A 288,358-nucleotide genomic window follows, 5' to 3' on the forward strand; every position below is an offset into this window, starting at 1 on the left:
CTTAGTTGATATTTATAGGACATTCCTTTTGAACACAGCAAAATACACTTTATTTTCAAGTGTACACAGAACACTCTCCAGGATAGATCACATCTTGGATCACAAATGAAGCCTCGGTAAATTTTAAAAAATTGAAATCATATCAAGCATCTTTTCTGACCACAATGATATGAGATTAGAAATCAATTACAGAGGAAAAAAAACGTATAAACACAAATGCATGGAAGCTAAACAATATGTTATTAAATAATCAATGGGTCAATGAAGAAATCAAATAGGAACTCGATAAAATACCTAGAAACAAATGACAATGAAAACACGTCGATCCAAAACCCATGGGACACAGCAAAAGCAGTACTAAGAGGGAAGTTTAGAGCAATACAATCTTACCTCAGGAAACAAGAAAAATCTCAAATAAACAACCTATTCTTACACCTAAAGAAAGAAGAACAAAGCCTAAAATTATTAGAAGGAAAGAAATCATAAAGATCAGAGTAGAAATAAATGAAACAGAGATTAAGAAAACAATAGGAAAAATCAATGACACAAAAAGCTCGTGCTTTGACAACATAAAACTGATAAATCTTTAGCCAGACTCCTCAAGAAAAAAAGGGAGAGAGCTCAAATCAATAAAATTAGAAAGGAAAAAGAAGTTACAACTGACACCGGAGAAATACAAAGGATTATAAGACACTGCTACAAGCAAATATATGCCAATAAAATGGACAATCTAGAAGAAATTGACAAATTCCTAGAAAGGTACAACCTTCCAGAATGAACCAGGAAGAAATAGAAAATATGAACAGACCACCCTCAAGTACAGAAATTGAAAGTGTGACTAAAATACTCCCAATAAGCAAAAGTCTAAGACCAGATGGCTTCACAGGCAAACTCTGTCAAACATTTAGAGAAGAGTTAACACCTACCCTTCTGAAACTCTTCCAAAAAACTGCAGAGGGAGGAACACTCCCAAATTCATTCTACGAGGCCACCATCACCCTGATACCAAAACCAGACAAAGATATCACAAAAAAAGAAAATTATAGGCCAATATTACTAATGAACATAGATGCAAAAATCCTCAATGAAATACTGGTAAACCAAATCCAACAACATATTAAAAGGATAATGCACCATGATCAAATGGGATTTATCCCATAGATGCAAGTATTCTTTAATATATGCAAATAAATCAATGTGATACACCACATTAACAAATTGATGAATAAAAGCCATATGAACCAACACTCCTTTAAGTGTTAGTATCTTCCAGGTCCTGCTTTTAAGTTTTACATATATTAATTTACTTAACCTTCACAACTTAATGAGGTAGGTACTATTATTACTTTCATTTTATAGATGAGAAAAATGAGGTATAAGTAGTACACCCAAGGTTATAAATGGAAAAGCTGTGATTCAAATTGAGACAGTTTAGATAAAAAATAAATTTATGCTCTTCTTCCTTTGGTTGTGCTTCTCTTAGCATTCTGGCTCTGGTACCTTATCATAACAGGATCTTTTGCTGAGCCTCCTCAAACTTGAGCATTTGGCAATGTCAACATAGGTTTGGTAGTAACTCTATCACCTCCACTTTAAAATCATTTTTTGAACTTTTCAATGAAGTAGCTTTTTATATTCACACACACACACACACGTTTGTCAACAGACATGTACTTACATATAGCTGAAAAGAAAATAACATTCTGTAGCAGCTAGTTTAGGAATGTTCAACAAATATACATTCAGGTTATAATGACATCTGAACTTCCTTAATTCTTTAGTTACATTGCCTGGGCAAAGGTATGGGCAGTTACCCCAAAGTGTTATTTGCTTAGTCATAGAAAAGATTGTTTCACTGCAAAAGCATCAGAATGTATAATATCTGGAAGAGACCATGGAAGCTAGTGTGTCAAAATTCCTTTCTTTTTTCTTTTTAACATCTCTATTGGAGTATAATTGCTTTACAAATGTTGTGTTTGTTTCTGCTGTATAACAAAGTGAATCAGCTGTATGTATACATATATCCCCATACCCCCTCCCTCTTGCATCTCTCTCCCACCATCCCTATCCCACCCCTCTAGGTGGTCACAAAGCACCAAGCTGATCTATCTGTGCTATGCAGCTTCTTCCCACTAGCTATCTATTTTACATTTGGCAGTGTATATATGTCAATGCTACTCTCTCACTTCATCCCAGCTTACAAGTTATTTTGCAGTTATGGTGATACTAAGAGATGGTATGGACTCCTTGAATGCCAGTTTCCTTATTTTTCTTCCCAGCAGAATAATTTGTCTTCTATTTCTAATCATGTGATGTTTTACTTACACTTATATAAAATATTTATCAAGCTTAGTCAAAATTATTTTTGCTTTCCCTGACTACATTTTGGATTTTTTGAGGTATTTATGTTTTATTTTAAAATACCTTTTAACTCCAATGATCTCTAAGTATCTGGCTGATAATATGCACTAACTTAGATTCAGTCATTTATTTGTTGAAGTGTAATATATTTTTCTCCACACTTTCCTCTGAGAAAATTATAACATCAGCTGCCAAGGATTTATTATAATAGCACCTCATATTTATATAGCAGAATATGTATGGTACTGTTTGTTCACCTATGTTTTCACTTGGTTCTTCCAATATCTCTAATAATTAATAAAATAAAAACATACAATCCCACAATTTATTGTGGAATTTGGAAGGCCACCTTGGAAGATAAAAATCTAAATTCAGTATTTTTTAGTACAATTACAGGCCTAGACCATGTCCAGTGACAAATCTGCTGGCCAGTGCAAGACACGTATAGTAATATGAATCAAGACAATGAATATCTTAAGTGCATTAAACATTGGAATATATTTCAAAAGATCTATGAATATTTTCAAAATTTGTTTTGGCATAAGGGATATAATTGTTAGAGTTCCAATTAATATCCATGTTTTATGTCACTTGATATACTTTTATTAATTCAACAAGAATAACCATACAAGTGCATGATGATGAATATATGTATATGTTCAGGTAATGGGAAACAGTTTGATGTGACTGAAGTCCTAATTACTGTTTGTGGCAATGATGGGCTGTGAAGAGTCAGGAAATGAGGCTGAAAAAGAATTCTAAAGACTTGTTTAATATTCTTTATAATATACTAAGTAATTTAGATTTGATTCTATAAGCAAGAAGACCAATTAAAGTTTTCAAGTAAGGGAGTCATATCTTTCAGATTCTAGAAATCTAAATCTGATAGGATTGCACAATAAAAAAATGAAAGTTGTAGTAAAGAGTTAAACATTGATTTGAGGGCTACTTTCGAAGGAGAATTGTTGGAACTTGTTGAATAACGTAGAGATGAGAAGAGAGAGAGGATTTGAGGATGAATAAAGCTCATAGCTTGGACCACTAGAAGAAAAAAATAACATTAGTAGATATATAGAAAGAGGATTAGAAACATCATGTAAGGCTGCAATAAATTTCCATAAAATTCAGATAGAAGGCTACTCATGTTAGTACTGACCTAACATCACCATTTTTGTTATATGGTGGAAGGAGTAATTAGGTGCCATTATCATAGCCAATTAAGGATAGTTGAATAACCAAGTCACATTTCTAATTAATTTTACTATTTGAAATAAGGCACAAGTTTGTACAATAGAAAAAACTGAAAATGCAAAACTCAAACATTGGGATTATCATTCCTCTAACTCATTAAATTCTTGCAATTAATATTAAGTCTGCTTCCTCACTTCTCCACATATTGAAAAGTCTATGATAAGAAAACCTTAATTAGTGGAACAAATTACCTTTACTTGGTTAATCATGCATTGCTTATCAACCCAGTGCACTAGTTGATAAAACAAGAGAGATTTACTCTTGCTTCAAAACAAAAAGTTTTGACAGCAATTCAAGTATAATTAATGAATTATTATACTCGTTTGAACCATATGAATCCGTCAATTTTTGACTGCTTTTGACCTACAAAAATAGTGTTTATATAATTCAATCTAATTGTTATCAGTGACCTACTTAACTTCCTGCTGTGGTAGATGTAATATGTACTTGGATTTCTAGTGATACTATGTATCTTTAAAAATAGGTCGTCTTGATTAATCAACTGACAGACATTTGTTTTACTGCTGATCAGAATGCAAGTTCTGATATTTATCAGACTTTTACAATGGCCTACTTCATTTTCGTTTTGAAAATATTATGCAAACCATCAGCAATCATTCAAAATGTACAGAACTAAAATGACTAAACAGCTAGCAAAACCACCAATTTCAGTAGTATATTGTTATGTAGCACTTCTAGAGGATTTGTCAGTATAAAAATTCAAAAGGGCCATGGTTTCTACTTTTACTAAGTGTTCACTGATATTTGGTTCTTAACAAAGATGAGAAGGTAACACAGATTTTTCAATATTTTTGGACTCAATTTTATGCTTCACTTGTGTTTTATGTTTGTTTTACCAAAACATAAAGTTTATTCTGATGTTATAGAAAAATGCATTAAAACTTTTATTTTTATACTAGAAAGTAAATGTTAGAAAATAGATTCTCAAAGAAAAAAGGCATTCACAGAAGCAATTTGGGTCAGAAGAGTAGCAATAGTATTTAAGAAAAGCAGAGAATGCTTTCTTAATGATGGCTATGTTTGCTTTACTTTAAGAAACTTAAGACAATTACCATATGATATTGCTTATTTCTGGAATCTAAAAGAATGGTACAAATGAACTCATTTGCAGAACAGAAATGGAGCCACAGATGTGGAGAACAAACTTGTGGTTACCAAGGGAGAAGGAGGGGGAGGGATTGACATATACACACTACTATATATAAAATAGATAACTAATAAGAACCTACTGTACGGCACAGGGAACTCTACTCAATACTCTGTAATGACCTATATGGGAAAATAATCTAAAAAAGAATGGATGTCTGTATATGTATAGCTGGTTCACTTTGTTGTACAGTAGAAACTGACACAACATTGTAAATCAATGATTACTCCAATAAAAGTTAATTTAAAAAAGAAACTTTTAGTTTTAAAGTTTATTGTTGCTTAATAACAGCATTAATGGAAGAAAAAACACCATATTAAATGCATCCATATATGCATGTATTCTTATTCCATAAACATTGATATGTGAAAAAGCATGGATCTTAGAATCAAAGAAACATGATGTTCTTTATGGCCCAGTTAGGAATTTTCCCAGAAGTTCACAGGAATGAGAAACACTGATGTACAACAAGCAACCAGTAGGAGAAGACAAAATGGAGAAGTTATAATGAAAAAGATAGGATATCCTTTATTTGCTATAATTTAGAACACTGGCATTGGAGAAGTGCAAAACAGTTTTCTTTTTTTTTTTTGCTAGTTATTTTCACTCCACCCACATACACATCTTTTCATATGTGATATTGCTATGCTTCACATGCACCTCGAGAAAAAGAAGTTTAGCTTATCATGATGTGTATAGGATAGGGAATAATTTCAAAGAGTTATTTTATATGTATGAAGAAATAATTCTATTTTCTAGCTCCCATAAGGATAAAGGCTGTTTATATATGCAATATATGCTTATATATGCAATACCTCACAGGGCTTGAGTCTATGGATTTAGATTTATGATATAAAGGGTCCAAGTGGATGGTTAATTTCCTATCACAGCATAATGCTTATATATATTCTCACACACACATATGCATTTAATAGACTTTATTTTATATAGCAGTTTTAGATTTACAGAAGTTTTGAGCAGAAAGTACAGAGTTCCCATATCTCTTGCCCACTGCACAGAATTTTCCCTATTATTAATGTATTGCATTAATGTGGTACATTTGTTAAAATGGTTGAAACAATGTTTTTAACAGACTTTACTTTTTACAGGAGTTTTAGGTTCATGGCAAAATTGAGCATAAAGAGCCTTCCCCTATAGCCCCTAACCCCACACATAAACAGTTTTTCTCACTATCAACATCTCATTCCAGAGTAGTATACAGTTAATACTTTGAACAGTGTGGGGCTTAGGGACATCAACACCCTGCACAGTCAAAAATCTGAGTATAGCTTTAGACTCCTCTAAAACTTAACTACTAGTAGGCTACTGTTGGCCAGAAACATTACTAATAACATAAACAGCCAATTAACATATATTTTGTATGTTTATGTGCATTATATACAGTATTCTTACAATAAAGTAAGCTAGAGAAAAGAAAAGGGTATTAAGAAAATCATAAGGAAGAGAAAATATATTTATAGTGCTGTATTGTATTTATTGATACCAAAGTTTACATCATCTGTATACACGATGAATTGTCTGTCTTGTCAGTACCCACATCAATATTGTCTCGTATGATACAAAACTCTTTAATGTGATATGTATTATTAACACTATATATCAAAATGAAAAGATAATGTGAAAAGTAAATTCATATTTATTTACAGATATAATGATTTATGCATTGATAACAAAGAAGCAGCAATATGATTGCTCCACAGTAGCCTAGTGTAATAGATATGATTGCTTCACAATAGCCTAGCCTGTACACTAATGATGAATAATTATAAAATTTTTATGGCATACAGTATTATACTCATATTCATAATATAATGGAAATATGATTATATATTTTTAAAACACAACTTACCTGGGATGATAGGTTGATATGTAGTTACTCCAATTATATAGGAGTACAGTTGCTTTACAACGTTGTGTTCGTTTCTTGCTGTACAACAAAGTGAATCAGTCATATGTGTGTGTGTATATATATATATATATATATATATATATATATATATATATATATTCACTCTTTTTTATATTTCCTTCCGATTTAGGTCACCACAGAGCATTGAGTAGAGTTCCCTGTGCTATACAGTAGTTTCGAAAGCCGTGTTGTAAAACAGTAAGAAAGCTAACATGGTGTTAATTTTACATTAAACAGAACTCACCTTACGCCTATGTAAGGATAGACTATCCACTTCAATACAAGTCTTCTACATGATGTTCCACACTATGAATACTTAGGCCATGATGATGATGATGATGAAACAAAAATGTCTCATCCACTTCTTGTCGTACAATTATTAGATTTTCACTTGAAGACTCACACATACACAACAGATAAGTTATTAACAGTACAGCACAATGATTAGTTACTATTCATTAGGTGGGTACAGATCATCATAAAGGTCTTTATCCTCTTCATTTCCACATTGAGTAGGCTAAGGAGGAGGTAGAGGAGGGATTTGTCTTGCTATCTCAGAGGTGGCAAAGGTGGAAGACTTGGAGGAGAAGGAAGGGAGGCAGAAGAGACAGGCATACTTGGTGAAACTTTACAGAAATACATTGTAATTTCTGTCTGACTGTTTTGCTTTTTTACTTCTCTATAACTGTTTCTATATGGTACTGATCCTTCTTCCACCATTTGCTGGTAAAGCAGGTTCAGTGACCATATCATAGAAGGATCCATATCCTAAAAGAAGTTAAAAGCAGTCTTGAATATTTGGAACCCTTCTGCCAGATTGTCTACATCAGTTTTTTTATTTTTTCTGGCACTACTTTTTCCAAGACTTCTTCCTCATTGTCTGGCACTGGTTCAGAAGCACTCATCCTAATTAACTCGTCTTCTTTTAATTCCTCTTGTGTGCTGTCAACTGGTTCTTTTTAAATTAATTTTTATTGAAGTATAGTTGACTTACAATGTTTTGTTTGTTTCTGCTGTACAGCAAAGTGAATCAGTTTTGTGTATATATATATATCCACTCATTTTTTAGATTATTTTCCCATATAGGTCACTACAGAGTATTGAGTAGAGTTCCCTGTGCTGTACAGTAGGTCCTTATTAGTTATCTATTTTATATACAGTAGTGTGTACATGTCAATACCAATCTCCCAATTTATCCCTCCCCCCCTTTCCACCTTGGTAAATATACATTTATTTTCTACATCTGTGACTATATTACTGTTTTGTAAGTAAGTTCATTTGTACCATTTTTTTGATTCCACATATAAGCAATATCATATGATATTTGTCTTTCTCTGTCTGACTTACTTCACTCAGTATGACAAACTCCAGCAATTCAAGTTTTTCCTTGTAACATTATGACTGTTCTGTTGTTCTTAGGGGCAATTCCAGCATCATTAGTGGCACTTCATATGGCTTCCACCATGTTATTCAAGGCTTACAGTACTGCACAAAACACAATGAGTATTGCAATAAACACAATGAAAAATACAGGAGAACCATAAGAGATCACTTTTTACTGTAAATCACAATTTACTGGAGAGTTGAACTACTCATGTGAGATGATTAACATCACATGATTTAAACAGATATTTGAAACACTAGAGCCACTGCAATGGCAACAGAAGGTGACTACAAAGTTATTACAGTAGTACAGTATATACTACAGTTAATCTTATGCAATTATAGTTTAGCACTACATATTTACATTTGTTTACATTTCTCTCCACTGGGAATGGTGACATGTACAATCTGCATTTACATGCCTAAGTTTTTTTTAACATCTTTATTGGAGAATAATTGCTTTACAATGGTGTATTAGTTTCTGCTTTATAACAAAGTGAATCAGTTATACATATATATATGTTCCCATATCACTTCCCTCTTGCAACTCCCTCCCTCGAACCCTCCCTATGCCACCCCTCTAGGTGGTCACAAAGCACAGAGCCGATCTCCCTGTGCTATGCAGCTGCTTCCCAGTAGCTATTTTACGTTTGGTAGTGTATATATGTCCATGCCACTCTCTCACTTTGTCAGAGCTTACCTTTCCCCCTCCCCATATCCTCAAGTCCATTCTCTAGTAAGTCTGTGTCTTTATTCCTGACTAACTCCCAGGCACTTCATGACCCGTTTTTTCCCTTAGATTCCATATATATATATATATATATATATATATATATATATATATATGTTAGCATACGGTATTCATTTTTCTCTTTCTGACTTACTTCACTCTGTATGACAGACTCTAGGTCCATCCAACTCATTACAAATAACTCAGTTTCGTTTCTTTTTATGGCTGAGTAATATTCCATTGTATATATGTGCCACATCTTCTTTATCAATTAGTCTGTTGATGGACACTTAGGTTGCTTCCACGTCCTGGCTATTGTAAATAGAGCTGCAATGAACATTTTGGTACATGACTCTTTTGGAATTATGGTTCCCTCAGGGTATATGCCAAGTAGTGGGATTGCTGGGTCATATGGTAGTTATATTTTTAGTTTTTAAAGGAACCTCCATACTGTTCTCCATAGTGGCTGTATCAATTTATATTCCCACAAACAGTGCAAGAGTGTTCCCTTTTCTCCACACCCTCTCCAGCATTTATTGTTTGTAGATATTTTGACGATGGCCATTCTGACAAGTGTGAGAAGATATCTCATTGTACTTTTGATTTGCATTTCTCTAATGATTAATGATGAACATTCTTTCATGTGTTTGTTGGCAATCTGTATATCTTCTTTGGATAAATGTCTATTTAGCTCTTCTGCCCATTTATAGACTGGGTTGTATGTTTTTTTGGTATTGAGCTGCATGACCTGCTTCTAAATTTTGGAGATTAATCCTTTCTCAGTTGCTTCATACACAAACATTTACTCCCATTATGAGGGTTGGCTGTTGGTCTTGTTTATGGTTTCCTTTTTGGTGCAAAAGATTTTAAGTTTCATTAGGTACCATTTGTTTATTTTTGTTTTTATTTCCATTTCTCTAGGAGGTGAGTCAAAGAGGATCTTGCTGTGATTTATGTCATAGATGGTTCTGCCTATGTTTTCCTCTAAGAGTTTGATAGTCTGTCCTTACGTTTAGGTCTTTAATCCATTTTGAGATTATTTTTGTTTATGATATTAGGGAGTGTTCTAATTTCATATTTTATATGTTTTTGACCAGTTTTCCAAGCACCATTTATTGAAGAGTCTGTCTTTTCTCCACTGTATATTCTTGCCTCCTTTATCAAAGATAAAGTGATCATATGTTTGTGGGTTTATCTCTGGGCTTTCAAACCTGTTCCATTGATCTATATTTCCATTTCTGTGCCACTACCATACCGTCTTGATCACTGTAACTTTGTAGTATAGTCTGAAGTCAGGGATCCTGATTCCTCCACCTCTGTTTTTCATTCTCAAGATTGCTTTAAGTATTCGAGGTCTTTTGTGTTTCCATACAAAGAGTGATTTTTTTTTCTAGCTCTGTGAAAAGTCAGTGGTAGTTTCATAGGGATTGCATTGAATCTGTAGATTGCTTTGGGTAGTAGAGCCATTTTCACAATGTTGATTCTTCCAATCCAAGAACATGGTATACCTCTCCATCTATTTGTAATATCTTTAATTTTTTTCATCAGTGTCATAATTTCTGCATACAGGTCTTTTGTCTCATTAGGTAGGATTATTTCTAGATATTTTATTCTTATTTTTGCAATCATAAATGGGATTCTTTCTTAATTTCACTTTCAGAATTTTCATCATTAGTGTATAGGAATGCCAGATATTTCTGTGCATTAATTTTGTATCCTGCAACTTTACCAAATTCATTGGTTAGCTCTCTTAGGTTTCTGGTAGCATCTTTAGGATTCTCTTTGTATAGTATCATGTCATCTGCAAACAGTGACAGCTTTATTTCTTCTTTTCTTATTTGGAATCATTTTATTTCTTTTTCTTCTCTGATTGCTGTGGCTAAAACTTCCAAAACTATGTTGAATAACAGTGGTGAGATTGGGAAACCTTGTCTTGTTCCTGATCTTAGTGGAAATGGTTTCATTTTTTCACCATTGAGGATGATGTTGGGTGTGGGTTTCTCATATATGGCCTTTATTATCCTGAGGAAAGTTCCCTCTATGCCTACTTTCTGCAGGGCTTTTATCATAAATCGGTGTTGAATTTTGTTGATAGCTTACTCTGCATCTATTGAGACGATCGTATGGATTTTCTCCTTCAATTAGTTAATATGGTGTATTACATTGATTGATATGAGCATATTGAAGAATCCTCGCATTCCTGAGATAAACCTCACTTGATCATAATGTATGATCCTTTTAATGTGCTCTTCAATTCTGTTTGCAAGCATTTTGTTGAGTATTTTTGCCTCTATGTTCATCTGTAATATTGGCCTGTAGTTTTCTTTCTTTGTGACATCTTTTTCTGGTTTTGATATCAGGGTGATGGTGGCCTTGTGGAATTAGATTGGGAGTGTCCCTTCCTCTGCTATATTTTGGAAGATTTGAGAAGGATAGGTGTTAGCTCTTCTCTAAATGTTTGATAGAATTCGCTTCTGAAGCCATCTGGTCCTGGGCTTTTGTTTGTTGGAATATTTTTGATCACAGTTTCAGTTTTGGTGCTCGTGATTGGTCTCTTCATATTTTCTATTTCTTCATGATTCAGTCTCAGAAGGTTGTGCTTATCTAAGAATTTGTCCATTTCTTCCAGGTTGTCCATTTTATTGGCATAGAGTTGCTTGTAGTAATCTCTCATGATCCTTTATTTTTCTTCAGTGTCAGTTGTTACTTCTCCTTTTTCATTTCTAATTCTATTGATTTGATTCTTCTCCCTTTTTTTTCTCCCTGTTTTGCTTGATGAAAAATAGGTTAATGGTTTATCAATTTTGTTTATCTTCTCAAAGAACCAGCTTTTAGTTTTATTGATCTTGGCTACTGTTTCCTTCATTTCTTTTTCATTTCTTTCTGATCTGCTCTTTATGATTTCTTTCCTTCTGCTAACTTTGGCAGTTTTTTGTTCTTCTTTCTCTAATTGTTTAGGTGTCAGGTTAGGTTTTTTATTTGGGATATTTCTTGTTTCTTAAGGTATGATTCTATTGCTCTAATATTCCCTCATATAAATGCTTTTGCTGCATCCCATAAGTTTTTGCTCATCGTGTTTTCATTGTCATTTTTATAGGTGTATTTTGATTTCTTCAGTGATCACTGGGTTATTAAGTAGCATACTGTTTACCCTCCATGAGTTTGTATTTTTTCCAGATTTTTTCCTGTAATTGATATCTAGTCTCATAGCATTGTGGTCATAAAATATACTTGATATGATTTCAATTTTCTTAAATTTACCAAAGCTTGATATGTGACACAAGATATGATCTAGCCTGGAAAATGTTCCATGAGCACTTGAGAAGAATGTATATTCTGTTATTTTTTTGGATGGAATGTCCTATAAATATCAATTAAGTCCATCTAGTTTAATGTATCCATTAAAGCTTGTGTTTCCTTTTTTATTTTAATTTTGTATGATCTGTCAATTGGTGAAAGTGGGTTGTTAAGTGCCCTACTATGATTGTGTTACTGTCAATTTACCATTTTATGGCTGTTATCATTTCCCTTATGAATTGAGGTGCTTCTATGTTGGATGCATAAATATTTACAAGTGTTATATCTTCTTCTTAGATCAATCCCTTGATCGTTATGTAGTGTCCTTCTTTGTCTCTTGTGGTACTCTTTATTTTAAAGTCTATTTTGTCTGATATGAGAATTGTTACTCCAGCTTTCTTTTTATTTCCATTTGCATGGAATATCCTATTCCATCCCCTCACTTTCAGTCTGTATGTGTCCTTAGGTCTGAAGTGGGTCTCTTGTAGACAGCATATATATGGGTCTTGTTTTTGTATCCATTCAGCCAGTCTATGTCTTTTGGTTGGAGCATCTAATCCATTTACATTTAAGGTAATTATCAATATGTATGTTCTTATTACCATGTTCTTAATTGTTTTTGGTTTGTTATTGTAGGTGTTTTCCTTCTCTTGTGTTTCCTGCCTAGAGAAGTTCCTTTAGAATTTGTTGTAAAGCTGGATTGGTGGTGCTGAACTATCTCAGCTTTTGCTTGTCTGTAAATGTTTTAATTTCTCTGTCAAATCTGAATGAGATCCTTGCTGGTTAGCGTAACCTTGGTTGTAGGTTTTTCTCTACCATCACTTTAAATATGTCCTGCCACTCCCTTCTGGGTTGCTGAGTTTCTGCTGAAAGATCAGCTGTTAACTTTAACAGGATTCTCTTGTGTGTTATTTGGTGTTTTTCCCTTGCTGCTTTTAATATGTTTTCTTTGTATTTAATTTTTGATAGTTTGATGAATATGTGTCTTGTCGTGTTTCTCCTTGGATATTTCCGGTATGGGACTGTCTGTCCTTCCTGGATTTGATTAACTATTTCCTTTCCAATATTAGGGAAGTTTTCAACTATAATCTCTTCAAATATTTTCTCAGTCCCTTTCTTTATCTCTTCTTCTTCTGGGACCCCTATAATTCGAATGTTGGTGCAGTTAATGTTGCACCAGAGGGCCCTGAGTCTGTCCTCAGTTCTTTTCATTCTTTTTTCTTTATTCTCCTCTGCAGTAGTTATTTCCACTATTTATCTTCCAGGTCACGTATCGGTTCTTCTGCCTCAGTTATTGTGCTATTGATCCCTTCTTGATAATTTTTAATTTCATTTATTGTGTTGTTCATCATTGTTTGTTTGTTCTTTAGTTCTTCTATGTCCTTGTTAAACGTTTCTTGTACGTTCTGTATTCTATTTCCAAGATTTTGGATCATCTTTACTATCATTATTCTGAATACTTTTTCATTTGGAGTGCCTATTTCATCTTCATTTGTTAGGTCTGGTGGGTTTTTACCTTGCTCCTTCATCTGCTGTGTGTTCCTCTGTCTTCTCATTTTGCATAACTTACTGTGTTTAGGGTCTCTCTTTTTTTTTTTTTTTTTTTTTTTTTTTTGCAGTCTGCAGGTTTGCAGTTCCCTTTGTTTTTGGTGTCTGTCGCCAGTGGCTAAGATTGGTTCAGTGGCTTGTGTAGGCTTCCTGGTGTAGGGGTCTAGTGCCTGTGTTCTGGTGTATGAGGATGGATCTTATCTTTCTGTTGGGCAGGTCCACATCTGGTGGTGTGTTTTGGGGTGTATGTGTCCTTATTATGATTTTAGGCAGCCTCTCTGCTAATGGATGGTTTTGTGTTCCTGTCTTGCTAGTTGTTTGGCATAGGGTTTCCAGCACTGTAACTTGCTGGTCGTTGAGTGAAGCTGGGTCTTGGCACTGAGATGGAGATCTCTGGGAGATTTTTTCCTTTTGATATTATGTGGAGCTGGGAGGTTTCTTGTGGACCAGTGTCCTGAAGTTGGCTCTCCCACCTCAGAGGCATAGCACTGACACCTGGCCTGTGCATCAAGAGCCTTTCATCAACTTGGCTCAGAATAATTGGGAGAAAATGTAGAAAGGAAGAAAGAAAGAAAGGAAGGAAGGAAGGAAGGAAGAAAGAAAGAAAGAAAGAAAAAATAAAGTAAAATAAAATAAAAAGTTATTAAAACAGAAATATATTATTATGAAAAAAAATTAAAAAGGAAAAAGGAAACAAAACAAAACAAACAAACAAACAAAAACAGATAGACAGAACCATGGGACACATGGTAAAAGCAAATCTATACAGACAAAATCACACAGTGAAGCATACACATACACACTCACAAAAAGATAAAGAGGGGAAAAAATATATCTTTGCTCACAAAGTTCACCTCCTCAGTTTGGGATGATTTGTTGTCTCTTCAGGTATTCCACCGATGCAGGGTACATCATGTCATTTTTGGAGATTTAATCCACTGCTCCTGAGGCTGCTGGGAGAAATTTCTGTTTCTCTTCTTTGTTTTCACAGCTCCCATGGTTCAGCTATGGATTTGCACCCATCTCTGCGGGTAGGTCGCTTGAATTATGGTTTTCTCAGTGTATATGTGCAGTAGTGGTATTGATGGGTTATATGGTAGTTCTATTTTTAATCTTTTTCAGGAACCTCCATATGGTTCTCCATAGTGGCTGTATCAAGTTACTTTCCCAGCAAGAGTGCAAGAGGGTTCCCTTTGCTCCACACCCTCCCCAGCATTTATTGCTTGTAGATTTTTTGATAATGGTCATTCTGACCTGTGTGAGGTGATACCTCATGGTAGTTTTGATTTACATTTCTCTAATGATTAGTGATGTTGAGCATCCTTTCATCTGTTTCTTGGCAATCTGCATATCTTCTTTGGAGAAATGTCTCTTTAGGTCTTCTGCCCACTTTTGGGTTGTCTTTTTTTGTTTTTTTGACATTGAGTTCCATGAGCTACTTGTATATTTTGGAGATTAATACTTTGTCTGTTGCTTCGTTTGCAAATATTTTCTCCCATTCTGAAGGTTTTCTTTTCATCTTGCTTATGGTTTCCTTTGTTGTACAAAAGCTTTTAAGTTTCATTAGGTCCCACCTGCTTATTTTTGTTTTTATTTCCATTTATCTAGGAGGTGGGTCAACAAGAATCTTGCTGTTCTTCATGTCACAGAGTGTTCTTCCTATGTTATCATCCAAGAGTTTTAGAGTGTCTGGCCTTACATTAAGTCTTTATTCCATTTTGAGTTTTTTTTGTGTGTATGGTGTTGGAGTGTTCTAGTTTCATTATTTTACTAGTTTTCCCAGCACCACTTATTGAAGAAGCTGTCTTTTCTCCATTGTATATTCTTGCCTCTTTTATCAAAGTTAAGGTGACCATATTTGCGTGGGTTTATCTCTGGGCTTTCTATCCTGTTCCATTGATCTATATTTCTGTTTTTGTCCAGTACCATACTGTCTTGAATACTGTAGCTTTGTAGTATAGTCTGAAGTCAGGGAAACTGCTTCCTCCAGCTCCATTTTTCTTTCTCAAGATTGCTTTGGCTATTCGAGGTCTTTTGTGTTTCCATACAAATTCTGAAATTTTTTGTTCTAATTCTGTGAAGAATGCCATTGGTAGTTTGATAGGGATTGCATTGAAACTGTAATTGCTTTGTGTAGTAATTTTCACAATAATGATTCTTCCAATCAAAGAACACTGTATATCTCTCCATCTGTTTGTGTCATCTTTGATTTCTTTCAAGAGTGTCTTACAGTTTTCTGCGTACAGGTCTTTTGCTTCCATAGGTAGGTATATTCCTATGCATTTCATTTTTTGGTTGCAATGTTAAATGGTATTGTTTCCATAATTTCTCTTTCTTCCCTTTCATTGTTAGTGTATAGGAATGCCAGATATTTCTGTGCATTAATTTTGTATCCTGCTACTTTACAAAATTCATTGATTAGCTCTAGTTGTTTTATGGTAGCAGCTTTAGGATTCTCTATGTATAGTATCATGTAGTGACAGTTTTACTTCTTTTCCAGTTTGGATTCCTTTTACTTCTTATTCTTCTTTGATTGCTGTGGCTAAAACTTCCAAACTATATTGAATAATAGTGGTGAGAGTGAGCAACCTTGCCTTGTTCATGATCTTAGTGGAAATGGTTTCAGTTTTCACTGTTGAGAACAATCTTGGATGTGGGTTTGTCATAAATGGTCTTTATTATGTTGAAGTAAGTTCCCTCAATACCTACTTTCTGGAAGATTTTTGTCATAAATGGGTGTTGAATCTTGTCAAGGCCTTTTTCTACATCAGTTGAGATGATCATATGTTTTTTTTCTCCTTCAGTTTGTTAATATGGTATATCATATTGATTGATTTGCATATATTTATGAATCTTGCCTTCCTGGGATAAACCCCACTTGATCACAGTGTGTTATCCTGTTAATGTGCTATTGGATTCTATTTGCTTGTATTTTGTTGAGGATTTTTGAATCTATGTTAATCAGTGATATTGGCCTGTAATTTTCTTTTTTGTGAACATTTATTTAAATTAAATATTTTTTATTTCATATATATATATAGAACATTTCATTCAAAAGCAGAAAAATACACATACTTTTCAAGTGTTCATGGAACATTCTACAGGATAGGTTACATGCTAGGTCATGAAGCAAGCCTTGATAAATTTAAGAAAATTAAAATCATAGCAAGCATCTTTTCAAACCACAATGCTATGAGACTTGAAATCCCCTACAAGAAAAAAATGATGCAAAAAACACAAACACCTGGAGGCTAAATAATATGCTACTAAACAACCAATGGATCACTGAAGAAATCAAAGAGGAAATAAAAAAATACCTGGAGACAAATGAAAATGAAAATGCACAATCCAAAATCTGTAGGATGCACCAAAAGACATTCTAAGAGAGAAGTTTGCAGTGGTTCAAGCTTACCTCAGGAAACATGAAAATCTCAAATTACAAAAAAACTAACTTTACACCTAAAGGAACTAGAAAAGAAGAGCAAACAAAACCCAAAGTTAGTTGAAGGAAAGAAATCATAAAGATCAGAGCAGAAATCAATGAAATGGAATACATAGAGCCTAAAAAAAAAAAAGAAAAGATCAATGAAACTGAACCAGTTCTTTAAAAAGATAAAATCTATAAACCTTTAGCCAGACTCAACAAGAAAAAACGTGTCCACAATAATAAAATCAGAATGAAAAAAGAATTTACAACTGAAACACAGAAACACAAAGAATCATAAAAGATTACTGTGAACAACTTATGAAAGTCAAATGAACAAACAGGAAGAAATGGAAAATTTCCTAGAAATGTACAAATTTCTAGCAAATACAGTGTGACTTTGCTAATATAAAATACCTAGATTAGTCAAATTTATAGAGACAGAAAGCAGAATGTTGGTTGTCAGAGTCTGGAAGGAGGTAGAATGGGGAATTATTGTTTAATTGGTAGAGAGTTTCAGTTTTGTTTAATTGGTAGAGAGTGTTATGGAGATAGGTAATGATGATGGTTTTACAATGATGTGAATGTACTTAAGGCCCCTGAACTCTACACTTAAAAATAGTTAGATGGTAAATTTTATGTAATCTGTACTTTACCACAATTAAAAAGTAATAATAAATTATTGAAGACCTCAAAGACCTTCTGTCAATTTAGGTTACGAGAGGCATGGACATATATACAATACCAAATGTAAGGTAGATAGAGAGTGGGAAGCAGCCGCAGAGCACACGGAGATCAGCTCGGTGCTTTGTGACCGCCTGGAGGGGTGGGATGGGGAGGGTGGGAGGGAGGGAGATGCATGAGGGAAGGGATGTGGGAACAGATGTATATGTATGACTGATTCACTTTGTTATAAAGCAGAAACTAATTAAAAAAACATTTAAAATTAGAGCTGAGAAATAGGAAGTTCAAATCTGAAAATAAAAATCTTAGAATAATAATATTAAAATGAAATATTTTAAAACTCCATAAGTGTTAACATAAATAACATATACTTATAAAGACTGCATTTTCTAAAACAAAAATCTTATTAAGAACAGTGGCACTGTTTTACGTTTTTTCAAATCTCTGCAACATCTGGCTTAATAGAGGAAAGCTGAGTTCTCACAGCCTCTTTTGATTTCTATCTATTCCAATATGCTATCCTGGAATATATAACAAAAATTCAGCCTTACAAACTTATGTATTTAGAAAATATATTAATATTTTGTAGACTTTTCAAATAATTGTTGATAATTTTTTGATACCATTTATACCAAAACTTGACAAATGTCAGTTTCTTAAAGGTTAGTTCTGAAGCAGATTCTGGAACTGTATTAACCTTTTTGTACCTTGTTACATTAAAACACATTTGTCTGTTTTGTACTTTGAGACTATTGTTTACACCTGCATAATTCTGTAACACAAAGCATTTGGTCATTTGAAAAATATTGACTCATTGACTTATGCAGACCTTCCAAATGTTGACATATAAAGTACAAAATATCAAAAACACAACATTTGTTGTTAATTATCAACAGTGGTCTCATCAGAAAAATTATTAAGTATTGAGAAGCTGTCAGGCTCATGGTGGCAGATAAAAGTTTTTCAAAATTATTGAATCTGGGCTGACCTTAGTGTAATGGAATTGACTTTTTGAGTCTTCAGAGGTTAGGTCATAAATAATCTTGTGGTTTCTGCCTGAGTCCCTGGGATCACATGATCTGGGGAGGTCAGTTGAATGATGGAAGTCGACTACACTGAAACAGTGATGCTATGAGGAAGACCAAACAAAACACATGGAGTGGTCACTTGACTCTAGCCTCAGCTGCAATCTGATTGTCACTATATGGAAGTCCAAAGGAAAAGTGCCAGATGAGCTCAGTCAACTTACAGAACTGTCAAAGAGAAATTGTTTTTGTAGTCACAATATTTTGTGATGGTGTGTTACACAGAGTAAAATAACCAAAAATATACTTTCAGGTCTAACATACTGTCATTTCTAAACATGTGGTTCCAGGGTTTTCTACAGTACTATTTGTGATAATCTATTATATATTATGGTACCCCCTCAGTGCTTTTCACAGGGAACACTAAATTTCTTAATGAAAGTTAGTGAATAATATGATCTGATTTACATAAATTCTTCTTTCAACCAACTTTACAGAATCACCTTTGTTCCATAAGGTGAGACATAACAGTAGTAGTAGTAGTGGTAGCAGTAAGAATAATAAATTAGATAGTGATACATATATAATATATATACTTGCAAGTTTTATACATATATTTATATATAAGTATATACATAATGCATATAGTAATATATTTATAATATATAAACATATATAATTAGAGTATATATAATATTTATAAACATACATTTTAGATTATATACTCACTATATTAGTTATTATAATATTATTATATTAAGTATATTATTATATGTATATATTAAGTATATATATTTATAAATATATATATTAAACATTTAATCTCCCTGATAGCAATGAGAAGTACTATCTTATTCCATTTTACAGATGAGAAACCAAAGCATAGATAATTTAAGTAAATTGTCTAAGGTAACCCAGATGAGAATGCTAGAGTTAAAACCCAAGAGTCTATCTCAAAAGTTTGTGCCCCATGGCCAATAAACTGGCAAAATCCTTCAATAACCAATTAATTCATTGGTGCTCATGTTTACCTCTGTATATAATTATTGCAGTGTTTCCAATACCCTATTGATCATAAGAATCATTAGGGGAACTTTTTAAAATTAGAGCTCCTGGAGCTTCAGCTGAGAAATGATAAAAAAAAAAATCCCCAGTGGGAAAAGCTTAAATATATCTTGTTGCTGTTGTTGTTATCATATACCCAGGGTATTTCTTATGATTTGTTAGATTTGAGAACCACAGTCTTAAGGTACTGAGTTGTATTTTCCATTTTCTTTCACTCTGCCAGATGGATTCTAAAGAGTGCCTATACTAAGCAGTTTACATATATTATACACAAGGACCCTACCTGAAGAGTGGGTTTTATTATCTCCATTTGCAGGTAAGAAAATTAAGGTCCTGTAAAAGTTAAATAATATAAACAAACCCACAGATTGTAAGTAACAGAGTGGGTCTGTCTGGTTCCAAAGTCCTTCTTTTTTTTTACCTTCTCCCTCATTTGACTTTAATTCACACTAAGAAAAATGGCTTCTCTGTGTGGTATTCATTTATGACTTGAGTTGACCTTAAATGAAATTCAATTTGAACTTTAAAAATTTGTTTAATTGTGAATATTGGAAATATTCTTGTTCTACAATAAATGCATATTTCTATTATAATCTGTAAAAACAGCTTAATTATTCACAAAGTCTCTCTGTGGACAGTGAAAATGATGCATATCATTCATGTTCTTTAATATGCCTGGCATTCTCCAAGATATCTACCTTGCTGGCTCCCTTACATTTTTCTCAGGTTCTTACCCAGTTATCATCATTTTAACAAGTTCTTTCTGTCCACCTTATTTAAAATTATACCCCTTTTTTCCACCACTGGGTCCCCACCACCAATGTTGGCTTTATTTTTCTTCATGACATTTATCACTAGCTTTTACATAGTTCACTGCTGCATTTTCAGCACCTGGAATAGTACCTGGCATATAGTGGGCTCAATACATGTTTATTAGATAAATGATTGAATTAATTAATTAAATTTGAGTCATGTGCATGAATACTTTGTCTTCTTTCTCCTTTATTGAGATATAATTGACATATAACATGCTGTACATTGAAAGTTTACAATGTGATGATTTGATACACACACACATATATATAGCAAACTGTTCACCAGAGTAAGGCTAGTTAAACATCCTTCACTTCATATAATTGCCATTTTGTTGTTGGTGGTATTATGTTGAAACATTAAAATTCTACTTTCAAAGCAACTTTCAAGGATACAACACAGTATTGTGAACTGTAGTCACCACAATTTATATTAGACCCCCATAAATTTTTCATCTTATAACTGAAAATTTATACACTTTGACCAACATCTCCCCATTTCTCCCATCCCATCAGCACCTGGCAATGACTATTCTACTTTCAACTTATATGAGTTTGATAATTTTAGAGTGTATGTATAAGTGAAAATATAATATTTGTCTTTCAGTGTGTATGGATTGCTGGGTCATATGGAAGTTCTATTTTTAACTTTCTGAGTCTTCATATTGTTTTCCATTGTGGCTGTACCTATTTACATTTCCACTTACAGTGTGCCAGGTTTCCCTTTTCCACATCAGAACCAGCCAGCATATGTTATCTCTTCTTTTTTGGATAGCAGCCATTCTAACAGGTGTGAAGTGATATCTCATTGTGGTTTTGACTTTCATTTCCTTGATGGTAAGTAAAGTTGAGCAACTTTTCAGGTACTCATTGGTCGCTTGAATGTCTTTGGAAAAATGTCAATTCAAGTCCTCTGGCTATTTCTAATTGGATTTTTTTTACATCTTTATTGGAGTATAATTGCTTTACAATGGTGTGCTAGTTTCTGCTTTAAAACAAAGTGAATTAGTCATACATATACATATGTTCCCATATCTCTTCCCTCTTGCATCTCCCTCCCTCCCACCCTCCCTATCCCACCCCTCTAGGTGGTCACAAAGCACTGAGCTGATCTGCCTGTGCCATGCGGCTGCTTCCCACTAGCTATCTATTTTACGTTTGGTAGTGTATATATGTCCATGCCACTCTCTCTCTTTGTCACAGCTTACCCTTACCCCTCCCCATATCCTCAAGTCCATTCTCTAGTAGGTCTGTGTCTTTATTCCTTTCTTACCCCTAGGTTCTTTATGACATCATTTTTTCTTAAATTCCATATATATTCCATATATATGTGTTAGCATACTTCACTCTGTATGACAGACTCTAGGTCCATCCACCTCATTACAAATAGCTCAATTTCGTTTCTTCTTATATCTGAGTAATATTCCATTGTGTCTGATGAGAACCCTCTTCTTGGTTGGCAGACATACTTCTTCTTGCTGTATACTCACATAAAGAATGGGTTCTGGTCTGTTCCTTTGCTTATAAGGTGACTAATCTTATCATGTGGGTTCCACCCTCATGACCTCATCTAAACCTAACTACCTCCTAAAGGCCCTACCTCCAAATGTTATTACATTGGAGTTTAGGGCTTCAACATGAATACTGAGAGGACAGAAACATTCAGTCCATAGCAATTATCAATATTATCAGTATGTTAACAGATATAAAATGAGAAGATCCATTTATGCTGTATTATTATAATCATATATATATATATATATATATATATATATATATATATATATATATAAGACTGATTAAATTTGAGCATATGATATGTTGAAAATATTGTCTTACACTTAAAATTGGACAGAAGTTATTCTTGGGTGTCCAAGGCATTGCCTAGCAAATCCTCTGGGAATTATTTAACTTAAGCAGAGTTTTAAGTTTTTGATTGATTTTTGTATTCACTGCATTATTTCCTATTTTGTAGGGGTAGAAGTTTTCTTGTAGACAAATAATAGTAATACAGATTTTTTTTTTAATCTAAGCTATGCAAATGGATTTTTCTCAGTAAAAATACATTCAATTGTCACCTGGAAGGAAAATACATTTTATTGTCCTATACGATATAAACCAATTTGCATGTATTAGCAAATTTATTTCAGTGTTCCTACAGATTATGTGCCTTTAAGTGTTTCTTTGATCCAGTTTTAATATATTAGTGGTTCTCTAATTAAAGTATTAAATAACAATTTTTGACAAATGTTCTTTTTACACTTGCATGTGAGTTGTCTTCAAATTTCTGAAAATTGTACTTTAGCAGATATATAAAATATATACTGAATGGAATGGTCTCACTCAGGCGCTATTATGTATGGGGTGCTGCTTTCCTGGTCTGTTCATTCTTTCCATCAGAATCATAAGTGTAATTGCCAGTTGAGTCCCTTCAGTCGTGATATCTATTTAAAAATGACTAAAGTGATTATTTTACTAGTTGTTTACATAAAATCCAAAAAGAATTATAAAAGAATGTCTAAGTACATGGTACAGGAACAAAAAAAGAATTTGTATAAAATATATTTAATAATTAACTTATTTATCCACCTATGTACATGACAAATTTTAAATAAATATAACTTCTAGTCTTTTAAATATGGTTAAAGGACATGGTTTTAGACTGGTTTTCTGTGGATTCTCCTTTTGAGATCCTGGCTTTGTGGTGTTCACTTATCATCTTCTGTGCCCCAATACATTCCAAGTCCCATAATGTTAAAATGAGCATGACCTTGCATCTGGGGTTTTATATTAATAAGAGAGTATTCAGGATATCTGTCTGCAATTGCTTCAAGTCAAGAATTTGTCACAGACTTGTAACTGTATTTTGATATATCTGGGTTATATTGGGGGAGAAGAAAAACAAAACAAATGATAAGGTTATTGGCTGTTAAAGGATTCCTGTATAGGAGGTGCTTAGGTAGGTATGAAGCACTCCAAAAGGAAGGGGGCTAAGAAATTTTTTATTGAAACTACACTTGCAGGGCAAGAAAACTGTTTCTATTGATATTATTCATTTTGAATAAGTATGGAAGGACTATTGTGATTATGGGGAGAACGCCCCAAGCCAGTCTTTAGTACTGCTACTGAATAAAATGTACTGTGATCCAAATGATGCACACCAGTTAGTTATCAAGATAAAAATACTATACTGAAAAGAGCACCTGATTTGTCATTCTGGCTCAGCCATCTATTAGTAACATGATCTAAATTAAATCAATTAACCTAATTCTTAGTTTCCTGAATCTGTAAAAACTGACTTAATAGTCTTTGCCTACCTCATAGCATTATTGTAAGATCATATATATGTGACAACAAATTTGTAGCTAAAGTTTTTCTGTATACATTTAAATACAGTGAATAGATAGGTCAGGTTGAGAAGTTACTTTAAAATAGCTACAGAAACTGAAGATTTCTTTCTCCCTTTATAATTAATAAATTCACTACAACCAAAATAAAATTTTAATTATATTTAGGTTTACTATGTTCTAGATCCTGCGTGAATTTTGTCCAGGAATTTTGCCCTAAGATTCCTTCCCCACACTATGCCTGCATCTCTTTTTGCTCAAAGTCTTTGTTGTTAGAAATGAAAAGGAAAATCCCTCAATGGGTTTAAGACATCTTCAAAGATATTAGTTTTGGCATTCTCTATGTTTAGTGAAGGTGATTTCAATACAAGCTTTTAGACCAGGCCAGAGCTTTTCACCACTTATCTCCAACTCTTTCCTTTTTTATTCTTAATTGTGATAAAAGTAGTTGCTGTGGTGGGGATGGGATAGTGGAAATGGTATGATGGCAGGTAAACTCACCTTGAGATAGTGAAGTCCCTCTTGCTGAATATCTTCACAGTAATTATGCACAATCATTGTTGGAGTATTAGGAAATTATAAACCTAACTACAGATTTTGTAAAGACAGAACTTCTTCAAATAGTGTTACCACATTTAGTGAATAATACTGTGGGGTGCTCAGTTAAATTTGAATCTCAGATAAACAGTGAATGATATTTTTAGTCTAAGCATAACTAAAATATTTTATGAGATGTACTCATGACTAAAAGATTATACACTATTTATCTGAAGTACAAATTTAATCAGCAGTCTGTATTTCATCTGTTATTTTTACCGGCAATCTATGAAATAAATAATTTTCCAGAAGAGGGCACTGTTCAAAACCCAGCATCAACCTTCACTAGGTTTAGTACATGACCATCAAATTTTACTGACAAGTGAGAGTTTGATTAGGCCAGGAAACATTCTGAAGGGGCTATTCCTAGTAAGCTGGTGACAGTTGAAATAAGATTTCGCCATTTGGTAAGAGGACAGGGAGTGTGAAAACATTATAATCTACCGGTTTAACTAGTATATAATACTTACTATCTTGGCAATAACTGATGATACTAGGTGAACGAACTGATATTTAATAAAGAAGTGAGGCTATTATTTACCACCTGTTTAGTGTAAACCTTCATAGACCAAGGAAATGAAATGGCACAAGTGAGAATAAGTTGCTGAAAAGACTGATGGGCTTAAAGTTTTTAGTGAGGGTTAAAGCAATGCCGAGAAAGCCCTTATGTGCCATTTGTAGCCTAGGCAGGAATCTTAGGACCAAATTAAATAAAATTTATGTAGAGTGTAGAGACCAGGCAAAGATAGACAGCAATATCTGAGGAGAATTTTTTTTGGAAACTAAACCTTGAAGATGAACTGGGTTATACATAAAATTTAAACTCAACATTCCCCAAAAACAAAATGCTGTTCTTTTTGGTATTAAGCAAGAAATGTAAGTACAGTTTAGCTATATTCCTCAGAGAAAAAAGATCTCCTGAATATGTGACATGATTTTCACTTTTTTTCCCCTATAATTACCTTTTGTTTTTCTATGGTTTCTTAGAAAATTTTCCTCTGATAAACATTGATTTTAGGAATTTCACAAAATCTCTTCTAAGGTTAGATTTTAAAATGCCTGAAACAGTTCCAGCAAGAAGAGTTGAGAATTCTGGGAAGAATATCACTTTGCCTTACCCTGAAAATATTTCTATACACAATGATATTGCTATACTAAAAATTCCTAGGCCAAGATATAGTGATCTTACAAATATTTTTAAACGTGGCTGTAAGTGGCCTCAGTAGATGAGTGAATGCCTTTTAGATTTTCTTATATTGTTCTCCTAAATGTAGAAAATTAAATCTATGTAAAATTCTACTTATATACGACAAAGCATATTGGTGAGTTAAATTATAAAGTTTATAATTATTTAGTTCATATAATGGTTTCCTTAAAATCAATTAAAAGTTCTTATAGTTAAGACAAATTCTCAAATGCAGATGTAAGCCTGTGCTGCTTGACTGTGTCAGTCTTTTGGCAAAGCTTTTTCCTAAGTGTTGTGGTTTGTTTGGTTCTCACTTTAATGATATATAAAATATATTTAGACCTAAGCTGTTTTTAGTGGCTCTCATTTTTTTCCTGAGGCCTTATATGTTATACCATAAGGCCTTATGTTATACCATAAGAAATATGTGTCAACAATTGCTGATTTTTGTTGTGGTTGATAAAGAGAAGTGTTAGAGAGTAGAATTTAAAAACAAACGCAGCTGACTTTGCAGACACCACAGTGTGAAGAAAGTTTTAATCACTGTTTTTGACTACACAATGTGTGAAGCTTACCAACAAAGGTAACATATTTATTTCTCCTGCTAGTTTAATAAATTCTGTTAAGGAAGTTTTTCTACTTAGAAGACATATATCTTTTAGTTTCTTTAACAGATATATTTAGAAATTTTAGGATATTTATGATATTGAGAGAGATATCTTTGGTTCTTATGTTTCTTAAGGCAGATTTTCAATATTCTTCGGTTGGCATTGGAGTATCATTAGAATGAACTTCAAAATGAACCCATTTAATCCCAAGGATGGCCGTTTAAGAAGAAGGTGAAGAAAAAGCTCTTCTTTTGTGGTTGAAAAAGCGGTACTGTAATCTCTGGACCTAAAATATCTTTCCTCTCCCATGGACTATGGTACTAGAAATTACAATCATTATAGTGTTGTCTTTAATTTTTATTAAAAGAGTAATATTCAACTAGACCCATTGTGGGAGTGAATGGGCAATACCATATCAGGATCTCAGAAAATAGGTGAAAAAGAGAGTTACATATTTATTTAAAGAGCATATATAAAATTGTGGAGCATTAAAAAATTATTTGGGGATGAATGATTATCTAATGGCATAAAATAAATGTAGAACATAACCTCATTTCTATTTATGCTATAATTGCATTTATCCTATAATTGCAGGTAAATTAAAGAGAATTTTTAAATCATATACAATATTACAAGAAAATATAGAATAATATTTTTATATTCTTTAGGTAGAAGAGGCCTTCTTAAGCAAGAATATAATCCCAAAAGCTATAAATGAAAATAATTGATTTTACAAATATTTCTGTATGGCAAAAGGCAACATCAGTCAAACTGAAAGGCAAATGACAGTCTGAGAGATTGATTGTAGCACAAAACAAGGGTTTTCATTTCAACAAGGAATTCATTGCAGCACAAAAACAAATATTTTTCTCAATAAATAAATATAAAACAACTACAAAATACTATGAATAAAACAACCAGTCCAATGTAAAATGAGGTGGGGGGAATATAAATAAATAATTCATAGTAGAAGGAATTAAGAAAATAAACATATTAAAGATGTTAAACAGCTCTAGTAATGAGACAAGAAAATTAAAACAATACAATATATTTTTCATCCATCAGATATGTAAAAATGATAAATGATTGATGAATGACTAAAATGTTCAACGACTTGTGCAAAATTGCATGGGTTTAAATAATACCTCCATCTCTGGCTAGCTGTGTGATCTTAGGCCAGTTAACAAACATCTTTGATTCAGTTTCTTCATCTATAAAAATGGAGATGATGATGCTTCTTTCATTGAAGAAGTACTCTGGTATTGAATACACCCTTACATTAGTTTGTGGCACATTATAAGTCTTAATAATAGCTAATAAATGTTAGCTATTATTATTATTGTATTATTATTGTTGATAACTATGTTACCAGGACATACATTACTCAACATTTTTGGAAAGTAATCTAGCAGTGTTTTATATAAATTCACATCCACTTTGAATCCCATATTGGATAATTTATCTGAAGAAATAAAAATTATCTCTATGAAGGAAACTTTATCAAAATATTTATTTCCATGTTGTTTGTTTCAATAATAAAACTTTAAGTGACTTTGAGATCTGTCTTTAGGGAAATAAGGCAGTAATGTATTGTGGCAATGGGATATGGTGAACCTACTAAAAATAAGGTAGATCTATATGTAACTACTTGAAAGAATGTCCGTGATGTTTTGCTAAGTGAATAAAACCAGTAAATAATAACATGTATAGTAGTATCATCTTACATTTTTACAAAACAGAAACAAGCATCTACATGTACGTATACGTTTGCGTAAGGAAAGAAGAGGTATGAAAGGAGAGTCATCAAGTTTTTGACAATAGTTATTTTGGGGGCTGTGCTGACAGGATGAAAAGGAAACTGTTGATTTTGCTTTAGACACTTCTGACCTTTTAGGACTTTGAATGTCAGCTCCATGAAGACAAGGCCTTATATATCTTATTCACTGCTATATATGCAGTGCCCATAAATAAATATTTTTAAACAAATAAAAAAATCGAAGTTTAAATTGTCATAAGTGTATATAAGACTTTTGTAATACAAACTGTTTCTTAGTGTTTTATAAGCCATTAAGTTCCTTTAAAATAAATCATTGTTATTGTCATAGCCCTAGTAATAACTTTGACCAATTTATGAATTCTGAGCCTGTTTCTATACCTCTCAAATGCCCTCTCTCACTTCTTCAGAGGTATAAAATCTTACCTGATAGGCATAGTAGTATATACCAATCATCTGATGAATGAGTAACAACTACAGCAAGTATGATCCTAATTTTAAGTTTATTCTCTTTTTTTTAACATCTTTATTGGAGTATAATTGTTTTACAATGGTGTGTTAACTTCTGCTGTATAACAAAGTGAATCAGCTATACATATACATACATCCCCATATCTCCCTCCCACCCTCTAGGTGGACACTAAGCATGGAGCTGATCTCCCTGTGCCATGTGGCTGCTTCTCACTAGCTATCTATTTTACATTTGGTAGTGTATATATGTCCATGCCACTCTCACTTCGTCCCAGCTTACCCTTACCCCTTCCCGTGTCCTCAAGTCTATTCTCTGTGTCTGCATCTTTATTCCTGTCCTACCCCTAGGTTCTTCAGAACCATCTTTTTATTTATTTTTTTCTTTTTTCTTTTTTAGATTCCATATATATGTGTTAGCATATGCTATTTGCTTTTCTCTTTCTGACTTACTTCACTCTGTATGACTGGCTCTAGGTCCATCCACCTCACTACAAATAACTCAGTTTCGTTTTTTTTTATGGCTGAGTAATATTCCATTGTATATATGTGCCACATCTTCTTTATCCATTCAGCTGTCAGTGGACACTTAGGTTGCTTCCATGTCCTGGATATTGTAAGTAGAGCTGCAATGAACATTGTGGTACATGACTCTTTCTGAATTATGGTCTTCTCAGGGTATATGCCCAGTAGTGGGATTGCTGGGTCATATGGTAGTTCTATTTTTAATTTTTTGAGGCATCTCCATACTGTTCTCCATAGTGGCTGTATCAATTTACTTAATTTTAAGTTTATTCTTAACTGAAACCAATAAAGGACAATCAGTTTAATGACTTTTAATTTTTTTTCCATTTAGGAAACACCTATATATTCTAATTCATTCTATGGTAATATCTTCTAGTATTACCAGTTCAAGGGTTTAGGACATTGTATTTGGGGCCTTGGAGTTACCAAATATTTTCATATGTATTCTCACATTTGGGTCTTATACAAATTCTGTCATCTACCTCACTATATAAAAAGGAAAAAAAATGAAATTCTGAAAATTAATTTGCTCAAAGGCTCACAGATAACTGTTCTTCCTGAAAGTATTCTCAAAAGTGTAAGTTACAAGGTTATCAATGAAACATCTTGTCAACATTCCCTGCTTAGAAAGTCTAGAAGTGGTTTGTACTTTGTAAAGATGTATGCCTTAATAATACTTTTTTTACTTTATCTTTTCTTAAAGCAAATTAATATACCTGCATTCCAATATAGCAATTTATTTATTTATTTATTTATTTATTTATTTATTTATTTAAACATCTTTATTGGAGTATAATTGCTTTACAATGGTGTGTTAGTTTCTGCTTTATAACAAAGTGAATCAGTTATACATATACATATGTTTAAATAGTTGAAGGACATGGGCATGACATAGGGTGGTGCATATTTCTTAATTCTCATTTGTAGATAACATATATGAAAATTAAAACTTTAATTCATAGAGGATGTAGAAGTATCAAATTGCACCACTTGCAAATTTACACAGAGCAATCACATTTGATGGAATCCACAGTATATTTTCATGAAGGAAATATTTTTTATATTAAGATCCAAAACTCTGTGGAACATGTGTAATCTGTGTCATAGATATACACTTGGGCTGTGCACATTCACCTAGTTAGAATGGCACATCTGCTATCTCCATTTTCACACATTCTTGAAGAAAATAAAAATACACTAGGCCCATACATTGTCAATGGATCATTTTTTGTACTTGTTACCATGGTTTGCTTTTCCTGTTTCAGACAAATGGAAGTATGAAAGAAGCTTATTTTTTCTTTACTTCCTGACAGTTAATAATACCTGGATAGGGTAGGTAGCAATTGGACACCAACTCCAAGTCTTTTAAAAATCCCATTCACACACGAAGCTGCATTCTTTTTCAGGACAATGACACTCCACAACACGGGGAATATTTTCATATTTTTCAATACTTAAAAATTGGCATTTGAAATGGAAACTAATATTTAGGGACGCTTGAAAACACAGACACACACACGCAGATAAACACATATATGTACACACATGCACACACACAGCGATGTAGAGAAAAAGAGGAATTGGGAGAAGTATGTTTTACTATAAAGTTAGGGTTTAGAGTTTTTAAAATTAAAAAATAATCATAATAATATTGTAATTGAGTTTAGAATCAAGAAAATTGGAGAAGAGTAAGATGAATTACTAAAACAATTAACAGTAATATTGGCATGGTAGATTGATACTTGAGGTATATAGGTCATGTTAGGTAATGCTTTTAGACTGTAAAATTTATTTTAGATATTTTTACATGCTTTGACTTCACACAAATTACTCAGCAGTTGCACGGAGAGCTTAAAGGTGTAGATATTTCTTACTGACATTTGAATACCAAATTATATGAGGCTTATGGAAACTTTATTTTTTGCTTTCCTCATTTCAATGTCTTTCATTTCGGCATTCATTGCATGTATTTTTGAGTTGAGCTTATCAGAAGCTTACATTTTAGTATGATGAATGAAACAAGGTAAAAAGTGTTCAGATTAATTAAGAAAAGTCAGAAAGGCTTTAAAACTACGGAAAAACAAGTGTGAAAATGACCATGGAGACTCTTAGAAAGTTTTAAGTGTTTGCTATTTTTTTCATAGCAGAATTATAGGAAGAATATACCCTTTTAAAGGGTGGGGTATGTGTGTGTGTGCATGTGTGTGTGTGTAAAAGGTACTGGCATAAACATAGAGATGGTTGTCAGTTGTCTTTTCTCTCTGTTAGAATTCAGGAAGAAATACATCTGCATTCCTGGAAGGAGAGGTAAAGGAGAACACAGGTAAATTTAAGTATGTGAAGGCCTGAAGGCCTCTGTTCCCAACTAGAGGTTTATATCCAGACCTTATTTGCTATTTGCCAACTTGGATCACTCTCCACCCCATTCCATTATCATCTTCATATCTATGTTTCTAGCCCCATTATGGCAACATGATATTGAGTAGTGTTGTTGCTTTAATAGTTAACTTTGGAGTTGTTGATCTCAGGCAATTTCACAAAAGCAATTAAGGTGACCACGTTTTCATCTGTAAGGACATAAGCTTCTTCCATTATATTCTAGGGGTTAGACTATTTAATGTAACCTCTTTTTTACTCTAAAAGTTTTCTTTTAAATTGTACTTTGCATATATGTGTTTCCACTTCCATGAGGAGCATATTAATATGGTTTAATGAGACCAGGTATCATGCATCTTTGAGCACAGAATCTAGTCATGATTTTGTCTTCTGAGATGTTATGTGACTTTGAGCAAGAGCTATCTACTTCAGAACCTATCAGAGAAAATCATAACAGCCAAAAGGAGGCAGTAGAGCATAACTGTAAATACCATTGACTCCAAAGTCGGACAGACTTGCTTGCAGTCCTGGCTCTGCCATTAAGACATAGTGTTACTTTGAAAAACTCACTTCTTTTCCCTTCTGTTTCCTCATCTGTATAATGAATATTACATTAGTACTTCATAGAGAACCAGTTCTAATATGTCCAAAGCCCTTGTTCTTTACATTACATCATGCTGAGATAACTGATGTGAAAGCTCATTGGGATGCACAAAGTAATATGAGTTAAACACATCTACAGAATTAGAAAAATGTAGTGATCAAAAGAATGAATAAATTAAAATAAAGCAGCATTAAAAAAGGCTAATCTTGCAGCCTCACTGAGGTAAACTAGCTATTTCAAAAGAGATTTTGCTTCAAAATTTTCTTAAAACAACAAACAAAAGTGAATAGCTGTCAAAACATAGCAGGCAGGAAATGTCACAGATATTGACCTTCCCCTGGAAACACATGACTTCCATGTTGGCAGTGTAAATCTGGGAACTTTTGTAGGAAGGACATTAGCATATTTTAGCTATCATGAAGCTCCATAACTAACCAGGTTTAAATCATGTGAGACTTCATAGATTACAGTCAGAGTTGCAGAACAAGTAAATTTAAGAGAGAGAAAAAAATACTGAATCACTATGTGGAACAACTGTAACTCATATAATATTGTAAATCAACTATGATTCTATTAAAAATAGAGATTTAGCTTCCTACTTTATTTTTATAATTTCATTTTATATTTTATTGGAATATAGTTGATTTAAAACATTATATTATTTTCAGGTATACAGCATAATGATTATTTTTACAGATATTCCAATAAAAGTTGTTATAAGATAATGGTTATAATTCCTTGTGCTATCCAATATATCCAGTTGCTTATCTATTTTATACATAGAAGTCTGTATCTCTTAAACCCATAGCCCTGTCTTGCCCCTCCCTTCTTCCTTCTCCCCACTAGTAAACACGTTTGTTTTCTGTATCTGTGAGTCTGTTTCTGTTTTGCTATATGCATTTGTTTGTTTTATTTTTTAGATTTTATATCTAACTGATAATCATACAGTATTTGTCTTTCTCTGGCTTATTTCAATAAACATAATATTCCCTAGGTCCGTCCACATTGCTGTAAATGGCAGAATTTCATTCTTTGTTATGGCTGAGTAATATTCCATTGTGTGTGTGTGTATATATATATATATATATATATATATATATATATATATATATCACAATTTTTAGATATTCTTCTGTTGAATGACACTTGAGATGTTTCCATATCTTGGCTATTGTAACTGTGCTGCTATGAACATTTGGGTGTATATAATGTTTTGATTTTCTTCAAGTATATACACAGGACTGGAATTGCTTGATCATATGGTGGCTCTATTTTTAAATTTTTGTGGGACGTCCATACTGTTTTCTATACTGGCTGTACCAATTAACATTTCCAGCAACAGTGTAAATGGGTTCCCTTGTCTTCATGTCATCGCCAAAATTACTTGTAGAATTTCTGATGATAGCTATTCTAACAGGTGTGAGGTGATATCTTGTTATGGTTTTGATTTGCATTTCTCTAATAATTAGTGCTGTTGAGCCTCTTTTCATTTGCCTGTTAGCCATGTATATGTCATCTTTGGAAAAATGTCTATTCACGTCTTCTTCCCATTTTTTGATTGGGTTGTTTGTTTTTTTGATATTGAGTTGTATGAGCTCTTTCTATATTTTAGATATTAACATCTTGTCTGTCACATCATTTGCAAACATTTTCTCCCATTCTGTAGGTTCTTGTTTCACTTTGTTGATGGTTTCCTTTGCTGTGCAAAAGCTTTTAAATCTGATTATATCCTACCTGTTTATTTTTGCTTTTATTTCTTTTGCCTGGGGTGACAGATCCAAAAAAATTGCTATGACATTTTTTTTTTCTTAGATTCCATATATATGTGTTAGCATACGGTATTTGTTTTTCTCTTTCTGACTTACTTCACTCTGTATGACAGACTCTAGGTCCTGAAGAACCTAGGGGTAAAACGGGAATAAAGACACAGACCTACTAGAGCATGGACTTTAGGATATGGGGAGGGGGAAGTGTAAGCTGTGACAAAGTGAGAGAGTGGCATGGACATATATACAATAACAAACGCAAAATAGATAGCTAGTGGGAAGCAGCCGCATAGCACAGGGAAATCAGCTAGGTGGTTTGTGACTACCTAGAGGGCTGGGATAGGGAGGATGGGAGGGAGGGAGATGCAGAGGGAAGATATATAGGAACATATGCATATGTATAACTGTTTCACTTTGTTATAAAGCAGAAACTAACACACCATTGTAAAGCAATTATACTCCAATAAAGATGTTAAAAATTTTGTTATGATTCATGTAAAAGAGTATTCTGCCTATGTTCTCATCTATGAGCTTTTTGGTTTCAGTTTTTAAATTCAGGTTTTTAATCCATTTTGAGTTTGTTTTTGTATATTATGTGAGAAAATGTTCTAGTCTCATTGCTTCACATACATCTGTCCAGTTTTTCCAGCACTACTTATTGAAGAGGCTGTCTTTTCTCCAATGTAACTTCTTGCTTCCTTTGCCCCAGATTAATTAACCATAGGTGCATGGGCTTATTTCTAAGCTCTCTATTTTGTTCCATTTATCTGTGCGTCTATTTTTGTGCCAGTATCATGCTGTTTAGGTGACTGTATCTTTGTAGTATAGCCTGAAGTCTGGGAGGGTGATGCCTCCAGCTTTGTTCTTTTTTCTCAGGGTTGCTTTGACAATTTAGGTCTATTTTGGTTCCATATGAATTTTAGTATTATTTGTTCTAGTTATGTGAAAAATGTCATGTGTATTTTGAAAGGGATTGCATTAAATCTGTAGATTGCTTTGGGTAGTATGGCCATTTTAACAATATTAATTCTTCCAATACAAAAGCACAGGGTATCTTTCCCTTCCTCTGTATCATCTTCAATTTCCTTAATCAGTGTTTTATAGTTTTCAGAGTATAGGGCTTTCACTTCCTTGGTTAAGTTTATTCCTAGGTACTTTATTCTTTTTGATGAGATTTTAAATGGGATTTTTTTAATATCTCTGATACTTCATTATTGGTGTATAGAAATGGAAAAAATCTGTATATTAATCTTATATCTGCCAACATTGCTGAATTCATTTATTAGTTATAATAGGTTTTTGGTTTAGACTTTATGGTTTTCTATATACAGTATCACATCATCTGCAAATAGTGACAGTTCTAAATCTTCTCTTCCAATTTAATGCCTCTCATTTCATTTCCTTCTCTGATTGCTGTGGCTAGACTGCCAATACTATGATATGTAGAAGTGGAGTGGACATCCTTGTCTTGTTTCTGAATTTAGAAGGAAGTCTTTGAGCTTTTCACCATTAAGTATGAAGCTAGCTGCAGGTTTAACAAAAATGGCCTTTATTATGTTGAGATATGTTCCCTTTGTACAAACATTAATGAGAGTTTTTGTCATGAATGTATATTGAATATTGTCAAATGATTTTTTTGCATCTATTGACTTTCATATTTCCTTTTGTTAATGTGGTGTATCATGCTGATTGTTTTGTGAATATTGAACTATCATTGTGTCACTTGATCATGGTGTATGACCTTTTTATATATTGTTGAATTCAGTTTGCTAATATTTTATTGAATATGTTTCATCTATATCCATCAAGAACATTGGTCTGTAATTTTCTTTTTTTATTCTAATGTCTTTGTCTGGTTTTGGTATCAGGTAATTGGTGGTTTCATAGAATGAATTTGGGAGTATTCTGTCCTCTTAATTTTTTTTTTGAATAGTTTGAGAAGATAGGTATTAGCTCTTTATATGTTTGGTTGAATTCATCTCTGAAGCTGTCTGTCCTGGACTTTTGTTCATTAGGAGGTTGTTTTTTTTTTTTTAATACAACTTCAATTTCACTGCTAATGATTGATCTATTCAAATTATCTTTTTTCTTGAATCAATCTTGGTAAACTGTATATTTCTATAAATTTGTCCATTTCCTCTAGGTTGTCCAATTTGTTGGCATATAACCGTTTGTAGTACTGTCTTACGATTTTTTTGAATCTCTGTGGTATCAGTTTTTATTTCTTCTCTTTCATTTCTCATTTTGTTTATTTGCGTCCTCTCTTCCTGGTGAGCTTGGTTAAAGGTTTCTTATTTTGTTTACCTTTTCAAAAAAAGCTCGATTTCATTGATTTTTTCTATTGTTTTGTATCTCTATTTTATTAATTTCCTCTTTGATCTTTATTATTTCCTTCATTCTGCTGATATTGTGCTTTGTTCTACTTTTTCTAATTCATTTAGGTGCTAGGTTAGGTTGTTTATGTGAGATTTTTCTTGTTTTGTGAGGCAGACCTCTTTTTTTGTTTGTTTTTTTGTTTTAAAGCTATTTTAATATTTTTTAAATTGAAGTATAGTTTATTTACAATGTTGTGTTAATTTCTGCTGTGAAATTAATAAAACAAAGTGATTCAGTTATACATATATATATATATTCTTTCTTTAAATATTATTTTCTATCATGGTTTATCACAAGATATTGACTATAGTTTTCTGTGTAAAGCTATTTTTAGATTATTGGATTCTTTTGGACAAGGTAAAAAAAGAATTTTATACATATTAAACTTTATGCATGCAGAGAGCTAAAAAAAAATTAATACTAGAGGGGCAGTATGAAATCATTCTACTTGTTTTTATACCACCTTTATTGGAGTATAATTGCTTTAAAATGGTGTGTTAGTTTCTGCTTTATAACAAAGTGAATCAGTTACACATATACATATGTCCCCATATCTCTTCCCTCTTGCATCTCCCTCCCTCCCACCCTCTCTATCACACCCCCCTAGGTGGTCACAAACCACCTAGCTGATCTCCCTGTGTTATGCAACTGCTTCCCACTGGCTATCTATTTTACGTTTGGTATTGTATATATGTCCATGCCTCTCTCTTACTTTGTCCCAGCTTACCCTTCCCCTGTCCCATATCCTCAAGTCCATGCTCTAGTAAGTCTGTGTCTTTATTCCCATCTTACACCTAGGTATTTCAGGACCTTTTTTTCCTCTTAGATTCCATATATATGTGTTATCATATGGTATTTGTTTTTCTCTTTCTAACTTACTTCACTCTCTATGACAGACTCTAGGTCCATCCACCTCACTACAAATAACTCAATTTCATTTCTTTTTATGGCTGAGTAATATTCCAGTGTATATATATGCCACATCTTCTTTATCCATTCATTTCTTGATGGACACTTAGGTTGTTTCTATGTCCTGGCTATTGTAAATAGAGCTGCAATGAACATTTTGGTACATGACTCTTTTTGAATTATGGTTTTCTCATGGTGTGTGCCCAGTAGTGGGATTGCTGGGTCATATGGTAGTTCTATTTGTAGTTTTTTAAGGAACCTCCATACTGTTATCCATAGTGGCTGTATCAATTTACTTTCCCACCAACAGTGCAAGAGTGTCCCCTTTTCTCCACACACTCTCCAGCATTTATTGTTTCTAGATTTTTTGATGATGGCCATTCTGATTGGTGTGAGATGATATCACATTGTAGTTTTGATTTACATTTCTCTAATGATTAATGATGTTGAGCATTCTTTCATGTGTTTGTTGGCAATCTGTATATGTTCTTTGGAGAAATGTCTATTTAGGTCTTCTGCTCATTTTTGGATTGGGTTGTTTGGTTTTTTAGTTATTGAGCTGCATGGGCTGCTTATACATTTTGGAGATTAATCATTTGTCAGTTGCTTCATTTGCAAATATTTTCTCCCATTCTGAGGGTTGTCTTTTGGTCTTGTTTATGGTTTTGAGGAAGACCTCTTTTGCTATGAACTTCCCTCTTAGATCTGCTTTTGCTGCACCCCATGGAGTTTGGAAAGTTGCGTTTCCATTTTCACTTGTCTCAAAGTATCTTCTGATTTCCTTTTTGATTTAATTATTGACCTATTGGTTTTTAAATTGCATGTTGTTTAGTTTCCACATGTTTGTTCTTTTCCCATTTTACTTTCTGTAATTGATTTCTAGCTCCATACTATTGTATTCAGAAAATAATGGTTGATATATTTTCTATCTCCTTAAATTTACTGAGGCTTCTTTTGTGACCTAGTACGTAATCTATCCTGGAAAATGTTCCATGTGAACTTGAAAAAAATGTGTATTCAGCTCTTTGGGAATGTAATGTCCCATAGATATCAGTTAAGCCCAACTTGTCCATTGTGTCATTTAAGACCACTCTAGCCTTATAGATTTTCTCTTTGGATGATCTGTCCATTGATGCCAGCTGGGTGTTAAAGTATCCTACTATTATTGTGTTATTGTCAATTTCTCCCTTTATATCTGTTAGTATTTATATATTTAGGTGTCTCTGTATTGGGTGTGTATATGTTAATGAGTGTAACAATTTTTCTGCTATTGATCCCTTTATCATTATATAATGTCCTTCTTTGTCCTTTGTCACAGCCTTTTTTTTGTGTGTGTGTGTGTTTTATTTTTGAAATTTACTTTTTTTTTCCTTGGAGTATAATTGCTTTACAATGGTGTGTTAGTTTCTGCTTTATAACAAAGTGAATCAGTTATACATATACATATGTTCCCATATCTCTTCCCTCTTGTGTCTCCCCCCATCACACCCTCCCTATCCCACCCCTCTAGGAGGTTGCAAAGCACCAGCCTTTGTTTTAAAGTCTATTTTGTCAGACATGACTATTGCTACCCCCACTTTCTTGTTGTTTCTGTTTACATGAAATATATTTTTCCATCCTCTCACTTTTTCTGTGTGTCTTTAGCCCTGAAGTAAGTCTCCTGTAGGCAGCTTATTGAAGAGTCTTGTTTTTTTTTTTTTAATCCAATTGGCCACCCTATCTCTTTTGATCAGGACATTTAGTCCATTGATGTTTAAAGTAATTATTGATAGGTATGTATTTATTGCTGTTTCACTACTTGTTTCCTGGTTGTTTTTGTAGTGCTATTCTGTTCATTTCTTCATGTTTTTGTTTCTCCCTTTGTGGTTTGATGATTTTCTTTTCTAATATGCTTGGGTTCCTGTCTTTTTGTTTTTGTGTATCTACTGTAAGTTTTTGATTTGTGGTTACCATGGGGTTCATATATGTTGATCCGTAATTATGTCTACTTTGTTTAAACTAATAGTCATTTAAGTTCAAACACATTCTTAGGTCTACATTTCTTCACTCCTTTCCCCCACTTTTTGTGTTTTTGATGTCATATTTTACATCTTCATGCTTATCCCTTCACTGTTTATTGTAGTTATAGTTGCCTTTACAATTTGTTTGTCTTCTAATCTACACACTGGCTTATATAAGGGATCTTCAATCTTTATTATATATTTGCCTTTCCTGTTGGGGTTTTCCTTTTCCTATATATTCTTACTTCTTTTCCATTTAGAGAAGACCCTTCAACATTTCATTTAGGGTAGGTTTAGTATTGCTGAATTATTTTAGTTTTTGCTTGTTTGAGAAGATCTTTATCTCTCCTTCTATTCTAAATTGTAATCTTACTGGAAAGAGTATCCTAGTTTGCAGGGTTTTTTTTTTTTCCTCTTAACACTTCAAATATATCATGCCACTCCCTTCTGGCCTGCAAAGATTCTGCAGAGAAATCAGCTGATAACCTTATTGGAATTCCTCTTTACATGACTCATTGTTTCTCTCTTGCTGCAATTTAGAATTTTCTACTTATCTTTAACTTTTGCTATTTTAATTATGATATATCTTGGGGTAGATCTGTTTGGGTTTTCATCTTGTTTGAGAACTTCTTTGCTTCCTGTACCTGGAAATCTGTTTCCTTCTTTAAGTTTGGGAAGTTTTCAGCCATGATTTTCTCAAATATGTTTTCGATCAGCATCTACACTATTCTGCTGCTCATGTTACTATAATAGATCAACTCTGTTGATTACTTTGATCAATCATTATGGTCAAAATGTTCATAAACAATCAGTCAGGACTCAAATTTTTAAAAAGTAGGGAGTGACTCTTAACTTGTTTCATCAGTGCAAGGCCAATAATCACTTTCTTCTTGTTTTTGTGTAGTTTCAGAGTTTTTAAAGTAACATTTTCTTTTCATATTTGACTGAATCAGTCAGTGGTTTTGATTGCTAAGAAAGTCAGCCCAAGTTCGTGACTGGCACCATCTCTGAGGTGATCTCATCTATTCCCTCAATTTTAAATATTTATATGCTGGTGAGATCTAAATTTCTAAGTTCAGTACTAACTAAATTACCTGAGCATTATTTGCATGTCCAACTGCCTTCTTAACTTAGCTAGTTAAATGGATCATAAACATATTAAATTGTCCAAAAAGATACTTGATTTTCCCCTATCCCTGCCTTTCTTTCTCATTACAGTAAATGGGAAAACCATCCACTGTGTTGATCAAGACAGAAACTTAGAAGGCTTCCTTGATTCCTTTGTTTCCTTAACTCTGTTTTCCATAAGTAATTTACCACCAGTTCCTGTGGGTTTTACCTCTGAAACATGTATCTTTAATTTGGCTACTACTTTTCATCTCTACTGCCACCAGCATAATCCAAGCCACTATCAGCTATAGCTTGGACTATCCCAATAGTCTCTTATATGCTCTCCCTGCTTCTATGCTTCCACTACTGACTTTCTCTGATCTATTTTCCAAATAGTAGAGAGCTTTTTTGAAATGTAAATCAGATTAAGTTACTCCCTTGTATAAAAGTGGTTTTCCCATTGCAATTTGAATAAAATCCAATCTCCTGTCTGTGGCTTGTAAAACCCTGCTTGGTGTGTCTCCTGCTTCTTTTCATACCACTCTACCTTTTGTTCCCTCTGCCCCACTCTTCTTTCATTTCCTTGAACACATCAGGGTTACTCCTGCTTAGTCCTGCTTTGACATTGCTATTTTCTTTTTCCCCTTCTGCAGGTGTGTCACATGGCATAGCTGGCTCTTTCTCCTCTTTTGGGTCTCAGCTTAAATTTCACCTAAGTGAACCTTTTCTAACCATCCCATATAAAGTACTCCCTACACATTATTTTCTATAATAGCATCCTGCGTGTTTCCTTCATAATACTTAATACAAACCCTAGTATTATTTTGAATTATTTAGTTATTTATTATTTATCTTCTCTACTAAAACTTAAGCTTATGAGGACAGGGACTATGTCTGTATTATTTACTGATGATTTCCTAGTGCTTAGCACAAAGTTTGGCATAGATACACAACTAACAGTTATTTGTGGAGTGAATGTATCATTGTGTTTAATACCAGGTCTTTTAGTTTATCCAGTCCATCCCCAGAATCCTTGTGGGAGAAGACAGATTGTCCCAGGGTAACAAAATACTTTGATGGCATATATAACCAAGTATGACTTAGAGTTGTATAAACTGCCTAAGATCTATAATGATTCACTAAAGGTCTAAGGAAAATTTGTTTTCAGGGATTTTGCATCAACGATTATACTAACATCTTTTGGAAACTTGTGGGAGTGGATCTTAAGCCTGAAGTTTCTTTCTTTTCTTATTGGTGTATACTAACTTGAGGACAATGCTTCTCCTTTCCACAATCCCTAGTTCAAATCTCTGTGTATCATAGATAACCAATAATAACAATCAACTGCCAATCCCTGCATGTTGGCATCAACTGCAAAAGAAGGAATAGGAAAAAAGACTAATCAGATTAATATTTTAGTATGAATGTTAATAGCATATGAAACTATTATTCCATTGAAAGAAAACCAAAATGAAAGCCTAAGAGAACAGGTATCTTATGTAGGGTCCTAATTATAACATTTGAAAATGATTTCAGATTTTTTCATGGTCTTTATTAAAGTGAAGAACAATTCAAAACCAAGATAAAAAGAGACTACAAGGCATATACTGTTCTCTGTTTCCTGTCAGCTATCAAAGTCATTCCTGTTTTGGTGAGAAAAATAAGAATCCAGCTAATACAAAAGATACTTTGCTGTCAAGGCAATTTTTGTATGTTCATAGAAAATGGAGTCTGACAGAGGAGGTATTGTTGCAAAGAGGCCTATAAAACACAACCAATTCTGGGGGTATGGGCTAGGGCTAGAGCTACTGTCTTCCAGAAATCAAGTTAAAGTGAATAAGTATAGCCTGAACACGTGGGCCTAGTGAAGATGATGGGGAGTGGGGGCAGGTGTGTTATGAACTAATTCTATGTTTCAGAGCCTGAGTGCTGATTTAAACCATTTTTGTACAAATGTTTTCTACAGCATTTTATTTTTTTAATACAAAGTATCACTGGTGTTGTCCTACTTTTACCGTGGTCTATCTGTAGAGCTTTTTGTAGTTCTCATAATATTTTTATTTTATTTTAATATCAAAACATTTTATATACATCCATAAACTCACTTAATCTTCAATGAGTCTAAGAAATAACCAGGACAAGTATCATTATGGCCATTGTACAGATGAAGTAACCAAATTCAGAGAAGTTGAGAGATTAGTTCACAGTCACACAGCTAGGTAACACCAGATATATGATTCAAATTCAAAGTATTTTGAATTATTTCCAGTGTGCACTTGCTCCCTCTCACTGTGTTTCCCTCTCTTTCTCTCTTATACCATGCTTAGCTACTTTTAAATAATGAATTAATTGAGCTTTTCTAGCCATTAAGGAATGGTAGTAAAATGGAAATCAAATACCTTGTTTAGAAACTAGGTTGATATATGCTGGTCTTTAAGGTCTTTTCCAAATTTTACATTCTATCAGTCTATGAACTTACCAGGATCTTAGCTTATACTCTGTTTGTTGTATCCTGGAAGAATATAGTTCACTACTATGTTCTGTGATATGAGTTACAACCAATATTTTCATGAGAGTATGTTGGTAAATTTAGCTTGGATTTCCTTTGTTTAAATGCAATGATGTTGGTATCAAAATTTTGGAAAGGAATGACCTTTACAGTAGCTCAAAGGTAGATTTATATGTTTTGCTAAATTAAAAGAAATATCAAATCAGCAGTTCAACTATTACAACATGTAATATGAAAATTTACTTCAAACTAAAGCTCCCTACCTTAAAGAATTAATGCAGCCAAAATTTTTTATATCCAAAGCAATAATTGTTAAAAGTTTATATAGTTAGTATCAACTTATTGTTAAAGGATCTCCATGGAAATTAAATCTAAATGCTATATTCCACATCATAAGTAGTGTCAAATATGCTAGGAATGTGGTTAAGTGGCTTACTAATTATTGGAAACTTTGTAGCAATTTCAAACAGTTTAAAACCTATCATAATATATTGGCACTATTTCATGTATTAACATAGTTACTTTTCACTTTAAGTGGCAAATAATATCAATAGTTAGCTATTATTTTAGCTTTACTACATTATTATTACCTTAGCCTCTTTCTTTTTACCCTAAATCAATAAAAATAAAAAAGAACATCAGAGTTAGAAATATAGAATGTGGGTGTTGGTTGTAAATAATGCATGGAAACAGATTAATTCATGCTTAACTTTGAACCAGAAAATATTTTCTCTGTGTGTGTGTCTGTGTGTGTGTGTATTGTATGTTTACCAATGTATTAATGTATACAGTGGCAAGTATTTTTGACATAATTTCAAAAATAACTAATCTAACAGTCTGGATAATCCCTAGCTTCTCTCTAAATATGTCAAATGATTAAATGTGATTATTAAGTTAATATTATATCATCACACACTGAAAGATGACTTTGTAAGAAAATACAAGTTAGTGTTGACTAAAGAATTATTGTCTTACTATAAATTGTGATTCTTGAAACTGATGATCTTCTTTAAGATAAAATAAATATATTATATTGTAACAAAGTGGAAAAAGATAAATCACTGATAATATGAATGAATATTAAGGTTATATTCATTTTTTCCTGTTTCTTTTGATACACTTTTTTTTAGAGAAACAATTTTTTTTATCATGCCAAAAAAACATTATATGATTGTCATAAGCCAAAGTTCCTAATATATTTTTAAGTTCCTGTGTGCTTGTATGGTACTACCTCACAAATAGCATTTTTGGAGAAATCATGTGACCTTTCTTTGCTCATACTCTTAACAGCATGATCCTTATAAAGTAATTAATACTTTTTAGGCTGAGTTTTATGCTATAGTTTTGGACTCAATAACCTGAAACCTATTTGCTGCATGTACTTTATTTTTTTTTTCTTTTGCAGCATGCAGGCCTCTCACTGCTGTGGCTTCTCCCGCTGCGGAGCACAGGCTCAGTGGCCATGGCTCACGGGCCATAGCTCACAGGCCCAGCTGCTCCACAGCACGCGGGATCCTCCCAGACCGGGGCACAAACCCGTGTCCCCTGCATCGGCAGGTGGTCTCCCAACCACTGCGCCACAAGGGAAGCCCTGCATGTACTTTTAAAATTAATATACACTGCATATAGTCCGTATCTGTCCTAAGATGGTAGATATAAGTTTTCCTATTTAGAAAATTAAGAGACAGACTTAATGTCACACTATGCACAAGGCGTTGCATAGGACAAAAAGAGGAACAAGAGAAAGTCTTTGTTACTAAGGAGATAGTTTTAGTTGTGCCAAATATTTTATTTTCTTATCTCCTCTTCAGGAAATATTCTCCTTTGGATAATTACTCTTGACAAAAACATACACATACAGACATTGTAAATTTATCAGCTCAATGGATTTATCAATTTTTCAGTGGCTGCTTGAAACATGGAAACTAAATGTGGAGTATGAGAGTAGGTCATTGTATCACAACTAATAGCTTCTATTTTCTCTATTAATTATAAATCTTGTTCACCTGATGAAAGTGAGCAAGAGATGGATCGGTGGTTGAAGAATTAAAGAAGGTGGGAGTGTTATCTAATCAGGAAAACAGTGAGATTGTCAGTGTTCAGGGCTTATTCAAGATGGGTGACCATATCTTTATAATGTATGGTTAGAATGTATGGGTGGAATGGAAATCATTAGAGACTAGCATTTAGTATGGGCCATTCATGAGGGCATTCAATCCATCCAGGATAACTCATATAAGATGGGGATGAAGATGTTTTCCTCAAAGTGAATTTCTAGCTACAAAAATGCTTCCTCTACTTACAAGCATGTCATTGATCTAGTCAGCACTAAATGAAGGAATGAAGGAAGATAACACTAGAGATGTAGTGATTTCTGCAAAAGAAAAATGAAATGATTAATGGTAGCTGAGGCAACTGGAAAACATACATGTAAAAAATCAGTTCAAGTGTGTAGATTGTGGTTTAAGTAGGTTTTTGTTGGTGATTTGGAATCTAGCTACCATGTAATACATGGTTATATGGTAAATACAGTTTATCATGGAAGCATAAATAGCCAATATATTTATGTACTTTTTGAATGTAACCTTCATTTAATTAGGGGAAACTCTGATTGAATGCTTACTATACTGAGTATTGTGTGACATAATTTGTTAGAAGTCAATAAACTTTTCCTGTAAAAGACTAGATAGTAAGTATTTGTGACTTTGTGGGCCATATGGTCTGTCTTGCAATGATTCAACCTCACTGTTGTAGTGTGAAAACAGCCATAAACTATATGTAAGTGAAAGAACGTGTCTGTGTTTCAATAAAACTTTATTTATGGACATTGAAATTTGAATTTCCTATGATTTTCATGTATCGCAAAATAGTATCCCTCTTGGTTTTCCCCAATCATTTGAAAATGTAAAAGCCATTCTTAGTCATGACCCTCAATTTTCTTTATATAAAACCTAAATCTGGTTATTCATTTCAACTACAAATTAAATAATTGCTTACTTGAATCTGAAGATTTAATATATAAAGACCATAGGTAGTTTAGCTTTATGAACACAATTCCAAAATAGGATTTATTAACTACTATTTAACCGAAGATATTATCATAGTGAGTGGGAGACGGTACATCTGATCCTATGCCAGTCTCCAAGATGATCTCCTACCAATGATTACAGCCTCCAGGTATTTATGTCTTTGAGTGGTCCCCTCCCATATAGAACAGGACTGACATGTGTAACCAACAGGATGTTGCAGAAATGACAGTGTGTGACTACTGAGTCTATGTCATAAAAGACATTGTGGCTTCTGCCTTGCTCTTTCTTGGATCACTCACCCTCGTGGAAGCCAGAGACCATGTCATGGGAACACCCAAGTAGCAGTATAGAGAGGTCCTGATGGTAAAGTACTGAGTTGGAAACGTTGTTTTCAAAACAAAAGTAAATGAGCTACTGAGTGTGATGTGCTCTCTGATATATTTTTTCTTCTGACGTGATAAAAAGATAGGGGGAAACACAACTAAAGGCATAGATGGCTCTAGCAGTCTCATGATTTCAGGTGTAGACTTCCTGCCTTTCTCAGTCCTTCACTTCAGAATTCAGCACTAATTTGAGTGCCATCTGTTGAAAAACACAAAAATGGAAAACAAATATTTGAAAAAAGAAAAAAATTATCAGAATATCTTGGTATTTTAAACTAAGTTCCGTGCTTCAAAACTTGCTGAGAGTTTAGCTAAACCTTTTCCCATTTAACAATAACTTTTCACTGCTTGTGAGTGAGTCCTTCCCCTTTCAATTTTCAAAGGTACTACCATGCCATAACTGTTTAGATTAGGTTCAAATTTTTAAGGACAAGGTTTCTGTAGAAGGTGATATGTGACATGAGATCTCAATCAATGTATTTCTTTTTAATCATCATCGGTTTTTGTAGTACTGTACAAATGTCACCTATCCGACTGTATTTCATAAGTACTTAATGAAAGTTGATACTACCCAAACCCTGGGGATGATCTCAACTTACATCACACATCGAAGTGCACATTAATTATCTTCCCTTAATATATCGACCCTTTCACATATTTTTAATTTAAACAGATTCTAATTAAGAATTCACGTGTCATGACTGACTCGAGATATTAACACTTAGATACATGAACAAAGAGAATAATATTCCTGAGTATCAACAATAGTGGTAGCATAGCTGACAAAGGATGTAATACTATGCCGAATTTTGAATCTTCAAAATGTCTAATCACTGATAACCTTTAGATGAGACAGTGGTGGAACTGGTAGGGTATTAACTTAGAACTATTATAGTAATTCATCATTAATTATTTCAGGCAGCCTCACTAGACAATAATGTGTGGAGAATGTCTGAATAATACATATGCTTTGACTTAGCCAGTATCCATTCCTTATATTTTCCCTATGAAGAATAATTATGACCAGCTCAATCTGCTTAAGCTAAACAAATTTAAAATCAATCATTACATATTCCTCTGTTAGCCACATAGCACTTGTCACTGTAGCTATCCTTATCCAAACACCTTGAAATTATATAGGAGCTACTGCCCCAGGAATCGCCCATGGCATCACATCATCTATATTATTTTGCTGGCAAATTCATACTATTGATGTACTCACAGCTGATCCACAATTTTAGCCCGTGGGCTACAGAAATTTCTTCTACTAATGGCAACATGTTGACTACTAACAAGTCTTACAAATCTAGCCCTGCCCCACAACAATCAACTTAATCAGAGAATTATTTGCAGTAATATCATCTTTCTCATAGTCCAACATCACCATTGCCTTAATAAGAGTTAATATAGTCATTACCTCCCTGTACTCTCTCTATACATTAATCACAACACAACTAGGTAAATACACCTGCCATATTAACAATATTAAACCATGTTCTCGTGTTTTACACGAGAAAACACCCCTATAACTCTTCACATATTATCCCTTCTACTTCTATCACTCAACTCCTGTATCTGTTTATAGGCATATTTTAACAAACTCAAGCTGAAAAATTCCAGTTAATGCATATATTGTTCAAATCATCAGGAACCAATGACCATATGTTCTATTCTCGGGGATAAATCACTCAGAGTATTGAGTAACATCGTGAAGAAATTGAGCTGTATCTTAAAGATGCCTGAAGTCTGGTCAGGACATTTTTCTATATTCAGAGGTATTTTAGTTTATCATCATTTTCCTTAATAAAAATGCACATCATTGTCATGGCAATTTGTCAGCTACTTAGAGAGAATAACATTGGAGGCTGTGCCACATAATATATTCACAGATTTTCCTGACTAAAAGAAAATCACTTCAGGATTTCTTGTAGATTCTATAGAAATTCATTTTTAACACCCTTTAAGAAATTAGTTAAGATGTTATCCCTGTCTACTTTCTAAGGCAAAATTCTCCACCCTTACCCACCAAAAAGGTATTTAGTGCCATATTTATTTCAACAACTTTTCACTTTAAGATTTCAACTAAAGCTCAAAAGAAGGTGCTCTCTACTAGGAAGTTCAATGATAAACAACCATCCTTGCCATATTCCTTTCATCTTAGTCAGCTTTTGCAATTTTGGAGATACATACACATTAATTGCTTCCTTTAACACTGAGTTAAGCAAACAGTGAGTATTCTTTGTGGGACGAACTCTCAAATCCTTTAATATGCTAATATAAATTTGTATTTTCCTAGAAAGGATTATAAAATAAATCATTTACCAAAAGTATCTGATCACAGAGCCCATTTTGAGAAAAACTGGCCGAACACACATATGGAAACTCAAGGCAGAGTAAATCACATTTGGCAACATTCATCATACTTAAATGGTCTGAATCATCCTTGCTACCTCTAGTTCCACAAGTTTCCAATTTTACTGAAGCCTCATTTAAATGATGATCCCAAACCCTTTGATCTGTTTTTGTGAAACAGTGCTATAAACTAGAAATGTTCTACACCAACTGAGCTAGATGCTTCCTAAATAGAAAGTTTCGTTAACAATTTACATATCCTGTTTGAACAACGCACTGTTCTTATGGCCCAAACTATTCTGAGGAATGGTTCAAACAAAGCAGTTAAGCTCTTGAATTCAGCTGAAAATTCAAATTTGGCAGAAGTTAATTATTTTCATCATTTTAGCTAAAACTAAAAGAAGAACACATTTGGAGTTAATGGGGACTATAATACCATAGTTACAGAGCCCGTCCTCTCCACACAAACTCCCCTAGGCTCATTGCCTCTCAGTTACGGAAGAGATTTCTTTGTACAGCACTTTTCGTGTGTACTAGGTTAACAACAAATTAGTTATCCAAAGAATATCACATTTAGTATATTTTCTAATAGGCAGGTTTCATCCATAGGCACAATATTCGTAAATTATATGAGGCTTAAATTGGAGATGCTCTTATATTATCTCTTACGTAGAAACCTTTTCTTTAACCACTGCTCCTGCCTGTACTGTACTAAACCTTCTAAGAACTGATTTAGAGCCTGACTCTCAAAAAACACTAGAGAAGTGTTTTGTCTTAGTATCCCAACCTCCTCTTTCTTTCCTCTTTTCCCCATAAATTGACACTTTATTCACTTTAGTGTCTTTGGATATCAAAGTTAAACCTCTCTATAGGGAAAAAAAATCTTATATTGATTTTTATACTATATTATAAATATATGTCACAGAACCTTAGAATTATAGGAGGTGGAACGTGTGAGATTTCTTGAGAATAATTGAGGGATCTATCCTCAGAAGAAGTTCATACATCAGTGTCTTACATTAGGGATTCCTGGCCCTAAATTTCTGGGAAAGACATTATTAAAAGTAAATCTAAATGAACCAATGAAGTTCTTTCAATTCATGAAGACACAAAGCAGGTGGGAGTTAGCTATTGAGAAACAAATCTTAATACACCTAACAGGAACTAGAAGCTCTTGTTTAAAATGAGTGTTGGGAATTCAGAATCCAAGGCCACCATCTTTTCCTGCTGAAATAAAAACTCATAGCACCCTGAAGAGCACTAAGTCATATTTATAAAGAATGTCATTGTTTGAAATATAATTTTAAGTTAGTGATGACGAATAATTACATAACACACACATGCGCTCACACATCCATATTCATAAAAGGGAAGAGCAAGTATTTGAAGTCAGACAGACCTGAGTTCAAGTTCCAGCTCTCAAAATATCAGCAGTGTGAATTTAGGCAAATTACTTAATCTCTAATCACTCTAGTCCTCAGTTTTTCATCTAAAAATTAGGATAATAATAGAACCCAGAACTTTTAGGGGATTTTGTGAAAATGTTCAATACTGCATGTTAAGTGCTTAGCATAGTGTCTGGCATAGTTAAAATTCACTAAGTTCTATTGAGGTCTTTCAATTTATGACATTCTCTGACACTGATTTCTAGGAGAAATGACAAATGATGGCTTCTTAATTGTTTAAATTTGCATGTGGTGGGTATTGGCATTTCTTAATATAAAAATAATACATGCTCTTGATTTTTTTTAAAAAATGTGGTTACAAGGACACTCCAAGTCACTCTCTCCAAAGGTGTCCATGATTAATTTTTTTATTGTATCTTTCAAGAAATTCAAACATATATATTTCAAATACCTTATTTCTGAGTGATTTATTGGGATTTCATTCTAATTGTATCATTGGTCTTTTTTCTTCCTTAATACAAATGTGGTTACCCATTTGCAGGTATTACTTATCTACTCAGATGCTATCTCTAGTATGTATAAAATAGGTAAGCAACAAAGATATACTGTACAGCCTGGGGAATTATAGCCATTATTTTGTAACAACATATAATGGAGTATAATCTGCAAAAATACTGAATCACTATTCTGTACACCTGAAACTAACAAAATGCTGTAAATCCACTAGACTTCAATTAAGAAAAGCATGAAACAATTCCAAACATAAAAACATTTTATTTTGTGTAGCCATTTAAAAATATATATACCACCCAAAAAACAATATTATGAGGAAAAAATATACAAATATAGTTAATGAATTCAAACCACAAAAAAGAACAATCAGCTTGATCAATACTGAAAGTGGTTTCCCAAATCATTATTTTTAAAAGGTCCTTACTAGGTCATAATATACCATATTGGAGAAAACTGTATTTCTTATTGCAAATCATTATCAGATAATTTACAGCATCTACTTGCAGGAATACTATGTACAATAATTTAAAAAATGATAGCTACCCAGAGTAATTCATTTTTTGAGAAATAGCTGCTGAAACCTAAGGACTTTTGATGGAATGAGTCAAATAACAGAAAAGAAACTAAGAGTAAACTAGTCAGAATAAAATATTAATATTACAAAATCAATGAGTTATTAGAAGCAAAATGTAAGTATTTTCATTATCTCTATATAAAATCGAAATGCCTATGTGATTCTGGTTACTTTGCCTCAAGAAATGTAGAGTGGAATCAATTTAGAAAACAGTAATGTAAATATTCAATTTGATGTGGGAGCTATTTATAGAGAGATAATTTAAAAATTGGGAATTTTAACTCTTCAAAAATAAAACTTGAAAGAGAATACATATCAAGTCAAAATATTAAATTACAGTAAAAAGGTGAATACTTCTTGTTAAAAACGTACTAAATGATTCAGGACTATTTTATTTTAAGTGGCATTTCACAGAGTATGTAGTTTAAGAAAATTATTTCTTCCAACTGGGTTATACTAATTCAAAATGGAAAAGTTTTAAGGAGCATTAGATACAGTTATTAAAGATTTATTATATATATCTGGCTTTAGTTTTCATCCATACCCTTGAAAGTTAACCACCTGATGGAAAGCCATGTGCCCACCTCACTCACCACTGCCACAGAAAACCTTCTTAAATGTCCCTTTCAGAATTTCTAGTGAATGAGTTGGACCCTGGATCAAAAATTAATTTAACAATTAAAAAGAAGACATATAAAATATATATTTAACAGTCATAAAGTAAAAGGAGATCTGTCCTATGCCATATGATCCTGCCTCACCACTTTCAGCTGCATTTTCTACCAATACTGCAGATTGGCAATACTCTGCCTTACTCATTAAGGATTCTTCACAGTTACCAAAGGGTAGCCACCAGAGTGCATACATCACTTTATACCTTGGGTTAACTTCATTGCTCATTTCATTCAAGCATTGCAGGGGCCAAACCTGGAGACCAAAATAATGATAACGGTGATTACTCTTGAGGGTTACAACTTAATATTTAAATAGTTGAATTTAAACATAATCTTCAAGCTTTCCTGCTGTTTGTGATCTGATAATTGTTTGGTCTCCTTTACACAGGAAGCAGACTGAGCAGGGGATCAAACTCTTTGAGAATATTTGTAATGAGTTTCATCTTTCAGTATTATTCCTATATCTTAAAGGGGGAACATGCTAGAACAATACATGTGGGCACCTAGGTCTTTTGAGGTGGAGCAAGTCAGTTTTACAAGGCTTATGGGTTTAAGCCAGTACCCACAAGCATGAGCTGGCCTTCATGTCTTCTCTGACTAGACCAACACTAAAGAGTGGTTCAGCTACTCGTTACTCATGTACTTTAACAGTCATGTAGGTAGTCCAAAAATTAATTTCTTACCACATTAATGCTAATATTATGATGTCATCAATGTTAATTTATCCTGTCAGGAAAATATAATTAATTTATGGCCTAACTTAACTGTTCTTTCATCTAAAGTAGCAACATTTGGTCCATTCATAATGAAGAGGGTTTTTCTTTTGTTTTTAATCAATAGACTCTTTTTAGAACAATTTTAGATTTACAGAAGAACTGAAAGGAGAGTTCCCATTTGCCTCATCATCATCCCTTACATCCCTCCCACACACCAAGTTTTCGCTATTATTAACACTTTGCTTTAATGTAGTATACTTGTTATAATTTATCAGCCAATATTGATACATTATTATTAAATAAAGTCCATAGTTTACATTAAGGTTTACTCTTTGTGCCATATATTCTATGGATTTTGACAAATGTATAGTGATATGTATCTACCATGGCAATATCACACAAAATAGTTTCACTGCCTTAAAATTTCCCTGTGCTTCATGTATTCATCCCTCCCTCCCTCCTCCCAAACCCCTGGCAACCACTGCTCTCTTTACTGTCTTTTTTTCCTTTTTCTAGAACATTATATAGTTGGAATCACACAGTATATAACTTTTCAGATTGACTTCTTTCACTTAGTAATATGCATTTAAGTTAGCTTCATATATTTTTGTAGTTTGATAGATCATTTCTTTTTATTGCTAAGCAATATTCTGTTGTATGAATGTACCTCTGTTGATTTATCCATTCATGAATTAGATTGGCATTTTCGTTTCTTTCAAGTTTTGGAAATGTTTTTGTGTGGGCATGAGTTTTTAACTCATTTGGGTAAATATCAAGAGTACAATCTTGGGATCATATAGTAAGGGTATACTTAGATTTGTAAGAAACTACCAAACTGTCTTCCAAACTAGCAGTATCATTTTTCCTTTTCACGAGCAATGAATGAAACTTACTGTTGTTCTGTATCCTTGCTAGCATTTGGTGTTGTCTGTGTTTTGGATTTTGACTGTTCTAATAGGTGTGTAGTGTAGGTGGAGTGTTTTAATATGCAATTTCCTGATGAAATGTGATGTTAACCATCTTTTTATATCCTTATTTGCAATCTGTATATCTTTAAAAAAATTATTGGAGTACAGTTGATTTACAATGTTGTGTTAGTTTCAGGTGTACAACAAAGTGAATCAGTTATACATATACATATATGCACTCTTTTTTTGATTCTTTTACCATATAGGCCATTACAGAGTATTGAGTAGAGTTCCCTATACTATACAGTAGGTTCTTTTAGTTATCTATTTTATTTATAGTAGTGTGTATATGTCAATCCCAGTCTCTCAATTTATCCCTCCCCCCCTTATCCCCTGGTAACCATAAGGTTGTTTTCTATATCTGCAACTCTATTTCTGTTTTGTAAATAAGTTAATTTGTACCCTTTTTTTTAGATTCCACATATGTGACACCATATGATATTTGTATTTCTGTGTCTGACTTACTTCACTCTGTATGACAATCTCTAGGTCCTTCCATGATGCTGCAAATGACATTATTTTGTTCTTTTTATAGCTGAGTAATATTCCATTGTATATATGTGTCACAACTTCTTTATCCATTATTCTGTTGATGGACTTTTAGGTTGCTTCCATATCCTGGTTATTGGAAATAGTGCTACAATGAACATCAGGATGCATGTATCTTTTTGAATTATGGTTTTCTCAGGTATAAGTCCAGGAGTGGGATTACTGGGTCATATGGTAGTTCTATTTTTAGTTTTTCTAAGGAACATCCATACTGTTCTCCATAGTGGCTGTACCAATTTACATTCCTACCAACAGTGTAGGAGGGTTCCCTTTTCTACATACCCTATCCAGCATTTATTGTTTGTAGATTTTTTTTTATGATGGCCATTCTGACTAGTGTGAGGCAAACCCACCTGTATATCTTCTTTGATAAAGTGTCTGTTCAGTTGTTTTGTCCATTTTTAATTGAGTTTTCTGTATTCTTATCTTTGAGTTTTAGGAGTTCTTTGTATATTTTGGATAGCAGTCCTTTACTGGATACATGTTTTGCAAAGATTTTCTCATACTCTTTTTATTCTCCTAACAGTGCTTTTGCAGAACAGAAGTTTTAATTTTAATGATGTCCAACTTACCATTTTTTCTTTCATAGTTCATCCTTTTGGTGTGATATCTGAAAATCTATCCTCAAACCCAAGTTCATCTAGGTTTTCTTCTATGTTATCCTCTAGGAATTTTTTTTTTTTCTTTTTGCGGTATGCGGGCCTCTCACCGTTGTGGCCTCTCCCGTTGCGGAGCACAGGCTCCGGATGCGCAGGCCCAGCGGCCATGGCTCACGGGCCCAGCCGCTCTGCGGCATATGGGATCCTCCCAGACCGGGGCACGAACCCGTATCCCCTGCATCGGCAGGCGGACTCTCAACCACTGCGCCACCAGGGAGGCCCTAGGAATTTTATATTTTAGTATTTTACCTTTATGTCTATGATCCATCTTTAAACTTTATGTGTAAGATCTAGGTCTGGTTTAATTAGGGGGGTGGGAATGTAGGGGCATGAGCCTGTTCAGTACTCTAGTACCAATTGTTGAAAAGACTATTTTCCCATTGAATTGTCTTTGCTCTTTTGTCAAAGATTAGTTGACTATATTTGTATGGGTCTAATTCTGAGCTATCTGTTTTGTTCCATTGATTTATTTGTCTATTCTTTCACCAATACAATACTGTCCTTATTACCGAATGTTTATATATAGTAAGAATTAAAGTCAGGTAACATAAGTCTTCTGAATTTTTTCTTTTCCTTCAACATTGTGTTGACTGTTTTGGACCATTTGTATTTCATATAAACCTTAGAATAAGTTTGTCAATAGCCACAAAGTAACTTGCTGGGATTTTTATTGGGATTGCATTTAATTTATAGATGAATTTGGGAAGAACTGACATTTTTACTAAATTGAGTCTTCCTATCTGTACAGAGTATGACATCTCTCTCCATTTATTTAGGTATCCTTTGATGTCTTTCATTTGCGTTTTGCAGTTTTCCTCATATAGATCTTACATATACTTTTTTAGATTTATACCTATGTATTTCAGGTTTTTTGATGCTAATGTAAATAGTATTGTAATTTAAATTCAGGTTGTTCATTGCTTGTATATAAGAAAGCAACTGACTTTTGCATATTAACCCTGTGATCCTGCAACTTTACTATAATCACTGTTGGTGCCAGGAGTTTTTCATTGATTCTTTGGAATTTTTCTATTTAAACAAACATGTCATCTCTGAACAAATACTGTTTTATTTCTTCCTTCCCAATATTTATATGCTTTATTTCTTTTTCTTATTGCCTTAGCTAGGATTTTCAATATAATATTTGACAGGAGTGGTGAGAGGGGTTCACCCTTGCATTATTCCCAATATAAAGGGAAAGTATCTAGTTTGTCAATGTTAAGAATTACATATGCTGTAGGTTTTTGTAGATGTTTTTAATCAAGTTGAAGATACCCTCTCTATACTTAGTTTGCTGATTTTTAAATCGTGATTGGTGTTGGATTTTGTCAAATTTTTTTAATGAATCTATTGATATGATATGATCATATCATTTTTTTCTTTAGCCTGTTTTGTGATGGACTATATTAATTATTTTCAAATGTTGAACCAGATTCATGTACATGGGGTAACTCACACTTGGTATATAATTCTTTTTATACATTGTTGATTGCATTTGCTAGTATTTCATTAAGGACTGTAACATCTATGTTCATGAGAGATATTAGTCTGTAGTTTTCCTTTCTTCTAATGGGATTGTCTGGTTTTAGTATTAGGGCAACGTTAGCCTCATAAAATGAACTAGGAAGTATTCCTTCTGCTTTTATTCTCTGGAAGAGATTGTAGAAAATTGGTATAATTTTCTTTTTAAAAATTATTTGGTAGAATTCACCAATGACCTCATCTGGTCCAGGTCCTTTCTGTTTTGGATGTTTATTCATTATTCATTCAATTTCTTTAACACATATAGACCTATTCAAGTTATCTATTTCTCCTTGAATGAGTTTGTTTTGGTATAGTGTGTTTTTCAAGGAAATGACCCATTTCATCTAGGTTATCAAATTGTTTTATGAACAAGGAGTTGTTAATAATATCCCTTTGTTATCTTTTTAATGTCCATGAGATCATTAGTGATGGCCCCTATGGGTTTCTGTAAAGCTTTCTTTATAAATAATTTCAGAGACATGCAGATCTTTTAGTGTTATTCTCCTGTTGTTAAACAGGAGCCTTATTGATGTGGTGTTAAGATATTGGAGGAGAGGAAGCATTTTATTACCCTAGAATTAGGTATCAAACTTAGAGTGAACTTGTGTCGCTGAGCTGTGACCCACACAGGTGTCTCTCAATCACCATCCCACCCCCCTTTTAAGTGAGACAAGAAGGCTAGAAAAGACTCCAGTTAGGTATTTACCTTCCCCCATACTAAAGGCTAGAATAGGTTGGAGTCAGATATATCCCTTCCTTCAGACAGGTTAAGCTCTGGTAAAATCCTAGTAGGTTAGGCGTTTATAAAATTGTTTCCCTTGAGGGCAGGCTTTATTAAGAAGAACATAATCCTTTGGGTATATATCAAAATGGGTACAATTTCCCACTTCCTGAAGGAAGCAGGTGAGGATTTTTTTCCTGGTCTTCACTGTGAGAACCAGCTAGGGCTTCTGGAGGTAAAACTCACAAAAATGTGGGAACCCCCAGATAATTTAACTCTCAGACTTTTCCACAATGAACCACCAGCAATTTTCAATTACAGTTTAGGCTTTCCTACCTTCCTACTGGTTCTTGTGGATGTTTGTGCTCCACAGGTTCTGCTCCAGTTAAGTTGTGATTCTCTGTATTAACCCGTCTGTCACTCCAGTTTGGGGGCAGTGATTTGCCCTGTGACATCACTTCTCTGATGGATCGAAAAGGTTGTTGATTTTCAGTGTTTTCAGTTGTTTTCTTGTCATGTGAATGGAAGTGAAAACCTCTAATCACCTTATATGCTGGACTGGAAACCAGAGTAATTTTGGCTTTTTGTTTCTTTGTTTTGTGGTTTGTTTTGAGCAGTTTCTTTTGTTTCACATAAGTGATCTATGCAACAGTAACATCTAACAATTATTGTCTCCAAAGCAACATAATATCATTTTTCTTTATTATTTTAATAAAATCAGTGTAAGTAATACATTTTTTCCCAGTGCTACAAAAGTACATAGGTTCTATTTCATCCCTTCCAACTCCCATTCCCCTCCCGATAGGTAACCACTGTTACTTTGTTATATACCCTTCCAGACATTTTTACACCATTACCTATGAACCTATGTCTCCATTACTATTCCGTATGTCTATTTGGCTTTAAATACATTGGTTTTAAAAGGTACATGATATTCTTTAATAATTTAACATTATTTTAAATTTTGGTAACTGTTTTGTTCCTAATGTCACTCCTTTGTTGCTTTATCACTTTTTTGCTCTTGATCAGACTTGATAATAACTAATTTAATTTTTAAATTGAAGTATATAGTTGATTTACAATATTACATTAGTTTCAGGTGTACAACATAGTGATTCATTATTTTTAAAGTTTGTAGTCCATTTAAAAGTATTATAAAATATTGGCTATATTCCCTGTGCTTATTTACTTTATACTTAGTAGTTTGTACCTCTTAATCTCCTGCTACTATCCTGTCCCTTCCCTCTCCTCTCTCCCCACAGATAACCACTAGTGTGTTCACTGTATCTGTGAGTCTGTTTCTGTTATTACTTATGTGTGGAATCTAAAAAAATAAAACATATGAATGACTGTAACAAAAGCTAATTTAATTTTTTATCAGAGAACAAGCTTTTGATAAAGTCCACTTTTAGTTTTCCCTCTCATTAATTCATGCATTTTTCTTTATTAATATGTTTCTTGCAGAACGGAGCCTGCATTTCCACAGGGCTGGAACTCTCAGCTTGGGGTCTCTTCCCTCCACCGTCACGGAACTGCCCCGGAACCCGAGGGGAGGACAGCCTCACTGAAGCCGGGATGAGGGAGGGGTAGGGAGTGTGGGGCGAGCCTGCGGTGGCAGAGGCAGGCATGACGTTGCAGCAGCCTGAAGGGATTAAGAACGTGCTCCATGAAAAAAAAGAGGGAAGAAAAAGTCTCCTGTCTCTTTGGCAGCTCCAGACTTTTCCTGGACTTCCTCCCGGCCAGCCGTGGTGCACTAACACTTTCAGGATGTGTTCGCCTGTTGCTGCGCTCTCCTCCGCAGCTCCGAAGTTTCCCCCTCCACCACCTTCAGACTCTGCCCGCGAAGGGGCTTCTACTGCGTGGAAACATTTCCTCCTTCACAGCTCCCTCCCTTGGGTGCAGGTCCCGTTCTTATTATTTTGCCTCTGTTTTTTTTTTTTTCTTCTTTTTCTTCTTTTGCCCTACGCAGGTACGTGGTGGAGTTTCTTGCCTTTTGGGATGTCTGAGGTCTTCTGCCATCTTTCAGTGGGTGTTCTGTAGGAGTTGTTCAACGTGTAGATGTATTTCTGATGTATCTGTGGGGAGAAAGTTTATCTCCGCGTCTTACTCTTCTGCCACCTTCTCCATACTCTCGACATATGTCTTTTTGAATTATGGTTTTCTCTGGGTATATGCCCAGTAGTGGGATAGCTGGATCATACGGTAATTCGATTTTTAGTTTTTTAAGGAAATTCCATACTGTTCTGCATAGTGGCTGTATCAATTCACATTCACACCAACAGTAAAACAGGGCTCCCTTTTCTCCACAGCCTCTCCAGAATTTGTTGTTTGTAGATTTTCTTATGATGCCCATTCTAACTGATGTGAGGTGCTACCTCACTGTAGTTTTGATTTGCATTTCTCTAATAATTAGTGATGTTGAGCAGCTTTTCATGTGCTTCATGACCATCTGTATGTCTTCCTTAGAGAAATGTCTATTTAGGTCTTCTGCCCATTTTTGGATTGGGTTGTTTGTTTATTTAATATTGAGCTGCATGAGCTGTTTATATATTTTGGAGATTAATCCTTTGTCCGTTGATTCGTTTGCAAATATTTTCTCCCATTCTGAGGGTTGCTTTTCATCTTGCTTATGGTTTCCTTTGCTGTGAAAAAGCTTTGAAGTTTCATAGGATCCCATTTGTTTATCTTTGTTTTTATTTCCATTACTGTAGGAGGTGGATCCAAAAAGATCTTGCTGTGATTTATGTCAAAGAGTGTTCTTCCTATGTTTTCCTCTAAGAGTTTTATAGTGTCTGGTCTTACATTTAGGTCTCTAATCTATTTTGAGTTTATTTTTGTGTATGGTGTTACAGAGTGTTCTAATTTCATTCTTTTACATGTAGCTGTCCAGTTTTCCCAGCACCACTTATTGAAGAGACTCTTTTCTCCATGGTCTATCTTTGTCTCCTTTGTCATAAATTAGTTGACCATGGGTGTGTAGGTTTATCTCTAGGCTTTCTGTCTTGTTCCATTGATGTATGTTTGTGTTTTGTTTTTTTTTTTTTTGCCACTACCATATTGTCTTGATTACTGTATCTTTGTAGTATAGTCTGAAGTCAGGGAGTATGATTCCTTCAGTTCCGCTTTTTGGCTATTCGGGGTCTTTTGTGTCTCCATAGAAATTTTAAGATGATTTGTTCTACTTCTGTAAAAATATGTCATTGGTAATTTCATAGGGATTGCATTGAATCTGTAGATTGCTTTGGGTAGTATAGTCTTTTTCACAATATTGGTTCTTCCAATCCAAGAACATGGTATATCTCTCCATCTGTTGGTATCATCTTTAATTTCTTTCATCAGTGTCTTATAGTGTTCTGCATACAGGTGTTTTGTCTTCCTAGGTACGTTTATTCCTTGGTATATTATTCTTTTGTTGCAATGTTAAATGGAAGTGTTTCCATAATTTCTCCTTCAGATTTTTCATCATTAGTGTATAGGAATGCAAGAGATTTCTGTGCATTAATTTTGTATCCTGGAACTTTACCAAATTCATTGATTAACTCTAGTAGTTTTCTGGTGCCATTTTTAGGATTATCTATGTATTGTATCATGTCAGCTGCAAACAGTGACAGTTTTACTACTTCTTTTCCAACTTGTATTCCTTTTATTTCTTTTTCTTCTCTGATTGCCGTGGCCAGGACTTCCAAAACTATGTTGAATAACATTGGTGTGAGTGGACAACCTTGTCTCATTCTTGATCTTAGGGGAAAAGCTTTCAGTTTTTCACCATTGAGAATGAAGTTTGCTGTGGTTTTGTCATATATGTCCTTTATTATGTTGAGGTAGGTTCCCTCTATGCCCACTTTCTGGAGAGTTTTTATCATAAATGAGTGTTGACTCTTGTCAAAGACTTTTTCTGCATCTATTGAGATGATAATATGGCTTTTAGTTTTCAATTTGTTAATATGGTGTATCACATTGATTGATTTGTGTATACTGAAGAATCTTTGCATCCCTTGGATAAATCCCACTTGATTGTGATGTGTGATCCTTTTAATATGTTGTTGGATTGTGTTTGCTAGTATTTTGTTGAGGATTTTTGCATCTATATTCATCAGTGATATTGGTCTGTAACTTTCTTTTTTTTTGTAGTATCTGTTTCTGGTTTTGGTATCAGGGTGATGGTGGCCTCATAGAATGAGTTTGGGCGTGTTCCTCCTTCTGCAAGTTTTTTGAAGGGTTTGAGAAGGATGGGTGTTAGCTCTTCTCTAAATGTTTGATAGAATTCACCTGTGATGCTAACTGGTCCTGGACTTTTGTTTGTTGGAAGATTTTTAATCACAGTTTCTATTTCATTACTTGTGATTGGTCTGCTCATATCTCCTCCCTCTTGTGTCTCCCTCCAACCATCCCTATCCCACACTTCTAGGTGGTCACAAAGCACCAAGCTGATCTTCCTGTGCTATGCATCTGCTTCCCACTAGCTATCTATTTTACATTTGGTAGGGTATATATGTCCATGCCACTCTCTAACTTCATCCCAGGTTACCCTTCCCCCTCCCCATATCCTCAAGTCCAGTCCCTACGTCTACATCTTTATTCCTGTCCTGCCCCTAGGTTCTTCAGAACGATTTTTTCCCTTTAATTCCATATATTTGTGCTAGCATACAGTATTTGTTTTTCTCTTTCTGACTTACTTCACTCAGTATGACAGACTCTAGGTCCATCTACCTCATTACAAATAACTAAATTTTGTTTCTTTTATGGCTGAGTAATATTCCATTGTATATATGTGCCATATCTTCTTTACCCATTCATCTACTGATGGACACATAGATTGCTTCCATGTCCTGGCTATTGTAAATAGAGCTGCAATGAACATTGTGGTACATGACTCTTTTTAAATTATGGTTTTCTCAGGGTATACGTCCAGCAGTGGGATTGCTGGGTCGTATGGTAGTTCTATTTTTAGTTTTTTAAGGAACCTCCATACTGTTCTCCATAGTGGCTGTATCAATTTACATTCCCAGCAGCAGTGCAAGAGGGTTCCCTATTTTCCACACCCTCTCTAGCATTTATTGTTTGTAGACTTTTTGATGATAGCCATTCTGACTGATGTGAGGTAATACGTCACTGTAGTGTTTTTTTTTTTTTTTTTTTTTTGCGGTACATGGGCCTCTCACTGTGGCCTCTCCCGTTGTGGAGCACAGGCTCCGGACACGCAGGCTCAGCAGCCATGGCTCACGGGCCCAGCCAATCTACAGCAAGTGGGATCTTCCCAGACTGGGGCATGAACCCGTGTCCCCTGCATCAGCAGGGGGACTCTCAACCACTGCGCCACCAGGGAAGCCTGTCACTGTAGTTTGATTTGCATTTCTCTAATGATTAGTGATGTTGAGCATCCTTTCATGTGTTTTTGGCAATCTGTATATCTTCTTTGGAGAAATGTCTCTTTAGGTATTCTGCCCATTTTTGGATAGGGCTGTTTTTTTTTTTTTTTTTTTTTTGGTATTGAGCTGCATGAGCGGGCTGAAAATTTTGGAGATTAATCTTTTGTCCATTTATTCATTTGCAAATATTTTCTCCCATTCTGGGGGTTGTCTTTTCATCTTGTTTATGGTCTCCTTTGCTGTGCAAAATATTTTAAGTTTCATTAGGTACCATTTGTTTATTTTTGTTTTTATTTCCATTTCTGTAGGAGGTGGGTCAAAAGGGATTTTGCTCTGATTTATGTCATAGAGCGTTCTGCTTATGTTTTCCTTTAAGTGTGTTACAGTGTCTGGCCTTACACTTTGGTCTTTAATCCATTTTGAGTTTATTTATTTATTTATTTATTTATTTATTTGTAAGGTGTTAAGGAGTGTTCTAATTTCATTCTTTTGCATGTAGCTGTTCAGTTTTCCCTGCACCACTTATTGAAGAGGCTGTCTTTTCTCCATTGCATATTCTTGCCTCCTTTATAAAAAATAAGATGACTATGTGTGCATGGGTTTATGTCTGGGCTTTCTATCCTGTTCCATTGACCTATATTTCTGTTTTTGTGCCAGTACCATACTCTCTTGATTACTGTAACTTTGTAGTATAACCTGAAGTCCAGGAGCCTGATTCCTCCAGCTCCGTTTTTCTTTCTCAATATTGCTCTGGCTATTCAGGGTCTTTTGTGTTTCCATACAAATTTTAAAACTTTTTTCCATATTCTGTGAAGAATGCCATTGGTAGTTTGATAGGGATTGCATTGAGTATATAATTGCTTTGGGTAGTATAGTAATTTTCACAATGTTGATTCCTCCAATCCAAGAACATTGTATATCTCTCCACCTGTTTGTGTCATCTTGATTTCTTTCAAGAGTGTCTTATATTTTTCTGTGTTGAGGTCTTTTTCTTCCATAGGTAGGTTTATTCTTATGTATTTTGTTCTTCTAGTTGCAGTGGTAAATGGGATTGTTTCCATAATTTGTCTTTCTGTCCATTCATTGTTAGTGTACAGGAATGAAAGAGATTTCTGTGCATTAATTTTATATCCTGCTACTTTACAAAATTCATTGATTAGCTCTAGTAGTTTTCTGGTAGCATCTTTAGGATTCTCTATGTATACTATCATGTCATTTGCAAACAGTGACAGTTTTAATTCTTGTTTTCCAATTGGATTCCTTTTATTTATTTTTCTTCTCTGATTGCTGTGGCTAAAACTTCGAAAACTATATTGAGTAATAGTGGTGAGAGTGGGCAAAGTTGTATTGTGCCTGATCTTAAATGGGAATATTTCAATTTTTCACCATTGCAAACGATGTTGCCTGTGGGTTTGTCATAATGGCCTATATTATGTTGAGGTAGGTTCCCTCTATGACTACTTTCTGGAGGGGTTTATTATTAATGGGTGTTGAATACTGTTAAAATGTTCTTCTACATCTATTGAGATGATAATATAGTTTTTCCCCTTCAATTTGTTAATGTGGTTTATCACATTGATTGATTTGCATATACTGAAGTATCCTTGCATTCCTGGGATAAATCCCACTTGATCCTGGTGTATGATCCTTTTAATGTGATGTTGGATTCTGTTTTCTAGTAGTTTGTTAAGGATTTTCAACTCTGTGTTCATCAATTATATTGGCCTGTAGCTGTCTTTCTTTGTGTCATCTTTGTGTGGTTTTGGTATCAGGGTGATGATGGTCTCGTAGAATGAGTTTGGGAGTGTTCTTCCCTATGCTATATTTTGGAAGAGTTTGAGAAAGATAGATGATAGCTCTTCCCTAATTTTTGATAGAATTTGCCTCTGAAGCCACCTGGCCCTGGGCTTTTGTTTGTTGAAATATTTTTAATCACAGTCTCAATTTCAGTTCTTGTGATTGGTCTGTTTATATTTTCTATTTCTTCCTGGTTCAGCGTTGGCGGGTGGTGCTTTTCTAAGAATTTGTCCATTTATTCCAGGTTGCCCATTTTATTGGCATATAGTTGCTTGTAGTAATCTCTCATGATCTGTTGTATTTCTACAGTGTCAGCTGTTACTTCTCCTTTTTCATTTCTGATTCTATTGATTGAAGTCTTCTCCCATTTTTTTTTCTTTTTAATGAGTCTGGGTAATGGTTTATCAATTTTGTTTATCTTCTCAAAGAAACAGTTTTTAGTTTTAGTGATTTTTGCTATTGTTTCCTTCATTTATATCTCATCTAATCTTTATGATTTATTTCCTTCTGCTAACTTTGGAGTTTTTTGTTCTTCTTTCTCCAGTTGCTTTAGGTGTATGATTATGTTGTTTATTTGAGATGTTTCCTGTTTCTTGAGTTAGGATTGTAATGCTATAGACTTCCTTCTTGGAATGCTTTTGCTACATCCCATAGGTTCTGGGTCTTCATGTTTTCATCGTCCTTTGTTTCTAAGTATATATATATATATATATATATTTTAATTTCCAGTTTGATTTATTCAGTGATCTCTTTGTTATTTAATAGTGTATGGTTTAGCCCCCATGTGTTTGCATTTTTTACAGATTTTTTTCCTGTAACTGATATCTGGTGTCATAGAGTTGTGGTTGGAAAAGATACTTAATAAGGTTTCAATTTTCTTAAATTTACCAAGGCTTGTTTTGTGATCCAAGATATGATCTATCCTGGAGAATGTTCCATAAACGCTTGAGAAAAAAAGTGTATTCTGTTGTTTTTGGATGGAATGTCCTATAAAAATCAATTAAGTCCATCTTTTTTAATGTATCATTTAAAGCTTGTTTTTCCTTATCTATTTTCATTTTGGATGATCTGATCATTGGTGAAAGTGGAGTGTTAAAGTCCCCTACTATGATTATGTTACTTTCAATTTCCCCTTTTTGGCTGTTACAATTTGCCTTACATATTGAGGTGTTCCTATTTTGGGTGCATAAATATTTACAGTTGTTATATCTTCTTCTTGGATTGATCCCTTGATCATTATGTAGTGTCCTTCTTTGTCTCTTGTAATTGTCTTTATTTTAAAGTTATTTTTCTGGTACGAGAATTGCTATTCCAGGTTTCTTTTGATTTCCATTTGCATGAAATATCTTTATTCTTCCCTTCACTTTCAGTCTGTATGTGTCCTGATACCTAAAGTGTGTCTCTTGAAGACCACATTCATATGGGTCTTGTTTTTGTATCCATTCAGCCAGTCTCTGTCTTTTGGTTGGAGCATTTAATCTATTTATAGTTAAGATAGTTATTGATATATATGTTCCTATTACCATTTTTCTTAACTGTTTTGGGTTTTTTATTGTAGGTCTTTTCCTTATCTTCTGTCTCCCACCTAGAAAAGTTCCTTTTGAATTTACTGTAAATCTGGTTGGGTGGTGCTGAGTTCTCTAAGTTTTTGATTCTCTATAAAGGCCTTAATTTCTCCATTGAATCTGAATGAGATCCTTGCTGGTTAGAGTAATCTTGGTTTTAGGATTTTCCCTTCCATTACTGTAAATATATCTGGCCACTCCCTTCTGACCTGCAGAGTTTCTGCTGAATGTTCACCTGTTAACCTTATGGGGATTCCCTTGTATGATATTTGTTGTTTTTCCCTTGATGCTTTTAATATTTTTTCTTTGCATTCAATTTTTGTTAGTTTGATTAATATGTGTCTTGGTGTTTTTCTCCTTGGATTTATCCTGTATGAGACTCTCTGTGCTTCTTGGACCTGACTGACTATTTCTTTTATCATATTAGGGAAGTTTTCAACTGTAATCTCTTCAAATATTTTCTCAGTCCCTTTCTTTTTCTCTTTTTCTTTTGAGACCCCTATAATTCGAATGGTGGTGCATTTAATGCTGACCCAGAGGTCTCTCAGATGGTCCTCAGGTCTTTTCATTATTTTTTCTTTATTCTGTTCCACAGTAGCTATTTCCCCTATTGTATCTTCCAAGTCACTTATCTGTTCCTCTGCCTGAGTTTTTCTGCTCTTGATTCCTTCTAGAGAATTTTTAATTTCATTTATTGTGTTGTTCATCACTGTTTGTTTGCTCTTTCGTTCTTCTAGGTCCCTGCTAAACATTTATTGTATTTTCTCCATTTTATTTCCAAGATTTTGGATCATCTTTACTATCATTACTCTGAATTCTTTTTCAGGTAGACTGCCTATTTCCTCTTCATTTGTTTGGTCTGTTGGGTTTTTACCTTGCTTCTTCATCTGCTGTGTGTTTATCTGACTACTCATTCAGCTTAACTTACTATGTTTGGGGTCTCTGTTTTGCAGGGTGCACGTTCCTGTTTCCTGTTGTTTTTGGTATCTTCCCCCAATGGCTAAGTTTGGTTTAGTGGGTTGTGTAGGCTTCCTGGTGGAGGGGACTGGTGCCTGTGTTCTGGTGGATGAAGCTGGACCTTGTCTTTCTGATGGGCAGAACCATGTCTGTTGGTGTGTTTTGGGGTGTTTGTGACCTTATTATTATTTTATACTACCTCACTGCTAATGTTTGGGGTTGTGTTCCTGTCTTGCTAGTTGTTTGGCATAGGGTATCAAGCACTGTAGAGAGCTGGTCGTTGAGTGGATCTGGGTCTTAGCATTGAGATAGGGTCTCTGGGAGAGCTTTTGCCATTTGATATTACATGGAGCCAGGAGGTATCTGGTGGGCCAATATCCTGAACTTAGCTCTCGTACCTCAGAGGCACAGGCCTGGCACCCGGCCAGAGCACCAAGACCCTGACTGCCACACAGCTCAGAAGAAAAAGGAGAAAAAAAGAAAGAAAGAAAGAATAAAATAAAATAGTTATTGAAATAAAAAAAATTAAAAAGTATTAAAAATAAAAAAATAAAGTAATAAAATAAAGAAATAATAGAGCAACCAACCAAAAAAAAAAACAAAACAAACAAATCCACCAATGATACCAAGCACTAAAAGCTATACTAAAACAAACAAACAAGAAATGGACAGAGAGAACTCTAGGACAAATGGTAAAAGCAAAGATATACAGACAAAATCACAAAAAAGAAGCATACACATGCACACTCACAAAAAGAGAAAAAGGAAAAAAATATATATACATATATCTATTCATTTTAAAAAAAAAAAGAAAGGAAGAGATCAACCAAATCAATAAACAAATCTATCAAACAAACTCTAAAATACTAAACTGTGATAGACATAAAACCAGAAACAAATTAGATGCAGAAATCAAATCCCAAGTCTACAGTTGCTCTCAAATTCCACCGCCTCAATTTTGGGATGATTCATTGTCTATTCAGGTATTCCACATTTGCAGGTACCTCAAGTTGATTGTGGAGATTTAATCCGCTGCTCCTGAGGCTGCAGGGAGAAATTTTACTTTCTCCTCTTTGTTCATACATCTCCTGGTTTACAGCTTTGGATTGGGCCCCGCCTCTTCATGTATGTCACCTGAGGGCGTCTTTTCCTCACCCAGACAGGACAGGGTTAAAGGAGTGGCTGATTAGGGGACTCTGGCTCACTCAGACAGGGGTGAGGGAGAGGTACGGAATGCGGGGCTAGCCTGTGGCAGCAGAGGCCAACATGACATTGCAACAGCCTGAGGCACGCCCTGTGTTCTCCCAGGGAAGTTGTCCCTGCATCACGAGCCCCTGGCAGTGGAGCGCTGCACAGGCTCTCGGGAGGGGAGGTGTGGATAATGGTCTGTGCCTTCACACAGGCTTCTTGGTGGCTCTAGCAGCAGCCTTAATGTTTCATGCCTGACTCTGTTGTCCGTGCTGATAGCCGTGGCTTGCGCCCATCTCTGGAGCTCAGTTAGGTGGTGCTCTGAATCCCCTCTCTTCACACACCCCGAAACAATGGTCTCTTGTCTCTTAGGCAGTTACAGACATTTTCCCGTACTCCCTCACTGCTACCTGTGGTGCACTAGCCCTCTTCAGGCTGTGCTCATGCAGCCAACCCCAGTCCTCTCCCTGGGGTCTGACCTCCGAAACCAGAACTTCAGCTCCTAGCCCCACACACTCCTGCAGGTGAGCAGACAAACTTCTCAGGCTGGTGAGTGCTGGTCAGCACTGATCTTCTGTGCGGGAATCTCTCTGCTTTGCCCTCTGTACTCCTATTGCTGTGCTCTCCTCCGCAGCTCTGAAGAATCCCCCCTGCCACCCCTCATCTCCACCAGTGAAGGATTTCTTAGTGTTTGGAAAAAATTTCCTCCTTCACAGCTCCCTCCCAGAGGTGCAGGTCCTGTCCCTATTCATTTGTCTCTGTTTTTTTTTTTTTTTTTTTTTTTTTTTTCCCTACCCAGGTATGTGAGGAGTTTCTTGCCTCTTGGGAAGTCTGAGGTCTTCTGCCAAGGTTCAGTAGTGTTCTTTAGGAGTTGTTCACATGTAGATGTATTTCTGTTTCATGTGTGGGGAGGAAAGTGATCTCAACATCTTACTCCTCTGTCATCTTGAAGGTCTCTCCTATATATTATATCTTAATAGGAAGTAAAAAAAAAATAATTGAAGTTCTTAAATATTTCAAATGTTTTCTGGTCTTATTTGTGTGAAAAGCAAAAAGTTAAAACAACATTTTCTGATATGAAACAAATGAATTTTCTCAAAAGGTTTTGTTTCTCTGTTGAACACATAGTTTAATTTTTTTAATTTATATTTATCATTTCTATTAATATAAAATAAATTATTCTTAGAAATATATAACTTTCTTTTGGTAAATTACCCTGTTTGGAAAGGGACCAGGGTATAAGGGTCTTTTATTTTCTACACATTTATACATATTTTTTACATTGTTTTTCCATTATGGTTTATCTCTGGATATTGAAAATTACTCTCTGTGCTATACAGTAGGACATTGTTATTTACCCATTCTATATGCAATAGTTTGCATCCACTAACACCAATCTCCCAGTCTATCCCTCCCGCACCCGTCCTCCCCCTTTGTGACCACAAGTCTGTTCTCTATGTCTATGAGTCTGTTTCCTTTTCATAGATAGGTTCATTTATGTCATATTTTAGATTCCACATTTAAGTACTGTTGCATGGTATTTGTCTTTCTCTTTCTGACTTACTTCAGGTAGTATTATAATCTCTAGTTGCATCCATGTTGTTGCAGATTCCATTATTTCATTCTCTTTTATGGCTAAGTAATGCTGAGCCATAAAAGGGTTATGGCATACAATATTCCATTGTATATATGTACCTCAACTTCTTTATCCATTCATCTGTTGATGGACATACAAGTTGTTTTCGTGTCTCAGCTATTGTGAATAGTGTTGCTATGAACATAGGGGTGCATGTGTCTTTTTGCATTATAGTTTTGTCCATATTTATGCTCAGGAGTGGGATTGCTGGATCATATGGTAATTCTATTTTTAGTTTTCTGAAGAGCCTCCATACTGTTTACCATAGGGGTTGCACCAACTTACTTTCCCACCAAAAGTATGAGGGTTCCCTTTTCTCCACACCCTATTCAGCATTAGTTATTTGTACACTTTTTAATGATGGCCATTTTGACTGGTGTGAGGTGGTACCTCGTAGCTTTGATTTGCATTTCTCTGATAATTTGTGATGTTGAGCATCTTTTCATGTACTTTTTAGCCATCTGTATGTGTTCTTTGGAGAAATGTCTATTTAGATCTTCTGACTATTTTTGATTGGGTTGTTTGTTTTCTTTCATATGAGCTGCATGAGCTGTTTGTATATTTTGGAGATTAATCTCTTGCTGGTTGCTTTGTTTGAAAATATTTTCTCCCATTCTGAAGGTTGTGTTTTTGTTTTGTTTATGGTTCCCTTTGCTGTTCAAAATCTTTTAAGTTTAATTATATCCCATTTGTTTATTTTTGTTTTTATTTTTATTACTCTAGGAGGTAGATCAAAAATGATCTTGCTGCGATGTATGTCAAAGAGTGTTCTGCCTATGTTTTCCTCTAATAGTTTTATAGTATCTGACCTTACATTTAGGTGTTTAATCCATTTTGAGTTTATTTGTGTGTATGCTGTTAGGGAGTGTTCTAATTTCATTCCTTTTATTTTTTTTTTTTATTTATTTTTTTGCTGTACACGGGCCTCTCACTGTTGTGGCCTCTCCCATTGCAGCGCACATGCTCTGGACGTGCAGGCTCAGTGGCCATGGCTCATGGGCCCAGCTGCTCCGTGGCATGTGGGATCTTCCTGGACCAGGGCATGAACGTGTGTCCCCTGCGTCGGCAGGCAGACTCTCAACCACTGCACCACGAGGGAAGCCCTATGCATCTCTCAATAGGGATAATAACCAGTTCATAAGATTATCATGTGTGCTCATATATACAAAAGTATATACATATATACAAATGAAATCACTTATACAAGACACTTGGCATATCTTTAGAGTTCAGTAAATGTTAGTTCCCATTCCGTCCTACTCCTATATGCCTCATTTTTTAATTCAGGTATAAATGGACCTAAATAGTGCCTTAGTAAAGAATTAGATGGAAGAATGGGAGACCATTTTTTAAAGTCTGTTTTTGCTACCTCTTTCTTACTTCTATACATTTTCTATTTTGATGATATAGAAAACTGTTCTTTCCTACCATAGACAATATTCCTGGGCACATGGTCCAGTTCTTGGCCTTCCTTATCTTAGTCCTGAATATTTTCCTAACACTTCACCCTTTTTTCCACCTATAGCATCTGGCAGACTGCTAGATAGTCAGATTGAACTTTTATTTTGGCATGCTTTGACTTCTTAATCTGTTTCACGCATATTGCCAAATAAGGCCATTATGCTTTGTTTTGTTTCTAGAGCAACACCGTTGGCCCTTTACCATTTTATGCTGACTCCTAAGTTTATGTAGTATGAGCTTAACATATATTGACTATCTCCAGAAGGAGATCACCTAGGAACTTGTTAGAAATGAAAATTATTGGGCCTCATCCTGGATCTACTGAATCATAAACTCTGGGAGTTGGGTCCAACAATTTTTATTTAAACTAGGTTAAATAAATAAACCTGGTTTATTTAAACCCAGTGACTCTGATGCATGCTCAAGTTTGAGAGGTACTGACTTAAGATATATCTGTTATATAAATAAAGCTCTTCTTCCCCCTGATTTTTCCGTCTAATTCTTTACTAAGGCACTTATTTTATATCAGGGAATCCACAGCTCTCTAATAGTAGAAACTTACTATTGAATATCTAACTCAAACCTAATTTGGTCCAGTGATCTAGAGAAGCAGCAGGCTTAGAAGCCCACCACCAAGTCTCTGGATCATTTATTTCCCTATATACTTGCAATGACCAAAGAATTATTTGATTAATGCCATATTCATTTCTGAAGGACCTATCATCCAACATGATTTACTAGTAAATCAGCGATTCCAACATTTTTGGAGTTATCCTATCCTATCTCTAATTCTTCAATGTTCCCTGCCTCCCTCTAAGAAGTGCTGTAGTATATATGTGTTAATTTTTAGGTGAAAGGAAATGCAAATTTACTTTGAGAACGTCAGTACATACCTTGAGAAAAATCAGAAAATAACATAGCATTATTTCAAATCAAATTATGTGTCTGAGAGTTGGGCTGGGAAATTTAAAATAGTATCTTTGCAAATGGTAGCTCTTCAGTAATGGTTTATAAAAGTATAACTTTTGATATAATATTGATTGCAAATATGTTCTTTGCCACTATAAAATGTACAAATTAGGTTGTGTCATCATTTCCTAGACAAAATGAGAACATTTAATTTTGTTTTTTCTCTTTTATAAAAGTTTTCCCTTGAACTGTGTACCATCATATCTTAATGATATTTGTTCAGGGTTTGGTGATGCCTCAATAATAAGTACATACACACACATACAATAAGCACGTCTTCTTTTTATAATGTCAGAAAGAAAATTTAAATTTAAAAATGCTATATCAGGGGAAATTATCATAAACCTTGTGATTAGGAACACAGTGCAGTAAGGGAGAAAGCATAACATAATCACAACAAAGGTGAAAACAATGTCATATTTAAGTAGCACACTCACTAGTGTAAGGGTAGTAAAAAAACATAAGTTTCACCTTAAGGCTATTTCTAGGCCAAATAATCAAACAAGAACACATAGACAATGGTCTGTACTAAAACCTACATGTAGTAGGTATTACCTCAGGAAAGTGTTGTAAGAAAGTAGTAATTTCATATGCTAATATCTAAAACGAATTGTTACATTTATCCACATGCACATGTACATCTATTTTTTTCTAAGATGTCTTACTAAAAGTGTTAGTCTTACTTTTATTTTCACAAGTATTATTACTATTATTAATCTAATATGATAATTTTCTTTAGAAACTCCAGCTGTAAAATATTTTAAACTTTTAAGATTGGTCTTTAACAAAATTTTCTTTTTTTTTTTTTTCAAGGATGCAGATGTTTCAGATTATCAAATGCATTGTCAAGGAACAAATTGTTTCTTGAAAACTGGGAATAAATGCCATTGAAATAAGTTGGAGTATAGAAAAATATGGAAGATACTTTTAAAAGATATGTAGTGGTGCTGATGGAGGGAGGGTAAGAGTAGAATTGAGACTTACATTGTGAAATATACTACAAAGAAACCCTAGCTTTATTTTTAGTTTTTTGAGAAACCTCCATACTGTTTTCCATAGTGCTATACCAATTTACATTCCCATCAATAGGGTGTAAGGGTTACCTTTTCTCCACATCTTCACCAAAATTTGTTATTTGTGTTCTTTTTGATTATAGCCTTTATGTCAGGTGTGAAGTGATATCTCACTGTGGCTTTGAATTGTGCTTCCCTGATGATTAGTGATGTTGAGCATCTTTTAATGTGCCTGTTGGCCATCTGCATTTCCTCTTCAGAAAAATGTCTACTCAGTTCTTCTGCCTTTTTTTTAATCAGGTATTTGTTTTCTTTTTTTTTTTTTTTTGATGTTGAGTTCTATGAGCTGTTTATATATGTTGGATATTAACTCCTTATTGGTCATATCATTTGCAAACATCTTCTCCCATTCAGTATGTTGTCTTTTTGTTTTGTTGATGGTTTTCTTTGCTGTGCAAAGATTTTAAGTTTAATTAGGCTCTGTTTGTTTATTTTTGTTTTTATTTCCTTTGCTTTAGGAGACAGATTCAAAAAGATCTGTTGCAATCTATGTCAAAGAGTGTTCTGCTTATGTTTTCCTCTAGGTATTTTATGGTTTCCAGTCTTACATTTAGGTCTTTAATACATTTTGAGTTTATTTTTGTATATGATGTTAGAGAATGTTCTAATTTCATTGTTTTACATGTAGCTGTCCAGTTTTTCCAGCACCACTTATTGAAGGGACTTTCTTTTCTCCATTGTATATTCTTGTCTCCTTTGTTGTAGATTAACTGATCATAAGTATGTGGGTTTATCTGTGGGCTCTGTATTCTTTCTATTTATCTATGTGTCTGTTTTCAGGCCAGTACCATACTGTTTTTCTATTGAAATATATATATATATACACACACACACACACACACACACACACATATATAAATATATATATTCTTTTCCAGTATAGGTTATTACAACATATTGAATACAGTTCCCTGTGCTATACAGCTACACAGTAGGTTCTTGTTGTTTATCTGTTTTATATATAGTAGGATGTATCTGTTAATCCCAAACTCCTAATTTATCCCTCCCTCCCATTTCCCTTTGGTAACCATAAGTTTGTTTTCTATGTCTGTCAGTCTATTTCTGTTTTGTAAATAAGTTCATTTGCACCATTTTTTTTAGATTCCACATATAAGTCAAATTATATGATATTTGTCTTTTTCTATCTGACTTACTTCACTTAGTATGATAATTTCTAGGTCCATCCACATTGCTGCAAATGGTATTATTTCATTCATTTTTATGACTGAGTGATATATATATGTATATATATATATATACGTATATATATACATATATATATATATATATATATATATATATATATATATATATACCACATCTTCTTTATCCATTAATCTGTCAATGGATATTTAAGTTGCTTCTATTTCTTGGCTATTGTAAATAGTGTTTCTATGAACATTGGAGTGCATGTACCTTTTTGAATTAGAGTTTTTGTCTTTTCCAGATATATGCCCAGAAACTAAAATAGAGTGCCATACTGTTTTAATTATTGTAGCTTCATAGTGTAGTATGAAGTCAACGCGTGTGATATTTCTTTCTCTGTCCTTTTTTAAGTTTGTGTTGGTTATCTGGGTTATTTGTATTTCCATACAAATTTTAAAATTATTTTTTCTAGTTCTGTGAAAAATGTCATTGGTATTTTGACAGGGATTGCATTGAATCTGTAGATTGCTTTGGGTAGTATGGTCATTTTAACAATGTTAATTCTTCCAATTCAAGAACATGGTATATCTTTCCATCTGTTTGTGTGGTTTTCAATTTCTTTTATCAGTGTCTTATAGTTTTCTGAGTAGAGGTCTTTTATATACTTAGCTAGGTTTATTCCAAGGTATTTTATTCTTTTTATGATATGGTAAATGGGGTTGTTTCCTTAATTTCTCTTTCTGATAGTTCATTGTTAGTGTATAGAAATGCAACAGATTACTGCATTTTAAGTTCATATCCTGCAACTTTACTGAATTCATAGAACTACCTATATGACCCAGCAATTCTGCTCCTGGGTATATTTCTGAAAAAAAAAACACACTAATTCAAAAAGATACATGCACCCCAATGTTCATAGGAACATTATTTACAATTGCTAACATATGGAAGCAACCTAAGTTTCCATCAACAAATGCATGGATAAAAATGATGTGGTATATATATATATATATATATATATATATATATATATATATATATACACACACAATAAGATACTAGTCAGCCATAAAAAAATAATGAAATATTTCCATTTGCAGCAACATGGATGTACATGGAGGGTATTATGCTAAGTGAAATAAGTCAGACAGAGAAAGACAAATACTGTATGATACCACCTATATGTAGACTCTTAAAAACACAACAAACTAGTGAATATAACCAAAAGAAAAAAAAAACAAATTCACAGATATAGAGAACAAACTAGTGGTTAAAAGTGGGAAGAGGGAAGGATGGAGGGGCAAAATAGAGGTAGAGGATTAAGAAATACAAACTATTATGTATCAAATAAGCTACAAAGATATGTTGTACACCACAGGGAATATAGCCAATATTTTATAATAACTGTAAATGGAGTATAACCTTTTAAAAATCATGAATCACAACATTGTACACCTATAACTAATATAATGTTACACATCAGCTATAACTCAATAAAAAATATAAAAAAAATAAACCCAGCACTGGGATAAATAGTATAACTTAGTGCAAGTGTGTTTGGAAACACTTGTTTGCCTCTCTCTTCCATCCCCACCTCATCTGTATCAAATAGAACAAGAAAGAGCTCAATTTAATATTCTTCAATTAATTATAATCCCACTTATGTCAACAAAGTTTCTTAATATGGAGATATATTGGAGTAATAAATATTCCTAAATATTTTTTAATAATACTAAATATAATATCTGATAGTATCTCAGAAAACACACACAGTCAGGACATGTTCTATTACCTGTCCTTGGAAATATAAATTTAGTACTGATATAAGCTTAGTCCATGCTTTATAAGGAAAAATATTACTAGTGTACTGGATATTATACCTATTATGCTAATTCCTATAAACCATTAGAAAACATTGAAGTCAAGATGGACTGGGAATTTTACACTGATGAGAAAAAAGATAATGAGGAGTAGGGAAACAGAAATTCTGATAAATTCAGCCACAGCCCTTTTTAGTGAAAACTGGGGTTAATTTTGTATGGCGAGCAAGTCTTCTCAATCTATAAAGAAAGAGTCAATTTTCCTAGTTGGATACTTTTAAATATTTTGTCAGAATTCTCACCCAATATTCTCCAATAAATAGACATTACACAATTTCCAGACTTTGCCTATCCAAGTATACGTGAATTTAATAAGGCTTACAATGGTAGGTAGAGCTCATTTCTGACACATATCTTTATAAGAGACACTGTTCTGCAGAAGAGAAATGTGGAAAACACATCCTGCAGCTTTGCCATTATGACAGCCAACCTTGAATAATTACACCAATGGAATATTTTAGTTATACATTTATAGATTTGTCCAATAACCAGTTTAATAACTTTTACAAATTGCTTCTCTAATAAAACAGCCTTGTATACCCCAATATTTGCAAGGAACCAAATGAAATAATCAGATTGTTTCTTTCATTTAGTCTGAGAATAGATGATTGAAGTGATTTAAAAAAAATTAAACTAAACTATTACCCACTGAAGGTAACTTTTGAAAAAATATATTGCTTTGATGTCTTGGATTAAGTCAATGGAAAGGTATCATTACTTTGTGATTTTTTCTTTAGGTAAATTAACCTTCATATTTCTCCTTCCTATGAGCTGTCATAAATTCTTAGAAATAAATTTTCTAAGAATTAAGATACTAGCTATTGTGCTGGTGACCCATGAATTCTGTTTATGAATTTTGAAAGTATATTTCATAGTTGATCTTAATGAAATAAAAGATATTTGCTATATGTTTTCTTCATTCCAAAATCAATACGTGATATTTATAGTATATATATATACATATATATATATGTATATATATATACATATATATATACATATATATATTAGTATATATATGTATATATATACAATGATAATAGAAATTAAAATTTTTTCAAGAAACAAGTGAGTTTAATAATCTTTCAATTAAACGTATTGATATTTGTATCCTATTACCTGAACCTGAACTCAACTGAAAAGAAAAACAAAAACCTCTTAATGTCATCCAGGGTTTCTCAACCTTAGCACTATTGATATTTTGCCCTAGGGGTTGTTGTTGGGGCCGTCCTGTGCATTGTAAGGTGTTTATCAGCATACCTGACCTCTATCTTGTAATTGCCAGAAGCAACTCTTCACTATTTGTGGCTACTAAATGTGTTTACACTGTCAAATGTCCCCTTGATGGAGGACAATACTTCAATTGAGCACCACTTATTAAAATAACCTTAATAAAGTAAGAAATTGGGTCAAGATGATTGATGATGTTATATTAGAATGGCATTAATATCTTTAATCACTCATTCGACAAATATTTATAGATTTTTTAATATCCACAAGGCATTTTGATGAATGTTAGGGACACAATGATGAACAGAATAAACAAGGTCCCTTTAAATTAAAGTGGAGGTCCATTAAGCAAATAATTATATATTTATGTAATAATAATTTATGCTAAGTGTTATGAAGGAAAAATCCCATATGTAAGAAGACCAGAAAAGTGAGCCTCCCATTGTCTATTGTGCTATGGATTGCTTCCCTGAAGAAGTGACATTGAAGTAGAAAACCGGAAAATTAGTAGACTTTAGCCAGGAATAGATAGATAAAACTTATTTTTGCTTTTAAAAAATGCATTTGTATAGATGGGACACTTTTCCTCCATCATTTAACTTGTATTACAATGCAATATCTAAATTTGTAGTAAATTCAATCATTTTTCTTTACATATTTTGCATTATACATTGGGGAGAGGTTAACACCAAGGCAAATGCAAGCCAATGATGAATTATTTTTTCATTAAGAAAATATTTTATCTCCTGGACACATACTTGGTTAATGAAAAATTAGATATTTGATTAAGTATAAATAACCCTTTTCAGATATAGTCACATATCTCTTAGAAATTATACATTTAATAAATTTCTATTGTTTAATTAGTTCACTGTTATTGGCAATTAAGTATAGCTTTACCATAGAAGTACATTAAGAGTTGGCAAAAATGATATTACTGTGTTGATCTTTTATCTTACTCAGCATCAGTTTTTAATCCATTATTATCATTTTGACATGGATCCCATTTAGAAAATACTAACTATCTTCACACGTATATGATCACTGATTTAAATTAATTGAAGGAATTGTCAGCTAGTCTGGATATGTTATCAGGTATATAATATTTTTATTATTAGTTATATATGCACATTATAAATTTTTCAAATAGCGAAAAAGTGTATAAAGTCATAATTAAATGTCCCTCCCCTCATATACAGAAATATACTATTTTATACTAAGTAATGAAATTTTGTGACCAAAGGAGCAACTAAACAAATGCTACAAGTTCTTCTATGTATATCAGTAACAAAGTGTTTTGAAAGGATGAAAGAATCATATTAGACATAATGAAGATGAATAAAAATGAGCTTAATCAACTGGTGACTGACAGAGCCCAGAGTATTTATAGATAATATAATTTTCCCAAGTAGTTTTTACGTTTATACACCTGAACTCAGTACAGATTGCTTATATTACTCAATTAATAAAATTTTTAAATTACTGGAAAGAGAAATATGACTTTAGAGAGTAAAGCTTAAGATAAAAAAAATACATTTTAGAAACTTTAAAAATCTCTATAAATCATTTAATTTTGTATGGTCAGCATCAAAGAAGAAATCAAGCTTATTAAATAAGTTTAATTTTTATAGGCTCCTTGGTGATTCACTTAGAATTTTACTGGTTTATTAACATGATCCTTAGGATTCAGTCTTCCCCAAATAATGTGCCACAGTTTTAGTTTCATGTCCTTTGGTTTTCTTGCTTATTCTCAAAAAGCCTATAAAACTTTTTTTTTAATATTTTATACTGTAATACACAATTTGTGAATTGTGGAAACAACTATTTCTCTCTTCTTCTTATGTTTGTCCATCCAAATGAAATAATCTTACAAGCTTCAACTTTATAAAAATGATAGGAAATATGGCAAAACTAGATAATAAGTATGTTATTGGGATTAAAGAAAGTTGTGATGTTCTATTATCATTCTGTAAATATTCACAAGTGAGAGTAACTAATGGAACAAAACAGCCAGTTACCTAAAAGATACCCAATCTTTGTGGAGTTACACCTCCCCTTGATATTTAATTGACCTTGCTCTATCCCTCATTCAATATTTAGTGGGAAAAAAAGCCTGTTTCACCTTCTTCCCCAATATTATGGGCTGAATTGTGTCCTCCCCAATTTATATGTTGAAGTCCTAAACCTCTGTACCTCAGAATGTGACTGTGTTTAGAGATAAGGTCATTAAAGAGGTAATTAAATTAAAACGAGGCCATTAAGGTGGGTCCTAATCTAATCTGGCTGGTGTCTCTATAAGAAGAGAAAATTTGGACACAAGACACCAGGGATGCACACACCAAAGGCCATGAGAAGACACAACAAGAAGGTGTTCATCTGGAAGCCAAGAAGAGAGGCTTCAGAAGTTAAACCTGCTGACAACTCGATCTTGGACTTCTTGCCTCTAGAGCTATGAGAAAATATATTTCTGTTGTTTAAGGCACCCAATCCGTGGTATTTTGTTATAGAACCCTTAGCAAAACAATATATCCTGTATTACTAGGGTCATCAATTTGCAGCACAGCAGAAAAATTTAGAGTGTTATACATCACTTCTTAAAATCCCTTGTCCATTGCCATCACTGGAAATTTCTAACTGCCCATTTCTTCCACTGTTGAGATGAATCCTATCTCTTTGTCTACCTCATCTCATTTTTCACGTTTCTTCTTTCCACTTTTCTGACACCTCATTCTCACTCAGGGCATGCCAAAAATTCAGAACCTTCCTTATAAATTTATTATTCAAAGTGATTCACCTCTCCAACACTCTCCTGCCCTTATCTCTCTCTATGGGCTTCTGCTCCAGGATGAAAACTCATTTAAGTTGCTACAATAAACAAAGAACAGAAGGTTTCAGATATAAACTCTCTACCAAAAAATAAAGTTCCTGACCTCATAGAGTATCAAATAAGTATATAATTATAACTAACTCATGATAAACTGATATAGAAGAATATTAAACAGTATGACAAGAGAGCTATGTGACTCATTAAAGAGATTATAACAGACTGATCTGATCTGATTTAGTATGGTACATCTTAGACACTTTCTTTTATGAAGTGACTTCTAAACTGAAACCTGAAAGATACTTAGGATTGCCAAGTGAAAATTGCCAATAGGGCTGTCCAAGAAGAAGAAACCAAATTTGTGAAAGCTCTGAGACAGGAAAGCATTTGGTTTATTTAAGGGGATGAAGCCATGTGGCTGAAATTCAGTGAGTTAGAGGTAGAGTCAATCAAAATGATGCTACAGAGTAACATACATCAGGCAGGGCAACTGAGGGTGCACATTACTTCTCTTTTCTGAGCATGATTAGAGTCAGTTTCAAAATTTCTGTCTTCAGTGATATGCCTACGAAAGATTATCTTGAATGGCCCTTCACTGGTTGAGTTGTTCCATGGATGCATTTCTAGGTTTGGCCTTGATAGGTATGAACCATATCAGGTAGGACTTTGTAGGCCATAGTAAATTTTTATATTTTTAAAATTTTATCCTGCATTCAATGGAGAGCCTTTGAAATATGATGATAAATAGTCCCAGGTACCTCACTTAGCATAGTTTCTGTTTTTTTACCATATAATCCATTCCCTCTGGACAAGCTCCAGTTCATCACGTTCTTAAGAGAAATGTGCTCAAGTGTGGTCTGACCATCACAGAGTAAATTTGGAGTATCATGCTCCTTTTCTGTACTTCAAACTCTTATTAATTCACCTAAGATGACATTGGTTATTTTTGCGGTGATATTCAATTACTGATGTGAAAAATCATAGAAATTTAGAATCTTATGGAAGCACCAAAATATCTTAATCTAATCACCTCAGTTTGCAGATAAAGAAACCAAAACTAGGTTAAGGAATTTATAATAAAATCCTGAAGTAATTTTCATACTGCTACAAATATCTCACTGCATTTTGTACTTATTTGATTAGAAGTATATATTAAATTTCTTCTTGGTAGATCTGGCCATTTTTTTCCAGACTGTTAAGAGAGTTTTGCATGTTAAATATATCAAACAATGTATTTGACCATCCTCTGAGCTTCACTGCATATCTGAATAACCGTCTCTGCCCCCAGTCAAGTCTTTCACAATAACTATAAAGCAGAATAGGGCAGAAGGCAGCGTTGCCACACCATAGAAGATATTCCTTTAGTAACACCTCGACAAATTAATTATTTTTCTAGTTATTCAACTAGTTTCAGATACTTACCTGTCTCATTAGCTTGCTTATGCATGCTGTTCCATCAAGCAGGCTAATCTCTTCACTGTATTCTACAAGACAGTACCTACAACTCAGTGTGATTGCACATTTTATTTTCTTAGCTTGGAATGACTTCACTCGTCTATTAAGGTTTCTTTATCCTTTAATGCCCAGACATTCTCCATGTAGATTTCCTGGATGACTGCAATCCCCAGTGACTTCTTTTTTAAGTGAAGTCCCTCTCCATTTCTGCTTCTAATGCTCACTATACTATGTAATACATGTTTATATTTTATTTTGTATTTTCTAGTCATTTTGTGTGTGGATATTGTACAACTAACATTTTTCATGACACTGAGTTGACTAGCCTTGAATTCCAAATTATTATCTCACAACTAAAACCTACAGCTAACTTCATACTCAATGATGAAATGCTGAAAGCATTTACTCTAAGATCAGGAACAAGACAAGACGGTCCACTCTCACCACTTTTATTCAACACAGTATTGGAAGTCCTAATGACAGCAATCAGACAAGAAAAATAAATAAAAGGAATACAAACTAGAAAGGAAAAAGTAAAACTGTCAGTGTTTGTAAATGGCATGATACTATATATAGAAAATCCTAAAGACACCACCAAAAAACTACTGTAATTCATCAATGACTTTGGTAAAGTGGCAGGATATGAAATTAATGTACAAAATTCTGTTGTGTTTCTATATATTATCAACAAACTATCAGAAAGAGAAAGGAAGAAAAGGAATCCCATATACAGTTGCATCAAAAAGAATAACATACTTAAGAATAAACTGAATCAAGGAGGTAAAAGAAAACTATAAGACACTGATGAAAGAAATTGAAAATGACACAAGCAAATGGAAAGTTACACCATGCTCATCTATTGGAAGAAGTAATATTGTTAAAATGACCATATCCCTCAAGTAAATCTACAGATTCAATGTAATCCCTATCAAAATAGTAATGGCATTTTTCACAGAACTAGAACAAATAATTCTAGTTTGTATGGAAACCCCAAATTAGTTTACTAATCATTTAAATGTAACTCTTCTGACATAACCTCATGTCCTTGTCAATTCTTGGTATTTTAAGACTTAAATTTGTGCCAAATAGATGGACATGAAATATGATGTCACTTTTATTTTTCATTTGCACTTTTCTGATCACACATGATTCTGAGCTTTCCTTCACGTTTTTGGGGGATATGAAGTTTTTTCCTTCACTTCTTAATTGGCTGTTCACATACATTGCCCTCTTTCTATATTTTTTGGCTAAATTTAACATATTTTTGCAAAAGAGTTGTGGATAGTATCAATTTCCTACACAGGAAACAGTGTGTGTATGTGTGTGTGTTTGTGTGTGTGTATGTGTGTGTGTGTACAAACAACAGTTTTATGAGAACAGAGTTTACATACTAAAACAAAATTCAGTAAAATGCTTTGGCAGAACATAGCTTTTTTGTAATGTAAGCTCACACAGGTTTTGAAATCAAGACTAAAGTGTTAGCTTTCATATATTTTGTACTGAAAGAGGCTAGCATTTTTTTTCTCTCTCTCTCTCGGACAGCACAAAGAGTGCACTCCTCCACATTTCCTTATTACTTTGCTTTGATCAATCAAAACTGACAGCCATGTTTATAAGCTTACTTAGAAGAAATAAATGGCATCACTAAAGTGAACTGTTAACTCTAAGAAGAATACTTCATTTACCTTCTTTATGAGATAACAGTAACTCCTTTTACTTTTACAACTCTTAACCACACTTCCAATCATCCCAATATATTCTGCCCATCCCATTAGCTAGCAATTTACTCAGTATTGAGGGCTATGAATTTTCTTTATTTTTTATGACATTCCATAAAACATAGGGATGTGCTCAAATAATTTTTTCCAACAGTAAAATCCTCTGAAATAATGGTTTTATAATGAGAAATTTTATTTTTACTTTGACTCTTTCTAGATGACTATTAACACCTTATATATTAAATTGCTCTTCTTATCCTCATAATATCTCGCAAGCTAGGGAAAGGGCATGTTGTTCTTTGCTTTCTTTTACAAAAACGACCTGAGTCACAAGGCAGTTTTTATGATTTTGTTCACAGAACACGTAAGTAAGGGAATTGAAAATAGGATCAGTTCAAAGATTTCTCTGTAAAATTTTTAGTTATATCTCTCTAGTTATCTCTTGATGACTATGCTACATCCATTTTATGTCTCTATTTAATCCAGAGATGTCTTTGAAGCCACATGCCCTGATAAACCTAGGCCATTCTTTTCAAATGGCATTTTGTTCAAAACATTTTAACTGTAAGCTAAGTATAACCTTTTCATGGAACTCATCATTTCTGCATGACCAAGGAGACATTAATAAGATTTTAAAGAAATAAAACTGTTAAACGGAGCCCTTAAATTATTATTAACTTCAATGTATAAATGCTTACTCAGGCTTGATATTAATTGAGATTTCCAATTACCTACGGAAAGCTTCAGGTAAGATTTTACATTTGTGTACACAGTTTCATCTGTTCTCATAATTCATACCTCCAAGACAGCTAGAAATATGGTTTACATAATGTATATTATTTGAAATTCTTCAGCCTGCACTGCAGTATTCTAATAAGTAGTTAATATAAAATAATGACACATAAAATTTGCTCTACTGTTACTGTTTAGGTGAAACATTGTAATATCTAAGCAGATACCAAGCACAGAGTCATGCTTAAAATTTCTGACCTTGTGAACATGAGCTCTGTTTTCTGTTCTATATTATATAACAGTATAACTTAAAGTGCATTGAAATTACTTTGAGTCTTGTTTATTATGCCTAATTCACTTAGGTTTTGGTGTAACAATTTTAGTCTACTTTCTTTCTAATTCTGCATTTCTTTAGAATATTGAGAACCTTGGGTTCTCACTAAAAACATTTCCTAAATTGTTTCCTCTGTCTTTTCCTTTTTCTCTGCCCTCCACCCTCACAGACATCTCTGTGTGAACTGATCCACTCATAAGCTTTTAATAATCAACTCTTAGGTGGAAAATTCCTAAATCTTCATCTCCACCCTAGAGCTCTGTATTGAGCCCCAGATCTAAATTTCCAAATACCAACTGAACAGATCCATGCCAGTGGGATATCAAACTCAACCTACATCATTCTGCATTTTGTACTTTCACATTCCACCTGAGAAGCTGTTCCTATTTACTTTTTATTTCCTGTTGCATCACCCACCTTTAAGTTACCAAAGGCAGAAGCTAAATAGTTATTTGTGATCCATGTCTTCATATCAACATCCATGTATAATCAGTCATCAGATGTTGTTCATGCTACTTCATGATATCATTCATGATTTTCCCCAACTTCCCATTTCAATCATTATGATCCAGGCTCTTTTAATCTTTTATCTATGCTGTTGCAGCAGCCTTCTGATTTTCAGTTTCCCTCTCTTTTTGCTGTAATCCATCCTTCACAATATTGCTGTATTTATCTTCCTAAAATTCTTATTTTTTATTGGACTGTAAATATCTGCCATTACCTAGCAATGCTTTGTTCATAATAAGTAGTAAATAGTGGCTGAATTGAATTATCAGTACAACCCTCGATATAGGAACTTACTTCTCATAATCCATTGAATGCAAATATCTATAGTGAATATATTTATACCACAAATATATACTCAGTAATTTTCTGGAACTACAGTTAATTTTTATACTTCAACTGTCAAGTCTAAATGAGGTATTGATAATCAACATATAGAGGAATTACTTGTGAAAGACAGGCTACCAAGATGAAGTGACATTATATTAATGTAAATTTCTTCTCTATGTAATGACTATGAGAATGTACATAATACATATGCATGTATGTGTATTATTTTGAATGAATTTCTTAAAGTCAAAGTGTGTTGCTAACCAGATAACTGTGATTTTGTAGGCTTGACTTGTATGTTCATACAATTGAGTTTGAATTTAGTAGAGATTAAAGTTCTTTACTTTCTTAAATTTCTAACTACCTGAATTCAATGTATGTTTGAATATATGTGTGCTTATCAGCATATAACTATACCTGTGTGCCTTTGACAGGGGCTGTTTGCCTATCTGTGTACTTGTGTAGTGATTGAAGAAGAAAAATTGTATTATTGACCTTTTGACATAGAATGTACTGCTTGAAGTTTGTTTTTTTTTGTTTTTGTTTTTGTTTGTTTGTTTTTTAGTCTACAGGACATGATTTGGTTCATGTTAAGTCTATCTATCTATCTATTTTTTCTGTGTTTTTACAAACACACATACACATCACATGAAGGCTGCATTGCAGGATTTGTATTTATGAAATATTATACTTTTCTGTACACAGAAATTTGGGGGAGGTTGTTATGTTGAAATTTCTAAATTCTCTTTCAAGTTTCTCCCAGAAGCTCTTTTCTCATTTTACAACATGTTTGGAAAACAAATATAATTAAAATCCTTGTGGAATTTAGACTTTGACTTCATCTATAACTGTAGACTTACTAATACAAGGTATTATAGGTAATTCAGATTCATCCTTTGCCTGTTTCAGTTGTATCATATGCTGTTTCTTCATTATATACGAGATATCTGGCATGAGACTTCTAAAAAGGCCAAAAACAGCCTCCAAAATAAAAGGCTCTATTAAATGCACACATACATGTACAGTTTCAAAAAAAAAAAAACCTCTGTTCTGCCATTGTATATTACTTTACTCTTTTCAAGTTTCCATTCTGAAATGAGGAAAAGGGCTTCAGTTTAAAATAGTAAAATTGGTCTTATTTTTATAACTCATGGTTAAATATAATGTATACAATTAGTCTTTTAATGGATTCCATCATAATGGTAAGCAATTTGGGGTAATTTACATATTCTTTCCTCCCTAGTATGTTTGGTAGTGTAATATTTCTGAATTATGTTCTCAATTTCCCACTTCACATGGTCTTGGAAATGAATCTAAATAGTTGTAATGTGAAAATTTATGATTTTAATTTGTCTCAACAAATCATATTTTCATTTCATTTCTTCATGACTGAAGGTAAACAATGAATAAGAATAAATTTTCATCTATTTAATAAAATTAAAAATAAAGGATTGTATTTTACTAAATATTAAAATAGGTTATGACTACATCTGAACATATTTGTGATATTGAACGTGTATTTATTTATGATAGCTAACATTAAATATATATCATAATTTCATATAATTAAAGACCAATGTCCATGTTTATATTTACAGTCAGGTTCACATTGCTTAGTGCCAAGATAATTTAAAAAAATATTTTAGAGTAAAATCTTGTTTCTAAAACCACTTCTGTTTAATCCAAAGTCAGTAAAATTTTAATCCAAGGTAATCACCCTATGGAATAACTGATATTCATTTTCTGTTATACACTGTTACCTCAGCATACAGATTCTTGAGGGTTCAATAGTCATGAAATAGAGGTAAACACCTTTTTATATAGTAGGTTCTTGTAGGCAGCTAGAGAACTGGATCCAAAATATAGATCATAGTGCATCTTAAAAGAAAGATTTAGGAATCACTGACATAGAGATCATAGCTCAAATCTGAAGGTGAATACACTTTACAAGACCGTTAGTGTAAATTAGTAAAAGCAGTGATACAAACCTGAAATTTAGGACTTGCTCACTGATAGACGTTGGGGAAGAGGAAAGAATAATGAAAACCAGGGCACAGGGGGTAGGGAAAGACAGTATATTAAGAAAGATAAGATGTTCATTGCAGCTCTATTTACAATAGCCAGGAGATGGAAGCAACCTAAGTGTCCATCAACAGATGAATGGATAAAGAAGATGTGGCACATATATACAATGGAATATTACTCAGCCATAAAAAGAAACGAAATTGAGTTATTTGTAGTGAGGTGGATGGACCTAGAGTCTGTCATACAGAGTGAAGTAAGTCAGAAAGAGAAAAACAAATACCATATGCTAACACATATATATGGAATCTAAGGAAAAAAAAAAAGCTCATGAAGAACCTAGGGGTAAGATGGGAATAAAGACACAGACCTACTAGAGAATGGACTTGAGGATATGGGGAGGGGGAAGGGTAAGCTGTGACAAAGTGAGAGAGAGTGGCATGGACATATATAAACTACCAAAGGTAAAATAAATAGCTAGTGGGAAGCAGCCGCATATCACAGGGAGATCAGCTCCGTGCATTGTGACCACCTAGAGGGGTGGGATAGGGAGGGTGGGAGGGAGGGAGATGCAAGAGGGAAGAGATATGGGAACATATGTATATGTATAACTGATTCACTTTGTTATTAAGCAGAAACTAACACACTATTATAAAGCAATTATACTCCAATAAAGATGTTAAAAAAATTAAAAAGTAAGATAAGGAGGAGGAGGCTTCAAAAAATATGGGATGATCAGTAGTACAAAAGGTAAGTTCTTGTGAGCAAGAACAATGCAATCGTATTTGCATCCTCAAAGCCTGGCTTATAGTATGCACTCAGTAAGTTTCTGTTGGATGAATGAATGAATGAAGTCATAATTTTTTTTAAAAAAGTCATTAAGGAAATAAGCAATGAGAATAGCTGTATTCAACTAGGACATATCATTGGTTACTTCTTTTTTTTTTTTTGACCACCATTTTATGGGTAGCATAAAAAGGAGATAGGGACTGAGAGAGCAGGTGGCATAACTAGCAATCCAAGATGAAGATAATGCAAGTCTTCCCAGAACAGGGATGCCCTTCCACAGGGTTTAATGAGGCATTAATTCAATATTTGGTGGGGTTCTCAATGGCTATATCCTTATATAGTATCTCCCACTTGCTCTGGCTGCTCTCTTTTGATCTCAACCAGCTTTATCCCTAGACTTCTGCTGTCAACCTCCTCCAACTTGAATGTTCCTTCTCGACTTCTTGTTTCTCCATCACTTGTTTGTTGCATGAATGAATGAATGAATGAGAGTTAATCAGTTTGCTCATCATCACAGTACTACTAAATGATAGAACTCCCTTTTTCTCTGTTCAGCCCTCTGCTATCCACTGTAGGTAATAAAGAAGAAACACAAAACATCTCTCTTCCTTTTACCCTATTACCTATCTGGGTCCAAGTCAATTATAGTCATGAGGCTGGAAAATTGTCACGTTTATATTCCTATAGATGTGTATATATTGCTTTTTATAGGTGACTTAATTACTGTTGATTTGGTAACTCAGCAGTGAGTGATTTTAGCTTCCAATACAAAGTATTAAAAATAAAATATTTGTACACAGCTTGAAGTTTATCTTCGGACATTAAACTGAGGCTCCAAATGAATAAAAAAATGTTAAAGTGTATGAGTTGTTATAGTGAACAAAGGTGATACGGGGGTTGTGACCAAAGCACAAGTTTATTTTTAACTCCCACTGTTCTTTGAACATTATTTAATGAAGATAATCATCCCTGTCTTACAATTCCCATTGATTACTTTAAAACACTATTTCTTAAATTGTGATCTGTGGGCCATCTACAAAGGGAATCATGTAGAGTGATTGTTGAAAAGACAGATTTCTGTGCCCTACCTCAAAACTAATCAGAATCTATAGTTTTAATAAATAACATATGTAAAGTCTTGACTCACTAAAGTCTGAGAACAGTTGCATTGGAATGAACAGTTTCAATATAGAAAAAGGAGCAGCAGTCAAATTTCAAGGGAACAAAGTAAGGGATAAATGGGGAGCATTTGTAGAAAGCTACTGTAGAACACCCATAATTAACTTACCTATGAAATGGAACAAAAAGGGGATTAAAATCAAGTTATGATCTTCCGAATTTGAGTTAGCCTTGAGCAAATGTTAGCGTTTAGCAAAATGTTGTCTTCAAACATTTTCGCTCCACATAACCCCTACAAAAAGTTTGAAAAACATTGTACAGCCTGATACATTACAAAGCTCACATTTAAAATATTGTATCATACATTTAAATAGCTGCAAGGAGTGTAATTTCCAGCATATTTGAAAATATTGGTATTTCAACATAAATCTTTCAAATCACTCTTTCAAATATATCCAATGGAATTTAATAAATACTGTGGTGATTTGATACCTCTATCATTAATTTAATAATACATGGAAAAACTTTCTTTAGAAGCAGAAATTTTAAATAGTTCACTTTCTCCTTGAACCTATATTTTCATTCCACTTTCCTAAAATAATCATTTCCTAACATAATATATTTTATCAAAAAGTATTTTATTGATTATCTTATAATTCCTGCAACAAAATATATACATAAATTGATTTTTTTCTTTTAATTTCCTTTGAATCTACGTATATATTTTTTTCCTTTAAGGAGCATTCTAACTATTAGTCTAATAATTAAACAAAACAACATAGGTACATTTTATATTTATAAAAGATATTAAACACATATTAAAATTTTACTGGGAATGTACTGTTAGTAAGGACAAATGACCTTGCTTTTGTGCTAAGTTCAAGTAACAGCAGTGGATATTACTTTTTGCTGGAATGAGACAGGTGTGAGCAAAAGTTATTTTTGTTTATTTGTTTGGTTTTACAGATATGAGCACTGAAAAAAAAGTTAATTCACCGAAATAAGTGGATACAAATTGAGGAAGTTTTGTTATAGTAGTATCATTCAATTATTTGATCTCCTTTTGCAGGGTCAGGAAACTGACAGGGACTATGAGTCAATGTTAATGTTTTTTTAGCCTCCTTCAACATTTTGTAGTGATTTTGGGTGCAGTAACTTAAGACAGGATTGGTTAAGAGCCAAGTGTTTAGCATCCAAGCTTTCTTAATGTGATATTGCTTTTCTTTTCACCATAGCACTACTTGTTGTGGTTTGTGCCAAGTGAATAGTTCCGCATCAGGACCATGATAATTTGTTATGTACAGCCCTTTGTTACACAGAAATCTATAACCATGTTATTTTTCTTTAAGTTGTATAATCATATAATTATGGGAAAGAAATAAAACTAAGTATTCCTAAGTACATTTGAATAATGTTAACTTCTGAAGCGTCCTAGCAGCTGACTAATTTAATTTACTGGCCAGGATTTTACTCAGAATGCAACATCAAGAGAATGTATGGCTGCTAAGTTGCTGGGAGATTTCAATTGGTTTGCAGGCTTGTCACCTACTTGTATAATCATTATTTAGAAGGGTATTTTAGCCCATAACCATTTTGGCATTTTCATTTTAAAATTCCAGCACTTATTGAGACAGTAAGTTCTGTGATAATAAAATAATTTAGAATTTGTCATTCATTAATTCTACCTATATTAAATAGTTACTAGACACCAAGTAGATAGTAAGGCAATGGGTAGGAGATGATTAATAAAATATGGTTCCTATCCTCACAGACATCTTTATTTTTGTTTTAATATGCTTAAATCTTTCCTTTATAAAAAGAAACTTAAAAGGAACCCTTATGTTTCATAAAATATTATTCTCTTTATTTTCTAGACAATACTTTCTTAGTCATTCTACAATTCTGTGTCCAAGATCTAAGAAAATGGCCATAATCTGCATACTTTAATAAAGCACATTCTTGGTAGGATCATATAGAAGAGTACTGTACTATCAGTGTTCAGATTTTGACAGGTATTAGTTACTATTCATCTTATAAAAGGTACACAGGGAAAGACACAATTATATCTGAATCATTAACAAGCTCAGGGAACATATTAGGAAAATAATGTTGTAGATTCTTAGTATCAAAGAAGGTATTATTTAGAGCTACTTAGATGTCCAAATCAGTAATTCTTCTTGTGCCTACCACATACTATTTACACTTCTATTATAATGTTTTATTCATTCTGCCTGGTATTTACAGTTCGCTTACTCTATGTGCAACACTGTGTTTTAGGCAGAGAGGGGAATACAAAGGCCTAAAATACAAATCTTGACTAGGCATTTACTTGGAATATTATCTACCCAGATAACAGAAACGTAATTCATGTTTAATTGTCAGGACTCACTGTGTCTGGGGCTCGTCAAAAGAACTATTTGAGATTATCTTCAATTATTTATATGCTAAGTTACAGCAGCAGACAACACATTCACCAAAGAGAAAGGATGATACATGTGAACACTGAGGCTTAAGGAGCCTATTAGAAAATAGTTTGGAAAATTGAAGATGGGAGTAACCTGCTTGTAATTGGTATAAAAATCAACTATATATCTATCAGTGTGTATTTATTAATTACTTAGTATTAGAAAAATATTGATAGAGAGATAGAGATGTAGATAGGTAGATAGATAGATAGAAATTGATTTATTATAAGGAATTGGCTTACATAATTATGGAGGCTGACAAGTCCCAAGATCTGTAGTCAGCAAGTTGGAGACCCAGGAGGGCTGATGGTATAGTTTTAATCCAAAGGCAAGCAGGCTTGAGATCCAAGAAGAGTCAATATTTCAGTTTGAGCCTGAAGTCAGGAAAACAAAAAAAAGAAAAAAAGAAAAATGAGGTCCCAGCTTGATGGCTGTCAGGCCGGAGAAATTTCCTCTTATTTGGGGAAGTATCAGTATTCTGCCTATTCAGGCTTTCAACTGATTAGAAGAGGCCCACCCACACTAAGGAAGACAATCTATTAGTCTGTTGATTTAAATGTTAAACTCATCCAAAAACACCTTCACAGAAACACCCAAAACAATGTTTGACCAAATATCTGGGTACCCTGTAGCCCTTTTATGTTGACACATAAATTTCCCGTTACACCTACAAAAACAAGAGGGGAAAGGAAAAGGTATAATTAGATTTATACATAATTGCAGGTAAAATATCTACTAAAACTTACAAAAAGATATTCATTTTATTCTCTATTTCCAAATTTTTAAAAATCCATTGCAAGTATAAACTTGGAAATTTGTTCAGCCTCCATATCAGTTCTTCATAACTGATATAAAGAAGTAAAATGACTTGTCCCAGATAATACAGCTCATTAACTGTAAAGCCAGAACTAAAATCAAAGCCTTACAATTTCAATATTCTTTCTAAGGATCCAGTAGTACAATTCCCTCTTATCACATGTATGCATGACACGGAAGTTATAAAGTTCAAACTAAATTTCAAAATGGCATTGGTGAATACATTTCTGATACAATACTGTTATAGAAACATTTATCCCTGTACACAGTAGTGATTCTGATTCATACCTCAAAGTACTTTGTGCACAGTTATTACTGAGTTATGTGAAAATTTCGAGTTATTTCAAAACATGCTTTTGCATCCTCTCATATGGACTTTTGAACAAAGAAAATAGACCTTTAACACTGCCTGTGAAAGTAAAGAGCATGATAAGGAAGTGTTTATACTGGCATGGAGCCAGGATGAACTATTCGTTTTCAAGTTTTTGTTCCTGAGAGAAGACATGTCTTCTAACCTAATGAGCTTAGAAAAACACTGCTCTCTTCCTTCAACTGTAGACTTAAAATACTGTTACTACATTCCCTAGTGGAGTGTGTGTTTTTAGTCATGGGTAAAAAACAGTTTCTTATGTTTCTGGAATTGTTCAGGTTTTCAAGCAAATATTTCTATAAAGACATCACATTTTCAGATATTTTGTAAAAATAACTACAAACGTGCATGAGGGGACTGATGACAAGATGTTTTCCCTTAATGAACCACCATTAAATTTTCCATAAGAACCCCAAAATGGATCATAATGAATTCCCTGTTACAAATTCTCCTAGGACAAAGTAGCACAGTTTTAAAAGTGGGTTGCCAGGAAATGAAATCTGGCAGGGGATGGGGTAAGTGGGATCTAGAAGGAAGTGAGTTTAAACACTTTGCTTTTGCTCACTTGCTTGGATTTAAAGGCTGAAGCTACTGTACTTGAGTTAGGAAGGATCTGGGTTAGATATTTGCAAGCCCAGGCGGGAGGGCTGGGAGCGTGCAAATCTAGCAGCTGGAGTGTGTTGTGGTAGCTGCTTTCCTGTGCTAAGCTGATTTACTTGTTTAAGGTCTGACCTCATCATCCTGTCAGTATGGGTTCCCACCTACACTGTTAGCTGCAGCTTTCTGCTTCAGATGGAAAGCTAGAAGTATTCACAGTGTACCACAGACAGCGGGGGAGGGGAGAGCAAGAAAGACTGCTCTCGGCACTTGTGCTTTTGTTAGTCCTACAGAAGAGGCAGAGAAACAAGAGATAACAAAGGCTGTTTCCTTTCTGTGAGAGAAGGCTTTTGTCTTTCCTCCTGCAACGATGTCAGTGTCTGGCAAGAAAGAGTTTGATGTGAAACAGATCCTAAGGCTACGCTGGAGGTGGTTTAGTCATCCTTCTCAAGGTTCGCCCAACACTGGAAACTGCCTTCAGCAGGAAGGATATGAGCATAGAGGGACCCCGGTTCAGGGCAGGTTGAAGAACCACTCTCGGGACAGAAATGGACTGAAGAAAAGCAATAGTCCTGTCCACCACAACATACTGACACCATTGCCAGGATTGGCCCCTGCCCATCAAAGAGCCCTTCAGAATTGGCACTCACAAAACCTGATAGAACATCTTCGAGCAAATGAAGATACTCCTAAAGCAGTTCCAGAGGAGAATTTGTTCAAAGAAGCTTGTGAGAAACACTCACAAGATTTGGAGATGATGGCTGATGACAATACAGAAGATTCTACAGCAAGGTAGGAGTTTTCGAAAACGTAACAACAAAGTCATAGCTTAGGTTAACTTATCCTCTAAAACTCTCATTTAATGTTTAAATAAAAGTGTTATAATAATCTCTGAATTTGTATGCAGCCAATCAGGGTCTCCAAGTAACCCCCTCCTCTAAGTCTATAAAGGAAAATATTAATAATACATTCATTTTGATAATTAATGGGATATATGCTTTAGAGTTGTGAGTTTACTTTTCCTATTCCATTCCAATTCCATTAAGAATACTGTTTCGGTTCTAAAAGATGTTTATTATAATTGCTAATTTTCTGTATATATCCTCTATGGCTTGAATGTTCAAATAGTTATGATGTTTTGTACAAGTGTGATGAATTATGTAGAACTATTTCTGACTTTGTCAGGCCAACTCTGACAAAATAAAAGCTCTGACTGCTCAGCACATCCTGATCTATTCCTTAGTACATGGTTGCTATACTGACACTTGATAAATGTTATCTTTATGTGAGAGTACAGAACAGTTTCCTTTGGCATTTGAGATTTCTTTCAGGTTGTGTTAGTTTCATAGCCAGTTTTCAATTATGAAAATATTTTGCATAACGCAAGTAACGAAATGTTGCTTACAGCAGTGAGATCTTAAAGTAGGAAATGGGACATGTCAGGTGTTTCAGAATATTAAAATTGAATAAGAAGTGATAATAAAGTATAGTTTAAGTATAGCCCATAAAATATTTGACTTTATTTTTCTGTCCACCAGAATTATTTGAGTGGAAGTAAATTATATTCCCTCCTCTAATATTGTCTAACATAACTTAATCTAGTAGATCTTTACTTTTTTTTCTTTTTTCATTATCAGATTTTATTTCCCCAACATATTGTAGACACAATTAACGATTTTGGTAATTAATTAAAGTGTAAAAGAGCTACAGAAAAAGGTATTTTTGAAATGTCTTAAATTTTATATCAGTTCAACATGAATGTATGCTAACTTATTTAGAAATCTGGATATTTGGTATAGTGTGTCTCTACATAAGTTTAGAGGAGAAGGACTGGCAAATTTGCTTCTAGATATGTTTTTGCAATATATCTACCTGACAGTTCCTTGCTTCCATAATTTCAAAACATAATCAATAGAAAAAACAGCATAACAACATTATGGCAAAAGACAAAGCAACTGTGCAAAATGATACCTTTATACAAACTCAGTCTTTCTGTATGAAATGTAAATAATGAAATTATTTTTTGAAATGAATTTAAGTATAATAATAGATGGTGATACAGATGTCTTAAGAAATAAAATGTGTATATAAGAATTTTCCTAAATATTTTTGTGATTACTCCAGAAAATGCTATATAACTTTTGGGATTGCAGGTTGTATTTAGTACAAATACTTGGATTTCAGAGTAATATATAATCAATGCTTTAGATTCAGCAGGTTTTCAAATTATTTCCCCTCACCATGAACAACAATTTTAAAAACTGCTGAATTTAGAAGTTAATATTAAGCACATTTGACTCTGTTGTAGAGTAATTTAAATTATCCACTGTGACTTTCTGACAAAATTCTTTGAGGATCCCTAAACTGATTTTCCAGCATGAGAATGTATTTACAATAAATTAGTTGCTGAATGAAAATTCCAGATAAAATGTCAAATATAAAGTGTCACCAAGTAATATTTTTAAAATATATTTCTCTTTTTATGTTATTCTTGATAGTGTTCATGTTCTAAAACATTTTCTGTTAAATATCATATGGTTACAGTGGAAAGTTAATATTTTCTTAAAAGAAATACAGGAAGTGGTTTTATAGATGTGTCAAGGATATTTTAAGCAGGAGAGAAGGGGTAAATTGAGGACCTTATTAATTGAAATATGATGGTTTATTAATCTATCATTACCCATTCTGAATTGTTCCATCTTGGGTAAAGAGAGTTTGATAAGGAACTCTCTTTTGCCCCGTTTTTCTAATGCCTCTCTTTTTTCAACAAAATTGAGAAGCAGGAGGAAAAAATCCTGCGAAGTTGGCAGCAACCTGTTATTCCCCTCAATAGAACTCTTGTGGTTAAAAACAAACAAACAAACAAACAAACAAAAACGGCAGTCAGTGTGGAGAACACGAGAAGGGCTCTAACACTTGGGGCAAAATAAAGGTCTTTAAGCCATACTGCTTCCTACAAATATTGCAGGGCATTAATAGAGAATGGACTAAATTACTAACATGTAATATAGTTGAATAAACTACCATTATTACTAAAACAGATAATAAAGTCAAGGTATTAAAGTTATATTAATATGTTTTTATGAGATTTAGAAACCCCAATACATTCCTGTGTAAGTGAAGTATAGTATGTACTTCATTTATGAGCAACTCTGTATCATGATCCCACACTGTGAGTATGCACATATCAGTATGCCTGTCATCAGAGACCTGGGCTCAGTTATCATTTTCTTTTTGTCCTAGTTATCTACTAACTCTGCATCTTTGCTTCCCAAAAATGACCTTGCTCAATGTCCTTTTTTTTCTTTATTTCATCCCTAGAATTCCAAAAATCAGAATATTTAAGTGTATTATGATTATGCCTTTATATTACAGAATATTTAGTTATAAGATTATATATCTATATATATATAGATATATATAGATATATATAGATATATATATTAACTGCTTATAAAGAGATGATTGCCTAAGTACCCAGGTGTATAAAGTGGTAAACTGCATTTGCCAAGACAAATGCGGTTATTTCCTCATTGCGCTTGAGAACATTGAATAAAATGCTGATGATCTGTGTATGGGCCTAGAACAACATGCCCCAGTGCAAAGCTGAAGATTCACAGGGGTGTTTAGTTTTAAGGAATTAGCAGGAATGGGGATAATACCCTCATACTACCTGTTGGGCCTTTTGGTTTTAGCATAAATTACTAATTGTATGATATATGATTTTGTATATCTTTGCCAGTATTGCACCATTAGACAAGACTCCAAATTCCCTCCATTTGAGACCTTTTCAATTTTCAAGTGAGCTTGCCTAGAAAAAAAAAGAGCAGCTGGCACTATATACTTTGATATCCCGAAGAAGGGGGGAATGGATGAATAAGACTTAGAATTAATTAATAATTCATTCCACAAATATTGAGCACCATTGGGTGTCAGGCACAGTTCTAGGTACTGGGGATGAAACAGGATCAAAACAGAGAACCTGTTTTCATAAAGTATACATTCTAATGGGGAGAGAGAGATAATAAAAATAAACCAAAATATAGTACTTAAATGGTGATAAGTAGTATGAAGAAATAATAATTAGAGGGAATAGAGTGAAAAAGGGATACTCCTTCAGATAGGGAAGGCCTTTCTGATGAGGTAACATTTGAGCACAGATCTAAATGAAGTGAAGCCATCTAAATGAAGAGGCAGCCATGAGGATGTCTGACTCAAAAATTCAAACAAATGAAAGGTTACTGCTGCTGTGCTACAGGGGAACCCCTAACCTCCATCCATATTTTTTCTATTCACATCAATGTCACATGTCCCCACACAGTCCATTGATAAAAGTTCTAAACACCCTTAACTAGTGAATTCAAAAGTATGTCCTGACTTGTTGTTTACTATAGTGACTTTAAGATCACATGCATATTCCATGGTCACAGAGGAGACTTTCCAGCCATCCTGTTAACCATGGTGCCATTTTGTCCTCTGAGGTTCTGGCTATTCAGCCAGCAGACCATATGCCTCATGTACAGTGGCCCCTGTGTCCTTTGTGAAAATGGACACATGATGGTGTATTTGTTTTCTTAACAAAACAATTCAGATAAGTCCAAATGTATTGTGCGTCTTCATCCACAACACAGATCCATCTGTGATATGGAATATGCTTGGGAAATATTTATGCATGAGAAATCTTAAATAATGAAGCTTATTGTAATATATTTTCTCATAAAGTAGGAAGTAAGGTACCTGGGTATTTACAGGGAGCACTTTCCAGGAAGACAGAACAGAAATTTCAAGAGCCCTGAGATGAGAGTGTGCTTGATATGTTTAAACACAAGGAGGCTAGTGCAGCTCGAGTAGGGTTTTCAAAGGGGAGAGTGGTAGCAGATGATTTTGGAAAGTGGTAGCAGATGATTTTGGAAAAGTAACAATAATAATACAACATTAAAAATAATAAGTACATTTTGTAGACCTTTACTATGTTCCAGGCACTAAATATTTTACATATATTTTCTCATGTTCCCAAGGAAGATTTTTGAATATAAATGTAACATTCACATCTTTCTCTGGGTATTATTTTGTTGGATATCTGTTGTTGTTGCTCATCTTCTTACAAGGCAAAAATAATGTGGTCTTCTAAAGTTCAGAACTAGGCCTGTGTTACTTAATTTTACACTGCATTATTCAGTAGAAACTGTTACTTCAAAGGAAAGAATAAGGAGCTAACTACAGTTTTATTGTTGTTTATAGAAAATTTAAGGTTAAATCCTTTTGTCAATGGGTTAAAATGTACCATATAAAACTACATAAGTTATTCAATTGCTTTACTAAATTTAGAATATTTTAACATATAATTTAAACTTAGTGAAATGATTCCTAACATTCCTAATTCCTAATGGAACTTATGTTGATTGATTTTAAATCCTTGCTACTCACAGCCTCTTTCCTGAGAGTGAGGTACCATGGTCCTCACAACTCACTCTTAACATTGCAGTATTGTATATATATTTAAGCTAACATTAATTAAAGTATATTTAATATTTGAGAAAATTTGGACTCCTTTCCATCTAGGCATCTGGCAATATGTTAGGGCCATGTTTCTTTAAGTATTATGATTAAGCACCTATAGTTATTTCTGATATTTGAAAGACAAAAATCATTTTTCTTCTGAATTTGGAAATATAAATAAAGAACTTAAAGTATGTGGTACTACTTAATATGTGACTTCAGAAGCAGCATATTACTTGCATTGACCTGTTACACATTGCTTAAACACTCAATCACTTAGTACTTTAAAGTTTATTTTTTAAACTTGTATATCTCCTTTCTGATTTTTGTAAGACATCTGCCCCTTAATACTAATCTTTTTGATTTATTTCCTATGACCTTATAAGTAAAAACTAGTTTCAATGTTATATATATGCACATATACATACATGCACATACATACACACATATGTATACATGTATATGTGTGTATGTATATATGTATATCAGTGTGAAATTCTTATATTTGAAGGAGATGAAAAACTAAAATTGAGGTGGAGGACTGGGGAACACTGGATCCTTAATAAAGAAACATAAGTCAATATTCTTCAAGATGAATCTGGAATATCTTGTGCCATAAAGTAGAAAGTCCTCAAAAAAGTAATCATGGGGGTATGTCAAAGGGACACAGGAGCCAACTGAAAAAGCTCCTAATGGCCAAAGCTGGAAAACTATTAGCAAACAAACAAAAAAAAAGTATTATAAACCTAAGTAAAAAATAAACATTTAATTCTGTATTGATATAAATCAATGATTAAAGACAGAAAAAACAAATCTCTGGTGCAGAAGAATTCCAAATAATTTATGTACATACTCTGTCCTCAAAGAGGTGGAGCTGAACACTGTACCTTAAGTGTGGGCTGCACATAGTGACTTCTTTTCAAAGAGTGAGTATACCATGGAAGCGTGGTGGGGGAAGAGTATATTTACAGAGGAGAAACCTGAAGAATACTCTCTCAGCCAGGTAATCAAGGCTAACATCAAAACTGCTCTGTAGTGTTGACAGTATATATACTTGGTATGGTGTGATGAGAATGGCACTTTATTTCTGTCTTCTACCTCCATAAAACCCATCGCCCCCATGCCAATCTAATCATGAGAAAACCATCAGACAAATCCAAATAGGAGGACATTTTTCAAAATGTCTGGTGTTTAATCTTCAAGCTGTAAATGTCATCAAAAACAATGAAAATCTTAGAAACTCTCACAACCAAGAAGTGCCTAAGAAGACATGATGAATAAATGCGATATGGAAAAGAAAAAGGACTTTAGGTAAAGACTGAGGACATCTGAATAAAGAATGGATTTAATTAATAATGATGTATCAAAATTGGTCAATTAATGGTAACAAATGTGCCAGACTAGTATAAGATATTGATAATAGGGGAAATTGGATGTGGGGTTTAGAGGAAATCCCTATACTATCATTATACTATCACAATTTTTCTTTAAAAATATACAATATTTTATCAAAGGCTATCTTAGTAAATAGATTTAGTAAATCAATACTAGAAGACCACCCAATTTTAAGAATTGAGTACATGTTGTTATTTGTTAGTTTTGCTTATTTTTGTTCTTTGGCAACTGAATAGAAGGATACCAAATCAAAATCAGTGGGCTGTTACCTCCTCCATGCAAAAATCTTATACATTAGCAACAAGATTTTATCCTAAGGGCAATCTTAGGGAAACCAGTTAAAGTTCTGTTAACAACTAAAAACTACATGCAATTTCAATTCCTATCCCCATGATATTGATTCTATAATTTGGTTTGGACCGACTTTTAAGGGCATAGCAATTAATAATGTCATAGTTGGGTATAAATAAACTCATTTTTATTTAATCACTCCAGAACACTGTGGTTACTAATGAAGTGGTATATATTTATTGGAGCTTTCAAATGAAAATATGGCCTGCCACTTTTTTTCTATTTCTTCATATTACTGTCTGTGGTTTATCTCTTAGGACGAAAACAATGGCACATATAAAATGAACTTCTTTATATAAAAATCTTTATTACTCCATGCTAAAATGAAAAATTCAGCCATTGAGTATATTTTATTCGTGGTGATTCCATTCCATTAAGATTAAAATTTCACTAAAGAGATTGGAAAATGTGTATCCCAGTGGTTGAGAAATAAGATTTTGTAAATAGACTTAAAAAGAACTATCTAAGAAAATGTAACTAAAAGTGAGAAAATCAAAACCAAATAGTTTTCATTATCTGATGTTTTAGGATAGAAAAAGTATTACTGAAATTTTATTCAACATAAGGTTTTACTCTGAAAACACTGTAAAATAATTATTTCCCAAATCAATATATAGATATAATGCTAACATATCACTAGCATTTGCACTGGAGGAGAGCAATACCAGCAATCATGTTTATTGAAACTATCAAAAGTTAATGCTTTTTTACTCCTGGTTAACTTTTCTTAGCAAGTTACTGTTAGTCAAAGTGGCTTGTCCTTTTCATGCTTTAAAATGCTATTGTACAGAATGTAGACGTGTTGCCCTTCTTACACACTGTGTATTGCTATTGCTTCTTCAGGAGCTATACTATACACCTTGCAAGTGTTTTCGGCAGGTCTTTAACATGTGATTGGTTCTTGGTCATTCCACTTTCAACTCACTCAATAGAAGTGAACTGTTGAGTCTTTTGTCCACACTTTCCCTGTATAACTAGATTGCTTCAACACAGTGACATTCAGATGTCCTTTTTTGGCTAATGTTGATTACATTGTCTATAACAATACTAATAAACAATTGCATGTGTAACAGACTGTCACATAACACTTTAGGCAGCTCTTTAATTTAGTCTGAATTCTGTTGTAACATTCAACGAGCCAATTGCTTAAATAAGATGTTGATATTCATTTGTTTCTGCCATTCAACAAGTGTTTATTGAATCCCAATTGTATGCATTTTGTTTTCTTAGGCACTTTAAAGATGAAAGATAAATAATAGATGTTGATTCCCACTTGAGACTTAAAATACTGTTGGGGAGATAAGGTGCATCCACTTGCAATGTTTATGACAATAAAAAAATACTGCATTGGAAAAACAGTTTAAGTTGCTTAGTCATTGAAACTGCTAGGCATTCAAAGACAAGAAATAATTCTTCTGACCAGAGCAATCTTAGAATGCTTCATGGAGGAGCATGATTTGAGATCAATCTTAAGGATGGATAGCGTTTTGATACAGATAGGGGGAAGAATGAATTCTAGGTAGGAGGACAAATACAGTACCTTGAAAAAGGCACTGAAACATAGAAATTAAAGGTGTGCTTAAATGGAAGATTTCAGTTTGACTGAAGTGAATGATATACATTGGAGAATAGTACAAAGTTAAGCAAGAAAGGAAGGTCAGGCATAGATTATGGAAGATCTTAAAAGACAGATAAGGACTATCTGGACTTTATCTTAGAGGTCTGGGTTTTTTAACCTCCAAGAATTTATTAAAATATTTTGTGTCTATGGGCTTCCCTGGTGGCGCGGTGGTTGAGAGGCCACCTGCCGATGAAGGGGACACGGGTTCGTGCCCTGGTCCGGGAAGATCCCACATGCTGCAGAGCGGCTGGGCCCATGAGCCATGGCCACTGAGCCTGCGTGTCCGGAGCCTGGGCTCCACAACGGGAGAGGCCACAACAGTGAGAGGCCCGTGTACCAAAAAAAAAAAAAAAAAAAAAAAAAAAAATTGTGTCTGTCAATAATTTTAGGGAGAAGTTCCACTTGCTTTCCTCAGATTCTCCAACATTCCATTACACAAGAAAAACAAAGTAATAAATGGTAGCAAAGAAAGCATGTTAATAGATATAATGCTTTAAGGGAAAAAATGTGGTGAGAAAAAATAGAAAATATAGGACTTGACATGTGGAATATCCATTTAGGATGTTTAGATTTTAAAAAGTATGAGTGTTTTTTTTTTTTTTTTTAGGTCATGGTCTAGTTGAATGGGATTCCAGGACTCTGAACAGTTCACTAAACATATGAATAAGTGATTTTTAATTTTCAAAAATATCTTTTTAGCTTTATTTTTATTGTGGCAAGAACACTTAAATTGAGTTCTATCCTCTCAACAAAATTTTAAGTACACAATAGAGTATAGACACAAAGTTGTAGAGCAGATCTCTAGAACCTATTCAAGTTGTATAATTGAAACTCCATCCATTCAACAACTCTCCATTTCCCACTCACCCCCAGTCCCCAGAAACCACAATTCTACTCTCTGTTTTTATGAATTGGATTATTTTATGTACTTTATATAAATGAAATAATACAGCTTTTGTCCTTCTGTGACTGGATTATTTCACTTAGCATGATGTTCTCCAGGTTCACCGATGTTGTTGTATAAAGGCAGGATTTCTGTAAGGTGAATAATACTCTATTGTATGTATATACCACATTGTCTTTATGCATCCATCTGTTAATGGAAACTTAGGCTGTTTCTGTGTCTTGGATATTGTGACTAATGATGCAATGAACATGGCAGTGAAAATATCTCCTCAAGAAACTGATTTCATTTTTTTTTTAAGATATATACCCAGAAGTGTGATTGCTGAATCCTGTGGTAGTTCCATTTTTAATTTTTGGTGGATGTTCCAAACTGATTTCCTTCACAGTGGCACCATTTTACATTCCCATCAACATTGTACAAAGGTTCTGATTTCTCCACATCCTCGCCAACACTTGTTGTCATTTTTTTTTTGTAGTTGTTGTTGTGCTTATAATAGTGTTTTTAACAGATTTGAGATGATATCTCACTGTGGGTTTGATTTGTATTTCCCTGATGATTAGTGATGTTGAGCACCTTTTTGTATACCTGTTGGCCATTTGTATGTCTTCTTTGAAGAAATGTCTATTTCTTTGCCCATTTTTAAATCAGATTATTTGTTTCTTTGCTATTGAATCGTGTGAGCCCCTTACATATTTTAGATATTAATCCTTATCTGATAGATGATTTATAAATATTTTTTTTCCATTCCATATGTTGCCTTTTGTGTATTGATTGTTTCCTTTGCTATTTTATGTACTTTTAGTTTGATGTATTCCCATGAGTCTATTTTCATTTTTGTTGCTTGTGCTTTGGTATTATATCCAATAAATTATTGCCAAGACCAATGTCTTGAAGCTTTTTCCCCGTGTTTTCTGCTAGGAATTTTATGGTTTCAGGTTTGCATTAAAATCTTTAATCCATTGTGAGTTGATTTTTGTATATGCCATAAGGTCCAATTTCATTATTCCTAAGTATTTTATTCTTCTTGACACTTCTGTAAATGGAAGAGGTTTCTTAATTTCCTTTTTAGGTAGGTCGTTGTTGGTGTAGAAACAGAAAGGACTTTAAATGTTGATTTTGTATCCTGCAACTTTACTGAATTTGTTGATTAGTTCTACCAACTTTTTTGAGGAGTCTTTAGGGTTATCTACATAAAAGAGCATGTCGTCTGCAAACACAGATAATTTTTCTTCATCCCTTCTGATTGGGATAACTTTTATTTCTTTTTCTTCATAAATGCTCTGGCTAGGACTTCCAGTATTATGTTGGTTGTAATAGTGTGTGGGAGGCAGATCATTTTCAGAGATGTTAGTTTAATGAGCTATACCTGGGGCAATTCTCTTTCTTGTTAGTGCAAATAGGACCTTGGACTTCACTGTGCCCAAGAATCATCTGGGGAGCTTGTTAAAAATGTAGTTACTCAGTATCCACTACCAGAGAATTTAACTTATTAGTTTTGAGGTGAGATTTTGGAATCTGAATTTTCAACAAACTTCTGAACCAAACTTTAAAAAACACTTTGTCAGCTCTTGCAAGCCTAATTTGCCAGGATTCCTATAGGATCCCAATACTTGATATATTTGTAAACATGCAATAAATAAAGGCCTCATATAAAGTATAATAGGTTATAAAGCATAATAATTGATTCTACTTTATATACAGAATTGTAGATACACTTGAATCTATGATTTACATTAAGTTCTCAAATATTGACCAAGAAAATCGTTTAAAAATAGTCAGCAGCATTAATTTAGCCTTTCATTCTTCTGTGTGTAATGAACTTTATTAAGTTCTGTGAAAGGATGACAAAGGAATAAAAACATATATCCTACCCTTATGGACTTTCCAGTTGGAATGGAAAAACACACCCTCGCAATAAAAGTTTTAAAAGCAGTTACAAGGTAGCAACTCAGTTCAGATCTCCTAGTGTTTAATATAGAAGCTACCCAGGATAATTAAGATGGAAGTAGGGTTAATGACTCAAGACGTGTTGAAATGCAAACATAGAAAGTTTAATCCAAGAATAGCAACAAATTTCAACCACATGGAAATTTTTTATTATTGTTAATTTTTCAACTCAGAAACAAAATAACCAATGACACTTTACCATCATTGTCATCCCTCAACTCTCAGGTGAGGTATTTTGAAGGTTGGACAACGATTACTAATATAATGCTATATATACTATAGATACCTATTGAAAATACTGATTATATATTGGTAAACTGCCTGCAGACCTGTCTTCCCCCCTCAGTTCTCATAATTAATTTGCTGTTCTTCTCTTACTTTCTCCTTACTTTTCTTTAGTAATTGAGAGTTGCTCTCTTCACCTTCTATGTTTTCTTTGTTCTCCATATGAGGTAATACATTCAAAGTACATAAGTATAAAATTGTAACCCACCCCCCCAAAAAAAACAGTAAAAAGGAAAAATTGTTTTTGTCATTCTAAGTGAGCTAGAAAATGAGATGAAAAATTAAGCCTTTCTCTACAAATTATGAATCTGATTAAGATAATTAATATGTTAAGTAATCACCTTCCAGAAGCATTTGGCTGATCTAAATAACTTGTCTTGCTTAAGGATAAAGCAAGTTTGATAGCAATTAGCATACATCTTACTAATGTATCAAGATCGAGATGATTTTTATTTCTATATTAAAGAAATAAAAGTACATACATTTGAACTTGCCACATGTGATCAAAGCAAGTATATATGCTATAATTATTTTCATAACTACTATATATATGAAGAAAAAGTAAATTTATGCTCTGAATTTTTTATCCCTTTTCATTTGACTGAAGTTTATAAAAATTGCACATTTACAAATATCTTAGGATTTTGGTTAGAAAGGACCTTTAAAGAAATGGACAGGTGTGGGAAAAGCTTAAAACATAAAATGACTATAGCTAATTAGTGGCAAAGCTGTAACTATAAGCCAAATTTCCTAACTCCTGGACTTTAACCATGCTCTTCTCTTAATAACATATTCAGCTACTTCCTTTTGATAAATTTATGAGTGTGCAATCATCATTATAACTGATGTCTAAAAGTGCCTATGTTAGCCTGTTTACAGAATTTCTTACAAGTAAATACATGAAATAATTTTTACACTTCACATGAGATAACTGTCACATAAAACACATAAACTAGGACATTTTACATACTTTTTTTACCATAAAATATAGTTAAATCATCTTGTTCATTCTACTGTTTGCAGAAAATATCTAAAATACTCAGTGATTTTTGAGAATAGATGTTTTGCTTTGTAAATTGTCTGTCACCACACAGGGGCTTCTCCATACATTCAGGAGTTCAAGAACAACACAAAGACTGTCTCTGGTCAAGGAATCATCTACTCTTTTGGGTTCTGCCCATTAGTAGTATGGGTAATCAAGAACTGAATGAGATCATATTTAAGCTGTTATTCTAAGTAGATCAATGTTACAAGTTATTCAAAGATGAGGAGGTAATTCAAATAACACTGACAGTTTCTCTGTAAGCTAACCAACAAATATACTAAAACAATTAGGTCCTATTCTCTAATTTTCTCTCAGCAATATAAAACTGGTGATAAATATATCTATGTAGAACATTTAAGATAACTTTTAGTTATCCAGCAACTTTTTCTTCTTAAAGCCCCAAAAGTCTTAAAATCCCCTTTCTTCCATCTAGATAATTTAGTTAGTCTTCTGTTGACAGCTATATAACTAGTAAGGGTCTGACTATAACAGATTTTTTTTTTTTACTTTTGTGTTGAAAGAGGCTTGTAAAAATAAATGGATAAAACTGCTGGTGGTACTCAAAGTTCTTTGCCATTAAAATGAGAAGAAAAGGGGCTTCCCTGGTGGCGCAGTGGTTAAGAGTCTGTCTGCCGATGCAGGGGACACAGGTTCATGCCCTGGTTTTGGAAGGTCCCACATGCCACGTAGCGGCTGGACCAGTGAGCCATGGCCACTGAGCCTGCACGTCCGGAGCCTGTGCTCCACAACGGGAGAGGCCACAACAGTGAGAAGCCCATGTACCACAAAAAAAAAAAAAAAAAGGAAAAAAATACTGGCAAAAACATGAAAATTCATGAAACATCTGTTATTGCTTCCAGTCAAGCTTAAATAATAGTTATTTCCCCTTGCATAAAATTATTTCTTTTTATCCTTCCAGCATAGCATAGATTTTTACAGTTGCATGAGAATTCTAGTCATTATTTAGCTAAAACATCAATCTGCCAAAAAGTGTGGAAAAGGCTTATGTGGGTGATATACTTGGCAAAATTAATAAGTAGTGTTTCATTGTCTTTCATTTTGAATGAATAAACTGATAGTCTTTCTAAGGTTCTATTAAAGTAAAACAGTAGAGGATAGCTAATTAAGTCATTCATAAATAGCATGATCATCACATACTGTTAAAATATAATTTAAAGTTATTTGCATTTGTATTTTTTTAATTTTGCACTAAATCACATATATTAATTTACAGGTAAATAGAAACAGAATTTCTTTTGTTTGTTGAATGATGATTGCTTAATTCTGAAAAATGTATCTAAGAAGCACTTATAAGCTAATGGACTATTAAGCATTTTTAATGATTAAACCATTTGCATCTTTAGTATTTTTAAGGTTTTTCTTATTTTTTACTGATGTATGCAGTACCATTAGTGAAATACAATGAAGGCTTTAAATCACAGGATACATGAAATGGTTTATTAATAGTAGTGAGAATGGTATACACTGTGACATCAGAACACACTCTATTGAATTCAAGCCTGTTATTTAATTTTGTTGATTTGTAAATTATCTTTGTGTTGAGAAACATCTTAATCACTCATCTATGCTACCATTGTTACAGTGCTATTTCCCAGAAGGCTTGCTTTGACATTTGTGTGTAATCAAAAGAAATAAAACTCATTATATCTAATACAATAATATCTCTTCTCCTCTGTACCTCCATCACCCTAGAAAGAAGAATGGCTCTTGAATTTATAATAAGTGTTCAGATCACTAAGACAGCCATTAAGGTCAAGGTCATACCTACACTGCTGAAAGATAATCAAGTGAATATGTATGTAAAAGAGTAAACTAAAGATTTCTAGACATTTTCCCAGCTTTTTTGCTTTAGCTGATATGTTGAAACCAAGAGATCAATGACTTGGTGCAAGTTGTCCTTTAAAAACACATCTCTTTGACTACGTCAAGAAGATGTAAAAAAAGAGATAATTTTTGTTTATAATATTAATTTGAATTCTAAATAATATGTTCTCAAATGATTTTATTTTTTATATTTTTATATTTTATTTTAGTTTTCTAGTTTTTCAACTTTAAATGGAAATTCTGGAATGACTCTGTGACTTTCAGCTCAGAGGTCCCAAAATAGTATCCAAGCTACACACACACACACACACACAAAATCTCTCTCTCTCACACACACACACACACACACACACTTCCTAGAAAAGATCAAGTTTTCAAAAACCATGCCCTCTTCTCAAGGTACAATTAAATAAATATGATTAGTTTTACTCATGAAATGCTTAAATAAATCTTCACTAGCTTCAATATCATGCATGACCTTCAGATTTTACTCAAGTATTTTTTTAAAAATTGTTCAATATCTATTTAATTATTTTTGTCAATAGCTATAAGTTCATTCTTCTCATTTAATGGAAACTAAGAGCACATGGTCAGAAAAGTGGGGACATGGGGAACTTTTATAATTATTTGGTTCTTATAATTAATTCAGGTATTCTAAGAAGGGACTACAGAGTGCTACAGAAGTCAACATGAATTAGGAGATTCTAATTTGAGCCTCAAACATGTTCTGGGGGATTATGTCAGGGTTGCATCAGGAACCAACCATGTCAAAATATCATGCCTAAATAACTGGGTATGACCCATGAGTATTATTGATATTTATTTCTGGAAACTACTATATCCCACTAAAGGTTTCTTGGTATGGTAACTTAATTGGCAGAGCAAAAACATAAGTTAAAGTGACAGAATTGGCATTGAAAAAAAGTGACAATTAAACTTTTGGAGGACTATTACTATAGTTAGAACATTTAACTAAAAGAGAAAATGATTTTTAGAAAATTTTACTTAGTAAATTCTACTCATACTGATCACCTTGGTTATTAATAATCTGAACTCAATTTATTTTATTTCTTTAGATGTTTATTTTGTGGACACTTTCCAGAGTCTCAGGGTGAAATAGAAGGGAAAGCCTTAAATTCTGCCACAGTATATCACTCATGCGGTTTTGAGTATGAGCTTCACCTAGCTCTACATCCTTCATCTTCATTCGTTTGTCTTTCTCTTCTTAAATTACAAGGAGTTATGTGAGAAAACTTGGAAAGAAGAGAGGTAACACTACGGATCCCAAAGTTGCACCTAATCTTGTATTTGAGTTGCTTCTCTTGCTGGACATTGTTTCCCAAACCTTTGACATTCTCAGGTTTCATTAAAGAGCAGAGACTCTTTAAGTACTAAGATAAAACAAATCACACGAGATGTTCATTTTACTTCCCTATTTTATAAATAATTATGCTAAAATATGCATTAACATTTAAGAAGAGAGTACTGCACAGTAAATACAAGAATTTGTCATTTTTATGAGATTAGACAATTCAAAAAGGACCAAGAGTTTGTAGGATATATTTTGCATATCATATATGCGGTATAATATACAGTATATATATATATATATATATATATATATGTGTGTGTGTGTGTGTGTGTGTGTGTGTGTGTGTATACATATACATATACATATATATGTATATTCAAATATTCTTAGAACTGTTAAAAGTTTCAGTCATTTTTGGTTTAGACTGTTTTCATGCTGGTTTCTCTGGAATCACCTATTGAGAACTTATCATTATTCAGTATCTGCTGCATTAAATAGAAGGTAATAAGGAGGACATAAAACTATTTTTTCTCAATTAAAACTTTTGTCATAATTTTTATTTAAAAATAAATTTCTCCCCAGTATTTCTAGTTCCCTTTATGTCTCCTGCCTATCTGAAAAGTAGCTTGCTCCCTTCTGCTAAAACATCATATTCATGGCAATTTATGTTTTGCTTGAAGTGTCTCTTTTTTACACTCAATTATTTTTTTTACAACTTTATTGGAGTATAATTGCTTCACAATGGTGTACTAGTCTCTGCTTTATAACAAAGTGAATCAGTTATACATGAACATGTGTTCCTATATCCCTTCCCTCTTGCGTCTCCCCCCCTCCCACCCTCCCTATCCCATCCTTCCAGGTAGTCACAAAGCAGCGAGCTGATCTCCCTGTGCTATGTGGTTGCTTCCCACTAGCTATCTACCTTAAGTTTGGTAGAGTATATATGTCCATGTCTCCCTCTCACTTTGTCACAGCTTACCCTTCCCCCTCCCATATCCTCAAGTCCATTCTCAAGTAGGTCTGTGTCTTTATTCCTGTTTTAAACCTAGGTTCTTCATGACAATTTTTCCCCCTAAATCCCATATATATGTGTTAGCATATGGTATTTGTCTTTCTCTTTCTGACTTACTTCACTCTGTATGACAGACTCTAGGTCTATCCACCTCATTACAAATAGCTCAATTTTTTTTTAATGGCTGAGTAATATTCCATTGTATATATGTGCCACATCTTCTTTATCCATTCATCTGTCGATGGACACTTAGGTTGCTTCCACGTCCTGGCTATTGTAAATAGAACTGCAATGAACATTTTGGTACATGACTCTTTTTGAATTATGGTTTTCTCAGGGTATATGCCCAGTTGTGGGATTGCTGGGTCATATGGTAGTTCTCTTTGTAGTTTTTAAAGGAACCTCCATACTTTTCTCCATAGTGGCTCTTCCAATTCACATTCCCACCATCAGTGCAAGAGTGTTCCCTTTTCTCCACACCCTCTACAACATTTATTGTTTCTAGGTTTTTAGATGATGGCCATTCTGACTGGTGTGAGATATCTCACTGTACTTTTAGATTTGTATTTCTTTAATGATTAATTATGTTGAGCAGTTTTTTCATGTGTTTGTTGGCAGTCTGTATATCTTCTTTGGAGAAATGTCTATTTAGGTCTTCTGCCCATTTTTGGATTGGGTTGTTTGGTTTTTTTTTGCTATTGAGCTGCATGAGCTGTTTATAAATTTTGCAGATTAATCCTTTGTCAGTTGCTTCATTTGCAAATATTTTCTCACATTCTGAGGGTTGTCTTTTTGTCTGCTTTATGGTTTCCTTTGCTTTGAAAGAGGTTTGAAGTTTCATTAGGTCACATTTGGGTTTTTTTTGTTTGTTTTTATTTCCATTTCTCTAGGAGGTGGGTCAAAAAGGAACTTGCTGTGATTTATGTCATAGAGTGTTCTGCCTATGTTTTCCTCTAAGAGTTTGATAGTTTCTGGCCTTACATTTAGGTCTTTAATCCATTTTGAGCTTACTTTTGTGTATGGGGTTAGGGAGTGATCTAATCTCCTACTTTTACATGTATCTGTCCAGTTTTCCCAGCAACACTTATTGAAGAGGCTGTCCTTTCTCCACTGTATATTCCTGCCTCCTTTATCAAAGATATGTTGACCATATGTTCGTGAGTTTATCTCTGGACTTTCTATCCTGTTCCATTGATCTATCTTTCTGTTTTTGTGCCAGTACCATACTGTCTTGATTACAGTAGCTTTGTAGTATAGTCTGAAGTCAGGGTGCCTGATTCCTCCAGCTCCGTTTTTTGGTCTCAAGACTGCTTTGTCTATTCGGGTTCTTTTGTGTTTCCAAATAAATTGTTTATTTTTTTGTTCTACTTCTGTGAAAAATGACAATGGTAGTTTGATAGGGATTGCATTGAATCTGTAGATTGCTTTGGGTAGTAGAGTCATTTTCACAATATTGATTCTTCCAATCCAGGAATATGGTATATCTCTCCATCTACTTGTATCATCTTTAATTTCTTTTACCGGTGTCATAATTTTCTGCATACAGGTCTTTTGTCTCCTTAGGTAGGTTTATTCCTAGATATTTTATTCTTTTTGTTGCAATGGTAAATGGGAATGTCTTCTTGATTTCACTTTCAGATTTTTCATCATTAGTGTACAGGAATGCCAGAGATTTCTGTGCATTATTTTTGTATCCTGCTACTTTACCAAATTCATTGATTAGCTCTAGTAGTTTTCTGGTAGCATCTTTAGGATTCTCTATGTATAGTATCATGTCATCTGCAAACAGTGACAGCTTTACTTCTTCTTTTCCAATTTGGATTCCTTTTATTTCCTTTTCTTCTCTGATTGCTGTGCCTAAAACTTCCAAAGCTATGGTGAATAAGAGTGGTGAGAGTGGGCAGACCTGTCTTGTTCCTCATCTTTGTGGAAATGGTTTCAGTTTTTCACCATTGAGGATGATGTTGGCTGTTGGTTTGTCATATATGGCCTTAATTATGTTGAGGAAAGTTCCCTCTATGCTTACTTTCTGCAGGGTTTTTATCATAAATGGGTGTTGAATTTTGTCAAAAGCTTTCTCTGCATCTATTGAGATGATCATATGTTTTTTCTTCTTCAGTTTGTTAATATGGTGTATCACATTGATTGATTTGCGTATATTGAAGAATCCTTGCATTCCTGTAATAAACCCCACTTGATCATGGTATATGATCCTTTTAATGTGCTATTGGATTCTGTTTGCTAGTATTTTGTTGAGTTTTTTTGCACCTATGTTCATCAGTGATATTGGCCTGTAGTTTTTTTTTCTTTGTGAAATCCTTGCCTGGTTTTGGTGTCAAGGTGATTGTGGCCTCGTAGAATAAGTTTGGGAGTGTTTCTCCCTCTGCTATATTTTGGAAGAGTTTGAGAAAGATAGGTGTTAGCTCTTCTCTAAATGTTTGATAGAATTCGCCTGTGAAGCCATCTGGTCCTGGGCTTTTGTTTGTTGGAAGATTTTTAATCACAGTTTCAATTTCAGTTCTTGTGATTGGTCTCTTCATATTTTCTATTTCTTCCTGATTCAGTCTTGGCACGTTGTGCATTTCTAAGAATTTGTCCATTTCTTCCAGTTTGTCCATTTTATTGGCATAGAGTTCCTTGTAGTAATCTCTCATTGTCTTTTGTATTTCTTCATACACTCAATGATTTTTTTTCTGGGATTCAGCAGTACTAAATGCCCTGTGTTTATGATTTTTTCATAATTTGCCATTTCTCTACAAAACATCTAAAATAATATGCAATTATAAAATATATACCTAGTTGATTTTCAAAGTGAACTGTAACTGAAAATCACCAATGTAAATTTGCAAATATTAGTTTCTTTAATCAATATCTATGAATTTTAAGCAGGCATAATTGAAAGGTCAGACCTGAGCTTGTACATAATAATACTCTCTCGCTGCTGTGCCAAATGCAAACCAATTTTCCTCCTGTCTCTTGATATTCTCTATGCTGCTGCCTGAAAACATAGAGAATAATTGTTAATTGTTATGGACAGCAGACAAAGTGTGACTTTGTAGTTTATTGTTTGTTCTCCTTAGAAGAATCATTATTTTCGTAGTCTGCCACAGTTTTTATTTGACTTGCTCAAAATATCAGGCATCTCTTTTTTGTAAAACCAATAGAAATGAATAAGCACACTAACAAAATGGCTAATATGGTGAAGAAAATGTTAATTGTTATGAGCAATGGAATTTATCTTCAACTCATGCTAACAAACCTACAAAGCTCATTGTTTTATTAAAAAAATATATATGGCTCCATAACCAACCCAAGTTTGCTTGTGTCTAGGGACATTTTCCTTTCACATCCTATATAGAAAAGCATGATCAGATTCACCTTGGAGTTAAAGTATCAAAATTCAAAGGCTAGCTCTGAAACTTTTTTGTGTTATGACCTCAAGTAAATTATTTAACCTCTCAGTTTCTCTTTGTTTTTAAAATGAGGAAAGTATATGCACCTATTTCATATGGTTGTGTGGAAGATTAATTGAGGCAATAAATATAAAGTCATTAAACAGTGTCTTACATATAAGTATTCAATTAATGTTAACATTATCATTTTACATTTTGAACAATTTTCATCATGCCTCATTCATCTTATGTTATAATGCTAATTGTTAAGCATACTATAGTTTCTTATAGGTGATAGAAACTGCCTCCTAATTATTTAGCCATTGCTTAATCATTCACTTAATTATTTTATAATAGGAATAAAAAGTCATTGCTATTTTACCAATTTTTTCATTTAATTTCTCATTTGAGGAGATTTCCACATATAATCTAGTCAATTACAAACATCCTTCTCGCATTCACTAAAGTGGATATCTGGAATGGTAAGGTTTAGCAGGTAACATTATCTAGTAATCCAAGCAGTGGATGGAATTAAAGACATTAAAAATACACTTTAATGCATCATTGTGTTATTTGGATTGTGATAAAATCAAACTAAAAATATAGCATATAAGATAATAAAAACTTTTATGTCTGTTGATATTCTAGAAACACATTGTGAGAAATGAAAGCAATGAATGTTTTACAAGGGTAGGTAAACTCTATGTAAAGAAACAGAGGGTAAGTATTTTGGATTTTGCAGGCCATCCAGACTCTGTTTCTACCACTTAACTCTGACTTTAGCTCAAAACAGCCTTAGATAATATGTAAATGAATGAGTGCAACAGTGTTCCAATAAGAACATATTTATGAACATTGAAATTGGAATTGCATACAATTTTCTTGCATCCTTTTGATTCTGTTAACCAGTAAGAAAATGTAAAATAAATTTTTAGCTCACAGACCATACGAAACAGATGGCTGGTTGGATTTGGTACTACGGGCTATAGTTTGTCAACCCTTGTTCTAGAAGCACTTTGTGAGACATGAAGGGAATATTTTCCACAACAGATAACCATGAAAATTCTGTCATGTTGACAAGCTTAGCTGAGATACTTTAAGCCTTGGACTTTCCCACTAACTGAGTCTTGCTCTTTTTTCAGAAGTGTTTTGATTTGACTCTCTATTTAGGTTCAATTTTGTATGTCAAGATGCTCTCACTACTATTAAACAAGCTAAAATGATCCAGACTGCATGTTTTTTTACACTGATACAAAATGGTAAATGAAACTCAAGGAGGTGTATTTACTGTAAATTCCTCTTATGTCTAGAAAACAAAAATCACATGAAAATAAAACTTCTCTTTAAACTACTACTTCATTCATATGTCAATAAACATTTAGAATGCATAATGTATCCAAGTACCTTGACAGAGAAAATGAGGCATAAAACAACCGCTTTCCAGTTGCTTACTTTCTAGTAGAGAACATAAATATGTATACCAATAACTGTAATGCAAGACAAAATGTAATAAGTGCTATAATAGTAGCATATCCAATAAGCCATAGGTAATGTTAGTATTTTGTGAAATAAATAAGAAAAAAATTTCCTTACAAAGCTACCCTTAGTATTAAAAAAAAACAACAACAGCTATATCCTAAGCCCTGGTATGTTAACTATTGATGCATTGTGTGTGGTGTGTGTTAGTGACATATTTATCCCTTTGGACAATAATTAGGTGCCTAGTAGTTTCATAAAAAGCAGGCTATTTCTCTACATTGGGAAAATGTTTGTGTTAAGGTAAAGCCAGATACCTAAATGGAGTGTTGCTGACAAGCATTTGCTTTTAAGAGCCCAGTGACAATAATGCTTCAGTCTTGCTTCTGGACGCCTAATGGAAGTCTCATAAGTAGGAACTGTGCAGTTTGAGGAGTACTAGAAAAATACCTCAAGCTTGAAATATTCTGCCCTAATCCATCTTGCTAATTGCCACATTTTGGGGGAGATTATTTCCTCTATTTCAAGGCAGTCATTGTAAATATCTCTGGCTTTTCTGCTACTGGTTTTATAAGGATCATATTTATTTGCAGGCCACTGATCCTGTTTTCCATATGTTGTTAGGTTAATTTTATGATAATCCAAATAAGTCAATCATGTATCAAAATGTATCCTTAAATTTATCATATTCCATCCACTGCATAAATTACTAGAACATGTTACTTGTAAACAATATCATCCCAGAAATCCACTTTAGCAACTAAGAGAATATTTTAATTTAATTTAAACCTTAGATAGGGATATATTTGGAAATACAATCCAAAAGACAGAAAAGAAACTTAATCAAGAAGAACAAATTCTAGAAATGACCACTACATTTTGAAAATTAGAAGCCTGCTTTAAGAAACACTTAACATGCTGCTGGTATTGAAATATGGATATTGTGCCTAGCTATCTTGACAAAGTTATTTAGCTATAATGCACTGACAACCAAATTACAGATACATGACTATTCATTTTTGTAGGATTTTTCTAACATAATTTTTTTATAATCACACCATCAGAGTAAGATCAATTGGGATTTGAATCAAGATCCATGTAAATCTTATGTAATACTACTGTTAATGTAGTGTTCACTTGTTTAAAAGAAAGCCTTTATTTACATTTAAAAACGTACAGGAAACAGCAAAAAGAAAAAAATCAACAAAATGAAAAATCAACCTATGGAAGATGGTGGAAGAGTAAGACACGGAGATCACCTTCCTCTCCACAAATACATCAGAAATACATCTACTTGTGGAACAGCCTCTACAGAACACCTACTGAACACTGGAAGAAGACCTCAGACGTCTCAAAAGGCAAGAAACTCCCCACATACCTGGGTAGGGCAAAAGAAAAAAGGAAAAACAGAGACAAAAGAATAGGGATGGGACCTGCACCAGTGGGAGGGAGCTGTGAAGGAGGAAAGCTTTCTACACACTGGGAAGCCCCTTCGTGGGCTGAGACTGTGGGTGGTGGAGGCAGGGAAGCTTCAGACCCACGGAGGAGAGCGCAGCAACAGGGGTGCGGAGGACAAAGCGGAGAGATGCCAGCACAAAGGATCGGTTCAGACCAGCACTCACCAGACCGGGCAGCTTGTCTGCTCACCTGCTGGGGCAGGCAGGCCTGGAAGCTGAGACTCAGGCTTCAGTTGGAGTGCAGGGAGAGGACTAGGGTTGGTGGCCTGTACACAGCCTGCAGGGTGTTAGTGCACCACAGCTAGCCGGGAGGGAGACCGGGGAAAAGACTTGACCTGCTGAAGTGGCAAGAGACTTTTTCTTCCCTGTTTGTTTCCTGGTGTGTGAGGAGAGGGGATTAAGATTGCTGTTTAAAGGAACACCAGAGAAGGGCGTGAGCTGCGGCTAACAGCGTGGACCCCGGAGATGGGCATGAGATACCAAAACTGCTGCTGCCACCACAAAGAAGCCTGTGTGCGAGCACAGGTCACTATCCACACCACACCTCCCAGGAGCCTGTGTAGCCCGCCACTGCCAGGGTGCTGTGATCCAGAAACAACTTTCCCGGGAGAACACACAGCACCCCTCAGGCTGGTACAACGTCTTGCTGGCCTCTAGCGCCACAGGCTTGCCTCGAATCCGTACCCATCCTTGCCCTTGGCCTGAGTGAGCCAGAGCCTCCGATTCAGCCACTGCTTTAACCCCATCCTGTCTCAGTGAAGAACACACTCCCTCAGGCGACCTACACGCAGAGGAGGTGCCAAATCCAAAGCTGAAATCCAGGAGCTGTACTAGAAAAGAAGAGAAAGGGAAATCTCTCTCAGCAGCTTCAAGACCAAAGGAATAAATCTCCACAAACAACTTGATGTACACTGCATCTGTGGAATACCTGAGTAGACAACAAATCATCCCAAATTGAGGAGGTGGACTTTGAGAGCAAAGATATATTTTTTTTCCCCTTTTTCTCTTTTTGTGTGTATGTGTAGGCTTCTGTGTGTGATTTTTTCTGTATAGCTTTGCTTTTACTATTTGTCCTTGGGTTCTGTCTGTCCGTTTTTTTGTATTTGTTTTTGTTTTTTATTACTTAATTTTTTTCTTAATATTTACTTTTTATTTTAATAAAAATATTTTATTTTATTTTATCTTCTTTCTTTCTTTATAATTTTTTCCCTTTTATTCTCAGCCATGTGGATGAAAGTCTCCTGGTTCTCCAGCCAGGTGTAAGTGCTGTGTCGCTGAGTTGGGAGAGCCAAGTTCAAGTGTCTGGGCTGTGCCTCCATGTAATACAAAATGGTGTAAGTCTCCCAGAGATCTCCATATCAATGCCAAGACACAGCTTCACTCAATGACCAGCAAGCTAGAGTACAGGACACCGTATGCCAAACAACTAGCAAGACAGTAGCACAACCCCATCAATTAGCAGACAGGGTGCATAAAATCATAATAAGGCCACAGACACCCCAAAACACACCACCAGACTTGGACCTGCCAACCAGAAAAACAAGATCCATCCTCATCCAACAGAACAAAGGCACTAGTCCCCTCCACCAGGAAGCCTACACAACCCAATGAACCAACCTTAGCCACTGGGGATAGGACACCAGAAACACCAGGAAGTATGAACTTGCAGCCTATGAAAGGAGACCACAAACATAGTAAGTTAAGCAAAATGAGAAGACAGAAAAACACACATCAGATGAAGGAGCAAGACAAAAACCCACCAGACTTAACAAATGAAGAGGAAATAGGCAGTCTACCTGAAAAAAGAATTCAGAATAATGATAGTAAAGATGATACAAAATCTTGGAAATAGAATAGAAGAAATGCAAGAAACAGTTAACAAGGACCTAGAAGAACTAAAGAGAAAACAAACTGTGATGAACAACACAATAAATGAAATTGAAAATTTTCTAGAAGGGATCAATAGCAGAATAACTGAGAGAGAAGAAAGGATAACTGACCTGGAAGATAAAATAGTGTAAATAACTACTGCAGAGCAGAATAAAGAAAAAAGAATGAAAAGAACTGAGTACAGTGTCAGAGACCTCTGGGACAACATTAAATGCACCAACATTCGAATTATAGTGGTCCCAGAAGAAGAAGAGCAAAAGAAAGGGACTGAGAACATATTTGAAGAGATTATAGTTGAAAACTTCCCTAATATGGGAAAGGAAATAGTTAATCAACTCCAGGAAGCACAAAGAGTCCCATACAGGAAAAATCCAAGGAGAAATATACCAAGACACATACTAATCAAACTATCAAAAATTAAATACAAAGAACATGTATTAAAAGCAGCAAGGAAAAAAACAACTAACACAAAACAGAATCCCCATAAGGTTAACAGCTGAGCTTTCAGCAGAAACTCTACAAGCCAGAAGGAAGTGGCAGGACATAGTTAAAGTGATGAAGGAGAAGAACCTACAACCAAGATTACTCTACCCAGAAGGATCTCATTCAGATTTGATGGAGAAATTAAAATATTTACAGACAAACAAAAGCTAAGAGAATACAGCACTACCAAACCAGCTTTACAACAAATGTTAAGGACATTTCTCTAGGCAAGAAACACAAGAGAAGGAAAAGACCTACAATAACAAATGAAAAATAATTAAGAAAATGATAATAGGAAAATACATATCAATAATTACCTTAAATGTAAATGGATTAAATGCTCCCACCAAAAGACATAGACTGGCTGAATGGACACAAAAACAAGACCCATATAAATGCTGTCTAGAAGAGACCCATTTCAGACCTAGGGACACATAGAGTCTGAAAGGGAAGGGATGGAAAAATATATTCCATGCAAATGGAAATTAAAAGAAAGCTGGAGCAGCAATTCTCATATCAGACAAAATAGACTTTAAAATAAAGAGTATTACAAGAGACAAAGAAGGACACTACATAATGATCAAGGGATCAACTGAAGAAGAAGATATAACAACTGTTAATATTTATGCACCCAAGATAGTAGAACCTCAATACATAAGGCAAATGCTAACAGCCATAAAAGGGGAAATCGACAGTAACACATTCATAGTAGGGGACTTTAACACCCCACATTCACCAATGGACAGATCATCCAAAATGAAAGTAAATAAGGAAACACAAGCTTTTAATGATACATTAAACAAGATGGACTTAATTCATATTTATTGGACATACCATCCAAAGACAACAGAATACACATTCTTCTCAAGGGCTCATGGCACATTCTCCAGGATAGATCATATCTTGGATCACAAATGAAACCTTGGTAAATTTAAGAAAATTGAAAATGTATCAAGTATCTTTTCCAACCACAAGGCTATGAGACTAGGTATCAATTACAAGAAAAAATCTGTAAAAAATACAAACACATGGAGACCAAACAATGCACTACTAACTAACCAAGAGATCACAGAAGAAATCAAAGAGGAAATCAAAAAATACATAGAAACAAATGACAATGAAAACACAATGACCCAAAACCTATGGGATGCAGCAAAATCAGTTCTAAAAGGGAAGCTTATAGCAATACAATCCTACTTTAAGAAACAAGAAACATCTCAAAAAAACAACCCAAACTTACACCTAAAGCAATTAGAGAAAGAACTAGAAAAAATCTCCAAAGTTAGCAGAAGGAAAGCAGTCATAAATATCAGATCAGAAGTAAATGAAAAAGAAATGAAGGAAATGATAGCAAAGATCAATAAAATTAAGAGCTGGTTCTTTGAGAAGATAAACAAAATTGATAAACCATTAGCCAGACTCATCAAGAATAAAAAGGGAAAAGACTCAAATAAATAGAATTAGAAATGAAAAAGTAGAAGTAACAACTGACACTGAAGAAATACAAAGGTTCATGGGAGATTACTACAAGCAACTCTAGGCCAAAAGAATGGACAACCTGGAATAAATGCACAAATACTTAAAAATTCACAACCTTCCGAGAGTGAACCAGGAAGAAATAGAAAATATGAACAGACCAAGAACAAGCACTGAATTTCAAACTGTGATTAAAAATCTTCCATCAAACAAAAGCCCAGGACCAGATGGCTTCACAGGCGAATTCTATCAAACATTTAGAGACGAGCTAACACCTATCCTCAAACTCTTCCAAAATATAGCAGAGGGAGGAACACTGTCAAATTCATTCTATGAGGCCACCGTCACCCTGAAACCTAAACCAGACAAGGATGTCACAAAGAAACAATCAGCAGGCCAATATCAATGATGAACATAGATGCAAAAATCATCAACAAAATATTAGCAAAAAGAATCTAGCAGGGCATGAAAAGGATCACAAACCATGATCAAGTGGCGTTTATCCCAGGTATGCAAGGATTCTTCAGTATACACAAGTCAATCAATGTGATAAACCATATTAACAAATTGGAGCAGTAAAAACAAATAAAGAACTCAATAGATTCAGAGAACCATTTGACAAAATTCCACAACGATTTATGATAAAAACCCTCCAGAATGTAGCCATAGAGGGAACTTTCTTCAACATAATAAAGGCCATATATGACAAACCCACAGCCAACATTGTCCTCAATGGTGAAAAAATTGAAAACATTTCCACTAAGATCAGGAAAAAGACAAGGTTGCCCACTTTCACCACTATTATCCAACATAGTTTTGGAAGTTTTAGCCACCACATTTAGAGAAGAAAATGAAATAAAAGGAATCCAAATCAGAAAAGAAGAAGTAAAGCTCTCACTGTTTGCAGATGATATGATACTCTACATAGAGAATCCTAAAGATGCTACCAGGAAACTACTACAGCTAATCAATGAATTTGGTAAAGTAGCAGGATACAGTCTTATTGCACAGAAATCTCTAGCATTCCTATATACTAATGATGAAAAATCTGAAAGTGAAATTAAGAAAACACTCCCATTTACCATTGCAACAAAAAGAATGAAATATCTAGGAATAAACCTACTTAAGGAGACAAAAGACCTGTACTCAGAAAATTATAAGACACTGATGAAAGAAATTAAAGATGATACAACTAGATGGAGAGTTATACCATGTTCTTGGATTGGAAGAATCAACATTGTGAAAATGACTGTTCTCCCAAAGCAATCTACAGATTCAATGCAATCCCTATCAAATTACCACTGGCATTTTTCACAGAAATAGAACAAAAATTTTCACAATTTGTATGGAAACACAAAAGACTCCTAATAGCCAGCATAATCTTGAGAAAGAAAAACGGAACTGGAGGAATCACCCTCCCTGATTTCTGACTATACCACAGTAATCAAATCAGCATGGTACTGGCACAAAAAACAGAAATATAGATCAATGGATCAGGATAGAAAGCCCAAAGATAAACCCACGAACATATGGTCAACTTATACTTGATAAAGGAGGCAAGAATATACAGTGGAAAAAAGACAAACTCTTCAGTAAATGGTGCAGGGAAAACTGGACAGGTGCATGTAAAAGTATGAAATCAGAACACTCCCTAACACCATACGCAAAAATAAACTCAAAATGGATTAAAGACCTAAATGTAAGGACAGACACTATCAAACACTTAGCGGAAAATATAGGCAGAACACTCTGTAATAAATCACAGCAAGATACTTTTTGACCCACCTCCTAGAGAAATGGAAATAAAAACAAAAATAAACAAATGTGACCTAATGAAACTTCAAAACTTTTGCACAGCAAATGAAACCATAAAGAAGATGAAAAGACAACCCTCAGAATGGGAGAAAATATTTGAAAATGAAGCAACTGACAAAGGATTAATCTTCAAAATTTACAAGCAGGTCATGCAGCTCAATATCAAAATAACAAACAACCCAATCCAAAAATGGGCAGAAGAGCTAAATAGACATTTTTTAAAAGAAGGTATACAGATTTCCAACAAATTCATGAAAGAATGCTCAACAACATTTAGCATTAGAAAATTGCACATCAAAATTAAAATGAGATAGCATCTCACACCTTTCAGAATGGCCATGATGAAAAAATCTACAAACAGTAAATGCTGGAGAGGGTGTGGAGAAAAGGGAACCCTCTTGTACTGTTGGTTGGAATGTCAATTGATACAGCCACTATGGAGAACAGTATGGAGGTTCCTTAAAAACGACAAATAGAACTACCATTTGACCCAGCAATCCCACTACTGGGCATATACCCTGAAAAAACCATAATTCAAAAATAATCATGTATGAAAATGTTCATTGCAGCTCTGTTTACAATAGCCAGGACATGGAAGAAACATAAGTGTCCATCAACACATGAATGGATACAGATATGGCACATATATGCAATGGAATATTACTCAGCCATAAAAAAACGAATTTCAGTTATTTGTAGTGAGGTGGATGGACTTAGAGTCTGTCATACAGAGTGAAGTATGTCAGAAAGAGAAAAACAAATACCGTATGCTAACACATATATATGGAATTCAAAAAAAAAATGGTCATGAAGAACCTAAGGGCAAGATGGGAATAAAGGCACAGACCTACTATAGAATGAACTTGAGGATATGTGGAGGGGGAAGGGTAAGCTGTGACAAAGTGAGAGAGTGGCATGGACATATATACACTACCAAACGTAAAATAGATAGCTAGTGGGAAGGAGCCACATAGCACAGGGAGATCAACTTGGTGCTTTGTGACCACCTAGAGGGGTGGGATAGGGAGGGTGGGAGGGAAGGAGACACAAGAGGGAAGAGATATGGGAACATATGTATATGTATAACTGATTAACTTTGTTATAAAACTGAAACTAACACACCATTGTAAAGCAATTATACTCCAATAAAGATGTTTAAAATAAACAATAAATAAATAAAAAGTAAAGCAATGAAATCTAGAAAAACACAATAAATTTTATTGTATGTTTAAAAGAATTAAAACTGAAAAGCAAAATTAAAAATAAAATCAACCTACAGAATGGCAGAAAACATTTGCAAACCGTTTATCTGATAAAAGATTTGTATCCAAAATATATAAAGAGTTCAATAGTAAAATATTATTTATTATTAGATTTAAAAATTGGCAGAGGAATTGAATAGTGTTTTTCCAAGAACACTTACAAATGGCCAACATGTTCATGAAAATGTGCTCAACATCACTAATCATCAGGGAAATGCAAATCAAAATCATAAGGAGATATCACCTCACACTTGTTGGAATGTCTTTTATTAAAAAATACAAGAAATATCAAGTTTTTTGTGAAGATGTTGAGAAAAGGGAACCCTTGTACACTCTTGGTAGGAATGTAAAATTGTGCATCTGCTATAGAACTGAGATTGGAGCTTCCTCAAAAAATTAAAAATAGAACTATCATGTGATCTAGCAATACCACTTCTAGATATATATACTAAGGAAATGAAATCTGTATCTTGAAGACATATCTTCACTCCCATATTCATAGCAGTGTTAGTCACATAAGCCAAGGCATGGAAATAACCTAAGAGTCCGTTGAGGGATGAATGAATGTGATATGTATGCATGTATATATGTGTGTGCATGTGTATACATATACATAGTTTTATACACTGTCTAAATCTATATATGTATATACATAAACATACACAATGGAATATTATTCAACCATGAAAAAGAAAGAAATCTGCCATTTGAATCAGCAATGAACCTTGACGTTATTGTGCTAAGTGAAATAAGTCAGTCAGGGAATGAAAAATACTGTATGATCTCACTTATGTGCAGAATCTAAAAAAGGTAAATTCATAGAAACAGAGAGTGGATTGGTGTTTGCCAGGGGCTGAGGAGTGGTGGAAATAGGGAGATTGTGGGTACAAATTTCCAGTTATAAGATTAATAAGTTCTGGGGAATCTAATATACAGCATGGTGACTATAGTTAACAATACTGTATTATATACCTAAAAGTTGCTAAGAGAGTAGAACGTAAATGATCTCATCACAAAAAATAAGTGAAAATTGCCTGAGGTGATAGAGGTGGTAACTAACCTTACTGTGGTAATCATTTTGCAATATATATGATATATGAATATCACACCATCATATTGTACACCTTAAACTCTCACAATGTTACATATCAATTATATCTCAATATAGCTGGAGGAAAAGGTGCAAAAAGTATAAAATATAAAGATATAAGCTAGAATGAAGAAGGAAGTTGTACAATGAAGCAAGTTATAACTCTATTATTCAAAAATAGCTAGAGTTGTTGAGTGTACAGTTTTTAAAAAAGGAATAGAGACAGAATAGAAAAGTGGTTGACAGAGGCTGGGATATGGAGGAAATAGGGAGAGGTTGTTAAAAGCGTACAAACTTTCCACTATAAGATGAATACGGTCTAAGGATCTAATTTAATGTGTTGACTATAGTTGATAACACCATATTGTATAATTGAAATTTGCCAAGATAGTAGAACTTAAATGTTCTCATGAAAAGTTAATTAATCATTTAAGTTTGAAGTGATGGTTGTACTAATCAACCAGATGGGGTGAATCATTTTACAATGTATAAGTATTTCAAATCATCATATGTGTACTTTAATATCTTACAATATTATTTATCCATTATACTTCAATAAAGCTGAAAAAAGGAATGGTAAATTTATTTAATGTTTTAGCATACCCTTTACATTTTAGCATTTTAGCATACACCTACCTGTAGTAATCTAATGCAGTACAGCTGAAAGTCCCTAGTGTATAACTTTATAACACTATTTAAAGTGTGCACTAATTAAGAAGATATTTAAAAAGCTTTTCATTTCACATGAGGATTCAATCAATATCATACTTAAAGGCCAGTTATTATTGTTTTCTCATGAACTGCATTTACTGTTTTGTTATTTTAATGAAAATGCATTGTTAAATATATGAGCTTTTGTTTCAAACTGTAGTGTTGAACTAATTGGTATCTACATATTTGGTGAACATTTTACATATGTATATATATATATATATATATATATATATATATATATATATATATATATATATATACATACACACACACACACACATATTATGGAGAGAGTGAGAGAGAGAGAGAAAGACTACATAGGAAATATTTACTTATTTACTTAAGAGGTCCTGAATGTTACTGCCATGCAGTTGATCAATGTTATATATTTACTAGTAGAGGATTATATAAAATTATCACAACTCTAATGATTTCATGACAGATGATAACCATTTCACAAGAACCATGGTTTAGGTTACTTTAGAAATACATCTAAGAAAATATTTTTATAATGGAATAGATTTCCCATAAATAATCAATTATAGTTTATTTTATTTTAAATAATATTTTATTTAAAGTAAACTGTTTAAGGTTATTTTGTTTTTAAAACTCTCTTACCTGGCATGAACTTTTTTTATATTTTTTTCTTCTCCTTTATTATTATTAATTTAAAATACAGATACATAAACATTTTATTTCAGTTTCCACTTTTTACCTCAAATACCCAAAACTCCAGCAAGTAACACTATACAATCTCTCATTTTTGCCATCAGGGGTAAAGTGTGAGTGGTCACCAACCTCATCATAAAGGTTAGCTCTCAGCTGTCATTGTTTCTATGAAAACAAAAGATTCCAGTTACTTTGTAATATCACAGAATTGTAGAAATCTCACTTAAAGTGCAGACCCTGATGATTATCATTATGGCATATATGACCTTCCACCTTTATTAATGAATGTTTCTGTGTTGAGACATTGTTTTCTAAATTTTCGTGTGAACTTTTTAACCCATGAACTTGTCTGGGAAGAAATTTCTCCTTTTCCCTATTGCTGGAGCAAGTGTTTTCAATAGCTTATATTGACTCAGCTTTGTATTTGCTTTTCAGTCCTTCAAATTCAGTTTAATAGAAGTGAAATCCAAGATTTGCTGACTATATAATTAGCTTTCACCAGTACACACTTATTTTTCAAATTCCATTTTCATACCAAATTAGATTCTACCTGTCACCTAAAGCTTTCCCTGACCACTCCAACCACGATGGTCTCTTCCTTTTCTGCAACTATAGAACATACTATATATATCTTACTTTCTTCAACTGTTCCTCTTCATATCACCTATTTTTCCAGGGTCGTGACTATCTTAGATAGTCTCTTCTGGATATACTTCAATTTCAATATACCTCATTTAGAGGATGATAACTATAATTAGACCTAAAACTGCATATGTAATCTGACCAATGAGTCCGATAAGTCTGCTATCACCTGTACCCTGCCTCCACCCACCCCTGTATGAGGAAACTTCTGTAGTAAAGTATCCAAAGACTGTATTGGCCTATTTTGTCAGCTATATTACACTCTATTGGTTCATAATGTGATGTGGTCAACTAATCCAGTAGGGCTTTTTAACTTTGAACTGCTAATGGCAAGTCAACTATCTTGTTTCATTTATTTTGGACCTAAACCTCAGGCTTTATATCAATTCCTTTTATATCACATTTTCTTGGTCCTGACATAACATTCTAGATTATAAATAATTTCAGATGATAATTGTTTCTCCATGTATGGGAGTGCTTTACAGTTTACAGAACAGTGACACACATTTATTTCATTTGATCTCAACACTGTGAAGTAGGTTGTGATTGTTACCCCTTTTAAGTTAATGAGTTAATAACAAATGACAGGTCTGATATTCTCAATGAATTCTTCTGACATTAAATCCAATATTCTCTGCCTGAGCCATGCAACCTCTCCAGCTGATGCCAACCACTTTACAAACACACACAGACAGATTAATTATCCAATCTTATTTTTGTGCTTGCCACAAATGTAAATTTATTTATTTATGAATTTATTTAGTTATATCATGTCTTACTCCAAAACAGGGTTGAAATAAATTTAAATGTGCAGACTGAACTGCATGCACACTTTAAATAGGTGACTTTTATGGCATGTGAATTATAATTCAATACAGATTTTTAGGAAAACCTTATTGCCCGTTTTCTTCTTAAGAAATTGGATCTCTTAATATAATATATATTTGGAAAACAACTATTAGTTAGCCATCACTGCTATTTTATTTTACATGGAAAAATTATTAATAACAACATTTGATTTTTTAAAGCATGGTTTGAACTCTTGTTGGCCTTGGATTCTATAGTCCAGATTTATTCGTGGACCAATTGTATATTTTCCGTGTACATGAGTATTACTAGTTCTTAAAAGTCTATATAATAAAATAAGACTTCTAGAATCATTATCACTTAGGTTATTAGTTGGACCAAAAATATTTCTCTTTTAAGGAGTTGTTTTAATATATCATAAAATTTCTAATTGTATTCAATGAACTGGATATAGACACAAGTAAGAGTTAAGTATTAACTTCCATGATGATAATGAATTTTTTTAAATTGTGAATTAGGCTTGACTTTAAGAATCAGATTAATTTGCTAGTTATCTGTTGTCACAAAGAGCATCTTACATTAACTATTTTTTAATGATATTGTTGCATTTAGAGTACATTCTTCAGTACTTTAATAGATAATATTAAATGACCCCCATCTAATTGCTCAAATCATTCAGTCCCTTGAGGTTGTTAGCTTACCATGTTATTTCCATGAATACGGAGACATGTGAGATTCTTTTAGGACTTTACAATATTTAGACCCAAAATATTTTTATGACTTAGTACTCTGGGGTCTCAGCCAAGGATGTATTAAAATTATCAGGTATATTGAAGGATTTTTATTAAGCCCAAATTTTTACAAAACCTGCAGGTGTTTATGCAGTCCATTTCTATACAGATTATGATTGGTCTCACACTAAACAAAAATAAAATATCAGTCATTCAGTCTTCACTACAGAAATTAAATCCAATACCGGTCTTTATAATTTAATCATCAGTAAACACTATTAGTACTTTAGGTACTTATCTTCCCTCCATCAACTAATCAATTCCCATCTTTTCACTAATTGTCTATCTTACATTGCCTTGTTCTATTTTCTTCATAACACTACTCACTGTTGAAATTATCTTATTCATTGATAACCTCCCTCACTCCAGAATACCAGTTCTACAAGAGGTGAAATTCTATCATGCTCACCGAGGTATCCGAGTGTTTGGTACATAGAAGGTGCTCAATTAATATTTGTTGAATTGTACTTTATCAGGGAATTCAATTATTAATTAATTATCTTTACATGTTCAATTGAAACCAGTGATATTTGAGAGAGACAATATAAAGCATCAAAATCATCTAAGTACCATTTTGAAAAGTCAGATACCTGGGCTTTGCACCATGCATACTGAATCAGAATCTGTGGGAGGCATGCCTCAAGGACCTATATTGTGTGACCTAAAAGTCACCAAGTGATACTGAGGTAACAACTCTACTGAATACATCTGATTGGTGTTTGAGAACCATTGGACTAGACCACATGCTAACTTTCCATTCATCAGATTTTGTAAATGATCTCTATTATGTTAGCTCATCCAAAAGCAACAATCATGAATGCTATGATATGGTAAAACAAACCCAAAGTTTGGGTATACCCAACTTTTCTGAATTTATAATGGAATGCCTTCAGTTTTTACAGAAAGGTATTAAGAGGAAACTTGGCTTGTGAAATCTTTCGGTGTCTTTGAGTAACAAAATGTTCATTATTTAATGTCAACAAAAAGGTTTCTTTTTAGCTTTATGTCAAGAAAAAGAAGTCTGTTTCTCCCAATTAACTTGAATGCTTCTGTTTCTCAAAAAAATTATATGACAGAACATGGCTTCCTTTCATTTGGCTTACAGAAAACACAGGAAAAACTTTACTGCTCAACTATAATAACTAATTTACACTAGATGCTTGGTAATTTGCTGTTAGTTTGAGTTGTTTGCTTGTTTTGAAAGCTATCTTTTATAATTTACGTCTGATTGCAATGGTTCTTTAGTATATATTTTAATGTTTCTAGGCACCAAAATCCTTTCTGGGAAAAGCTGAATATAAATGATAAGTACAGAACTTTTGATGTAGAAATATTAAACTCATATTTTCTCATGTCTCTTTGTAAGTATACATGTGCCTGTGTATTAGCTCAATGAAAAGAAACAATTTCTTTGTAGAGAGAGAGAGATAGCCACCAAACACTTTGCATAGAGCCTTCAATATAGGTACTTATTTTGTTAAATGAGTGACTACATGTGTAAACTAATGATCAAATTGCAATTTATACCTGAGGAGGCAAAGAACAAGTAGACAATTTGTGAATTTTATCTCTGTATGTGCTTTAGTTTCCAATAGCTCTTTGCATAATATTTTATGCCTTATTTGGAAATGTGTGTCTGTATAAGCTTTGGCAGAACCTGGGTCTCAGGTATGAAATGCAAGAAGGGTTAATTTAAATACACTTTTATTTACTAAGAACCACAGATCTTCACTTTAAAACTGTTATCCTTGGAAATGGAAATACAAATAGAAATTCAACTTACTGTTTAGCTAACTGTTATTTTCTGCTGCAGTTACAGCAAGTGTTTCTTCCTTAGTTCGTACATTTACCTGACCCTTCTCCAAGCAAAGTGTTACATTTTCTACAGTGTCTTTCATGGTGTTATTTTGGCATATCTGTTTTTGAATTCTGGGAAACATACAGTAGTCAGCGTGGAAAGATAGCTTCATTAACATAATCAACACATCACACAGACATAAACAAACATAAATCAACAATTCTAATGGGGATAAAGACACTCATAAGAAAATACTTCCATAAAGGTTGATTTATTTGAGAAAATAAATAACAACCACAAATGCTTTGCAAAGAATGGCTAAGCTGTAGTAAAACAAAAAGTAAAATTAAAGGATAAAGATAAAAAATATATGTGCTGTAAAATCCTAAAGAAAACCATATTTCTGAAGCACTTAAGCATTGTTAAAATTAGAAATATTTTTTATTACTTTCATGTTCTTACTTCATGCACTGATTTCTTGCCTAAATTAAATCTGTGAACCACCACATTTTTCACAAGACTGAGACCAAATATTTCTCCATACTGTTAAATTATTTGGCCAGTACCAAAATTTATGAAACTATGAAGTAGCTCAGATTGTCTATTCACTGAATCCATAAATTGGAGAATATTTATGACCTGTCATCTTGAGTTTTTTGTTTAATATCTTTATAGGAGTATAATTGCTTTACAGTGTTGTGTTAGTTTCTGCTGTACAACAAAGTGAATCAACTATATGTATACATATATCCCCATATCCCCTCCCTCTTCAGCCTCCCTCCCACCCTCCTTATCTCACCCCTCTAGGTCATCACAAAGCCTGGAGCTGATCTCCCTGTGCTATGCAGCTGCTTCCCACTAGCACCCAATTTGCATTTAGTAGTGGTAGTGTATACATGTCAATGCTACTCTCTACTTCATCCCAGCTTCCCCTCCTCCTCCACCGTGTCCTCAAGTCCATTCTCTATGTCTAAGTCTTTATTCCTGCCCTGAGACTAGTTTCATCAGTACTGTTTTTTTAGATTCCGTATATGTGCATTAGCATACGGTATTTGCTTTTCTCTTTCTGATTTATTTCACTCTGTATGACAGATTCTATGTCCATCAACCTCATTACAAATAACTCAATTTCATTTATTTTTATGGCTGAGTAATATTACATTGCATATATGAGTCACATCTTCTTTATCCGTTCATCTGTCGATGGACATTTAAGTTGCTTCTACATACTGTCTTTTGTAAATATTGCTGCAATGAAGATTTTGGTACATGCATACTTTTGAATTATGGTGTTCTCAGGGTATATGCCCAGTAGTGGGATTGCTGTGTCGTATGGTAGTTCTATTTTTAGTTTTTTAAGGAACCCCCATACTGACCTCCATAGAGGCTGTATCGATTTACATTCCCACCAACAGAGCAGGGGTGTTCCCTTTTCTCCAAGCCCCTCCAGCATTTATTATTTTCTAGATTTTTTTGATGATGGCCATTCTGACCAGTGTGAGGTGATATCACATTGTGGTTTTGATTTGCATTTCTCTAATGATTAGTGATGTTGAGCATCCTTTCATGTGTTTGTTGGCCATCTGTATGTCTTCTTTGGAGAAATGTCTATTTAGGTCTTCTGCCCATTTTTAGATTGAGTTGTTTGTATTTTTGATATTCAGCTGCATGAGCTGCTTGTATATTTTGGAGATTAATCCTTTGTCTGTTTCTTTGTTTGCAAATATTTTCTCCCATTCGGAGGGTTGTCTTTTCATCTTTATGGTTTCCTTTGCTGTGCAAAAGTCTTAAGTTAAGTTTCATTAGGTCCCATTTGTTTATATTTGTTTTTATTTCCATTTCTCTAGGAGGTTGGTCCAAAAGGATCTTGCTGTGATTTATGTCATAGAGTGTTCTGCCTATGTTTTCCTCTAAGAGTTTTATAGTGTCTGGCCTTACATTTAGGTCTTTAATCCTTTCTGGGTTTACTGTTGTGTATGGTGTTAGTTAGTGTTCTAATTTCATTCTTTTACATGTAGCTGTCCAGTTTTCCCAGCACCACTTATTGAAGAGGCTGCCTTTTCTCCATTGTATATTCTTGCCTCCTTTGTCAAAGATAAGGTGACCATATGTACGTGGGTTTATCTCTGGGCTTTGTATCTTCTTCCCTTCATCTATATTTCTGTCTTTGCGCCAGTACAATACTGCCTTGATTACTGTAGCTTTGTAGTATAGCCTGAAGTCAGGGAGGCTGATTCTTCCAGCTCTGTTTTTCTTTCTCTAGATTGCTTTGGCTATTCAGGGTCTTTTGTGTTTCCATACAAATTGTAAACTTATTTTGTTCGAGTTCTGTGAAAAACGTCCATCGTAATTTGATAGGGATTGCATTGAATCTATAGATTGCTTTGGGTAATAGAGTCATTTTCACAATGTTGATTCTTCCAATCCAAGGACATGGTATATCTTTCCATCTGTTTGTATTGTCTTTGATTGCTTTGCTCAGTGTCTTATACTTTTCTGCATACAGGCTTTTTGTCTCCTTAGGTAGGTTTAGTCCCAGGTATTTTATTCTTTTTGTTGCAGTGGTAAATGGGAGTGTTCCCTTAATTTCTCTTTCTGATCTTTCATTGTTAGTGCAAGAGTTTTCTGTGCATTTATTTTGTATCCTGCAGCTTTACCAAATGCATTGATTAGCTCTGGTTGTTTTCTCATGGCATCTTTAGGATTTTCTATAATTAGTATCATGTCATCTGGAAACAGGTACAGTTTTATTACTTCTTTTCCAGTTTGGATTCCTTTTATTTCTTTTTCTTCTCTGATTGGTGTGGCTAAAACTTCCATAATTATATTGAATAATAGTGGTGAGATTGGACACCCTTGTCTTTCCTGATCTTAGAGGAAATGCTTTCAGTTTTTCACCATTGAGAATGATGTTGGCTGTGGGTTAGTCATATGTGGCCTTTATAATGTTGAGGTAGGTTCCCTCTGTGCACACTTTCTGTAGACTTTTTATCATAAATATGTATTGAATTTTGTCAAAAGCTTTTTCTGCATCTATTGAGATGCTCATATGTTTTTTATCCTTCAGTTTGTTAATATGGTGTATCACATTGACTGATTTTTGTATATTGAAGAATCCTTGAATTCCAGGGATAAACCCCACTTGATCATGGCGTATGATCTTTTTAATGTGCTATTGAATTCTGTTTGCTAGTATTTGGTTGAGGATTTTTACATTTATGTTCATTAGTGATATTGGCCTGTAATTTTATTTTTTGTGACATCTTTGGTTTTGGTATCAGGATTGTGGCTTCATAGAATGAGTTTGGGAGTGTTCCTCCCTCTGCTATATTTTGGAGGAGTTTTAGGAAGATAGGTGTTACCTCTTCTCTAAATGTTTGATAGATTTCACCTGTGAAGCCTTCTGCTCCTGGGCTTTTGTTTGTTGTAAGATTTTTAATCAAAGTTTATCCTTTGAGTTTTGACTAGTGGTAGGAGAATGTTAATCATTGTGCTTAAATCACTTAAAGAGGGGTTTGAAAGGGCATTTTTTATTGTGTAACAAGGTAAAAATAGTGTAAAAAGGGATCCTTTACAAATTTAATAAAATTGATGGAGAATAATTTCAGTATTATAAAACTATTAAATGCACAAATAGTTCATTACAGATTTATTCATAAACTACAGTTTAACCCCTGAAGCTCACAGAAGTATAATACATGAAAAATAGAATACATTTCCAAGAGAGATTAGTTCTAAAGTATGTGCCATGCGATTTGATACAAATTAAAAATAAGTTACGGTGTAAGGGTTTACATGAATTACTAGATAACTTATCCCTGATAATAACATTATTGAATTCTGATTATGGTACTACCCTTTTAGAAAACTGTCAATGAATCCCAATTTTATACTAACAAACACAGAATTGGAGCACACATATTATCATTATAGAGTATGCCACACTCTGCCTTCCCACATGTGGTTTCCAAAATCCAAAAGGGTATGAAATGGTATCTCGTGGTGTTGGTTAGCATTTTCCTAATTTCTAATGATGTTTAGCATATTTTCTTGTTTTTGTTGGCCATTTGTATATTTCCATTGGAGAACTCTCTATTCAAATCCTTTGCTCATGTATTAGCTGGGTCGTTTGTCTTTTGGTGTTTAGTTGTGTATATTATAGATATAAGTTCTGTATCAGGTACCTGGTTTGAAAACGTTTTTTTTTTTTTTTTCTCATTTTGTGGGTTGCCATTTTACTTTCTTAATCATATCCTCTGGAACAGAATATTTTAACTTTGGTGAAGTCCAATGTATTAATTTCTTTTTTTTTTGCCTCTACTTTTGGTGTCATATCTAAGAAACCATTGTGAAATCTGAGGTAATGAAGATATACCCCATTTTTTTCAATAGTTTTATAGTTTTAGCTCTTACATTAAGATCTTTGATTCATTTTGAGTTTTTTTTTATGTGGTTTGAAGGGTCCAAATTCATTCTTTTGCATGTGGATATCCAGTTTTGCCTGTACCATTTGTTGAAGAGAATATTCTCCCCCCTTTAAATGGTCTTGACACTTTTGTCCAAAATCAATTGACCAAAGATATATGGGTTTATTTTTGAACTCTCAGTTCTATTCTATTGGTCTATAAGTCTCTCCTTATGGGAGTACCACACTCTCATGATTACTGTAGCTTTGTACTAAGATTTGAAATCAGGATGTATGAGTAATTGAACTTCATTCTTTTACAGGATTGTTTTGGCTATGCAGTGCCCCTTGTTATTACATACTCATTTGAATATCAATTTTGATAGGGATTGCATTGAATCTGTAGATTGCTTTGAGAAGTATTGCCATACTAAAAACATTGTTTTCTAATCCCTGAACACAGGATATATTTCCATATATTTATATCTGTTTTAACTTCTTTCAGAAATACTTCTTTTTTATCATTATGATAAAACATATATAACAAAATTTACCATTTTAACAATTTTCAACTGTATGGTTCAGCAGCATTTAGAACACTCATATTATTACTTCTGTCCATCTCAAGAACATTTTCTTAATACCAAAATGAAAGTCTGTACCCACTGAAAATAACTCCCTCAGCCACTGATAACCACTATCCTATATTCCATGTCTATGAATTTAACTATTCTAGGCACATAGTATAAGTGGAACCACACAATATTCATCCTTTTTTCTGGCTTATTTCATTAGCATAATATCTTCAAGATTCATCCATGTTGCAGCATATATCAGAATTTCAATCTTTCTAAGGCTGAATAATATTCTACTGTACATATATATCACATTTTGTTTATGCATTCATCAGTTGATGGATATTTGGGTTCTTCCCACCCTTTGAGTGTGGAATAAATCTGCTGTGAACATTGTTGAACAAATATTTGTTTCAGTTTCTGCTTTCAATTCTTTGGGTATATACCCAGAATTGGAGTTGCTGAAATATACAGTACTTGTTTGTTTTACTTTTTGAGGAAATGTCATACAGTTATCCCCAGTGGTATCATTTTACATACTATATATGGGTGTTCCAGTTCTCCACATCCTCACCAATATTTGTTATTTTCTGATTGTGTTTGTTCATTTGTTTTTTTTTAATAATCATTCTAATGGCTATGAGGTGGTAACCCACTGTGGTTTATTTCAGCTTTAAGTATTATTTTAGCCATCAGGTTTTCATCAATGCCCTTTATCAGTTTGACAAAGGACCCTTCAACTTGTAAAGTCTTATTTTAATCATGAAAAAATTTTGGCTTTTGTTCAGTGTCTTTTTCTGTATCAGTTGAGATTGTCATGTATTTTTTTTCCCTTCATTCTACTAATATGTTTTATTATATTGATTGACATTTGATTGTTGTCTCAAGCTTTCTGGGATAAATCCCACTTGATCATTGAATATAATCCTTTTAAAAATGCTGTGGAGTTTAGTTTGCTAGTATTTGGTTGATGATGTTTATATCTATATTCATGACAGATGTTTTTTCTGTTTTCTTGTGATAACTTTTCCTTATTAATATGGCAACGCTAGCCTCATAAAATAGTTGTAAATTTCCCCCCTTTTATAATTTTTGGAAGAGTTTGAGAAGGATTAATGTTAATTTTTCTTAAAATGTATGTTATAATTTACAAATGAAGCCATTGGTCCTAGCCTTTTCTTTGTGGGTTTTTTTTTTTTTTGATTTGTTTGTTTTTAATTGAAGTAGGTTGATTTAAAATATTATATTACATCCTCATCAACAATTGTTATTTCTTGTCTTTTGATAATAGCCATTCTTACAAGTGTGAGGTGGTATCTCATTGTGATTTTGATTTGCATTTCTCTGATGATTAGTGATGTCAATTATCTTTTCATGTGTCTGTTTGCCATCAGTATGTGTTCTTTGGAAAAAGGTCTGTTCAGGTTCTCTGCCCATTTTTTAATTGTATTGATTTTTTTTAGTGCTGAGTTGTATGAAATCTTTGTATATTTTGGATAGTAACCCATTATGGATATATTGTTTACAAATATTTTCTCCCATTCAGTAGGCTGCCTTTTTGTCTTCTTGATAGTTTCTTCCACTATGCAAAAACTTTACTTTGATGTAGTCTCATTTGTTTATTTTTGCTTTTATTTCCACTGTTTGAGGAGATATATACAAAAAAAAATAATGCAAAGACCAATGTCAAAGAACATACTGGCTCTTTTCTTCTAGGACTTTTATGGTTTCAGGTGTTACATTTAAGCCTTTAATACATTTTTAATTTACTTTTGTATACGGTGTGAAAAAGTATTCCAGTTTGATTCTTTCACATGGCACTGTCCAGTTTTCTCAGCACCATTTATTGAAAATTCTGTCTTTTTCACATTGTATATTCATGCCTCCTTTGTCATAGATTAATTGACCATATAAGTGTGGCTTAATTTCTGGCTCTCTATCTATGTATCTGTTTTTTACCAGTTCCATACTGTTTTGATTACTGTGGCACTGTATTGGGTTGACCAAAAAGTTCATTTGTTTTTTTCCATAAGATGTTACAGAAAAACCTGAATGGATTTTTGGCAACCTCAATAGTATAGTCTGAAGTCTGGGAGGGTGATAATTCCAGCCTCTTTTTTCTCAAGATGTCTTTGGCAATTTTGGTTATTTTGTGGTACCATATGAATTTTAGGATTACTTTTTAGTTCTGTGAAAAATATCACGGGTATTTTTATAGGGATCACATTAAATCTGTAGATTGCTTTGAGTATTATTGCCATTTTATCAATATTAATTCTTCTAATTCAAGATCATGTGATATCTTCCCATTTATGTGTATCCTTATCAAATTCCATCATCACTGTCTTATAGTTTTCACAGTATATATCTTTCACCACCTTGGTTAAGGTTATTCTTTTCATGGTGATCATTTCATAATGTATGCAAATGTCATATCATTATGTAGTACATCTGAAATTAACACAATATTATACATAAACTATATTTCAATAAATTTATAAGAAATTAGAAATATGATGCAGATTAGTGTCCAATTAGATTGCTGTAGAATAATAGTAATGAAAATATAATAATGCAAACTAATTATATTAAATATAGATATAAAGTACAATGTTATACTATGTTTTTTAAAAATATTTTTACAGAAACTATAATGTTGTGAATCTAAAATTACTGGTTACTCATGAAAATATGGATTTTGGTCCTTTTTCCCAGTTTAGTTACACAGTACATAATAATTCCTCTCATGAAGCCATGAATGGAGAAGGCCCTCCATGTATTCCTTCCTTTTTGAGTAGGCATTCAATAAATATTTAAGTGGATGAATAAACTCTTGTACTCTTTTTTAGAAAATATTTCAGTTAGTTAGGGACTAAATAGCCTTCAATAACAAAATTACCTAAATGTTTCTCAAAGGTGTTTAGAAAAATCAATTATATAAGAGTGGAAGGGGTAGTTTACCTCCAAATATAGTATAGATACAATATATAGTAAGGATGCTACCAATTTCTTCACAGCTATGAGTTAAAATATGGCTGTGAGGATGTTACCTGAAAAGTGGTTTTACCTCTTGGTGGGTGTCGAGCCAATAGACATGACCAAGCCGAAGATCTGGAGAAGGAAGTATTTATTATTACCTGTAGCATGTAAGAACACCAGGAGTCTTTCCCGAAGTAGTGTCTCCCTGAATAGCAAAAATTGGGGAAGTCTTAAGCTAAGGGTACATGCATATTCATGAAGAGGCTTAAGCAGAGGAGAATTCAGCATAGAATTGGGGCAAAGGTCTACAGAGTCCAAGCTTTAGCTGATTGAAGTAAGGAGAGTCAACATCTTCATTCCATCCTCCACCTGGTTGGGGGCCTTAGCTCCTGCAGAACTCCAAGATATATTATGTATATCACTTGAGGAGGAACTAGGACGCTGCTTTATCACTGCACTATTGTCTGACTGCCTTTTCTCTGTTCCTGCATTCCTTTGTTCCCTTAAGATCATAAGTTACTGGAACTTCCTTGGCGGTCCACTGCAGGGGGCACAGGTTCAATCCTTGGTCAGTGAACTAAGATCCCGCATGCCCTACACACACCCCTCCCCCAAAAATATTATCATTAATTATTAAGACCTGTTCAAGGGCAAACACTGTGGTTGTGGCTAGGCTTAGATCACAAAATGGCTTAGGCAAAAATGGCTTCTTTATGTCAAGAAAGCCATTCCTACTTCTCATTCTCTGGGAAACCCCCTAACGTATCTGCTCACAGGGAGGCAAAGCAGAACCCAGTGGGGCTTTTGAAGTTTTACTTATCTCTTAAGTTTCTGCAACTATTATTTCATATATATATATATATATATATATATATATATATATATATATATGAACATTGGACCCACAAACTATCTCTTTTGGGCAACCTTCCAACTTCTGAAATGCCTGAAAAATTCTGATGTATTACAGCTGTTATAATTAACCAGATCCTGATAAGATTTAATATATGGTTAGACATTATTAGTCTGCATTTAATCTCCAAAATTAATCACAAAAGAGACAAATGAGACAAGATGCTTTAGAAAGAGAGGTGATGTTATTTAGTAGTTAATATTCTGGATCTTTAAGGAAAGATTGTCTTGATTCAAATTCTGATTGTGTTGTTTAGCAGCTTTATGACCAGCAGTTTACTTTACCAATCTGCACAGCCTATTTCCTTATCAATGTAATTAGTATAAGAATAGAGTTGTTGAGAGTATGAAATGAGTTACTTTACATGAGCTATGAGAAATACCTGTCATATAGAAAGTGATTATTCAGTGTTATCTATGATTGTTATTGATCTTGACACTGTAACTTGAATTCATTCCAGAACATAAAGATTGCTTTAACATAAGGAATTGAAATTTTCTTACTTTCTCCTCACATTTCTATAAATAGGAAGAATAATAAAATCAAGATTTGTCTAAGTCTGCTTATATTTCTAGGTGTTACAGATATTAGCACAGACCTTCTGGTATAAAACCTGTTCAAAGATGCCATGACAATTCCAAGCTTAGGCTTTATCTAACCTTATTCCGCTTGAATTTCTTCTCAATATTCAAAGTTAGTTTAACTGAATTTCAGTGAAGAAAATGAATTATGGTAAGCTTTAGGCATACAGAATACATGTGGAGGAGGATAAGATAATGGTTACTTCAAGTCAACAGTATTCCCTTTTGGTTCATATTTGCTTTAATGTATGTAGAAACATAGGACAACACTAGGCTGTAAATATTGTTTCTTGAGAATTGGACCAAAGAGCCTTCTAAAGAAAGTGGTATGCTATTCAGAAGTGTTACACAGCATGATTTATCAGCACTTGTACATAGTAGGATCTCAATAAAACTTGCTGAATTGAATGAATCGGCATTATACATATTATTTTACACAAGAATTGAGAAAGTGCCATCTTCTCATCATTTGACATTAGGTAAAGAGGAATCGTTCTGAATACTTCTGTGTAGAAAAGTCTGTTCATTCAAATTTGATTTATTTTCACTAATCACTCTTAGCTTGTAGGGTATGATACCAATGGGATACAGATTCTGTTTGGAAAAGGAATAAAATTGTTTTAAATGCACATGCCCTCTTAGGACTATTAATTCTATATCTATTCAAAAATTATCTGTAATGAGTACATCAAAAACCAAATGGTTCTTCTCTGTTTATATGAGGGTTATATTTTTGGATTGCATTAATAAATGATTGTTTCTCATATATCTTAAGAGTATGTCTTCTCTTTAAATTATATATATTTGTGTTTGGCTTGGTAAACTTTTTTCATCAGTATCAGTCTACCATTTGTTTTTGTTTTGTTTTAACATCTTCACTGGAGTAAAATTGCTTTACAATGTGGTGTTAGTTTCTGCTGTATAACAAAGTCAATCAGCTATATGTATACATGTATCCCCATATCCCCTTCTTGTGTCTCCCTCCCACCCTCCATATCCCACCCATATAAGTGGTCACAAAGCACCAAGCTGATCTCCCTGTGCTATGCAGCTGCTTCCCAGTAGCTATCTGTTTTACATTTGGTAGTGAATACATGTCAATTGCTACTCTCTCACTTCATCCCAGCTTACACTTCCCCCTCCTCATGTCCTCAAGCAGATTCTCTACATCTGTGTCTTTATTCCTGTCCTGATCCTAGGATCATTAGAACCATTTTATTCTCTTTTAGATTCCATATATATGTGTTAGCATACAGTATTTGTTTTTCTCATTCTGACTTACTTCACTCTGTATGGCAGGCTCTAGGTCCACCCAGCTCACTACAAATAACTCAATTTTGTTTCTTTTTATGACTGAGTAAACGGCTTTTAGTTTTATTGATCTTTGCTACTGTTTCCTTCATTTCTTTTTCATTTATTTTTGATCTGATATTTATGATTTCTTTCCTTCTGCTAACTTTGGGGTTTTCATCGTTCTTTTTTCACTAATTGCATTAGGTGTAAGGTTAGGTTGTTTATTTGAGATGTTTCTGGTTTCATGAGGTAAGATTGTATTGCCATAAACTTCCCTTTTAGAACTGCTTTTGCTGCACCCCATAGGTTTTGGGCTATCTTGTTTTCCTTGTCATTTGTTTCTAGGTATTTTTAACTTCCTCTTTGATTTCTTCAGTGATCACTTCGTTATTTTGTAGTGTATTGTTTAGCCTCCATGTGTTTGTATTTTTTACAGATTTTTCCTGTAATTGATATCTAGTCTCATAGCGTTGTAGTCGGAAAAGGTACTTGGTAGGTTTAAATTTTCTTAAATTTACCAAGGCTTGATTTGTGACCCAAAATATGATCTATGCTGGAGAATGTTCCATGAGTACTTGGGAAGAAAGTGTATTCTGTTGTTTTTGGATGGAATGTCCTATAAATATCAATTAAGTCCATCTTGCTTAATGTGTCATTTAAAGCTTCTGTTTCCTTATTTATTTTCATTTTGGATGATCTGTCCATTGGTGAAAATGGGGTGTTAAAAAACGTCCTGCACTATAATTGTGTTACTGTTGATTTGCCCTTTTATGGCTGTTAGCATTTGCCTTATGTATGGAGGTGCTCCTACGCTGGGTGCATAAATATTTACAATTGTTGTATCTTCTTCTTGGATTGATCCCTTGATCATTATGTAGTGTCCTTCTTTGTCTCTTGTAATACTCTTTATTTTAAAGTCTATTTTGTCTGATATGAGAATTGCTACTCAAACTTTCTTTTGCTTTCCATTAGCATGGAATATCTTTTTCCATGCCTTCACTTTCAGTCTGTATTTGTCCCTAGGTCTGAAGTGGGTCTCTTGTAGACAGCATATATATGGGTCTTGTTTTTGTATCCATTCAGCCAGTCTATGTCTTTTGGTTGGAGTATTTAATCCATTTACATTAAAGGTAATTATTGATATGTATGTTCCTATTACCATTTTCTTAATTGTTTTGGGTTTGTTTTTGTAGGTCTTTTCCTTCTTTTGTGTGTCCTGCCTACAGAAGTTCCTTTAGCATTTGTTGTAAAGCTGGTTTGGTGCTGCTGAATTCTCTTAGCTTTTGCTTGTCTGTAAAGGTATTAACTTTGTGTCGAATCTGAATGAGATCCTTGCTGGTTATAGTAATCTTAGTTGTAAGTTTTTCCCTTTCATCACTTTAAATATGTTTTGTCACTCCTTTCTGGCTTGCAGAGTTTCCACTGAAAGATCAGCTGTTAACCTTATAGGGAATCACTTGTATGTTATTTGTTGCTTTTCCCTTGCTGCTTTTAATATTTTTTCTTTGTATTTACTTTTTGGTGGTTTGATTAATATGTGTCTTGGTGTGTTTCTCCTTGAATTTATCCTGTATGGGACTATCTGCACTTCCTGGACTTGATTGACTATTTCCTTTCCCATGCTAAGGAAGTTTTCAACTATAATATTTTCTCAGACCATTTCTTTTTCTCTTCTTCTTCTGGGAGCCCTGTAATTTAAATGTTGGTGTGTTTAATATTTTCCCACAGGTCTCTGAGACTGTCCTCAATTCTTTTTATTCTTTTTTCCTTATTCTGCTCTGCGATAGTTTTTTCCACTCTTTTATACTCCAGCTCAGTTATCCAGTCTTCTGCCTCAGTTATTCTGCTATTTATTCCCTCTAGAGAATTTTTAATTTCATTTATTGTGTTGTTCATCATTATTTGTTTGCTCTTTAGGTCTTCTAGGTCCTTGTTAAATGTTTCTTGTACTTTCTGCATTCTATTTACAAGATTTAGATCATGTTTCCTCTCATTACTCTGAATTCTTTTTCAGGTAGACTGCCTATTTCCTCTTCATTTGTTTGGTCTGTTGGGTTTTTACCTTGATCCTTCATGTGTTGTATATTTTTCTGTCTTTTCATTTTGCTTAACTTACTGTGGGGGTCTCATTTTCGCAGGCTGCAGGTTCATAGTTCCCATTGTTTTTGGTGTCTGTCACCAGTGGGTAAGGTTGGTTCAGTGGCTTGTGTAGCCTTCCTGGTGGAGGGGACTGGTGCCTGTGTTCTGGTGGGTGGGGCTGCATCTTGTCTTTCTGGGGGGCAGGGCTGCTTCTGGTGGTGTGTTTTGGGGTGTCTCTGAACTTAGTATGATTTTAGGCAGCCTCTCTGCTAATGGGTGTGATTGTGATCCTTTCTTGCTAGTTGTTTAGGATTGGGCCTCCAGCAGTGGAGCTTGCTGGCTGTTGGGTAGGGCTGGGTGTTAGTGTTGAGACAGAAATCTCTGGGAGAGCTTTCGCCATTTGATATTACTTGGGACCAGGAGGTCTCTGGTGGTCCAATGTCCTGGACTCGGCTTTCCCACCTCAGAGGCTCAGGCCTGACACCAGGCCAGAGCACCAAGACCCTGAGGTGCCCAGAAATATCATGGGAAAATGCCTATGACTCCTAAACTCCATGATGAGTGAGGATTTGCCACAGGCTTCACCACTACATCTTACCATTTGTTTAAATTGTTACAAATTTTGAATTAGTGAAGTCCAAATTAAGAAGTTCTAAAGGACCATTATAATAGTTAATGAGAATATAGAATATATTGATACTTTAGAATTCCATTTAGTAAAACAAATGGTGATATGTCCATGAATTAATCATTAATAGTTTAATTATGTAAAGCAATCCTACAATCTAATGGAAAGAATAGAATAATTTATTTTCTACTTCATTAAAATTTAGTGCATTTAATTTCCACAAATTATTAGAAAGGGGATAATTTACTAATCTAGGGGAAAGACAGAAGTGCATAAAATCACTAATCATATTAGAAAAATTAGATGTCATTTTGAGGATTAACTAAACTTTGAGCTTAGTTTATAACCCAATCAAATGAGGGATGATAAAATTTAAATTCCCACTCTTATGGAAATATTAAAACATGTATGATCCCTACAGATGTAAAAAAAAACAAACTTATGGTTACCAGGTGGTAAGGGGAGGATATATTAATTGGGAGATTGAGATTGACATATACACATTGCTATATATAAAATAAGTAACTAATAAGGACCTACTGTATAGCACAGGGAACTCTACTCAGTACTCTGTAATGGCCTATATGGGAAAATAATCTACAAAAGAATTGATATATGTATATGTATAAAGATTCACCTTGCTGTATACCTGAAACTAAGACAACATTATAAAGCAACTATACTGCAATATATATTTTTTAAATATACGATCCTAACATAATAGATTCTGATACTTTAATTTTGATTTTTTTTTCCATCCAAAGATTAGTAAAATGCTAGATCATTCTATATTTCCCTGCTGACCACTAAGGGGCCTTGAGATATTTTATGCATAGTAAAAATGGAAAATTAAAGCCTCCAAAAAATGTATATGTAGAATAGAATATTTTATAACCTGCATGGGAACCAGAAATAATAACCTTGTTATGGCTAAATCATGGGAAATAAGACTCCCATATTTTGAATAAGACAGCCATATTTCATCATTACATTTTTAGGTGGTTTCATTTGTTCTAATGATTATTGCAATTAAGATAATTTATAATATGATATGGTATATAATGTTTTTATTGTGACTTTTTTCTTTTCCATTGGTTCCTCCTGAATGTAATTCATACTTTTAATCCTGTACCTTGTCTTTCCATAATTCTCAGCCCACTTCATCCTCATCTGTCTGCCTGTATTGCTGGCTTTTTGCTTTCTGAGACTTCCATTTCATTTGTTCTCCAGTAGTTCCTAATAACTGACTAGATCCTGACAAATTTCCTTACCTAGACATCTAGGTGCCAAATTCACAAGTACTATGAAAGACAAAACAAAAAAACGAAATATAAATGTTTCCCAGAAACATTGAACTCGGTCTAAAAAATATATTTTGCTTTTTACATTCAAATTTAATCAAGCTTTGAGAACTGAACAACCTATTATAATGTTTTTTCAAGAACTTATGTACCATGTGTGAATTATATTTATCTTTTAATTCTGTTCTTACAAAAACACTCTGAAAAATACCACTGTGTTCTTTTTCTATTAATACAATCACAGGCCCTGAATACTTTAAACATCTGATGTAAACATATGATCAGATTCATTTGATCCTATGAATGGTTTAGAAATAAGAAAAATATAAGTAGCAAACAAAACAGTGATGTTATTCTCAGATAATGCTAAACATGGGTTTAGAGGATTGTACTGTGCTGCTTTTAATAGAGTATTCTTAAATCACTAAGAGGGAGTGATTATTTCAGTTCATCATTTCTACTTTTGTCACTATGTCATCAGCAGCTCTACTTTGGGTTTGGGAATAGCATCACTCTGAAAAAAGAACCAAGAACACTGTGTGTGGCCTAAGTATTCAGATAAAACATATTTGTGAACTGCCATAAAGCCATACAACTCTATTAGATTAAGTGCAACCCATTATTCTGCTTTTGTTTCTTCTTGTATTTCTTGTTTTCCAAGTATGCTGCAAATCAAATATTTGGTAAAAGAATCTAAAAAATATAAATCAAAATCAAAACACTTCATTTTCAACCTGGAAATATTTTTTCAAAGAGAAATACCATTCCCTTTTTCATGTGTCTCCTCTAAAATCTGGTAGTGAAGAACATAGTTTTTATCTTTTAAAGTATCCATAGATAAGATTTTTTTTTAGAGGACAATATATGACACAGCTTCAAGAGCCCTGTCTTTCTGAAACAAGTTCTAAAAGTAAAGACTCTAAAATGCTGAAGTTAGTAGGTCAGCCCAGGTAATTAACACAGTTCTCAAATTACTTCTAAGCCAAGCAATCCCCAGATCCCTTATCTTCCTACATTAAAATATCTTGAGTTAAAAATGTGATTTACAGGTCACTAATTTGTAATCTTTACATTTGATCAGTATCGTAAATGATTTAAGAAGCTTTCAGAAGTTATTATAATTTCTGAATTTTTAGTTCATAAATTATAAAACTGCTGTCAACAAATTTATCTTTTCTCAGATTTCCTTTAGAATAAATGTGTACTTTATCTGTACCAACTATTTAAAATACAATACAAAGACTCCAACCTTCTGTAAGTTAAATGTGCAATGTAATGTAAGTAGTTAAATTGTATTGTGGAATACTAGAAATAAATCAGCCTTAGGATCAGACAGATCTTGGTTTGGCTTGAAACCCAACTCTTCATTTAATAGCTTACATAATATTAGGAATTTTGTAAATCTTTCTGAGACTGAGTTTCCATATCTTAAAGATAGAGATAAATTTTAACTTACAGACAGTGAATACTAAAAGACTTAATATATAAGAAAATATATAGCATATTGCCTGGCTCATAACTGACACTCATTAGTCTGTAATTATGATTATGATTACCATTATACTGTTAATGTGTGAAGATATGTAAGTCTTCCTTTTCTGATAGTGAAGACCAACATAAAAGACTGTTTTATACTTATGTGGGAATTTTCACCATAGTTAAAATTATAAAGTACATACTTCATTTAAAAATTAATTTAGGTATATTATTGTTCAAACTGTGTCTCCTACTATATAGCAACTCTGAAGGGAAATAGGTCATAACAGGTATCCCATAAGGCAAGTGTCAATTTTGTCAGCTCCCATTTCAGCCTCATGAAGAAGTTTTGTTGTTATTTTCACAAAAGCTCTTTTGGATCTAAAAGAGCTAAAGTTATTTTTATAAATAAATATTTTCACTTGGTTAGCATGTTAATATTTATTTTACTCTGTTTGAAGAATGCATATTTGGAAGACATTTGAACATTACCTACAGTAAATATATTAGCATGATAGCCTCTTCTTTTACTAATTTAATTATAGTTCACTTAGGCATGTAAAATGGATAGAAATTCTTTAACTGTATTTTAGAATGAAGAGAGGAAGGTCACAAGTACAACAAGTAAAACAATTATTTAAGAGCTAACATTTTTCTATAATAATTATCATTAAAATTCACTACCATTAGTTTTATTTACTTTGTCCTTTGGAATATTTCTCTCTTTCATTAAAGTTTATTTCAAAACTAAGAAAGACAACAGCAAAATCAAATAACATTTGGAGTATAGGGCACTCTAAGTACTTACACTTCAGTTTACAGCATTCTCCTGAGAATATCTTTTAAAATATATTCTTTTGTCTTTATATGATGATATGCAAAGCCTTAGTTTTACATTCCACATATTTATCTATATTACAGTCTCTAATTTTCGTTTGGTGTATAGGTGAAAATATACATTTTTCTTTTTAATCTAGGTCTAGAACTTGATCTTGATATTGACTTATACTAGGTAGCACATTTTCACTAAGGTGAGTAGAACTGTGATGTGTATATCTGCACAGACATAAATTCAGACATTTTTTTGTAAAACGACATTAAGGTCTTACCAAGAAAGCTTGGAAAAGGAGGGTGTTAATGAGGTTTTTTTTATATATAACAAATAGCCTTACATGATGATTCCAAAAAGGAAAAATCTACATGCACTCCTGGAAGACTTATAAACATATTGGAAACAAGTATAGCTCTTCACATTATAAACACTGTGACATGTTTTATTTTCAACTCTAGCAGCTTTTTGCTTATGTCAAAGGAAACACTTGATAGACAGCACAAATTCAATATACTATGGAAAATGTGCCTTAATTACAATAAGTTATCCAAAAGGAATCTTGAGTCAACATGTACCAATACTTAGTGAGTGATTTGGCTGCTTTACTTGCAAATGATTATACCAGATTTCATAACTTATTATTCAGCATTCTATAATTCATTTTCCATTAGTAGATTGAAATTATTTTGAATAGAAATATATTAATTTACAATATAAAAAATAACTTAGGTAGGATTACAAATGTAATTCTTATTTGAAAACTAATATATTTTCTAATATAGGCTCATTCATGATAAAATATTTTTATATTTTAAAAAATACGACTTATTAAAATAATTCTATCATTGATGCAGAAATCTGACCTCTGTATTTAACATAAGTCACTCACAAATTTCATGAATCTTATAAAGCAAATGAAGAATAGTAATGTTACTAAGTTCAAGCTCATACTGCTCCCTCACAACAAGCCAGTAAATTGAGAGATGAAGTTTTGGGGCAAGGAATAGTGACTTTATTCAGTAAGCCAGCAGACTGAAAAGATGGTGGACTAGTGTCCCAAAGAACCATCTTCCCCAAGTTAAAACTCAGACTTCTTTATTAATACGGAAAGGGGTGGGGTGGAGGTGACTGGTTGTTGCAAACTTCTTGGTGCTGGAATCCTTTATTCTTGCAGCTATCCGTGTAGGTCAGGTCACAATGTTCCTATAAACCTCCAACAAGACAAATGTTATTCTCTGTTCCACAACTTTTTGCCTCTATATGAATGAAATGTGTTATAAATTTAAAGGTCAAGCCTGGAAGGCAGAGGCTTGAGAATGGGCTATTATGTATATTTCAGGTTTTTTCTTCTCTGTTACAGTAACATTGTAACAAAATACTATCAACAGTCTTTAGGAAACCATATTACAACAATAAATAAGCAAACTTTTTAATACCATATTAAAAACTGGTTGGGAGACTGTCTACTTTCCCTTGCCTCACCCACTGTTCCCATTGGAAACCCCAAAGCATTAGCAATTGATACATAAATGTCTTTCACCAGCCTCAAACAAACTTCACACATTAATCTTCACATCTAAGGGAATATCATGTATGCATAGATTGTGTGAATATCTCATCATTCTGGTTTGTCAACCTCTTTTCAGATACTTTTTGTCCAGCATGGTGTAACCAAAAAAATATAAATTAAAAAAGCATTAGGTTCCCTTCAGTTAAATAACTTTTCCCCAAATAACACACAACAAAGAAGCAAAAAGACCACCAACTTCTCTTGATCCTGCTGCTGTTTAAATAACAATTCTATATTAATTCTCTTTCTTGTCTATGCTGTAGTTCATTAAATCTGTGAATGCTACTTATTGCTTTCACTTTTGTTCCACATGTAATCTGTATACCACAATGAAGATAGTCAAATGCAGGTACTGAACATGTTGTGTACTTTTCTTTTGCCAGGAATCTGGCTCAGAATTACCATTATTTCACTCAGGGAAGACCTTCAAATGATGTCTCACTGCCACCAAATGCTAAATACTTTCACACTCCTTGCTTCTTTGTCAAGTCACTATCAGGTGTAATCTAGAACTGCCCTTCAGACTAACTCATTCAGAGCAACTCCTTCTTATTGACTCAGTTCCTGACTGCAGATTTCCCTTTTCTCAGTTTTCACTGCCTACACCAGGTTTCATAAAAGATTTATGATTTTCCTGGTGTTTAACCTCTGTTCCTAGTCTAAATTTTACTTTTCTACTTCTACATTCTTTCTAACATGTTATGAGAAATCTAGCTGGGGAAAAATAACAGCAGTTACAACAATTACAAAGTTTTGCTCACCTTGTTCTCCATTCTTCAAATACCCTTTTCACTCTTTTCTGCTCATCCAGGCCATGTCCATCCTTCAAAGCTAAGCTCACCTGCATTATTTTTGTATACTTCTAAGGCTACCCTGTATTATTTCTGCCAATTTCACTGATTGTGGCAACCCTAAATGGTGATTATGATGTTGAAATTACAATGATGACAGTGGTGTTTGTGCTGGTGCTTTTAGTGACTAGGATAGCTAATATTTAATGAGTATTTCCTGTTGTGTTCAGAAAATCCTCTTTGGAATTGGCATTAGTTTACTGATGAGAGGAGTTAAGCATTAGGGAAGAGAAGCAAATATTTTAAAGTCACTTAATTAAGCATCAGAATTGAAATTAAACATTTGAGTAAAAAGCTTAAGTTCTTAATAACTACACCACACTGTCTCCTCTCAAATTTTATTAATTTTTAAAATGCAATTAATGCAATATTTAATAAGTTTTGAATCTTGAGATTTTGACATTTATTATTGTTAAATACATATAGTTGCTTTCAGTAAATGTTTATAAGCTAATGGAAAAAATTACCTGACCTTATCATATTTAATTTTATATATAACTTACATTAGTTTTCTAGGACTGCCATAATGAAATACCACAGACTTGATTACTTAAACAACATAAATGTACTTCCTAACAATTCTGGAGGCTAAAATTACAAGAGCAAATAAATTTTAGAGTTCTAGATGAAAGTGATTTCAACTTTGATGCCATCTTCATTTACCATAATTAAGTAACAACAAAATTTTAAAATATATTATCCCCAATATTAATAACTGATAAGCCTTCATAAATGGCAAAATGTTTTGGTTTTAATGGAAACATTGCAGGCATTTGCTTTATATTATCCATATATAATATTTCCTTTCAACTAACAATTTGTCATTTACAACAGATGATATCTTAAAATATAATCACATATGATATATTAAAATATTTATTTCACACAAAAAAATACATTATTTCTTCAGAGAAAAATCTCTACCTACTATAGGTTTAGAATGTTGGCTTAATTTATGCCACTCAAGTCATTATATTATCTGTATGATTGTAAGTTTATATTATCTGCATAGGTATCTTAGCAAGAAGAAGCTTTAAGTTTGTGATTTGCTTTTGAGATTTAATTCATACACTTCCAAGACTCCAAATGTAGTAAAGTTCAAGCTACAATAGCATTAAAAATGTGCATAAATTAATATCTTAATCAGATATTTACTGAGTGCCTTCTATTTGCCAGGAAAAACACATGGATGAAGCTTTAACAGCTCTCCAAAGGAGAGTCAGTACAAAAATTTTATTTAAGCAATAAGCTTGTCCCTTGGATTGAAGAGAGCAATTTTTCATATGGTCCAGCATCACCATATACAAAAAAATAGAAATTAATTTTCTGTGTAGTTTTACATTCCCTCAGTAAGAAAATGCTCTTCTCTATAATGAGTTTTTGGAACTAAGTTAACACCATTAGAAGAAGTCTAAGTTTCCATTTAATCTCCATGGCTCACTTGAAAAAATGGAATTTACAAAAGAAAAACAGATAAAAATATGAAGCTATTTGAGAAATGCCTAAATATGAAGTTATGCTCTTTATATTAACAGCATGAGGTTCTGTGTCTTTACAACATTTGAACTAGGTTAAAAGGCACATTCTCTAAAATAACTGCATTCAGACTTTCAACTTCAGACTCAGAGGCTTGCCAAGAATGTCTTTACAAAGTATCTATATTTTAATTTTTTAAAGTTTATTTCCAAATTGCCTTCCAAAGTGACCTCCAAAATTAACGACACCAATTTTTTAAGATAATGCCTTCCATTTTTTTCTCAAAGTAAATTTTTTACAAAAGAGTTTTACATCAAAAGCAATCACAAAGGCTTATTGTTCTGATATCTGTTTCAATGCTACTCAGAAAAACATAAGAAACTCAAGTATTCTCCTTAAAATTAAATAAAATAAGACTGCAGTAACTTCTGTGATTTCAGCACAATGGTGGATTAAGAAGCTGCAGACCCTTGTCCTTTATGGAAATATCAAGTAAGCAACTACAGATTGATTTTAAAAGCTTCGTGGGAGCTCTGGAAGCAAATTAAGGATATACAGCAGCCAAGTAAATGTCTGATCAAGAAAAAGTCACATTCAAATCACTAGAAATTTCATGGCATTTGTGCTTGCTCTTATACCAGGGTAACACAGCATAATTGGAAGAAGGCAACTTATTTCTTGATTTCCCCCTCAAGATACAAGAAATGAGTTGAATTTTTGGCCACATTCTGGTCTATCTGTAGGCTATGCAACAAACTAATTTCAATATTGCCTAACTTAATGCTCAGATTAGAATAGCAGTATGGTTTGGATGCCAAGTTGGAAGCCATGAAAAGTAGGGGCAGGTACAATAGCACATGAAAATTGCAGGACTACAGACCCATGGATACCTTGGGGCAAGCAATTATAGTCAAAGGTATACAAAAGAATATCTAAAGTCTGACAAATAAGCAGAGGTGAGACTTAGAGAAATTATGATATGTATAAGCAAGTGTGTATATGTGAGATTGGAATAAAAAAAGCACACATGCAAGTCCACAGAGATTCATTCTCAGAAAAGTCCTGAGAACTCAACTTTCATGTTGGGCCAATTAGTGAAATACTTCCCCCACACAGAGCCATTATGCAAAGATTAGGGAAAGTGGCTGTTTTTCCAAATACCCAATTTTAACAAAAGATCACAAGGAAACATGGCTCATTCAAAAGGGACAAAATAAATATCAGGAAACTGACCATAAAGAACAACAGATTTTAAAAATTCTAGACAAATAACTTAAACAACTTTCTTAAATATCCTCAAAGAGCTAAAGGAAAACACAGAAAAAAGAACTAAAAGAAATCAGGAAAGCAACATATGAACAAAATAAGAATATCAAGAAAGAGATAGAGATTACAAAAAAAGATGCAAACAGAAATTCTGGACATGAAAATTACAATACTGAATTGAAGAATTTATTAGAGGGCTTCAATAGCAGACTTGAACCAGCAGGAAAAAAACTGTGAATTTGAAGACAAGTTATATGAAATTTTCAAATCTAGAACACAAAGAAAAAAGAATGAAAAACAGTGAATGGAGTCTTAGAGACTTAAGAGCCATCATCAAACAGACCAATATATGCATACCTGAAATCCCAGAGAGAGAAGAGAGAGAAAAGGAGCAGAGACCTTCTTTGAAGAAATCATGATAAAGAAGTCCCCAAATTTGAGGAGGGATATAGATTTAAAATACAGGTAGCTAAATGAACTTCAAATAGGATAAACCCAAAGAGACCCAAACACATTGTAATGAAACTGTTGAAAGTAAAAGACAGATCAGTTTTGAAAGCAGCAGAAAAGAAGTGACTCAACACATACAAGGAATCATCAATAAAATTATCAATAATTTTCTCATCAGAAACCTTGCAAGACAGAAGGCAGAGGGATGATATCCATTTGTCCTTCAGTATCCATGGGGAATTCATTCCAGGACCCACCACAGATACAAAAATCTGTGGATGTGTTCAACATGTGGAACCCAGGGATATGGAGGGCTGACTCTATTTAAAGTACTGAAAGAGGGCTTCCCTCGTAGTGCAGTGGTTAAGAGTCTGCCTGCTGATGCAGGGGACACGGGTTCATGCCCTGGTCCCGGCAGAACACACATGCCGTGGAGCGGCTGGGCCCATGAGCCATGGCCACTGAGCCTGTGCATCCAGAGCCTGTGCTCCACAACGGGAGAGGCCACAACAGTGAGAGACCCACATGCAAAAAAAAAAAAAAAAAAAAAGTACTGAAAGAAAAGAAAAATATCAAATGAGAATTCTATATCTGTAAAAATGGTTCTTCAAAAATGAGGGGTAAATTAAGATATTCCCAGATAAGCAAATATTGAGAAAATTTATTACAACTAGACCTTCACAACAAGATATGTTAAAGGGAGTCCTTCAAGTTGAAATGAAAATATCCTAGACAGTAACTCAAAGCCAAAAAGTAATACATAAATTTCTCAGATAAAGGAAGATGCATGACTAATATAAAAACCATTATTATTAATATTGATTCATAACACCACTTTTTATTTTTCTACAGGATTTAAAAGCCAAAATCACAAAAAAGTGATTATAAATCTATGATAATGAGTACACAATACACAATAATGTAATCTGTGATGTTTATAGCAAAAAAGGTGGGGCATAGTTGTAAAGGAGTAGAGTTTTTCTATGTGATTGAAGTTAAGTTGAAATCACATTAAAATAGATTGTTATAACTTTAGGACATTATATGTAATCTCCATGGTAATTACAAAGAAAATATATAATACTGACAAATGGAAATGAGGAGAAAATCAAAATGTTTCACTACAAAAAAATATCAACTAAACAGAAAGAAAAGCAGTGATATGGAGTAAGGTACAGAAAAGCTATTATAAGACATACAGAAAACAAAGAACATAATGACAATTTTGTCCTTCCTCATAAGTAATTACTTTAAGTATAAATGAATTAAACTCCTCAATCAAAAGACATGGATTGACAGATTTTTTTAAAGGATTGGACTATATGCTGTCTAAAAGAAACTCACTTCAGAGTAAGTACATTCCAGAATGGAAAAAGATATTTCATGCAAATAGCAACCAAAAGAGAGCAGGGCTAGCTATATTATGTCAAACAAAATAGACTTTAAGTAAAAAACTTTTACAAAAGACAAAGGAGGTTTTACTGATAAAAGGGTCATTTCACCCATAAGATATAATAATTATAAAGATAGAAGAAACAAATATCAACACTCCTAAATATATGAAGCAAACATTGACAGAGTTGAAGCAAAAATTATGTGGATCTACAATAATACTAGGAGACTTCAATACACCAATATCAATAACCCATAGAACAACTGGACATAAGTTCAATATGGAAATAGAGGATTTCATCAACTCTGTAGAATAATTGGACTTAACCTATATAGAAAAAACAAAAACAAACAAACAAAAAAGCACCATACAATGGAAAAATAAGATTTTTTCTCAAATGCATGTGGAATATTACCAAGGTCAGACCATATCTTAGACTGCAAAATGTCTTAATAAATTTTAAAGATTGAAATCATACAAAGTGCTCTTTCTGATCACAGTGGCATGAAAATAGCTATCAACAGTGGAAGGAAAATTAGAAAACCCGCAAATGTGTTGAAATTACAATACACTTTTTTTCACTTAGATTTTTTCTTATGATTTGGGTTGGGGTTCTAAGATAAGCAGATTTTTTTATTGAAGTATAACTGATTTACAAAAATATTAGTTTCAGGTGTATAGCATAGTGATTCAAAATTTTTATAGATTATGCTCTGTTTATAGTTATTATGAAATATTGACTATATTCCCTTTGCTGTACAATATATCCTTGTAGCTTATTTATACAATGCACTCTTAAACAACCAATAGGGAAAAATGAAATCACAATGCTAATTAGAAAATATCTTGAGCCAATGAAAAGATGTATCAAAATACCAAAACTTATCTAAGCAGCAAAAGCAGTGCTAAGCAGGTAATTTTTAGCTATAGATGCTTACATTAAAAAAGAGAAAGGATGTCAAATCAAAAAGCTAACTTCATTCCTCAGCCACTATGGAGAACAGTATGAAGGTTCTTTAAAAAACTAAAAATAGAGTTACCATATGATCCAGCAATCCCACTCCTGGGCATATATCTGGAGAAAACCATAATTTGAGAATATACATGCACCCCAGTGCTCATTGCTGAACTATTTATAATAGCCAGGACATAGAAGCAACCTAAATGTCCATCAACAGAAGAATGGATAAAGAAGTAGTGGTACATATATACAGTGGAATATTACTCAGCCATAAAAAAGAACAAAATAATGTCATTTGCAGCAACATGGATGGACCTAGAAATTGTCATACTGAGTGAAGTAAGTCAGACATAGAAAGACAAATATCATATGATATCACTTATATGTGGAATCTAAAAAAAAATAGGTACAATTGAACTTATCTACAAAACAGAAATAGTCACAGATGTAGAAAACAAACTTATGGTTACCAAGTGAGAAAGGTGGGGGATAGGATAAATTGGGAGATTGGGATTGACATATTCACACTAATATACATAAAATAGATAATAAGAATCTACTGTATAGCAAAAAGAAAAAGAAAACTAAATTGAAACAGAAGGAAGGGAATAAGAAATATTGACACAGAAATAAACAAAATCAAGAATTAAAAAATAGAGAAAACCAATGAAACCAATAGTTGGTTCTTTGAAGGCATCAACAAAATTGGCAAACCTTAAGTTGCATGAAGAGGAAAATTGAGAAGACTCAAGTAGCTAAAATCAGATATTTAAAAAAAATGTAATTACTATGAGCAACTATATGCCAGCTTTGGGATAACTAAATGAAGTGGACAAATTCCTAGAAACACACAACCTCACAAGAATGAATCATGAAGGAAAATAAAATATGAACCAACTTGTAACTAGTAAAAAGTGATTGAATCAGTAATCAAAAAACCTCCCAACAAAGAAGAGGCCTGGACCAACATGGCTTCACTGGTGAATTCTACAAAATATTTGAAGGGGAATTAATAACAATCCTCCTCAAACTCTTTTGAAATATTGAAGAGGTGGGAGTACTTCCAAACTCATTCCATGAGGTCACCATTACCGTGATTCCAAAACTAGACAGACACTACAAGAAAAGAAATCTGCAGACCAATATTTCTTATGAATATAGATGCAAAAATCTTCAACAGAACACTAGCAAATAGAATTCAGTAGCACATTAAATGGACTATAAGCCATGATAAAGTGGGATTTATTCCTGCAATGTGAGGTTGTTTCAACATATGAAAATCAATCGATGCAATATCCTATAATTAGCATAACATAGGAAAAACCAATCATCTCAATTGATGCAGAGAAACATTTTACAAAATTAAATACCCTTTCATTATTTTAAAAAAATCAACAAACTAGAAAAAAGAGAGAAGCTACCATAACATAATAAAGGCCATTGTAAAAATCACCATATCAGTGGTTACTGAAAGGTTTTTCTAGAAGATGAGGAATAAGACAAGCATTCCCACTTTTGCCACTTCTACTCAATATAGAACTGGAAGTCCTTGCCAGGGAAATCTCTCTCTCTCTCTCTCTCTCTCTCTCTCTCACACACACACACACACACACACACACACACACACACACACACACACATACACACACACACAGGCATCCACATAGGAAATGAAAAACAAATATTTCCCAGCAAGAACTTCCCAAAGCATATTCCTCCCTTAGAATATGCCCATCTCCAATACATGCTGGAGTATACACAAGGACAGCTAAGATAATTAGATAATTAGATATTGAATGTTTGATTGACTCAATGTGAATCAAACCATTTATTGAACAGAGGAAAGTTTAGGATAAGTGAGTTCAGTGAAACCTGAATGCCTTCCATTCTATGGTGCCAAGGGATTGTTCCTTTCTAAAAATATAAAATAAAAAATAAGCAATTTTTAAGGATATTCATATCCTATTACCCTAATTGCCCATAGAGTATTGTGACAGAATGTCCAAAGGAATCCTTAAAGGTTAAGAAGATTTGCAGATGGATCATTTATTTGAATTGCACAGACAAAAAGACAGTAATGTCACCCTGGGCCAATTGTCTTCAAAGAAACACAGCCTAAATTGTGTCGGGGGGGGGGACCTAAAACTAATTTTAACTGGTAGGTGGAAAATGATGCTTGGAAGCTAGAATCATAACAAGAAAAGTATGTTCATCTTACCATCAAATTTTTAAGCTTCTACTCACTGTAATCCTCTATGTGCTTGTGTTAGTACTTAAATTCCACCATTGTATGAGGTTGAAAAGACATGTAAACAACTTTCATTATTGCAAATTCAACAGTCATCATCTTTGCCTAAACAGTCAAAGGGTACAAACTTCCAGTCAGAAGATGAATGAGTTCTGAGGATCTAATATACAACATGGTGACTATAGTTAACAATACTATGTTGTATACTTGAAAATTGCTAAGAGGGTAGATCTTAAATATTCTCACCACACACACACAAAATGGTAACTATGTAAGATGATGGATATTTTAACTAACATTATTGTGGTAATCCTTTCACAATATATATGTATATCAACTCATCACATTGTACATCTAAAACTTAATGTAGTATGTCAATTATATCTCAGTAAAGCTGGAAAAATGATAAAAGATGGAAATATGTTTATTTTCTTGATGGGAATGACATATTGTAAACAATGTTGTGGAAGTCTCGGCCTTGAGATTCTTCAAGAAATATCTCTGATGTGTAATGAGTACTCCATGGAGAAGCTTCAGAACATAATCAAATTTGAAAAGTATTTTGAATCATGCCTACAATTTCATGCCAAATGGCATAATTGTGATGCCAATAAAAATCAAAGAAAGAGGCTTGTTTATGTTTGTGAATATAAAAATTAGCACTAGCTCTACCATTGAACCATGCATAGTCACATCCACAGTTACATTCCAGACATCAGTAGTAATCATGACACTTCACTTTAATAGAGGTTAGGGAGCAATAACAGTGAAACATTTAGGATTGGTGGGCAAATTTTAAGTTTACTTTAATTCTATTTATTTATTTTAGAAGTAGATGTGCCCAAATTTCTACTGGATTTTTGCACACCCACTAGGAGAAAATAATATCTTCTCACACTTATCCCCCTTTTAGATTAGATATGCAGCATCCTGAAGAAATGAATGTTAGCAGATCTGAGGAGCACTTCCATGCTGTAAACCATGCGGAACAAACACTTCATAAAATGGAGAACTACCTGAAAGAGAAACAATTGTGTGATGTGCTACTCATTGCTGGACACCTCCGAATCCCAGCCCATCGGTAAGTATCCTTATGCAGACAGATCATTTAATAACTATAGCTAGCATGAATGAGAAAGAATCAGTCAATTGATTACGAATTGGAGCATTGAGGAAAATAGATTTTTATGTTTTTATATTGAAAAAAGCACTAGCCTATATGATCTGTTTCCCTGTGTGATATTTAGAAGAGCCAAACTTTAGAGAAATTGATGAAGAGAAACAGCCCAAATTGTCTAAGCAAAATCAACTTACTTAATTTACCGTTCTAATTTCACTACACTTTACTGAACTATGAAAGGTTTATGCAGTAAACATACTCATCAGTGTTAAAAACTTACTGACTATATTTCATGTCTTTTTCAGTGAGATTATGGACTGATTTAACTTCCTATGAAACATTCCTAATTCCAGGTTGGTTCTCAGTGCAGTGTCTGATTATTTTGCTGCAATGTTTACTAATGATGTGCTTGAAGCCAAACAAGAAGAGGTCAGGATGGAAGGAGTTGATCCTAATGCACTTAATTCCCTGGTGCAGTATGCTTACACAGGTAAGTGCTTGGCGTGTATTAACTCATTCAGTCCTCACAATAACTCTATATTATATAGCCCACATTATTATTATTCTGACTCTGCAAGTGAGAAAATTGAAGGATAAACCAGTTAAGTAAATTTCCTAAAGTAGTAAGTGGCAGAATCAGTATTTAAATACAGTAATATGAAAGAGCAAAAGGTAAATAATATGCTATAAAATTTTTGACCATGAGAAAATAGAGCTATTTTAACACAAAGCTACAAGAGCATGTCTCTCTTTCTCTCTTGAGAGGTGTGGGTACATTCTTGTTTGGAAAAATGAGAGTGGAAGTGGGATATTCTAACTCTATAGATTTAGTCTCTTCTTTTGAAATAATAAAGTCATATTTAATCAAACTATGTAACAAAGGTAACAGGATGAGTTTGTGGGCCAAGAAATATTTATTTATTGATTTATTCATTCATTCCAACTTTATTAAGGAATAATTGACAAATATAATTGTAGATACTTAAAGTATACAACTTGATGATTATATATATATATATATATAAAATGTATATACACATATATATGTGTGTGTATATATATACACACACACGGTTATATATATATATATATATATATATATATATATATATATATATATATATATATGTATATATATGTATATATATAGGAATGATTACCAAAATCAAGGTAATTAATTCACACATCATCTCATATAGATGACTCTTTTTTTTTTTGGTGAGACTGCATAAGATACACTCTCAGCAACTTTCAAGTATGCAGTACCCAATACCGTATTATTAACTAGAGTCACCATGCTGTACTTCTTATCCTGAGAACTTCTAATAACTGAAAGTTTTCACCCTTCAATCTACATTTCTCCATCTTCCCTTTCCCGCCCATATTCCACATACAAGTGATCCCATACAGTATTTGTCTTTCTCTGTCTACCTTAGTTCAGTTAGCATAATGCCCTCCAGGTTCACCCATGTTGTCACAAATGACAGGATTTCCATCTTTCTCATGGTTGAATAGTATTCCATTGTGTGTGTGTATATCACATTTTATTTATCCATTCATGTGTCAAAGAACATTTAAATTGTTTCCATATCATGTGAATAATGCTGCAATAAACAAGGGAGAGGAGCTATCACTTTAAGATCTTGTTTATATTTCCTTTGGAGTGGGATTGCTGGATCACATGGTAATTATATATATATATATATATTTATTTTTTAGGAGCCTTCATACTGCTTTTCTTAATGGCTGAACCAATTTACATTTTCATCAAAAGTGCACAAAAGTTCCATTTTCTCCAAAGCCTCACTAAGATTGACTATCTCTTCTCTTTTTTATAATAGCCATCCTAACAAGTATGAGATACTATCTCATTGTGGTTTTGATATGCATTTCCCTGATGAGCAGTGCTGTTGAGCACCTTTTAACATACCCATTGGTCATTTGTATGTCTTCTTTGGAAAAAAATTTCTATACACGTTATTTGCCCATTTTTAACTGGATTATTTGTTTTTGTGATATTATGTTGTATGAGTCCTTTACATATTTTGTATATTAAACCCTTAACATATATATGGTTTGCAGATATTTTCTCTCATTCTGTAGGTTTCCATCTCAATTTTTTGCTTCCCTTGCTGTGGAGAAGATCTTTAGTTTGATGTAGTCCCACTTGTTTACTTTAGCTTTTGTTCACTGTGCTTTTCGTGTCTTACCCATGAACTTATTGCCAAGACCCAAGGAGCTTTTATGCTATGTTTTCTTCTATGAGTTTTATTGTTTCATTCATTGAGAAATAAATATTATTCCTAATAACCAGGTCAAGTTTCAATGTCTACAGCAGGTGAATCTGAGAATAGTTCATACTTCTCTGAGTTTCATAAAATATAGGCAGGGCTCTCCCTTCAAAATCCAGGATAAGAAACAACACAAGAAAGTTTGCCAATGGGCTGGATCCCTTTACAACACATTTTAGAGGTTGAACTGAATACATAGCAGCTTACAGTTTTTATTATTCTTTTTTATGGTTATACAATCAGATAGAATTCATATTAAGGTATTTTACAAAGCAAAATTATAAAATAATACTTTATAGTTTATATAATCCATATAATATCATTCTTTATAACTTCCCTAAGCTTGGCTAAAACAGAAATATAGGAATATATCTTATCAAAATAACTTACAACATTTGCAATAATTCATCAATAACTCTTGCTTCAAAAATAATACAGATATATCAATATAAAGGAAACAGCTTAAATTGCTCTGATCTTGGTTTTTAAAAATCTTTACAGATATTTTTAAACAGAATCTGTTTTTTTATACCTAAAAAATAATCATATAGGCAATTATTTAGCTGAGGACTCTTGGAAACAATTTATTTCTTTTAAGACAGTGCTGGACATTAAGTCCAGGTGTAATATTTGAGCAAAGTCATCCTTATCAGCTAATAAATACAGATTAAAAAATGGACATATAAGCTTAATGTTATTTACCCAGACATTTTTCCACACAAACGACAGGTACCTGTATTGCCCATTGTATGATCCTTATACAATATGACATAGTGCTTCTTGAGTCATAATGTAGACAGCTTTTAATATTAGATTTAGATGCAGGTCTAAGATGATAAAGAAAGAAGAAATTGCTTTTTGTTGCAATGGTGGTACTCACTGTTCATTTGCTCCAGTTGTTTTTGATAATCTAGTATGGCTCCCTTCAGCCATCTTATTAGTGTTTGTACATACTCGCTTGCATATATTCACCTCAAAAGATATTCCCTGAATAGTTACTGTACACTAGAAAAAATAGCCCTATTAATGAAAGAAATTGAAAATTTTAACTATCTAGCATATTTATGTCTTACTTTACAGAATATAAAATCATTCTTTACTTTTTCAAACCATTTAGGTGTCCTGCAATTGAAAGAAGATACTATTGAAAATTTGCTGGCTGCAGCTTGTCTCCTGCAGCTGACTCAAGTCATTGAAGTCTGCTCCAATTTTCTTATAAAACAGCTCCACCCTTCAAACTGCTTAGGGATTCGATCGTTTGGAGATGCCCAGGGCTGTACAGAGCTCCTGAGTGTGGCACATAAATACACAATGGTAAAATCAATTGCTTCATGTTAACTTGTAGTGATAATATATTAACACAATGTCTAAACTAATTATATGTTTACTGATATGTATTTGTGTGTGTGTGTGTGTGTGTGTAGAACCATTCCAAGGTAAAGATTATAATGTTGGGATAAAATTAAACAGCAATATAAATTTACATAATTTTCAAATGACTTGCACAAAATATTAGATAAAAATATTTGTTTGGTTGAGCTGTACACAAGCAAGTTTCGCATTTTCAAACTAAAAAGATTTAATTAAATCTCAGAGCTTGGAGAAATGAAAATACTGCCAACAATTAAACTGGACAAATGTATATTTCAAGTAGAATCCACAGTAACAAGAAAACATAATTTCTCTGATGTTTTTGTACTATTAGAACTTTACTTCATAAAGTTGTACAAATTATTTCTAATGAAATTTATTGGGTTAGCCAAAAGGTTTGTTCAGGTTTTTCATACGATGTTATGGAAAAATCTGAACGAACTTTTTGGCTAACCCAATAGGTATCATTCAATAAGTAAAAAGGTAATATTATTGAATCACTATTAACTGGAAGAGCTTAAAAACTATCAAAATTAGTAAATCAGACAATTCTATTGAATGGACTTTTTATTTCTTAAAGAAAACATGTTATTTTTGTTAAAACAACTTGCAGTTCAATTCTTTAATTAACTTAAAATCCCTCTCAATTCTATTAGTAATTATAATAAATTAAATGAACATGTTTGATGTGTTAATTCTTTAAAAGTTGCATGGGGTAAGACTATCGTTATTCAGTCAAGTGACAGTGACATGAAACATAGATTGTAGAGAGGCAAGTAAAAGTAGACAGAGGATATTAAATAAATCTTTACCATTCATGCTAATAATTCCCTTATGCAAAGAAGAAAGTGAACTTTTTAACCTCTGAAGCAGGGAACAACACAAGAGATGGATCTTTCTGTGAAACCAAATTAAAAGATAAATTTTCAAGCTAAGAAAATAGCTACATTTATTTAAGATTCAAAATTAAAGGCAAGTACATAAAAATGAAAATAGAGAATCACAACTAAAAACATTAAAATTAACAGTACAGTTTTAGAATTCAGATGCATATAATTAAAAAGTATTTCTAGAGTTTCATACAGACCTTAAATTTTTCAAACTTGTAATATTTGAATTCTCTAAAAAATTCTTGTAAAACTTCCCCTCTCTTGTTCCCACCCTTGGTCATTGTTCAAAATTTGAAGTTTTAAACATATTTCTGAAACAATACCATTATATGGAGAATCATATTATAATAGATTGACATCTTAACATGTCATTTAATTATGCTATTTATATTCCTATGTCCTAAATATAGATGCTATATAATCTATAGGAACAGCAGTTCAAAGTTTAATCCTACCACAAATGCCAAACATGAAAACTTCCTGTTAAATTACTTAAATTCTTGAACTAACTATTAACAGTTTCCTGTCTGGTATCTTACTCTTGCAGACAAAACACATTCTGATAAACAGCTTGAGTTATTTTTGTTGCTCAAAATGAACTTGTCTTCCTTTTCCTATTATGTGACTGAAACTGAGTGTTAAAGCAGGATGTGCAAAAAAATGTAATACCGTTATCTCCTTTAATCCCTCTTTAGTTATTTTAGTATCTATTATAAATGCAGCAAAATATGTCAAGATCTTGCTAAAATAATGCTTTTATAATACTGTATTGATAGTATAAAAATGCAAATAATTTTAATCTCTAAGAATAATGCTAAACTCTAAGGATTCAGTTACAGTCATTTGAATCATAAACTAAGTAAAACAGATTGCCCTTTCCAATCAATGTGATTGGGCCTCATCCAGAAATACCTTCACAGACACACTCAGAATAATGTTTGGCCAAAAGTATGGACGTTCCATGGCTCAGTCAAGTTGACATAAAATTAACCATCACAATCATATAAATAGTCTGCATCGATGAAACATTCAGCAAATATTCTATATTCATTGAATACATTTTGCAACAATGTAAGTGTGGATTTTAAAAATGAATACCAAACCAAGGGCACTCTCTCTCACACTCTTGTTGTTGTTTTTTTTTTTTTTTCTTTTCTTTCGTTGGAGAGTGGATAGAAAGAAGAATGAGAGATGGGGTCTTCCATAATATTTACAGTTTCAAAGTTTACATACACTACCAGTAATGGGTAACCGTAAGTTTTAGAGTGTTTTATCTTTTTCTTAACCCTTTCATAAAAATCACATCATTTATGAAAGGCAGTTGCAGTATCGAACAAAATGAAGTAGACCTAAAGGCATAGGTGTGAGTGCATACTTAGTCATTTACTGCACAAAGATCAAACAATTAACGTAGCCAGTTTTCTCATCAGAATAATTCCACCTCCCACAAGATTGCATTGGTGATGACTTAATGTTTGTGAAAGAAATCTGTAAAGTGTGAAGTGCTGTACAAGTGTAATGTATTTTTAGTTTTAGTACTAGCTCCACCATTTTGCTATAGATGAGAGGGTTTTCAACCAGGAACATCTGCTATAGTAAAATCAGCAGTTCTCTCTCAATTACTTGCATTAGTCACAAGAGGGCTCTTTGTCTAAACAGGCAAGTTAACTTGGAATTTATGGTATCAGAGCTTCCTGATGGGTTTATCAAACTTGATGATTCTTGTATGGATAATTTTGCTATTAGGTTAACTCAGTCCCACAATGACTAAACTCAAGGGCACTGGTGGTTCATTAGCAGAAGTCTTGCCTCCTACAATGACTAAACAGAGTGGAGCTGAGGGAGTGATTTGATTTATCCGGATCCTCCAGTTATTCAGAGGCGGTCTTAAGCTGCTTCCAGAATATCTATTTATTGGGCAACATAAATTACCAACTAGACTTGCTTATATCAATTTCAGAAGTATATTTTATTGCATTTAAAACTTAAGATCTTTAATATGAAAAATGTTGGAAATGATAATTGTGTTATCAAAGAAAAATATATAACATTATAAATAGGAAAAATATAGTGGTGTTTTGATGAAAAAAATTGAAACACAGCTGCCTGAAATTTGATACTTGACAAAAATACAACACAAATGACAGAAGAGAGAATCAAGTTATAAAATATAAAAATTAAGAGATAGCCCCACTCCCCCTCAAAAAATAACTCCAAAGGAGTCACTTTGAGATTAACCTGACTCTGTAGAAGTTTATCCATAGTAAAATAACTTTGCCTTGGTTAATAGAAGATCATGCTTTTTTACAAGAGAAAGGAGTTTTTAATCAGTCTCTTTTTCTCATCTCAAATGAATTCAGTATATTGCCCCATCAAATGCACAGACAAAGCTGCCTCTACTGGGCCTTCAAGATAGCCTCCACCTTGAAAATTTTTAGCATTTCTCTTTAGGTTTTTGGCTAAAGGCCAACTTGACATCAGTCAGTTCTGGAGTCATAAACTGCTGTCATCTACAAAATTTGAGAGAGAAAAGCACTGGCATCAACTCAGACACTACCCATGTGGCCTGTGAAGTAGTTAAGGTCTTTCCTTTCCTTGCATTTAATAAATAATTCCCAGTGGAAGCATTTTGTTCCTCAGCTTCAGAGGCTCCTCCAATCCCCTGTCACGGGCAGCAATAACATCTATTTTCTATGAATGCATATATCTGTCTCTCTGGCTTTTTCTGAAGTTTAACAAAAAGAAATGCTTTGGTAAGCTTATTTTGTTAAGAAGTTTCTAAAGTACAAAGTTTCAGTAGAAAATTTCTCTTTTCTAGGAACACTTCATCGAGGTAATAAAGAACCAAGAATTCCTCCTGCTTCCAGCTAATGAGATTTCAAAACTTTTATGCAGTGATGACATTAATGTTCCTGATGAAGAAACTATTTTCCATGCTCTAATGCAGTGGGTAAGGCATGATGTGCAGGCTAGGCAACAAGACCTAGCAATGCTGCTTTCTTACATCAGACTGCCATTACTTCCACCACAGGTATGGAAACTTACCCAGGTAATGTAAATTATAGTTCTAAACAACAACTAGGCATTAAGCCATTATTTTTTCTTTTAATTGTATACAGAGAATTTCTGGTACATGATTTGTTTCACAGAAAGACACGTACAGCCTTCAATTAACAATATTAGTAATGACGACGAGTGAGGAAAAAAGGTTTAAGGAAAAAATCTACAAATGATCCCCGAACTTCAGAATACTCATTAGATTCAGTTTCCTCTCTCACCAAACAGCACTTGTAACAAGCAGGGAAAATGACTAACATAACTCTTTTTCTTTTCCTGCCACCTTCTAGGCAAGGTGATAATAATCATTACAGGAGCATACCAGAGGAGAACCTAGGAAGGAGTTAGATTCTGGACAATACGTACTAACTAACATGAGTAATTAGCTACTATGATGGAAACCATATTATAATTGCTTCAGATGCATTGGAGCATCATTATAATGGCATCCTCACCATGCATGCCAAAGGACTGTACTAAAAATGATCCTAAAAACAAACGCTCTTGGATAAAACTCAGGATTGACCCACCTCATACTGAATTTTAGTATGTGAAGTTTAGTGAGGTTGGAGTGAAGTCTCATTATATAATTCTAACATTGGTGATAACCACAATTATTTCTCTGTAGCCAACTGATCAGTAGTATATATCATATATATATATATATATATATATATATATATATGAATATAAGGCACATATGTACACTTCATATGCTATATAACTTGTAGCTAGAGTCCTCAAACATCATTCACATTGGAAGGAAGGACTTTTCTGGACCTAATGGATCAGTAGCTTCATAAATGTTAAAATTAATCAATTTGCAAAAAAATTCTAATTAAATGTTAACATTGAAAAATAGATTTTAATTTGCTGATGATTTCTCTGCTTTTTTTTTTTACTTTTAGCTGTTAATTAAATCCCATGGAAGTACATATTTACTCTTATTTTTAGTTGAGGTACAGTTGATTTACAATATTATATTAGTTTCAGGTGCACAACATAGTAATTCAAAATTTTTATAGATTATATGCCATTTATATTTATCATAAAATATTGGCTATATTCCCTGTGCTGTACAATATATCCTTATAGCTTATTTATTTCATACATAGTGGTTTGCATCTCTTAAGCTTCTACTCCTAACTTGTCTCTCCCCCCCTTCCCTCTCCCCACTAGTAAACACTAGGTCTCTATATTTGTTATTCTGTTTCTTTTTTTTAATTGAAGTATAGTTGATTTACAGTGTTATGTTAGTTTCAGATGTATAGCAGAGTGTTCCAGTTATGTATACATATATATATATATATATATGTCTGTATATATATATATATATATATATATATATATATATATATATATATATATTCTATTTCAGGTTCTTTTCCATTATGGATTATTACAAGATATTGCATATAGTTCCCTGTGCTATATAGTAGGTCCTTGTTGTTTATCTATTTTATATTTAGTAGCATGTATCTGTTAATCCCAAACTCCTATATAATCCCTCCACCCCTTCCCCTTTGATAACCATAAGTTTGTTTTCTACATCTCCAAGTCTGTTTCTGTTTTGTAAATTAGTTCATTTGTACCATTATTTTTAGATTTACATATAAGTGATATCATACGATATTTGTTTTTCTCTGATTAACCTCACTTAGTATGATAATCTCTAGGTCCATCCATGTTGCTGCAAATGGCATTATTTCATTCTTTTTCGTGGCTGAGTAATATTCCACTGTATGCATATATCACATCTTCTTTATCCATTCATCTGTCCATGGACACTTAGATTGCTTCTATGTCTTGGCTATTGTAAACAGTGCTACTATGAACATTGGGGTGCATGTAACTTTACAAATTAAAGTTTTCTTCTTTTCCAGATATATGCCCAGGAGTAAGATCGCTGGATCATATAACTCTATTTTTAGTTTTCTAAGGAACCTCCATATTGTTCTCCATAGTGACTGCACAAATTTACATTCCCAACAATGTAGGAGGGTTCTCTTTGCTCCACACCCTCTCCTGTATTTATTTTTTTGTAGTCTGTTTCTTTTTTGCTGTGTTCACTAGTTTGTATCACTTTTTTTAGATTCCACATATAAGTGATACCATACAGTCTTTGTCATTGTCTGATTTATTTTGCTGAGGATAATACCCTCCAGGACCTTCCTTGTGGTTGCAAATGGCAAATTTTCATTCTTTTTTATGGCTGAGTAGTATTCCATTGTATACAGTGTGTGTGTGTGTGTATACATATATATATGTGTATATATATGTGTATATATATATGTATATGTATATATATATATATATATATATGTATATATGTATATACCACATCTTCTGGTGAGTGGGGCTATGTCCCTGCTCAGTTAATTACTTCACCTGAGGCATGTCAGTACTGGTGCCTATAGGCTGTTCGGTGGGGGCAGGTCTGGGTCCTAAGGCTAATAAGCTAGAAGGAGGATTCCAAAAAGGCCCTTACCAGGACCAGTGTCCACATGACAGAATGAGCTCCCACAAATGGCTGCTGCCAGTGTCTGACACCAGGGTGAGCTCTGATTGCCTTTTGCCTTTCCTATTGACTCTCTAAGATCAGCAGGAAGATCTGACACAGTCTCCTTTCAAGTTACTGCTTCTGCCCTGGATCTCAGAGCATGTGAGATTTTGTGTGCACCCTTTAAATATGGAGTCTTCATTTTCCACAGCCCTCTGAGTCTCCTGAATGTAAGACCTGCTGGCCTTTGAAGCCAAATAGTCTGGTTTCTTGTCTTCCTGGTGCAGAACTCTTAGGCTAGGGAGCCCAATGTGGGGCTTGGAGCCCAATGTGGGGCTTAGGCCCCTCGCTTTTTGGGGAGAACTTCTGAAGTTGTAATTATTCTCCTGTTTGTGGGTCACCCACCCTGGGATTATGGGTCTTGACTATATTGTGACTCTACCCCTCCTACCCAACTTGTGGTTCCTTCTTTACATCTTTAGTTGTAGATGATCTTTTGTGGTAGGTTCTGGTCTTTTTCATCAATAGTTATCCTATAAATAGTTGTAATTTTTGTGTGCCTGGGAGAGGAGTTGAGCTCAGAGTCTTTATTCTCTGTCATCTTTGGAACTGCCGGGACATATTTACTCTTAAGCCAGGGGCTTCTTTGAAACTCAGTTTCTCAGGCCCCCACCACAGACCAAGGGAAACGAGTTATTGGGTTGAGGCCAAGGAATCTGTATTTTAACAAGTTCTCCAGATGATTCTTAGGTATGTGAAAATTTGAAATACACTGGTGTAAAGGATCAGAAGCCCTTAACTTTATACTGCTATTAAGTCTACATGACATTTTTTCAGCAAAGGGTTTAGTTGGACTTTTCTTAATTTATTGGAATAACAGTAAATATCCAGCTGAAACACACAACCAGTGGTACCTTGGCTTCCCACTCGTGAATATGCCTAGAATGTGGGATTGTGTGAATTTTTCCTGATGATGGTAGTAGTGGGTAATCTTATACAACTATTCTAGAAATGAAATATATGAAGAGACTGGTGATAAATGTCTGAAGAATATTTTTGAAAGAAAAAAAATTGCATAGCCTAGTTTTCAAACCTATTTGCTACAGTGTATGCATTAAGGAAATACCTGGGGTCTCACCAGTCAAGTCAAAAGAGTAATCCATCAGGGATAAAAAGTGGGGTGAGAGCAGGGTTGAGGTTAACCAGTGAAGAACAGGAAACTTCAGGGGGAAGTTTTATGGGGTAAAATTAGCACCTCCATTCCAACAACCTTCTTGCTGTTCCTGTCAATTCCTATGATACTGTGGACTGCAGACTCCAAGGAACCAATCTAAATGACCCTTGGAAAATTCTGAACAATACTCTTCACTTCTCCTCAACTCATCTCAGGAAGAATACTTTACCTAGCTTTTATCCCATTCACTTAGGGTCATATTAGCTGCTGGGCAATAATTGTTAGAAAGGATTGATCTCATGTACTATTGGTGATGAATTACCTAGTTACTAATACATGTACTTTACTGGTGTACACATGTACATGTACAGATAAAAAGCACCTGCTTCGTGCTTTGATTTGATGATAAAGATGCAGCCCCTATGGTGATATAATTTTTTTAATATATTTATTTATTTATTTAGGGCTACATTGGTTCTTCGTTGCTGTTCATGGGCTTTCTCTAGTTGTGGCAAATGGGGGCTATTCTTCACTGTGGTGCACGGGTTTCTCATTGTGGTGGCTTCCCCTTGTTGAGGAGCTCATGCTCAGTAGTCGTGGCAAACAGGCTCCTCAGCATGTGGGATCTTTCTGCACCAGGACTCGAACCCGTGTCCCCTGCATTGGCAGATGGATTCTTAACCACCGTGCCACCAGTGAAGTCCGGATATTATTTTAATTGTGCATGTTTGTGCCATATCCCCTAAATCAACCGAAAAGGTGGCTGCTTCTCTAGCGGGGCAGGAGGTGCTTGCTCTGTGCAGACACAGCCATTCACTTTGCTTTCAGTAACACATTTTATGAGTGCTTTTTCACTTTCACTCCTGGAGATTACATGTACATACTCAAAAGAGGAAAAATATGTCAAATAAATGTGCATTAATAAATTAGCTACTACCATGAGGCTTTTCATCATAAAATATGTTACTGAGTAACTTAACATATTAAATAATAACACATATATTAGAATTAGCTTGAGTTTTCTCCAAATTTATATAAATGAAAATGCTATTTCTAATGATTGCTCTTCACTTCATATACATGCGTCATTACTTTTCAGTTACTGGCAGATCTTGAAAACAGTTCCATGTTTACTGGTGATCTTGAGTGTCAGAAGCTCCTGATGGAAGCTATGAAGTATCATCTCTTACCTGAGAGAAGACCCATGATGCAAAGCCCTCGGACGAAGCCTAGAAAATCAACTGTGGGAGCACTTTATGCTGTGGGAGGCATGGATGCTATGAAAGGTAACAGGAACAAATTAATTACTTTAGAAAGTATCATTCAAAAAAGATGTATTCTCCACACGCACCAAACTATGAGGGCAGTATTAAAGCTACATATAAATGTATGGATCTAAAGCTATTTCTTATAAAAAAGGTAATATAAATATTGTGACCTCCTTTTTTATTCTTACATTATGGGACATAACCCTTTCATTAGTGTTTCCTCAACTCTTAAGAGGTACTTTTCACTTATGACAGCAATATTTATTTATTTATTTATTTATTTATTTATTTATTTATTTATTTATTTATTGCTCTCAGGATACAATTAATTTCTTTTTATTGAAGTATAGACTTACAATATTATATTACTTTCAGGTAAGCTGCATAGTGATTCAGTATTTTTGCAGATGATACTCCATTATAGGTTATTACAAGAAAATGGCTTTAATTTCCTGTACTATACAGTATATCTTCACTGCTTACCTATTTTATACATAGTAGTTTGCATCTGTTAATCCCATACCCTTAATTTGTCCCTCCCTCCTTCTCTCTCACCTTTGGTAACCACTGGTTTGTTTTCTATATTTGTGTGTCTGTTTCTGTTTTGGATATACATTCATTTGTATTATTTTAGATTTCACATATAAATGATATACAGTATTTGTCACTCTGACATTTCACTAACCATAATATATCTTTATTAGTTTCTACTTTATAACAAAGTGAATCAGTCATACATATACATCTGTTCCCATATCTCTTCCCTCTTGTGTCTCCCTCCCTAGCACCCTCCCTATCCCACCCCTCCAGGCGGTCACAAAGCACCGAGCTGATCTCCCTGTGATATGTGGCTGCTTCCCGCTACCTATCTACCTTATGTTTGGTAGTGTATATATGTCCATGCCTCTGTCTTCTTTGTCACAGCTTACCCTTCCCCCTCCCCATATCCTCAAGTCCATTCTCAAGTAGGTCTGTGTCTTTATTCCTGTTTTACCCTAGGTTCTTCATGACATTTTTTTTCTTAAATTCCATATATATGTGTTAGCATACGGTACTTGTCTTTCTTTTTCTGACTTACTTCACTCTGTGTGACAGACTCTAGGTCTATCCACCTCATTACAAATAGCTCAATTTCATTTCTTTTTATGGCTGTGTAGTATTCCATTGTATATATGTGCCACATCTTCTTTATCCATTCATTGGATGATGGGCACTTAGGTTGTTTCCATCTCCAGGCTACTGTGAATAGAGCTGCGATGAACATTTTGGTACATTAATCTTTGAATTATGGTTTTCTCAGGGTATATGCCTAGTAGTGGGATTGCTGGGGCATATGGTAGTTCTATTTTTAGTTTTTTAAGGAACCTCCATACTGTTCCCCATAGTGGCTGTACCAATTCACATTCCCACCAGTAGTGCAAGAGTATTCCCTTTTCACCACAACTTCCTCAGCATTTATTGCTTCTAGATTTTTTGATGATGGCCATTCTGACTGGTGGGAGATGATATCCCATTGTAGTTTTGATTTGCATTTCTCTAATGATTAATGATGTTGAGCATTCTTTCATGTGTCTGCTGGCAGTCTGTATATCTTCTTTGGAGAAATGTCTATTTAGGTCTTCTGCCCATTTTTGGATTGGGTTGTTTACTTTTCAGATATTGAGCTGCATGATGTGCTTATAAATTTTGGAGATTAATCCTTTGTCAGTTGCTTCATTTGCAAATATTTTCTCACTTTCTGGGGGTTGTCTTTTTGTTTTGTTTATGGTTTCCTTTGCTGTGTAAAAGCTTTTTAGTTTCATTAGGTCCCATTTGTTTATTTTGGTTTTTATTTCCATTTCTCTAGGAGGTGGGTCCAAAATGATCTTGCTGTGATTTATGTCATAAAGTGTTCTGCCTATGTTTTCCTCTAAGAGTTTGATAGTTTTTGCCCTTATATTTAGGTCTTTAATCCATTTTGAGCTTATTTTTGTGTATGGTGTTAGGGAGTGATCTAATCTCATACTTTTACATGTCCCTGTCTAATTTTCCCAGCACCATTTTTTGAAGAGGCTGTCCTTTCTCCACTGTACATTCCTGTCTCCTTTATCAAAGAAAAGTTGACCATATGTGTCTGGGTTTGTCTCTGGGCTTTCTATCCTGTTCCATTGATCTATCTTTCTGTTTTTGTGCCAGTACCACACTGTCTTGATTACTGTAGCTTTGTAGTATAGTCTGAAGTCAGGGAGCCTGATTCCTCTAGCTCCATTTTTTGTTCTCAAGATTGCTTTGGCTACTCAGGGTCTTTTGTTTTTCCAAGCAAAATTTTGAAATTTTCTGTTCCAGTTCTCTGAAAAATGCCAGTGGTAGTTTGATAGGGATTGCATTGAATCTGTAGATTGCTTTGGGTAGTAGACTCATTTTCACAATATTGATTCTTCCAATCCAGGAACATGGTATATCTCTCCATCTATTTGTATCATCTTTAATTTCTTTCACCAGTGTCTTATTATTTTCTCCGTACAGGTCTTTTGTCTCCTTAGGTAGGTTTATTCCTAGATATTTTATTCTTTTTGTTGCAATGGTAAATGGGAGTGTTTTCTTGATTTCACTTTCAGATTTTTCATCATTAGTGTACAGGAATGCCAGAGATTTCTGTGCATTAATTTTGTATCCTGCTACTTTACAAAATTCATTGATTAGCTCTAGTAGTGTTCTGGAAGCATCTTTAGGATTCTCTATGTATAGTATCATGTCATCTGCAAACAGTGACAGCTTTACTTCTTCTTTTCCAATTTAGATTCCTTTTATTTCCTTTTCTTCTCTGATTGCTGTGGCTAAAACTTCCAAAACTATGTTGAATAAGAGTGGTGAGAGTGAGCAGATTTATTTTGTTCCTTATCTTAGTGGAAATGTTTTCAATTTTTCACCATTGAGGACGATGTTGGCTGAGGGTTTGTCATATATGGCCTTTAATATGTTGAGGAAAGTTCCCTCTATGCCTGCTTTCTGCAGGGTTTTTATCATAAATGGGTTTTGAGTTTTGTCGAAAGCTTTCTCTGTATCGATAGGGATGATCATATGGTTTTCTCCTTTAATTTGCTAACATGGTTTATCACACTGATTGATTTGCATATATTGAAGAATCCTTGCATTCCTGGAATAAACTCCACTTGATCATGGTGTATGATCCTTTTAATGTGCTGTTGGATTCTGTTTGCTAGTATTTTGTTGAGGATTTTTACATCTCTATTCATCAGTGACATTGGCCTGTAGTTTTCTTTCTTTGTGACATCATTGTCTGGTTTTTGTATCAAGGTGATGGTGGCCTCATAGAATGAGTTTGGGAGTGTTTCTCCCTCTGCTATATGTTGGAAGAGTTTGAGAAAGATAGGCGTTAGCTCTTCTCTAAATGTTTGATAGAATTTGCCTGTGAAGCCATCTGGTCCTGGGCTTTTGTTTGTTGGAAGATTTTTTATCACAGTTTCAATTTCAGTGCTTGTGATTGTTCTCTTCATATTTTCTATTTTTTCCTGATTCAGTCTTGGCAAGTTGTGCTTTTCTAAGAAGTTTTCCATTTCTTCCAGGTTGTCCATTTTATTGGCATAGAGTTGCTTGTAGTAATCTCTCATGATCTCTTGTATTTCTGCAGTGTCAGTTGTTACTTCTCCTCTTTAATTTCTAATTTTATAGATGTGAGTCTTCTCCCTTTTTTTCTTGATGTGTCTGGCTAATGGTTTATCAATTTTGTTTATCTTCTCAAAGAACCAGCTTTTAGTTTTATTGATCTTTGCTCTCATTTCCTTCATTTCCTTTTCATTTATTTCTTATCTGATCTTTATGATTTCTTTCCTTCTGCTAACTTTGGGGGTTTTTGGTCTTCTTTCTCTAATTGCTTTAGGTGCAGGGTCAGGTTGTTTACTCGAGATGTTTCCTGTTTCTTAAGGTGGGATTTTATCGCTATAAACCTCCCCCTTAGAACTACTTTTGCTGAGTCCCATAGGTTTTGTGTCATCGTGTCTCCATTGTCATCTGTTTCTAGGTATTTTTTAATTTCCTCTTTGATTTCTTCAGTGATCACTTCATTATTAAGTACTGTATTGTTTAGCCTCCATGTGTTTTTATTTTTTGCAGATCTTTTCCTGTAATTGATGTCTAGTCTCATAGCATTGTGGTCAGAAAAGATACTTGATACAATTTAAATTTTCTTAAATTTACCAAGGCTTGATTTGTGACCCAAGATATGATCTATCCTGGAGAATGTTCCATGAGCACTTGAGAAAAATGTGTATTCTGTTGTTTTTGGATGGAATGTCCTATAAATATCAGTTAAGTCTTGTTGACCAGTGTCCTGAAGTTGGCTCTCCCACCTCAGAGGCACAACACAGGCTCCTGGCTGTAGCACCAAGGGCCTTTCTTCCACCCGGCTCAGAATAAAAGGGATAAAAAGTAGAAAGAAAGAATTAGTAGAAGAAAGAAAGAAAGAAAGAAAGAAAGAAAGAAAGAAAGAAAGAAAGAAAGAAAGGAGGGAATGGGGAGGTATGGAGGGAGCACGGAGGGAAGGTAGGAAAAAGAAAAAAAGAGAAGATAAAATAAAATAGAATAATGTATGATAAAATATTATAGCATTATTAAAATAAAAAAGTAATTATAAAAAATAAAAATTTAAAACAGAAAAAAACAACCAAAAAAACAAGAAAAAAAGAAAAACGGATGGATAGAACCCTGGGACAATTGGTGGAAGCAAAGCTATATAGGCAAAATCTCACACAGAAGCATACACATACACATACACTTTCACAAAAAGAGAACAAGGGGGAAAAAATCGTAAATCTTGCTCTGAAAATCCACCTCCTCAATTTGGAATGATTTTTTGTCTATTCATGTATTCCACAGATGCAGGGTACATCACGTTGATTGTGGAGCATTAATCCACTGTTTCTGAGGCTGCTGGGAGAGATTTCCCTTTCTCTTCTTTATTCTCACAGCTCCCGAGTCTCAGCTTTGGATTTCGCCCCTCCTCTGCATGTACGTCTCTGGGCGGTGTCTGTTCTTCGCTCAGACAGGACGGGGTTAAAGGAGCAGCTGCTTCGGGGGCTCTGGCTCACTCAGGCCCGGGGGAGGAAGGGGTATGGTGTGCAGGGAGAACCTGTGGCAGCAGAGGCCAGTGTGAGTTTGCACCAGCCTGAGGCATGCCATGCGCTCTCCCGGGGAAGCCATCCCTGGATCCTGGGACCCCGGCAGTGGTCAGCTGCACAGGTTCCCCGCAAAGGGGGCGTGGACAGTGACCTGAACTCGCACACAGGCCTCTTGGCGGCGGCAGCAGCAGCCCCAGCATCCCACGCCCGTCTCCGGGGTCCATGCTATTAGCCGCGGTTCTCGCCCATCTCTGGAGCTCCTTTAAGCAGCGCTCTTAATCCCCTCTCCTTGTGCACCAGGAAACAAAGAGGGAAGAAAAAGTCTCTTGCCTCTTTGGCTGCTCCAGACTTTTTCCCGGACTCCCTCCGGGCTAGCCGTGGTGCACTATCCCCTTTAGGCTGTGTTAATGCCGCCAACCCCAGTCCTCTCCCTGCACTCCAACTGAAACCCGAAACCCGAGCCTCAGCTCCCAGCTCCACCCACCCCGGCGGCCGAGCAGACAAGCCTTTCGGGCTGGTGAGTGCTGGTTAGCACCGATCCTCTGTGCGGGAATCTCCCTGCTTTGCCCTCCGCACCCCTGTTGCTGTGCTCTCCTCCACTACTCCAAAGATTTCCCCCTCCACCCCCCGCAGTCTCCACCTGCGAAGGGGCTTCCTAGTGTGTGGAAACATATCCTCCTTCCCACTGGTGCAGGTTCCGTCCCTATTATTTTGTCTCTGTTTATTCTTGTTTCTTTTGCCCTACCCAGGTACGTGGGGAGTTTCTTGCCTTTTGGGGGGTCTGAGGTCTTCTGTCAACCTTCAATAGGTGTTCTGTAGGAGTTTTTCCACATGTAGATGAATTTCTGATGTATCTGTGGGGAGGAAGGTGATCTCCATGTCTTACTCTTCTGCCATCTTCCCCCAGCTCCTCCCTCTGCTCCTCATTAAGCATAATATTTTCTAGGTCCTTCAATGTTACTTCAAATGGCAGAATTTCCCCCTTTTTGTGGCTGAATCCTATTCCATTGTATATATACCTCATCTTTTTTATCCATGTATCTGTTGATGACAGTCAGGTTGCTTCTATACCTTGGCTATTGTATATTATTCTGCTGTGAACATTGGAGTGCATATATCTTTTTGAATTAGTGTTTTCATTTTTTCTGGATATATTCCCAGGAGTGTAATTTCTGGATCATATGGTAGTTCTATTTTTAGTTTTTTGAGGAAACTTCATACTCTTTTCCATAGTGGTTATACCACTTTACGTTCCCAGCAATGGTGTACAAGGGTTCCCTTTCATCCCCATCCTCTCCAACATTTGTTATTTGGAGACTTTTTGATGATAGTCATCTGGTATGTGTGAGGTAATATCTCATTGCAGTTTTGATTGCTTTTCTCTAATAATTAGCAATGCTAAGCATCTTTTCATGTGCCAGTTAGCCATCTGTATGTCTTCTTTCGATAAATGCCTATTGTTCTGCAATTTTTTGATTGTTTTTTTGATATTGAGTTGTATGAGCTATTTATATATTTTAGATATTAACCTGTTGTAAGCCACGTCATTTTCAAATATTTTCTCCCATTACAGAGGTTGCCTTTTCATTTTGTTGGTGGTTTCCTTTGCTGTGCAAAAGCATTTATGCTTAATTAGGACCCACTTGCTTATTTTTGCTTTTATTTCTTTTGCCTTAGGAGACAGAACCAAGAAAATATTGCTATGATTTATGTCAAATAGTGTTCTGCCTGTGTTTTTTTCTAGGAGTTTTATGGTTTCAGGTTTTACAGTTAGGTATTTAAACCATTTTGATTTTATTTTTGTATATGGTGTGAGGGAGTATTCTAATCTCATTGTCCAGTTTTCCCAGAACCATTTGTTGAAGAGTGTCTTTTCTCCATTGTATATTCTTGCCTCCTTTGTCATAGATTAATTGACCATAGGTGTGTGGGCTTATTTCTGGGCTTTCTATTCTGTACCATTGATCTATGTGTCTGTTTTGGTGCCAGTACAATGTTGTTTTGATGACTTTAGCTTTGTAGTATAGTCTGAAGTCTGGGAGGGTGATACCTTCAGCTTTGTTCTTTTTTCTCAAGGTTGCATTGGCAATTTTGGGTCTTTTGTGGTTCTTATGGGAACAATTTTTAAATTTGAGTATTTGCTTTGCAAAATAAGATCTTTTCAGTGAAAACTTAAAGATTTATCATAATTGGAAGGAATGGGGTCCTCCAAATTTGTTTTTTGACAGAAATAGGATAGTGGTCTCTAACTTCTTGCTGTCAATTTCCAGATAGGTGCTCAAAGACCAGTTACAAATAAACTTGAATTGCTGATAACAAGATCAGCAATTCCATCCTGGAATAAAATAATGATTTTACAAAAGAATTTCAACAAATAAGAATAGGGAAAAAATTCTGAAGCCATCATGTCAAGCTTGAATACTTCTTAGAACTTGTTTTTCTATAGTTCTGTCTTTTTACACTTGATTTCTCAGTCTGTAGACCCATGTTGCCAAAACAATGAGGCAAGTACTTTGTAATTAAGAATTGGCTGTGTAGGAAATAAGATCAACCACTTAAAATTTGCCAAATCATACATAGAAATGTTTTGACACCTTGTAGAAAATGTTGCAAAAGTCAAAGTTCTGTGCTTCTGGAAACTGATTCTTTTTTTTGGTATGTGTAACTGGAAATTGGAAGACCATATAGGAGACATGTCAATTAATAATAAACCTATTAAACAAAAGCTTGCCAATGCAGTTATTTCTAAAGTAGTAGAGAAACCTCACAGAACTAGTGTTCTTCAGAAAATAACAAATACAATGAAATCCTATAATTAATTTCAAGTCTAATAATGATATTTTATTGCATTTTGTTGAATAGAATGAACATTAACATAATTTAAAGGTGTCTTATTTGATATTTATATCAAAATGGTACTAAGTACAAAATGCAAGCACAACTATGCTTAGTTTCTGATTAAAAAAAAAAAAAAAGCCTAACCTGCAGAGTGAGAAATGGAAAACTTTGTGTTTATTGGTTTGTTTTTTTCTGTTTGTTACTGTTTTTGTTATTTTTTCAGGTTCCTGTTTTTTAAGTTAATGTTACACAAATGAATGTGTTTCACAAGATGATAATAAGTGTCTACAACTCCTTATTAACTTACAGAAATGAGTGTGAAATGTGAGCCTATGATCCCTTGATTCTACTACCACAGTTTGATATGGAAGGAAGTAAAACCATCATTTTGAGACTCTTGGAATACCTAGTGTATGGAAATATAAAAATCTCTATGGGAAGTTGCAGACAACTACAATAGTAGTAAAAACTATTATTTTTGTGTACCTGATCCTTGATTGGCATTTTGCAAACATCATTTCTAATCCTCACAATAATGTTACAAGATAGATTTTATTACCCTAATTTTGCAGATGAGGAAACTAAGGCCTTTAAGGTTAGATAGCCAAGCCAAGGGCAAACATCTAGAACTAAGGGAAAGGGAATTATTACTCAAATTTTGTGTTCCTTTTTGCTATACTGACACTATTTTAGATGAAAGAACAACAACAACAACAAAATTGACTCCTCTCTTTGAGGGTTTTAGAATCTATTTAAAAATCAGGGTGAACACTAAGGAGCAAAAAAGGAAAGAAAGAAAGAAAGAAAAAATAAGTAAAGCAAAGCATTAAAGTGGTAGCATTTATCTATATAAATAAGTATTACATTTAAAAAGATATCAATTTACATTCTTTAAAAATTTCTATATGCATGCCTTTTCTTACAGTGTGTTGTTTCATTTATCTTTTTTTAAGATACTTTTTGAACTTTCACATTTGATGTTTAAGAAATACAGTACTTCCTCAGTCTTTAATTACCTTTCTGACTCATACAATTAACTGGAATTAGTTGCTAAATATAGATATCAGACAAGTGGCTGGAGTTAACTATAACTCCTACCGTGTATATTAAAAGAGTCATCAAAAAATTGTAAGTATGATCACAGAGTCAAACATTTTAAGTGGTCAAATGGTAAACTGTGGGCTTTTGTGAATACAAGGTATTCACTAACCTTTCATTTATTAAAAACAATGAATTCCGAGAGAGAATATGGCAGGGGACAAATTAAAAGCTAATATAGTGATTTTTATTTCATTTTAAAAATAGATGGAGGAAATTACCAAACCAGATATATTCACAGCAGGAACTATCATGTTCCAAACAATACTATAAAGTTTGGCTGGTTTTGTTCCCTCTTGAATAGATCATAAGTGAGGGTTGAATAGGAGCTCTGAAATGAAATAAGAAACAATATTTGCAACGTTTAAGTGCAGAAGGCTGATATACACAGAAAAATTATGAAGTGAGTCCTAAAGAGAGAGATTAGTTAAAAAATAATCTAAGTTTTCCCATCAATATAGAGCTTCCATAATAAGCTAGCTAGAGGATTTACATTTTGATTAGTTGGAGCAATTGTGGAAATAGGCAAATGGGCTAAAGGAATTTTCAGAATTCAAGATACAGAACTACAAGTCATATATGTTCATAGATGCAAATAGTAGAAATGGGGTAAATTTATCTTTTATATTTTATCTAATGTCTGGAAAAAATAACTTGGCATGAAGCAGACTACATCATTTCAATGTAAATCTTCAACATACAGCTGATTTATGTAACCTTCTACAATTTCCTAATTACTTCACCATTAATAACTCCATAATCTCAATAATTAGTGTACCCTAGCCTTCATTTCCTAATCTAAATTGGCTTTTTGGTAAATTCCACTAATGAAAAGAGTTCAAAATGAAAAGTTAAAATAGAAGAGAGTGGATAGGAGGACAGATGTGGGAAGATTGGAATGAAGAAGTGGAAAGATATGAAAACAGACAGAGAAAATTGACTGCTTCACAGAGTGAAAGTAAATGTTGAGTTTGTTTGCAGGTATGCCATGTGTAACAGTATCATCCAGAGACATTTATTATAGAAAAGCTAAGTGGTGTTATTTGACCTCTCAGCAATAAATATAGTCAATAGAGCGATTGCTATCTGTAAATCAGCATTCAGACAAATCCACATTGTCATTGAAAGGTGCAGGGATTAAAAAGAAAGAGCAAATGTGTGCCTGTGTATTCACATGTTTTTATTGTGAAAATCCAAACTCTTGAGACAAAAATACTTATAGTGCACTCTTCACCAGAAAAGACCTAAAAAGATATAAACACTGTTTCCATTAGTCCAATATAAAAAGAAAAACTATCAGAAGCAGCCATAGACATAATATATATTCGGCCTAAATCCCTATACTGTAGCCTTATAATTCGCCAGTGAAAAGGCTTCAGATATTAACTGTTTTCATCTGAACTAATGGATTATATTTTCTCCACAAATCTCCCAGTAGAACAACAGAAAAGTGTTTTTGCTTATTCCTATGGTTGGCATTGTGAAATTTGGTTGAAATTCCCTAAATCTCTCACAAGCTGTCTTAGGTGTGCTATGCATGTGAATCGTCTAATTTTTTCATATCTTACTTCGGTTATTAGAAACTTTCCTGTTGTGCAGAATCAATTTTTATTAAAAAAATAGCAGCAGCTATTGTTGATGACTGGTAAAAAGCATTGCCTTCATGGGTAATGATTTATTATGAAGTAGTGACAATTTGCTGTGGCAGTAGTGACAGTATACTATGGTAGTAAACTTGGTATTTCAGTAATTGAGTAGAAAATTGAACTTTTATTAACACATAAAAAGATAATACATCAGAATTGTATTATTAATTATAATACATAAATAATATAAATATAAATAATTATATTATTAATTATAATCCTTTTTGTTACCATCATGGAACATTATGTGAATCAACACTGAAGTTCCACTTAAAAGTAATTTTCATTTATTTTCTTTTAGTCGTTTGTATTTTAAATCAACCCCCACACACACCAAACTGAATAAAATAAAAGGGCATAAATTAGTATATTGAATGGTCATAGGTAATTAAAACCATAAGGGATATGTAAACAGTCAGTAATAGATTCCGAAGTAATTTTTGGTTGTAAAATATGGTGTTTGACACATGTGTTAGTACTACCAATAGCTTATTATAGCCAAAGAAGCCATTATAAGCTTGTAAACTATATATATTAAATAAACTATTTTATTCTGACTCCTCCATTTGGATTCAGAAGTGACGAAATATTATCCTTACCTTGCCTCCCAGATTTGAGAATCATCTGGACTACTTATTTTAATTTGAGTTGCAATCACTGATTCTATGCTATAAATGATAGATACAGAAATATAATATGAATGATGCCAATTAAAATTTTTATACAAGCAGTTTTTACCATTGTTCAACATTTCTTTAACAGGTACCACTACAATCGAAAAATATGACCTCAGGACCAACAGCTGGCTACATATTGGCACCATGAGTGGCCGTAGGCTTCAGTTTGGAGTTGCTGTTATTGATAATAAGCTCTACGTCGTGGGAGGAAGAGATGGTTTAAAAACTTTGAATACTGTGGAATGTTTTAATCCAGTTGGCAAAATCTGGACGGTGATGCCTCCCATGTCAACACACAGGCATGGCTTAGGTAAGAGCTTAATGTTACATAGTTTCTAAAGAATGTACCGTTAGTAGAGCTTTTTAAAAATTAAATTAAGCTGGAATACACTAACTAATATGTATAAAATAGATAACTAATGAGAACCTGCTGTATAGCACAGGGAACTCTGCTGTAGAGTAGAAACTAACACAACGTTGTAAAACAACTATACCCCAATTAAAAATAAATAATAAAGGTCATCCATCTGAAAAAAATTAATTAAAATTAAATTAAGCTGCACATCACTGATATTTAGCCAAACGCTTAGTGAAAATGTTTCCAAAATGCTGAAAAGCTTAAGCAAATGATAAAAGACTGTGAAAGTTTTTTCTTGTTTCAGATGTCATACTTGTTGTAATCCTATCTCCATTCTACCAGTATTTTAAAGGGGTCCCACTTCAGGAAGGATAAAAACTTTTAGAAGGAATACATTGTTGAAGAGCACGAAACTACAACAGAGAGTTTTTTTTTTTTTTTTGTAAACTTAATTTAGAGAAAGAACACTTGATAATGGAGAGACATTGTTTCTTTATTTCATTGTTTCAAGGGACTAGTTTCTAGTGTCCCTTCACATAAGAAGCAAATCTATATTTAGGCAAAAGCTTTAGGATACAGTTTGAAGGCAGAAATATTTAGAAAAAACACTTTGGTTGAGAGTAGCTCTAAATTATACTTAATCCAGAGGTTCCAAAAATGTTTAAGAAGGAATGGAGACTTCTGGAACAGTGGGGAACTTTGATTTTCCTGTGCATTTTTCAAGGTATATCTTTCTTCGTGCTAGACGTCATACGATTCAATAACATAGAGTTTCTTAAAAAAAAAAGCCGAATAATTGCATTGTTCTTTAAGAACTGACTTTTACACAGATTAAGCATGCCATATTCAGGACTGGTATTATTTGCCCCAAAATATCTAATAAATTATCTATATCAAATGATAGACTATGTAATTATTCAGCTCAGTTCTGTCAGTGTGATTTTTAGAAAACATATCTTACAGAGAAATCAGAGCAAATTGTTAAATTCTAATTGATATTACTAAAGCGATAGGAGAGGTGATGAGGGTATAACTCTGAGAGGCGGATTGAGATGGTGAAGAAGGTAAGGTGGGGAGGAACAAGATACGTGAATTCACAGAGCAGATGAGAAACAGAAAGGGGCTATTTATAGTATCTACTGGAACAAATTTCTAACTAAACCTCAAAAATCCCTGTCTACTGAGTTATCTCATGGGAATCATTTTTTTATCCCTATAATAAAAATCAGGGATTAGAAAGACTTATCACAGTTAGCCTACAATTCTAAGATTTATCTAAGATTCAATATCATACCTCATTTATCACTTACATTCGAAAAATAACATTGAAATTATGCCAGAAAAGAAATCAGCTTCCCTTTTCTATTAATCCTGAGAAAAGGTGTGTCCCACTACTTCCTTTGACTTCAGCATTACAACCATGATACCCTAACTATGCCTGAAAATTTCCTAGGGTTAAAAGACTATATTTACTTTTATATCAAGATCAGTAAATTATTCATTAAATGATTATTTACAAAACCATTTAAGAGATACAAACAAATTTTTAAGCAGTCAGTTCCTTAAAAAATGAAAAAAAAAAGCATCCATTGTGTGTGGCCTACCTAGGTGAGCTCTCATGCTATTTTTACACTTTAGGCGTAGCCACACTTGAAGGACCAATGTACGCTGTTGGTGGTCATGATGGATGGAGTTATCTAAACACTGTAGAAAGATGGGACCCTGAGGGACGTCAGTGGAATTATGTGGCCAGTATGTCAACACCTAGAAGCACCGTTGGTGTTGTCGCATTAAACAACAAGTGAGTAAACCCAAGCATTCATGTTTTTGCTCCCATTTCATGTGGTACAGCACTTCAGTGATGTGATCCACCAGTCAATAAGCATTCCCAGTGACCAGGACATCCTAGTTATTGATAGTAGAAGGCCTTTGTTGTAACTCTCCCTTCATTATGATGGAAAATACTTGTCTAAAATGAATATTTAATTAAATATTCTGTAGTCCTTTGCTACTCCAGTCTGGTCCTGAGATCAGTAGCATCAGCATTACCTGAGATCTATTTAGAAAAGCTGAATCTTAGCCCCAACCTAGACCCCCTGAATCAGGATAGACATTTTAACAAGATCCTCAAGTGAGTTGTGTGTACATTAAATTTGAGAAGCAAACCAGTTCCAATCTTACCCTCAATAAACTACCATTTTTTTACATTATAACTTATTCTTGACTTATCAAAATTTTGGTAAGTCTTTGTAATAGACCAAGTCTTTTTGTTCTTTACCATTCACTCTCCTGAGCATTTTAGAACTACAACTAGTACCATCTTTCTGAATCTTTCCTTCTTCCTGATCGTTTGCCTATAAGAGAAGCTAATATATTGAAACCCAATGATGTTAGAGGTTTCTACGAGCTTGAATTGTTCTTCTTGCAGGTAATTATGTACTTTCTGACAAGGAACCTTTGGAAATAATGACCAGCATATAGGAGAGACTTGAATGATGAAAAATTCAGACACCAGGATGGGTCAGTGGCAGGAGACAGCCTTGTGTGTCTGTACTGACTATGCATATACATAAAGCCAATATCTAATCACATAATTGGGTTCTGTAGAAATTTCAATACAATTTCAATTAAAATTCAATTTCAATTCAACACCTTGTGAAAGGAGTAGGAAATGTCTATAGTTAAGAGGAGACCCAGACTTACAGTGTCTTAGAGCTTAAAATTCTCCTAAATCTGATTATCTCTTGCCTAACCTGAATGATATCAGATGACTCAGTAGCAATCTCCTACCTATTACAGAAGAAGCTGAAATCATAGAATCTGACTAATTTAATTTTATCTTTCTGACTTGCTATTGTTCACAATTGAGCATGAAGGGTAATTATAGACATATAGTTTAATAAATGGTTATCTTCTTTATTGATACAGGATTAAATTTAAATTAGATTAAAAATACTGCTCATCAAAAGAATTGGCATTTAAAATTTATGAGAGAAATGTCATAGCCAATATATCTTTCTAGGAAAAAAAATCCGGTTTCTAGGTTTTATTCTATTCTCTTAGTTACTTATTAAATTAATATCTTCTTAGTTACATTTTTTTACACTAAATAAAATAGTTAATAGAAAACAACAGGGATTCTAATGCTAAGCAATTAAACCTAGCTAAAATTGTATGGTTGCCATAGTTGGGTTTTGGAAGCATCTTACCTTTCTTTAAAAATGTTTAGATTTATTGAGGTTTAACTGACAAATACTACCAACAATTTTGATATCTCCCTTCTTTCTCTGTACTTCATTTCCAATGGGATCCTTTAATCTATTATATTATGTCACAGTAACTTTCAAAAAAATGATGAAACAGAGGTTTAGGGTAAGGTAGACCTTAAAAAATGCCTTTAGGTAACTATCCATTCACAAATTCAGGCCATTCACTGTAAAATACTAAGGGAGTAGAATACACAGTTCAATGCTTTGCACAAGGTTCTGTCACTTTCATTCTATGCACAAATTTACACACACACACACACACACACACACACACACTTCTGTCTTTTTTCTAGGCTATATGCTATTGGTGGACGTGATGGAAGTTCCTGCCTCAAATCTATGGAATACTTTGACCCACATACTAACAAATGGAGTCTGTGTGCTCCAATGTCCAAAAGACGTGGAGGTGTGGGAGTTGCAACATACAATGGATTCGTATATGTTGTTGGGGGTCATGATGCCCCTGCTTCTAACCATTGCTCCAGACTTTCTGACTGTGTGGAACGGTAAAATATTCCTTTTTATTCATGTATTTATTTGGTTATGTGTTTTATTCAGAAATGAGAAGGATTTTTAAGTAGTCTTCCAAATAAGTATTAATTCTTACAGAGGTATAATCCTCTGTAAAGTTGTACACTTACTCCTAGGCTTGAAATATTGTGAAGAAATCCTCCTTATGCGTTCCAGATTCATCATAAGAAACGTATAAAAAGAATGTATTATTTTATCATTTGATAGTCACCCTATAAAATGAGACAAAAGAAATGAAAGAATAAATAAATTTTATTACAAGCTATATCATTCAACTATTCACCAGCTCAAATCAAAATAACTTTACTGTTTTGAAAACAAAATCAATCCTCAAAGGATGAAGGCTTATCACTACAAAATAAACTTAAAGAATTCCCAAAGAGAAGTGTTAGTAATGTTCTGAACAATGACTGTATTGCATTAAGTATTTAATTTCCAAAGGTAACTTCTTTGAATGGAAGACATTCATCTGTACAAACAAAGTGCACTGTGTTTTTAAAATGTCAGTCATATTACTTTGTTGTTTTACTATTCATATTCCCTTTCAAGATAGAAAAATATATATCTATATGCACAAACATAACAGTTGATAATATTAACCACATTCCAGTGACAAATTTACTGTCAGTCAGGTTATCAGAATTCAGAAGACAGAGATCAATATGAATGGAGTCCTCAAGGGAAATTCATGAACTAGATAGAATTTGTACTTTGTAGGAATAAAAAGAATGGAGGGAATTTCAGGTCTAGGAAAAAGCACAGCCAAAACGTGAATATAAAGGAGAAATCTTCATAGATATTAGCAGAGACTTTAGGTTGAAACAATTTGGAAGAACAATTCAAAAACACAATTAAGCACCAGATTTTTTGATAGCCTGAAATGTCAAGGTGGAAACTTTTGGATTTCATCTTGTAGGCAAAAGGATAATTAAATTTGAAGAAATGGAATATCACAAAGAAAATAATTTGGGGGAAATTGATTTAACAGTGATATGTAGGATATAATGTAAGGAAAAAAGACTAAAGGAAAGAATACGAATATTATATTTCTTCTGAAAAGCATAATTGATGATGCTAATACTTCATTTCTTATAAGGAATAATTGATTTATGATAGACTTTTTCTTTTCTTTTCTGTTTTTTAAAGTTTAATCATAAGTGACGAGCTCCCTGCTACTCAGTGTATATCTGGAATACTTTTCCTGAGATTGGATCTTAAGAGATGCAAACAAATTTTATTTTAACATTATGCAAAACATAAAACAGTTCAATTACTGTCTCAATATATAATATATTATAGTCAAATATATGTGACACTGAGATTATCCATATCAGTTTTCCCCAAAGTTAGGAAAGTAGTAGTTGATCACCTCTTCATTATGCTAGATATTTTTAGTGTGGCAAAATATACATCACATAAAATTTACACTTTTAACCATTTTTAACTGCACAACTCAGTGGCATTAAATACATTTACATTGGTGTGAAAACATTACCAACATCCATCTCCAGAAATATTTTTCATTTCCTCAAGCAGAAACTCCATCCTTATTAAAAAAAATAAATTCCCATTCTCCCCTCACCTCAGTCACTGGCAGCCACCATTTTACTTTCAATTTCTATGAATTTCATAATTCTAGGTACCTCATAAAAGTGGAATAATAAATAATCCTTTGGTGTCTGGCTTATTTTATTTAGCCTAGCAATAATTATTCAAGGCTCATCCATGTTATAGCATTTATCCAAGCTTCCTTTCCTTTTAAAGCTGAAAAAATATTATATTATATGTGCATACAACATCATTTTCTTTATCCATTCATTTGTCAATGCACAAATGTGTTGCTCCACCTTTTGTCTACCGTGAATAATGCTGCTAGGATATAGGTGTACAAATATCTGGTTGAGCCTTTGCTTTCAATTCTTTCGGGTATATACACAGAAGTAGAGTTGCTTTATCATATGGCAATTCTATTTTTAAATGTTTTATTTTTAACATCTTTATTGGAGTATAACCATTTTGCAATGGTGTGTTAGTTCCTGCTGTATAACAAAGTGAATCAGCTATATGTATACATATATCCCCATACCCCTTCCCTCTTTCATCTCCCTCCCACGATCCCTAGATCCCTCCAGGGGGTCACAAAACACCAAGCTGATCTCCCAGTGCTATGTAGCTCCTTGCCACTAGCTATTTTACATTTGGTAGTGTATATATGTCCATGCCACACTCTCACTGTATCTCAGCTTACTCTTCCACCCCCATGTCCTCAATTTTATTCTCTACATCTGCATCTTTATTCCTGTCCTGTCCCTAGGTTCTTCAGAACCATATTGTTTTTAGATTCTATGTATATGTGTTAGCATATGGTATTTGTTTTTCTCTTTATGACTTACTTCACTCTGTATGACAGACTCTAGGTCCATCCACCTCACTACAAATAACTCAGTTTCATTTCTTTTTATGGCTGAGTAATATTCCATTGTATATGTGTACCACATTTTCTTCATCCATTCATCTGTTGGTGGACACTTAGGTTGCTTCCATCTCCTGGCTATTGTAAATAGTGCTGCAATGAACATTGTGATACATGACCCTTTTAATTATGGATTTCTTAGGGTATATGCCCAGTAGTGGGATTGCTTGGTTATATGGTAGTTCTATTTTTAGATTTGTAAGGAATATTCATATTGTTCTCCGTAGTGACTTTATCAATTTACATTCCCACCAACAGTGCAAGAGGGTACCCTTTTCTCCACACCCTCTCCAGCATTTATTGCTTGTAGATTTTTTGATGATGGCCATTCTGACTGGTGTGAGGTGATAACTCATTACAGTTTTGATTTGCACTTCTCTAATGATCAGTGATGTTGAGCATCCTTTCATGTGTTTGTGGGCAATCTGTATCACTTCTTTGGAGAAATGTCTATTTGGGTCTTCTACCCATTTTTGGATTAGGTTATTTTTTTTTTGACATTGAGTTGCATGAGCTGTTTGTATATTTTGGAAATTAATCTTTTGTCAGTTGCTTCATTTCCAAATATTTTCTCCCATTCAGAGGGTTGTCTTTTCATCTGATTTATGGTTTCCTTTGCTGTGCAAAAGCTTTTAAGTTTCATTAGATCCCATTTGCTTTTTTTCTTTTTATTTCCATTTATCTAAGAGGTGGGTCAAAAATGATCTTGTTGTGATTTATGTCATAGAGTGCTCTGCCTATGTTTTCCTCTAAGAGTTTTATAGTGTCTGGCGTATAAACATTTAGGTCTTTGATCCATTTTGTGTTTACTATTGTGTATGGTGTTAGGGAGTGTTCTAATTTCATTCTTTTATGAGTAGCTGTCCAATTTTCCCAGCAACAATTATTGAAGAGGCTGTCTTTTCTCCTTTGTATATTCTTGCCTCTTTTATCAAAGATACAGTGTCCATATGTGTGTAGGTTTATCTCTGGGCTTTCTATCCTGTTCCATTGATCTATATTTCTGTTTTTGTGCCAGTACCATATTCTCTTGATTATTGTAACTTTGTAGTGTAGTCTAAAGTCAGGGAGCCTGAGTATACAGCTCCATTTGTCTTTCTCAAGATTGCTTTGGCTATTTGGGAACTTTTGTGTTTCCATACAAATTGTAAAAATTTTTGTTCTACTTCTGTGAAAAATGCCATTGGTGGCTGGATAGGGATTGCATTGAATCTGTAGATTGCTTTGGGAGTAGAATCATTTTCACGGTATTGATTCTTCCAATCCAAAAACATGTTATGTCTCTCCATCTGTCTGTATCATCTTTAATTTCTTTCAGTAGTCTCTTATAGTTTTCTGCATACAGGTCTTTTGTCTCCTTAGGTAGGTTTATTGCTAGGTATTTTATTCTTTTTGTTGCAATGGTAAATGGGAGTGTTTCTTTAAATTCTCTTTCAGAGTGTTCATCATTAGTGTATAGGGATGCAAAAAAAATTCTGTGCATAAATTTTGTATCCTGTTACTTTACCAAATTCATTAATTAGCTCTAATAGTTTTGTGGTAGCATCTTTAGGATTTTCTATATATAGTATCATGTCATCTGCAAACAGTGACAGTTTTACTTCTTCTTTTCACATTTGGATTCTTTCTATTTCTTTTTCTTCTCTGATTGTTGTGGCTAAAACTTTGAAAACTATGTTGAATAATAATGGTGAGAGTGGGCAACCTTGTCTTCTTTCAGATCTTTGTGGAAATATTTTCTGGTTTTCACCATTGAGAATGATGTTGGCTGTGGGTTTGTCATATATAACCTTTATTATGTTGGGGTAAGTTCCCTCTATGGCTACTTTCTGGAGATTTTTATCATGAATGGGTGTTGAATTTTGTCAAAAACTTTTTCTGCATCTATTGAGATGACCATATGGTTTTTATCCTTCAATTTGTTAATATGGGTATCACATTGATTGATTTGTGTATATTGAAGAATTCTTGCATTCCTGGGGTAAACCACACTTAATCATGGTGTATGACCTTTTTAATGTGTTGTTGGATTCTGTTTGCTCGTACTTTGTTGATGATTTTTGCATCTATGTCCATCAGTGATATTGGCCTGTAAATTCCTTTTTTTGTGAAATCTTTTTCTGGTTTTGGTATCAGGATAATGGTGGCTTCATAGAATGAGTTTGGGAGTGTTCTTCCCCCTGCTATATTTTGGAAGAGTTTGAGAAGGATAGGTGTTAGCTCTTCCCTAAATATTTGATAGAATTCGTCTGTGAAGCCATCTGGTACTGGGCTTTTGTTTGTTTGAAGATTTTTATTCAGAGTTTCCATTTCAGTGCTTGTAATTGATTTGTTTATATTTTCTATTTCTTCCTGGTTCAGTTTCGGAAAGTTGTGCTTTTCAAAAATTTGTCCATTTCTTCCAGCTTGTCCATTTTATTGGCATATAGTTGCGTGTAGTGACCTCTCTTTATCCTTTGTATTTCTCCAGTGTCAGTTGTTACTTCTCCTTTTTCATTTCTGATTCTGTTGATTTGAGTCTTCTCCCTTATTTTCTTGATGAGTCTGGCTAATGGTTTTTCAATTTTATTTATCTTCTCAAAGAATCAGCTTTTAATCTTATTAAACTTTGCTATTGTTTCTTTCATTTCATTTTCATTTGTTTCTGTTCTGATTTGTATGATTTCTCTCCTTCTGCTAAGTTTGGGTTTTCTTTGTTCTTTATCTAATTGCTTAGGTGTATGGTTAGGTTGTTTTTTGCGATTTTTTTTTTGTTTGTTAATGTAGGATTTTATTGCGATAAACTTCCATCTTAGAACAGCTTTTGCTGTGTCCTGTAGGTTTGTGGTCATTGTGTTTTCATTGTCATTTGTTTCTAGGTAGCTTTAAATTTCCTCTTTGATTTCTTCAGTGATCTCTTGATTATTTATCAGTGTATTATTTAGTCTCCATGTGTTTGCCTTTTTAATTTTTTTTTTCCTGTAATTGATATCTATTCTTATAGTGTTGTGGTCAGAAAAGATGCCTGATAAGATTTAAATGTTCTTAAATTTACCAAGGCTTAATTTGTGACCTAAGATATGATCTATCCTGGGGAATGTTTCATGAGCACTTGAAAAGAAAGTGTATTCTGTTGGTTTTGTATGGAATGTCCTATAAATATCAATTAAGTCCACCTTATTTAATGTGTCATTTAAAGTGTTTCCTTATTATTTCCTTTTTGTATTATCTGTCCATTGGTGCAAGTGGGGTGTTAAAATCCTGTACTGTAATTGTGTTACTGTTCATTTCCCCTTTTATGGCTATTAACTTTGGGCTTATGTATTGAGGTGTTCCTATGTTTGGTGCATTTTTACAATTGTTATACCTTCTTCTTGGATTGATCCCTTGATCATTATTTAGTGGCCTTCTTTGTCTCTTGTAGCAGTCTTTATTTTAAAGTCTATTTTGTTGGATATAAGAATTCCTACTCCAGCTTTTTTTTTTTTGCTTTCCATTTGCATGGAATAACTTTTTCCATCTCCTCTCATTCAGTCTGTATGTGTTCCTAGGTCTGAAGTGGGTCTCTTGTAGACAGCATATATACGGGTCTGGTTTTTGTATCCCTTTAGCCAGTCTGTCTTTTAGTATGAGTATTTAATCCATTTACATTTAAGGTAATTATTGATATGTATGTTCCTATTACCATTTTCTTAATTGTTTTGGGTTTGTTATTGTAGGTATTTTCCTTCTCTTGTGTTTCCTACCTAGATAATTTCCTTTAGCATTTGTTGTAAAGCTGGTTTGGTGATGCTGAATTCTCTTTGCTTTAGCTTATCTGTAAAGTTTTAATTTTTCCATTGAATCTGAATGAGATCCTTGCTGGGTAGAGAAATATTGGTTGTAGTTTTTTTTTTTTTCTTCCTTTCATCACTTTGAATATATCCTGCCACTCCTTTCTGGCTTGCAGAGTTTCTGCTGATGTTCAGCTGTTAACCTTATGGGTAATCCCTTGTATGTTATTTGTTGATTTTTCCTTGCTGTTTTTAATATTTTTTGTATTTAATTTTTGATAGTTAGATTAATATGTGTCTTGGCGTGTTTCTCCTTGGATTTTTCCTATATGGGTCTCTCTAACCTTCCTGGACTTTATTAACTATTTCCTTTCCCATATAAGGGAAGATTTCAACTATAATCTCTTCAAATATTTTCTCATTCCCTTTCTTTGTCTCTTCTTCTTCTGGGACCCCTAGACTTTGAATATTGGTGTGTTTAATTTTGTCCCAGCAGTCTCTGTGACGTCCTCAATTATTTTCATTCTTTTTTCTTTATTCTGCTCTGTGATAGTTATTTTCACTCTTTTAACTTCCAGTCACTTTTACTTTCTTCTGCCTCAGTTATTCTCCTTCTAGTGAATTTTTAATTTCATTTATTGTGTGATTTCTCATTTTTTGTTTGCTCTTTAGTTCTTCTATGTCCTTGTTAAATGTTTCTTGTGTTTTCTCCATTCTATTTCCAAGATTTTGCATCATCTTTACTATCATTACTCTGAATTCTTTTTCAGGTAGACTGCCTATTTCTTCTTCATTTGTTTGGTCTAGTGGGTTTTTATCTTGCTCCTTCATCTGTTGTGTGTTTTTCTGTCTTCTCATTTTGCTTATCTTACTGTGTTTGGGGTCTCCTTTTCTCTGGCTGCAGGTTCATAGTTCTCATTGTTTTTGGTGTCTGCCCACTATGGGTAAGGTTGGTTCTGTGGCTTGTGTTGACTTCCTGCTGGTTGGGGCTGGTGCTTGTTTTCTGGTGGGCCAGCCTGGACCTTGTCTTTCTGGTGGGCAGGGCTGTGTCTGGTGGTGTGTTTTGTGGTATCTGTGAAATTAGTATGATTTTAGGCAGACTTTCTGCAAATGGGTGGTGTTGTGTTCCTGTCTTGCTAGTTGTTTGGCATGGTGTGTCTAGCACTGGAGCTTACTGGTCGTTGACTGGAGCTGGGTCTTAGTGTTGAGATGGAGATCTCTGGGAGAGCTTTCGCCATTTGATATTACATGCGGTCAAGAGGTTTCTGGTGGACCAATGTCCTGAACTCGGCTCTCCCACCTCAGACTCTCAGGCCTGACACCTGGCCAGAGCACCAAGACCCTGTCAGCCACACGACTCAGAAGAACATGTAGAAAAAAAAGAAAGAAAGAAAAATAAATAAAGTTATTAAAATAAAAAAAATAAAATAAAAATAATAAAAACAGTTTAATAGAAAAATATGAGAGTAACCAAACCAATCAACCGATCCACCAATGATTACAAGCACTAAAAATTATACCAATATAAACATGAAATCACAAACTAGTCAGTCCCATACAGCAAACCCAAAGTCAAAAGTTGCTCCCAAAGTCCACTGCCTCAATTTTGAGATGATTCACGTTTTATTCAGGTATCCCACAGATGCAGGGTACATCAATTTGATTGTGGAGATATAATCTGCTACTACTGAGGCTGCACAGAGAAATTTCCCTTTCACTTTTTTGTTTGCACAGCTGCTGGTGTTCAGCTTTGGATTTTGTCCCACCTCTGCATGTAAGTCGCCCTTGGTCATGTTTTTCACGAAGACAGGAGGGAGTTAAAGGGAGCAGCTGATTAGGGGACTCTGACTCACTCAGGCAGGGGGAACAAGGGGTACGGAATGCAAGGTGAGCCTGCAGTGGCAAAGGCCAGCAAGATATTGCAACAGACTGGGGCATGCCATGTGTTCTCCTGGGGAAGTTGTCCCTGGATCATGGGACTTTGGCAGTGGTGGGCTGCACAGGCTCCTGGGAGGGGAGGTGTGGATAGTGACCTATGCTTGCACACTGGCTTGTTGGCTGCAGCAGAAATCTTAGAACTTCATGTCTGTCTCTGCTGTCAATGTTGATAGCCGTAGCTCATGCCTGTCTCTGAAGCTTGTTTAGGCAGTGTTCTGAATCTCCTCTCCCCGTGCACCCCAGAAAAATTGTCTCCTGAATCTTAGGCATTTCCAGACTTTTTCCCAGACTCCTTCCCAGCTAGCTCTGGCGCACTAGCCCCCTTCAGGCTGTGTTCATGCATCAAACCCCAGTCATTTTCCTGGGATCTGACCTCCGAATCCTGAGTCTCATCTCCCAGTCCCCACCCGCCCCAGCAAGTGAGCAGACAAGCCTCTCAGGCTGCTGAGTGCTGGTCAGCACTGATCCTCTGTGCAGAAAACTCTCTGCTTTGCCCTTTGCACACTTTTTGCTGTGCTTTCCTCTGTGGCTCGGATGCTTCCCCCCCCAACCCACACCCCATTTCCACCAGTGAAGGGGCTTCCTAGTGTGTGAAAACTTTTCCTCCTTCCCTCTTCCCTCTCAGAGGTGCATGTCGCATCCATATTCTTTTTTTTTTCAGACATAATATACTTTTATTTTTATTTATTTATTTATTTTTTACATCTTTATTGGAGTATAATAGCTTTACAATGGTGTGTTAGTTTCTGCTTTATAACAAAGTGAATCAGTTATATGTATACATATGTTCCCATAACTCTTCCCTCTTGTGTCTCCGTCCCTCCCACCCTCCCTATCCCACCCCTATAGGTAGTCAGAAAGCACCAGGCTGATCTCCCTGTGCTATGTGGCTGCTTCCCACTAACTATTTATTTTACATTTGGTAGTATATATATGTCCATGCTACTCTCTCGCTTTGTCACAACTTACCTTTCCCCCTCCCCATATCCTCAAGTCCATTCTCTAGTAGGTCTGTGTCTTTATTCCTATCTTACCCCTAGTCTCTTCATGACATTTTTTTCTTAAATTCCATATATATGTGTTAGCATATGGTATTTGTCTTTCTCTTTCTGACTTACTTCACTCTGTATGACAGACTCTAGGTCCATCCACCTCATTACAAATAGCTCAATTCATTTCTGTTTATGGCTGAGTAATATTCCATTGTATAAATGTGCCACATCTTCTTTATCCATTCATCCAATGATGGACACTTAGGTTGTTTCCATCTCTGGGCATATTCTTTTGTCTCTTTTTTTTCTTTTTTCTTTTGCCCTACCCAGGTATGTGGGGAGTTTCTTGCCTTTTGTGAAGTTGGAGGCTTTCTGCCAGTGTTCAGTAGGTGTTCTGTAGAAGTTGTTCCACATGTAGGTGTATTTTTGATGTATTTGTGGAGAGGAAGGTGATCTTTATGTCTTACTCCTCTGCCATCTTGAAGGTCCCCCCATTTTTAAATGTTTGTTGGACCACCATACTGTTTTCCATTGCAGCTGCACCATTTTCTATTCCCAAAAACAAAGCAGAAGGATTCCGAGTTCTGTACATCTTCACCAACATTGTTTTCATTTGTTTTTCATGGCTATCGCAATGGATTTGAAGTGGTACCATTTTGTGGTTGCAATTTGAGTTTCTCTAATGATTATATATGTTGCGCATCTTAACAGGTGCTATTGGCCATTTGTATATCTTCTTTATAGAATGGTATATTCCAGTCCTTTGCCCATCTTTTAATCAGGTTGTTTTTCTTTTTGCTGTTGAATTATAGGAATTCTTCATATATTCTCTATATTAACCCCTTGTCAGATATGTGATTTGCAAATTGTTTCTTTCACTGCATCGGTTGCTTTTTCATTCTGATGATAGCACCCTATGATATGCAAATTTTTTATATTAAATCCTATTTATTTTTTTTCATAATTTGTACTTTTAGAGTCATATCTAAAAGATCATTGCCAAATCCAATGTTATAAATAATTTCCCCTATGTATTGGTATAAGAGTTTTACTGTTTTAGGTCTTATGTTCAGGCCTTTGATCTGTTTGAGTAATTTTTTTTTATATATGGAGTAGGGTAATGATCCAACTTCATTATTGTATATATGTATATCCCGTTTTCCCATCAGCATTTGAAGCAGTTGGAACAATAGTCCTTTCCCCATTCAGTCGTCTTGGCCCCAATGTCAAAAATTATTTGAACATGTATGTGAGGGTTTATTTCTGGGCTCTGTATTCTATTTCATTGATAATTACATGTGTTATCATGCCAGTACCACACTCTTTATTACTGTAGCTTTCTAGTAAGTTTTGTAATCAAGAAGTGTGATATCTCAATCTTTGTTCATCTTTTTTCAAAATTATTTTGGCTACTCTGGGTACCTGAGATTCCATATGGGTTATAATGGATATTTCTATTCCTGCAAAAAAGGTTACTGGGGTTTTGATAGATGTTGCATTGAATCTGTAGATCACTTGGGTGATACTGACATTTTAACAACACTGAGTCTTCTAATCCAGGAACATGAGGTACCTTTCCACTTATTGGTGTCTTCTTTAATTTCTTCCTTTCTAGTGTGGATGCATTTTATTTCTCTTCCAACTCTAACTAGTAGTTCAGCATTATGTTGAATAGAAGTAGTGAAAATTCTCATTATTGTCTTGTTTTTGATCTTAGAGAGAAAGCATTCAGTCTTTCCCCATTGAATATGATAGATCTGGGTTTTCCACATATGGCTGTTATTATGTTGAGTTAGTTTCATTCTATTCCTGATTTGGATAGGGTTTTTATCATTAAAGGGTGATGAATTTTGTCACATAATTTTTCTGCATCAGTTGAGATAATCATGGGTTTTTTCCCCCTTCATTCTGTCAGTGTAGTGTGTTGCATTGATTGATTTTCATATGATAACCCGTTGTTGCATTCCAGGAATAAATCCCACATTATTATGATGAATAATCATACTAATAATGCTGGTGAATTCAATTTGCTAGTTTGTGTTGAAATTTTTTGCATCAGTATTTATTAGGAATATTGGTATGTAGTTTTCTTATAGTGTCTGGCTTTGGTATCAGTGCAATGCTGGCCTTATAGAATAAGTGCAACCTCTTCTCTAACTTTTTGGAAGATTTTGAGAAAAATTGGTGTTAATTCTTTTCTAAATCTAAAGTAAAATTCACCAATAAAGCCATCTGCACCTAGGCTTTTCTTTTTTGGGAGATTTTTGAATAGAGTTGATCCGTGAACAACATGGGTTTGAACTGCACATGTCTACTTAGATGTGGATTTTTTTTTCAATAAATATGTACTACAGTACTGTACAATCCTTGGTTAGTTAAATCCAAAAATGTGGAACCATGGATATGGAGGGATGACAGTAAAGCTATACACGAATTTTTGACTGTACAGGGAGTTGGTGCCCCTAACACTCACATTGTTTGAGGATGAACTGTACTTTGTTGGGAGATTTTTGATCTCCTTACCATTAGAAGTCTATTCAGATTTTCCATTTAATCTTGAAAATAGAAATTTTCTATTGGTTCAATCTTGATAGGTTGTGTGTTTCTAGAAAAATATCCATTTCATGATGGTTAATCAAATTGTTAGTGAACAATTCTTAATAGTACTTTTATAATACTTCCTTTCTGTAAAATCAGTACTACTTGCTGCCTCTTTAATTTGATTTTATGTGAGTTTTGTCTTTTTATCTTACTAAATCTAGCTAAAGGTTTATGAATTTTGATGTTTTGCAGAACCAACTCTTAATTTCATTGATTTTCTCTATTGTTTTGCTATTCTCTATATTATTTATCTATGATCTAATCTCTATTATTTCCTACCATATACTAGCTATGAGTTTAGTTACTCTTCTTTTTCTAGTTTCTTAAGGTGTAAAGTTAGGGGTTTGCTTTTTTTTTTTTAGTATTTTGATTTTTTTGTACATCTTTATTGGAGTATAATTGCTTTACAATGGTGTGTTATTTTCTGCTTTATAACAAAGAGAATCAGTTATACATACATATACATATATATATATATATGTCCCATATCTCCTTCCTCTTGTGTCTCCCTCCCTCCAACACTCCCTATCCCACCCCTCTAGGTGGTCACAAAGCACAGAGCTGATCTCCCTGTGCTATGCGGCTGATTCTCACTAGCTATCTATTTTACGTTTGGTAGTGTATATATGTCCATGCCACTCTCTCACTTTGTCACACCTTTCCCTTCCCCCTCACCATATCCTCCAGTCCATTCTCTAATAGGTCTGTGACTTTATTCTCATCTTACCCCTAGGTTCTTCATGACATTTTTTTAACTTAGATTCCATATTTATGTGTTAGAATACAGTATTTGTCCTTCCCTTTCTGACTTACTTCACTCTGTATGACAGACTCTACGTCGATCCACCTCACTACAAATAACTCAATTTCATTTCTTTTTATGGCTGAGTAATATTCAATTGTATATATATGCCACATCTTCTTTATCCATTCATTCAATGATTGGCACTTAGGTTGTTTCCATCTCCTAGATATTGTAAATAGAGCTGCAATGAACATTTTGGTACAAGACTATTTTGAATTATGGTTTTCTGAGGGTATATGCCCAGTAGTGGGATTGCTGGGTCATATGGTAGTTCTATTTGTAGTGTTTTAAAAAACCTCCATACTGTTCTCCATAGTGGTTGTACCAATTCACATTCCCATGAGCAATGCAAGAGTGTTCCCTTTTCTCCACACCCTCTCCAGCATTTATTGTTTCTGGATTTTTTGATGACGGCCATTCTGACCGGTGTGAGATGATATCTCATTGTAGTTTTGATTTGCATTTCTCTAATGATTAATGATGTTGAGCATTATTTCATGTGTTTGTTGGCAATCTGTATATCTTCTTTGGAGAAATGTCTATTGAGGTCTTCTGCCCATTTTTGGATCGGGTTGTTTGTTTTTTTGCTATTGAGCTTCAAGAGTTGCTTGTAAAGTTTGGAGATTAATCCTTTGTCAGTTGCTTCATTTGCAAATATTTTCTCCCATTCTAAGGGTTGTCTTTTGGTCTTGTTTATAATTTACTTTGCTGTGAAAAAGCTTTGAAGTTTCATTAGGTCCCAATTGTGTATTTTTGTTTTTATTTCCATTTATTTAGGAGATGCGTCAAAAAGGATCTTGCTGTGATTTATGTCATAGAGTTTTCTGCCTATGTTTGCCTCTAAGAATTTCATACTTTCTGGCCTTACATTTATGTCTTTAATCCATTTTGAGCTTATTTTTGTGTATGGTGTTAGGGAGTGATCTAATGTCATACTTTTACATGTATCTGTCCAGTTTCCCCAGCAACACTTATTCAAGAGGCTATCATTTCTTAATTGAATATTGTTGCCTCCTTTATCAAAGATAAGGTCACCATATGTGTGTAGGTTTTTCTGTGGATTTCTATCCTGTTCCATTGATCTATCTTTCCGTTTTTGTGCCAGTAGCATACTTTCTTGTTTACGGTAGCTTTGTAGTATAGTCTGAAGTAAGGGAGCCTGATTCCTCCAGCTCCGTTTTTCATTCTCAAGTTTGCTATGGCTATTCAGAGTCTTCTGTGTTTCCATACAAATTGTGAAATTTTTTGTTCTAGTTCTGTGAAAAATGACAGTGGTAGTTTGATAAGGATTGCATTGAATCTGTAGATTGCTTTGGGTAGTAGAGTCATTTTCACAATGTTGATTCTTCCAATCCAAGAACATGATATATCTCTCCATTTATTTGTATCATCTTTAATTTCTTTCATCAGTGTCTTATAATTTTCTGCATACAGCACTTTTGTCTCTGTTGGTAGGTTTATTCCTATGTATTTTATTCTTTGTGTTGCAATGGTAAACGGGAGAGCTTTCTTGATTTCATTTTCAGATTTTTCATCATTAGTGTATAGAATTGCCAGAGATTTCTGTGCATTAATTTTGTATCCTGCTACTTTACCAAATTCATTGACTAGCTCTAGTTGTTTTCTCATAGCATCTTTAGAATTCTCTGTGTATAGTATGTCATCTGCAAACAGTGACAGCTTTACTTCTTCTTTTCCAATTTGGATTCCTTTTATTTCCTTTTCTTCTCTGATTGCTGTGGTTAAAACTTCCAAAACTATGTTGAATAAGAGTGGTGAGAGTGGGCAACCTTGTCTTGTTCCTGATCTTAGTGAAAATGCTTTCACTTTTTCACCATTGAGGACGATGTTGGCTGTGGGTTTGCCATATATGACCTTTATTATGTTGAGGAAAATTCCCTCTATGCCTACATTCTGCAAGGTTTTTATCATAAATTGGTGTTGAATTTTGTCGAAAACTTTTTCTGCATCTATTGAGATGATCATATTGTTTTCCTCATTCAATTAGTTAATATGGTGTATCACTTTGATTGATTTGCATATATTGAAAAATCCTTGTATACCTGAAATAAACCTCACTTGATCATGGTGTATGATCCTTTTAAAGTGCTATTGGATTCTGTTTGCTAGTATTGTGTTGAGGATTTTTGCATCTATGTTCATCAGTGATATTGGCCTGTAGTTTTCTTTCTTCATGACATCCTTGTCTGGTTTTGGCATCAGCGTGATGGTGGCCTCATAGAATGAGTTTGGAGTGTTTCTCCCTCTGTTATATTTTGGAAGAGTTTGAGAAGGATAGTGTTAGCTCTTCTCTAAATGTTTGATAGAATTCGCCTGGGAATCCATCTGGTCCTGGGCTTTTGTTTGTTGGAAGATTTTTAATCACAGTTTCAATTTCAGTGCTTGTGATTGGTCTGTTCTTATTTTCTATTTCTTCCTGATTCAGGCAAGGTAGGTTGTGCATTTCTAAGAATTTATCCATTTCCTCCAGGTTGTCCATTTTATTGGCATAACATTGCTTGTAGTAATCTCTCATGATCCTTTGTATTTCTGCAGTGTCAGTTGTTACTTCTCCTTTTTCATTTCTAATTCTATTGATTTGAGTCTTCTCCCTTTTTTTTTGATGAGTCTGGCTAATGGTTTATCAATTTTGTTTATCTTCTCAAGGAACCAGCTTTTAGTTTTATTGATCTTTGCTATCGTTTCCTTCATTTCTTTTTCATTTATTTCTGATCTGATCTTTATGATTTCTTTCCTTCTGCTAACTTTGCGGTTTTTTTGTTCTTCTTTCTCTAATTGATTTAGGTGCAATGTTCGGTTTTCTATTCGAGATGTTTCCTGTTTCTTAAGGTAGGATTTTATTGCTATTAACTTCCCTCTTAGAACTGCTTTTCCTGCATCCCATAAGTTTTGAGTCATTTTGTCTCCATTGTCATTTGTTTCTAGGTATTTGTTGTTTCATCTTTGATTTCTTCAGTGATCACTTCGTTATTAAGTCGTGTATTGTTTAGCATCCATGTGTTTGTAATTTTTAAAGGCCTTTTCCTTTAATTGATATCTAGTCTCATAGTGTTGTGGTCAGAAAAGATACATGATACAACTTCAATTTTCTTAAATTTACCAAGGCATGATTTGTGACCCAAGATATGATCTATCCTAAAGAATGTTCCATGAGCACTTGAGAAAAATGTGTATTCTGTTGTTTTTGGATGGAATGTCCTATAAATATCAATTAAGTCCATCTTCTAAACTGTATCATTTAAAGCTTGTGTTTCCTTGTTTATTTTCTTTTTGAATGATCTGTCCCTTGGAGAAAGTGGGGTGGTAGAATCCCCTACTATGAATGTGTTACTGTTGATTTTCCCTTTTATGGCTTTAGTATTTGCCTTATGTATTGAGGTGCTCATATTCTGGGTGCATAAATATTTACAATTGTTATATCTTCTTCTTGAATGGATCCCTTTATCATTATGTAGTGTCCTTGTTTGTCTCTTCTAATAGTCTTTACTTTAAAGTCTATATTGTCTGATATGAGAATTGCTACTTCAGCTTTCTCTTGGTTTCCATTTGCATGGAATATCTTTTTCCATCCCCTTACTTTCAGTCTGTATGTTTCTCTATGTCTGAAGTGGGTCTCTTGTAGACAGCATATACATGGGTCGTGTTTTTGTATCCATTCAGCCAGTCTGTGTCTTATGGTGGGAACTTTTAATCCATTTACATTTAAGTTAATTATCAATATGTATGTTCCTATTCCCATTTTCTTAATTGTTTTGGGTTTGTTATTGTAGGTCTTTTCCTTCTCTTGTTTTCCTTGGCTAGAGAAGTTTATTTAGCATTTGTTGTGAAGCTGGTTTGGTGGTTCTGAACTCTCAGCTTTTGTTTGTCTGTAAAGGTTTTAATTTCTCCATCAAATCTGAATGAGATTCTTGCTGGGTAGAGGAATTTTAGTTGTAAGTATTCCTCCTTCATCACTTTAAATATGTCCTGCCACTCCCTGCTGGCTTGCACAACTTCTGCTGAAATATCAGCTGTTAACCTTATGGGGATTCCCTTGTGTGTTATTTGTTATTTTACCCTTACTGCTTTTAATATTTTTTTCTTTGTATTTAATTTTTGATAGTTTGATTAATATGTGTCTTGGCGTGTTTCTCCTTGGATTTATCCTGTATGGACTCTCTGTGCTTCCTGAACTTGATTAACTATTTCCTTTCCCATATTAGGTAATTTTTCAACTATAATCTTTTCAAATATTTTTCAGTTCCTTTCTTTTTTTCTTCTGGGACACGTATAATTCGAATGTTGGTGCATTTAATGTTGTCCCAGAGGTATCTGAGACTGTCTTCAGTTCTTTTCATTCTTTTTTCTTTATTCTGTTCTGCAGTACTTATTTCCACTATTTTATCTTTCAGGTCACTTATCCGTTCTTCTGCTTCAGTTATTCTGCTATTGATCCCATCTAGAGTATTTTTAATTTCATTTATTGTGTTGTTCATTATTGCTTGTTTCATATTTTGTTCTTCTAGGTCCTGGTTAAATGTTTCTTGCATTTTCTCTATTCTATTTCCAATATCTTAGATCATCTTTACTGTCATTATTCTGAATTCTTTTTCAGGTAGACTGCTTATTTCCTCTTCATTTGTTAGGTCTGGTGGGTTTTTATCTTGCTCCTTCATCTGCTCTGTGTTATTCTGTTGTCTCATTTTGCTTATCTTACTGTATTTGGGGTCTCCTTTTTGCAGGCTGCACATTCGTAATTCCTATTGTTTTTGGTGTCTCTCCCCAGTTGCTAAAGCTGGTTCAGTGGGATTTGTAGGCTTCCTGGTGGAGGGGACTAGTGCCTGTGTTCTGGTGGATGAGACTGGATCTTGTCTTTTTGTTAGGTAGGTCCATGTCTGGTGGTGTGATTCTGGGTGTCTGTGGACTTATTATGCTTTTATGCAACCTCTCTGCTAATGGGTTGAGTTGTGTTCCCGTCTTGCTATTTGTTTGGCATACGGTGTCCAGCACTGTAGCTTGCTGGTCGTTGAGTGAAGCTGGGTGCTGGTGTTGAGATGGAGATCTCTGGGAGATTTTCGCCATTTGATATTTTGTGGAGCTGAGAGGTCTCTTGTGGACCAGTGTCCAGAAGTTGTCTCTCCCACCTCAGAGACCCAGCACTGACTCCTGGCTGCAACACCAAGAGCCTTTCATCCACACGGCTCAGAGTAAAAGGGAGAAAATTTAGAAAGAAAGAAAGAGGGTAAAATAAAATAAAGTAAGATAAAATAAAATAGTTATTAAAAGATAAAATAATTATTAAGAAAATATATTTTAACAACAACAACAAAAAAAAAAGATGGATAGAACCCTAGGACAAATGGTGAAAGCAAAGCTCTACAGAAAAAAATCTCACACAGAAGAATACACATACACACTCACAAAAAGAGGAAAATGTAATAAATCTTGCTCTCAAAGTCCACCTCCTCAATTTGGGATGAGTTGTTGTCTATTCATGTTTTCCCCAGATGCAGGTACATCAAGTTGATTTTGGAAATTTAAAACACTGCTCCTGAAGCTGCTGGGAGAAATTTCCCTTTCTCTTCTTCATTTGCACAGCTCCTGGAGTTCAGCTTTGGATTTGGCCCCGCCTCTGCGTGTAGGTCACCGGAGGGCATCTGTTCTTCGCTCAGACTGGACAGGGTTAAAAGAGCAGCTGTCTCCGGGGCTCTGGCTCATTCAGGCCGGAGGGAAGAAGGGGTGCGAATACGGGGTGAGCCTTCGGCCACAGAGGCTGGTGGGACTTTGCACTAGCCTGAGGAGCGCCATGTGTTTTCCTGGGGAATTTGACCCTGAATCACTGGACCCTGGCAGTGGCGGGCTGCACAGGCTCCTGAGAGGGGTGGTGTGGATAGTGACCTGTGCTCGCACACAGGCTTCTTTGTGATCGCAGCAGCATTCATGGCATCTCATTCCCGTCTCCGGGGTCCATGCTGTTAGCCACGGCTCACGCCCTTCTCTGGTGTTCCTTTAAACAGTGCTCTTAATCCCTTCTCCTCGCACACCAGGAAACAAAGAGGGAAGAAAAAGTCTCTTGCTTCTTTGGCAGTTCCAGACTTTTCCCCGGACTCCCTCCTGGCTAGCTGTTGTGCACTAACCCCCTTCAGGCTGTGTTCAGGCCGCCAACCCTAGTCCTCTCCCTGCACTCTGACCGAAGCCTGAGCCTCAGCCCCCAGACCTGCCTACCCCAGCAGGTGAGCAGAAAAACCGCTCGGGCTGGTGAGTGCTGGTTGGCACCGATCCTCTGTGTGGGAATATCTCCGTTTTGCCCTCTGCACCCCTGTTGCTGTGCTCTCCCCTGTGGCTCCTAAGCTTCCCCCCTCTACCACCCGCAGTCTCCACTTGCAAAGGGGCTTCCTAGTGTGTGGAAACCTTTCCTCCTTCACAGCTCTCTCCCACTGGTGCTGGTCCCATCCCTTAATTTGTCTCTGTTTATTCTTTTTTCTTTTGCCCTATCCAGGTACATGGGGAGTTTTTTGCCTTTTGGGAGGTCTGAGGACTTCTGCCAGTGTTCAGTAGGTGTTCTGTAGGAGTTGTTCCATGTGTAGATGTATTTCTTGTGTATCTGTGGGGAGGAAGATGATGTCCACGTTTTACTCTTCTGCCATCTTTCCCCTCTCCTAATGTTAGGTTTTTGTCTTGCAAGTTTTCTTCCTTTTAATGTAAGTCTTTACAGTTATTGATTCCCCATATCACATCATGGCTTTCTTTGCATTCCAGAAGACACTGTATGAGTCATGTTTTCATTTTCACTTGTCTCAAGATGTTTTCTAATTTCCCTTACAACATATTCTTTGACTCATTGGTTAAATGTATGTACTTTCATTTCCATATATGTGTGGACATATCAATTTCCTTCTGTTGTTGATTTATAGTTTCATTCCACTGTGAAAAGACCTTGCATGCTTTCAGCCTTTTTAAATTTATTAAGACTTGTTTTATGTCCTAACATATGGTCTATCTTAGATAATGTTCCATGCTTACCCGTGAAAAATATTTCTTCTGAGTTTTGGAGGAGCAAAAATTTTTATATATGTTTGTTAGATCCAATTGGTCTATAATGTTGTTCATCTTTCATGTACTTACTGATCGTCTGTCTGGTTTATTTTATCCATTATTGATAATGGAAAGTCAAATCCTCCTACTATTACTGTAGAACTATTTCTTCTTGCTCTTCTCCCACCTCCTTCTCCTCCCTTTCTTCTTCTTCTTCTTCTACTTCTTCTTCTTCTTCTTCTTCTTCTTCTTCTTCTTCTTCTTCTTCTTCTTCTTCTTCTTCTTCTTCTTCTTCTTCTTCTTCTTCTTTCTTCTTCTTCTTCCTCTTCCTCCTCCTCTACCTCCTCCTCCTCTTCTTCTTCTTCTGCTTCTGCTTCTGCTTCTTCTGATTCTTTTTCACCCAAAATGTATATATTGACCCACTTTATGCTGTCTCAGAGGTCCCTTAAACTCTGTTGACTTTTCTTCATTCTTTTCACAGACTTGATAATTAAAAAAAAAAAAAAACTTGTCTCAAGTTCACTTATTCTTTCTTCTGCCTGCTTGAGTCTCCAATGGAAAATTCTAGTGAGTTTTAAAATTCAGTCATTTTATTTTTCAGCACCAGAATTTCTATTTTTTCTTCTTTATAATTTATTTCCTTTGTTGACCTTCTAATTTATTAGAAGGTCATTTATTATGTATTTATTATTTTCCTGATTTATTATTTTCCTGATTTCTTTTAGTTGTTTACCTGTTTTTCTTTTCACTCTTTGAGAATATATAAGTCAGTCACTTAAATATATTTTTCTTGTAACACAGATGATTGTGTTTCTACAGGGATGGTTTTGGAGGTTTACTTTGTTCTTTTGAGTGAAATTCATTTTCTCATTTATCTGTATGCTTTGTGGTCTTTTGTTGAAAACTGGTCATTTGAAATAACAGATACCTTTCCCAGTCCTTGCAGATTGATTCCATGCATAGGAAGACTATCGTTATTTAATCACTAATTATGTTCTATGCTTGGGATAAGCCCAGCTTGAAGGATTGAGGTCTTCTCAAACTTTTTCTGGGTTTGTCTATTTCCTGGGCCTGTGTGTGTGTATGTGTGTTTGTGTGTGTGTGTGTGTGTGTGCACGCACGCATTGATTCTCTGTATACATGGCTGCTTTTAAATGCCTTAACTTCCTTAAGGTTCTCAGCCCTGTTGCCTTTCAGAGCCTTAGCCATTCTATTGGACTAATCAGTAATCTCTTGTAGTATCAATAACCTCTTGTCCCAGTTGGCTATGTATCTGTAATCTCCCGACAGCTTTCATGAACCATGTGCAGTACTTTCCATGGCTTTTCCTAGCCTGAAATCTGAGCTGTACCACTTTTGACTGTCTGAGCTCTGAGTTAGGTAACACAGAAGATAATCCCTTTGGCAACAACTGAGACAGGTTGGATTGTTGCATATTAGCTCTGCTCTTTTCTCTCTGGTTCAAGGAAAGGAATTGGGGTTGGGCCACTGCTTTGTCCAATCCATGCCATGCCTTTCTAGGAGGGAGTGTGGCTAGAGAAAGTAAAATAATTCACAAAATTGCCTACATCTTTTTCTTGACTGAGCAGGTATTTGGTTGCTGTGGGTCTTTGACTGATTTCCAGAACTCCTACAAAGTTATTTTTGCCAGTCTCTATTTGTTTATTTAATATTTTTGTGACAGAATAAGATCCTAGATCTTCCTTGTCTACCATCTTGCTGACGTCACTCCTTAGTAATGCAGCATTGGATAAAAGATAAAAACTACATGAAAATCACCTTGACTTGCCTGTATATTTAAAAGATAAAGCTGAATTTGCTCTGCCCTTTATTTATATCCAGAAGCACAATAATGAAATTATATGTAATTACAAATGGAAAAGATCTTGAAAATCTAGTATATCCCTGTCACCCTACAGAAGTGGCAGTTGAACCCCTCTATTGTTAAATGAAAAATAGTAGCTAAAGGATTTTTTTCATATAACTGGAGTTATTAAAAGTTTGGAAACCAGTCATATTTGACTTTCCATTTCATTATAAAACTAAAAGTTCACTATTCTACACTCAGTACTATTGATAGAATTAAACATCAAGCCACAATTTTCTACTTTTATTGATACAGAATTTCATCATGTGTACAAATGTTTAAGCATTTACTCTGTGCTTGTGTGTGTATAACTGATGGGAATCATGTTTCCATTTTAGAAAGGCCAAAGGAATACAATAGACTCAATACTTGTTAAAGTTCACTGTAAGAAGTTGAAAAAGGATAGATTCTACTGAAATTTCGAATTGCTTAGATAATTTATTGATGCCTTCCATAGACCACAAAAAATTACCAACAACATACAGTTCACAAAAGTTTAGTCCCACCTGTCTAATGAATGTATACATACTCTCAAAAAACTGATACTTGTATTCAAAAAAGGTAAGTGTACCTTTCATCTTAAGAAAGGGTATCTAGACATTGAATTCTATTTTTATGCTTGTAAAAATATGCATATTTCTATACCTAAGAATAACTGTAACCACCTCTTTATATGAGTTGAGAGTGGAGAAGACTATATCACCTCCTATAAGCTAAACAGACAGCATCAGGAATTATTATATTTGGGAAAACTTGATCAAATGTACAAACAAATCCATGTAAAAATGATTATGCTTTCTCAAATTTCCATTAATGGCTAAACTATATTGCAGTGATAAATTCATGAGAAGCAGTGGTCAGAGTGTTACTGATATGGAAAATTTATGTCATTCATTACAGAAATATTAAAAGTTGTCTAGAAGGTTTTATACAAAATAATGCAATACTATACAAAATTATATCTAGTAAATAAAAAGTCATGAAGATTTGATACTATGAAAATCAAACCTGACTTCACAAAAATTTCATCTGAATTAAAAGTTAAACCATATACATATATAGACAGAGAGACAGGTAATATGCTCAGCTCTTATAATAGTAATTTTCTTATGATAAATTCAAACTAGTAAGAGATTTTCTTTCTAGCATACTGAAGTCTATGCTTTTTTTTTTTTTTCTATTTCAGTTTTGGACACTTTTTATTGTACCTTAGTGGTGTAAATTGTGTTGCATTTACTTGGTTCCTTGTATCTAAATGTATGGGATTAAGAAAGTAGGTTTGGTCCAAAAAGAATACATTTCATAAGGAAAAAGTCTAGAATACATAAAATATTTTAATCAAATCACCTTCTTCTCTCCCATTATTATGCCAGCATTTTCCTGGCTTTACCAAGAACCCCTGAAATTGGGAAATTCTATCTTAAGACCTGAAAGAGAGATGAATTGTGCTGCATTTTAGCACTGTAGAGTGATCACCATGAAATTAGCCTTACAATAGCTTGATGTGTCTACACCAATTTACATAGGTATTTACACACACAACTAGGAAAATATAAACTCAGTTCATATTTTATGATATAGAAAATTTCATAATACAGATTACAAAATTAAATGCTTACAAACATCCCAATAATTAAATGTTTAACTTTATTTAATGATAAAATTATATTTCCAAATATACTATTTTTAATTTTAATGGGAGAAAGCACTTTATGCATACCAAAAAATGTATAGTATACTAGTTAAAACCACTAGATTTGGAGTCAGAGAGCTCCGAGTTCAAATCCCAGATCTGTTATTTACAAGTTATGTGACCTTGACCCAGTTACTTTACATCTCTAAACATCTGTTTCCTCATGTGAATAATGGGAATAATTTTAGTATCAACCGCATAGGGTACAAAATAATAAATGTTAATGCACTTAGTGTCTTGCCTGGCACATATTATTACTTTGTTTGTATTATTTTTGTAATTAGTATTATTGTTATTACTAACATTATCCCCTTATTGGCATTTTCCTTGTAAAGATCTTGAGAAAACAACTAGTGCTAAAGTACAGTTTTTGAAAATTATGACTTTCATACAAATATAATAGTAATGTGTCAAAGAATTTTGTGTGATTGATTAATTAATGAGGTAACCCATAAGATGTTAAAATTGCTTCAAAGAATCTTTGAAGAAAAGACATAAAAACAATTAGGAATGCTGAAAAAAAAGTTAATAGATGCAAAAGCAGTTAATAACCTATAGGGAATAAAATGTAATATTTGGGTGGGGTCATCATTTGGGGTTAGACATTAATTCTATCTCTATCAGGTAAAATTTATTTTATGGTTATGTATAGGAATCACAAGAAAACTCAGTTTTCTACAGCTTAACTTCTACACCTATAGAGTTGTAAAATAGCCTTGTCAGTTAGAAATTCAATCAAAGATGCACACTCTGTGGAATCAGATAATCCTCATTTCCATGTCTTAGACAATATTCCTGACAATATTTTCTGGTAAAACATTGGTGGCCTACCCAGTACCTTAGAAGACTCATCCAATTAATTAAGATAATCATTTAAATTAAAGGTTTTCTAAAATACATAAACTTGTTTTGGCTTGGTAAGGGATTATTATTTCTATAATGTTGATGAGAAAATTGAGGCAAAGAAGTCAAGCAAATTGTCTGTAATTACTCTAAATGGAGGAATAAGTCCATGACTAATTCTCTTTACTTCAGTCTCCTTTTTATTTCCACTAGGATATATATATATATATATATATATATATATATATATATATATATATATATATATACTTATATCCAAAGTAAGGAGAAATAGAAAAGCAAAAGAGAAACAAAAGGGGAGAAATGCGATGCTGTTTTAATTTGAAAGTGAGGTAGTGGCTAACATTTTCTTTCATAACAGATCCTCTGTGTCATTACAGACAACAACCAAGCTGCCATTTTTTTTTCTTCAAAAGATTCTACATTCCTCAAACCTTTCTAGTTAATAAAGCAGTGTCCAGATAATATTCAGATTTTTGAGCATTCATTATCATGCACATGCAGAAAAATCTTGGGTTTTGGATGCAAATCTATAGGGAATCCTTCTGCAAGCCCTAGTTCACCATTCATATATGTGTGTACTGTGTTAGCTGAGCACAGCATCAATTAACAATAGCAATTGTGTTAAAGATTCAGATTAGCTAAAGCATACAGCTGTGGATTTTCTGGTTCTGCTTTTTAATATAACATCGGAAATTAAGGTGACATCCAACAATATATGGTGGATATTGAGGACATCTTAATTATTGCTGATTTCAGATATTATTAAAAATATTACTGGATGTGAGACTAAGTTCAAATGGAAGCTGGGATCAGATAATTTAGATTATGATTAAAGAGAGAAAAACAGAAATAAGACGAGTAATACGAATGTAAGGAAATTAGTAGATGGTAATAAATGAAATTTTATAAAATAAATGTTTTTCATTGGGCTTTACAAATAGGCCAAAATAAAATCAGAGATAATTTCCACATATAATTATATAAGTATTTTCTTATTGTTCACCCCTTTTAGATCTTAGTATTCTATACTGGCTTCAAATTTTAGGAAATAATTCCTGGAGAAGATTTAAATTAATATTGCTTATTGAATTCTCTTTCATTTTGCTTACATAATAGGCTTGGGGATAAGGAGTTAACTTCAAGTTAAAATGGAAAAACATCCCAGGGTCCTGTGAAGATAAATAAGAACTCTCATAGAGGAAAAAGAATACAACTGTGGTCATCGTAACTACAAAGAGTATTAAAACCAGGGTACTATAGTTTATAAAACAAAAAGGCAATTATATTCAGAATTATTAACATGTGAGCTCGCATATAAACAATATCAGGTATCTCAGATATAACTTGGATAAACAAAGAATAAGAAAAACCCATTCCAGCTAGCATATTAAATGACAGAGGGGACTTTTCCACATAATGTTAAGTTGCCAATATGTGAAATTTCCTCATAGAGAATCTGAGTACTGTTCAAAGAAATGTGTGGTATTTTTAAACGGAAATTCATTTTCACTATGCTTTGAGTGACATCTGGTGGCTGAAGAGAATTCTGTCATTTAGTTACCCTTAACGTTTATTAGTCAGACTACACTTGGTATGTATAAGGTATTTTTAATTTCTTATATTAGATAAGAGTACATTTTATTAATGTCTGTTATTTTTAATTTAACACTGTTGAACTTTCTTCTCAATTGTCTTCCTAAACTTCTTAAAGGTATGATCCAAAAAATGATTCATGGTCAACTGTGGCACCTCTGAGTGTTCCTCGAGATGCTGTTGCTGTATGTCCCCTTGGAGACAAACTCTATGTAGTTGGAGGATATGATGGACATACTTATTTGAACACTGTTGAGTCATATGATACACAGAAAGATGAATGGAAAGAGGTACTCTCATTTAAAGTATTCAAATTGATATATTTCAGGTTTTAATTTAAAAATTAAAATGTGTTTAGAATTAATCCCATTCTCTTCCTCTCTAGGGCTGAACTAAATTATTTTAATGAAATTTATAGCATGTGCTTTATTTAGCTATAGTTAATTATTAACTGAGCTGTTTTATCATTAGCAGGATCCATCAGTACTTACATAAATTGGGGACAAGACATTCTCTTAATGATGGACTCATTCCTTTTACAGAAAAGTAAACCAGATTCAATAATCCAAGAGCTTTACTCTCTGACCAACTTTCTATGTATGTATTATGACTTGAGAAGCAAAGAATAATGTCCTCACCCACAAATGTCTGCCCCTTCTTATTGGCTGGTGCCCAGGAGGAAAATCTTTCAGTCCCCTCCTTATAGAGGTTCTACAAATTACAACACTCCTAAGTACTGATCAGTCATTCAAGGGACTTGGTGCCCAGTAAGAGACTGGAATTAAACTCTCTCAAGAGTGCTGGGCATCTAACAGAAGAAATTCTAAGGAAAGTACAAGAAGGGGCACTGAAAGGACATCTTGGGGGTGCTAAAGGAAACTTGATGCTTCTGACAGCTTTTGAAGTTATATCTCTATATTTATTCCAAAATATCTAATGGTGTTTTGTTGATTAATTGATAGATTAATAAAATATGAAGTATGATTAACTCTTTACCATTTCCACAAACAAGCAAACCTTGTATTTGGTATCAAACCTCACCTTCCCTTATACTAACTTCATGGTGCTCTGTTTTCTACGTAGTAAGCTGGTTATTGTTCTAAATAAGTTATGTGTTAATATACTGACACCTGATAAGGGGTTTCTAGCTCTTTCCTCCAAGAATATGATTCATGAAGACCCTCAGAAATATTCAAGTTCTGCCATGTAGGTTGCTCTTTACAATGGTTAGGACCAGTTAGAAACGGAGGAAAATATTTAGCAAACAAGGATGTAGGTCAAATACAAGAATCAAAATGTTTGTAATTTACTTTTCAGAAAATTATAGACCAGTAGCTAAGAGACCTAGATTCTATTCCAGACATTTCACAGTTTCATTGTGTGACCTTGAAAATGGTGAAAGAGAACAAATAGATAATGAGATCATAACTATTATATGCCTAATTATTTTCATTCATTATCTTCCTTAACCCTAACAAAAACTCATTGAAGAATGAGTATTATTAGCTGTAATTTTTAAAGTGAGAAAATTATCAGAGAGGTGAAATTTACCCAAGATCACTTGTTCTTCAAACTCAGGCCTACTTCATTTTAAAGACTATGCTCTTTCCACATTGGACTATTGTCTGGGCTGCATTTCCCCATATCTTTATACAATATGAAGGTTGGGACAGAATAGGTAAGGACTTTTTCAACTCCAATATATTATGCTAAAGGCAGAGTTCATTCAAACGGCATTTCTTTCCTTGTTTTTGTTTTCTGTGTTAGGAAGTTCCTGTTAACATTGGAAGAGCTGGTGCATGTGTTGTGGTGGTGAAGCTACCATAAAGCTATCTTTATCAAAGGGAAGGAAACTGGATAATTTCAAGAAGTGGAGTAGGAAGAGGAGAGGAAGAAGAAATATGTTCTTTCCTTCAATTAGTAATCAAACATGAAAATTCTTGTGTCATTTTAATATGTAGTTATAAATACTCTCATTTGTGAAGCCAAAGCAAGTTTTCAAACATTAATTACATATAGGTATTTAGTGTATATGTTGTTGCAGCTAATAATATAAATGAAAATCCAGTAGTCTAGGTTTAGTCCCGTTACTTTAAAATATTAAAATGTTTAAGGGAAATTGATAGTGACCAACGTATAAAAGGTTATAAAAGCATCGGTAATTTTGAGTTTGATAAGTTAAAAACATTTTCTATTTCAAAAACAAAAAATAGGTATCCTATCATTTGGTACATAACTAATATAAAAGAGAACATCTAAAGCTTAAATTATAAGGTTTGATTTTCAGTAAGACATCATTCTTTTATCTGAACAATATCCCAAATAGCTAAATAATACCTCACATTTACCAAGAAGAAAGCTTTTACTGTGGTGAGATAAAAAAAAACAAAAAAAAAAAACAAAAAAAAAAACGCTCATTGACATAATTTGTTATGCTGATCACAGTAGGTTAAAATTTTCACAGACTTACTCTTTTACAGTACCATGTTCCAAAGCACACATATAGATTTGGTATTCCTTAACATGTTGTCTTGTTAGACAACATTTATTTTACCAGTAAAATATTACTGTAATTCCATATACACAATCTATACAATAAAATGGTGAATATTTATCATATTGATACAAACTGTGACCTCAGCTTTCGAGTGTCAGGGCCTCACTTGTATAGACAGTAACATTCTCCTCAAACATTTCTGTGAACTCTTAAAACACCTGCCATTAAGTTAAACCAGTTTTCAAAAACAAAGCAATTTTTCATCAGCAGTAAAATTGAGATGTTCTACAATATTAACACATGGAAGCACTAAAATGTTCAACATCCGTGGTTAATTCTATAATTATTTTTTATGTACCAGTACATGCTTTTCTGTCAATTTTATATTCATCCAGTAGAGAATGTTAAGGATATATGCACTACAAATATTTTTAAATTAAAAAGAACAACAAAAAAGACTAGCTGTGTAGTATTTTACCTTTAAATTCTCACTTCCGTGTCCAATTATTTAAAAAAAAGGGGGGGGGAGGTTGGCCAAAAAGTTCGTTTGGGTTTTTCCATAAGATGTTATGGAAAAACCCAAATGAACTTTTTGGCCAACCCAATATTTAAAATAAAATGTTGGAAAACCTTCTTTATGAAAGTAACTTTTCAATTAAATTACGATTTTAGAATTTCTGCAATATGTCCTTTTGAATGGGCTTTGTATTGTAGTATGTGAAACCAACAAATAAAATCCAACGATGCTTATAAAACGTACTACTACCTTTTAAGTTTAAAAAAAAAGAGCAACATAGGTGGTACAAAGATATTTGTACTTTGAAAAAACTGAATTTAAATAAAATCTATTTCCTCTGGTTATAAAGTGTGGCTTTAGATTATGTCAAGTGCAGCTTGAATTGACCTTTTGATATTTATTTTTCCAACAGCTAAAGTATTTAAATACAAAAATAAAATGCCCCTGCTTTGTTTCTTATTCCTACCATTGTCTTCAATTCTAAATAAAGGGTTATAGACATCTTCAGTTCTAGGGGTAGAGATGGAAACATAGAGATGCTGTAAAAAATAATAAACACACATGCAGAGAGTTCTGTTGGATCTTTAAATTCATACCTTATCTAAGTCAATGCAGAAGTATAGTTACTTAAACTTTTATCTCCAGAGCAAAGCTTGGCCTGTCAAGTTAAATTGGAGTGTGAACCAGTGGGAAAAAGAAAGATCAAAGGACCTACCACAGCTCAGCTTGCCAATGCTCCAGTCACAGCTAGATGGCACCAATAGGGAAATCATGTCCAGAGTCATGCTTGGTCAGGCAAACAGAGAAAGAATACCATCTTCTTCTTCTTCTTTTTTTTTTTTTTTTTAGAATAGTATCTTCTTTATGGTCCAGTTAGGCTTGCTTCATTTTGATCAGCTATTGACTAGTAGGAGAGGTATGTATATGTTGCCCTGGGCTGCTTTTGAAAATCTTGCTCGCAAGCAAAACAATAAAAAAATAAAAATGTGGGACTACATCAAACTTAAAAGTTTCTTTACAGTGAAAGAAACCATGAACAACAACAACAAAAAATAACTATGGAAGGGGAAAAATATTTGCAAACCATACATATATCTAATAAGGGGGTAATATCCAAAATATATAAAGAACTCATACAACTCAGTAGCAAAAAACAAGCAACTCAGTTAAAAATGGGCAAAGAATCTGAGTAGACATATTTTCAAAGAAGATATATGAAAGGCCAACAGGTACATGAAAAGATGCTCAACATCACTAGTCACTGGGGGAATGTAAATCAAAAACACCATGAGATATCACCTCATGTCTATTAGAATGACCATCAACAAAAATACAAATGCTGGATGTGGATAAAAAGGAACCCTTGTGCACTGTTGGTGGGAATGCAAATTTGTGCAGCCACTATGGAAAACAGTTTAGCAGTTCCTCAAAAAATTAAAGGCAGAACTACCATATGATCCAGCAATACCACTTTTGGGACTATATTCAAAGGAAATGAAAACACTAACTTGAAAAGATATATCTGCTGCCCAATTTTTAACTGGGGTGTTTGTTTTTTGATATTGAGCTCCATGAGCTGTTTGCATATTTTGGAGACCTAAATAGACATTTCACCAATGAAGACATACAGATGGCCAAGAGGCACATGGAAAGATGCTCAACATCACTAATTATTAGACAAATGCAAATCAAAACTACAGTGAGGTATCACCTCACACCGGACAGAATGGCCATTATCAAAAAATCTAGAAACAATACATGCTGGAGAGGGTGTGGTGAAAAAGGAATCCTCCTGCACTTTTGGTGGGAATGTAAATTGATACAACCACTATGGGGAACAGTATGGAATTTCCTTAAAAAACTAAAAATATGGCCCAGCAATCCCACTACTAGGCATATACCCAGAGAAAACCATAATTCAAAAAGAGACATGTACCACAATGTTCATTACAGCACTGTTTACAATAGCCAGGACATGATAGCAACCTAAGTGTCCATCAACAGATGAATGGATAAAGAAGATGTGGCACATATATACAATGGAATATATATATATATATATATATATATATATATATATATATATATATATATATATATATATATACTCAGCCATAAAATGAAATGAAATTGAGTTATTTGTAGTGAGGTGGATGGACCTAGAATCTGTCATACAGAGTGAAGTAAATCAGAAAGAGAAAAAATATATATATGCTAACACATATATATGGAATAAAAAAAATGGTACTGATGAAACTAGAGTCAGGGTAGGAATAAAGATGAAGACATAGAGAATGGACTTGAGGACACGGGGAGGGAGGGGGAAACTGAGGTGAAGTGAGAGTAGCATCGACATATATACACTACCAAATATAAAATAGATAGCTAGTGAGAAGCAGCAGCATAGAACAGGGAGATCAGCTCAGTGCTTTGCGACAACATAGAGGGGTGGGATAAGGTGAGTAGGAGGGAGGCTCAAGAGGGAGAGGATATGGAGATATATGTATACATATAGATGATTCACTCTGTTGTACGGCAGAAACTAACACAACATTGTCAAACAAATATACTCCAATAAAGATGTATAAAAAAAAGAAAGAAAAGATATCTGCATTCCCATATCCATAGCAGCATTATTTACAATAGCCAAGACATGGAAACAGAGTGAGTGTCCATTGATGGATGAATGGTTAAAGACCTTGTGGTATATCTATCTTCCTATCTTTCTATCTATCTATCTATCATCTACCTATCTATCTATACAGTGGAATATTATTTTGCCATAAAAATAGGAAATCTTACCATTTCAATAGCGTGGATGGATCTAGAGGGCATTATGCTAAGTGAAATAAGTCAGAGAAAGACAAATACTTTATGATCTCACTTATATGTGGAATCTAAGAGAGAGAGAGAGAGAGAGAGAGAAACCAAACTCATGGAAAAAGAGATCAGACCTGCTTACTAAAGGTGGAGTGTGGGGGAAAGGGAAATTGGAGGAAGGTAGTCAAAAGGTACAACTTTCCAGTTATAATATAAAGAAGTACTAAGAATATAATGTACAACAATGATAATAGTTAATACTTTTTTATATGATGCATAAGAAAGTTTTTAAGAGAATACATCCTAAGAGTTCTCATCATAAGGATATTTTTTTCTTTTCTTCTATCTTTTCACTTTATTGTATCTATATGAAATGATGGATGTTAGCTGAGCCTACTGTGATAATCGTTACACAATATATATAAATCAAGCCATCATGCTGTATGCCTTAAACTTATACAGTGATGTATTTGTTATGTGTCAAAAAAAAACTGGAAAAAAGTTGTGCTTGGGCCACTATGGCTTAGCTGGGCTGCCAAAATCTGAGCAGAGTTGAGCAGTCAGAATGGAGAGCTGCAGAGGCTCAGAGTACTGAAACATAACTGTGCTTGCTTCAGTCAAATCTAGTTTGGAAAAGGAGTTATAGGGTCAGGACCCTTGTTACCATAGCATAGTAAAGATGACCTATCAGTTTGGTTTAAGCTAACAAAGATAAGAAAGCGAGTTATTAATTTATATATATATACTCTTTCAACAAGTGTAAGGGCTGATACATTTAGACATTATACTCAGATTGGAAAGAAAATATTGGTTCTTGATTTTTCTGTAATCACTATGGCCTTGCTCTCAGGGTTCCCCTGCTCTGCAGCCCTAAACCTATATTATGATGACTCTCCAGACAACAACATCAGCTACTTTCCCAGTATTTCCATAGGACATGAAGGAAATTCTAGATACTTTCTATACTACACAGGACCTTAGAGGAGACTCTGGGGCACTAAACTCAGTTTCTCTCTCTTCCTAACTCTACCATACATCAACCTGACTCAAATGTGGTTGCTGCCACATTTTGATATGTAGGGAACACTGAAAGGAAGTCTCCTCCTATAGTCCCAAATGGAATAGAGAACAAAAACTGCTCTGATTTCAGATTTTCTCTTAAGCTCTCCAACAAGATTCCCACCTCAAGATCTTATTCCAGGAAAAGAAAAAAAGACCATAAAACATACATTTCTTCAGATGTCATTTTTCTCTTACCACAGTCACCTGAGGAAGAGGGACAGGTTTTTCAGTTACTTTTCCTCTTTGTAATGGACTTCTTTTACATCATATACCACTTGCTAGAGACACTAAGACCCAACTGAATAATGGAAGGAGTATCTTCTCTCTAGTCTGTGTAAGACACCACATAAACTTCATATTTCATCAACCTGCCTCCCCATATGTAAAGGAAACATTTTCTAAAATCCATAGAATATTTTTCCTCTCTTGACAATACTTGTTCTTCAAGATTATTGCCTACTACAGACCAGGGGAAAAATCCTATTTGACATGCTTAAAGTTTAATATTGGTATCCACATTTTTTGCCTTCCTGTTGTAATCCTAATCCCCTCCCTTACACAGACATAGACACACACACACACAAACTCAGATTATACACAAACAATGGGTGAAATGAACATATCTAGCAAAATACTGGAATCTCACACATGAGTAAATGTTAAAAGGAAAAAAAAACACATAATAGTCTTCGAAAATAATATCCCTGCATCACAAATATTTATTAAGGATCTACTGTGTCTTAGGCCCTAGTGATATATACATAAATTAGGGCTAAGTTTATGAAATCTCTACCATATCCAGGTCTGTGTAATTTAGATTATATTCCAAGTAATGGAGAATTTGGTGCTCACTTTTCTACAAAGGCCAGCTGAATTTTTCCAATTCACATTTCATCTAAGGTCATGGAGACCCTCATACAAACAGCCTGATTCCATAAGCTTTAGTGTCTATGTGAGTGGTTAAATAATCCTATCTGGATCATAATTAACTACACCTTGCTAGAATTGGAACACATAGAGGCTCTGGCCATCAGAGAACAACTAGTCTTATTTAAAAATAGGTCTGAAAACACGAAAATACTTTCACAAGAGCAAATACTCTAGGTGAGGCAATCACAGCACCTGGCTGAACCACAGAAATAAGAAATATGAAAGGACACATTGAGGAGTGTAAGAAGGATAGATTCACACTACCTCATTACCCCTCTCCTAAGCTAAGGCAGGTCAGTGTGGAGAAAGACACCTTCCCCATGGGAGGGGAGTAAAATGAGTACCCAACTTTACCACAAATCCCAGAGAGAACCCACCCCAGCACCAAGCCAATTCCCACAGCTGTATGTCGCTCCCTGCAGGCTCCTGCAAACCCAGACCCCCACTCACCCTGGTACTTTTAGGCTCCAGTGACTGCAGGCAGCTCTGGCAGTCCCAAATGCCATCCTTGGCGCCAAGCTCTCAGCAGGCTCCCATGAACCCAGACCCCAGCTGACTCCAGTGCCTGCCTACTCCAGCAGCCTCAGGCAGCTTCCAGCACAGGACTCCTGGAGGACTCCCAGGAACCAAGGTCCCTGCTCACTTCCTCACTTGTCAACTCTAACAACTCTGCATAGATCCCTTGTCACCAGGCTCCCCAAAGGCTCCCAGGAACCCAGGCCACCATCTCACTCTGGTGCCTACTGGCTCCAGTGGCCCCAAGTGTCACTTTTGGCATAAAGTTCCTGATAGGCTCCTGTGAAGCCAGACCCAAGTTCACTCTGGCACATGCCTACTCCAGCATCTCAAGCAGCTTCTATGCCAGGACTCCCAGCAGGTTACCACACATTTAGGCTTCCAGTTCACCCTAGCACTTGCCTACTCCCGTGGTCCCAGGCACCTCTCACAGTTCCAGGTGGTTTCTATAGGATGGCTCCCAACAGGCTCCTTGGAACCCAGGCCCCCGTCACACCCATGCACCTGACAGCTCTGGGGGCTCCAAGCTGTTCCTGTGACCCTTGGTGGCTCCTGTGATTCCAGGCTCTCTGTGGGCTCTGAGGAAGTCAGGTCCCAGCTCACTCTGGCACCCGCCAGCTCTAGTGGCACCAGGTAGCATTTATGGTACCAGGCACAAAGTGGGCTCCTGTAAATCCAGGTCCCCCCATCTAACCCTGGCATCTGGCAGCTCCTGTGACCCCATGTGGGTCCCAAGGCACTGGGTAGCATCTGTGGTACCAGGCTTCCAGTAGGCTCCCAGTTCATCTGATATCTGCTGACTCTAGTGGCCCCAGGCAGCTCCTAAGGACCCAGGTGGCTTCCACAGCACCAGGCTTCCAGCAGATTTCCAGGAAGTCAAGTTCCCATCTCACATGGGTGCCTGCTACTCCAGCAGTCGCAGACAACATCCATGACTTCAGGCAGCTTCCTTGGCTCCAGGTTATTAGAGGGCCCCTGCAAACTCAGTTCCCCACCAACGAACTGGCCAGCTTCAGCAGTCCTAGGTGGCCAGTGGCCACAGATGATTCTTCCTCTCCAGGCAGCTTCCTTGTCTCCAGGCTCCTAGAATGCTTCCATGAACCAAGGCCCTCAATCCACTCTTGTGCCTACTGGCTCCCACAGTCTTAGGCATCTCCAGTGGTCCCAGGATCACAGCCCAGCAAGGTGCCAGCTTACTCAGCTGGAACCATGTTCCTGATAAGCTCCCATGAATGCAGACTCCCAGCTTACACCAGCACCAGCTGGCTCCTATGGCATCAGGTAGCCCTTGTGACAATAGACTTCCATCAAACTCCAGCAGTTTCCCAGGACATTCCAGCACTGGCTGGCTCCTACTGCCCTGGGTGGCTTTTGTGGCCTCAGGCTCCCAATCAATGCCTGTGACACAGACTCCAGGGGAAATCCAGCAGGGCCCATTGTCAAGCTGACTACCGTGTCCCAGGCTTTCACAACCCACTCCAACACCATGACACTCAAGGACTCCAGCAAGAAGGAGGGAGTACTCCCAAACTCATTTAACAAGGCCAACATTACCCTGATACCAAAGCTAAATAAGAACACGACAAGAAAAGAAAAATACTGGCCGATATCCCTGATGAATATAAATGCAAAAAAAAACAAGTCAGCCTTAAAGAAGAAGTAAATTCTGACATGCTACAATATGGATGAAACTTGAGTTATGCTAAGTGAAATAAACCACTCACAAAAACACAAATACTGTATGATTCCACTTATATGAGGTATTTAAAATAATAGAATTCATAAAGATGGAAAATAGAATAGTGGTTACCAGGGGTTTGGGGCAGGGGATTATAGGAAGTTAATGTTTAATGGGCACAGAGTTTCAGTCTGGGATGATGAAAAAGTTCCAGAAATGGATAGTGGTGATGGTTACACAACAATGTAAATATACTTAATGCCATTACATTGTACACTTAAAAATGTTTAAATGTTAAATTTTATGTCATGTATACTTTACTACAATAAAAAAATAAAAATATATGGATCATAGACCTAAATGTAAGACATGACATTATAGCCCTCTTAGATCAAAATATAGGAGTTAATTTGCATGAACTCTGGTAATGTTTTCTTAGAAATTACACCAAAAGCACAGTGATAAAAAAATAAATTATACTTCATCAAAATTTAAAACATTCGTGTTATAAAAGACACTATCAAAAAAGTGAAAATACAACCCACAGACTGGTATAAATCTGATATCTGGTAAGTGGCTTGTATCCAGAATTTTATTAAAAAAACATAACTCATTAATAAAATGATACATAATCCAATTTTTAAATGAGCAAAGGATTTGAATAGACATTTCTTCAAAGAAGATGTACAAATGTCCAATAAGCACATGAAAACAAGCTCAAAATCATTAGCTATCAGGAAAATGTAAGTCAAAACCATAAGATAATAGTTTACACCCACTAGGATGGCTAAAATTTTAAAAGACAAGATATAACAGGTATGGCGAGTACTGAAACCTTCATACATTGATGGAGAAAATGTAAAATTATGCAGTCTTTTTGGAAAATAATTTGGTGATTCTTCAAAATGTTAAACAGAGAGTTATCTACCATATAGATACCTATAACAATAACCAATAACAATAACACTCCTAGGCACATTCTAAGAGAAATTAAAACATCTATTCACACAAAAATCTGTTCTTGGATGTCCATAGTAGATTTATTCTTAATAGTCAAGCATGGGGGAAAAAACAATATATCCATCACCTCGTGAATAATTACATAAATGTGGTATATCCATACAATGGAATACTATTCAGCCACAAAAAGGAAAAACTATTGATATGTGTTAAAACATGGATGATCCTTGAAAGCATTATGATATGTGAAAGAAGTCAGACACAAAATGTCACATATTGTGTGATTGTGCTTGTGTAACAGAGTAATGATTTACATATTATCTGAGATGTTCTTTACTTCTTGGAATTCACTCTCATTCTGTAACCATCTGCACTTTGGAACACTATAGTCCCAATGAGGAGCAAAGAATAAAATCTTACTTTATAAATTCAAAAGACCATTGATCTAGGTATAAGAAATAAAAATTTACCCAAAAGTTATGCTAAATTAGAAGCAGGATTTTTCCTGGTTCCCCACTAAGAGTAGATAAAGATACCATGAGTTTGGAGGGAAAGATTCTTGAGGAGAGGATCGGTGATGAAACAAGACAGACATGAGTATATATTTGGGGGATGAGGGAACTGGCCATGTCCTTACCTTCTTTGGCTGAGACCTAGGGGTAATAGACCCCTCAGATAGGATATATACCTTATTTTCTAGGATAAATCCTAGGGAGATAGCAAGCCCCAGCATTATGCTGAAGCAGTTGTAAATCAGAAATCATTGCGTAGTATGTAGGTCTAGGCATAAAGTGGATAAAAATAAACTCTGAGTTTCCTGTGACCATAAATATAGTAGAAGACTGTCCAGGAGTCCCCATGGTCCCCTAAATGAGGGTATAAGTTACCTGTGTACCTGAAGGATGGTCTTGTTGCTAGAACAATTGATTCACCTGATACAGAAGATTTGGAGGGAACCATAGAGCTAAGCACTCAGATGTTCTTCTGATTTCTGTATGTCAGACTGGAGAGGAACGTACTCAAGAACCAGATAGGATAGGCTGTTTCTCAAAAGGGCTAAGATAATATAATTCCACTTCCACAAACCTTTTTAAAAAATCATTATATGTGTATGTAAAAGTACAAAACAATTGACTGAAAGGATATACACTAAATTTATGTTAGTGGTTGGTACTTTTGGAGAAAAAAAGACAGGAAACAAATATAGCAAAACATTAACAGATATATACTGGTGCCAGTTTTAAATGTGTAGTAGTCAGTTTTTAAGAAGATAAGTGGAAGGACTATATAGATAGATAACCTATAACATTGCTATATAGTATGAATTTAGGAAGATAACCTATAACTTTTACCAGCACAAAATAACTAGGTTTCTTGTGTTACAATTTGGAAAATCACACAGAGTAATAGTATGTGTTTAGTAGATATGATTCTTATTCCATAAAGTCAGATGTCATGTTTCTTTATTTTTAAAGAACTAAGTCATATTCTACACTGACCTAGAAGTTCCTAACCTCCCTCTGTTGAACCCTCAGCCATCCCCTCTGAGGTCTTTCCACTGTTGTCCTTCTTCCACCATGGAGCAAGTTCAGGTAGCAACACCTCTGCAGCCTTTCTAGCTTGAGAAAATTTATTTCAGCCTCTCTGCCACCTTCCTCCTATGCAACCTTCTCTAGAAACTCAGGCCTTGGGTAAGCAAATAGACTTGCTCTTTATTCTCTGGTTGCTCCTCTAGATCTACTTGTGCCCTTTTCCACTCTGCTCTGTGACCTGGGAGGCTGACTTCTAAGGATTCTATCAACACAGCACCTTTTCTCTGACTCTCATTTGGGGAACTATTCAACCAGAGGCACTGGAAGGAGATTGTAGGCGAGAGTAAGAGGAGAGAAAGGTTATTTATTATCCTGGCTCTCTGTCTGCCAGGGCACTGTGGCAGTATATGTATTTTACAGAAAACCACAGCTTCTGTTGGGCATCTCTCTCCTATAGCTACGTATTTTCTCTGGATTTCACTAACTACACCCTACCCTTGCCCTTCAGGTTTAGAGGTGGCTAAGGTTACTCATCATTGTTAATCCTGAGATTCTTAACCATCCATTGTTCCCAGATATAATACTTTTCCTTGGTTTGGACTGCCTTCCATGAAAGTAGACATGGGATGGTGTCACCTGCACTAATTGGCTCTTGGAATAATAATGCTCCTATCACTATGTAAGGGTGGGCCAGATTTGGGGCCAATATGAAAAGCATTTTAAGTTCTTCAAATGCCTCTGCTACATACATCAGTGCTGAAAATCCCCTTCTATAATGAGCTAACAGTTAAATTATAGTATGCATATTTACTAGGTACCATGTTAAATGATTTTCATGTATTACCTCATTTTATCCTCACAGTATCCCTAGATAGATTTGTTTTAGTTACATTTGACAAATGAGACAATTGAACCTCAGAGAGGTTAAGTGATGTACCCTAACCCACACAGCTACTAAGTAGCACGGCCGGATTTATTTGAGTCCAAAGCACATAAATGTGATATATGAATGTCATAATTATCTCTCTGGAAGAGATTTATTATCTAAAAGTGACTGTGAAGAAGTACAGAATGAGGCTCATGAATTACTTAGCAAATCCCAGGATTTCTCACATATTATTGCTGACTGTGGAAGCTTTAAATTTACTATATGGTATCATAAAGATGCTCTGTACAAAAAGGATACTATGTCCAAGGAGTTCATAGAATCTGGTTCATCAGCCATTGGAAAACAAAATTGTAACAATATTTACAGTCATCAGAATAGGTCAAACAAGGCTGTCCTAACAAAGAAACTTCAAAATCTTCCTGGATTAGCATATCAGATGTTTATTTATCATTCATGCAAATATTGATACATGTTTAGTGTGTGTGTGTGTGTGTGTGTGTGTGTGCTCGTGCATGTGCACGGTTGGGGGATGGTAGCATGGGCTGAAGATGGGGATGGACTTTCTTTCATCTTGTCACTTGGATATTTGGGTTCTCTACATCTTGTGACACTAAATTCCAACACGTGACCTCAAGACCACTAACACAGAAGACAGTGTGGAGTAGCATAGTGACTTTTAAATTCCTCAGCCCAGAAGAGACACACACTAACATTTCATTAAATAGAACCAGTCACATGGCACCCATTAACTGGAGAGGAGTAAGGGAGAGTGGTCTTCATGTTTATTCAGTAAGGAGGTGGGGACTGAACATGGGTGTGTACTACTATTTTCCACACTTATCCAGTGGTTTGTAGATCAACGTATTTGAAATAATTGTTATTTATCTACATTGAGGCCTTAATGATCCAGGCATAACCAGAATTACATTAGAAAAACACAGGAAACTTGTAAAAGGAAAATCGATTCCTCTACATTATCCTTGACCTGGTAGGGACCTTCTTTTCTGGAGGCTACATATGGTGAGTGAAGTAGTTAGTAGGGACTCACAGGTTACCCATTTTTTTTATAACTAATATTTAAGTATTTATTATGTGCTGAACCCTGTGCTAAATTCTTTACATGTATTATCTAATATAACTTTCAACACTTAGGTACCTTTTTAAAATTAAGGTATGATTGACATACAAAGAGCTGTAGATTTTACTGCATACAGCTTGATGTGTTTGGACATAATTATACATCCATGGAACCATCATGACAACTGATGCTACAAACTTACCCATCACCTCCAAAAGTTTCTTCCTTCTCCCTTTATTTTGTTTTGCTTTATTCTTTTTCCTTTTGTGCTAAATGCATATAATCTAAGATCTACATTTTTTAGCAAATTTTCAAGTACACAACACAATATTGCTAATCACAGACCCTACATTGTATAGCAGATCTCCAGAAGTTATTTAATTTGCATAACTGAAACTCTGTACCCTTTGAACAACACATCTCCATTTCCTCCAGCCCCTAGTCCCTGGGAACCACATTCTACTCTCTTCTTCTTCTATGTGTTTGGCCATTTGAGATACCATATAATAATGAGATCATACAGTATTTGTCTTTGTCTGGCTTATTTATCTTAATATATTGTCCTCCAAGCCCATGCATGTATCGCAAATGTCAGGATTTCCCTCTTTTTAAAGGCTGAGTAATATTCCATTGCACATATATACCATATTTTCTTTATCCACTCATCCATCCATGGACATCTAGGTTGTTTATGTATCTTGGCTATTATGAATAATGCTGCAATGAAAATGGAAGTCCAGATATCTCCTTGAGTTACAGATTTCAATTACTTTGGATATATACCAAGAGTAGGATCGCTGGATCAAATGGAAATTCTGTTTTTTTTTTTTTTGAGGAAACCCATATTGTTTTCCATAGTGGCTGCACCCATTTACATTCCTACCAGTAGCATACAAAAAGGGTTCCATTTCCTTCACATTGTTGCCAACATTTGTCTTTTGTTTTGTTTTGTGTTTTTATATAATATCTATTCTAACAGATGTGAATTGGTATCTCATTGTGGTTTTGATTTGCATTTCCCTGATGATTAGTGATATTGAGAACCTTTTCATATACCTATTGGCTGTTTGTTTGCCTTCTTTGGAGAAATGTCTATTCAGGTTTTGGCCCATTTCTTCATCAATTTTTTGTTTGCTTTTCTTTTTGTTTTTTTTGCTATTTAGTTGGAGTTCCTTATATATTTTAGATATTAACCGTTTTTCAGATAGATGGTTTGCAAATGTTTCTCCCATTCTCTAGGTTGCCTTTTCATTTTTGATCATGTCTTTTGCTGTGCAGAAGCTTTGTAGTTTTATGTAGTACCACTTGATTTTTGCTTTTGTTCCTTGTGCTTAGGTGTCATATCCCAAAAATCATTGCCAAGACTAATGTCAAGGAGTTTTTTCCCTGTGTTTTCTTCTAAGACTTATATGGTTTCAGGTCTTAAGTTTAAGTCTTTAATCCATTTTGAGTTAACTTTTGTGAGTGGTATAATGTAGGATACTATTTTCATTCTTTTACATGTGAATATCCAATTTTCCCAGCACTATTTATTGAAGAGAATGTGTTCTATCTATTGATTATTCTTGGCTCCCTTTTCAAATATTAGTTGACCATATATGCATGTGTTTATTTCTGGGCTGTTGATTCTATTCCATTGGTCTATGTGTTTGTTTTTAAGAAATCCACTGATAGTCTTATGGAGGCTCCCTTATACATGAAGTGTCACTTCTTTCTTGCTGCTTTCAAAATCCTCTCTTTGTCTTTGACTTTTGACAGTTTAATTATAACGTACCCAGTGTGGATTTATCTTGATTAATGTTACTTGAGATCCTCTGGGCTTCATGAATCTGGATGTCCATTTCAGATCCTAGATTTGTGGAGTTTTCAGACATTATTTATTCAAATAAGTTTTTCGCCTATTTCTCTCTCTTCTCCTTTTAAAATCCTGTAATACATATACTAATATTTGAAGATGTCCATAAGAACTGTGGGCTTTCTCCATTTCTTCTTTTTTCGTCTAATGGTTATTTTCAGATGACCTTTCTTTGAGTTTGTTGATTCTTTCTTTTGTTTGATTCTGCTGTTGAACTTCTCTATTAAATTTTTCAGATCAGTTGTTCCATTCTTCAGCTTGAAGACTTCTATTTGATTCTTTTTTATGGTTTCTAATTCTTCATTGAACTTTCTTTTTGTTCATATGTTGTTTTCCTGATTTTGTTTAGTTGTCTATCTCATTAATGTCTAGCTCATTAAGCTTCTTTCAGACAATTATTTTGAATTCTTTGTGAAGCAGTTTATGTATCTCTATTTCTTTAGAGTCAATTACTGGAGTTTATTGGTTTCTTTTGGTGTTTGCCTGATTCTTTGTGGTCTTTCTAGCCTTAGGTTTGTATCTGTGCATTTGGAGGAGCAGTTTTCCAGTCATTTACATTTTACAGACTGGCTTCAGAAGGTAAATACCTTCACCATTCAGCCTAGTCAGAGAGTATGGTATTGTTAGCAGACAGGATCTGTGGATGATCCTGTTGGTGGTTTCCAAAGGTGGGCTTACTGCCACGATCCTTAAGTGGGGGCATCAGGTCATAGGTGGACAGGGCTGGAGGCATGTTTGCCAGCAGGTCTGGAACCAGGTCAATGAGTGGACAGGGCTGCCTCCAAGACCACAGGCATACAGGGATGGAGACAGATCTGTAGACAGTGGGGATGCTTCTGGGTCCAGTTAGCAGGCCTGTTATCAGAGTCATAGGTAGGTTTGGCTCTTGAAAGGTCCCTAGCAGACAGAACTGCCGTGGGTTCATGTTTGAGTGACGATGGAGTCAGATCATGGATTTGATTCCATTTCCACAAGCCAGTATGCAACCAGTTGGCCTGTTACCTGGGTTATAGGTAGGCATGGCTCCTGCCATGTCCCCAGGCAGGCAAGACTGCCTCTGGGACTGCAGTCAAGTGGGGTTGGATCTGGGTCATGGGGTTTCATCTATGTCTGCAGTCAGATCTGTAATCAGCAGGCCTATTACAGGGATATAGGTGGACATGGTTTCTGCTGGATACCCCGGGAAGATAGGACTGCATCTGTGACCATGTACAAGTAGGTCTGGAGCTGAGTCCACATGGGATGGGGCTGATTTTATGTCTGCAGTTGGGTCTGTGGTTGGTGGACCACTTCCCTGGGGCACAGGCCCACCTTCTCAAAGCACCCTCCTTGGCCTTGGGCTCCACTGAGCTGTCACAAACTCCCACCCAGATCTTGAAGCTCCCACAATGGTTCTTTTGTCTGTGGATAATTGCCAAATGGTGTTTCTGTGGGGAAATAAATGCTCAGGACCTTCTATTCTGACACCTTGCTGACTTCATTCCTCTAATTTATCCTTTCTGTACTTTCCCAGAAGGGATGGTATAATTCATAAGTTTATTGCATGTCTTATTCTTTAGATAAGTTAGACATATTGGCAATACTTTCTGTTTTTAACACTTGTCCCAAGTCACATAGTTGAATATTTACTTAGTGGGTATAAATCTTAAAATGAAAACTCAGGGTGAAAAGATAGCTTTCTTTTTTTGTTATAGCTCAACAAACTTCTGAGTCCAAACTTCCATTCTACCAGGCTGTCAAGAAACCAATATAAAAAAAGGAAAACAAAAAGTTGATTCAGTATTCTCCCCTCTGGCTGAAGGATTAAGGGTATCCACTTGCATGGTCTCCTCATGACCGGGCTTTTTGCTACTTCTATGCCCTACATGACACCCCTGAATCCAGTAAGGCTGTGAGTTGTTCAGTTCTCTGTGATACACTACTCAGTCATTCCTCTCTTAATTTTTGTCACTAAGGTGGTGTCATTTGCAAGTACACAGACCATCTCTGCTTTTGGATCTCACAAACTTCTATTGATTTTCTGCTTTTTTTTTTCCCCACCATGGAGTGTAATTTTCCTATATGGTAGAAAGTTATCTCTTTTCTTATTTCTTAAAGATATTCTGTATCTGACTGTACATACCTTTCCTCTAAGGATTTAAGATTTGACAATCCCAAGGTCAGAAAGAATTTTAAGCTGTATCTGTTTTCCTACCTGCCACCTATTTCCCCTAAGACAATGAAAACCAAGTTGCTTTCACATATTAGGAGAAGGGAAAAAGGGAAACAGAATGAGAAAAAGTAATAAGTTAATATCTCAAAATATCACCAAGTCACACTAATATCTGTCCTCTTTTGGGAACAGTAGAGCCTCTTCTGATTGCATCAGAGCATTTTTGGATGATTCATATGGGCCTAGGCAAAATTAGTATAGAATATATAACTTACCTAAGTTACATGAAAATCTATAGTACTCCACTGATAAAATAATTTTTATAGCTGGGAGTGGAAGGAGATTTTTCATGGGCTTTTCATAGATTTTTCATAGAGCATGGGCTGGGCTGTAAGGAAAAGAGTGAATTCATTGAAAAGGTGGGTATTCCAAACTCAGTATTTTGGATGGTTCTATGTTTTTGTTCCCCCAAAATTCATTTGTTGAAACTGAAATGCCCCATATAATGGTATTGGTATGTTAGGCCTTTGGGAAGTTATTAGGTCAAGAGAGTAGAATCCTCATAAATGAGATTAATGAACTTATAAAAAAGAAGCCAGAGAGCCCTCTTGCCTCCTTCCTCCATGTGAGGATACAGGAAGTCTGTAACCTAGAAGAGGTCTGGTGGCATGCTGGCACCCTGATATCAGAATTCCCAGCCTTAAAAACTGTAAGAAATAAAATTTTGTTCCTTAAAAGCTACCCAATTTGTGGCATTCAGTTAGCACCCTGAATGGAGCACCTCCATAAGACAGATGGGGTTTGACTCACTGTGGTTAAAGAGATCAGGGTCAAAAGCTTATAGAAAAAATCAAAGGAGACTTTGGGATACTTTGGGCATAAACAGAGCTGCTTGCCAACCCAGATATAAGGGTTAGCTCAGAGCAGCAGGCAGGGGCTAGGGATGGAGACGCCATTTAGTCTGACATTGCCATAGCAGGAGCCAATTTAGGAATATTGATATGCATATTTTGCCCAAAATGTTAGGCATTCTCAGCAGTGGCAACAGTGAGTTTCAAAAACAAGTGGCAACTAGAGAAGAAGAGGAATCAGTGTGGAGAGAAATGCCATATGGTTCCTTAACTAAGATGTTGGTTTGGGGGGCAGATATAAGGTCATCTTTGAGGATTCAGAAATAAACTGATACAAGGAAATAAGGGAATTGGTACTGTTATCACATGGATGGGAGCCCAAGCCACTGTAGTTTGAGAATTAAAAGTTAATTTAGGAGATGATTGACACCAGCAAGATGGCAGACTAGGAAGCTTCAGTCCCTATTTCCCCATGAAAATACCAAATAAGCAACAATATATAGACAAAAGTAGCTATGTGGTATCTCTAGAAATAGTTTAATAAGCTGCAACCAAAGCCTAACCAAGAAAATAACACACTCAAAACAGTAGGAAATTTAATGAAGTGTTTGATCTCCTTTGCCCCAACCATCTCCAGAGCTACACATCATGGCACAGCCCCAATTCCTGGTTCTTCACTCAGGACATAGAGTATAACTTGCTATATTCTGGCTTGTCTGGGAGCTGTGCAAGGGAATGGTTTCTGTCTGTCCTTACTCAGGGCACTGACAGGAATGGTGGCATAGTTTGGGTATCAGGTTGAAAGTGAATAAAAGCAATTGATGGGGGCCTCAATGCAAGAGAGCTTAAAGGGGATTTCAGATGTGTGGGTGCCTGGGAGGATGAAATTAACAGACAGATGAAAACAATAGAACATCTATGGCCCTGAGGAGAAGCAGGGGTGAGACTCCTCAGTAAATTAAGACATTTAAAAATAGGCATGTAGGGCTTCCCTGGTGGTGCAGTGGTTGAGAGTCTGCCTGCCGATGCAGGGGACATGGGTTTGTGCCCTGGTCCGGGAAGATCCCACATGCCGTGGAGCGGCTGGGCCCGTGAGCCATGACCGCTGAGCCTGCGCATCCGGAGCCTGTGCTCCACAATGGGAGAGGCCACAACAGTGAGAGGCCTGCATACCACAAAAAAATAAAATAAAATAAAAAATAAAAATAAAAAAATAAAAAATAGGCATGTATTTGGGAGCATTATAAAAGAAGAAATGCATAAGATGCATACGCATAAGATGCATACTTACAGGAGATGCATCTTCAGAAAAGGCCTGAGGAGACCTTCTGCCATCATGATAGGTGGATTAGAGGAGGTGTTCCCCTGCACAGAGCCAGTCTGTGAAGACTGGGAGAGGTGAATATTTTTTTTCAAACCCTCAGTTTTCAACAAAACATGGATACTTGTTTCACTACTTCTATTCAACCCAGTACTACCAGTCCTAGTTGGAGTAATTTTATAAGAAATAAAAAGCATTGGGCTTCCCTGGTGGCGCAGCGGTTGAGAGTCTGCCTGCCGATGCAGGGGATGCGGGTTCGTGCCCCGGTCCGGGAAGATCCCACGTGCCGCGGAGCGGCTGGGCCCGTGAGCCATGGCCGCTGAGCCTGTGCGTCCAGAGCCTGTGCTCCGCAACGGGAGAGGCCACAGCAGTGAGAGGCCCGCGTACCGCAAAAAAATAAAAAAAATAAAAAATAAAAAAAAAAAGAAATAAAAAGCATCCAGATTGGAAAAGAAGAAATAAAATTATTTCTGTTCACATACAATATGATCTTATATGTAGACAACTTAAAGATTACCCAAAAAACTGTTAGAATTAATAAACATTCAGCAAAGTTGCAGGATACAAAATCAACACACACAAATCAGTTGCATTTCTATACACTCATAATTTACAATCCACAAAAATTAAGAATATTTTTAAGTCTACACCAATTGCTTTCATTAGCCTCCAATCTTACACTCAAACTATGTCACCATTACTGTCAATGCCCCGAGTTAGGCAAGAAGGAAACCATTCCCTTGGGGAAGAAGTAAAACTGTCACTCTTTACACATGGCATGATACTATATATAGAAAACCCTGAAGTCTCCACCAAAAGAACTATTAGAACTAATAAATAAATTCAGTACAGTTGCAGGATGCAAGATTAATATACAGAAATCTGTTACATTTTTATACACTAATAATGAACTATAAGAAAGAGAAAACAAGAAAACAATCCTGTCTAAAATTGCATCAAAATGAATAAAATACCTAGGAATAAACTTAACAAAAGAAGTGGAAGAACTATACTATGAAAACTATTAAACATTGGCGAAGGAATTTGAAAATTGTACAAAGAAATGGAAAGATATTCCATGTATTGGATTAGAAGAATTAATATTGTTAAAATGTCCGTATTATCCAAAGCAATCTACAGATTTAATTCAATCCCTACCAAATTCCCATGACATTTTTTCCAGAACTAGAGCAAATAATCCTAAAATTTAAATGTGTCAACTGAAAAGAATGTACACCCTAAAAGTTGAGAATTATGTTTTATTCAAGGATATTACTGAGGATTATAGCCTGGGAAGACAGCCTCTCAGATAGCTCTGAGGGACTGTTCCAAAGAAGTAAGGGAGGAGCCAGGATATATAGGAGTTGTTTCTGAAAACAAACAAATAAAACAACAACAACAACAAATAAACACATGTAGTCTTCAAAAGATTACTGGTAATCCAAAAGAAAAAAAAACAGACATCTCAAGTTAATGATGTTAGTGCCTTTTTCTGGGAAGATGCAAGAGTTTGGGCTCATTGAAATTATTTCTTTGATATGCATCTTAACTATCTAGGGCCAGTAATTATCCTGTTTTTATCCACCCTGAATTCCCCTCAGGGAGCACCACTGGGGGCTGCTGTAGTGGCTGATGCCTTGATGGCTGCAACATTCCTTGTTTACTGAAATGACAGGTAACATTTCTTTTTGTCCACATATGGAACCACAAAAGACCCTGAATTGCCAAACAATATTGAGAAAAAAGAAGAAAGTTGGTGTGGTGCTGGAAAAACTGGACAGCTACATGCAAAAGAATGAAATTAGAACTTTCTCTAATACTGTATACAAAAATAAACTCAAAATGGAATAAAGGCCTAAAGGTAAGACCTGGGTGCTTGAATCTGAGTTGCAAAAAAAAAAAAAATTGAGAGAGAGACTTTATTAAATTTGAATTTCAGATAAACAATGAATAAATTTTTAATATAATTATATCTCAAGCACTACATGGAACATACTTATACTAAAATATTATTCATTGTTTATCTGAAATACAAATTTAACTGGCATCCCATATCTTTATTTACTAAAACTTCTAACTGTAGCTAGAGTGTAAATATCCCCTGTGGCATTTATACAGTAGCACATGGCCTACAGATCATGGAGAATAAGCTATGCCCATAGTTGTTGTCTATGTCAGCATAAACAAGTTAAAGGCTTTGTCAGGCATTTTGTTTGTAGACTTATGGCCAGCTCTAAGTGATTTAATATTTTGTGCCTCTTCCACACTGTTCAGTAAAGTTCTGTGAAGTACATCCCAGCTTGGCAGGTGGTTTCATGAAACATAGAGGCAATGCTTAAAACAACACATTTAAGTGGAGCTAAATTCTATCCTTGCAGGCCAGCATGGTGGTGGTGGCATTTATCACATAAGTGAGAGAATGAGAAGAGAAATGTTAAACTTGCAAAATGTGTGACAGACTGGAGATTGTTTGGTCAAGTATCTTCTCTGAAGCTGGAGATTCTCCTTCCAGATGTAATCCAGAGACAACTTTTGTATTGCTAGAATGAAGGAGGCTCGTGTTTTCTCACAAGGCTGTAGGGACTGTCTGGCTGGCCACAGTGCCTCATGCTGAGGAGGGAACTAGGGACAGTCAAAGCAGGCAAACCACAGAACATCATGGAGGGATTCCATCAAGTTATTCAGCTACTTAACTTGAAGAAATTTCTCTTCCAAGGTCTATAGTACCAAGAAGCAAAGGCATGGAGATAAGGCCCATTGACGAGTCACGTTTCAGATTTCAGGAGAGAAGGAACAAAACAGGATTGAAATCAGAATTGATTTTCTGTGATCAGCTACCAAGGAAGGGGACCATGAAAGGAAAATCACATAGTGTTAATGACCCCAGAATCTATAATCCCCAGAAACCTAGGCTTCTGTGCTCTCCTGACTAGGAGAATTAACAACTGGTACTCAAAAATTTCTCTCTTTAAAAGACAAACAGAAATCAATGTTGAAGATATACACTAGATGTCTCCACTTCTACATTTTATTTAGAGAAGTAAAGATTTTCAAGCTTTGAAAATTTTCCATTCTTTTATTGTTGTCATTTCTGGGTCAGATGAGACACTTCTGTGTGAGTCTCATTAAATTTTATTGGTCATCATCCCCAGTGATGGATGAAACATAACATTTCATGTTATACAGTTGTGTAGTTATAGGGGTCAAAAAGAACTCTCAGGACAAGAAGCTATTCTTCTTAATAAGGAGATTTTGAGAGATGCTTCAGTGTTAAAATGAAACAAATTAAAAAAAAACACTGATTTAGCACATAATTAGGAGTTAAGAATTTAAATGTCAGGGTTAACAGTATAAGTCTGTCATTTGTGCATATAGGAACCTCTGGAGTACTGGGTAAAAATTTCACTTAAATGAGCCCCTTTCAAACTTGTATGAATGAGACAGTTGGAAGTTATTCAGTATTAGAAATGTAACAATCCTTTGGTCATACCAGCTTTTCTTCACTGGTTTTTTGCTTGTTTCATTGGAACTCAGCCGTGCTCATTCATATACATTCATGGCATAGTTAAGTAGTGCAACAGAGACTGTATATGGTCCACAAAATCCAAAATATTTACTGTTTTGCCTTTACAGAAAAAGTTTATTGACATCTGGGCTATGTATTAAAAGAGGTTTTTCTAGATTCCTTTACCCTCCTTTAACATATGACAGGATATTCCCAGATGAATCCACACTTAAGAGTTCTGTCACTGAACACGTTTATGTGCCGTATGCACAGTGAGGCCAAACAAACTAAAACATAGAAGTTTGGAGCAGAGAAATGTTTACTGCAGAGCCATGCAAGGAGATGCATGGCTAGTGTCCAAAAACCCCTGAACTCCTTGAAGGGTTTCAGCAAAGCATTTTTAAAGGCCAAGTGGGGCAGGGGAGTCACAGGGTATGTGACCAGCTCATGCACAATTCTCTGGTTGATGTTGAGGTAACAGGGAGGTTGACTTTATCAGTCCTTAGCTGCCAGTAGGTCTGGGGGTACGTCCTCATGATCATCAAGTAGTTATTTCTTCCATTTGGTGGGGGTTTTCAGCACCTGAAAAACTGAAGAAATATGCATGAGACACTATTATCTGGGTATATCAGAGAGGAGCTACAGCAGAGGATATGGGGGAGGGGGTCTGTCCTGGGAACGCCCGATAAGGTCCTGCTCAGTTAAACTGTACTATAAAAAAATACCATTTATGGGTTTCTGGTTCTGCATGTAAGGATCTTGGAAGTCACCATTCCATCCTAACAAGAAGTACAAAGAAAAAAGGACTGAAAAATGAGCAACTCTTCTAGGATCCCTAACAGACAAGAAGGCACAGGGAAAAGAGCAGGTATCAATCTTGGAGAGACAGGTGAATATAGGGAGTCACAGCTTAATAGAACAAAGAATGTAAACCCGGTATAGTAATAAAGGAGAGAAAACTGAATTATATAAAACGCTCAATTAAAACCATGAAAGGCAGAAAAATAGTGAAAGGCAGAAATAGGAACAAAGAACAAGGGCAGAGAGACGAGAGGAAGATGGTGGAAGAGTAAGACACGGAGATCACCTTCCTCCCCACAGATACACCAGAAATTCCTCTACACGTGGAACAATTCCTACAGGACACCTACTGAACGCTGACAGAAGACCTCAGACCTCCCAAAAGGCAAGAAACTCCCCATGTACCAGGGTAGGTCAAAAGAAACAAGAATAAACAGAGACAAAAGGATAGGGACGGGACCTGCAGCAGTGGGAGGGAGCCGTGAAGGAGGAAAGGTTTCCACACACTAGAAGCCCTGTCACGGGCAGAGACTGCGGGTGGCGGAGGGGGAAAGCTTCGGAGTAGCAGAGGAGAGCACAGCAACAGGGGTGTGGAGGGCAAAGCGGACAGATTCCCGCACAGAGGATCGGTGCCGACCCGGCACTCACCAGCCTGAGAGGCTTGTCTGCTCCCCCGCTGGGGTGTGCGGGGCTGGGAGCTGAGGCTAGGGCTTCAGTCGGAGCGCAGGGAGAGGATTGGGGTTGTCGGCATGAACACAACCTGCAGGGGGTTAGTGCACCACGGCTAGCCGGGAGGGAGTCCTGGAAAAGTCTGGACCTGCCGAAGAGGCAAGACACTTTTTCTTCCCTCTTTGTTTCCTGGTGCGTGAGTAGAGGGGATTAAGAGCCCTGCTTAAAGGAGCTGCAGAGACGGGAGCGAGCCATGGCTAAAAAAAGTGCGGACCACAGAGACGGGCATAAGATGCTAAGGCTGCTGCTGCCGCCACCAAGAAGCCTGTGTGAGCAAAGGTCACTATCCACACCCCACTTCCGTGAAGCCTGTGCAGCCTGCCACTGCCAGGGTCCCGGGATCCAGGGACAACTTCCCCGGGAGAATGGCGCTCCTCAGGCTGGTGCAATGTCATGCTGGACTCTGCTGCTGCAGGCTCGCCCTGCATCCGTACCTCTCCCTGCCCCAGGCCTGAGTGAGCCAGAGTCCCGGAAGTAGCGACTCCTTTAACCCTGTCCTGCCTGAGCAAAGAACAGACGCCCTCAGGCGACCTAAATGCAGAGGCAGGGCCAAATCCAAAGCTGAGCCCCGGGAACTGTGAGAACAAAGAATTGAAAGGGAAATCTCTCCCAGCAGCCTAAGAAGCAGCGGATTGAAGCTCCCCAATCAACTTGATGTACCCTGCATCTGTGGAATACATGAATAGACAACAAATCATCCCAAATTGAGGACGTGGATTTTGAGAGAAAGATTTATGATTTTTTCCCCTTTTCCTCTTTTTGTGAGTGTGTATTTGTATGCTTCTGTGTGAGATTTTGTCTGTATAGCTTTGTTTCAACCATTTGTCCTAGGGTTCCATCCGTCCATTTTAATTTTTGTTTGTTGGTTTTTTTTGTAATTTTTTCTTTTAATAATTATTTTTTATTTTAATAACTTTATTTTATTTTATCTTACTTTATTTTATTTTACTTTATCTTATTTCTTTATTTTCTGCCTTTCTTCCCTCCTTTCTTCTTTCTTTCTTTCTTTCTTTCTACTTCTACTAATCCTTTCTTTCTACTTTTTCTCCCTTTCATTCTGAGCCATGTGAATGAAAGGCCCTTGGTGCTGAAGCCAGGAGTCAGTGCTGTGTCTCTGAGGTGGGAGACCCAAATTTAGGACACTGTTCCACAAAAGACCTCCCAGACCCACATAATATCAAATGGCAAAAGTCTCCGTGAGATCTCCATCTCAACAACAGCACCCAGCTTCACTCAACGACCAGCAAACTACAGTGCTGGACACCCTATGACAAACAACTAGCAAGAGAGGAACACAACCCCACCCATTAGCAGAGAGGCTGCCTAAAATCATAATAACTCCACAGACACCCCAAAACACACCAACAGACGTGGAACTGCCCACCAGAAAGAAAAGATCCAGCCTAATTCACCAAAACACAGGCACTAGTCCCCTCCACCAGGAAGCCTACACAACACACTGAAGCAACTTTAGTCACAGGGGACAGACACCAAAAACAACGGGAACTACAAACCTGCAGCCGGCAAAAAGGAGACCCAAACACAGTAAGTTAAGCAAAATGAGAAGACAGAGACACACACAGCAGATGAAGGAGCAAGGTAAAAACCCATCAGACCTAAAAAATGAAGAGGAAATAGGCAGTCTACCTGAAAAAAGAATTCAGAATAATGATAGTAAAGATGATCCAAAATCTTGGAAATAGAATAGACAAAATGCAACAAACATTTAACAAGGACCTAGAGGAACTAGAGGAAAGAAGCAATGATGAACAACACAATAAATGAAATTAAAAATACTCTAGAAGGGATCAATAGCAGAATAACTGAGGCAGAAGAATGGATAAGTGACCTGGAAGATAAAAAGGTGGAAAAAAGTACTGCAGAGCAGAATAAAGAAAAAGGAATGAAAAGAACTGAGGACAGTCTCAGAGACCTCTGGCACAACATTAAACACACCAACATTTGAATTATAGGGGTTCAAGAAGAAGCAGAGAAAAAGAAAGGGCATGAGAAAATATTTGAAGAGATTATAGTTGAAAACTTCCCTAATATGTGAAAGGAAATAGTTAATCAAGTACAGGGAGCCCAGGGAGTCACATACAGGATAAATCCAAGGAGAAATATGCCAAGACACATATTAATCAAACTGTCAAAAATTAAATACAAAGAAAACATATTAAAAGCAGCAAGGGAAAAACAACAAATAACACACAAGGGAATCCCCATTAGGTTAACAGGAGAACTTTCAACAGAAACTCTGCAAGCCACAAGGGACTGGCAGAACATATTTAAAGGGAAGAAGGAGAAAAATCTGCAACCAAGATTACTCTACCCATCAAGAATCTCATTAAGTTTTGTTGGAGAAATTAAAAAATTTACAGACAAGCAAAAGCTGAGAGAGTTCAGCACCACCAAACCAGTTTTACAACAAATGCTAAAGGAACTTCTCTAGGCAAGAAACACAAGAGAAGGGAAACACCTACAATAACAAACCCAAAACAATTAAGAAAATGGGAATATGAACATACATATTGATAATTACCTTAACAGTAAATGGACTAAATTCTCGCACCAAAAGACACAGATTGGCTGAATGGATACAAAAACAAGACCCATATATATGCTGTCTACAAAGACCCACTTCAGACCTAGAGACACATACAGACTGAAAGTAAGGCAATGGAAAAAGATATTCCATGCAAATGGAAACCAAAAGAAAGCTGGAGTAGCAATTATCATATCAGACAAAATAGATTTTAAAATAAGGACTATTAGAAGAGACAAAGAAGGACACTACATAATGATCAAGGGATCAATCCAAGAAGAAGATATAACAATTGTAAATATTTATGCACCCAACATAGGAGCACCTCAATACATAAGGCAAATACTAACAGCCATATAATGGGAAATTGACAGTAACACATTCATAGTAGGGGACTTTAACTCCCCTCTTTCACCAATGAACAGATCATCCAAAATGAAAATAAATAAGGAAACACAAGATATAAATGATACATTAAACAAGATGGACATAATTGATATTATGGGATATTACATCCAAAAACTACAGAATACAAATTATTCTCAAGTGTTTATGGAACATTCTCCAGGATAGATCATATCTTGGGTCACAAATCAAGCCTTGGTAAATTTAAGGAATTTGAAAATGTATCAAGTATCTTTTCTGACCACAATGCTATGAGACTAGATATCAATTACAGGAAAAGTTCTGTAAAAAATACAAACACATGGAGGCTACACAATACACTACTTAATAATGAACTAATCACTGAAAAAATCAAAGAGGAAATTAAAAAGGAATACCTAGAAACAAATGACAATGGAAACTCGACAAGCCAAATTTTATGGGATGCCACAAAAGCCGTTCTAAGACGGAAGTTTATAGCAATAAAATATTACCTTAAGAAACAGGAAACATCTCGAATAAACAACCTAACCTTGCACCTAAATCAAATAGAGAAAGAAGAACAAAAAATCCCCAAATTTAGCAGAAGGGATGAAATCATAAAATCAAATCAGAGATAAACGAGAAAAGAAATGAAGGAAATGATAGCAAAGATCAATACAATTAAAAGCTAGTTCTTTGTGAAGATAAACAAAATTGATAAGCCACACTCATCAAGAAAAAAAGGGAGAAGACACAAATAAACAAAATTAGAAATGAAAAAGTAGAAGTAACAACTGACACTGCAGAAATACAAAAGATCATGAGACACTACTACAAGCAACTCTATGCCAAAAAAGTGGACAACCTGGAAGAAATGGACAAATTCTTAGAAATGCACTACCTGCCAATACTGGATCAGGAAGAAATAGAAAATATGAACAGACAAATCACAACCACTGAAATTTAAACTGTGATAAAAAATCTTCCAACAAACAATAGCCCAGGACAAGATGGCTCCACAGGCGAATTCTATCAAATATTTAGAGAAGAGTTAACACCTACCCTTCTCAAAATCTTCCAAAATATAGCAGAGGGAGGAACACTCCCAAACTCATTCTACAAGGCCACCATCACCTTGATACCAAAACCAGACAAGGATGTCACAAAGAAAGAAAACTACAGGCCAATATCACTGATGAACATAGAGGAAAAAATCCTCAACAAAATGCTAGCAAACATAATACAATGGCACATTAAAAGGACCATACACCATGATCAACTGGGTTTTATTCCAGGAACGCAAGGATTCTTCAATATATGCAAATCACTCAATGTGATACAACATATAAACAAACTGAAGGAGAAAAACCATATGATCATCTCAATAGATGCAGAGAAAGCTTCTGACAAAATTCAAAACCCAGTTATGATAAAATCCCTGCAGAAAGTAGGCATAGAGAGAACTTTCCTCAAAATAATAAAGGCGATATGTGACAAACCCACTGCCAACAGTGTCCTCAAAGGTGAAAATCTGAAACCATTTCCACTATGATCAGGAACAAGAAAAGGTTGCCCACTCTCACCACTCTTATTCAACATAGTTTTGGAAGTTTTAGCCACAGCAATCAGAGAAGAAAAGGAAATAAAAGGAATCCAAATCAGAAAAGAAGAAGTAAAGCTGTCACTCTTTGCAGATGACACAATACAATACATAGAGAATCCTAAAGATGCTACCAGAAAACTACTAGAGCTAATCAATGATTTTGGTAAAGTAGCAGGATACAAAATTAATGCACAGAAATCTCTTGCATTCCTATAAACTAATGATGAAAAATCTGAAAGTGAGATCAAGAAAACACTCCCATTTACCACTGCAACAAAATGAATAAAATATCTAGGAATAAACCTACCTAAGGAGACAAAAGACCTGTATGCAGAAAATAATAAGACACTGATGAAAGAAATTAATGATGATACAAATAGATGGACAGATATATCATGTTTTTGGATTGGAAGAATCAACATTGTGAAAATGACTCTACTACCCAAAACAATCTACAGATTCAATGCAATCCCTATCAAACTACCACTGGCATTTTTCACAGAAGTAGAACAAAAAATTTCACAATTTGCTTGGAAAACAAAAGCCCCCAAATAGCCAAAGCAATCTTGAGAACGAAAGACAGAGCTGGAGGAGTCAGGCTCCCTGACTTCAGACTATACTACAAAGCTACAGGAATCAAGACAGTATGGTACTGGCACAAAAACAGAAAGATAGATCAATGGAACAGGATAGAAAGCCCAGAGATAAACCCACACACATATGGTCACCTTATCTTTGATAAAGGAGGCAGGAATATACAGTGGAGAAAGGACAGCCTCTTCAATAATTGGTGCTGGGAAAACTGGACAGGTACATGTAAAATTATGAGACTAGATCACGCCCTAACCCCATACACAAAAATAAGCTCAAAATGAATTAAAGACCAAAATTTAAGGCCAGAAACTATCAAACTCTTAGAGGAAAACATAGGCAGAACACTATATGATATAAATCATAGCAAGATCCTTTTTGACCCACCTCCTACAGAAATGGAAATAAAAACAAAAATAAACAAATGGGACCTAATGAAACTTCAAAGCTTTTTAACAGCAAAGGAAACCATAAACAAGACCAAAAGACAACCCTCAGAATGGGAGAAAATATTTGCAAATGAAGCAACTGACAAAGGATTAATCTCCAAAATTTACAAGCAGCTCATGCAGCTCAATAACAAAAAAACCCCAAACAACCCAATCCAAAAATGGGCAGAATGCCTAAATAGACACTTCTCCAAAGAAGATAAACAGGCTGCCAATAAACACATGAAATAATGCTCAACCTCATTAATCATTAGAGAAATGCAAATCAAATCTACAATGAGATATCATCTCACACCTTTCAGAATGGCAATCATCAAAGAATCCAGAAACAATAAATGCCGGAGAGGGTGTGGAGAAAAGGGAACACTCTTGCACTGCTAGTGGGAATGTGAATTGGTACAGCCACTATGGAGAACAGTATGGAGGTTCCTTAAAAAACTAAAAATAGAACTACAATATGACCTAGCAATTCCGCTACTGGGCATATACCCAGAGAAAACCATAATTCAGAAAGAGTCATTTTCCAAAATGTTCATTACAGCTCTGTTTACAATAGCCCAGAGATGGAAGCAACTTAAGTGTCCATCATCGGATGTATGGATAAAGAAGATGTGGTACATATATACAATGGAGTATTACTCAGCCATTAAAAGAAACGAAATGGAGTTATTTGTAGTGAGGTGGATGAAACTAGAGTCTGTCATTCAGAGTGAAGTAAGTCAGAAAGAGAAAAACAAATACCATATGCTAACACATATATGTGGAGTCTAAGAAGAAAAAAACACGTCATGAAAAACCTCGGGGTAAGACGGGAATAAAGACACAGACCTACTAGAGAATGGACTTGAGAATGTGGGGAGGGCCAAGGGTAAGCTCTGACAAAATGAGAGAGTGGCATGGACATATATACACTACCAAATGTAAAATAGATAGCTAGTGGGAAGCAGCTGCATAGCACAGGGAGACCAGCACGGTGCTTTGTGACCACCTAGAGGGGTGGGATAGGGAGGTTGGGAGTGAGGGAGATGCAAGGGGAAGAGATATGGGAACATATGTATATGTATAACTGATTCACTTTGTTATAAAGCAGAAACTAAGACACCATTGTAAAGCAATCATACTCCAATAAAGATGTTAAAAAAAAAGAACAAGGGCAACAAATAGAGAACAGTAACAAATATGTTAGATATTAATCCAACTATATTAGTAATCATTTTGAATGTCAATGGTCTAAATGTAAAAATTAAAAGACAGATATTGTCAGAGTGGATCAGAAAACAAGACCCAACTATATGTTGTGTAGAAGAAACCCATTTTATATATATCAAAACATAGACATTAAAAGTAAATGGATTGGGCTTCCCTGGCAGTGCAGTGGTTGAGAGTCTGCCTGCTGAAGCAAGGGACATGGGTTCGTGTCCTGGTCTGGGAAAATCCCACATGCCGTGGAGCGGCTGGGCCCGTGAGCTATGGTCACTGAATCTGCACGTCCAGAGCCTGTTGCTACACAATGGGAGAGGCCACAACAGTGAGAGGCCTGCGTACCGCAAAAAAAAAAAAAAAAAAAAAAGTCAAGAAGTAAATGGATGGAGAGAAATAGACTATGCTAAAACTAATCAAAAGAAAGTAAGAGTAGCTGTAGTAATTTCAGATACAGCCTTCTTCAAAGCAAGGAAATTTATCAGGAATAAATAAGGGCATTACATAATGGTAATGATTACAAATAATAAAGGGGTCAATTCTCCAAGATATAAAAATCCTTAATGTGTATACAGATAACGGTGATGACTTTTTCCACAACTAAGGCACAATCCATGGAAGAAATAATTGATAAGCTGGAATTTATTAAAATTTAAAACGTCTGCTCTGTGAGAAACAATGTCAAGAGTGTTATCCAAAATATGAAAAGAACGCTTAAAACTCAACAATAAAAAAACAATAATCCACTTTTAAAAATGAGCCAAAGACCTTAACAGACACCTCACCCAAGAAGAAGTTACACAAGTCAAATAAGCATCTGAAAAGTTGTTACACATCATATGTCATCTAGGAAATGCAAGTGAAAACAATCATGAGATACAATTACACACCTATTAGAACAGCCAAAATCTGGAACCCTGACAACACCAAACACTGGTGACGACTTAGACCAACAGGAACTTTCATTCATTGTTGGTGGGAATGCAAAATGGTACAGCCACTTTGGAAGACAGCTTGGTGTTTCTTATAAAACTAAACATACTCTTACCAAATGATCCAGCAGTCTCATTCCTCGGTATTCACCCAAAAGAGTTGAAAACTTATGTCCACAGAAACATGCACCATGCACTAGTATGTTTATAGCAGCTTAACTCATAATTGCCAAAACTTAGAGGCAAACAACACGTCCTTCAATAAGTGAAGGGGTAAATAACGTTATTCAGCACTAAAAATAAATGTGTTATTGTGTCATGAAAAGATATGGAGAAACTTTAATTGCATATTACTAAGTGAACAAAGCCAATCTGTTAGGGCTCATAGTGTATGATTCCAACTACATGACATTCTGGAAAAGGCAAAACTACAGGGATAGTAAAATGATAAGTGGTTGCCAGGAGTCAGTGATGGAGGGAGGGATGAATAGGAAGAGCACAGGGAGGTTTTAGGGCAGTGAAAGTATTTTGTATGATACTATAATGCTGGATACATGTCATTATACATTTGTATAAACCCACTGAATGTACAACACCGAGAGTAAAGCCCAAGGTAAACTATGAACTTTGAGTGACTATGATGTCAGTGTAACTTCATCTATTGTAACAAATGTACCATGCTGGTGGATGATATTGATAATGGGGAGGCTATGCATTTGTGGGAGGAAGGGCGTATAGGGAAATTTCATAACTTTGTCTCAGTGTTGCTGTGAATCTAAAACTACCCTACAAATGTAGTCTTAAATAATATTATGTCTTTTTAGGACAATGTAACCTTAATGCTTAATGATAGAAGGAGGACATGATTTAGGAAAATAGAAAAAAAAACAATAAAACAAACAAACAAACAAATCAACCCATCCTTTTTTCTAATCACCTGGAACACTATAAAGGAAAAGGAAGAAAAAGAGTAAATTTATGAGTTTGTGCAATTCCACTCCTGGGTACATATCTGAAACAAAACAAAACAAAACAAAACTAATTTGAAAAGATACATACACTCCAATTTTCATAGCAGCATTATTTACAGTAGCCAATATATGTAAGAAACTTAAGGGTCCATCCACAGTTGAATGGATAAAGAAGATGTGTGTGTGTGTGTATATCTATCTATCTATCTATCTATCTATCTATCTATCTATCTATACACACACACTGGTATACTACTCAGCTATAAAAAAGAATGAAATTTTGCCATTGGCAGCAATGTGGATGGACCTGACATTATGCTAAGTGAAATAAATCAGACAGAGAATCTGTATGATATTACTTATATGTGAAATATTAAAAATACAGCAAACTAGTAAATATAACAAAAACAGACTCACAAATATAGAGAACAAACTAGTGGTAACAAGTGGGGAGAGGGAAGGGAGGAGGGACAATATAAGGGTAGGGGATTAAGAGGTACACACTATTAGGTATAAAATAAGCTACAAGGATATATTGTACAACACAGGGCATATAGCAAATATTTTATAGTAACTATAAATGGAACATAACTTTTAAAAATTGTGAATCATTATATTGTACAACTATAATGTATATATTATACATCAACTAAATAAAACTTTAAATTAAATAAATTTAAATTTTAAATAAATAAATAAAAATTTAAAAAGTTAAGCTGCAAATATTTTCTGCTGCTGTTTAAAAACATACTTTTACAGATCTACATTTCTAAGGGGAAAGGGTAACTGATAACATAGTTAAATAGTAAATACACATTCACTGAAGTCATTTAAGCTGTGACTAAAGTATTTTTTTTAATATCCAGTTGTTTTACCTTTTAAAAATCAGTATTTCTTGATGACAAAGGTGACACTGTTGACCCACAATCATAGGGTTGGGATTTGAGTTATTTCCAGTTGACCAGTGGCACACCTGTCCAATGAATAAAGAAACTGGGCTAGTTAAGTGACTGTGAAGGGGTGCATTTATTATGTACAACCTGTGGTTTCATTGTTGCTTGTTCAGGAGTAGCAAAAAAACAACAGACCAGGCTTGAGATGTATTAGGGGAGATCAAATGTACCCACTTTAAGCAATTAGAAAACAAAGTATTATGTAGGTCAGGGCAAATCACAATGTTTTTAGGGGCCAGGTAGTTAACATAAATGTGCAAATGAGACCATATATAAATAAAATTATATCATGAAGACTTTGGAATTTCGAATATAATCTCCTCTTAAGGTTTTCAAATTCAATTTAAAATAAAATGTTTGCAAGCCAAACAAAATAATTTTGCAGCCAGATTTGACCTTCATTGGCTGTTTGCTGTCAAAGTTTGAATGGAAATATAAAAACTTCTTCTGGCTACTCAGGGCTTCAAAATATACCGATTTCTTAGAGTCAACACAACCCATGATTTGGCCCTTAGCTTTGCAGACCTAGGGTCTTGATTCTTTCTGATTACCATGTTGATCAATTTATATGACTGAATCAAATACATCATACTCATAATATTGGGTTGGCCAAAATGTTCGTTCGGGTTTTCATAACATCTTATGGAATAACCCGAATGAACTTTTTGGCCAAACCTATATAGTAAATCAGGATGTCATTGTACTGGTGTCAACAACAGAATACATATTTGCAGTGGTCAAAATTATGCAATACATCAACTCCTTAACCAATGTACTTGGGAAGCTAAATTAATCATAATAGCAAAATAATTGTTGCTAGTGAGGGACATGTCACCCAAGCTGTGGACCAGCCTGATTAATAATTATTGCCTATAAATAAGAATAGCTTTTAATAGCTGAGCTACTTTTGCCTAGCAGCTACAGCATCTCCTCCATGGGCTTTATGTTTATGACTAATGCCTAATTCTCATTATTTAGGTCCCTTTTTTATTAGCTTCATACATTTCATTCAGTTTTTGCTATCTCTCCTATCAGTAGAACATCAACTACAAATGAAGAATTTAATTATATATTTATTTATTATATATAGTATATATGTGTACATAAGTATTCACTTTGTATATAATTGTGTATGCATATATATGCTTTTAGTTTAAATACATTTCATTATTAGCTATATTAAGGTTTTGAAGATAACCTTCTAATCACTTCTATTAGACTTTACTATCTCAACTCTCCTCAGTAATAAGTTAGATTTCAATTAGAGATAACAATTGATAACAATTATAGATGAAAAACTCCACAGTATGCATCAGACTGGCTGGAGAGAAAAATGCCTACAGAGAATAGAAAACATGCTCCTACCTGAGAATAAAAGGGAGAGGGCTCAGGATATTAAAGATGTACAGAGGAAATATGACGGTTGTCAAACTGCAGCTGATGATTCTTAAGATGGTGCATCTGTGGTGCTTTCAGACTACAACTCTATACTCCTGAGCCAATAAAATCTGTCAAAATCAGCAATAGATGGCCCATTAGGGGAATTCATTAGATTTCCTTCTGCCACCCACATCACCCTTCCCACTGTTTTCATCTACATTATCTAACTCTGAGCCCTGGTTCCTACTTTAGCACAGGTACCAGGTTTCAGGCTCCTAACTCCCAAGTTGGGTGGTAGCAATCACCTTTTCCCATGCAACCAACTGTTATATAATATGCCCTCTTTCACTGGGACTTAATATGCCTGGATTGAAGCTTGAGTTCTCCCTGATTCCAACCAGCACATCATAGCACTATTTCTTCACCAAGTCCATTGTTCAAGACACAACAATATTGACCCATGTGAACTAAATACATAAAAGATGAGGAAATGTAAATGGGCATGTCTTTTTTTCCCCTCAGGTATCAGCTTTGTTTTAGATTGATATTTTTCAAAGATGGCTCAAGAATAACCTGCATCAGAAACACTCGGGCTGTTTGTTTAAAATCCATATTTCTGGGCCGTACTCCAGACCTATTATATCGCAATACGTAAGTAGTGGGGTCCAGAAATCTGTATTTGACACCAGGAATCCAGGTTATGCTGATGCATACAAAAGTTTAGAAAATATTATGTTGTGACATCTTCTGTAATTTCAAATTTTCTCAGTAGATGGTGTTATCTAACCATTTTTCTCTGTATTTGAATCATCATATTAACAATTTTCTCTCTGTATCAAGAGGTGGAAAATTCTGTCTCTCCATCTTCTGTTTGATAAAGTTACATTTTCTTAGTCATACACATACTATTCTCTCAAGAGACACAACACACAAAATGTAAAATGGAGATGTTGTCCAAAGTTAGGAGAATGGGTAACTAGATTAGGGGATGGCAAATGTTTTCTTTCTTTTTTTTTTTATTAGTTTCTGCTTTATAACAAAGTGAATCAGTCATACATATACATCTGTTCCCAAATCCCTTCCCTCCTACATCTCCCTCCCTCCCACCCTCCCCATCCCAACCCTCCAGGCAGTCACAAAACACCAAGCCGATCTCCCTGTGCTATGCGGCTGCTTCCCACTATCTATCTACCTTACGTTTGGTACTGTATATATGTCCATGCCTCTCTTTTTCTTTGTCACAGCTTAACCTTCCCCCTCCCCATATCCTCAAGTCCATTCTCAAGTAGGTCTGTGTCTTTGTTCCCGTTTTAAGCCTAGGTTCTTCATGACATTTTTTTCTTAAATTCCATATATATGTGTTAGCATACGGTATTTGTCTTTCTCTTTCTGACTTACTTCACTCTGTATGACAGACTCTAGGTCTATCCACCTCATTACAAATAGCTCAGTTTCATTTCTTTTTATGGCTGAGTAATATTCCATTGTATATATGTGCCACATCTTTATCCATTCATCCGATGATGGACACTTAGGTTGTTTCCAGCTCTGGGCTATTGTGAATAGAGCTGCAATGAATATTTTGGTACATGTCTCTTTTTGAATTATGGTTTTCTCAGGGTATATGCCTAGTAGTGGGATTGCTGGGTCATATGGTGGTTCTATTTTTAGTTTTTTAAGGAACCTCCATACTGTTCTCCATAGTCGCTGTACCAATTCACATTCCCACCAGCAGTGCAAGAGTGTTCCCTTTTCTCCACACCCTCTCCAGCATTTATTGTTTCTAGATTTCTTGATGATGGCCATTCTGACTGGTGTGAGATGATATCTCATTGTAGTTTTGATTTGCATTTCTCTAATGATTAATGATGTTGAGCATTCTTTCATGTGTTTGTTGGCAGTCTGTATATCTTCTTTGGAGAAATGCCTATTTAAGTCTTCTGCCCATTTGTGGATAAGGTTGTTTGTTTCTTTGCTATTGAGCTTCATGAGCTGCTTATAAATTTTGGAGATTAATCCTTTGTCAGTTGCTTCATTTGCAAACATTTTCTCACATTCTGAGGGTTGTCTTTTGGTCTTGTTTATGGTTTCCTTTGCTGTGCAAAAGCTTTGAAGTTTCATTAGGTCCCATTTGTTTATCTTTGGTTTTATTTCCATTTCTCCAGGAGGTGGGTCCAAAAGGATCTTGCTGTGATTTATGTCATAGAGTGTTCTGCCTATGTTTCCTCTAAGACTTTGATAGTTTCCTGCCTTACATTTAGGTCTTTAATCCACTTTGAGGTTATTTTTGTCTATGGTGTCAGGGAATGATCTAATCTCATACTTTTACATGTCCCTGTCCAGTTTTCCAAGCACCAATTATTGAAGAGGCTGTCCTTTCTCTGCTGTACATTCCTGCCTCCTTTATCAAAGATAAGTTGACCATATGTGCATGGGTTTATCTCTGGGCTTTCTATCCTGTTCCATTGATCTATCTTTCTGTTTTTGTGCCAGTACCACACTGTCTTGATTACTGTAGCTTTGTAGTATAGTCTGAAGTCAGGGAGCCTGATTCCTCTAGCTCCATTTTTTGTTCTCAAGATTGCTTTGGCTACTCAGGGTCTTTTGTTTTTCCAAGCAAATTTTGAAATTTTCTGTTCCAGTTCTCTGAAAAATGCCAGTGGTAGTTTGATAGGGATTGCATTGAATCTGTAGATTGCTTTGGGTAGTAGACTCATTTTCACAATATTGATTCTTCCAATCCAGGAACATGGTATATCTCTCCATCTATTTGTATCATCTTTAATTTCTTTCACCAGTGTCTTATTATTTTCCCCGTACAGGTCTTTTGTCTCCTTAGGTAGGTTTATTCCTAGATATTTTATTCTTTTTGTTGCAATGGTAAATGGGAGTGTTTTCTTGATTTCATTTTCAGATTTTTCATCATTAGTGTATAGGAATGCCAGTGATTTCTGTGCATTAATTTTGTATCCTGCTACTTTACCAAATTCATTGATTAGCTCTAGTAGTTTTCTGGTAGCATCTTTAGGATTCTCTATGTATAGTATCATGTCATCTGCAAACAGTGACAGCTTTACTTCTTCTTTTCCAATTTAGATTCCTTTTATTTCCTTTTCTTCTCTGATTGCTGTGGCTAAAACTTCCAAAACTAAGTTGAATAAGAGTGGTGAGAGTGGGCAGCCTTGTCTTGTTCCTTAACTTAGTGGAAATGGTTTCAGCTTTTCACCATTGAGGACGATGTTGGTTGTGGGTTTGTCATATATGGCCTTTAATATGTTGAGGAAAGTTCCCTCTATGCCTACTTTCTGCAGGGTTTTTATCATAAATGGGTGTTGAATTTTGTCAAAAGCTTTTTCTGCATCTATTGAGATGATCATATGTTTTTTCTTCTTCAATCTGTTAATATGGTGTATCACATTGATTGATTTGTGTATACTGAAGAATCCTTGCATTCCTGGAATAAACCCCACTTGATCATGGTGTATGATCCTTTTAATGTGCTGTTGGATTCTGTTTGCTAGTATTTTGTTGAGGATTTTTGCATCTATGCTCATCAGTGATATTGGCCTGTAGTTTTCTTTCTTTATGACATCCTTGCCTGGTTTTCATATCAAAGTGATGATGGCCTCATAGAATGAGTTTGGGAGTGTTCCTCCCTATGCTATATTTTGGAAGTGTTTGAGAAGGATAGGTGTTAGCTCTTCTCTAAATGTTTGATATAATTCACCTGTGAAGCCATCTGGTCCTGGGCTTTTGTTTGTTGGAAGATTTTTTATCACAGTTTCAATTTCAGTGCTTGTGATTAGTCTATTCATATTTTCTATTTCTTCCTGATTCAGTCTCGGAAGGTTGTGATTTTCTAAGAATTTGTCCATTTCTTCCAGGTTGTCCATTTTATTGGCAGAGAGTTGCTTGTAGTAATCTCTCGTGATCTTTTGTATTTCTGCAGTGTCATTTGTTACTTCTCCTTTTTCATTTCTAATTCTATTGATTTGAGTCTTCTCCCTTTTTTTCTTGATGAGTCTGGCTAATGGTTTATCTATTTTGTTTATCTTCTCAAAGAACCAGCTTTTATCTTTATTGATCTTTGCTATCATTTCCTTCATTTCTTTTTCATTTATTTCTGATCTAATCTTTATGATTTCTTTCCTTCTGCTAACTTTGGGATGTTTTTGTTCTTCTTTCTCTAATTGCTTTAGGTGCAGGGTCAGGTTGTTTACTCGAGATGTTTCCTGTTTCTTAAGGTGGGATTGTATTGTTATAAACTTCCCCCTTAGAATTGCTTTTGCTGCGTCCCATGGGTTTGGGTCGTCGTGTCTCCATTGTCATTTATTTCTAGGTATTTTTTAATTTCCTCTTTGATTTCTTCAGTGATCCCTTCATTATTGAGTAGTGTATTGTTTAGCCTCCATGTGTTTGTATTTTTTACAGATCTTTTTCCTGTAATTGATGTCTAGTCTTATAGCATTGTGGTCAGAAAAGATACTTGATACAACTTCAATTTTCTTAAATTTACCAAGGCTTGATTTGTGACCCAAGTTATGATCTATCCTGGAGAATGTTCCATGAGCGCTTGAGAAAAATGTGTATTCTGTTCTTTTTGGATGGAATGTCCTATAAATATCAGTTAAGTCCACCTTGTTTTATATATCATTTAAAGCTTGTGTTTCCTTATTTATTTTCATTTTGGATGATCTGTCCATTGGTGAAAGTGGGGTGTTAAAGTCCCCTACTATGAATGTGTTAGTGTCGATTTCCCCTTTTGTGGCTGTTAGTATTTGCCTTATGTATTGAGGTGCTCTTATGTTGGGTGCATAAATATTTACAATTGTTATATCTTCTTCTTGGATTGATCCCTTGATCATTTTGTAGTATCCTTCTTTGTCTCTTCTAATAGTCTTTATTTTAAAGTCTTTTTTTCTTGTATAAGAATTACTACTCAAGCTTTCTTTTGATTTCCATTTGCATGGAATATCTTTTTCCATCCCCTTACTTTCAATCTGTATGTTTCTCTAGGTCTGAAGTGGGTCTCTTGTAGACAGCATATATATGGGTCTTGTTTTTGTATCCACTCAGCCAGTCTGTGTCTTTTGGTGGGAGCATTTAGTCCATTTACTTTTAAGGTAATTATTGACATGTATGTTCCTATTCTCATTCCCTTAATTGTTTTGTGTTAGTTATTGTAGGTATTTTCCTTCTGTTGTGTTTCTTGCCTAGAGAAGTTCCTTTAGCATTTGCTGTAAAGCTGGTTTGGTGGTGCTGAACTCTCTCAGCTTTTGCTTGTCTGTAAACCTTTTAATTTCTCCATCAAATCTGAATGAGATCCTTGCTGGGTAGAGTAATCTTGATTGCAGGTTTTTCTCCTTCATCACTTTAATTATGTTCTGCCACTCCCTTCTGGCTTGTAGAGTTTCTGCTGAGAGATCAGCTATTAACCTGATGGGGATTCCCTTGTGTGTTATTTGTTGTTTTTCCCTTGCTGCTTTTAATATGCTTTCCTTGTGTTTAATTTTTGACAGTTTGATTAATATGTGTCTTGGCGTATTTCTCCTTGGATTTATTCTGTATGGGACTCTCTGTGCCTCCTGGACTTGATTAACTATTTCCTTTCCTATATTAAGGAAGTTTTCAACTATAATCTCTTCAAATATTTTCTCAGTCCCTTTCTTTTTCTCTTCTTCTTCTGGAACCCCTATAATTCGAATGTTGGTGCATTTAATGTTATCCCACAGGTCTCTGAGACTGTCCTCTGTTCTTTTCATAATTTTTTTCGTTATTTTGCTCTGCATCAGTTATTTCCACTATTTTAACTTCCACCTCACTTATGTGTTCTTCTGCCTCAGTTATTCTGCTATTGATCCCATCTAGAGTATTTTTCATTTCATTTATTGTGTTTTTAATCGATGCTTGATTCATCTTTAGTTCTTGTAGGTCCTTGTTTACGGTTTCTTGCATTTTGTCTATTCTATTTCCAAGATTTTGGATCTTGGAAATAGAATCTTGGATCATCTTTACAGTCATTATTCTGAATTCTTTTTCAGGTGGACTGCCTATTACCTCTTCATTTGTTAGGTCTGGTAGGTTTTTATCTTGCTCCTTCACCTGCTGTGTGTTTTTCTCTCTTCTAATTTTGCTTATCTTACTGTGTTTGGGGTTTCCTTTTTGCCAGCTGCAGATTCGTAGTTCCCATTGTTTTTGGTGTCTGACCCCAGTGGCTAAGGTTGTTTCAGTAGGTTGTGTAGGCTTCCTGGTGGGGGGGACTAGTGCCTGTGTTCTGGTGGTTGAGGCTCGGTCTTGTCTTTCTGGTGGACAGGTCCACGTCTGGTGGTGTGTTTTGGGGTGCCTGTGGCCTTATTATGTTTTTAGGCAGCCTCTCTGCTAATGGGTGGGGTTGTGTTCCTGTCTTGCTAGATGCTTGGCATAGGGTGACTCGCAATGTAACTTGCTGGTCGTTGAGTGAAGCTGGGTGCTGGTGTTGAGATGGAGGTCTCTGGGAGATTTTCGCTGCTTGATATTATGTGGAGCTGGGAGGTCTCTTGTGGATCCGTGTCCTGAAGTTGGCTCTCCCACTTCAGAGCCACAGAACTGACTCCTGGCTGCAGTACCAAGAGCCTTTCATCTACCCGGCTCAGAATAAAAGGGAGAAAAATTTGAAAGAAAGAATTAGTAGAAGAAAGAAAGAGAGAGAGAAAGAAAGGAAGAAGGATAGAAAGGAAGGAAGGAAGGAAGAAAGGAGGGAGGGAGGAAGGAAAGAAAGAAAGAAAGACAGATAGATGGGAGGGAGGAATGGAGGAAAGAAAAAGAAGAGTGAAAGCAAGAAGGGAGGGAGGGAGGAAGGATAGAAAGAAAGAAAGAAAGAAAGAAAGAAAGAAAGAAAGAAAGAAAGAAAGGAAGAGAGGAGGGAGGGAGGGAGGAAGGAAGGATGGAAAGAAAGAAAGAAAGAAAGGAGGGAGAGAGGAAGGAAAGAAAGAAAGAAAGAAAGAGAGGAGGGAGGGAGGGAGGGAGGGAGGAAGGATGGAAAGAAAGAAAGAAAGAGAGGAGGGAGGGAGGGAGGGAGGAAGGATGGAAAGAAAGAAAGAAAGAAAGGAGGGAGGGAGGGAGGAAGGAAAGAAAGAAAGAAAGAAAGAAAGAAAGACAGACAGACAGGAGGGTGGGAGGGAGGAAAGGAGGAAACAAAAAGAAAGAGTGAAAGGAAGAAGGGAGGGAGTGAGTATGGAAGGAAAGAAAGAAAGGAGGGAGGTAGGGAGGAAGGAAAGAAAAAGTAAGTGAAAGGTAGAAGGGAGGGAGGGAGGGAGGAAGGAAAGAAAGAAAGAGAGAAAGGGGCGGAGGGAGGGAGGGAGGAAGGGAAGGTAGGAAAAATAGAAAGAGAGAAGATACAGTAAAATAGAATAAAGTATAAAATATAGTAGCATTATTAAAAATAAAAAAGTAATATTGAAAAAGAAAAACAGACTGATAGAACACTGGGACCTATGGTGGAAGCAAAGCTATACAGAGAAAATCTCACACAGAAGCATACACATACACATTCACAAAAAGAGAACAGGGGGACAAAAATCGAAAATCTTGCTCTCAAAGTCCACCTCCTCAATTTGGGATGATTTGCTGTCCATTCATGCACTCCACAGACGCAGGGCACATCAAGCGGACCGTGGAGCTTTAATCCGCTGCCTCCGAGGCTGCACAGAGAGATTTCCCTGTCTCTTCTCTGCTCTCACAGCTCCCGGGTCTCAGTCTTGGACCGGGCCCCACCTCTGCGCGTAGGTCGCCGGAGGGCATCCGTTCTTCGCTCAGACAGGACGGGTTTAAAGGAGCCGCTGATTTGGGGGCTCTGGCTCACTCAGGCCAAGAGGAGGGAGGGGCACGCAGTGCGGGGCAGGCCTGCGGCGGCGAGGCCAGCGTGACGTTGCACCAGCCCGAGGCGCTCCGTGCGCTTTCCTGGGGAAGCCATCCCTGGGTACAGGGACCCCGGCAGTGGTGGGCTGCACAGGCTCCCCGGAAGTGGGGGTGGACAGTGACCTGCGCTCACACACAGGCCTTGTGGTGGCGGCAGCAGCAGCCCCAGCATCCCACACCCGTCTCCGGGGTCCGTGGCTTTAGCCGTGGCTCGCGCCCGTCTCTGGAGCTCCTTTAGGCAGCACTCTTAATGCCCTCTCCTCATGCACCAGGAAACAAAAGGGAAGAAAATGTCTCTTGCCTCTTCGGCAGCTCCAGACTTTTTCCCCGGACTCCCTCTTGGCCAGCCGTGGCGCACTAGACCCTTCAGGCTGTGTTCACGCTGCCAACCCCGGTCCTCTCCCTGCGCTCCGACTGAAGCCCTAGCCTCAGCTCCCAGCCCCGCTCGTCCCGGCGGCCTAGCAGACAAGCTTCTAGGGCTGGTGTGTGCCTGAGGGCACTGATCCTCTGTGTGGGAATCTCTCCGCTTTGCCCTCCACACCCCTGTTGCTGTGCTCTCCTCTGCTACTCCAAGGCTTTCCCCCTCCGCCACCCACAGTCTCCGCCCATGAAGGGGCTTCTAGTGTGTGGAGGCCTTTCCTCCTTTATGGCTCCCTCCCACTGGTGCAGGTCCTGTCCCTATCCTTTTGTCTCTGTTTATTCTTTTTTCTTTTGCCCTACCCAGGTATGTGGGGAGTTTCTTGCCTTTTGGGGGGTCTGAGGTCTTCTGTCAGCGTTCAGTAGGTGTTCTGTAGGAGTTGTTCCACGTGTGGATGAATTTCTGATGTATCTGTGGGGAGGAAGGTGATCTCCACGTCTTACTCTTCCGCCATCTTCCTGCCTTTTTGGCAAATGTTTTTTATAATGGGAAAAATAGCAAATAGCTTAGTTTTAACTGGCCATTCTATTTCTGTAGCAACTACAAACTCTGTAGCATGAAAATAGCCATAGACAATATGTAAATGAATGTGTGTGGCTTTGTTCCAATAATACTTTATTTATGGACACTGAAATTTTAATTTCAAGTAATTTTTACTTATTACAAAACAGTACAGTAAGTCCCCTACATACGAACATGTTCCATTCCAAGAGCACATTCGTAAGTCCAATTTGTTTGTAAGTCCGACAAATTTAGCCTAGGTACCCAACTAACACAATCGGCTATATAGTACCGTACTGTAATAGGTTTATAATACTTTTCACACAAATAATACATAAAATACAAACACAAAAAATAATGAAAACCTTTTTAATCTTACAGTACAGTACCTTGAAATGTAGAGTAGTACAGTACAACAGCTGGAATACAGGGGCTGTCATCGAGTGAACAGGCAAGAAGAGTTAATGACTGGAGGAGGGAGAGGAGGTGGAAGATGGTAGAGCTGAAGGATCATCAGCAATAGGAGATGGAGAGCAAGCTGCAATTTCATTCACACCCAATGTTGATGGAACACACGTTCACATCTTTGAAAATTCACAACTTAAACGTTTGTATGTAGGGGATTTACTGTATTCTTTTCATTATCCTTCAACCTCTTAAAAATGTAAAACACATTCTTAGCTCATGGGCTATACAAAAACAGAGTGGGCTGTCTTTGGCCTGTTGCCTGTGGGCTGCAGTTTATGGATCCCAGATCTAGATACTTGTATATGTTCAAACTGAAGGCATAGTTGTTAAGAGCTTGGTCTTCAAAGTCAGGTAGTCTGGGTGCAAATGCTGGCTTAGGAAAGTTTCTTAATATTTCCAAACCTTAATTTCTTTTTCTTTTTTTTTTCAAACCTTAATTTATTTATTTATAAAATGGGAATAATAACAGTAAATACCACTTAAGATTATTGACAGGATAATAGGAATTGATTTGTGAAAAGAGCTTAGAAGAGTGCTGAACATATGGAAAGCAGCCAATAAGTGATAACAATTGTTGTAAGCTAAGTCCTGTCCTAGATGTTTTCAATACATCTCATTTCAACCTCAGAACAACCCTTGAATGTATGTATTATGTTGCCTCTTTAAAGGATAAGGAAACTGATGCCCTGAGAAATAAATGATTTACACAATATTACATAGCTGGTAAGCAGTAGGGCCTGTATTTGGAGTCAGATTCAAGTTTGTCTCACTTCAGAGTTCATGCTTTTGCCACTATGGTGATCTCCTTGGGTTCATTTGTGTTAGGCTATGGATAAAGACTAGAACTCTATCAATTTATTCACTTAGTAGTGTTAACATTTCTGTTTTAAAGAATTACTGAGATTCACATTCAACATATTATTATGTGTGTTTATACAAAATAGCTTGTGAAATTCAAAAACATATGATGGTGTTATGGTTAGTTTTTATGTGCCAACTATGTGCTAGGTTATAATACCTAGTTATTCGAATACTAACCCAGGTGTTATTGTGAAGGTATTTTCTATGTGGGCTTAATGTCTTCAACCAGTTGAGTTTAAGAAAAGATTACTTCCATAAAGTGGGTGGGCATCATCCAATCATTTCAAAGACCTTAAGAGAAAAAACTTACATTTCCCTGAGAAGAAATTCTGCCTCAAACTGCAACATCAGGTCCTGTCTGAGAGCTTCCAGCCCCGCCAGCCTACCTTACAAACTTTAGGCTTGCCAGCTCTCACAATCAAGTAGGTCAAATCCTTGAAATAAATATCTACTGGTCCTGTTTCTCTGGAGAGGCCAGAGTAATACAGATGTACAGTTTTGACATAGATGAAAAAAAGCTAGGTATATCTTCATTTGTACATGTAACCAGAATTTCTCAAACTCTTCTCACTTGGGTGGGAAATGTAAGTGACAGTAACATTCACAAAACAAGACTTTTCTGACTTTGCTCTCTTACTCTACAGCAGCATTTCTCAATTGGGCACACTTTTGCCTACCTGGGGGATATTTGGCAATGTCTGGAGACATTTCTCTTTGTCACAGCTGATGGGTATAACTAGCAGCTAGCAGGTAGAAATCAGGGCTGTTACTAAACATTCTACACTGCACAGGACATCCCCCTACAATAGAATTACACATCCCAAAATGTCATAATGCTCCAGTTAAGAAAATCTGCTACAGGAATATAGTTCTCTTCAAAATCTTCTCAAATAGTTATTGGAATTCCCAAGCAGGAGCATAAAGGAACACTTTTTGACACTAAGTCCTCTGTTCTTCATTCTCCCACTTTGACTCCCTTGTTTCTGCTGATGCTCAGAGTAGCAACTATACCATAAATTTCCAAGAATTACTCCACACTGATGTTGGGGGTTGCTAATGGTAGAGATGCTGTTGCTAATGCCCAATTGGTATCTGGATTGAGGCTCCAGGTGCCTAATATCTAGAGTCCTGGTGTAAATGTTGAGGACATCATTCTCTCACCATTGCTGAAACTGCTGGAAACAATGCTGCCAATATCAGGGCCTTTTGGACTCTCACCATCCGTACTCTTCTCATTTCTATCTGCTATTTTATCATAGCCCGCTCCTCAGGAAACAACCTGTGTGACCCTCACCATGCTGTACTCCAAGTCACTTTTTACTTTGAACTAGCCCATTTTCCTAGAACCAGGTTAAGTTCCTTAACTATTTTTTCTTTAGAATGAAATCTCTACCAAGAGTATTCTAAATTCCCCATTCTTATCCATAATGGATATATATAATCAACTCTCTAAATATGCTAAGATGTACTTGAACCTTAGGGTAAGCCACTTTTTGCTCAGATGAGGATTCCCTGCTACATAACTTACTTCATTCAACTATGATACACATATTTAAGGAGCACCAGTCATTCATTCAAAAAAAAATTGAACATCTAGTATGTGTTAGGTAGTATTCTGAGAAATGAGGATATAGCAATGGCAAAACAAGGTAAGGTCTTTGCTCTCATGGAGCTCACATTCTAGTTGGAAAATAAATTCTTAAAAAGTATATAAATAATTTCAGAAAGAAATATTACCTTGAAAAATAAGCAAAAAACAAAACTGTGTAATATGGTTTGTAATAGAGAGAGGATTCTTTGGATTGAACAGTCAGGGAAGGCATCTATGTGGACTTAAAATTTAACCTGACACTAGCATGATGCGAAATATCTAGAGAAAACAAATTTCAAGCAGAACAAGAAAGAGAAAATAAAACATGGTAAGCAAGGGTAATGTGCTGTAAGATGAAATTGTAATTTGGCATGCTACAGATCATATAGATCCTACTAAGCTCCAAGCACAGCGCTATGCACTGGGATAGAGTGGTAAGCCAAATATATTATGTACCTCATAGAATAATTAAAAATATATATATTAATCAAAACTGACACAACTAAATATACAAATGCAAAATATTGTAAGTACAATGCAGGGAATTACCCAATGTTATGAGAGTATGTAATTATGCAACTTGATCTGATTAAAGGGAAGGTTACCCTGAGGATGATGAGCTGGAATCTCAAGGATGAGTAGTTGATAAGCAAATAATAAAGGAAAGACTGACATTATGTAGAAAAAATAATTTGTTAACTTTTTCTGCTTTTTACAGGTAGTGAGGCAAGGAACAGATGCTCTTTTAAAGAACTAAAGTTATTTTTCTCCTTTCACTTAGACACACAAAATAAGAGAGTTTAGACTAAGAAGAAACAATTAATTGGAGAGTAAAAGTACACTTTGGTTAATGATAAAATCATTAAGCTGAAAGGCCTAATTACAGGTTTCTAGTGGTTATTGATTTCTCATTCTATGCAGCTGTTACAGCATGACTTGGAAGAGAAAGGTTACACTTAGATCCAGTAAGGTAGGGCCAATGTAAGCTGAGCATCAAACTACTGCTACAGTCTCCCAGGGAAGGTCATGGCCATTTGTTGGTGGAAGACTATTTCTGGAGAAGCACAGTGTCATCTGCTCTGGAAATCTCAGTAGTCTGGCACCATGAACATTTCCACTAATCAGACTAGTCTACCAAATTGGAGTAAAGGAAATGTTCTTTGTGAAGCAAAAAGAAAAGGAACAACAATGTTAAATGATGAAGGTTTCTATGTATAAACCAAAGATAATTTTATAACACATTAATGTGTGCATATGTCAGCAAAATGTCAGCTGCAAGTAACAGAATAATTAAGTGACCTAAGAAGGAATTTTAAATTTATCACCTAAAAAGAAACCTAGAGATGGTAATCCCTATCTCAACATCACTGGAATTGGGCGAGACATGGTTGTGATAGTCTTTGAAATACTTCTTATTCTGAATTTGTAAACACTTCATAATTTCCTGACATTAGTATTGATGTTTACAAACGTACAAAGTATATATCTTTATCATCACCACCAGTACACTGTCATTGCTAATATTTGTTTCAGAAATGAGACAAACACTAACCTGTTATCAGACACCCACCTCAGATCCTGAGAGAAGTTAGGAAGAGATATTAAAAATTAATGATACTGTTTACCTAAGCAGTACTTCTATAAACCATCAAATGTTGATTGCTCTTGGGTACAGATTAAAGTCAAAGCAGATAAACATTTTGAAAGCTATAAACATAGTTTTATGATTTTGCTGATCCCATTTAATTTTCAAAGGCTAACATAGTTGACACTGGAAAAAATATTAAAAACTTTGAGATTCATAAAATGGATATAGAGCATTTCCTACCAGTAGCATGAAGACAACCCAAATAGATTACCATAACAACATATGCTCTGGAATTTAAACAAGTGGAAGTCTTGTGGAAGACCCAGTTGAAATATGAGAAATATAACGTATAGAGATGCAATGTATACAGTTTCCATGTTTTACAACTTAGGCTCAGAAACAGTCAAATAAAGACCAGATAGTAATTTGGTGACTAAGGGGTTTATCATAGTCACCTCATAAAATATAGTGGGTTGAGGAGTTATGCTGTTTTTGTTTCTCTATTGTCTTTGAAGTTGAAATGATTTATGAGACCCTAAGTAGGCTCCTAGAACCTGGAACTTTTCTAAGGATGGCAGTAGGAGAAGTAACAGGAACTCACATTTCACCAAAGGAAATATGTATTTAACACTAACTGAGGACAAGGCACTGCAGCAGGTTTTAGAGCAAACAACTCTAAAAGTAGTCAATGGATAGGTCGAATTCTGGTTTAGGCTTTTTCTCAGATTTTTCATTTTTAACACAGTGTTATTATTAATGGGCAGATTAAAATAAGGTTGGAGGTTTCATTAACCTCCATTTTGTACTCCCAGCTTCTGCCAATGCCTTGTCTAATAGGGTATGAGAAGCATGTGCAGTGAACGGTGTTACTCTATCATTTGGGTAAATCTGAATGACTTCAGACACAGCATTATTAAAATCTCTCTTTAAAATAAATGTAGGGGACCTTCAAGATGGTGGAGAAGTAAGACGTGGAGATCATGTTTGTCCCCACAAATACATCAAAAATACATCTGCGTGTGGAACAACTCATACAGAACACCTACTGAATGCTGGTAGAAGACCTCAGAATCCCAAAGTCAAGAAACTCCCCATGTACCAGGGTAGGGCAAAAGAAAAAAGAAAAAAAACAGAGACAAAAGAATAGGGATGGGACCTGCACCTCTGGGAGGGAGCTGTGAAGGAGGAAAAGTTTTCACACACTAGGAGGTCACTTCACTGGCAGAGACAGGGATTGGTTATGTGGGGGGGGAGCTTTGAAGCCATGGTGGAGAGCGCAGCAACAGGGTTGCAGAAGGCAAAGCAGAGAGATTCCTACACAGAGGATCAGTGCCAACCAGCACAGACCAGCTTGAGAGGCTTGTCTGCTCACTCATCGGGGTGGGGGTGGTGGCTGGGAGTTGAGACTGTGGCTTCAGAGGTCAGAACCCAGGGAGACGACTTGGGTTGGCTGTGTGAACACAGCCTGAAGAGGGTTAGTATTACACAGATAGCCAGGAGGGAGTCTGGGAAAATGTCTGGAACTGCCTAAGAGGCAAAAGACCATTTTTCGGGGTGCATGTGGAGAGGGGATTCAGAGCACCATCTAAACAAGCTCCAGAGATGAACATGAGCCATGGCTATCAGCAGGGAAACCAGAGACAGGCATGAAATGTGAAGACTGCTGCTTCAGCCACTCTAAGAAACATGTGTGAAAGCATAGGTCACTAACCACACCTCCCCTCCATGGAGCCTGTGCAGCCTGCCTCTACCAGGGTCCTGAGATCCAGGGATAACTTACCTGGGAGAACACACGGTGCACCCCAGGCTGTTGGAACATCATTCCAGGCTCTGCTGCTGCAGGCTTGCCCCACATTCCATACCCCTCCCTCCCCACAGCCTGAGTGATCCAGAGCCACCTACCTAATCATCTGCTCCTTTAACCCTGTCCTGTCTGGGCAGGGAACACACAACCTCAGTAGACCTACATGCAGAGGAGGGGCAAAATCAAAAGCTGAATCCCAGGAGTTGTGCAAACAAAGAAAAGAAAGGGAAATTTCTCCCAGAAGCGTCAGGAGCAGTGGATTAACTCTCCAAAATCAACATAATGTACCCTGTATCTGTGGAATACCTGAATAGATAATGAATCATCCCAAAATTGAGATGGTGGAATTTGGGAGTAACTGTAGACATGGGATGTGCTTTCTGCATCTAATTTGTTTCTAGTTTTATGTTTATTTTAGTTTAGTATTTAGAGCTTATTATCATTGGTAGATTTGTTTATTGATTTGGTTGCTCTCTTCATATATATATAGTTTGTTTTCCCTTTTTCTCTTTTTGTGAGTGTGTATGTGTGTGCTACTTTGTGTGCTTTTTTTCTGTATAGCTTTGCTTTTACCATTTGTCCTAGGGTTCTGTCTGACCATCTTTTGCATGTTTGCTTGCTTGTTTTAGTATAGTTTTTAATGCTTGTTTTCATTAGTGGATTCGTTTTTTTGTTTGGTGGCTCTTATAGTTCTTTCTTTTTCTTTTTATTAATTTTGTATATTTTTATCTTTAATAATATTTTTAATAACTTTATATTTTATTTTATTTTATTTTTCTCTTCCTGTCTTTCATTTTTTTCTCCCTTTTCTTCGGAGCTGAGGAGCTGACAGGGTCTTGGTGCCACAGCTGGGTGTCAGGGTGGAGCCTCTGAGGTGTGAGAGCTGAGTACAGGACATTGGATGCCCAGAGACCTCCCAGCCCCACGTAATATCAAATGGTGAAAACTCTCCCAGAGGTTGCCATCTCAACACTGAGACCCAGCTCCAATCAACAACCAGCAAGCTACAGGGCTGGACATGCTATGCCAAACAACTAGCAAGACAGGAAAACAATGGCACCTATTAGCAGAGAGGCTGCCTAAAATCATAATAAGGTCAGACAACCCCAAACACACCACCGGACACGGTCATGCCAAACGGTAAGACAAGATCCAGCCTTATCCACCAGAACACAGGCACCCGTCACTCCACCAGGAAACCTACATAACCCACTGAAACAAGCTTAGCCACTGGGGGCAGAAACCAACAACAACAGGAACTATGACCTGCAGACTGTGAAAAGAAGACCACAAACACAGTAAGTTAAGCAAAATGAAAAGACAGAGAAACACATAGCTGATGAAGAAACAAGGTAAAAACCCACCAGACCAATCAAATGAAGAGGAAATAGGCAGTCTACCTGAAAAAGAGTTCACAGTAATGATAGTAAAGATGATACAAAATCTTGGAAATAGAATGGAGAAAATACAATAAATGTTTAACAAGGGCTTAGAAGAACTAAACAGCAAACAAACAGTGATGAACAACACAACAAATGAAATTTAAAACTCTCTAGAAGGAATCAGTAGAAGGATAACTGAGGCAAAAGAATAGATAAGTGACCTGGAAGATAAAATAGTGGAAATAACTACCCAAGAGCAGAATAAAGAAAAAAGAATGAAAATAATTGAGAACAGTCTCAAAGACATCTGGGACAACAATAAACGTACCAACAATTGAATCATAGGGGTCTCAGAAGAAGAAGAGAAAAAATAAATGGACTGAGAAAATATTTGAAAGAGATTATAGTTGAAAACTTCACTAATATGGGAAAGGAAATAGTCAATCAACTCCAGGAAGCACAGAAAGTCCCATTCAAGATAAATCCAAGGGGAAAAACGCCAAGACACATATTAATCAAACTATCAACAATTAAATACAGAGAAAATATATTAAAAGCAGCAAGGGACAGTAACAAATAACATACAAGGGAATCCCATAAGGTTAACAGCTGATCTTTCAGCAGAAACTCTGCAAGCCAGAAGGGAATGGCAAGACATAATTACAATAATTAAAGGGAAACATCTATAACCAAAATTACTCTACCCAACAAGGATCTCATTCAGATTTGATGGAGAAATTAAAACATTTACAGATAAGCAAAAGCTAAGTGAATTCAGCACCACCAAATCAGCTTCACAATAAATGATAAAGGAACTTTTCTAGGCAGAAAACACAAGAGAAGGAAAAGACCTACAGTAACCAACCCAAAACAGTTAAGAAAATGGTAATAGGGACTCTACTTGATGGTAATAGGAACATACATAATGATAATTACCTTAAACGTGCATGGATTTTACCCAACCAAGAGACATAGACTGGTTGAATGGATACAAAAAATGACCTGCATATATGCTGTCTACAGGAGACCCACTTCAGACCTAGGGACACATACAGACTGAAATCAAGTGGATGGAAAAAGATATTCCATGTAAATGGAAAGCAAAAGAAAGCTGTAGCAGCAATTCTCATATCAGACAAAATAGACTTTAAAATAAAGACTATTACAAGAGACAAAGAAGGACACTACATAATGATCAAGGGATCAATCCAAGAAGAAGATATAACACTTGTAAATATTTATGCCCCCAATTTAGGAGCACCCCAGTACATAAGGCAAAGCTAACAGCCATAAACAGGGAAATTAACAGTAACACAATAATAGTAGTGGACATTAACACCCCAATTTCACCAATGGACAGATCATGCAAAATGAAAATAAATAAGGAAACACAAGCTTTAAATGATACATTAAACAAGATGGCCTTAATTGATAGTTATATGATATCCCATCCAAAAACAGCAGAATGCACTTTCTTCTCAAGTGCTTATGGAACATTCTCCAGGATAGATCATATCTTGGGTAACAAATCAATCCTTGGTACATTTAAGAAAATTGAAATCATACCAGGTATCTTTTCGGACCACAATGCTATGAAAATATATATCAATTAGAGGAAAAAATCTGAAAAAAATACAAACTCATGGAGGCAAAAATATATATATACTACTAAATAACGAAGAGATCACTGAAGAAATCAAAGAGGAAATGAAAATGTGCCTAGAAAAAAGTGACAATGAAAACAGGATGACCCAAAAGCTATGGGAAGCATCAAAAGCAGTTCTAAGAAGGAAGTATATAGCAGTACGAGCCTACCTGAAGAAACAAGAAACATCTCAAATAAACAACCTATACTTACACCTAAAGCAATTAGAGAAAGAGGAACAAAAAAAAAGCCCAAAAGTTAGCAGAAGAAAAGAAATCATAAAGATTACATGAGAAATAAATGAAGGAAACAATAGCAAAGATCAATAAAACTAAAAGCTGGTTATTTGAGAAGATAAAAAAAATGATAAACCATTACCCAGACTCATAAAGAAAAAAACAGAGAACACTCAAACCAATAGAATTAGAAATGAAAAAGGAGAAGTAACAACTGACACTGAAGAAATAAAACAGATCATGAGAGATTACTACGAGCAACTGTATGCCAATAAAATGGACAACCTGGAAGAAATTTTTAGAAAAGCACAATGTTCTGAGACTGAACCAGGAAGAAATAGAAAATATAAACAGATCAATCACAAGCACTGAAACTGAAATTGCATTTAAAAATTTCCAACAAATAAAAGCTCAGGACCAGATGGCTTCACAGATGAATTCTAACAAACATTTAGAGAAGAGCTAACACCTAACCTTCTCAAACTCTTCCAAAATATAACAGAGACAGCAACACTCCTAAACTCATTCCATGAGCCCATCATCACCCTGATAGTGAAAGCAGACAAAAATGTTGCAAAAATAGAAAACTACAGGCCAATATCATTGATGAACATAGATGCAAAAAAACTCAACAAAATACAACCAAACAAAATCCAACAGCACATTAATAGGATCATACACCATGATCAAGTTGGGTTGATCCCAGTTATGCAAGGATTCTTCAATGTATGCAAATCAATCAATGTGATACACCATACCAACAAATTGAAAGATAACAGCCATATAATAATCTCAACAGATGCAGAAAAAGCTTTTGACAAAATTCAATACAAATTTATGATAAACACACATCAGAAAGTAGGCATAGAGGGAAATAACTTCAACATAATAAAAGCCATATATGAAAAACCACAGCCAACATAGTTCTCAATGGTGAAAAATTGAAACCATTTCCAGTAATATCACAAAAAAGACAAGGTTGTCCACTCTTACCACTATTATGCAACATAGATTTGGAAGTTGTATCCACAGCAATCAGAGAGAAAAAATAAATAAAAGGAATCCAAATCAGAAAAGAAGTAAAGCTGTCACTGTTGGCAAATGACATGATACTATACATAGAGAATCCTAAAGATGCTACCAAAAAAATACTAGAGCTAATCAATGATTTTGGTAAAGTAGCAGAACACAAAATTAATGCGCAGAAATCTCTTGCATTCCTATACACTGATGATGAAAAATCTGAAAGAGAAATTAAGGAAACACTTCCACTTACTATTGCAACAAAAATAATATAATATCTAGAAATAAACCTACCTAAGGAGAAAATAGACCTGTATGTAGAAAACAATGAGACTTTGCTGAAAGAAATTAAAGATGATAAATACGGATGGAGAGATATATCATGTTCTTGAATTCAAAGAATCAAAATTGTGAAAATGACTATTCTACCCAAAGAAGTCCACAGATTCAATGAAATCCCTATCAAACAACCAATGGCATTTTTCACAGACCTACAACAAAAAGTTTCACAATTTGTATGGAAACACAAAAGATCATAATAGCCAAACCACCTTGAGAAAGAAAAATGGAGCTGGTGGGATCTGGCTCCCTGACTTCAGATTATAGAACAAAGCTACAGTAATCAAGAGATCATGGTTCTGGCAAAAAAAAAAAAAAAAAAAAAAAAGAAGCATAGACCAATGGAACAGGATAGAAAGCCCAGAGATAAATCTATGCACATATGGGTACCTTATCCTTGATAGAGGAGGCAAAAATGTACAATGGAGAAAAGATAGACTCTTTAATAAGTGGTGCTGGGAAAACAGGAAAGCTATATATAAAAGAATGAAATTAAAACACTCCCTAACACCATACACAAAAATAAATTCAAAATGCATTAAAGATCTAAATGTAAGTCCAGACACTATAAAACTCTTAGTGGAAAACATAGGCAGAACACTCTGTGACATAAATCACAGCAAGATCCTTTTGGACCTGCCTCCTAGAGAAATGGAAATAAAAACAAAAAATAACAAACGGGACCTAATGAAACTTCAAAGCTTTTGCACAGCAAAGGAAACCATAAACAAGATGAAAAGACAACCCTAAGAATGGGAGAAAATATTTGCAAAAGAAGCAACTGACAAAGGATTAATCTCCAAAATATATAAGCAGCCCATACAGCTCAATAACAAAAAAACAAACAATCCCATCCAAAAATGGGCATAAGACCTAAATAGACATCTCTCCAAAGAAGATATAGAGATTGCCAACAAACACATGAAAGTATTCTCGACATCACTAATCATTAGAGAAATGCCAATCAAAACTACAAGCAATCACCTCACACTATTCAGAATGACCACCATCAAAAATCTACAGAAAATAAATGCTGGAGAGGGTGTGGAGAAAAAGAAACCCTCTTGCACTGTTGGTGCGAATGTAAATTGATACAGCAACTATGGAGAACAGTATGGAGGTTCCTTAAAAATAGAACTACCATATAATCCAGCAATCTCACTACTGGACATATACCCTGAGAAATCCGTAATTCAAAGAGTCATGTACCACAATGTTCACTGCAGCTCTATTTACAATAGCCAGGAAATGGAAGCAACCTAGGTGTCCATCATTGGATGAATGAATAAAGAAGGTGTGGCACAGATATACAATGGAATATTACTCAGCCATAAAAAGAAACAAAATTGAGTTATTTGTAGTGAGGTGGATGGACCTAGAGTCTGTCATAAAAAGTGAAGTAAGTCAGAAAGGGAAAGGCAAATACCGTATGCTAACACATATATATGGAATCTAAGAAAAAAAAAAAACGTCATGAAGAACCTAGGAATAAGACAGGAATAAAGACACAGACCTACTAGAGAATGAATTTGAGGATATGGGGAGGGGAAATGTTAAGCTGCGAGAAAGTGAGAGAGTGGCGTGGACCTATATACACTACCAAACATAAAATAGATAGCTAGTGGGAAAGAGCCACATAGCACAGGGAGATCAGTTCGGTGCTTTCTGACCACCTAGAGGGGTGGTATAGGGAGGGTGTGAGGGAGGGAGATGCAAGAGGGAAGAGATTTGGGAACATATGCATATGTATAACTGATTCACTTTGTTATAAAGCAGAAACTAACACACCATTGTAAAGCAATTATACTCCAATAAAGATGTTTTAAAAAAAAGAAAAAATGATGTAAAAACACACACACAAAAAAAATCTATACCGATTTTCTAGAAGACATTATGTCTAATATACAGAGAAGTAAAATATTTCAATACATTACATCTTAATGCTTGGTATATGACCCAGAAAAATCACAGCTTCAGGAACGCTTCTAAGGCTTTGGGAAGAGTAAACAGCATAGCCCTAGTAAAAGCAAACCTAAAAATATTGTCAGTACAATACAAAAAATATAATTCTACTTACTAAATTAGATAAGATATTAGAAAAACTTTTTTTATTTTTATTGCAGTATAGTTTCTGTACAATGTTGTGCTAGTTTCTACTGTACAACAAAGTGAATCAGCTATATGAATACATATATCCAGTCTGTTTTGGATTTCTTTCCCTTTTATGTCACTGCAGAACATTGAGTAGAATTCCCTGTGCTATACAGTAGGTTCTCATTAGTTATCTATTTTATACATAGTATCAGTATTATATATATATGTCAATCCCCATCTCCCAATTCATCCCAACCTCCCTTTCCCCCTTTGGTGTCCATACATCTGTTCTCTACATCTGTGTCTCTATATCTGCTTTGCCAATAAGGTCATCTATACCACCAGAAAATTATTAGAGCTCATCAATGAATTTAGTAAAGCTGCAGGATACAAAATTAATACCCAGACATCTCTTGCATTTGTATACTCCAACAACAAAAGATCAGAAAGAGAAATTAGGGAAACAATCACATTCACCTTTGCTACAAAAAGAATAAACTGCATAGGAATAAACCTACCTAAGGAGACAAAATAACTGTATGCAGAAAACTAAAAGACACCGATGAAAGAAATCAAAGATGACACAAAGAGATGGAGAGATATACCAATGTTCTTGGATTGAAATTATCTATAATGTGAAAATGACTATACTATCCAAAGTAGTCTACAGATTCAGTGCAATCCCTATCAAATTACCAATGGCATTTTTCACAGACTAGAACAAAAAAGTTAACAGATTGTATGGAAACACAAAAGACCCCAAATAGCCAAAGCAATCTTGAGAAAGAAAAATGGAGCTGGAGGAATCAAGCTCCCTGACTTCAGACTATACTACAAAGCTACAGTAATCCAGATGTATGGTACTGGCACAAAAACAGAAATATAGATAAGTGTAACAGGATAGAAAGCCCAGAGATAAACCCACTCACCTATGGTCCACTAACCTATGACAAAGGAGGCAAGAATATACAGTATAGAAAGGACAGCCTCTTCAATAAGTGGTGCTGGGAAAAGTGGACAGCAACATGCAAAAGAATGAAATTAGAACACTTACTAACACCATACACAAAAATAAACTCAAAGTGGTTTAAAGATCTAAATGTAAGGCCAGACACTGTAAAACTCTTAGAGGAAAATAAAGGAAGAACACTCTTTGACATAAATCACAGCAAGATCCTTCTTGACCCATCTCCTAGAGTAATAGATATAAAAACAAAAATAAACAAATGGGACCTAATGAAACTTAAAAGCTTTTGCACAGCAAAGGAAACCATAAACAAGACCAAAAGACAACCCTCAGAGTGGGAGAAAATATTTTCAAAGGAAGAAACTGACAAAGGATTAATCTCCAAAATATACAAGCAGCTCATGCAGCTCAATACCAAAACAAACAAACAAACAAAAAAAAAAAACATACAACTCAATCCAAAACTGGGCAGAAGACCTAAATAGACATTTCTCCAAAGAAGATATACAGATTGCCAACAAACATATGAAAGGATGCTCAATATTACTAATCATTTGATAAATGCAAATCAAAACCACAATGAGGTATCACCTCACACCGGTCAGAATGGCCATTATCAAGAAATCTAGAAACAATAAATGCTGGAGAGGGTGTGGAGTAAAGGGAACACTCTTACACTGTTGGTGGGAATGTAAACTGATACAGCCACTATAGAGAACAGTATGGAGGTTCCTTAAAAAACTAAAAATGTAACTACCATATGACCCAGTAATCCCACTACTAAGCATATACCCAGAGAAAACCATAACTCAAAAGACAGATGCACCCCAATGTTCATTGCAACACTATTTACAATAGCCAGGCTATGGAAGCAACCTAAATGTCTATCAACAGAGGAATGGATAAAGAAAATGTGGTGCACATATACAATGGAATATTATTCAGCCATAAAAGGTAATGAAATTGGGTCATTTGTAGAGACGTGGATGGACCTAGAGACTGCCATGCAGAGTGAAGTAAGTAAGTCAGAGAAAAATAAACATTGTATATTAACACATGTATGTGAAATCTAGGAAAATGGTATAGATGACCTTTTGTCAAGGCAGAAATAGAGACAAAGATGTAGAAAAACTTTAAAATGAAGATCGATTTTCACATTCAAGGGTGGAATATATTATTTATAGCTGTTTGTATTTGTTTCTAGGTTTTTTTTTTATTTTGTTTATTTCTCCTAACAGAGACCTTATGTAGACTTGTTCATGTTTCTTTCCTTCCTCCCTAATTTGTCTAATCAACTTCTAATGAGAACCAGAATTCTTTTAGACCCCTGGACAACATTCTGTCCCAATGGGTCCTCCTTTCTCCAAAAAAATACCAGCACAGCTCTTCACAAAAACTCAAACTTTAGGAATATCTTAATATGATTTCCAAATAAGTTGTTATTTGACATTATTCCTTATACAGTGTTTCATGTGTTATACCTTATGTGTGACATCTCTCTCTCAAAAGAAGTTTTTTGAAGACAGTTATTCATTCATTCATTCATCAATACTGAATACCTACTAATCATCAGGCACTGTGCTGGGCACTAAGAGATACAATAATGAACAAAATGAACCTACCTCTCACATATATCTAAGAACACAGGTGTGGGTGTCAGATAAGCCTGGATTTAAATCTCACTATTATTACCTGTGTGAGTTTAATGATATCTACTGCATAATTTCAACCTCATGAGTTTCCAGACACACAGTGAGCTTTCAGTAAATGTTAGCTACTATCATAAAAATAAATATTACCATTATTATTATTAGTTTTTTGCTTGTTATGCATCTTTGAGTACTTATGTATGTGTTAAGTGTACTAAGCATATAAGTGAAAAAATAGTTATGCACCTTAGCACTAAGTAACAAATGAAGAGAAAGCTATTTAATCAGGAAGTGGATATTTTTTTCATTTCTAAATTATATTTTAATTGAAAAAGATTCTCAGGGAAAATAGTGACAAAAGTGAAAGCTGATGAAAGCACAGTTATAAAGAAGGTACCTAAGAATGCATTTTTTAGAATATACTGTGTCCCTTTTGAACAAAATGAAGTTTAGGTTTCAATGCCACTTTAATAACAATCCCTCCTAAATATATGTTGTTTGATAATGGCTTTGGGAATGCTCATGAGACTATTAGACTTGAAAATCAAAGAGCTTCTGATAAACAAACAAGGCTCCATTTGAGATGTAGGTGACAGCTTAAATAACAGTAAATGGAAATTAGAGATTAGATGAAGAGAAATGTGAATATAGATTTAAAAAAAAAACTGTGATCTTAAAATGTGCTAAACTTCTGGAACAAAGTTATGTGGAAGGCTTTAAAGATCCTAAAGAGAAAGAAATCTAAGACTATTTGGATTATTTCAAAGAAGAAAAAGTCTAACTCTGAGATTGATTTAAAGTGTTTTTTATTTTAGTTAGAAATTCTCACCTGAGTATCTTGAGGAAAAAGTGTTTTTGCAAATTTAATATCATTTGTTATTCTCTCATATAAGGATATTCAAGTCCTTTAGAATACAATTTTATAAATCCAACAAAAACAGGATGGACAATCATAATGATATATCGCCAAATTGTTAAGATTTCTATAGATAATGTAAGTGGTGAACAGGTGGGAATAGTTACAATGGAATGACATGGCTCAACACAGTTATTGCTTTTGATTTAACAAGGGAACTGGCAATAAAGAAAGAAGTTTCTTTCCATGTGGAAAGCTACTAGTCTGTCTGAATATTATGCTGCATCAGGTCACAAGGGCCTTCTTATAGCCAGAAGATGCTCAAAAATTTATCAATAGCCAGAGGTTTTCTTTAATGTGATTGAATAAAATAGATTCTCCAAAGAATATATGAAAGGAACATTGAAGGGTAAAAAGTTTCCTTCTTCTTCAAAAATAAGTGACTATAGTCACAATGAACTTGTTTGTTACCTGACTTCAATTTCCCAAGAATATTTGTCTACTGTTGACACCTATTCAGGGCTATTGATAACTGTACCACTTTAAGGAAGGCACAGATATTTCTCAGAGCAATATTATTTTACCTCATGAAAGAATAAAACCTCAAAATGTCAATGATATTTTTCTTCCTCTAATATCATCATCCAGTCTTTATTTTCTCATAGATTGAGTGTTTTTTATCAAGAGGAAAGTGTGCACACATAGAGTCATAGGGAATATTGAGTTAGGTTGGATCTCTAAAGGATGCCACAATCCAAAGTCCCAGTCAATTAGCCCTGTGTGTGACCCAATAGAAAGAAAAAAAAAACTTTCATAAGACTCTGGGCAATTTGCTCTAACTCTGGATGACATTCAAAGTAAATTGAAAGTTTTAATTTACACTAGTAAGGGATTAAAGAAATTTCAATTGTACATTAAAAGGGAGCCTTTGTACAGGAGGTGCACAAGGTATTCAATAGAAATTTTCTAATTCAGTTCAACCCTTTTATGCACCTTACACTTTTCCTCCACATTAACAGTCTATGGATCTATGGTATTTAAAATTTTTCCAAGATCACCAAGGCAAAAAGTGATAAAACTAGCATGATACACATATTATCTGACACTATTCCAAAGCTTTCCCTACAGGGTCATGGAAAGAGTTTGCAAAATAAAGGATATAGGAGTAAATTTAAGAAAAGAGCCTATTGAGGTAGAGCTTAAATGTGTTTTCAAGCCCTGAAAACATTTTATATTTTTCTCTTAAATACAATTTAAACACACCAAAATGCATTTAAGTATAGAAGTTGATTAGATTTTTAGATTTTTATTTATTTAATTTCTTATTGAAGTATATTTGAGTTATATACATTGATTAGATTTTTAAATGTAAACATGACCCCAGTAAAAATACAGAAAATTTCCATCACCTCAGGAAATGTCCTTATTCCTGCTTTTAGTAAATCCCAACACCCATAGGCAAACACTATTCTTATTTCTAATAGCAAGGATAGGTTTTACCTGTTCCTGAACTTCATAAAAGTGGAATCATATAGTGTGTACAGTTCTGTACCTTGCTTTTTTCACTCAGCATAATGTTTTTGAATTCATCCATGCTTTGCCATCTATCAGTAGTTCACATTTTTGCTTATTTTTTGCAGAATAGTAATCCATTGTATGAAAATCAATAATCTGTTCATCTATTGTCCTGAGTAAATAACTAGAACTGCTGGGTCATAGGGTAGGCATACATTTAACTTTACAAATAATTGTCAAAACCTTTTCCAAGGTGACTGTACTATTTTGCAGTCTCACCATCAATATGTGGTAGTCCCATTTAATCCACATCTTAAATATTTTTTATCTGTTGGCCTTTTAATTTTAGACATTTTAGTAGGTATGAAATCATATCTCATATTGGTTTTAATTTGCATTTAGCTGCTAAATAAAATATTTTGCACATTTTCATGTCTTTAATTACTATTTTATATCTTATTTTCAAAGTGTCTATTCAGTCTTTTGGCCATTTTTTTTTTAGTTTTTCTTTTGGTTGTTATTGAGTTGTAAGAATTCCTTATATATCTTGGAATAAATTATTTGTCAGATACATGTATTGCAATTTGTTTTTCAATCTGTGGTTTCACTATTCATTTTTTTAAACTTTAAAAAAATTGAGTATAATTGACATATAACATTATATTGGTTTCAGGTGTACAATATAATGATTTGATATTTGTACACATTGCAAAATGATCACTACAATAAGTCTAGTTAACATCTATCACCTTATATAGTTATAAAAGGTGAGAAATTTAAGACCTACTCTTTTGGGAACTTTCAATTATGCCATACAGCATTATTAACTATAGTCACAGTGCTATATATTACATCCCCATGATTTATTTTTTTAAAACTGGAATTTTGTAACTTTTGACCACCTTCACTCATTTCACCCAACCCCCACCCTCACCTATGGCAACCACTAATTTGTTCTCTGTATCTATGAGCTTGTTATTTGTTTTTGTATTTATTGTTTAGATTCCACTTATAAGTATGATCATTTGTTATTCTTTTTCTGACATATTTCACTTAATGTAATAGCCTAAAGGCCCATTCAGGTTGCCAAAACTGGAAAGATTTTATTCATCTTTATGACTGAATATCATTCCATTGTGTATGTGTGTGTGTATATATATATATATATATATATATATATATATATATATATACAAACATACATACCACATCTTCTTTATCCATTCATCCATTGATGGACTCATAGGTTGTTTCTAAATTGCTGATATCTGGGGCAATGCATATAAGTTGGGGTAACTGATAGAATAGCCAAAAGCTTAGGAGGAAAGGCTGAGGAATGAGATGTTTTGCTGATAAGTGCTTTGAAAAACTCTGAGACATTCCTGAGAACCTAGAAGGACACACATGCCCAGGGCTGTGTACATGCCCAGGAAAGGTCTAAGAAAGCATTAAGCTTCCACCTATGGTTAACCTAGAGGCTCTGTGTAAGTAGGAAGTGAAGGTTAAGGCATAGTGGTAAACTACAAGGCTGAATGCTGATGGTGTGCCATAACCTGCATATAGAATGCCTCAGCAAAGACTGGGAAACTTAGTCCCAGAATTTTAAGTAAGTCTCTGTGGAATCACTAGGTCACCACTAAGTTAACTGAGTAGACCTCAGTGGCTATAAAGGACAAAGAACATAAGAGTGCAAAGAATGAATTCTGAAAATCTGTGAACAAAAAAAGAGTAAGAATAGCGATATAGCCCTTGGGGGGAGAAATCTGATTTCCAGAGTTGCCGCATTATATATTTTTTTAAATGTCCAGTTTTCAACACAAAATTACAGAACATGTAAAGAAAAAAGAAAGTATGGCCATTGACAGAAGAAAAAGAAAGGAAAAAGAACTTGATGTAATTAACTGTCCTTGAGGAAAATAAAAACAAAGCACTTACTAGAAAAAGTCTTCAAATCAACTATTTTAAACATGCTTAAAGAGCTAAAGTAAACAAAGAACTAAAGGAATCAATAACTATGTACTAAGAAATAGAGAAAATAAATAAAAGGATAGCATGAAGAGGAACCAAGTAGAAATTCTGGAGTTTAAAAGTACAATAACTAAAATGAAAAATTCAGAAGAGAGACTGAAGGGCAGATTTTTATCAGACAGAAGAATCATTGACCTTGAAGGTAAGTGAATTGCAATTATGTAGTCAGAGGAGCAGGAAAAAAAATAGTGAACACAAATGACTAGAGCCTCAGAAACCTTTGGAACAATATCAAATATATAAATACATGCATCATGGAAGTTCTAGGAGAGAAGAGAGAGGAAGGAACATAAAGAATATTTGATGAAACAATAGCCAAAATATTCCCAAAATTGATTAAAAATATTAATCTATACATCCAAGAAGCTTAATGGACTTTATTTACAATAAAATCAAAGAGATCCAATCTAGATGCTTCATTGAAAAAAAATGACAGAGCCAAAAATAAAGAAAATCATTAATGAAACAAAATAAAAAATTACTCACTACATACAAGGGAAACTCAATAAATATAACAGGTTATTTCTCATCAGAAATAATGAAAAGCAGAAGGAAACGGGATGATATCTTAATAGTGGAAAAAATATCCTCGAAAATGAAGAGATATGCTTTAGATGCAAAGACACAATCAGTTCGAAAGTAAAAGTATAGAAAAAGATGTTACAAGCAAACAGTGATAAAAAGAGAGCTAGACTGGTCACAGTAATATCACACAGAATAAACTTTAAGAAAAAAATTATTATGTGAGGTGAAAGACATGTTATAACAATAAAAGGGTCAATCCATCAAGAAGACATAACAATTATAAATGTATACATCCAACAACGGTACCCAAAAGTTCATGAAGGAAAACTGAAATAACTGAGAGGGAAATTAAACAACTTATCAATAATAGTTGGAGAATTTGATACCCCACTTTGGATAATTGATGGGACAACTACACAGAAGATCATCAAGGAGATAGAAGACAATGGCAAAACCGTAAGCCAAGTAGATATAACAAAAACTATAGAACACTCTACCCAAAAATAGCAAGATATATTTTTTCCTGAAGTATACACTATAGGGTAGGCCATATAGTAGGCTGAAAACAAGTCTCAATAAATTAAAAAAAATATATTTCATACAAAGTATATGCTCCATAGGCAATAGAATAAAATTAGAAGTTAATAACAGAAGGAAATTTGGAAGGCAGTTATGCTCACCACTATACCACAAATACAATAACAGAAGGAAATTTGGGAAATTCACAGGTACACGGAAGTTAAAGAACATTCTTCACAATAACCGATAGGTCAAATCAGAAATCCTAAGGGAAATTAAAACATACTTTGAGACAAGTGTAAACACAAATACAACCAACCAAAACTTATGAGATGCAGCAAAAGCAGTACACTGGGGAAATTTATAGCTATAAAAGCCTACACACAAACACACACACAAAAAAAGATCTAAAAACATCAGTGTTCCCTTCTATATAATGTCTTTTTCCTCTGGCTGCCTTTGAGATATTCTCTTTATTATTAGTTTTTAGCTCTTTGACTATGATGTGAATAGGTGTGGATTTATTTGTATTTATCCTTCTTAAAGCTGACTGAGCATCTATAATATGTAAGTTTATGTTTTTCACTAAATTTGGGGAAATGTCAGCCATCTTCACTCAAATATTATATACTTTTTTTCTCCCCCAGTCTCATTCTCTCCTACTGAAATTCTAATTGTGTGTATGTCAAAATGATTGACATTGTCTCACAGGTCGCTGAAACTTTTTCTTTTCAATCTTTTTTCTCCTGGTTCTTCCAGTAGGATGATTTCCATTTGTCTGTCTTAAAGTTCACTGACCCTTTCTTCTGTTGTCTCTAATCAATTTATAAGCCCACTGAGTGAAATTTTCAGTTTACATAGAGTAATTTTCATTTATATAATCACCCTTTGATTCTTTTTATTATTCCCATTTCTCTTTGATAGTCCCCATTGGCTTATTCATTGTGAAAACATTTTAAATCCTTGAACCCACTTACAATAGTTGATTTTAAAATCTTGTTTGCTAATTCCAAATTGAGTTGTCTTGGGATTTGTTTCTATTAAGTGTTTTTCATTTGATGCTGGGTGACAATTTCACTATTTCCTGTTTTATATTGGACCTGTGTATACAATATTGTGAGAATCTGTATTCTATTCTCTTCCTCTGAAGATTATTGACTATTTTATTCTAGTATGAAGTTAAATTACTGACAGATCTACTTGGACTTGTGAAGGCTTGTTTCACACTTTCTTAGAGCCATCTATTTCACTTTTGTCCCAAGCCTTAAGGAAATCCCCTTGTCACAAGACATAGACTCTACTCATAAAATTAGACCCTTCTGGGATTTCAATGGAAATCCCGGGGGAGTTATCAAACTCTTTACATAGACTCAAAATCAAAACTCTGTCTCTCTTGTGTTTGGCATTAGCTGAAATCTATGCTCAACTTTTATAGCCTTGAAACAGTTTATTTCTGCTGAACTCTTTTCAGACTCCTGTTTGGGTACACAGTTAAGGGGTCAGCCAAGGATTTGAGGTGAGTTTAGGTCTCCTTACTTCTGGGGCTTCTTCTATTCTTGAATATATCACCCCCCCAATTTCAAGCCACCCTTCTTTGGGCTCCCAATCTTCATCCTTGGGCACTTCATGCCAATAAACTACAGCTTTCTATGTGAGTTCTATCTTTGTGCCATCATGTGCACTAGGAAGCACCCTCAGGGGACAAAAATTATAAACGTGGATCTCATCCACTGCAGTACATTTCTTCCAGCATTTAATCCTTGCTAGTTTTTAATCTGCTTTTTTTTCACTATTAAGTGTCATTAGTAATGATGCAATATATTTTATCCAGAGTTTATAATTGCTAATTGTAACAGGTTATTCTAATACAAGTACTCAACCATTACTGAAACCAAAAATCCTGAAAAATACTTTACTTTGAGTCAAATTTTCAATGCTCCAAAAGGATTAAGGGGGTAAGAATATCAATGACCCTGGAAGAGCTCACAGGGGACACAAGTTAGGGTTGTAAGGCTTCTGCTGCTGATTCTGAAATAAAAACATACATGCTCTGATTCTAACAGATTAATATCTTTGCCATACTGTACACATATTGTTTCTTTCATCTGAATGTGTGTTTTCACCTTGACATGAATTAGCTTCCTATTTATATTCTACCAGCTCACATACCTGATTCTTCTTCAAAACTTAAAGAGTGACATCAGCAATGTGGCAAACTAGGAAGCTCCAGAGCCTCATTTCCCCATGCAAATAAGAAAAGAATGACTAATGACAAACTGAAATTACTTTGAAGAGGCTCTGGATATCAAAGATATACAGCAACTAAACAAATGCCCCATCAAGAAAAAGCCACATTCAAAGCTGTCAGAAATTTTATGGTATCTTTCTTTGCCTTTTCCCCACATCCTCCCTGGTGTGGTATAGCACCTTTGGGAGGAAGTGTTCCTATTACCAGAAACAAACCATATCCTAATTTGACTATGGGCTGCCTAAGGAACAGGTTTCTGTTTTGCTTAACTTGAAGCTCAGAAGGAGAAAGACTGTGGAAGGCAATGGCAGCACCTGACTTGAAGTTCAGATGGGGGAACTTCAACATAGTTTGAATTTTCAGTTGATGGAACCCATGGGAGGCAATGGAAGGCACTGAAGAGCATAAAAGTTGCAGTTGGCCTGCATACATGTGGACACTTGGGGCAAGAGAAAGTGGGAATAGAAATAAAATACAAAAATCTAAGGTCCCAAATAGAAGCCACATGAGATTCCATGTGAATTAAGACTTTTATAAGTAGTTGTATATACAGGGAAATTGGGGGAAAAAAGCACACACAGAGGCCCAAGCATAAAACGTGTCAAGAAGCAACTTGGGAAGACTGTAAGCCTTCACAGTGGGCTGAACTCAAGATGAAAACCATGTCTTACTAATTAATGAAGGTCTTCCACATTAGTCTGCAAAGCTAAGAGAGGTGGCTCTTTTTACAAATAACACATTTTCAACAAAGAACCACAAAGCATACAAATAAATAGGTATATATTGCTCATTAAAAGGATCAAAATAAATCTCCTGAAACCATCCCAGAAGAAACACAGAAATCAGACTTACTAGACAAATGTTTTAAAATAATTATCTTAAATGTGCACAGAAATCAGGAAAACTATACATAAACAAAGTATAAATATCAACAAAGACATAGAAGTTGTAAAGGAACCAAACAAATTCAAGAGCTGAAAAAGATAATAATTAAACCGAAAACTTCACTGGAGGGATTAAGAAAGAAACTCAAAGGGACAGAAGAAAGAATCAGCAAACTTTAAGACAGGTCATGTGAAATTATGCAGTTTGAGGAGCAAAAAGATAAAAGAATGGGAAAAAGTGAACATGTTCTAAAGGAATTATGAAACACTGTAGGTGAACAAATATATACATTACGGGAGTTGCAGAAGGAGAAGATAAAGAAAAAAGTCAGTAGAAAGTCATTGCCTATCAGTAATAATGTTCAATGCAAATGAATTAAAGTCTCCAATCAAAAGTTACAGACTGGCAGAATGGATTAAATAATAGGATCCAATTACATGTTATCTGCTTTATATCTAAGGATATGCATGGGTTGAAAGTGGATGTATGGAGAAAAAAAAAACCCCATGCAATCAGTAACCAAAAGAGAGCAGGGATATACAATAGCACACAGAATAGACTTTAAGTCAAATAATATTTTAAGCGACATGAAAGGACATTATATAATGACAAAAGTGTCAATTCACCAGGTAGACATAATAATAAACATATATAAACCAACTATCAGAACTCTAAATGTATGAAGCAAACACTGACAGAATTCAAAGGAGAAAAAGATATAATAACAGCAAGAGACTTCAATATTCCACTCTCAATAATGTATATAATAACCAGATAGAAGATCAAAAAGGAAATGGAGGACTTGAACTACACTATAAACCAGTTGGACCTAACAGACATATGTAGAATACTCTACCGAACAAGACTAAATTTACATTTTCTCAAGAGCACATGAGACATTCTCCAGGAAAGACCATATAATAAACTGCAAAACAAGTCTCAATAAATTTAAAAAGACTGAAATCATACAAAGTACCTTTTCCAATCACAATAAAATAAACTAGAAAACCACAGTAGAAGGAATTTGTAAATAATACAAACATGATAAAAACAATCAACAAACTAGGAACAGAATGAAACTCCCTGTATATATGAAAATAAATATATAAAAAACCCATAGCTAATAACATACTCAATGATCAAAGATTGAAATTAATTCCTCTAAGATCAGAAACAAGACAAGGATGACTTCTTTTGCCATTTCTGTTTAACAGAGTACTGGAAGTCCTAGTCAGAGCAATTATGCTAGAAAAAGAAATGAAAGCATCCTATTTAGAAAGAAAGGAGCAAAATTATCTCTGTTCATGGACGACAGGATCTTATATGTAAAAAACCTAAAGAGTCCACACTCCCAAAATACTGTTAGAAGTAGTAAACAAATTCAGCAAAATTGCAGTATAGTAAACAAATACAAAAAGTCAGTTTTCTGTCTATAATGTATTGTTCATTTGTGTCTACAATGAACAATCCAGAAAGAAAATTAAGAAAACAATTCCATTTACAATAGCATCAAAAAGAATAAAATACTTAGGAATAGACTTAACCAAGGAAATGTAAGACTTGTACACTGAAAACTACAAAATATTGATGAAAGAAATTAAAGATGCATAAATGGAAAAATTCGTTCATTAATTGGGAGACTTAATATTGTTAAGATGATAATACTAACCCAAACAATCAACAGATGCAATGCACTTCTTATTGTAACCCAAATATTTTTTGGCATGAATAGTAAAATCAACCTAAAATTTATACAAAACCTCAAAGGACTCTGAATAACCAAAATAATCTTGAAAATGATGGACAAAATTAAAGGTCTCAGATTTCCTGATTTCAAAACTTCCTACAAAGCTACAGCAATCAAAACACTGTGGTACTGACACAAAGACAAATACAGCTGACCATTGAACAACACGGGTTTGAACTGCATGGGTCCAGTTATATGCAGACTTTTTTCAATAAATATACAGTTGGCCCCCTGTATTTGCACATTTTGTATTCATGGGTTTGGCATCCACAGATTCAACCAGCCATGGACCAGAATTTCCATTTGGAAATTTGGTTGAATCCGTGGATGCAAAACCTGAAGATTTGAAGAGCTTACTGTATTCATTGCACTGCACCATTTTACACAAGGGACTTGAACATCTAAAGATTTTGGTATAAGTGGGGGCTCCTGGAACCAATCCCCCATGGATACTGAGGAATGACTGTGTATAGATCAATGGAATAAAATAAGGATCTCAGACATAAGCCCTTACATATATGGTCACATAATTTTTGACAAGGGTGTCAAGACCACTCAATGAAGAAAGGGCATGCTTTCCAACAAATGGTGTTGGGAAAACTGTATATCCACATGCAAAGAATAAAGTTCTACCTTTTTTCTTACTCATACACAAAAATTAACTCAAAATGTATTAAAGAGATAAACATAAGAGCCAAAACTAAAAAACACTGTTGGAAAAATTACATAGGAGGAAAGCTTCTTGACACCAAATTTGGTAATGATTTCCCTGATATGACACCAAAAGCACATGAAACAAAAGAAAAAGAAAATAAATTGTACTTCATCAAAATTTAAAATGTTTATGCATCTGAGGACACTATTGAGAGTGTAAAGTTAATCCACATAATGGGTGAAAATATTTGCAAATCATATATCTAGTAAGGGTTTAATATTCAGAATATATAAAGGAATCCTACAATTCAGTAACAAAAACAAACAACTCAATATAAAAATGTACAAAGATTTGAATAGATATTTCTAAAAAGAAGACATACAAATGGCCAAAAAGCACATGGAAAGATACTTAATATTACTAATCATTAGGGAAATGCAAATCAAAACTATAGTTAGATACTACTTCATACTTACTATAATGGCTATTATCATATATATATATATAGATAGATAGATAGATAGATATGTATATATGTATATATATGGCTATTTCATATATGTATATGAAAACCGAGTGTTGGTGAAGATGTGGGTGTGGACAAATTGGAACCCTTTTACATTGCTGGAAGGAATACAAAATGGTGTAGCTTCTACAGAAAACAGTCTGGTAGCTTCTCCCAAAATTAAACATATAATTATCATATGAACCTTCAATTCTATTCCTAGGTATATATCCAAAAGAACTAAAAGCAAGGACTTAAACAGATAACAACATTATTCACAATAGCCAAAATGTGGAAGTGATCCAAGTGTCCACTGATGGATGAATTGTTAAAATGTGATTTATACATACAACGGAATATTGTTGAATGTTTAAAACATAGAAATTTTGACTTATATATGAATAAACCTTGGAGACATTATGCTAAATTAGGTAAGCCAGTGACAAAAAGAACAAATATTTTATGATTCCACTTATATGAGGTACATTGATTAGTCAAATTCATAGAAACAGAAAGTTGACAGGAACTTGGTAGGGTCTGGTCAGAGGGGAAAATGCAGAGTTATTGTTTAATTGGTATCGAGTTTCAGTTTGGGAAGAGGAAAAAGATCTTGAGAAGGGTGGTGGTAATGATTTCACAGAAACATAAATGTACTTAATGGTACAAAACTGTACACTTAAAAATGGTTAAAATGGGAAATTTCTTGTTATATATTACCACAACTTAAGAAAACCTCAAGAAGTCTCTCTTCCTAGAGCCTTCCCTGATGAAGTCCATAAATTCTGGTTTTCTGTTACTCCTTACCCCTCAGTATTTTATACTCTACATTAAACTAAATTGCAACAGGGCTTCCTTGGTGGCACAGTGGTTGAGAGTCTGCCTGCTGATGCAGGGGACACGGGTTCTTGCCCCTGTCTGGGAAGATCCCACATGCTTCAGAGTGTCTAGGCCTGTGAGCCATGGCCATTGAGCCTGCGCATCCAGAGCCTGCTCCGTCCGCAACAGGAGAGGCCACAACAGTGAGTGGCCCACATACCGCAAAAAAAAAAAAAAAAAAAAAAAAAGAAAAGAAAAAAAAATTAAATTGCAACAATTGATTGGTACTTTATAAATGCTCTTAACCTTTAAAATGTGTTCCAGTATATGTTCTTTGTGATTCATTATATACACTTTGTAAGTACATGATTTCTACAGTCAAGCATATAAGGTGGGTACTCAAGTTTGTTGCTATAATACATAAAGTTGATATTTTGTATAAGTTGAAAAGCATTTAAAATTCCAAATGCTACAGAGCATCAGGAGGTAATTGTAGACAGTGATTATTTAGAAGATTTTGGGCAAATAATGTTTATTCAATACATTCACAGTTATAAATACCTATTTAAATATCCTGATGCTCAAAAGCAAAAATCTATTTATCGAAAACTGCAAATCCCACATTTGGATTGACAAGTATCAGGGCACTATTTAACTTACAACTTATTTCACTATGCCTCTTTCTTCTTAGATTTACAACGTACATAGTGACTATCCCAAAACATATCGATGCCAAAATGTAAAAGTAGTTGTTTGGAAGTATATATTCAGACAATAAACACAAAACGTATATTTAAAAAATAATGACAGGTCATACCCAATATACCTCAGCATTAAGAAAAATGTTACTTGTAAAATATATTTTTCAGATGGAAATATAAATTTGCAGTTTGTACTTTGATTGTAATGCTTCTCTAACATGAATGTGTGCATCACTTGCATACTTGTTCAAATAGTAAGAAATCTATAGTTTTTCACATTTCAAAGGATAGGAAATTTTGCTTTCCTTTCAATACCTTCTAATGGATTGTAAAATCTAATAACAAAGAAAAAAATCTTGTTCTCGTAAAAGTTCAAAATGGGAGAAACAATTTAAAATGGATTTTTGTGACCTATACTAGAAGGAGCACTTGAACAGGATACTGGTGCATATATTCAGAATATTTGTTAATAAAAATCTATAAAAATAATAGTTTTATCTCAATAGGTTTATACTTTTTCAATTTCTTTAAAACTTTTCAGTGTCTACAAAGGCCCAATCAATTTAATTTTCTCCTCTGAATCTGTAGAAATCAAAAATGGCAGGGGTTGCACTCCCATACCCAGTCTTACAATAAAGAAGGGAGTGGCCATTTAGTTATTGAGCTTGACACCACAGGGTACAAAATGTGTCACCACAGGGTATAAAATGTGTCACCAAATCTCCTTCCTTCACAGCTAGAATTAGAGCCTCCCATTAATATTTATAGCATATATTTATCTCTCTTACCCAGCATCCTGTTTCCTATACCACCACTTTTGATGCTGTCCATATTCATGCTTTCATAAGATATATACTGAGTGTCTATTAAGTACTGAATACTGTTTTTAGTCACTGAAGATATGACAGGTACATGAGTGATATATAGCTTCTGCCCCCCAAAGGCTAATCTAGAGGGATAATCTAGAGGGAGAGAACACAATGAAGTGGTTTGTCAGTACCATCATTTTCGGTCTCCAAAGACCCCTCAGAAAATATCAGACTACTTCTGTGCCTTTGTAGAGCCACATAATACCCTTGGAACACACTTGAGTTGTTAAAAACCAATAGTAGGTGCTTTCAGATGGTGATGATAATTTATTTCTAAAGCTTAGGTTGGCTTTTTGATGTACTTTTTAAAAGAGAAGGGAAAAATAAGAGTTTGCAGCTAATGTAACAGAAGTGTAATTCCTAGGTAATGAACTAGAATATATTAATACATCTATAGGAAGATATCATGGTACATTGTTATAATTTAATATTTGTTTAAAATTTAAGCATAGTATGAGTATTTCAGAAGACAAAATTCTTTAATGAACGAGTAAAAAAGCATGAAAAAATGTCATTTTAACATTAAAGAAAATTCCAGACAAACTAAATTTTAAAGAAATTAGTATTTTTCTCTTTTCCAAATAAATTCATCAGAGGACTATACAGTATCTTATTTTCCTGAAATAGGTATTACTATGTACATGTTCCTCATTTACACTTAGAAAGTATTCAGGCTCTATAAAAATCAAGTTTTATATGACAAGCCACTACGTTTTTTGGATTAAAAAAACACTATCTAAGATATTCTTACCAATTTTCTCTTCCTCAATTCCTGTACCCTTCAAGGTTTTGGCAAGATTTTTTCTAAAACTCCATATGCTAGCTTTCAAATATGTTTTTAAACAAGGTTAGAACATAATAGCCTTTGGCTCACTGTTGGTTCAAGACTCCTTTTGTCCTTGAATGTAGCAGAGACAACGTGAAACCCTAGCAAGTGATATATCTAAAAATAGAAAGACAAGGAGTGAGATCAAAATATTTATGGTATCAGACTAGACAGTAAATCCTAATTTAAAAT

At 34.7% G+C, this 288,358-nt stretch overlaps 1 protein-coding gene across 3 annotated transcripts; it reads left to right on the top strand.

Annotated features, from left to right (window-relative positions):
• Positions 1-93,488: 93,488 nt before the first annotated feature.
• Positions 93,489-215,340, top strand: KLHL4 (kelch like family member 4). Of its 3 annotated transcripts, none has more exons than XM_082609652.1 (11): positions 93,489-94,039; positions 158,419-158,586; positions 158,979-159,115; positions 162,034-162,230; positions 165,996-166,208; positions 171,008-171,194; positions 182,638-182,862; positions 184,549-184,711; positions 186,473-186,685; positions 212,445-212,616; positions 214,094-215,340. In XM_082609652.1, exons 1-11 carry the CDS (start codon positions 93,618-93,620, stop codon positions 214,151-214,153), a joined length of 2,157 nt encoding a protein of 718 aa, XP_082465778.1. In that variant the 5' UTR covers positions 93,489-93,617; the 3' UTR covers positions 214,154-215,340. The 3 variants fall into 3 exon arrangements, with proteins under 3 accessions (XP_082465778.1, XP_082465779.1, XP_082465780.1); XM_082609653.1 differs by having other exon boundaries at positions 171,008-171,176; XM_082609654.1 differs by having other exon boundaries at positions 165,996-166,127; positions 171,008-171,176.
• Positions 215,341-288,358: the final 73,018 nt, after the last annotated feature.

The sequence above is a fragment of the Mesoplodon mirus genome, assembly GCF_964341445.2.
Source record: "Mesoplodon mirus genome assembly, chromosome: X".
Lineage (NCBI taxonomy): Eukaryota > Metazoa > Chordata > Mammalia > Artiodactyla > Ziphiidae > Mesoplodon > Mesoplodon mirus.

Bases quoted from the DNA above. Each gene is read 5' to 3' on its own strand.
- KLHL4 (XM_082609652.1), top strand. From the start codon at position 93,618: ATGTCAGTGTCTGGCAAGAAAGAGTTTGATGTGAAACAGATCCTAAGG. The intron at 159,116-162,033 runs GTAAGTGCTTGG...CAAACCATTTAG, and splicing joins GGTGCAGTATGCTTACACAG to GTGTCCTGCAATTGAAAGAA. The intron at 212,617-214,093 runs GTACTCTCATTT...TTTCTGTGTTAG, and splicing joins AGAAAGATGAATGGAAAGAG to GAAGTTCCTGTTAACATTGG.